Source organism: Camponotus floridanus, unplaced genomic scaffold (assembly GCF_003227725.1).
Source record: "Camponotus floridanus strain SB8 unplaced genomic scaffold, Cflo_v7.5 scaffold5, whole genome shotgun sequence".
NCBI classification, from domain to species: domain Eukaryota; kingdom Metazoa; phylum Arthropoda; class Insecta; order Hymenoptera; family Formicidae; genus Camponotus; species Camponotus floridanus.
The window spans coordinates 675,754-964,111 of NW_020229658.1; the positions used below are offsets into that span (position 1 = coordinate 675,754).

Consider the following 288,358-nt stretch of genomic DNA (forward strand, 5'->3'; position numbering starts at 1 on the left):
GCGCATTTCTCTTTTCACACACACAGACGGAGTAATAATTTCATTAAATATCAACGATTGTAAAACACGGTTAATATAAATAACACGAGAACGAAGAGTCTCGATAACGATATAAGTAATAAAAAACGTACGTACAAAAAAACGCACATATCTACTAAAAAAAAAACGATCAAAGAATATGTCTGCCGTTACATCGCGGCGGCTCTTTTGTAATTCGTGAGCCAAACCATAAGCATCCAGGGGTAGGATGGGGGCTAAAATCCGACAGAGAGGAGGGTAAGATCGTAAGATGGCGGAGAGCTGAAGTGGACAATGATGATGAAGAAAGGGAAGGATGTGCCTCTTGATCGAGTCTGGGCTTGAGCTCGCACCTTTTCATCGCTATTTATCTCTCTCTCTCTCTCTCTCCTAGTTACTTTTATCGTATAATAAATATATATTATGTGTGTATATATATAATATATGTCATTATTTATATATTCCACGTAATAATTTCATTTATTCTTTTAACAGAAGCGCGCGCCCGACACCGTCCGCGACGTACACGTCGGCCGTTTCCGTTATTCAGTACTCGCGTAAACGTATACTCGAGAACGACCGGAAGTGTCCGTCGAGGACGATGTCGAGAACGCGCTAGGGAACGTTCGCATCCGTTTGTCCCTTCGCGTTTCCAAGGATTTTCCTTGAGGGAAGCGCCAAGCGATCGATGGTGCGAGGACGTTCGCAGTCGTTTATTTTTTTTTTCTTAAAAAAAAAAAAAAAAAAAGAAAAAGAGTATTACCGACAATTATTTTGGAATCCGAGATTCGCATGCAAAAGCTACGCAACTACCGTGAAATTACCGCGCGCGAATTATAATCGTTACTTTCCGACCCTCGACGCTCTCCACGAGAGTGATCGCGATCTCGATTATTTCCGGACCGCGTTGCGACCGCAAGTTGATATTATCCGTCATGTAGCTTCGAGATTTGGTCACGGATGGGACACGGGAGATCGCGTAATGAAGATCGATGACACGAAAATGCGAAATCGACGGCGTGCGAGATCGCGGTTCGACGTCACACGTGGATCTCGAGAGATGTGCGGGAGAAAGCACGCGATCAAAGATGTTCGACTCTACCTGCACTAATATAATCGTATCGATCTACTTGCATATGAGGTTGATTTGGCTTTGGATCCTCAAAGTGTCCTAAACCGCAAGAGATATTTTCAGAAAACAATTATCTCTGATCGAGGAGTCTGAAGCGAAAACACGTGTTCCCGTCTCAAGAGTGATTCTGGGTACGGCAAAAGCGTACGGGCCGCTGAATTATATTCAGACTCGTTCCTTCTTTCTAAAAATGCAAGTCGAGTATCAACGACACCTACGCTCGGAGGTCTTCTTCCGGCGACTCATTCATCTCCAGATGGGTAGGTATCGTCGATTCTCGAACATGTACAAACGAAAATGTTAAGACCTTTATACGAGAGTGAATATGCATCGTGTTTCGCACATATTGGAAGCATCACGAAAGAGAAGATCTCTCTTCTCCCTGTCGCTTCGTCCGCGTCGCGTATACGCGAAACAGAATGTCACGTATCAATTCACGTTCCCTTCTTATATGAATCATTTCGTATAAAACTACATTTTTTTTTTCACCAAAAGGAGTATATAATTTCGGCGTGGAAGTACTTGCTTTCAACTCTTCGAACCGCTGTCGCACAAGTCGGTCCCCGTGATACCAGGTCGCACTTTCGTTCGCAGTCAGTCCGAAACGAAGTAACTAAGCTCGCGAACCGGTCGCGAAACGCGTCGAGACGCGTGTATAATCCGCATTTTTGTTTGCTCTTTTTTTTTTTAGAAAAAACTCTAACAATCGGCCTAATATTATTTAGTCGCGCATCATCGCGCATAGTAATAATTTATAATAATAATAATAAAATTCTCTTCGCGTATTTTTTTTTCTCTCCCTGTCTCGCGTGCCTCGCTTCTTTTTTTTACGTCTTTTTTAAATATAAAAATGAAAACTAACGTATTTATCTTTGGCTTGTTCCCTTTACCAATCGGCGGCAGCTTTTGCGGCTGCGGCGCGTGCATCATTATTTTTTTTTCTTCTTCTTTTGTTTAAATAACTTTTTTTTTTGTACAGTTTTGTACACTCGGGTGTGTCTGTGTACGCGCGTGCGTATCTTCTTCATCTTTCCATGTACGTAATCTTTTTAGGATACGTGAATGTATGTGTGTGTCTGTGTGTGTGTATTTGTGTCGGTGTATCTTGTTGAATTTTAACGTACACGTCTTGAAGCGCGCACAAATAGACTTCTTTGAGTACGAATGTGTGCTACGTTTTATTGTGTCTCTTTCTTTCTCTCCCTCTTTCTCTCTCTTTCTCTCTTTCTCTCGCTCGCTCTTTTCCTTTCTTACTGTCGTGTGTCTTGTTTCTTTTTTTTTTTTTGCAAGTGTATCGATTTGCAAGCTGGTTGAACACAGTGTGTGGCCCAGCCCCGTATACGTCACTGACAGCTTCGCGCGCCCCGCGATGCTCCGCGTCCTTTCGACGACGATAACGACCACGGCAACGCTCCACGTTTAGTGGATCGGCGATTTTACAAGGTCCGGTGGGATGAAGTGATACGCGGGCATAGGCACCCCCGATGTCTCCATCGATATCCTGAAACACAGTCAATTGGCCCGTAAGAGATAACACAACGTCCATTCATATCATTGATGATTGCGTCTACCAAAAGGACAGAGAGAGAGAGAGAGAGATTGAAAGAGAGAATTTGAATAATTTTATCATTCCAATGTCAATCATAGCTCGCAGAAAAGGTATTAAAAGTTTTAATACCTCATAATTAAATTAATTCTTCCGATGGATCTGTCTTTCTCTCTCTCCCTCTTTCTCTCTCTCTCTTCTCGTGTTTATTAGGAAAAAAGTTTTGAATAAAATTCCGAAACGTTTTCCCGCGATATCGGAGGAAAAGATTAATTACACATTACGTCGATCTTTTCGTCCGAGTATCATGATGTTGTCCAACATTTAAAAGTATAACGCGCGTGAATCTCTAATGATTCTCTGACTCTCGCGTTTTAAATTGCATGCCCGGTCTACGAACCATCGCACAGCGATGGAGTGACATTATACACTCGAGCTGTGTTTAAATTCGACCTGCAAAATAAAACTGTTACTATCAGGTAACAAAAGGCAACGTTACATTACAACTTTGATTTATATAAATCTTATCACGGATCTCCCGCAAGGATTCGGATGGTTGACCGTAGAACACTTGGTATTTAAAAAAAAATTAATTGCGCAAGACGATTGAATTACAAAAAAAAAATAAAATAAAATAAAAAAGTAAAAAAAAGTAAAAAAAAATTAAACTTCGCAGCCAAGGATAAGTTAATTAACAGGACTACGAAGGAACGGATGGTGCTTACCAAAAAACGGGCAGGAGCCTGGGTCAAGTTGGTTGGATGGATACATCTTCTCTCTCTCTCTCTCTTTCTCTCTCTCTACATCTCGCTTTCGAGTTTCTCTCCGAATCTTGATTACGTTTACACTTTAATAGTGAGGCATATACGTACGTATATGCCTCGTATTTGGTGGCTCGTATTCTCAAAATACATTGAGCGTTAAAAGTAGTCGAATCCGATAATCTGGAATCTGTCGTGATATAAATGTTGCGTAAAAATGACGCTAAATGTACTAGAATACGGCCAATTACGTAATATATATATATACAGAAAAATTTTATATACTAAATGACACATCGATTTCTTTTGAAACGTGACTACTGTTAATGGCAAAGTTAAGAAAAAAACAATGGGCTGAAGAAGCCATGTTTGTGTGCCGCATGTTTACAATATAACAAACTGAGATATCTTCATGTGTAAGATATCTCTGTGTGATCGATTCAAAAAATGTGTGTAATCTTATAATTATTATCAAAACTGTGTGTGTGTGTGAACAATGGGTATATCCTTTTAATTATAAGAGAAAATTACCAAAGGATTTACGCGAGATGTCGTATTTGAAAGGTACTAATAAAACGTTCAGGTGCCGTAAAGGTGGTCGCGCAATATATTGGAGATTTCATTTCCGATCGTTCGAGAGATTTGTTTCTTTTGCGTAAAAAAAGTCTTGGAGAAACAAACATTTTCCGCTATAAACTATCAGTCGTCGTAGACCAATGCATTGCGGGACCTCACTCGCGGGAACGCCAAATTTTGGTTTATTCGGTATTGTATTTTCTCTTACTCTCTATTAAACACGCCTAGCTTTATTTATTTAACAAGATGATACAGGACACAAAGCTAAAGTCTGATAGTTAAGCATTATAAGCTCTGCGACATTGTTATAGAGACTAATGTACAGTTGAAGATTATTTGCCTGTAAGATTTTATGCACGATGATATAGAAGTACCAGGCGTAGCGATAGCTCTCTTTTAAATTAATCGAGAGTATCTTAATAGAGAAGTTTAGTAGATTTTCATTTACTGTTCCAGGTAATTTAATTATTACTGACAAGTAACAATAGTCTTAGATGAAACAATGAGATGGAGCAAAAATTTGTGAAATTCTGAAAATTATATCAAATTTTCACACGTGTTTGGATTTTGCCCTTGCATTTGAAATGACATTTCTTGATTTCTACGCATCGCTTCACCTGATACAACTACGGAGCACTGCGTATTCTCTGATGCATCGTCGATCTCTCTCGCGACTTTTCCTTTCCTTTGAACCGTGAATAGTTGCTTAGCTAGTCGGAGTTTTATTATTGTCGATCGAGAAAGAAATAGAACGAAACGATACAATTTAAAATCGAGAACGCAATGAAGATATCTCGCGATCATGGATTGATTCGAGCGAAAGTATAATACTTTTTTCTACAAACGAAATGAATTTCTCAGAATTGTGATTACGCGATTGTATATTTTCCGATCGGTCGTGCGTACTTGTAAGTATACACATGTTTCGCTAAAAACTAGTATTGAGCACATAAACACTTATCTTGGCGACTCCGAATCTTATCGATCATTTATCAGCGATGAGACACGCACCTCGAACAGTCGGAAAGTTTTCTCGCTCTTTTCCCCCGCAATTGCTTAGATTTAGCTGATCGAACATTCTTTTGCGACTAGATGATTTCGTATTTTTTTTCATTATTTTTTTTTTATTCTTACAGAACATTAGACTAACAAGACGATTGAATTACTGTGGAATTAGAAATCTGATTGTGTCTTTAATGTTTATATATTTATATAGTGTTTTATTTTAGTTTGATTTCACAAAAAACGTAATTTACACGCGAAACTGTATAGATCTCGCTTGTCTCGCGAGCACAGATGCATAAGGATTAAGTGTAATTACCGTTACAACAATACAATCACTATGTGTGTATAGCTTGATTGAATATTTCAAATAGCGATGATCGGTTATACGTATAATGCTTCGCAAAATTCTTCATGCTCGTGCCGTAATAAATTTTCTCCGATCGCTCGGTTGCAGATCGTTCTTCTTTTTTTTTTCTTTTTTTATTTTATTAATAAGAAAGAAGACTGCAAAAGTCATTCGAAACACGTTACATGATGTGGTGCATTCTTTCAATATGACTTATAAAGAATGATAAACACATGATTCAAGATGATACCTTTCACGCATTTTCCCTTCCACCTCTCTGTGCTTTTTCACACACATTGTTTTTTCACTCGCGCAAAACTTTCTTTTTTTATCTATTGATAAAATTTTTATCTACTATGAGAAAAAAATCACATCGGAATAGCTACACTAGAATAATAGTTTTTGCTCAAACAGTAATCAATTAAATTCATAATAATATTATAATCATAATTATGTTAATATAATCATAATAATTATATATATATATTTATATAGTTTTATATCAAAAAAGGCTGTCTTTGCGACGGTGCATGAGCGATCGCGTCCTCCGAGCGTTCATACCAAAAATCGCTTGTACAAAATGAAACGCAAATGTCGAATACAATTTTATGTTATATAATCGTAAGAAATCCCAAAAGAATTGATTATTAATGATTTCCGTTACATTTTCGTTACTTGTACAATCAGTCTTTACGCGACCGCGTCGATCTCGGAGGGCGTGTCACGATAGTATATGTTTTTAAGACTTAGCATTGGATCATATAGATTTGATCGGTTTCCCTAATAACATAAAAAATTTCAATTTTTTCCATCAATCTTCTTTCCTCCCTATCCAAAGCTAATGTAAAAATCTAAAAAAAGAAAAAAAAAAAAAAACAAATAAAAATTCTACAAAATGTTTCCGTACAGTGATGTTTAGGAGAAACTTAATCATGAATACGAGTAAGTGAAGCATCGTTATTTTCTCAACAAATTAACCTTTTGATCGACCGAGATTAATCATTGATCATGGTTGTCAAAAATTTTTCGCAAAAAAATTATTCTCTCTGATTCTACATCGACTTATATCCATATAAAAAAAATATATATGCTTCCTCATTTTAACAATCATTTTTAATATTACTATTAACAAAAACAACAAATATAGATCCTTCGCCAAGTCTTTATACTCGCTACCCTGGCGTCCGTACGCACGTTTAACTTGAGTGTTATACAAGTACTCGCTACGTATAGATGTAGATGTGTGTAGTGTTTTCCCACTGTAACACATCATTCCGCCGCTTTTTCCAGTCCGTTTGTTCAATAAGGATTGTACTTGGTTCGCTCGGACTTGAACTTGCCGCTGTCGGTCGGGCCTGGAGCGCCCGGGCTACGAAGCCTCGGCGTAAAGGTCTTGTGCGATCGGTGCACGCCGGTGGTCTGGACCGGGAGTGCGGATGCAGCCGCGCCAGCAGCACCACCTAGCAATTCCGTGAGTCCGCCGAGGGCGGTCAGGCTAGATAGGGCGTTGAGGGCGCCTGGCTTGCTTAGCAGCTGAGCCAAGGGAATGGCGCTGGCCAAAGGAGAGGCAGTGGTTGTGGTGGTAGAGGGGGAAGCACTGGCTCCGGATGCTCCGGGAGTGGTACCGCTGCCAGGGGTTTGGGTATTTTGGGCCTCTAGGTTAGCTTTCTGCAGTTCGACACTGGGGAAAAGACACAAAATGTAAAAAGGTGAGGGCAGGAACGTTCCTCGTAAAATAGTGTCAAAGAGATTAAAAAAAAAAAAAAAAGTAAAGAAGATAAACATAAGAGATGACAAAAAGTAAAGAAGAGAAATGTAAAATAGTAGTAATAGTAGCAGTAGTAGGAGTAGTAGTAGTAACAGTAGAAGTAAAGTAAAAGTAGCAGTAATAGTAATAATAGTAGTAGTAATAGAGTAGCTGTTGCGAAGAGTTATTGATCAAGGCGACATAAAAAAAGAAAAAATAAATAAATAAATAAACTATCAGAAAGAAGATAAATTAAATCACAATTGTAGGCTTAGAGAGTTACGCCAGAGAAGTGCTCTGTGGAGCATGGTGATTATCACGTACACCGGCTACGTGGTTCGTGGGGAAATTTTTGTCTTAATCAGGCCGCATTTAGACCCTGATGTTCGGGTTCGTGATAGACAACGGTTGAATCGCGCCGTGATTTGAGCCGAGACTAAGGCATCGACGAACGAGCCAAACGTGTCCGTAGAAACGAGAACCGCGAACACACCGGGACACGGGGTCGAAATGCGTCCTAGATCGCAGAAAACGCGCAACAAGGATGCATACGAAGAAGAAGATAAATACGACACGCGTTCGCTGGTCTACTTTCAGATCCAGGTCACATCTACCATACCAAAAGTAGATTTGCGAACGATGCGATTTTGTCTCTAGGTGTAACGGGCTCATGGTTCGTTGTACAGACAGAGGCCACCTGTTTAGAGGACACCCGCATCCCTCTCATGAATTCATCGTGCGTAGGATAATCGATCTCTGCGTTGGTAGAACGAACCATAGCCTCGGTTTTTTTTTTTTTTTTATAGAAAAGATAGAAAATCAAAGTAAACCAGACGCAACGATATGCATTCTGCCATATTAGCGCTGCTATTGATAAGACAAGATCGCGAGACTACGCAATGTGCGCTTTATTCGCAACATCGAGAGGCCAGAGGCTGGTACCAAAGAGATGGCAGAGTGCAAATCTTGGCTCCGATGGGAGTGCTGGGATATACGATATGTAATAAATACGATGACAAAGTTTTAACGGGTAAAAATACAGAAATATTGAAAGATGAATATATACGGTATCACTATTTATATGCAGTAGTAAAATGTGAGTGGCAATCTGGAATAAAATATAATGGATTATAATTATAAACGTGAGGGATATATGAAAAAGTATGTGTCGATCCGCGGCTTTGAATTGTACATTCGGCTGATGTTGTAGAGTCTTACGCGCGGATTTTACTTCGTCGTCCTCGAATCTGCTCGACGATTATATACGTTAGTACCGTTCACCATTCTAATGTCGCTCTGATGAAAATAGATTAGTCCCACAGCGCGTAATTAAAAAAAAAAAAAAACAAATAAACAGGTAACAGACTCGAACACCGATCAATGAACATTAAGCGATGACGATAACAGCGATGAAGCGTATAACTAAAATGTAAAGATTGCTATGACAAGGTTCCTGGCAAGGACGAGGAATTGTTCACATTTATCGCGTAAATAAAAGCGTTATTTTTGCATGATACACATAATGCATGTCAAGTGCCGGAAAGATACTCGCTCCAAAGACAATTGCATGATTTTTCGTGAATTAAAAAATAAAATTACAAGCGAAAATGCTATGCCAGTCGTCCGTTTACCGGGAGCCTGTCCCTTTTAAACTAGAAAGAAAACCGTGTCATTAAAAACCGAATCGAAAGGAGGAACTGTGATGCGTTTGTTTGGGACTGATTTCGGGATTAATTGTCACTAACAAGCGACAGTCCTCTTACATCTTTCTTTTTTACTATGTTTTTTTTCAGTCGGTAAGTTTATTTTTGCTTGAAAGGACAGCCAGCGACAATGGGAACAGATGTTGAGCGGAGTTGTGTCTGCAGGATACTCGGGGTGGTACTGGACCTGGAAGACAGGACCTGGAAATAAAGGATTAAGATCTCCTCTTCCTCGTGTGGCTCGACGTGTAGTTGTCTTCCAGGCAATCTGCATCTACGCGAGCACCTCCTCTGAAATCCGTCGACGTCGATGCCTCGACGTCTTCTCGTCCCGCATCTTTACCTTACGACTATCGTACGACCTGTGCTTCGCTGTAAACTGAGGTGGCGTTACATGACGATATACTTTTCACTATCCATTATTAATCTCTCGAGAAATCATCATTTTATAGTCTCATCAACGTGAAATATGCGCGTGCATTCTACAGTGATATCTTCTTCACAGTAACACCACCTCTTCTATAACATTTCTCACGGCCACACGCGGCAGAAACGACTTTTTTCCTGTAGATTCTTGTTTGAAAAATACAATAATCTTTTCAATATCCGTAATATTTCGTTTGTTTAAATTGTAAAATTCTTTACGATTTTAAATGAAACTGTTCCTTGAATACAAAGTCAGTTTAAAATCCTATCTTTGATTTTATTCTGATTTGTAGTTTGCAACATATCCATGCAAGAACCTGATGGGTAAAGAAAGATGAAAGTCGTCTATACGCGGGTTGCCGTGAACAAAGGTAGCAACGATGATGATGGGATATGTCGCGAGGGGAGTGCCGATTCGACTATGCCTTATATAGTCTCACCATTAAGACACCAAAAAGTGAGGCGACAGGTTGCGTGAGGAACGAGTAACACAAACAGGCGAATCGGCGAGTTTTAATTTATGGAGCTTAGAGGAAGAAGGGCAACGAGAAAACTCTACATCGGCGACACCGGCGCATTATTTGATCTCCGGTGAATAGAAGAGATGCGGGAGGAAAAAAGAAATAAAAAAAAGATCAAGGGGAATGCATTTCGCGATCCACTGCAAAACGTAGCCGGGACGAGTTTAACTGCTTCTAATTGGAAGTGAAATTTGAGACACCGAATGCCGAACCTCGGGCGAACCTTGGGGGACAGGAGCGGCTCTTCCCTCCTCCTCCCCATTCGGTCCGGGTCCCTAAGGTTGACCTTCGGTTAACTGGCGAGCCTGAGGAAGTAGCGTACAGGCCCCGCGCGATGGTACTCACCTCATATTGATGAGATACTGTGCTAACGCCACGGCGTCCGGATTCCCGGTTATGGTGATGGTACGATCCGTTGCTCCGCCCTCCCTTTCCTCGCAGTTGCTGATTCTGATCATGGCGCCCGAGATCTGACGGATCTCGGCGATTTTGGTACCGCCTTTTCCGATGATGCAACCGATCAGCTCGTTTGGCACGGTCATCTCGTGTGTCTGATTGTTCGCCGCCGGTTGCTGCCTGTTTGTGTTGCTCGTACGCAGCTGGCTCCCAGCCAATGCAGCTAACGCTACAATCATTGCACAAATGTTAGAAAAGATTCGACATGGTCGTAAAGTATGAAGAGAAATTGCCTCGTGTAAAAAAAAAATATTTGAAAAAATAGAGGAGAGATAAATTTCTCTTATGATAATTGAGCAATTTCTCCAAGACTGCTCTCATAAATTAGTCGCGTTAGTTGAAGTTTATTGATATTTACATATTCCATCTTTTTCCATTTCTATCTACTATACTTTATCAAATTTTCCTGTCAATTAAGCTTTTAATTGTTAAAAAATAGACTGATAATAAAAAGCAGAATAAAAAGAATTAATTTAAATACATACAAAGTCACCTTCTTGTGAAAGACTTAAAAATTGAAGAGAATATTTTACGAGTATTTTATTATATCACATTAAAATATAAAACAAGAATGTCTTAGAAAGAATAACATTGACAAATACTCATCCTTGCATGATTTTTCGACGCTGTATTTGCTTACCTGCTGGATTAAGACCACCTGTGTTCGCTGGTGTTGCGAGTCCGCCGAGACCCAAGGCTGCCAGTCCAGCCAAAGGATTGCTGCCCAGTTTGCCCATCTGCAACAACGACGATGCGATCCATCGTTCAAAAATAGGTGCCGCGGGTAAAGAACGAGCAATAATCACTCGGGGTGTGCGCTTCAAAAAGGGAAGGGTTTACGACGACGACATCGAAAAAATAATATATATCTATGTTCTTTGAACCTGTGTCCGCCACCTCGCGCGTCACACGCTCGAGGATCTTCGATCGCGAGCAAAAACTCTTAGCTCAGGGGCAGGCTCACCGAGAGAGATTATTCAGATTTTACACGAGCGATAAGGGACACGCGCAACTGACGACGATTCGTGTCCATCATCTCGGACATATATCGCCACGCAAAACTCTCCGGTCTCTTCGCGATGGATAATAATCCTCCCGACTTCCAAGGACCGGTCCGACAGCTTAATACAAGCTCTACGATAGCCATTTGTGAGCATATCGTTTCCAAAGATATTCAACCCAGAGCCAAAGCTTGAGAAATGTAAATAAAATATTGTCAAATTTTTTTTCTCTTTATAATATTTTTGTCAATAAATTGCCGAGGAATTAAAGTAATAACTTGAAATCAAATTGGAAAAGGGGTCAGAAGAAATTCTGGTTAATTAACATTTAAAGAAAATTGTTATTAAGAGTTCTCTATTTTTATTCCATCAATATTGAAACGTAAAATGTCATGAATTTTTTTTTATCATGAAGAATTAAGGATAAGAATTTTGTTATTCAATTTTCAAATAATTTAGATCCACGCAATTTATCGTTACTTTAAATTTATTATTTTATATGAATGTTCGCTAGAGAGATTTTCTCCTAATGTCGTAGCGTATATTCCCGAGTATCTATCGCAAAGATTAGTATATCTCTGAAATGAATTAGTGATATATTCCGGGAAATTTCTCTGGGTTGAATAAAGAGCATGCGACGCAAAATGACCATCGATAAAATCGAGCTAGTGGACCGTGCTACTTCGAAAATCGTGGCAGAAATCACTTAAAAGTAGCCTGAGGAGGGGACGTTCAGAAATTACAGAAAGAGAGAGCGAACGAGACGGGGAGAGAGAGAGAGAGAGAGAGAGAGAGAAAGAGAGAGAGAGAGAGAAAGGACGCGTATCCTTGCACTCTCATTATATGATGCTGTTAAACCGCACGAAATAATCGCGATAATTCTCTTCCGACCGTTTCCATTGTACACGATGCGCTTACACGATATTCGATATCTTTCCATTTGCATCGCGTATCGCGCTTTATAGGATATAATTCGCTGCCATCTTCATCTACGATACGATTACCGCAATTGTATAATTATTATTATGCATAATTAGAAAGTGACAAAATCATCAAATTAACAACTTTGAAAAATGTTGAACTTATATTAATCGTTTTAATTTGCTGCAATAATTGTCTCATAAATATTACAATAAGCTAATCGTTTGAAAAAAAAAATTTACAAAGAAAAAATTTGAAGAATAATTGCATCTGCTAATTATACTAATAATAATATTTTATCTTTACTCTTCTTGAAAAGAATAAAATGAAAGGCGATTGGGAAGGAACGGGAAATGCAGATACATAGGTACATTGTGTCCTTACACGAATAAATAAATTTCACATTCTCTATCAATGTCGTTATCTAAACTAATTTGTGTGCAAAATTTCTAGCATACAGCGTGTTGCACTGTATATATAAAACACACCTTTTTATATGTACATATATATGCACATGGGTATAATATATACGTAAAAAACTTTTGATCTGATATGTTTTCCATTAGTAAAATTAGATATTATCATGACATATCTAAAATATGTATGCAGAATCTCTCAATCTAAAAAATTTATACATATTATATTATATATTCTCGTTGAATTGTTCAATTATATTAGTTAAAAAAGAGGATATCGAGAATCGTTGACAATAATAAATTCTCTGAAAAATATTAAAATTAATATTAATAGAAATATTATTAAGATCTAGATTCATGAGTGTGCAAACGCTTCTTTCATAAACAACCGTCTCGATATGATCTCTAATATGCCTAAATAGTGGAAACGTAATGTTACAGGGCAGCCCACCCTTACGCGAACTCGTCGCTGACTCTTAGCTAAAAGAGTGTCGGAAGCCATGCTGTACTAAATAGGATGCCGAAGGAACAATGGGCAACTCAGGATGAAGGCGAAGAAACGAACAAAACGTAGCTCGACAGTTTGACAAGAGCGATATTAATGTATGTGTATATGTGTGTGCGCGCGCTGTATGTATTTATGGTCGGATGTGTGTGTGTGTGTGTGTGGGGATTTTTCATTTGTTATTTTTCACACAATTGAAATTAAACACAAATTCACGGTTACATGGTAAATGGGTGTAGTTGATTCTTTAGAAAAATTGGCGCGATATTAATAATTTTCTCTCGAAAATTTACTATCGTAGTTAAAGAAAAATTATTTCTCTTTTTCAAACATTTTTTTAATCTCTCGAAATAAAATATTTCCAAATCAGTATATATGTAGGAACAAGCGAGCCAAGCTACAATTTTGTAATTTATATATATCTGTAAAAATAAATGAAAAAAGAATTTTAAATTAAAATTACACAGGTTAAAAAAAATCATTATTATGTCTTTGTATAAAATTTAATTTTGTAGATAGCTCTTTGTAGATAGCTCTTTGTATATTCCCAACTATTTAAAATTTAAAAACCATTGATACAAATATGTAGATAAATAAATATGGCATTTTATTAGTACGATAATTAATATCTATCGAGAGAAAATTTGCAAATTAATTCCAATAAACAGTATTTCGCGTGATTTAAATCATTTTAAATTTATCAATAAAATCAAAATAATAATCTTTTGTGACATGTAGTTAAGTTCAAATTTCAAAGTATCGATTAATTGTATTCAACTAGGAGCCAGAAATAAAATTTAGAATAATTAACAAAAACTGAATTTAGATAAATACATTTGCAGTTTCTCTTTTTCTTGAGTTTTTCTCTTTCTCTTGAGGGAAATTCGGTTTTCATTGTTATTGGGAAAGGAAAGTTAGTTTTCAAAGGAGGACAGGGGGCAATTTTTCTCGTGAGAGAAACCGTGTGAAAGAAAAATAAAAACAGAAACATAAAATCGGTGTACAAGGACAAAAGCGAAGTAGTATGTGTATAGTAATCGTGTACTGTAAGCCGTAGAGTTTATATCAAGCAGACTGAAAAACTGAGAAAGAGTATTAAAGATGGGATCGTGAAAAAGAGTAGATATAAAGCGCAATAGAATAATAATAATATACCTAGGTAATCTACCTCTTTTCGTGCCACGCATGCATATATCTGTTCGTTTGTGATTTTGTCGTAAATAGATTATTCATCGATTTTTTTGCCAATCAAACCGCCCCTTTCAGCCACGTCTCTCGAAGTTACCAGATAACAAGATCGCGAACAGGAAGAAAGAGGAAGAGAGAAAAAAAAATAAACCGTGGTTAAACCGCAATATATTATCCGAAAAGTCAATGGGAGACGTTATGAATTATGTTATGGAAATGTATTTCTTTCTATCGCGTTTATTTAATTTTATTTCCGGGTAAGCAAATCGGACTCGAGGAAGTCGGGCTCCGTGTTGGTCATCGGTCGTTGAAAAGCGCACAGAAAGAGAAGATAGGACAGAAGGTGAGATGCAATGATAATGCCATCCTGATGCCTTGTCAAAACATTCGTATGGATTTCGATTTCCAAAATTTCGAAATTTTCGGTCAGGAAATCCAGTTTGGATGTTGAATTATTTGAATTGTGAAAAATTTCCTCCTTGTTTAATATTAGAACAAATCGACAAGATGGAGGACTTGAAATAAAAAGAATTGTTTCAATCGACTTGCGACATAGTATCACGTAAAATTTAATCGCATACTTTTCGTTAAAAGAAAAACTTATTTCAGAATCATTTTATCCGAATGTGATCATTTCAAGACATAATTTTACAATATTTTTCTATTAAATTATAAAACACATCAATATAGCGGAAATAAATTTTAAATTGAAAAAATACAACACAATGTTTGAAAAATAAACTTCCCGTCGCATTTTTTCTCGGTCGAATTGATCGTATGGACATTTTGATCAGAATAACATTTCATGGCGTTTCTGCCGATCGATCGGCCGGACGAGTGGATTTTTCAGAGCATCATCCACTGATGGCTCGGATTTATAGTGTCGACTTATTTAACGAGATATCGACTTGGCCTCCTCATCGATCATTCTCAACTATTCGTCGAGACCTGTGGCGATAACACATCTTGGGACCTTCTGTGTATGTCTCTCTGTCTTTCTCTCTCTCTCTCTGACCGAATCCAACGACAAGCCATGACGAATCCATTGTGCGACCCGTGAGCAAGCATTCATGCTAAGCAGACTCGATCGTTTGGCGCGCGAGACTCGGATCAAATCTGTATATTTTGCCTCCAAAAATTCCTCCCGAGAGCGCTTTTGCCGCTCTCGGACGATGATCGTATCGACAGATTACTGCATTTGCTCGATGCAATCAATCTGTATCAGATACAAATGACAGAAATCGATTAATTCTGGGCGCATATTCTGTATCTTTCACATCTAAAAATATACGTAGGTCTATATATAGAAGAATGAAACAGTCAATACGATCATCAGTGGAACGATGTAAATGCAACGTTTAAATGCACGACGAAAACTTTCAGATACCAAGTTGCAAATGGATAGATTCAAAATCACTATATATATATATGCCAATAAAGAGAACATGACAACTGATTAATTGCTAATATAAAATAAAATGAATGGAAAATTAATTTCTAATATTCAAAATTAGATAAACTTATAATTGAGAATCGACAATTAGATAAACTTATAATTGAGAATCGACAAAAATCAACAACTTATATCATTATTAAGATCTATTTGTCAAAATTGAATGTAAATATCGCATGCTAAAGTCAATTGCCAAATAAATCTCCATAATGGCGAGCCAGACATCGATCAGGAGACGCTACAAACTCTCCTTGTTTGCGCTTCAACGTGGTATCAGAGTTTATATTGTGTCGTGCAAACGCACTCCTTGGCATGCATCGTTGAATTTCTTGCACTTGTGAAAAAAGACGATAAGCAATTTCTTAAGGTGATCAATTCACTACCCAAATTCGCAAGCATATTATGGGAAAGAGATACGTGTACGCAGGCTCTGGTCGAACTTGTTAGAAGCGTCTCGGTGAACGTTTAAAACTTAGAAAGAAAGAAAAAAGTAACCCAGAAAGAGAGAAAAAAGCATGCACGTAACGTCACGTGCGGATCACATGAAAAGCAAAGCTGGCAAACTTCTCGCGCGACTTCGCTAACATCGTAAAATTGAAAGATATTATTTTCAAAAGAAACATCGGTGATTCGAGATTTGCAGAGAAACATTCTCTCCATGATTAATTAAAGAAAAGATTGCAAATATACTTTCATATTCTTGACGAGAAAAATCTTCTAATAATAATGGTCGAGATGGCAAAGCAATTCCTGATAAAAAAAAAATTGCGCGTAGAGAGACTCGCTATTAAGTATAATTATGACAGGTGTATCTTACTTCGTTCCGTGATGTTTAATCAGATGTTTCCGCGCAGTCGAAGTCACGCGATTAGAAAATGTTTGAAGGTACATACGATCCGAGCTAATCGTACAACAGGATTTTCCATCGTCCCACTCGCAGTTGACGACAACTTGCAAGATGATGGGACACAAATATTCCTGAATAAGAAACTCGGAACCGTACGGAGGACTATCGAGCAGAAAGCCAAGATGTTGATGCATGTACGCGGAAACGGGAAGGGACACAAGGGATAGCAAAGAGTTTCAAGAGAAGGAGATCAGGTGTGATTCTAGACAATAGTGAGATATAAATATTATTATGAGCTTGCACGCGGCATTTCGGGTTTGAAATTGAAACGATTTTAAATTTAGAGTTATGTCGATCGTAAATTTTGTCAACCATATATATTGTAACCACATTATTATGTTGTTTATTGCTTCTGTACTCTATGTTTATTGTTTATTGTAGTCTATATGTAAATAGTCGTAAATAGTCAGACTCGCCAAAGAGTTACTTTGATGTAATTAGACATCGTCTCGTGATTCTGCGCATAATCGAGAATGATATTCACCGTATATTGCGTGGAAACATTGAACGATTGATTCTTTAATTCATGTGAAATATGGAGGTAAAATTATATATTGATATAATTTATGCAGTTATTTATGTATATCGATTGTGAATATATAAACGATGAACTTTAAGCTCGTAAATGACTGTACATATTTTAAAAATTGTCTTCTTCCGACATAATCTTTTGAAATAACGTTCCATCGTTTCAATTCTAAATTGGAAATTCATTGCTGGGTATTAATCTTGAGTTTAATACTTGGCCTTGTGCAATTCTCAGAAAATCTATCCTAGTCAGTGCAATATACTATTCATATTATTCAATCTAATACATTGTTTTAATGATATTTTATTACAGAGAAAAAGAAGAGAAAAAAACTTAAGCGCGAATTAAATCAACAAATCATGGATAAGAGCAATCGCAACTATAGATTTTTTGAATATTGCTAGTCTATAATTTAAACCGCTGTTTATTTGCTGTCGCAATAAACGAGTAATTGCACGGTTGACCATTCGTTAATTTAAAATCTAAAATTTCTTACCTCGAGATTGCTAACTTAACCGCAAAGCAATTCTACTAATGCCGAGAACAAGCGTTGTTTCACCGCACGAGTGATTTCTTTTAACCGTGTAAAAAAAACAATAAATATTGAAAATAAATGATGAATTTGTATGGCTACGATAAAATACTAAATGTTTTAATTAGTTGTTTATATTATTAATTATTCAACATAACCGATCAAATTTTTAGTCACTTTGCTAATAAATAAGGATACTTTTTCCAGAAATATCTGACCTTTTTCATCTCTAAACCGTTTCAATTTCGAACCATTTGCCATCGTTGGAGTGAAAAATTTGGATATACATCAAGGATCGTGTACAGTGAAGAGACATTGAATAGGGGGTGTTGTATCAATTTTTTTGGACAAGTGGGTAACGGAAATCCATCGTATATGTTATTCGGGGAGATATGGCGGTGGTAGCCAAGGGGTATCGTGTGGTCGAGAAAAGGTACGGGGCGAGGATGGATCACGAAAAACAAAAGACTTACGGCGTCTGCCACGAGGTGTGCGGGCGGGAGGGCTGCCTGCAAGTGTCCACTCTTCAGCAGGGGGTCGGCGAGGCCTGCCACGCTGGCGTGTAAGGGGCTCGGATGGAGAGGATGATGGGGGGTCGTAAGGTGGGCCGTGGATAGGAGCGGGTGCCCGTGAGAAGCGGCAAAGGCCGAGGACGAGGGGTGAGCCGCGAAGGGCGAGGTCGCCAAAGTTTGGGTGTTCAGCGAGGGTGGAGCGGGCCCGGCAGCGGGCGCGGGCAATGGTAATACTGTACTTACGTCCGAGTGGGCGGGCACCGCGTAATTACCCTGGATGGTGTAGGCTTGCCCACCAGCCAGGATCACTGGCCCACCGACTTGGGGTTTGGGGCGATAAGGGATCGTGGCACCTTTGGGAGGGGACTGAAACAGAAAGAAACATACGCACGAGTGCGAATACACCGATCGAGCCATTAAAGGTATGGTACGGCGTCTGACGTCGTTAATAAAGAATGGCCTTTTTATCCTATCAAAGTCCAGAATGACGCATCAATTTACGTTCGGAAAAAGCTGCTTCGGAGAAGCTTGTAAATAATTTAAATTTTTGTTGAATATTCATGCTAATTTATTCTGGATTTTAATAGATTAATCTAGTGCATTATAGTTCGATTTGGAAATTATTGAAGCTCATGCACATCCGGTTGAATTAACAATAGTATATTAAATATATTGAAACTTGATAATATTATTAATCATTGGTAAAAAAATCATGTAAAAAGTTTTACAATACATTCTGGATAATCGAATTAATGACACTCTGAATGATTCTATAAATGCGGATTATTCGACTGTTAGTCGCTTGAAAAAACAATTTTTCTAGAATCAACGAAGTTTGAAAGTACGAACTATAACTGACACTAGAGTGATCGGGCCTATATATATGTACCTCTAGCATAACGCAGCAGATATGATATATGCATTGCGTGATCGCCTCGCTGGTACCGGATATGGTTACTGCGCGTTCCGTCGAATTAGGCAGCATCTCGGAAGCGACTTGGATGGAGGCACCGGTGACCTCCCGAATCTCCTTGATCTTGGAACCACCCTTGCCGATCAAAGAGCCGCATTGCGAAGCGGGGACTATCAGTCTGAGCGTGATGGGTGGCCTCGACACACCGCCGCCACCGCCGGCACCGCCACCCTGCATGTCGTGAAATTGGGAGCACCATTCCTCAAACTTCTTGCATATCAACGTGAACGCCTTGAAGATCGAGTTCGTCGGCCCGGTGACAGTCACTATCCGCTCCGGGCAGGAACCGTCGGAGATGTTGATTTTCGCGCCGGACTGCGAATCGAGAAAAAAATTATTATCTATCATATATACAAATTATTTTCGATTTCGTACATTACATGTATGGTTCATCAATGTCTGTTATTTTAAGATTAAATTAGTGATAAGCAAAAAAACAAATTTAAGAGAAACGTGCAAAATTTATCTGTCCTTGATATCTGCAAATCCAATTGAAAGACTGTAATAATAATTTACATGCTTTCGTGCAGAATGTCGTGTTTTGATCATCGCATTATGCACGCGACTCTTATTTTTCCTCAAAAGCACATATGCATATCTTGTAACAAGAATGTAATTGATACTTGCCTCTTCGCGGAACCTCTTGACGATCTCTCCTTTTTTTCCGATAATGCTACCGACTTCCTGTAATAAAGTAATATCATATTAATTTTGTGTCATTCTCGTACATTGCTTTTTTCGTAGATCCTGTTACATATTATAATCATTCCAAATAAAGCAGAAATTGTTTGTAAATCTATTAGAAATAAAAAAAACCTCGGTCATCGATCGACTATATATAAATCTATAATCGCAGAAAATATTTTTCTTACGTCACGAACGAATTCTAATTCTATCAAATCTGATGGCGTGTTTGTAGAACCGATCAATGCTCGCAGGAAAATAACTGAAATATATACGAGATGAATGGCAAAATTGATACGACGGATCTATAATTAGCATACACAAGTAACTGATGTCCACTTAGACTTCGCGTCTGACACTGTCCGATCTCAAGATAATGTTACTGTTAAGCCACCGAGAGGACGGTTAGCAGCTATTATTCTTGCGCTATATCTAAACTTAGACTTTTGCCTCCCTGGACGAAATGCCAACGTACCTTGGACATTGAAGTTTCACATATCTCACGTTAGGTTTATCGTTCTTTCGAGTCAATTGGGAGAATCGAAGGCTCGTCGCGTATGAAAAGAAACTCATCTTACGCTGCCTCAGCGTATTGTATCGAATTCAAGATCGAAGCTAGCAAACTTGCAACTACATTTCGCGAATGCTGACCTTAATCAGGTCTGCACGCTTACGATAGTTGTTTTTGGAAGCGAACGTGAATAAATTAGCGACGATAGTCGCGAATTCCTATTGACGTGCACGAGGTTACCGCGATCGGACAAGCGTCACCGTCGACGAATTAGATGCATGCCGAGGCAAATATAGCCGGAACAAGAAGACAGCGAGACGATGAGCGAGGAGAAGGTTTGGCGTTTTTGGCGATGCGCCAGCCACGAGGGTCACCGACGAATCGGCGAGATTGCAAATCCGGGAGATCAGATTGTTACATTATCATCCCAACGTGCACAGAACGCCGTGGTGGCTTCTCCGCGCGGATGCTGCTACCGAGAGAAAGGGAGAGAGAGAAAAATGAGCTATGTATAGCCTCGTTCCATCGGTCAATACTTTGAGTGCGCACAGCCTACTTTTATGAGATAAGATTAAAAGAGAGTTTTCCGATATTGCGTCCTACTTCTGTAAATACCGCATTGTCGTAAAAGGAGGAAAATAGCGAATAGTGTAGTGACAGAGAATTAAAAAATTCATTGTATTCATTGCATTCAACGCGTTAAATGACGTTTCGATTCAAGAAGCGCATCAACGAGAAACGGATAAATAAGCAACAAGTGACGAATGATTAAAGTTATCGGTAACAATTTCGTTATCACATTTTTCACGAAGACTAATCTGCTTTGAAAAAATAGAGAGAGTGTAAGATCGAAGAAACTTTTGGGGACAATCGTCTAGAAGAGGGACTTTCGAGGATTCGCGAGCATGGAACCGGTTGGCCGATGGTCCTGGCTGTGATCCAGCACATCCCGCTGGAGTCCAGGGATTTGTCTGAAAACTGAAAGAGAAAATACCGGGAATGGGTGAAGAAACGCGTCCTCTCCATCGCTCGACTCGAAGATATTAATCGTCATCTCTCGCGACAACCGGGGAAGCTGAACAAGAGTTTGATACTACGTGGCTGAAAGTGAAAAGACAATATCGGGAAAGTCCGACTACTGGTAGATAAGCTCGAGTCTGGACTCGAGCCAAATATTTACGTCGTATACCGGTATCGCGAGATCGGAGAGACACGACCATGACATTGTTCAAAACGAAACAATGACTGAACGAACCTACGAATCTCGCATAAATCTCGATGAAAATTGTAATGCAATCAGAATGATATTCATAAAAGTTGTGCCATTAAGAGATCGGTGCGAGAAAATATGATTATTTCCGAATTAAAATGCCATTGTAATCTTTCGTGCCAACTCGATGATAACTGCAAGGACTCTTATTAAGATCTAACCATTTGCCTATAAAAATTGGCGATTAATTTATTTATCAATTCACATAAACACGCGTATATTCTTTGTATCGCGAGATGAAGTTTACGGAACAAATACCGTTCCATATCGGAGGGATAATGAAATCGCGATAATCCGCGATACATCGGCGGATTGGCTTTGGGCCCTGGCCCGTGTCCCAGAAGACTACAGTCTAGGTAGCAGACATAATACCATCCCGGCCAAAAATGCGGCCAGACGTATTTATTTCGCGCGAAGGAGGCTACTCGACTATCCGTTTACCGATTTGCGAAGCTTCCAAAACGCGTGTTGCAATAGGCAACATTGATGAGACGAGTAAAGAACCGCTAATAAACGTCATCGCGAAATCATGTCCAGAATCATTGCGTGTGAATCGATGACTCGATGACGTGCCGTCTTCACTTTACAATCGCTTCATTAGAAGATCGGAGATGAAAAAATTTGCAATAACATAATACACATATAAGCATCAAAGAATCATGTGCGGTTTTTAAATTTAGTTTAACATGTTAATCATAAGCAATATTCTATGGAAAAATTTCATCCGTGTAATCTTCCAATTGGATTACTTTCCATTTATGATCCAACGTTCGTGATAAATGTACGTAATTAGTAAGAACTCGCTCGTGTCCATCGTTGATTTCCATCCCGCTGCAACTAGATGCAAACAACTCGGGGAAAAAAAAAAAAAAAAAAAAAAAAAAGCCGGCGAAGGGATACATCATGACACCGTTGGCAGCATCTCGTCGAGAAAAACACGATTGCGTGTGTGTAATGAGATTTGTCAGGGAGATATTTTCACGAATAACGGGGGAAAAAGATTCATTTAGACTCAATAACAGAATCAGATGCGACCGAGGTGATTAACAATGCGTCGCGAAGCCCTCGAAAAGAGCGTCTCGTGCGAATCGATCGAGTGAAGGGGGTCGAATCTTAGTCTCTACGTGGCCGAGTATCGTTCAAATGTGCAGAAATATGCAATAATTTCTGTGTCACACTTTAGCACGAACTCTGTAATCTGCATTTCTCTCGCGATTCAATTTCTTACGCGGTTTTATCTCTCGTAAAATTCATCAATTTTCTAAAAAAATCCTAAACCATTTATTTTTTATCGCACATATCCCGTATGTGAGAATTAATGGTATAAATGTAAAATGATGAGAATCGAACTAGAGCTGTTAAAAGGAATCGCTGTATCCTAGAAAAAGCATTAATAGCGAATTGTACAACTTGGCAAGAGTGTAGTCGCCGGGACGAAAAGATCCCGTACGTCGAAAGGGACATCGGACGTCTAGCTAACGCGATTAATTACCGAGACGGCGGACATTAATTACTCGTGCTACGACGAGCGATATTGCACCTCGTGCACGATAATTAATTACAAGCAGAAACGGTGGTAAGTGACGTGTTCCGAGAACGAGGGTAGAACGAGTACCGAGACACGGGCTAAATAAACTTTGACACTTGTCCCGCGCAAAAGGCCAGCTCCGGAGCTATTTTTCCGCTGAGAAATTCCGCGTTGCGATAATCTCGCATAAATGACGTAACCATCGATATACATCGCACCGGATTACGTTACGAACTTTCACTCTTGAATCGCAGGATGAATTTTTTCCGAAGAATAAGCTCGCGAGAAAAGAGAAGCTAATATTTATTATTTTTCCACGTTTATATATTCGTAGAATTAATCAACGTATATTAATCTGACTACAATCGCGAAATTTTTGAGATAAAAGGGGAATTATTGTCAGTCTTGAAGATTGAAGATTAAGAGCTCATAATTGGACGACAAATCGCTAATTGTCACAATCAAATTTGATTCAAGATGTAATATCTCGGACAAAGATAATATGCCACAATACGCCTTTCTTCCTTGCCAGACAGAGAGAGCTAAAACGCATATCGCAAATTACTTTTGCCAATAACCACGGATGCTCTTTCTATCATTGTAGAATTAAAAGGTTTGTGCAATCGTACGATGGCCCTTTACGTTCCATTCTCCGAGATGATTTTTCAATAGTTATCCTCTCTTTTAATCCGTAAATCCTCCAATTGGAATTCCGTAGAAGTCTCCCATTTTATCTTTCTTTAAATATTCTTATAATAATCAAAAAGAATATTAAAAAAATTACTAAAAAAATATACATACATATAAAGTTATAAAAAAATAAGATGAGTGAAATTAAATAAAAAAAGAGACCGATATGAATTTTTCAATATAATCCGAGAGTCATGTAATTTCAATAACGACTTTTTCATAAATAGTTAATACTTCCCGATCATTTTCAATGGAAAATTCATATATACGACATTATCAAAGCAAAAATGCTTTTAAAAAATTGTTTAAAAATGCAGGATAATCCAAGTCTATATGTCGCAAATTCGATATAATCAAACCAATAATCCACTTCGATGCAACACTAATTTGATGAGACACTAAATATATTGACAGTTTAAATATTTATTATGAAATATTAATAATTGCGATAAATGTCAATCTTTTACCAAATTTTCATAAACATAGAAATTAATTCCGAGATCTAGAGCCAAATGCATAGCTCGCTGCCAAATTTTTTTTGCGGTAAAAAATGCACTAGTTATATGATATTGTGTAGAGGCGAAGAATCGCGTAGGGTTTACGCGAGAAGCAGCAAATTCTTGGCAGTGCATCAAACACTCTTCGAATCACATTGCCTCGTGCGCAATGGACGATGCACGCTTCCGATGAGAATTTCGAATAATGTTTTTACTCGACAAACCGACGAGACGTTTCACTCCACATTTAGCGGAAAGGGATCGCGCAATTCGTAACAACGAGTGACTTTAAGTCGCCTTGACACTGACATTACATCTCAGGCGCGGTTATTTAATCCTTAAACGCGGTTAGTCGCGAATTTACTTGTACAAAGTGACGACTTTGATATAACGCAAAACAGCGTTGTCCATGTTTATGAAAATATATTTCTTTCAGAATCTTATTTCCGTTTGTCAAGTGAAAGCTGAAATTGTTCGTAAAATAATAGTTTCGAGGAAAAGAAAGTTCTTGTAATATTTTTGTACGAATATGAACGAGTAAGTCGTAAAGTCCAGCTTTCCTATTTCAATGAAGGAGTTACATTGCGTGGCAGAACTGAAATAATGTGTCGAAAGCGATCGGCCTCTCGTAAATAATTCAATGTAATTGTCAAAAAGAGAACGCCGTAAATCACGAGGGAAGAGAGAAACGCCAATGGTCGTCTCTGAGATTTGTTGCCACGCCTGCTGGGCAATTGTATCTCTCTGTCAGAAGACTGCGACGGATCGACAGGTCATCACATGGTTTAAAGCGACAGCGGATATATCTGCGTACATACATATCTCGTTTTAATTACCATTGAAGCCGTAGTTTTCGAAACGAATCGATACGTATCAAATTTTTTGTATCGACACAATTCTACAATTTTCTGTAAAAAATGTTTGATGCGTGTTTGACATTTCTAAAATAATATGCGGTTCGGGAGAAATCGTATTCGGGACACATAAACGTATATGGATTTATATTTTAAACAAACACGCGCCTCCCCTCGGAAAACCGATATCAGTTGATGCTCTGTGAGAGGCTGTTTGATATGACGAGATTTCGAACACACACACACGTATCCATCTATTTCCGCCCTCGATAATGCATTATCTTATTACTTCTACTTCTCCAATTTCACAGCGTGTCACGCAAGTAATCGTCTCAAATGGCAATGGCCGGTACATATATGAATATAAAAATCAATTTAATATTTAAATCATTCGACCGCAAAAATTGTAGTTTAAAAAAAATTCTAAATTTCAATATATAATTTCTTATAGAAAACATAATCGAAAAACTCGTATGAATCGAATGTATGTAAATGAAACTAAGATACTCGATGACCGATGGAAATGTCAATTTAAACTCGATTAAAGCGGTATCCGATATAGACTGTAATTCGAGGCGCAACTCACTTTGCCCTGCATAATCAGGCGGATGGTCAGGGTGACCGATGGATCATCGTTCAGCACCGGCTTGTTGTCCATACCGTCCATCGCGTGGTTACGGGTCCTGCGGTTTCGATGAGATATCTTCTCGGTACTTGCGGAGGGAAAGGAGGAGGGCGAGGAGGACGGGGGGAAGGTTAGGCGAGTGATTTTGATCGGGGGAGTCTCGGGGGACGTGCTTCTCAAGCGTTCCCAGGTATTCTCGGTCCTTGTACTGAAATCAGAGAAACGTCCAGATTATGAGATCCGTATATGCTTATCTTTTCATTTCTGTCCTCATTTTTTCCAGAACGCGCTCCCGCAATTTTTCAACCAGGAAAGGAAGAAGCCATGAATAATGTCTCGTCGAGGAACCTTGATTGATGCGTCCGTATTTTAAAAGGATAACAAAAAAGAAATAAATCCAATAAGATATCCGTAAACTCGAGCATTATACGACTTGTATATCATCGTCGCGGAATCTATTTATCAGAGCGTTGAATTTTGAAATAAATTGCTCGGAGCAAAATTAGCATGACAATAGCACGCGGCCAAGCAGTCGAGGCGCGGCGATTCCGGGAATGCGATACATCGCCGTATTAACCCGAGGTAGTCTGCTCGAAAATTACTCGAGAATCTAGTGCATGGATCTATGAATCTAAAAAATTGATCCACGTGTCATCCAGCGCGAGAGCGTCACGCTCGATAAATTGCATTCGGCGACCAAAGATCGAGCTCGTTTCGCCGATATCGCGAAAATTACACACCGACGAACAAATTATTCGGCTCGGAAAAAATGGAGAAATAATAAGAATCTTATTTATTTCGAGATAAATCAAGGGATCGAGCGCACAATTTCTCGTTTCACGGTCGATCTCATCTCTTGGCGCGATGCATTTTCGCTCGACGAGTCGGACAGCGAAAATAAAGCTCGCCACCCGACATGAAGAAAGGAAGGGTGCGCGATTTTTTGCGAAAATGCCACGCTTTTTCGTTAGTCCTCGTAAATCGTGAACAATTTCCCAAACAAAAATATGCCGCGCAATCTTTATTCCACAAACTCGGCTATATAATGTGTTTACGAGTCAAAGAGAATATATTTGCGCGTGTGAAAAAAAGAAGGTGATAATTTCGATTCCTCCCACATGTGCCTAGATATCGCTGTAACGGATTTAAAGCAGGGAATAAGGGAAAGAAAATTGTAGAGAGATCACGTAGACGATCACAAGGCATATTATCTCTCGCGGTATTATTTTTCAGTCGGTTATAACGTTAATTACAGCCGCTGCCGATCGATAGGCTGCTGGAAACCTGGCCGAAGAGAGGTTCACCCGAGATATTCCGCTCCCTCTCGAAGGGAAGGAGGCCTAACCGCGCCTCTCCCTTCCTCTCCGCGTCCCCCTTCTCTTCAATGGGGGGCCCCTACGAGCGCGGCATGAGACAGGTTTCCTCTCTCGAATCCGTTACGAACTGCACAGAACGCGTTTCTGGTCGTGCACATTTTATTTCTCTCACGCACGCGCGGAGAGAAAGAGAAAAAGAGAGAGAGAGGGAAAAAATTATTAGCGTCAAAATTTTCCGTTACACGTCCCCGGCAAAAGAGATTAAACGCGTTTGCGACGCGAGGAAAAAGTACGCTCTCGAAAATGTCGAGCCTTTGCATTCCGGATTTAAAGGACACGTTGTTCGGAATTTTTACAAGATTTACGGGAGACATCCCGGGATAGTAAGGTACGCTATAGACGGGTAAATTCTATGGATCTTGAACTTGGCGAGGCATCGATTCCACATGACTCAAATGTTTGCACAGAGAACACGACGGGTCTCTAGTCTGTGTGTATAATGTACGGTATAAAGCAAAGACCTCTAACGCGTCGCACGCGGAGAGACATGACGTGTTTTCTAGTCTCGAGTACGTTTATCGCGTTTCACGGACAGCTTTGCGCAAAAGTTTGCACGCTCGCTTCGCGAGCGAAGCGCGACTTTTTCAGCGACTTTTGTCGCGCACGTTAGTTTTGCATCCGCAAGTACGAGACTAGGTTTCCAGCATTTTACCCCACTTGATTCTCCTCTCCTCTGCAGCTATCCTCCAATTTATCTAAGAGAAAGCTCTTCTTCTTCGATATTCTTATTCTTGTAATTTACAATTTTAAATTTGACTTTTTTTTCAATTAAACTAGAGAGAAAGCTCTTCATCTCGATTTTCTTATTCTTGTAATTTGCAATTTTAAATTTGAATTTTTTTTAAATTAAGCAATATTTATTACTTTTTAATTAACGATATTTGTTAAAAATTTTTTTGAAATTAAACGATATTTATTACTATTTAATTAACGATGTTTGTTAAAAATTTTTTAAAAATTAACCGATATTTATTACCGTTTAATTAACGATATTTATTATTGTTTGATATCAGAGGGAAAATGCCTCGATGATAGATGTTAAGCTATATCGCATTAAGTGTGTCGCGAGCGGGCGCGGTGTGGGAAACGTCATGCGGCCGTCATGCGAGAGCATTTAGGAGAGAAACGGAGTATATTATAGCCCCGCTATCTCCGATCGGCCACACGGACTCCCGTCGTTTCGCTCTGCTGCGATTCGCGATGCAATTGGACTGTGGAATTTAGTGCAATCTTTGCGTTACGTTTAACATAAGTGGACGTTTAACGGCGAGCACTTGTCCATTATTTATTTCCAACTTCTCCGCGATAAAACGCCCCAGGTCAACGCACGCACAATTGATTCTCGGAAGAGAGGACCCGATGAATTTGAAGAGAGACTCGCGACTTTCGTCTCCGTCTTCAAAGTTGTCAATATTAATGTACGAAAGCGACGATGGGGAGATTAATCGATGGACGCCAAACTTTCCTCGACTTAGAACGATTACGATTCCGAGGGAGAGGAATAAGCGATTTAAATCTGAATTATATTCAATATCGGCTAAACGGAGAAATTCGGTCAATCGATTCCGCGATATCAACGTTCCTCTCGTTCCATTTTTCCTTTCTCAATATGAACTAATAAAATAGCGCCATTTCGTCGAAATAAAAGTAGCGTCCGGCGGAATAAAATTGAGTAATGCGATTCTCGATTTAAGTTATACGAGGCCGATTAAAGTAATGACGAAAGCTGTCAAGAGAGGTCGAGATGAAATTATGTCCATGAAAATAATTCCGACTTATTGTCGACTTGAGTCGTGAAATTTTCGAGGAAGCCATTAAAACTTTTCATAAAAGTAAATTGAATACCTTCCCTTTATTCATGACTCGATGACAGGAACAATTGAATAAGTATAGATAAAATCTTTGATCCGATTATCAGCTGACTATCAAATGATTGACTAGACGAATCAAGCGTAATTAATTTTCTCCAAAAGCGCAAATATAATCTTCGAGCGAATAACGCGATATATCATGATTCTAAAAATATGTAATAAAAGATTATAATAGAAAAAGTCTTTCCTCCTCAAGAAAATGAAACATTCCTGCGAGGTAAACAATGTAAATAAAGGAAATACTCGCAACGTTCCCATCGCTTTTAATTTTCTTCAAGACGTACGCGTCACACGCTCGAAACGCGAAGCACCTTGTGTTCTCGGAACACGTGCGTCATCGTAATTTACGTAATTTAAATATAAACGCGTGTCGCTCGAGCGAGAGGACGGAAGATCACGTGGCCGACTTTTGGGCAACGCGAGCCAGAATTGTTCCGAATCTGCGGGCGCGATAAGAATCCTCAGCCAACGATAAGAGTATCGACAACAATATCCAGACATCCCCGATATATCTCGAGGCATCCATCGCATGGTCCCGCTGGCGAGGCGGGATTGGGAGATGTTTCAGAGGCGAGAAACGCGCGCGAGAGACCAACGTCCCTCGCCATCTCTTCCGAGCGCGCGGGTAATAACGGGTGAGAAAACGGCATTGTTCGCCGATGCCGAGGAGCCTAACATGCGGCGCGTATCGAGCGCGCGCGCGGAAAGAGGCACACGCAGCAGATGCATGCGAATCGTCGCTGGTCGCGCGCGCGACCAGAAGCGCCGGTACAGTCGCGGTAGAAAGTTCAAGCCGATGCGTCCACCTTTTCTTCCCTCTCTCTCTCTCTTCTCGATAACGCCTTATCGGAGGCCGTTTACGACACCCGCTCTCTCGAAGAAAGGGACCACGCGTCTCGAAATGAATTTGATACGACACAAAGGGAAACCGGAAACGCGATATCGAGATAGATGATCGTAGACTAGTAATTTTTCTAAGGAATCGCTAAAAAAAAAAAAAAAAAATGTATGAACCCAGGATACCGGTTACGTGAAGGTTAGCTGAAATTATTGTTGGTTAAAGCTAGGTAGCCGCATTTCCGAACGATACAGATGGAATTGGAAGATTGTAGTAAACGGCGGCCGGCGATTGAAGTCCGATCGGTTGCGAGTATCTCTCTCTCTCTCCTTCTCTCCGGCGATCGTTCGATCTGGCAGCGCCCGCTGGCCGCCTCGTATCGACTCGTTCCGTTTAGTCAGAGGCGCCCTAAGACCACGAGAGCCGTATCGACACGTACGGGAGCACGAGACGGAGCTACTTCGCGTCGATACTGTAAGGACGAATCGATGTAAAGAGACAGAGAGAAAGAGAGAATGTTCGAGCGCGTGGAGCCGGTGAAGGCGTCGCTTGAATTCGACGACGCCATGCGAGGATGAAAGAGAGAAAAATGGTGGAGCACGTTTTTTTCTCTCTTCGGAAGTCTCTCGGCAACGCGACCAACGTGGCCGCGATATTCGCCTCTTCCATTTTTGACATTTTTTTTTTGCGAGTCCGCGGATCGGCGGAAGGAAGCGCGTTCGCGCGGCCGACGACGGGCGTCGGGAACACGCTTGTGTCGCCGGTGCATCCGCGGCACGAGCGTTAATGATGGCGCGCGATGGAACTCGAGGAACGCCATCGCTCGTCTTCGTCGCGTTGCTCTTCGATCGTCGCGACGGGGTGCGGTCGCGTAGACGAGAAATTATTCCGCGTGTATATATGTGCGCGTATGTGTATGTGTGTGGATAAAACGATTTACCTAAATGCACACTGCTCGGTTCATCAGGGGGGAGGTACAGGCGGCCTCATCGATACACACTGCACTCGACACGCGGGGGTAGAGGGAGAGGGGTGGTGGCGAGAAGAGAAGGAAGTAAAACACTACACTACGCGACACTTTGCGAAACTGCACCACCTCGGCGGAACGCGGTCCTCGTTCTCTCTGCCACGGCCGTGAGACCGCCAGCTCCGTTTCCGACGATGCGCGGCGCTGCGTGCGTCGCTCACCGACTACGTCGCCCGTAAGTGGCGCCACCTACGCTCCCGCGCAGGCTCGCGCCGGTGGCGGCAAGTACGAATCGTTCGTAGCGCGCGTCCGCGTTCCAACTCCTCCCTCTCTTTTTCTATCTTTAATCTGTCAATTGTTTCAAGTACTTTTCAAGCGGACTGATTGGAAATTTAGATCGGAAAATTAAAAAATAACATCTAAAAATAAAAGTAAAGAAAAAAGACTTGTATGACTCCCCCTCTTGGTTTTTCCTAATTTTGAAATTTTTTTAAATTATTCAAATAAATTGATTTGAAATTTAATCGATATAGAAATATTGAAAAGATATACGTGAAGAAAATAAAAAATAGAATTTAAAAATAAAATAAAAGTAGAAAAGAGATTTATTTTCTACAGTATAAGACTATTATAGTTCTCTCATTTTAAGCTAGCAAAAAACAAAATTAAAATTATTATTAAAATTTACTAGTAATTAAATAAAGCTACAAAAAATTTGAAAAACGAAAATACTTCTCAATAGTGTATAAAAATATTATATATTTTATTATATATTTCTCTTAAATGGATTAATTTGAAATTTAGTCGAATTTTAAAGAAACGTACAAATATTTATATAAAAGAAATTTTAAAAACTGAATTTAAGAATAGAAAATTAAAATAAAAAAATAGGAGGCAGAAAAAGAGAGATTTATCTTTTACGAGATTATTACGTTATTTCTATTATAATCTTTTTGATTCATACTATATAAAACGTTTATATAATTTATTGATTAAAATATTATTAGTAAGATTTAATAACAATGAATATTAATACTCTTTATAAAATCATATACTTTTTTAATATAAGAGAAACATAATAATAGCACAATAAGATATAATGTTACTTTAGATTTTAAATTATATGACAACTTAATTATAGACGAATCATATTTGAACTTCTCAAAAATAAAGCATTTAAAAAATTTACATTTTTGAATAAAAAAAATTTATTTAATCTCGAATTTTAATTTCATTAAAAAGATTTCTTAAATAATTTCATTTTTAATTCAACCTAACATACGTTTCTTAACATTAAAAAAAATATGCATTTAATTAAAACGTTATCTCCAATACTCTTCATTTTTCAAATGCTTTAAAAAGATAAGGTTTTCATTATTAAAGAAATATTTTAAGAGTTTTTGCGAAAAATATTTTAAAATTACAAAAACCTTATTATACATGTATAATATTATTACTTATATTTCTGTATCTTAATAAGATTTTTTTATAAATATTCGTATGAAATGTTTGCGTTTAGCATTATTTCATTACGTAGACTTGCCTATAATAAGGAATTTTAAAAATAAAAGAAACAGAATTGTATATTACTATATTATTAAAAAAATTAATATTAATATTTTAGTATAACTTTCTAATTCTTGCTTAATCTGCTTATCGTATTTGTGGTTCACATTTCGCGCAACATCTAATGGTAGATTATTTCACGTGTTTCAAACAATTCGACCAAATGCGTTATACGCTACTAATTGTTTCGTATGCTCACGCTACATTACCTGCGAATGAATTTAACTGACGTTCAACGAAAACTCGATTACCACGTTTTCCCCAACTGTTCTCTTTCTTTTTCTCTCTTTCTCTCTCTCTCTCTCTCTCTCTCTCTCTCTCTCTCTCTCTCTGTCTCCCTCTTTCTGTCTCTGGTAATTCAACTTTCCTATGGACTTGAAGGACGGTCAGTTAAATAGGTCGTTCGTCGAAGGTGTAAAAGTGAACGTTATCGAAACTTAATAATGAAACTATATAAATCAAAGAACAACACCATCCGAGACAATGCGAGTAATCTCGAAGTGACTGGATTGAAATTTTTATCGACAAACCGCGCTAAGCGCATTTCATGTTCTATAGAAGATATGCAAAAATATATAAATGTCTATTATTGAAATCTCTTTTCCTCAGCTGTCTCTCGCTTTTGCCCTCAAATTGAATAATAATGTCGCCCAAAACAAAATCAATTGTACATTAAATAAATTGTTTTGTTTAAAGCAGTGTGGAAAAAGAGGAGGGGAAATAATGATTTTGCGCGAAAAAAGTTCATTTTAGAAATGCTTTTTATTTTGGACCTATTGTTTGCGCTCTTGCTTCTCTCTTTTTCCTTGTCTGCAAGTAAAATGTTTTTATTTCAAGCGAAATCGTTTTTACCTATGAATAAAAAACAGTTTTACTTAATTTTTTTAAATTTCTGACTTACAAAACTTGCATTGTGAGAGTTTAAAGAAATCGTAAGGAACATGCGATTTCTTAAACGCATTTCAAATCATATCTGCATAAATATGTCGGGTCAACAATTAAAAAGTACGACATAGTATCCGTTTCTATTGCGAATCTAATTCTGAAATTTATATTGCTTATTCAAATAAAATAAATACCTTTTTTCCCTTATTTTTAACTAGATACATGAGCACAACTTTTCTTGCTGCGATGTTTTTAGAAGGCCGTTTCTTCACCGCAACGGTATGCCACAGATATGCAACCGGAAATTTAATTATCATTTTAAATGCGCGGAAAGCAATTATCGGAAATTTAGTTCGAAATGGCCAATAAACGGCCTTGCTAGAGAATAATAGTAAACGCCATTATTTTAACATTGAATGAGCAAGCTAGAAAGAGCTTATCGAGAATTCCTTCTTCACAACTATTTCGATTGTATGCATGTTATCTCTCACTGTAATCCAAATCAAACAAATGTCAATAGGTTTTCACTGGATAATATTTTATAGCTTCTGACATTAAACATGTGTAATATATGATTAATACTAAAATAATATTAAAACTAATAATCAATTATACTTTGTTATAATAACAAAGTATAATTACATATAATAATCAAGAGATAAACTTGAAATCCCGATAAAATCTATTGAAATTAAATAAAAGATGGAATTATATTACACATATCTGCAATTTTTATTCAACTCGTCCAATAATGTACGAAATAATGTCAGTAGATTTTTTCCTGGATAAGTTGCCAGAGGAGAAAATTTTATGTCATAAGTTATTGATAAATTTATCAAAAATTGTGTCACAAATTATCGATAAATATCAATCATTTTTTATAGATACAGATTATTTTATTTAACGTATTTTTTATGTTTCAAATCTCTTTCTATTTGACGTCTATGAATGTATATCTATATTGTTACATGAAATGTTTACTTATCGATAAATTTTGAATAAATAAGAGCATATTTTTATATTTTCCATTGATTCTGTACAAAAATATATAACATGAAAAAGCAACATCTGTTTATACGCAGTACAGATCAATATTATGCAATACATGCAATATTAAGAGTGTGCAGCTTAATCAAGAATATTTTCTGCGCAGATATTAATACATATAGATATAAATCAATACGCATGCTCTAAAAAAACGAATGACGAAACGAAAGAATATTCGAAAGGTTGTTATTATTACTAACAATCCGAGTCAATTATAATATTTAATTTAAATTATAATAATTATAATTATAATATTACAATTAATTATTACAATTAAATTAAATTATAATATTTTATTTTATTTAATTTATTAAATTATAATAAATTTCAAATTTTTTTGAATGTGCTGATTCGCAGGAGAAAAAACGAAAAACTAATCGATCGGAGCAAGCCGGATCATTGACATTTTTTGCCGAAAAAGAGAAAATAATTATTGAAATAACGATTCTCTCTAAATTGATCAGCGCGCGATTTTTTCCTGTTTATGGACTAGAACCGGAAACACTTATTAATGAACTTCCATCGTGTAAAATTCATTCTGCAAACGTTTACATTATCGACAAAATGGAGATCGTATAAGCACGCGACGATGAATAATTTATTTTATTACTAGCGAACGACAAAAAGCAATGCTCGTAAATGTAAGTGCTTCATAAAAGCGGAAAAAGGACTCGCGTAAATGGTATCGCGATATAAGCGAGATTGTCGTCATGAAAACCAGATCGTCGGATTGTCTCTCTTGTATTCTTTTCTTATCCCAAATTAGTCTTTGTTCTTTCATCGACTCCAAAGATCGGACTTCGGAATCGAGATATCGTAATCGTAAAGAAAACTATAAAACGGCTCTCTAAACTCGTAGTTTCTCTCTACATTAATCGCATGCAGTTCAACAGTTATTGTCGACTCGCTTGAAATTGTTTTATTTTTCAATGCTTGAGATCTCGAATCTTTCTCTTATTTTTGCTGCAAACTAAATAATTATTTATAAAATAATTTAATTATATATATAATTTAAGATAATTTAATTTTTGAAATAATTTAATTACAATACTTGATTTCATATTCTCTGTTCTTCTCTGCTCCATTCTTTATACAATTAAATTTCTTAACAGATTAAAGAACGGGAGATAGGAGTAACTCAAAGAAATCCACGTGTCAGGAAAAGTTTTCACGAGATCAAATGCCTAATAAAGTTTCCCGTGATCGAGCAAGAGTGAAAGTCTTGGACGTTATTGGGTTTCGGATTTCATTCGAAGATTTTGTCGTTATAGAGATGCTTAAAGCGCTCGTAATGCTTAGTTTCCCGGTGAATTTACTTAAAATGTAAATTAAGTTTGAATCCGGAGTCTCGCGCAAAACCGCACCGACCGTTCGCGGTGAAAGAAGACTAATTCTATTTTGGTTTAAACTCGAGTTCAAGTTTGGCACCGGCATCCAAAACGAGATTATTTTGCAATCTTTATTCGCTTCGATTTATAATCATAATCCTGCTGTGAGCTTGATATTTTTTAACGAGGCTGCTCTTGAAAAAAAACATCATGTGTGTATAATGTTTTTCTTTTATAAAATACGTATCATGTATGTGTAATTTTTCTTGTATAAAATATTTAAATCAGATGTCGACAAAAAGATTGTGAAAATTAGGGGTGAAGTTATAATGCGACATTCTGCAGAGAAAGTATAGACTACCCTTCGCACTAAACCGAAAGAGATCTTAGAATTGACGGAAATGAGACACTTGGTGTCGCGATAAAATCTCGGCGCGAACTCGATGATTTGAGGGTAACTTCCCTTCTGTAATAATGAAAGAACGGCGATGTCGGGATAAGTCGTTGAATTGAGAGATAAGTTATTGAAGCCCTTCATTTACAGTTATTGAAACGCAGAGTCGGTAAGTATATCATCGCAAAAATAAATTTTTACCAGTACCTTTTTCTTTTTAATTTCATTTTTATATGCTTAAATATATCCCCATAATTACATAATATTAATATTAAAAATGAAGATGTTGATTTAATTTATCGTTTCCAAAAAATATTCGTAATAAATCATAAATAAAAAACAAATGTATTAAAATGATTGATAATAAAAAAATATAAAATACAATAACGACATGGAATAGTCAAAAGTAAGAAGTAACAATATCAACTAGATATTAAATTGTTTCTCGAATTAATTGCCATTGAAATTTTCTAATAAAATTTATTGCTCGCGAAATAAGTTTTCAAAAAAATAATCAAAAATAGAATTAATTGTCTAAATGACTGTACTCTACATATACATTCTAATCTGCTAATGGAACAACTCTAAATTTTTATATCTCAAAATATAAACTGAATCACTACCGTGAAGATAAATTAATTTCATAAATTAATTTTATGAATAATAAGTAATCAAATAATAAAATTATAAATTACTCACTCCTTGATTGCTCCGCTATCATTGGATATCAGTCCGAATAATTTCCTCTCTCGCTCATCCTTTGCTTGTCTCTTTGTGGCACTCATTACACAACACTTACTCGTGTAAAAAACACAATTAATTACGATTGTACACGCGTTAATATCATAAACATTTGCGTGGCATCTTTTATATCACATCACTTTTGATTAACGCACAATGCGCACTTTAGTTTATATTGTGAATAAAAGCTGAAAATTTCTCACGAAGTTACGATCTACTCAATACTAAAAAACGCGTTTGAATTTATACAATATCATCTCTATTATTAACGAATAATATACATACGAATTTTACAATAATTTCATTTACTGTGGCACAAACAAATAAATATACAAATAAAGATTATATAAAGATAGATATCCGCAGAATACAATATTCAAGAATAGAAAAGACTGCGATAGAGTTTGCGATCGAATAGATATAAAATGTAAAGTAAAAAATATAGTAAAGAATAGAATATATAGAATAAATTAAAAAAGTAGAAAATATAAAAATAAATATGTAATATATACTTCAAATGTGTTATTTACAAACATAAAATGTGATAAAATGATTTATTCAATTAAAATTTAACATGCTTGATATAACAATGGCATCTTCTTGAATATTAGATTCTGCGACAATGTGTATCTTCATTTTTATCTTGCATATTTATTCACATCTGTTATATAATAACACATAGCAAAAAAGGAATAAATAATGAAGATAATAATTCTATCGCGTTACCTATTCGCGATTAGCGATCTACAAGTTACATACGAATTTATAACACGCAAATATTATAAAACGTATATGTGCGCGAGATCAATAACGACTGTATTTATGAATTAAACGTATCATAATGAGGCTCGAGTCAATTTGTTTTATACCTCCAATGTTTTGTTAATGATTAAAAAATTGATAATTATCATCGGTAGTTTTACTCTCATACTTCGCGATGTTAGACGATTTAATGGAAATTTCAAACGATGATTAATTGAGACGCGATAATCGCGAAAATTTAATCGCGTTGATAAACGCTAATTATAATAAACGCAGGTAATAATCGCGTTTTGAGAGATAACACGACTGAGCTTCTCACGTTGCTTCCTACTCGCTCGAGTCTCGAGGCACGAATGACAAGGCCACATGTATATATCATATGAACAAGAACAATAAACAATAATTATTATACGTCGTGAGAAGCAAAAATCAAATATCGTGTAACAATTAATTATTATTGCGACAATAATATTTAAAATAATAAAATAATTATTATAAAATAAATTTACACGAAATATTCTCAAATTTCAATATTAAAGGTTAAATGTATACTACGTGTAAGAAATGAATGTAAGAATGATGACGCGTCTTTGTGTTTACCCTTGTAAGAATAGCGACGCGTGTTTACATACTCGATGGTATGTGAGGTGACATAGTGGGAGAGCGTGCCTCGCTACAAAACATATCGGCAAAGAGAAAAAGACGGATAGAAAGTTAAAAAATTAGTATCATTATTCTATCGTCATCTCTTTCTTTCCGTATATTAAAAAAGCCGTATTATCTTTTCATAATTTCTTTTACTTTCGATAACGATTTCGTCAAAGCCTCTCGTAACATTAGTTTCCTTACATTTTTTCATTATAATTTAATCAATCGATGTTGCAATTATATATCATTATACTTCTTCAATTCGACAATCATTAATGAAATACGTTTAAATTAACGAAAAGTTTAAAATAAAAAATATTAAAATCCAAGCATTTAAGAAACAATTGTCATTATCATATTATTGATGTTATTTGTGTAGCAAAATTCAAATGAAAAAATAAGTCGCTCCATGTATTATCATGTTATTATTATTCGAGATACAATCGCATGACAAACATTACGAGGTGCCAAATCATACTCTATAATTACAGAATTATAAATTATCAGCCTGCTCGATTAATTAATTCTCACGATTGACGAGCATACCGAGGCGATGACTATTTATCAAAGTACATATATATTTCACGCGATTTATACATATCAAGTAAATATTCAAATGACAAGAATTTATAAATTATCATCGTTTCATTATAATCTTTTTAGCGACAGTTATTTTCTGAAGTCTCATTAAATATTTTTCGTCGATTTATAAATTAATTTAAAATTAATTTCGAAGTAATTTCGGAGAGACTGAAAACATAATGCATTTTTAACGTAGTGATATACAAATAGCAAATCGGAAGATTAAAAAGTAATAAAAACTAAAAATAAAATGTAAAAAAAAAATTATAATGTACGTTGAATCTTTTATTAATAATTCGTTTAGGATTTAATCATAAGAGAAATAGAATATTCCGTATAAAGTTATTTTGTGGCGAATAAATGCGTGAAATATTTTTATAGCGACAAAAACTTGTCATAGAATATTTGAATCTTTATTTCTCGCGGCGTATAACAGGCTATTATTGTCATTGTTTTTATGACATTCGCATTTAACCTTCGTCATTCGTGCTTCGAGGCTTGAACGAGTTGGAAGCAACGCGAGAAGCTCCGTCGTACTATCTCTCAAAACGCGATTATTACAATTAGCGATTATCAATTCGCACGATTAATAAGTTTTCAAGATTATCGTGTATCGATTAATCATTAATATCGCGAGAAATCATGACGCCGATGTTGTCTTTAATTTCTCAGTCATTAAAAAAATATCGCGCAATAAAATAAATTGACTCGAGCGTCATTACGACGCGTTTAATTAATAAAAATACAGTCATTATTCATTTCGAATATATATATATTTTAATATTTCTAAATTACGTACGATAAATTCGTATGTTGTTTGTACATTGGTAACAGAAATCCAATGAATTCGCTATTTCGATTCTTTACATTTTATTATTTCTCATTATAACAAATAAATAAGTATATGTGTTTTAAAAATATCTTTAAAATATTAGAATATCTAAGAATATGCTTTGCCAATTGCGATAGATTTTGATCGAATAAATCATATAAAATACGAAACAAAAAGGTTATATATATTAAATTTTAATTAAAAATACACTATTTAAAATAATATTTTAACATTTCTCAATATTATTTTAAATAATATTTTATATTTGAAATTTTCGTTATTAATTGTAAAATACTATTTTCAATCAAAATCTATCGCGGTCAGTAAAACGATGACAAATATTACATTCTGCGAATATCTATCTTTAATTTTAACTTGTGCACTCATTTACTCGCGTGTTATAATGAGAAATAATATAATTGCTATTAAATTTGTGAATATTATTCATTAGAAACAGAGATAGTATGAATCGATCGCGCAATTTTTGACAATGCTGAACATATAATAGTGGTTTTGTACAAATTTTGGTTATCGCGCATTCTCCAGTTGCAATATAAAATAAAGTGCGCGTCGTATGCGATTAATTGCGTCGCGAGTATTATATAAAGTGCCGCGTAATCATTGTATTCTGATGATTAGTATGCAAGTCCGATCGTAAATTGTGTTTTTCATAAGTGTCATGTGATGAGTGTTATGAAGAATTGGCAAAAGACAGGAGTACCTTGATAAGAGAACGAAACTCGGAGAGACGATGACGGAACGCACAACCATGGGGTGAGTAAATTAAAATTTAATTTATTATTTTAGTTAATTTATTATTTTCGTAAAATTAATTGCTGGCTTATCTTATAACGCAATGACACAATTTATGTGGAATATGCGATGTGATGTAAAATATTCCAAGTCCCAATTTATGAAATATTTAAAATCTTTAATAAAATATGTATTATTAATATGTATTATTAATATTATATATATAATTTTTAAATGATATATAATATGATTTTTATAATTATTTAGATTATTTATATAATTTTTTTTGGAAAACTTTTAAAAAAATCTCTTTTATTAAAGATTTGTCTAATAAAATAAATATAAAAATTTAATCATTCGTAATTATTATTATTTAAAATATTAATTACTTTAGATTAATATTTAAAATATCAATTGCTTTATATAATTTGGATACTTTTGTATTTTATAAGTCAACGTGCATTTCGCTAATCTATTGCGCATTGTATCGAGTATTAAATTATATTTTTTATTTTATCTTAAGATAATGGATCTCAAAATAATATCACATTAGGCACATCAGTACAAAAAATTTAAATTTGCAGTGATGCAAATTAAATTTTTTGCATTATTATTTTTATAAATTAAAAAGACATATATAAAATATATTCCAAAATTCGTAAAATAAAATATAGCAAGAAATTAAATAGTAATACAAAAATTTCCATTTTATTTCAATAGTTTATGAGTTCTAATTAGACGTTTCGTGAATAACTCATATAATAATATTAGTGATAATATGTGAGGCATAAATTTAGATAAATTAAACAGATTAGCAATAAATTAGCATTAAATTGTGTCTTACATTCAAGTTTAATTTCTATAATACCAGGTATTATAGAAATAATAATAGTAATATTAATACCAGGTTAACAGAAATTAATCGGAAACATATAGTTTACACAGAGGAGAAAGAGACATAACAACTATGAAGTCTCTCTCATGCAGACTTATTGTTCTTCCGATCTTTCTTGTCATCAATTTTCTCTCCTCTCATTTCTCTTTGTTTCATTCTTCTTCTCGCTCCATCCTTTTCATTCTTTTGTTTTCTTTAGCGAAATAAACCTTTAGTATACGTCCTCCAACTTTGGTTCACCTCTTTGTTTCCCTTGACTAAGTGACGCTAAAATACCAATGACTTGTTTAACCAAGTCTCGTTTTGCGATATTACCTCAATTTATCCTCGCAGCAAGTGCCTCTAATGAATTTCGAACGACTTCTCCAAGTTCTGTGAAATGAACGTTATAGCTTCATCGATTATATCTCGCGTATAACATTAATTTAATACTCGAAGGACCAAAATTAATAGCCTGACATTCACGCTGGTGTAACACGCGAAAGTATCCGTCGAAGGTTTTGACAATTTTTGGTTTATTGCGATAGACAGCCATAATTTCATCGCGTCTTGTTTCGGATTATTCGGAATAGTAATATTTCGCTTTTTCGAGGGGTTCTCGCACAGGGACGGGCAGATCCGTAATTGAACGAAACCCATTGCCTGGACATGATGGATCCTGCGGGTTCTGGTCAGGCGATTATTAATATTGCGGTCGCCGAAATTGATTTGTTACCGAGAGGCAAGGGACGTCGTCATAAAATAACCGCACGTACATTTCTGTCAGATAAACATCAACAGCGGTCCTTTTTTTTCGCGTCCAATCATCGTCGAATCGCTCGCAGATGCAGTGTCGAATTCGAGGACGCCCTGTCAGAAAACGCGATGACAGTCTCGGTTCGCTTGTACTGTGCATCTAAAATCATATCAAAAAACTGATTCGATCCGCGCGATCTGCCCTACAAGTAATCAATTTTCCGAGGATTCGGAAAATTGGAGTAGAGTCGTAAATCGCTCGATCGTAAATCATTCGAAACGAGGCTTAAAATCGTTTACGGTCCGTCGTTGTTTGTCAATTCGGTAATTGTGGAGAGTTTAATTCACCCCATTTGGCGTACCCCCCCCCCCATGCATATGCATAGCCGGAATATAACGTAGCCACTCTTGCACATGTATGTAAATGTAGAAGGGTACGACAAAGAGATATCCTCTCTCTACACGTTGAAAAAAGAGATTAAACTCAATACCAAACGTTAACGATATTTAGCGCTAGCAATAGGAGATGGGATCGCGTTCGCGAAATTAATTAAAGCAGAATTTATACATCTAAAGATGTCTAGATATTTTAATAAGAGCTCAAGAATTTTATGTTACATCACTTCAAGGCGCATGACGCTTTATTTGTCCCCTGCACCCTCCATCTTCCTATTCCCTGCAGAAATAATTAAAACGGCATTTACTCCCGTTGTGCCGTCCCATTCGAGATCGTAATTAGCATCGACTGTTATCGCCGTGTTTACGTCGTTGAAAGTTCACCTCGAAGACGAAAGTTTGCGGAATAACGCTGCGCATTTAATTGCAAATTTTCCTAATTAACCGATGCACGGGTCTCCTGTCGGGACGAAGTATCTCGCAAAATTCAATCGAAGAATATAACTCGACGTAGACGTGATAAAATTGCCTTTATCGATTATAATTCACGCGCTTGTAGGATTGTCGATCGTTCAACATAAGTTTCCATAGACCTCGATGGCGGAAATAAAACACTCCCGAGTACGAGTACCCTCCATGTCGGATCAGGGAAACGAAGGGGATGATATTGGGATACTCGAAAAATAAACGTTAACGAGAGAAATCCGTAGACACAATACGGTGGCGGATGTTTCGGGGAAAATGAGGAGATTCCGCGCGTCCACGTTGAATCCCCCAAGACGTGGCGTTCGATGGCGGATTAAACTGACAGCCGGAATGGCATCAGCGGATACGTCGTTATTCAAGCGCGACTCGTACTTACGTCTCCCGTGTCGTGCCACGGGAGGATCTCGAAATCGAGAGGCAACCCACGCGATTGAATAGCGAGCTCTACAGATCTGTCGAGAGTCGAGTCTGTCGCGCGGGAAATCGTGACAATATAATGAGATTAATAAATGAGATAGGAGGCAATCACCCCGAGCTTATTATGCTCTAGCCGGAGGATTGAAACACTTGGATTGACGAGACTTAAGACGGGATGAAATTTCATTCGTCAGAGATTGGCGTAAATTCGTTGCGTTTACTCTCGTCGAGAAGCTGGAGTCAACGAGGTGAAAACGAACGATCCGATAAATGTTTAACCGATGGAGAGATCCGACGAATTTGCTCATCTTACATGACGTCGCGTCGAGTCGTAACAAAGGGAAAATACGCGACATCGACGGGATATCGATGTTTGTTTTGCTCCTACGTGTTTGTACCTGCCTATCCATCTTTACGGTTTCGAGAGATGCGAGATCATATTTCATTCCTTGGCAGAAACTGCGAAGCAGCACTTTCCGATGAATTCCAATCCAATACACCCGCAATACATGTACGCGAAATGCTCGCTCTTACGTAAACCACTATATTTCGTGTCTTTACATATGTTCTCTCTCGGAGAAACCTATATATTGCCGCAGAAACGTGTCCCAACATCAGTCCTCATCCCCGAAGGGGGGAATCCGGTCGAGTTATTAAATTCTCGTACGGTTTCTCTCTCTCGCATTTTCACGAGCGAATTCGCAATAACTTTTTCCATTGATGAACAGAGACTGTTACAGCTGCTTTTTTTAGTTAATAACCACCAAAGAATTTAATATTTACTGATGAAATTTAATATTTACTAATGAAATAATAATCATTGAAAATGATCAAAAGATAGAAGGCATTTTAAAGCTAGACAAAATCAGCTGTTAAGTTTGAAAAAAATATTAGCACTTTACAATACATTTTCGTTGCGGAAACTCCAAATTAATCGAGAAATTCGTCAATAAAAATTGAATAAAAAATTGAATAGAAATCGATGACATTATCGATGAACGGGATAATCAACGTTTTATAAAAATATCGAGATTGTTCCAAACGTATAAGCAAAAAATCTTTTCGAGTAAACGCTATCTTGGATGCTGCCATAACAATCTAACCAGCTATTAATACCTTGGTGAACATTCACGATTCGCGAGAGGTGAAATTGCAAACATGTTCATCGTGTGAGCAGCAAAGTTGCTCGAGAGGATATGAAGGGTGGAGAGCAATATGGAAGGAGAGCAGGAAGTTCGCGAAAAGGTCTCGGTGCTTTCCCCTCGACTAGTTTGATTTGGATATCTTTGGGCGAGGACTCTGGCTTATCTTCTCGGCGAACGAAGGCCGGAAGGGCGAGCGGATGCAACGGCTGGAAATGGAAAATTCGGGGAAAATGAAAATGCCTCTGGCTGTCTATAATGCTTCGGGGCAACGGGGATTTCGGAAATCGAAAAGACGAAGACGACCCGCTAGAGTATCGATTCAACGACGAGGGCGCAGTCGCCGTGTTATTTAAAGATTGTAAAAAAAAAAATCGGAACATGAATTTTTTTCTCGGGCAATATTATTTTATATGAAATCCAACGCGAGAATCATGCGAAATTCAATCAATTAATCAAGCGAGATGGAAACTGGATATGTAAATAACGGAGAGCGACGCGTTTCTTCTGCAAGAGCTTTGATTGAAAAAGCAAAGCATATTTAATTACAGAGTTTCAATTGCGATAAAATTTATCTTTATTGAGTGTAAAATGCAGGTATAAATTATTGTGAGTACATGTAATTTCAAAAAAGAGAGAAAAAGAGAGGAAGAGGAAGGAGATAAATTAATTTAAATGAACGAAAGATCACATCTATAAAATATTACATATAATAAAATATTACATATAATCATGTATCATCGAAAACGAAATGAATAATTCACAAATTTAAATCTTCTTTTTATTATCTTTTTTTTTTAATTTTGAAATATTGGAAAACAACATAATATATATAACATTTTTTAAAATAATTTTTATTTCACACAACATTAATAAAACTTTGTTTTTTCACATTTTCTTCTTCTCTTTTTTGAAAAACATATTTTGGCTGCTAAACAGATAATTGCAAAAACAACACGATTATTTTAATTGCGATTAGTTTATGCGCCAGTTGATGTTTCCAACGTTGTCGGCTCTTTCGCAGAAATACTCGGTAATTATGTAAAATATTATCGGCACAATTTATACGTACGAGCTGCCGTTCTCAACGCTTGTTAGCACGATTTAGTTTAGTACAGGTACTTTGTGCGACTATATCGTTTATAAAGTTCCAGACACATGCTCGTTACAGGTGAATGTGGAACGCTGACTATCGCCGGCCATGTCAGGCGAATTATGTTCTCCTACCGACTGTGACATTTCCTCGTGAATGTAAATTAATCAATTTGACCCTAACTCCGATGTCATGGCCAGGAGAGCTCGCAATTGGTCAAATCTATCGCGCCTATTTGATATAAAACACATTTTTCACCGTTTTCAGTTTTAAAGAGTGTACATCAACGAAAATGACGGATCGGCGTTCGAATTTTCCTTTATTACTTTTACGTCAAAAATGTCAGCTGACATTTAACTATTGATTTTTTAAAAATTTACTAGTTTTTATTAAATTTAACATCTCTCGTTTTCCCTGTATTGAACTTCAACGAGCAAACTTGAAGGAGCGAAAACTAAATGTAAACTAACGTAAATGTCCTGCGTCGAAGAAGAATCGTTGCGGACGAGGAGAAAAATTTCAGACGTGGGACGAGTTTCATTTTTCCCCCGTCAATATTTACAATTTGACTTTTAAATCAGTCTCTGGCGTATTTCTAAATTTAAAACTTTGGCCCTCACTCAGATCGATGCAACGTTCTTTTGCTACGGCACAGGTCGTTTCAACCTGGATAGCCTGCTTTCGCGCGATAACGTTTCCTCAAAGAAATTCGATTTTGGCATATCACACATTCTTTCGATGCCTGTCTTTCGCACTCTTCTTTTATCCGTAAAGCAAAGGTCCGGTAGCTCAAAGGAGGATTGTGAAAAGCGAAATAAATGGAATTGAGATCAACTCGGACTCTATATCAATTTCTAATGATGGGAAAAGATCGAATAATAAAAGACTTTATTTGTTTTGAATTATTTTTCTATTGCATCAAATTAAATAATGTCTCGTATATCAACAATACTCGAGGCAATCTTTTGCTCTGAAACAATAAGTGACATCAATCTGTCGGCGATTAAAATCGAGATAAAAAGTTTCGCGAGCGAGACAGAGTCGCAATCGTTGATTTTTGATCGCGATTTGTCCGTCTATGATTAATTTCGTCAAATATCGAGACGAAAAAGAAACGAAAATCGAGCGAAATACTAGGTTGACCAACGCCTATCAAAAGTATCCGTTTGAATTCATCCGACTCGTTGGAGAGATTCCGGAAATTTAAACGAACGAATAGGGAAAATCCGCAGCTTATTGAGAATTCCGCACATCGGTAGATTACGCGGTAAAATGCGAACTCGGTGAAAACTCTGTCTTCTTGCGAGATTAAAAACACGTAGCATTTTGCATACGTCGTTCTACTTTAACAGAGAGCACTCTCGCGTCTCTAATTTTATATTTCCCGTTGCAAAAATAACAAACGGCACACATTGTTATTGGAATTTCTGAGATTCAACCATAAAATCGTTCGCTGGCGGCGAATGAAAATTGTTTACTCCGTTTATTAAGATTCTTCACCGATTAATTTCAATTTTGTCTCGATATTTTTACGCTCTTTCAAACAGTTATTCCTTTTTTCTTGGAGACTCTATGAATCATTCAGCTCGCTATCCTATCGAACGTATCAGACTACGAAACAAGTTACAAATCATGAAAGTACGCGTTCTCCTTGAAGCCGATTCGCAATTCAATTCCGAAGCGCGTCAAATCCGTCGATTTCCCTTCCCCTATAACGGCGTCTCGTCGGTATCGGAAAGGGGTCCGGGATTTCCGGCGACAAATCACGCGCGACGCCCTTCAAGTCTCGCGAAGCGTACATAAAATGTACGCGAGATAACGGTGCCGTCTGCTGTCTCGAGTCTGCCTGACGTTTTTATCTGCTTCCGTAAAGCACGGAAATGTGTCCGAGGATGTTTACGTGAACGCGCTTTTGCCGAAAATCCTTCGCGCGCTATCCTTCTCGCTCGCTCGCGCGAAAAACATCCCTCTTGAATGCATCGCGATAAATATTACCGATTCGACATTCAGAAAAGGACTATTGACAAGCCGGAATCCTAAAAACCAATCTATCTTAATGGTCGCGTTTGGAAAACACGATGATCGAATGACAATTTTGTGTCTATGATTGATTTATAAATTTGAGATTTCTCGATTGATAAAAAGTTTTCAGATAAATTGATAAATTGATAAATTTGTCGTTGTTGCCGGTAAAAAAACAACAAGTAAGACGAATAAATCGACGAAACGGCTCCATTATATTACAAACTTTGGACAGATAGAGCCATGCTGTGCGTCAACTTCCTCTCGGAAACCTCGTGTCGGACGATGGAGCTCTTTTTCGCACAGCAGGGTGAAATAGAAGCTCTCGTGTAGTTTCTTCCTTCTTTCTTTATTCGGCGTTAAGAATCCTCCCGGATCCGGAAATGGGACGCCTCTTGTCGCGACGCGGCGTGAAACTTTGAATTTGCAATTTACCGCCGGAAGGAGGCCTCCTTCTCCCCCTTCTCTCCGTCTGCCTTCTTTGGCGAGGCGGGTTCGAATTTGTACAGGAAAGATTTACCGAGTAAACAGAATTATACGAACTTTGCCGGGCGCGAATACGGGCTGGTTTTTCCTACTTTGCTTATCTCCGCGAGTTTTTCAGATAAATTGAAGACTGCGAGAGCGTTAAATAATATCAGATATTCGAGGAAAATTGCGACTCGATCGTAATAATAATTTTAATTATTTATTTATTTATTTAATAATTTATCGTATTATTATAATTTATCTTATAATAATAATAATTCATCTTATTTATTTATTTGTGAACAGAAAAAATCCCTTTAATTATAATATATAAAAAAATATCAGAAAACAAATGCTTGCAAGCCAAAAAATTTTTTTAAATATTTAATGCAATAATAATTATAAATTAATTATAAATTTTTTAATATAATCTTTCGATTTCTAAATTTGGGAGTAATTTCCCAATCAAAATAATCAACATATTTAATGGATTTTTTCATCATTTTCTCTCATTAAGAATAGATATTAAATTGATCACGTATTGACATCGGGAAGTTTGACATTAATTATATCTTGATATGTAGTCTGAAGCAATATAATCACTGCGAGATACCATAGAATCGACATGTGAAAGGCATGTATCGCAACATGTATGAGCGAGGACGTGCGGCTGTAGTGCTTGAATACTCTGAACTTCCGAGAATTTCGCCGCTTAATTAATGCAAGTTACATTTGGGTATAATACGTCGTTTTTGTTCGAGAATCAGTTTTCATACATCGATTTTACGAAATACATTACAAAATGTTTCCCGAATTAATTTCTTGATAACGAGTATAACATTTCTTCACATTTGTGTATTTTAATATATATATATATATATATATATATATATATATATATATATGTCATATTTTAAAACAAAAATATACATTTCTCAAAATTGAGGAATTTCGAGAAAAAAAATTTAAATCATTTAACCGATTTATATCATTATTGTTATTCATGCTATGTCGGCTATATTAATCATGTTCTTCCCAATTCTTTGTTCGATTTCGAACATGGTGAGATTTCTCTTTCATATACCTGTGTTGCGCACCAGATTATCACACGTATGTGGGACCTACACTTTAATGCCGATTCTGAACGGCTAGATTAGAGAAATTCTCATGGCAAGATTTCTCGGTGATTTGCCATTGCCTTCCGAGAGAGGAGCGAGCGTATACAATTTTTCGGTTCCGGGACTCGAACCCGGAGCCTTTTGGCTTTCTAGGCTAGTGCGCTGCCTAGTGTGCCACGCTTCGCCCTATTAATCATTTTATCCTACCTCATATGTTGGCTCATTATTTAATCAATACATTAATGTATCATTTAAGCGAATCAATTTTGACAAGTACCAAATGAAAGCATCAATTCATTGTTGAAACCCATCTCTCCTTCTCTTAGAAATCATCAACGCGTCAATTATTATAAATTAATTTAATATAATTAAGTAAAAAATTATTAGACGCTACTCTGTTGAAAGAGAAGAGACTCGCAAAAGAGGAAACTTGCAATTTTGAAATCTGGATACGTTTATTATCATTCCGTTAATATTTTGATTAGAAACAATGGATCTATTTGATGTCAGACGTGATGAGAATTGCAATCTAATTTCATACGATGCGACAAAGTGTGAGGGAATCTCACATAGAGAGAGAGAGAGAGAGAGAGAGAGAGAGAGATTCCATGTCTGTGTGTGCATGTCTACTGAAATGTCAGGTGGAGGATCATTGGCGGGACGATCGGATACCGCAGCATCCGAGCTCCCGAGAATTCCATTGCCTGATTGATATGTGTCAAGCCTGCCGCATGCACCATTGCCTCGCGGCCAATACCCGACGGATTGCGCACGCCACGTTATAGTCACATCCCTGTATCGCGAATCGCATTAAAGCTCCGGCAATCAGATTCGAGCGACGTTTCGCGCGTGGCCGCGAAATGCGAGCCAAACTAATCGCGATGAAAATCCGGAAAATCCTGAAAATCCGGCGATTTCCGCGCGACGCGTTATCCGTTGTACTCTATTTAGGATTTTTGGAGCGCTCGTTTAGCGTCAAGTATCCTTTATTCGTGGTAAAAAGTTTAAAGAGAAAAGATGGAAGGAGCATGTTTTTATACGCAATATTATTTTTTTATTATACAAGATGTCTTCAGGATCAGTGGATTATCCTTTTGTAGGAGATTTTCGGGTGAATTTAGAGTCGACTTTTCCTCAGTGAAAATATCGAGAGAGATCGTCATTTTTTGTCGTTTAAATAACTTTAATTTCTCATTTTTTTCATTATATATTTTTTCAATATTAAGCGTAAAAAATTCTATTAAAATACACTTTATTTGAAATTAACTAAACCATGTAATATTATTAAATTTTTTAAGTAGCCAAAATTGAATTCGCAAAAAGTCCTTGTCTTTCAATCATTTATTATAATTTAAAAATCATATTTTTGCTAGTAAAAAATCGTCTTTAAATTAGCCAAAAAATTTGCAATTAAAAAAACTCTATAGTTTTATCATTTTCTTTATATAAAATTTACTTTATTAAAATAACGATCTATTTTAAATCTATCTTTAATGCATAATTTTTATCTCAAATATTTATTAATTTAAAAAAATTGAAGAGACACCTTATAAGATTTAAAAGACACCTTATAAGACTAAGACAGGCTTTCTGAAAGAATATGAGATTACGATATACATAAAATACTTGAAGTACAGTCGAATGCGACGGAGTAGTGCGGCGTTAATATTTTAGATCGATCCAAACTCTCGGGCGAAACGCCCTGAATCCCGCTTGTTCTCCGGAATTTCGAGAAGGAAGGAAATAGAGTGTATTTGTAACTTCTCGCTTCTTGACCGCTTTTCCTGTTGTCCTCAGCGACGACTCGAGAACGTCGGAACGAAGGACGCCGGGGCACAATCTAACCGGATCCCGGATAAACCCCCTTACAACCGTCAACGGCGCGGAGATGGAGTTGGGCTGACGATAAAGGGCGTTCGTCGAAATCCTCTAATGGCGAGAAAAGTTTACGGCCGAGCGCGGAAATGAAAATCTCGGATGGCCGCTTCTCCTCTCTCCTCCGACTTGATTTTATGGAGGTATACAGTCAATGTTAGACTGCGATTCATGCGCGTTTAACTATGTACGTTTCGTACGCAAACACGCTTCCCACCTGCGCCGGAACTCGGCTTGGCCTTCGGGCTAAGAGGGATATAGATGGGAGGGCGAGAAACACGGAGTCGAGGGTGAAATTGCGACGTGGGCGGGGTGTTTTACCTTTCGCCCGGTCTTAGACGGCAATTTATTTCGCGATACGAACATACACTCCCACTCGGAACTTCCACTTACGACCAGCTGCTTAGGACCCTTGCTCGAGCTCTGGCTTCTAAACTCGCTTCTTATCAATCGTAGTTTGCCGTTATTCAAGCCACGGTTTTCTCGTAAACGTTCCGGAAAACGTAACGAATATCCGCTTGGAACTTGCGGAAAGAATATCTCTCGATTTCCGTACCCGAGATTGGAGACGATTTATACTTCTTCGCCGCTCTCCGATTCACCGTTTACGCTATATATGCTGGATATTTACTATTTACGGGCAGTTGCGTAGATAGGTTAATTAGTACATCCCAATTATCAAGAATGAAATTCGATTCCGGAACCAATGCGCATCGAAACGTGCTAATTAAGGTGCTAAATTAAGATCAATATGATATCGCCCGATAATCGAGCGCGCGTTCAATCGAGGGAAAAATTTGTTGACGGATTATAAAAAGCGAAACATTCCTCCGCGATTACTCGGCGAATGGAAAGAGTACAGAATCTTATTCCTCATTTAATTCCCGAGTTTGCCCAAGAGTTATATATCCGAGTATTAGAGACTTAATGGAGGACGACGCGGCACAATTGCCTGATACATTTCGATTTTCGATGTGCCAATAATGGCGCAGCTCGCCGTCAGTTCTATCGTTCATTCCATTCCGCGGCTTCGATTCGCTCTAACTAATCCGTAGATGTGCCCGCTCTGTCTCTCTCTCTCTCTCTCTCTCTCTTTCTCTCTCTTTCTCTCCGCGATTCTGTACGCGAAAATTGAAATCCGATAAAAAGCCCACCATAGGTAGGCGGTAGCCCGTAATCATGGCGCCCGTTCGGGAAGCGTCCGCAATATAGACGCATTTTAATCGAAACTTTAATTAATATCGTCTCGCTATCAAACGTTGCGGATCGTTCGGATAAATTAAACGCCAAGATAGTGTACACGAATGAGAGAAAGAGAGAGAGAGGGGCACGAATTGGCATATTTCGAGAATATCGAGATTATATTCGTCGTTGTAAGCATAAATATTTGATCCCTGTCGATTATATGTAATTGAATCGCGACTCTGGAAAGATCGCGAGACGTAAATGTTGAATAGACTCCTAGCGATTTGAGGCCGAGGACAATAAACGCGTGTACGTCACTGTCAGTGACAAACAATTCACGTCACGATATTAATAAACAATTAGCCGTGATCTGTATGCTTATGTGTGTATGTGTGCATGCACGAGGCTTCGAGTGGATGGTTGGTTATCTATCAACCCGCGGGCAACGCGCCGAGCAAATAAAGTCGATTAATGCGCGCGGTAATTTATTAGTCACTGGGAGAGAGGAACGAGAAGAAATGCATATCGATTTTCTCAAAATTACCGGGTACTTTCAGAGTGTTCCGTTATATGAATAAGAATCGCGAAGGATCTAAGAGTCTAATTTTCAGATAAAAAGAGATATGAATAAAATCAATAAAAAAATCATTCCTAGTTTCAATCAATAATAATGGCGGTTCGCAAAAGAATCCTGTACGTATAATATTAATGTAGATCGACTTTTTTAATTTCTGTGGCGCTTTTTTAAGATTCCCTTACGTTTCAAATCGTTCATCGCGAAGGATTACATCTATAAATATACCCCAAGAAATTTAGTCGTGAAAATAATTAATCAAACGATAAAACAAGACGATAAACTGATTTAAAAAAACGAGAAACACGAAAGAATCGAAAGAAACAAAGTTTTGATAATGATATAAAATTAATTTGCTGTCGAGGGAGGATCGTGGCTTTTTTTAACGCGCGATACAATTTGCGCTTCTTATTTCTTTTCAAGATTGAAGAAAAATCATTCCTAGTTTAATTCAATAATAATGGCGGTTCGCAAAAGAATCCTGTACGTATAATATTAATGTAGATCGACTTTTTTAATTTCTGTGGCGCTTTTTTAAGATTCCCTTACGTTTCAAATCGTTCATCGCGAAGGATTACATCTATAAATATACCCCAAGAAATTTAGTCGTGAAAATAATTAATCAAACGATAAAACAAGACGATAAACTGATTTAAAAAAACGAGAAACACGAAAGAATCGAAGAAACAAAGTTTTGATAATGATATAAAATTAATTTGCTGTCGAGGGAGGATCGTGGCTTTTTTTAACGCGCGATACAATTTGCGCTTCTTATTTCTTTTCAAGATTGAAGAAAAATCATTCCTAGTTTAATTCAATAATAATGGCGGTTCGCAAAAGAATCCTGTACGTTTAATATTAATGTAGATCGACTTTTTTAATTTCCAGGGCACTTTTTTAAGATTCCCTTACGTTTCAAATAGTTCATCGCGAAGGATTACATCTATAAATATACCCCGAGAAATTTAGTCGTGAAAATAATTAATCAAACGATAAAACAAGACGATAAACTGATTTAAAAAAACGAGAAACACGAAAGAATCGAAAGAAACAAAGTTTTGATAATGATATAAAATTAATTTGCTGTCGAGGGAGGATCGTGGCTTTTTTTAACGCGCGATACAATTTGCGCTTCTTATTTCTTTTCAAGATTGAAGAAAAATCATTCCTAGTTTAATTCAATAATAATGGCGGTTCGCAAAAGAATCCTGTACGTTTAATATTAATGTAGATCGACTTTTTTAATTTCCAGGGCACTTTTTTAAGATTCCCTTACGTTTCAAATAGTTCATCGCGAAGGATTACATCTATAAATATACCCCAAGAAATTTAGTCGTGAAAATAATTAATCAAACGATAAAACAAGACGATAAACTGATTTAAAAAAAACGAGAAACACGAAAGAATCGAAAGAAACAAAGTTTTGATAATGATATAAAATTAATTTGCTGTCGAGGGAGAATCGTGGCTTTTTTTTACGCGCGATACAACTTGCGCTTCTTATTTCTTTTCAAGATTGAGCTAGCCGATAAGTGATTTATCGGCTCGTAATTATGAAAGAGTGTGCAATTCGCGAACGCTTTTTCCGCTTTGAATCGCTGCCTGATTTGACTGATATATAAAAACGCACACGATTGCCTGCGCGTATAGGCGATTCAATCCTATTAAGCGAGAGTACGTGAACGTAGACAAAAGTATTGATCATCGACGAGTTCGGCGAGCCCTCGAGATGCCCTCTCCTCTTTCCCTTCTCTTCCCTTTCTCTCTCTCTTCGTATTCTACCCCTTTTGCTCCTCTTGTTCGATATCCTCTCTCCCTCTCTCTCTTTCTCTCTCTCGCTCTTTGCGATTGCCCCATTGAAATTCCCGTCGCTGCATATTAATGCCGCCATATAAATCCAGCTGCTAACCGCCCTCCCGATTTACCAAAGGGGAGAAGGACGACAGAGAGAGGAAAGGGTATTCTTCCATCCCGAAAAGGGCCGAACCGCTTCAGAACCTGTCGCCTCGCCGGATAATCCCTTGGAATTTCTTGGAATTCATGAGTTCTGAAAATTGCGCGCGATCAGCGTGCACAAACGCTGCTGACTGAAGACATACCGCGTATATTGATCCGGACAAGCGTTTTTTTTTTTCACGACTTTTATCGTTGAGAAGATGAGCCTCTTGACGTGAGCCTCACCTTCTCGACGAACAATACGAGATATAGTATCTAGACTTTTTCGAAATATCGAAAAGACGACTCCTCGAATATTTGACAGATCCTTAGGCATCTTTCGAATATTTCTTGAATCGTCCATGTCGTTTGAGGCATCCCTTTAGCTACGAGGTATGATCAAATAGTTGCCGAACTAGTCGTGCTACTAGAGTCTCGGAGTTGCGAGCGCTAGAATACCTAGCATGCAAAGCTGTAACCATATATGTATATTGGAAGGGAAGCGACGAATCTCTGAGCGATGCTATAATGGCATCGCATTCAAAACGACAAGAATGGAAAAAAATCTTTATAATATATTTTTGAATATTTTACCTATTTATTCTTCAATATGTTTCCAAATCTTTTCTACTTTTACACAAAACAGAGAATAAGGTACTGTTTTCCTACCTCTTTTAAATCAAGTTTTAATGTTATAGCGTAACCATGCAAAATTTTATTTCCTCGCATTTATTTATTTTAATTAAACAAGAGTGCATTAACTTTTAAATTATGAAAATCAACAGTTTTGAGGAATAAAACGTGTTTAAGAAAATATTTGGAAAAGAGAGTCAATTCCTCAACGTGAGAATATTTAATTCGAAATCATAAATGTTTTAAACAATGTCTTATAAAGACCTTTTCGAAATGATTGAAAAATGCAAATAATATTGAAAAAAATATATTGATGATTAATGAAATTATTTTAAAATAGTTACTGAATCTAATCTAGATTAATTATATTCTATAGCATCAGCTTTCATTTGAGAGTTCTTTTTGACCACGTTGCGTACATAAATCTTTCGTGGATTTTGGAGATCTACGTATTTTAATATTTTTTGAAAGCAAAAGACTTGGGCTAAGGATAAAAAAATTGAAAGAGATTGATTTATGAAGTATTTGTGAAGTTAAAATTAAATTCCTTCCCCATTTATTTCAATACTTCCTTTATTAGGTTCCTCTTTCGGTGATTACTGGAAAGTTGACACTCTTACATCTGATTGTGAGTGCTAAACTTTCTGATGCGCAAATTCTTAAATTTAATCCGATTCGCTTTCTTATTATTAATTTTACAATATTTAAAAAAAACTATTACAAAAAAACTATTAGTTATTTGCAGCTATGGAATTTTCACTTTGCGCTTAAAGTTGGTTTAAAATTTCTTCTTAGCAGATATTTTTTCGTTGAATATTTTTTCATAAGCATCTTTAAACTATAATTTAAAATTAAAATACTTATTAATCTTAAATATATAAATAAACAACAACAAAATTATAATATTCGTTTTTCTATAATTTAACTCGCACTCTCCCTTAATTAAAATTTATAGTTTTAGTACTTTTTTAAATCGACAAAAATATAGCCGAAAGTCCGGTAACTTTTGAACATCTTGTAAAAGGATGATCCGTGAGATCACAAGTATATATCGAAACATTAACGCAATTTGTTAATTACCAACAGGTGGTGTGCTATAATGAGTTTGTCGTGCTGATCGTCTGTCGTGGGACTGATTAGAAAGCCGCGTATAATAGGCAGGCAGAATCAGCAATACTATTAATTGATGCGTTGATTAGAAACTCTAATTGCACGTCAACTCCTCTAGTACTAATTCGTTTTCATCCGTGCACGAGCGCACGCTCCTCTCGCGTTGAAGTTAACGAGAGTTTAAATCGATTTACGACAAACGAGGTCGCGAGGGGGGGTGCTTTCGACAATTTAATAGCTTACCGAAATACATTCGCCAAACGGTCAATTTTTTTTTAATTTAAATACGCGCGATAAATCGAAATATATCGCTAATTCGGACAATAGTTAACAGCAGGAATAATCGCGATAGATTGAGCCGATTATTCAGAAAGTTTATATATCTATCGAATTATCATCCGCGAATTTATTTTCACATTTGACATTCCTTTCAAATCCGTTTTCTCTCGGAGGTCGATTTTTGTCGCGCTAGCGAAACTATTCTCAAACTTGGCGAATCTCCCGTTAACTACGACATGCGAACTGAAATCGACTCTGCAATTCATTCGGCTGTAAAGAAGAATTTTATTTCGCAAACCCGGCGAACTGTATCATCTATCGAGATGTACGTGGCGAAATAAATTCGCGAAATACATTTCAATATAGCGATCGCGCCCTCTTCTTCGCCGTGTTCTTGTCTAACAGTTATTTCAATGTATATTTTTGATTAATCTCTCGGAAAAGTACTCTCTTTAACGTGAGATAAGCAAAATATCTTAGATGCCGCGAATTTATGTTTTGCATTATTTAAATAAAGCGATTTAATTACAAATAACTTCTTTACAATTTCATTAAAATGAAGACATATTATACAAACATTTTCTCTTATATATCTGTAATAATTGTTTAAACAATAATATAATCTCAATTATTTAATTGTAATTAAAGATCATTAAAAATTTCTAATCATAGTATTTCTATTAAAATAGCGTATCTCGCGGTTACGAAAGAAATTAATTTTTCATCAAAGATTAAATGATTCTTTCTACGTTATGACTTTGTATAATATAATCATACATGTACGTTAATAAAAAATATATGATAATTATAGAGATATCATAAATTAAATGTATTCATAAATTAAATGCTCTCTAATTATCAAAAGATTATAAATTATATATAATTTCTTGCTCCAATGATCAATTTGGTCGATTTCAGACTTTTTCGTGACATACAAGTAAGCATAGCGCCAATGCACATGACGTTAATTAAAGCGCTTAGCAAAGCTCGTTATCGAATGAATCGTTGGCAACTCTACCAGTTGTCGGGGCTGCTCGTTTCAGCAATATTATAACTTGGAATACTGCAAACGCAACAATGTAGTAAAAGCGCAGCGAGGCGCGTTCGCGTATACGCTTGTTAATTTGCCTAACTTAAAATTCGCGAGCACGAATCCATCGTTTATCTTTTTTTTTTAATGATCAATAATTTGAAACGCGCCTATTGTTTTCCAGTTTGTTATATTTATAGAAATCAAATTTAGGCAGGGCCCTTTTTTAACGTCGAAGAAAATATCTCGTACCGACAATAGCCTTTAACATGTCAAATCTGTTCAGTGAAATATGCGTGAATCGAAAACGACATCAATAACAGCTCGTGTCCATCCCTTTGAGTTCAAAGCTCATGGTTGTTCATCAGGTCGAAAGGCTTTTACCGAGATTCCATCGATAAAATCATTCAAGCCAATCATCCAAGTAGTATCGACATTCGGTTATTAAGTAGGCTAAAATTATATTGGCAGAGACAGAAGCATCGCGCTTGCTTCTAAAATTCGCTTTAATAAAATCACGATGACGTTTTTGAAAAAAAAAGAGAATAGCATTTTTAATGCATCTTTCTTATATTCACCGCATCTTCAATATTTAAATAACTGAATTTTCATTGTAAATTAATCATTTTTAATTATTATCCATTAATCATTTTTAATATTCATGTTTATTCTTAACTATAAATAAGTACAATTATCTCAATCAAGATGAAAATAATTATATTTAAAAACTTCTTATATTCATGCCTTAAAAATAAGATATACTAATAAAGTTGCGTTTGAAAAACAGTAATAAATAATTATCTTATACTTGTACAATAATCATTACATTTTAGCAGGTTCTTTACAGAGTTTTTAAAGAATAGTATAAGACATTATTGGCAAATTTCAAAAATAATTTATTTTTACAGACATAAAAATATTTAAAAGTGACAGATATATAATTATAGAGATCTCTGCATTCATATAATTAGTGCATTGTAGAACGTACCGAATATCAAGCCAATTTTGCAATCAGGGCGCGAATTTGTTCTAGAGCTTCTAAAGCTATTAAAGGAATTGTCTCGACGGCTCGCTGAGAGTGACACAGAAATAGAGAACAAGAGAAATAGAGCAACATTTTACGAGAAACTAGCTATTTTAGTGTCAGACTCGAGGCTCGCTCGTTCCAAAACTGGAAAAATAATTCTTAGTAATCTTATAATCGAAATCTTGCAAATAAGATTATGGATTGAGATTCGAGCTGAATTTGTAGACGAATCTCAAATCAAGTGCATGCTTAAATTTTCATGACGAATTTTGTGGCATCAAAAGCATTCTTTCTATATTTTACCTCACTCGTATAATTCATATTTACGTAGCTCGGGTCAAGTTTCTCGGTTTGCGGTGCCGTTCAATGAAGCGTAGAGTAACCTCATCATATAATATCCTTCAATTCACGAAATATATTTGAAATATATTATTCCAATTTCTGATAGAATGAACCGAATGCTGCGAACCGAATCGAAATGCTCATCGATTCGACTTGACATGGTAAACGCACAATCGAAGATTTCGATTATTTTTACATGATATAAGAATGGTTTTTGAAGCTGCATTAAATGAAATACGGCTGTTTCCAATCTTGAAATTGAGATAATTATTATTAATATTTTTTATTAATTATTTTTTATTAATATTTTTTATGTCGATTTTATGTATTTTATGCTATTAAAGTGAATTTTATAAACAAGCGAAATTTAAAGTAAATTTTATAAATAAACGACTTGCTTCTATCTATAATATTTTAATCTATTTAATAAACATTAATAATATTACTTGAATGATTATTTATTTTATTGATGAGACTGAAAATGATTAAAGCGAAAAATTATGACAGATAATGTTTTTGATTTATTTTATGTTTCTTATTTAAGAAATAAGGCACTCTTGGGTAAAATAAATCGTAACATAATAAAATAATAAATCGTAAAATATAGAATAAAATTCTTCCGCTCGATATCCCATTCGCAAAACAGTTTTAAAAATCTGTTAAATTACACAGTAAACATTAAGATATATTAAAAATATATATGAAAATGCGCGTGCACGCGAAACCATTTATAAGCATTTAATAAAGCTGATTTTATAAATCGTTACGCTGAATTTTACGCGTTATAGCTGAAAAAAATGTTAAGGGATTACTTTTTTTTCTATTTGCGATATTCGCTAAAATATAATTAAAAAATGTATCAATTTTTAAAACGAATAGTGATAAACGATAAGAAATAAATCATCTTTAATAACATGCGTACAATAATAAAAACTCTAGAGTATATAAAAAATGTAATAACTGCTCCCAAGTCGATCTTTCTCCGAAAAAAATCATGATCTATGCGTTTGAAATTCTAGAAAAATCCTTTATTAAGAGTTATTATCAAAGAAATAATTGATAAATGTTACCGTTACTTACTCATATTTTTGCAATTTTTATTGACTATGCAAAAAATACTTTAGAATCTAAAAATTTGCCTAGAAATTTAGTCAAGAGCGATGGCTAAGAGAAAGATGAAAATGCACGAACCGTTCTCTAAAATCTATACATTTACGGTAGAACGTGCGTTTTTGAGCCTGTTTCGAAGGCAGAGGAAAATACATAATCCTATTGCGAGTACATTGAGGAAAGCTAACTGTCCTGGTAAATATTTGAATTCAATGATTGAAAATTTTAATTAAAGATCGGTTGTACGGTCACAGTGGACGAATTCATTGGCAATTAGTAATTAGTGAAAATCCTGTTATACGATAGGCCCGCATACATCTGCTCGTACCATGTGTAAAAGGCATCACGAGGATGTACGTGCGTACGTACGTGTAATGTGCGTTTGCGTGTTGCAGATACGCGAATTCGCTAAATGAAGGGAATTTTAATGCAGGTATCGCATCGGTCAGCGATAGCGGCATTAAATTTCACAAGCATTTCGCGCGAGATTATCACCCGATTTATTATGGAACGAGACGCTCTTTCATCACGTCATAATGCATCGCCCGTTCATAATAGTCCGCTACAGGAGGTCGGTCAATCGACCGGAGATTATGTCAATAAGCACGCGAGACTTTATTTCGACAAATTACGTTATTAAGAAAAAAAAAAAAAGAATTCAAGAGCTCTTGAAAATGTTATCTCGTACACGGTAATATCTCTGTATTCTCTCTGGAAAATGTGGAAAACAGTTAAGATTATCCGATGCATCATTTTAATGTAGTCGGTGAAAACGCAAAAGTTTCTTGTTCCTTGCTAATTTATACCGCTTTGAAAAGCAAGATTAAAATCATATTTTCGAAAGAGAAAAAGGGAGAGAGTTATTTTTCACGTTAATATCCGCGTAATAATATTAGAGTATTTCTGGCTAAATCACGATGAGGAATTCTCATTGGATCCTACGAGGCAGTATCGGATTATAGAAGGCTCAAGTCGCATCAGATTATGTGAAATTATATTACTCTGTTATGCGGGATTAATTTACACACTCGTTCGCGTCACACGTTCGCTACATAATATCGCGTTTTATGTCACTGTAAATGAAACTCTCTTTCGATTCGAGTTTGTCCACAGACGAGGAGATTTTTCTCTCGCTCTTTCTCGAGATTCAAGCTATTATTCACCTTCATAATATTATATTAAGTTATCGTAAAAAGTATGATCTATAAAAACATTAAAGAGTTAACATCATCGGATATCATTCGAATTATTAATTATAACATCGCGAATCAATTTGCATATCAATTTACATATAAAATTCATCAGCACATAAATACGATTTAAAAAGCTCAATGCACTTCGTAATTAAACATACATTACACGTGATGTAATTAAAATCACTTTAATTGAGATTTTCTTGTAAAGCGTGTTAGCTCCCAAGAAGCTAAGCGAGATTAGGGAAATCGTACGACAGTAAACATAATTTTCGAAATCACCGACCGAGAAGCGTGTGGCGAATTAAAATTTATGACATAATTAGCGACGGTGTCATTAAGCGGGACATGAGAAAAATGCAATCACACAAGCTCGTACTCAGGTTCTCGTGTGCACAATCTTCATACTTCGCGCCTTGTTAATTACCAGCTGGGAGCGTGAAGGTGGACATTTTTTGATCGCGCCTTATTAAATTAATGCCGGCGTACCTCGAAGACAAGGAAATGCAATTTGCAACGATGGAAAGAATATTGATTATGATGCTACTTCAGAGCCGATTATACATAAAGCGAATATAAAACAACGCGGAGAAACCGCTACGAGGTAAAAGCATCTTTACGATGAATCTCTAAAAAATACAGAAAAATATCACTAAATTATAGTAGCAATAAGAAACGTAAAAGCTTATCATAATTATTAAAATAATCGCATCGAAGTTAAAGGAGACGAATCATTTTGAATATTTTCAATAAAACGACTCCAAAGTTGGTTAAAAGCTTCGTAAACAAGAGAAAACTCTCATTAGAATATGTAATACTTAGTTATAAAATTTCTAATTGACGATATCGAACGTGTAACGGAGGTGGAAGCGAGCGGAAGAGCCGACTTTATCGCATTTGTGATTGCGCTGTCCTCGATCACCGTCTCTCGTCACCGGAGAAAGAGAGAGAGAGAGACTTTGTCGCGAAACTTTGGGAATTTCCGGGAAAGCTAGAAATTGTCGAGAAATCCAGATCGAACTTAACGTACGAGCGACAAAAGATCGATACTGTCGCCCCACGAGGGAAGAAACTTTTCTGTCTCATCTCCCTCGGCCCTTCACGATCAACTTTATCTTGAGGGCCCTTCGAGTCTCGCCGCCGCACGAGAATTACTTCTGCTCTCGAGCCGCTCGTTCGTCTTCGTTGCGGTATAAACGAAATCCGGAGCGGGTAAGATTCGAACTTTTCGCGTTTACAGATAATCATGATTACGATATAATTGCGGGAAAAAAAGAAAGAAGATTTAATTTCTACAAAATTTAAAAATTAGTGCTTGCAATAGAAATATGCGAGTTTGATAAACATTTAATGAATGTCAAATAAATTTCCTTGTTGCTCTCGAGTCACTCGTTCGTCTTCGTTGTGGTATAAACGAAATCCGGAGCGAATAAGATTCGAACTTTTCGCGTTTACAGATAATCATGATTGCGGGAAAAAAAGAAAGAAGATTTAATTTCTACAAAATTTAAAAATTAGTGCCTGGAATAGAAATATGCGAGTTTGATAAACATTTAATGAATATCAAATAAATTTCCTTGTTGCTCTCGAGTCGCTCGTTTGTCTTCGTTGTGGTATAAACGAAATCCGGAGCAGGTAAGATTCGAACTTTTCCCGTTTACAGATAATCATGATTACGATATGATTGCGGGAAAAAAGGAAAGAAGATTTAATTTCTACAAAATTTAAAAATTAGTGCCTGGAATAAAAATATGCGAGTTTGGTAAACATTTAATGAATGTCAAATAAATTTCTTTGTTGCTCTCGAGTCGCTCGTTTGTCTTCGTTGTGGTATAAACGAAATCCGGAGCAGGTAAGATTCGAACTTTTTCCGTTTACAGATAATCATGATTACGATATGATTGCGGGAAAAAAGGAAAGAAGATTTAATTTCTATAAAATTTAAAAATTAGTGCCTGGAATAGAAATATGCGAGTTTGATAAACATTTAATGAATATCAAATAAATTTCCTTGTTGCTCTCGAATCGCTCGTTTGTCTTCGTTGTGTTATAAACGAAATCCGGAGCAGGTAAGATTCGAACTTTTCGCATTTACAGATAATCATGATTACGATATGATTGCGGGAAAAAAGAAAAGAAGATTTAATTTCTACAAAATTTAAAAATTAGTCTGAAATAAAAATATGCGAGTTTTATAAACATTTAATAAATGTCAAATAAATTTCCTTGTCTTTCCACGATATCTCTATTTAAGATTATTTGACACAATTAAATAATTGAGACAGAAAACAGGCGAAAAATGTAATATATTATAGCAAGTGCGCGCATTCTCGAATGAAGAGCTTAAAAAGGATTTCGTAATTGTATAGCGGCAATGTTATATGGCTTCATCCAATAAGAGCGAAGCCTTGAAGGTACGACCTGTAAACATGTAACAGCGCGCTGCCAAAGATAGAAGCCTACTCACGTAGATAGCATTTACCTTTCTTAGACCGTCGAGCGTAAAGTAGGCTCTGATGCGAAACACTTCGTTTTATCGAACAGAAGGGACTTAAGTAAGTCACCGCATTTATTTCTTCACCTCCCGCGACCTTCCTTTCTTAAATTCTATGCTACGCGTAAAGATCGCAGCACTCTGATGCGGAATGAACCGAAACAGGAAGCTTCTTTCCTCAGATCGCAATATTCGAGAGAACGAACATCTTGAAAGGGACTTTCCACTTACGAGACAAAGAAACGTCGTTAGATCAATCGAATCACTGTTGTGTGAGAATACAAAAGTAACGCGTCTTTGATCTGTCCTTACATTGCTAAAGTCTTATAAAGTTACGTTCAATTTACGCGAATGTGTGTCCACATTTGTCCTCAAATGTGGACTCAATGGATATATCAACTTGTTATAAAAATTTACAAGAGTCGGCAAATGTCGAGAGCACTCAATGTAATCTATGTCAAATTTTCAATTTTGTATCTTATAAATCCATAAAGTCCAATCAATTTCAAATCTCATAAATCTTTTCATATTTTATTTTGAGTCTTTCCAGATAATATTTATCTTAGAACTTTGAAAAAAACCTCGAAGTTTTTTCGATATTTATATACAAGTTAAAGTTATAAAGAGAATACAATTTTCTATGGCACACATTTTCCTCTGAATTTCTTCTCTCTCTCTCTCTTTCTGTAACAGAAATATTAAAACCCGCTTGAAATTATACCGTGGAAGTGCGCGAAATCTTTCGCCGTTTTATGTACCGACAGTCGTGGAGACTGATTCAATATTCGATATCCGATTTTGATTATATTGATTCAATCTCGACACTGCGATTCATCGCGAGAAGAATGACAAAGGGGAACGAGGGAGGACACGATCGGTTTTTCTTATATTAATATTATTTCTCCTCTCTCGTGTCTCTCTTGAGATTGCGGTCTGATGTCTATCGAGATATAAATATGTAAAAATGGTGTATTTAATGAATTAAAAATATTATTATATCCTACGAACTGAGAATGGCTTCAATCATCGATTCAACTTGTAAGAATTAAATTCAGTCTCGACAATTTCAGACTTACATATCGGCTGATCTAAAAGCCAGATAAAGAAGAAAGATTTAATTTCAGCAGGATCGAAATTATCTTCTATTATGAAAAACCGTTCGACAAATCCGATTAATGACAAAACGAGGAAAGTGAGATAAATGTATAAATGTGAAATTTTAGCATAGAAAAAATCAAAAGCATGAATATAATATAAAAATACACATCACTTAGACAGGAAAAAAATAAGTCAAATTAAAACTTATTACTTAAACTAACGCCTTCATTGTTTCGTATACACGCAACAATTTATAATCTTCTTAGAAAAATTTAATAATTTTAAATTTCAACAATATTAAAATCTTATTTTAATATTATAATTGTCACTTTAAGAATATACAATTATTTAATTCTACTTTAAGAAAATTATAATCCTTGATTTAAAAATGTTATTTTCTACCCAACATTGTTTCTTTTCCATTCAAGAAAATTAAATCTTAAATCATAAGAATATATTTTTCTCGATTGAATTATAAAATGGCTTCATTCAAGTAAACAATTATATTTTTCTTTAATTAACGCAATATAATCCCATGTCAAGATTTCCATGTTAAGACTAAATATATTTTCAAAACAAGAATATCCATTTTTTCCATGTACGTTCACTGTACAACGTATTTCAAGCTCATCAAAATGAAATGGGGCAATGTATTCTCAAAATTTCGAAAACTAATAACTATTGAATTGCGAATAAGTTTTTGTTGCTGGCAAAATTAATAAAAGTATGAAAAGTATTGTAATTTATGCAGGAAAAAGAAAATGATTTTTCTGTCTTATAGGACAAATGTGTCCAACCAACATTTTCTATCAAATATTATAAATGCAATCGCGTTTTATACAGCAAATTGACATTCCTCACATCAGGTAGCGTCCTCGAAAATTCCGGTCGATCATGGATAGATTGCGCCTGTCAGCGACGCGCATATATGGCGAATCAATTGCATTATGACGCGCAGGTCCAACTTTCCGCTAGTTCGTAATCTGCCTAACTCCCGGGGACTCGACCGGCCGGTAATTACGAGACAATAATTGAGTTTGAAAACACGAGGCCTGGCTTGGTACACGACGTCCCATCCTTGATTCTGTAATTTTCCTCAAGTATCCTCAAGTAAACCATCTCTTTCACCGAAAAATTCTCAAAAAATATCTTATGTTAATACAATTTTCTTCTCAAGTCCCTCGGATTCTTTCAGCTAGCTTAGTATTCTCCGTTCTTGGCATTAGTACGAAAGAAAACAAATGTAATGTATATTTTGTTGAGACGATAAGGGATCGCAAGTTGGACTTAATTGCACGAGGGTAATTGCGAGCAGTTTCGTTATGTTTAAAGAGACTGCAGAGTATCCAAGCGCACGCGAGGTTCGATGTTTAATTTTAACTTTTGCAAAACTTTGCTGCAGGGAGATGTATCGGGGACGTACAACTGACTGTAGAGTCTCTAGAGATACGGATAGGCCGATGACAATTTCCGCGCTCGCCGATGTAGTCCTCGCTCTATGTTTCTACTTATCGCAGTAACTATATTATTTATCTAGAAGAGGAGTCACTCAATTAACTTTGGATTTAAAATATATAACACTCTGTTTGACAGTCGGCTGTTCCGACCGATGAAATGTCAAATGTCTTTTTCTTTCTTGATAATTCCTTAAAATGGAACATAAATCCTTTAAACTTTGAACATGTTATTTTTTTGTATTGTACATAAAATTCGAGTACTGTACTTTCTATAATTATTGCTGTTTTTCGAATTACATTTTTCAATTACGTAGGAAATCATAATTTACTCTTCGAATTACATAAAGCAATGTCTGATTCATCAGTAACTCAATTTCGAGATGCTAAAATATGACTAGTACCATTACCATTTATGTTAAAGCCCTTTCTTTTTGTTATTTCTTCTTCATTATTAATTAATGTAACTCGAGCCTGTTTTCCCCCAACTAATAGGACGGCGCGAGATCCATCACTTTGGTAAGCTGCTCATTTCGTTGAGTAAATTGACTACGTGCACGAAATATCCTGCCTCCGCGGTTTGCGAGCAGACGTGGACGGACAGAGGCGGTAAGATTAACGCATCTGGGAACAAAACGAGCCCGCTGAAGGAGGACGGCCGCCATCGTTCCTGGACGAATACACCCGGGGATCCCCGCGACGACGAGGATAAATGTAGTATCCTCGCCAAGAAAGATTTACGAGGTAAAATTGAATATCGTCCGAGTACGTTGGCAGTCCGGTATATTTTTCTAGGAAATTTGGTGGCGAACAGAGCGAAACAGGAGGTCGGATCTTTAATCTCGGGTTGGCAATTTCTTAAATATGTTTAGAGATCCATTCCAGGTGAATGTGGGCTGGGATATTAAGGATAGGCTGCGTGCAATAAATGGTTTAATCACGAGAATAGCACATTTAAATCCAACCGACCTAACGATTATGCTCGAGAAAAGTGCTTACAGTCTCTTCTTTTCGTATTTTTCGATCTCTCGTACTAAACATTTTACATTCGACGCGTCGCGGATTCATTCGCGTCGGGAAAAATTTTTTATCCGCTCGGGAATTTCTCTGGATACTCTCTCCCCTTCGGTTTACTCAGATAATATTTTTTTTCCGCGCGCAACCGATTAAAAAAGTACTTAGCCCGTAGGGAAAGGCCTGAAATCCGATTCGCGATTTCATTTTCCGCTGGGAAATGAGCATCGGTAAATGAGGGAAGATTTGATAAGGAAGAAAGTGAGTCTCTTCAGTTATCTTTCCAATGCATTTGCGCGCGCGATTCCATTATTTTCTTCTCCTTCTTCCCTCTCCTTTCTTTTAATAAATTAATTATTTTTGTTTGCCTTACGGTTCACTAAAAAAAAACATAATTTTCCTTTCCTTTATAAACATATCTTTCTCTCGGGAAAGGATGTAATAATTTTGTGAACTCCTCAGGGAAACTCCTTTAGGGGAAACTTTAGGGTGGACCAAGGGTGGTAAAAGGGAAGGGGGCGAAGAATTATTCTCCGAACGTATAGAGATCATTTCGTAAACTCCAAAATGCGAGGGTTGGCTCGCACTAGACGCGCATTAATATTCATTTAGCGAAACCACCTATAGGACGGAAACTACCCTCGACCTATTTCCTCTATTACCCGCGCATATGTAAAAAACCTCATATGGAAGTGAAAGTAGGTTATGCCCGCGACATTACCGCGATGTATTTCGTATGTACCTATAAATTATGTGGCGGAAAATTCTATTTTATCTCTCTCTCTATTTTACTTCTCTTACGTTATCTAACAAAGCTCCTACAACTTCATGATTGCATTATTTTCAAAGGTGTATTATGAACGTATAAGTTTCTTCCCGTAATCTTCCTCGTAAAATTATAAAAAAATGCATGCAAATATTTCATTGGAAAGTTAATTATTTACCACAAAAATAGGATTTGAATTATTTATTTATTTGAATTATATATTTATTTGAAGAAAAATAATGTATCAAATCGCGAAAATAAAACTGCGATCCATATGTCAAATTCCGTGAATTAATCAGGAATATGTCGAGAAGAGGAATATTTCGAGAAATGATTTGGAAAGAACTGAAAAAATCGAGCAACTAGTACATTGTTCTCGTTTGGTGCGGGGATCGCGAAGTGTTCTTGGCTGGTCGCCTAATTACCTCGTCCAACCGCGAAACACGCATCGCCTCGTTGTATCATGTAGTAAGGATTGTTTTTGCAGCGTATAATTATAGACCCAAGCGACCCGGCGAGAGAGGGATTCTCGATCGAACCGACTCTCGATCCCCCTTCTCTTGTCGCGACGAACGCTTTTGTCGTGTCGCGATCCTCGAATAATGGTCGCACTTTCGTTTCTGCGATCGAGTCGCTTCTAACGTTTTATCGGAAGGGAACACATCATCTCTGTCGAGGTCGCCGGCCTCGGAGGCCTCAACGAACTCGGTCACGCCGATAGACTATCTTAAGAGATTCGATAACGCTAGATGAATTTTCTGACGAGCTATTTCAAAGAGTTTTCCTTCAGTTTTATGCGTTTTCAGGACAGAAAATTCGCGTAATTAAATGTATATCATTTTAAATAAAAAATATATATTTGAAGTTTATTTTTATTCGGATTTAAATATTGCAATTTTTAAAAATGAATTTTTGAGACTATTGCAAAAATTATATTTTTATTCTTATCAAAATAAAAACATATTTTTGCTATATTCTGCAAAATGTATTCTTTCAACTGCATCTTTTTCACTACGATCACAAATTCAAATTACGACTGTAAATTATAAATTTCATTCTATGCAATAAACGAAACGCAACATAAATATTTAACAACTGAAATGAATTCGAATGAAAGTTTAAATCCGATTAAACGCAATATAAACGATAAGCTAACGTTTATTTCATGAGCTGGTACTCATTTACGATAATATTATTTAATTTTTCTTTAATTGTCGTTTTTTGTTATATTTACTCGACACAAAAGTCATTTTTATAAAAGCTAAATTATACACCGCGTTGTTTTGAAGCATCAACGATGAAAATATAATTTGGAAAAATATAAATCTGACGAATGATTGTTAAATATTTCATTATCGAACTAAAAGCAGGTCGTTCGTAAAATGACTCTACACGTTTATTTAATAGAATTACAGCGTAATCTTTGCAGTGATTTATTGAAAAGTAACCGCCACGACGAACAAATAGGCCAAGCAAACCGGTTTTCTACAATCTATCATTTTTTTACATCTACGAATAATGTCGATTGAATGGCTGATCGGATCGTAGATGAAATTTGATAAAAACATATATTCAACATTTTACAAAAGAGAAATTGATTAAGAAAAATTAAATATAAGATATAGATTATATTTTCAAGCTGAAAATATTTAATATTTCTTCTTCCTCAATTATATACAGGATGTTTCTTAAATTAAGATTTTATTTTTTAGGTTTTTAGGTTTTTATTATAATTTTGTTTTTGTTCCAATTTTTCCAACATTTACTTTAATTTTATTTTTATTTTAAAATTTAACTTCTCGCAATTCGAAATCTATCTAATGCTATTTAGCATTGTGCTGTGCAGATAAAGTCTTTTATTTTTTTCTTGAAAATTACTGATTTTATGAAAAAAAGAAAAGAAATAAAAGTTTCTAAATAAATCAAACTTTTTAATGCATATTGTTGTAGATGATCATATTCCGGCCAATTAAAAAGTTCTAATAAAAAATTGAATAGGGGTTAGTTTTATCCTCTTATAACAATATGGGAGGCTGAAAAAAATATTAATAAGTAACCTTTTTTATAGAAAATATCTGTGTAATTTCATTTCTTTAACTTGTTCCAAATTTGAGAAAAAAATAAAAATCTAATTTTTACCTCCATTTTTGTGCAACTCCACTGGGAGGGATGTACGAGTGATATGTTTATATGAAAAACCTCCCTTAATTTTCGACAAAGAATCTAAAATTTTTCGCATTTATTAAGAAACATCCTGTATATAATCCTCGAAGCGATCTCAAATTGTCTTTCTCTGTAAAATTTATCCAAATTAATTTTAATTCTTGGAATATATTTAAATTAATTTTTATATAATTATTTTTACACTTCTCTCTCAACCTTTCGTTTGAGATATAACAGTTTCTAGTTATTGCGTAAGATTTCTCTTATATAATTATCAGCAGAAACGTATTTCTTTCTTTATAGCGCGCGTACAAAAAAAAAATGAGAGAGACGATTGAAAGAAATTTGAAATTCAAAGTACGAATCATTCTCCAACGGCGCACTTGCGAGCTAAAGCGGCTAAAAATAAAGAAATTAAGTTACGCGTCTCTCTTCCTCGCCCCTTTGATCTCTAACACGCCGGAATTTGATTTTTCTGTCAACCCGTTTCAGGCCGATCCGACAAAGTGGAGCGTAAATTTCGCGTTTTTCTTGCCAATTCTTGCCCGTTCTCGCCGTAATTGATCCCAGATCCTTAGAATCTTTCCTCTTCCTGCGCGCAAATGAAAAATGACACGTGGACAGTCGTTTGATTAGAGCAATGCCGAGACATTCGTGTAATGCTTTCCTTTTATTCCCTGTAATACTTATCTCAAACATTGCACTCCCGAGATTCCCGTATACAAAAGAGGATATGTGAGATGCTTCGTTTCGAAAATTCGGAATACTTTCCGGCGCACTCGTGAAAAAAAATTTGACACGGAGTATGAAATACGAGGGCGAATAATCCGCTTCCAATCTGATTGGTATTGTGCTCTCTGAAGTCAATATGGATCACTCTCTCGCGCTGAAGAGCTCTCATTCATGCCTGATCCGTTCGTACTTGGTATCCGTACTTTATCGTCGGCGAGAGAATCGCGGAATAAAATTTCAACGCCAGAGACAGAAGCGGCATACGATCGCGAATCATAAACACATCTGGCCGCCATTATTTCGCGTTGGATATGCGATTACAAAATAATTGTGTTCCCTGTCTCTCTTTCTCTCAATCCTTTTGTTCAAACGCACTTATTTATCAAATGTTGTAGATATAAAAATATAAACTTGCAGCAAGAGCGTGCTTAAGAATGAGAAAGAGCTTTTTCAGCTTTAGTTGTGTGGATTGCTGTAACATTTTCATTGCGTGCTCGATGTCGCAAACGCGATAAACCTACAAAGACGAATTGAAAAAGTCGCGCAATAATTTATCGGCATTCGCCCGTCAGAGTCTCTAAGAGCTGCAGCGCGTATCATGGTGACTGACGACTAAAAATATTTTTCATTGTTGCACAAAATATCTCACGGTTTCGTGAAACGAGTGCTCCATTCTCTGGCAAAGACCAGACTTCCTTCGTCCATCTTTAATACGCGCGACGAGGGGCTTTTGATAAGATATTTATCAGCGCATTTTGTGGACAGAGCACGGAAATTCCGAGCGCGCGGAGATACGCAAGTTATTCTGCGTCCCGACATGCACCATTTACATGCACCATATACTCTCTCTCTCTCTTTCCCTCCCTCCCTGCTTCTCCATCTTTCTCTTTCTCACGCGCTAACGGACAAGCGGACGAAGATAGTGGAAATACGCCTCCGGTACGTGACGACGCCTCTTTTGACAGATACCTTGTGTGTGCGTCTCTCCTCTATCCATTCTCCACCCTCTCTCTTTCCAGGCTAACGCAACTGGAACAAAAGTTTCGACACACACTGTCAACTGCCGCCACGGCAAAGATAATGTGAAAAGCAGCTTTGAATCTTCCTTTAGAGGCGAAACAAAAGAGAGAAAGAGAGATGGAGAGAAAGCGGGAGGCAAGGACGACATCGTCGGGAACTGAATATGAGGGGCCATCTTAATTGCAACTCGATAAGGGAGGAAAATTGAAAAGACGCCTAGTTTGAATTTGAATATCAGAGAGAACGTTGTAGTGATACTAAATAAGGTAATGCGAAACGTCGGATGATCTCTGGCAAAATTGCTAAAGTCATTGTTTCAATTTCTAATTAAACGTATCGCTCTCGCCTCTCGCGATTGATATCTTATTTAACTCCTCTCGTTCGTTTCCCTCTTCGAGAAAATAAGTAAAAAATATGCTAATGGATTTCATTACCTTTACCCCGCGACTACGTCAAAGGAAAGAAGAATGTATCTCAAAGGGTGTAATTGCGGAAGGGGTGGGATTCGCGAGGAGAACTTTTCTCTCGGAAGATGTACATTAAACGAGAGACATTAAATCCCGAGGGATCTCTCAGTTAAGAGAAAATACAGTCGGTGACCCGATCTCTCTAACTGGCCAAGTACATCGCGTTCTCCGGCGCGCGTACTCACCCCTCTTCTCGAACGCATAACGACGCGTCTATTTTCACCAAGCGTGAGTTATTAGCGGATCCGCGTCTCAGGCCGCGACGTGCATACCCCGGTGAGTCGCATTTGTTGTCTCTTGATGTAATAATAGTATTCTCGACGATATATACACACTATTTGTCGGAACACACAGTTTCTCGTGTAAGCGCCTCTCTCACGACAAAATCTGCGGTGACGAGAACCGCGAGAATCAAGACGCGATTGCCGATGTTATTTCCAATCTTACTCGGGAAATAATGGGTTTTCACATTTTTTTCGCATATAATTTTCTATTCGTCGTTTTCTATTCGTCTATATATCGTGCTCTTGAAAATCGCGCGCCTCGAAACTCTTTCTCGCTAATTTCGGGCGCGCGATTTGTTAATTACGTAATACACTATTTTATTTTGGTAGCTTCTCATACGTGTTTATTTAACTAATAATGAAAACAGGAATGGCTTTTAAAAAGGCGAGTTGTAAAAATAACTCTAGACAATCTCTTTAGAATGTCGAGAGTTGTACGACTGAAAAAAAAGGGAGCGAATTTGTATTAAATAATCCGTGGATGCGGCGTGAAACTTTAGCCGTAATTCGGCTTCGCAAAATCCTCGCGTCGCACCTCGTTTCGCGCTCAATGCGTGAATCATAACTTAGATAGCTGCAACTTAGTTAGTCAGTTATAACGCATAAATTACCCGTCCCCTGGCACGCAAGGTTTACGCAGTTTATAAATACTTGGATTCAACCGCGATTTATTACACGTCGCTTGATACGGATGTCCGATTATCAACGCTGTGCTTTAGTGAATTCCTGTGGATGGATTCTCTCTAAGAATCACCTTTGCCAAAAATTAATTTGAATAGATTCAATCATTTCACCAGATATGCGTGGGAGATAAAAGTTGAATTTACAATCAAATTTTTTTGAACGAATTTTTAATTTTTAATTATTTCTAATTTTAATTTTTAATTATTATAAATGAATATTGAATTTTTATTAAATTTTAATCACCGAAATATATGAATGGATGTAATAATGAAAAATTAATGCCTCAACATATTAATTTAATCGCACATTTTTAGCTCAAAAAACTGACAAAGTATCTTTTTATTTAAAAAACGATGAAGATATATATTTACAACAGTAAATATTTCGAATCACCGTCGAGTTTGGTACAAACGCATTTGTATTTATGATGAAAACAAGAGATTCCACATGTACGGGATCTACGCGCACGCGTTTCTACTCGTGTGTGCCCACCCACATTTATACAAACATACATATGCTTGACACACGTACTTGCACGTGTATTTCGATTCAGAAAAATACATCTTCCCGCTTAGCTTTCCGTTAAAGACGATCTTGTTTTTTCATCCCTACGTGACCAACATTTCTGTAGCTCCGAAAGAGTCAATCGATTTTCTATCGTCTTCTCTCGACGATCAATTAATCCTTGATCGCATTCTCAACAATCGATAAGATATCGATCACGTGATTCGTGTATGATCTAGATCAGTGCTTTTCTCTCTCTTTTTTTAAAAAGACATTAATTTTTGTACACATTTTTGTACAATTACAACATATTTGCACACCCACATTGCCTTCTGTTTGCAAGCCAACAAAGGTCTAATACAAAATATAATATAATAAATGAAGCGATCGGAGAGCACTGATTTAGATATTCGCAACCGATCGGTACTCGTGCAATTGAAGCCCGTATAGGAACGAGAATAAAGTGTTTAAGGAACTTGCCAATTGATGATTAGCTCTGCGTACGGAACGGCTTAACCACGACGTCGACGACAACAACGGCGGGGCACTGTTCGATCGACTACAGATTCTCGACAACGTGACAATCGGACGGTCGGCCACGACTTGTCGTTTGGCGGATGGGTCGATTGGATTAGGTCGGTCGGTCGGTCGGTCGGTCGGTCGGTCGGTTGATAAGAGAGAAGAGAGACAGAGAGAAAGAGAAAGAGAGAGAAAGAAGAGAACAGGTAATAGGTTCTTGGACCTGGATGATGGTACGTGGTGCAGCAGGGCCGGGGGCTGACGCGACACTGCTCGCGAGCGCGTATTACGCGCGCGCACCGCGCGCATCCGCCGGCGCGCATATCCGGCCCTCGTCATGTGCGCCCAACACCGGAATATAGCCAATCCCGGAAGAGAGCGGGATAAGGAACGAGCGGGATAAAGCGCCCGAAGGGTACCCCCTGCGAGGTGGGTCGAGTGACCGTGGAATTTCAAATTGGATCGACGTGTAATGAATTTACTCCTTATTACCGCGAAAGAGTGTCAAGCACCTCGGAAAGTGATTTCCAACCTCGCGTGGTCCGTTCTTTCTAAGCGGAGGACTCAGACTGTATACAGAATTTTTATTCGCAGGAGAAAGTATATTATAGGAGTTGCAGAAAATCCCTCCTCCTCTGCAACATGCAATTTTCTTGTCGGACATCTGATGCAGTTTGAATCCCACATAAGGCACTTTTCCAGTTGCTTGAAAATTTTATGTTTCGTGATATTCTTTTTTGCTTTGAATATATAATCGAAATTAGAAAATATAATTACATATTAATCACTGATTTATGAGATGCAAAATAAACTACACACTGTATGACATATAAAAAAAAGATATATATATATATATATATATATATATATCTTATAAATTTCTGTTTGATACATACATATATGTATAAATAACATATGTAATAAATTAAAAAAGATTCGTTTATATTTTTCTCTCGGTATTTATTGAACGAATGTTATATTGAACGTATACATCGAGCTATCGCAAAGGAGTGACTTTGGAAAGACTTCAACTTAATTCCAAGTAATTGCAAAAAAGTATCATTCATAGTCGAGCGACTTTTTCCTACTGATAGCGAGCAAACGGTCGTTAAGCGAAGTGGAAAGGAGAAAGAACGCATCGCGTCCGCAAACTTCCATCAAGGACGCTCGATTAGAATCAACAAGAAAGCTTGCAACAGGTCAGAAGACTCGCCTTGCATACATGATGGTTCTTTCGACGTGAGGCATTCCTTACGTGAGGTGTTGAACGTTTGAATAATGACGACATCACTTACTGCTACGACGATTCTAGATGATGATCTCGAGTCGATGAATCTATACCTGGATTTATCGACAAGTATCATAGACGAATCAAGGAAGATTTTGAACTCAGAAAATGCAAATTAAATAAATATAATATTATTTTAAAATGGCAAAAATAATTTAAGAAGCTTTTTATTATGTAACTTAAATTATGTAATTTTTCATTACGTAAATCGATAAAATATAATTGAGAATTTAGGTACAAAAATTGAAATTCTGACATTTATCAATCGTGTTGTACGAGGCTTGTCATATTTTTTTATGGAAGTATCACGCTGTGCAAAGATTTATTGTATATATATATGTGTATTTATATTATAATTTCTTTGAAATGTAATTTAAATTGTAGAAATCGAATTAGGGGTCCTGCCAACTAGTCGCGTCGATAGACTCTACTGAATATGAAGGAATAACGGAAATCGGTATATATGGTCTCACATGCATTGGTATGCGTGTCACAGCGGTCTCGTTGTTCTCGTGTGACGTCCCGCGACGGAAAAATATCACGGATAAAGTGGAAACATATTTGAAAAGCAGTCGTGGTGCCGGAGCGAAAATAACAGAGAACGATGATACTGTCTCGTGTATCCGAGAGTATGCACGGCAATGCACTTGCGAGCTGCATTCTTCGAGGCGACTCGACGGTGAAAAGTTGCTGACAATTAAAGGAGAAGGAAAGAAAGAGAGAGATTTAAAAAAATAAAAATATTCGATGAAAATATGTGGAATCAGGTTCGTGTTATTAATATGAATTTTAAATATAAATTGTAAATATAAATTTTAGATGAACTTGCTTGGAATTATAATTTGTAATCTGTCTCGTTAAAAATATCAAGTTTACAGATAGTAATTTTTTTCCATTTAACTCCGTGGAAAAAGATTACCATAAATATAATATTCCTATCTGGCAAGTGAGATTTTTAAAATCGCAGTAATATGAATTAGCATTAAATAGCAATGTAAATTGAAGCTTCTGTCTCGCATCGGTGAAGGAGACGTTACTTTGCTTATTGATGAGTCGTTCCAAAGTAAATTAAAATACAGCAAAAGAAAGAGGCGATTGTTTGGGATAGCTTCTTCTTTTCGAGCCGCATAAAGTTGGACCGCGGAACTGAATGATTAATTCGAGAATTAAATTGTCAAAGGGAGCGTGATCGTTATTTACTCTTTTCTTTCCAGTCGTCTCTCTTAATAATCGGTTGTTATAATCCGATTTCGTCGTCGATATCCTCCGATATGATATCTTCTCATTATATCTGAAATTGTCTTTCGCGTTGTTTCTTTGTCTTTAAGAAAATTAGCATTTATCCGTCGGCGGAGACGATTGTGATCAACGTTACGTGTATAATTCATAAGAAAGTGCCCGCTCGTTTATTACATCTCATTAAATCTCCATGTTTGATCAGATTATTTCCATCGTTGCGCGCTCGTTATTTCGGCATGTAAATGCGACGATAGCGGAAAAATATGAAATGTTGGTCTTAGATACAAACTTGCCGATATTTAAAGGCAAATATTTATCGTATATTAAATATATTAAATATATAAGTATACAAAAAAAATTATTATGCATTATTAATTAAATAATGTTTGTAAATATAATAATGATCCACTAACATGTAAATTTTCTAAATTTCTCTGATGTAGAATCATTATATAATTCGATAAAAAACCAAGAAGATAGTCAATATTAAAAGAATACATTATCTATCAGCAGCATACGTTATCAGTTTTCAATTCTCTTGTAAAATGAAATCAAACGATGTATTTCATAAAAAGAACAGAAATAATTGAGAGAAAATCGACTTTTATTCTAAAGATAATTTTCAGAGAAACACATATTAAGTGTATATAAAAAGGGAAAGCATATAAAATTATAATATAAACAAAATATTAAAATATTCTACGATTATTTTCCCAATTTAAAACAAAATTCGAAAAATTTCAAGAACCTACAAAAATTTTCGAGCGAATTCTTCTCGGGCAGTTTTTCCATGTATTTCATAAATTATATATCATTATATATTATTTTTTTCCTTTGTTCTCAATTCTCATATTTAAGTTGATTACGCTCGCGGACATCCTCGTTAAACTATTTTTCTCCTATTTTTTTTTATTTTCTTGCTTTTCACCTTTGTTAACCGCACTTCAAAGTATTGCTCCGGGGACTATATTCTTACAAAAGTGAAAGCCTGTTCCTTCCGTTTGACTACCCTTGTCTTTTACATCCTTTGACTCTATAACATGGTCCGGAAGCTGACTACCGTTGAACGGCGTACTCGGAGCTTAATTTGAACAAAAAGTTGCTTCGGAAGATTCCACCGCTCATAGCTCTTGATTACATATTTTTAATTATATAAATATATATTCCCTTATATAATTTTAATATTTTATATCTCCTTGGATATATGATTTTAATTTATATCAATTATTTTTGTAAAGTAAACTATCTGCGCATCGCGTCGTTTTCTTTTACGCCACGTATTTAATCCAGACGTGTACTGTTTAACATATGCTGAGCATTAATAAAGATCCAAAGAAGACAGAATCATTAATTTAATTCATGTTACTTTATGAATATTAATAAAGCACGTGCTGATGATTATGTTCGAGGGGCTCTTTCGCCATCTGAGTTTCGCATCATTGGATATTATCATCTTTATTACACGTGTATCATTGTCATTAACTTGCGTCTATGACGAAAATGTCATATTTTGCAGATTTTATCGCTGCATTTTCAGCAATTGGATGCAGTTTACGCGATTTTCGTGTTCGTGGGCGCTGCCGATAACGAGAAGTACGCAGTCTAACGCACTCGGAAGGGGTGAAAGTGCGTCAGAATGCAAACGCCGAGCGACACACACTTGTGTACACATAAGCTGTGCAACTCATGCTGCGCGACGAAGCTCGACATTAAAGAGCCCCTCGCAATATCGAGGACGAGGCGGGGGCCGGAGAGCGACTTGGCAGGACCTACGAGGATACGGAGAGCGTAATGTAAACTAATTAGCAACGAGTCTACGTCAATTAAGCCCGTTAGAGTGCCTCTCGCGGTGACATTCCGCCAGCGAGGAGGATGCCGCATCGGCGTCCCGTGACAATGATGCACCTACCGGGTATCTCGTGGAGGTCGAAAATCATCGATCCGATCAGGCCTGTCTCGCAAACTACGTCGCAACATAGCTAGGTATCGAATTAAATGTCTTTCTCTTCAAATATAATGTTTTCTATACCATTATTGCATGTACAAAAAAGGTAAATTGCGAGATTTTTTGAATAAGCTTTTGAATTCTACGCGACCAGCTATACATAATATCTCATTGTTTTTCAATTTTTTTTAATTACATTATACATTATATGAAAAATAATGTATAAATAATAAATGTATAAATAATAAATGTAAAAATATTTGTATAAATGTAAAAATATTTTAGAAATTTAAAAAATCCTAATTCTTATTTAGTGTCGATTTTAAAAATCAAGTTTGTCTGAATAAAAATAAAATGCGTTTTAATTTCTTAGGGAGAATTTATGTATTTCTACAATGTAAGATTGATTTCGTGGCAAATATTATCGAATTTACAAATTGCTCTTAAATACTTGGCTAAGTAATTATTGATTTTATATTATTTTTGATATTTTATTTTTTAGTGTTTTTTTTAAATTATTTTATTTCTTTAGAAAAATGATTTTTTTGAAGGAAAATATTTGTATAAATGTAAAAATATTTTAGGAATTTAAAAAATCCTATTTTCCTTCAAAAAAATCATTTTTCTAAAGAAATAAAATAATTAAAAAAAAACACTAAAAAATAAAATATCAAAAATAATATAAAATCAATAATTACTTAGCCAAGTATTTAAGAGCAATTTGTAAATTCGATATAATATTTGCCACGAAATCAATCTTACATTGTAGAAATACATAAATTCTCCCTGTAAATTTATTTTTAAGAACTTTTTTCATTAAACATTTTGTTGCATACAAGGTGGAATACTTTTATGTATTTCGCATTTTTTTTTGCCTTTGTAAGGGTATTTTTAGAAGGATGCATAATATCTCATCCTTTTTCAATCTTTCTGATGCGATCTAATCATTTATATAAATAACATGATAAGAAAACTAGCGTCTACGAGCCACAGCGGATGGTAATGCATAAAAATTCTTTTTAATTGTACACGAAATTTAAACGAAAACACGGCATATGCATATATTTTACTTGGTGCATTTAACCAAGATATAGATCGGGTTCGATTCCCGATTCAGCGACTTCGCCCCGATATTTTTCTCGTCTACGTCTCTTCAGGGGGGTAAAGAGGGTTTTATAGAATTTCTCAAAAATGAGAATCTATATCTTGGTTAAATGCACCAAGTAAAATATATGCATATGCCGTGTTTTCGTTTAAATTTCGTGTACAATTAAAAAGAATTTTTAGGCATTACCATCCGCTGTGGCTCGTAGACGCTAGTTTTCTTATCATGTTATTTAATATATAACGAGCCTAATTCCTTTCGATTTATTTATATAAATATTTCGCATTTTGTGAAAGGAGCTATAAATGATGGGTTCGCGTGAGTTTAAATTCGACGGATGTAACACGCTATTAGGAAAATACTGGAAACGGGAAATTACGCTTGTCCTATGACGTCCATTGCATCTGCCTGATCGAACGTGGCAATTATCTATGATAAACGAAGCCGAATTGCGCACGAATTTATGACATCGGAATAGATTCGATAGATTATTGTCTTACATCATAAGCAATGGTGAGGGTATTTTCAATGTTCCGGGTCGAATCGCGCGATAAAAACACCGTCGACGATATTTCCGGTCGACTCTTAATCAACGATAATGAAAATTCTACGGATTCACTATCTATTGTGCGTAAAGTTTGATTCGTTCGCGAACGCATCGTTTGCAACATCCCACGCGCATTTCCATCGAAATCCGACATACCACATTTCGGAACTTCAGCAACTTCGATCGTCTGAGTCGAGATGTGATTGCGGGATTAATCAACGTTGCATAGACACACACACAGGTGCACACATATGCTCTAGCCTAGTGTATGCACACAAATACGCGCGATTCTCGCTATTCGATATCCGCCATAGTCGATACCTATATATATGTATACTAATAAAATAATGGCCGACTCGTTATATATAGCGACGGCCACTATTTTATTTATAATTTGAGATATGATTCCCGGAACACGCCGTCATTTATATATTATCCAACCGAAGCGGATGACGTCTTTCCTCTTCCCCGATCACTCTCGCGCCGCGATACACCAACAAAGTGGATTTATACGATGAAAAACTTGCCGATATCTGCCTCTCTCCTGCGACAAACATTTTTCTTGAGTGCAGCTCCGTACGCTCTATATATATTCGATTTCGTGGGCCGCTGCTATCTAACTAAAAGCGGGACGAGCTGTTCCATCAAAAGGGGATCGATAAATCAGTCCCGAGAATCGAACAGCTTTCGAGGAAAGGGTGGAAAATCTACTTGCGAAGGAGATTCGCCACAAAGTTCTAAGAGAGAAACCTCTGTCCCCTGTAAACGATCGAAAGAAGTATTATATTCATGAATTTTAAGCGAGGTGAAAGATATTCACGAGATAAAAACGCCACTCTTAATTGCGTCTAAGATTTTTAATTGTTACAAATGTTTGTTTTTAATCCAATCAATAATTTTTCACGTAAATTTTTGCTATTATTATTATTAAAAAAATAGTATATTTAAAATTTACATATTCTTATATGTTTAATATTTTATATTTACTTTGCTGGATTTTTCTCTTTTTCTCAAAAGACTACGGTAAATATACGTGGAAGATATTTACGTAAAACAATTTACTTTCTAAATATAAAAAGAAATTTAATTATTATATTAAAAAAAGTTGTTTACACGTGTATAAATAATATTTAAAACTGCCTTTCTTCTCTTGAAAACATTGGTTTTATAATTGTGAGTGAATTTTGTATCCGCTAATAATTTTATAATTAAATCTGCTATCGATTAATGTTGAATCAAATTGTCGTATACATCCTGTGTAAAAATTCCAATAAATAAATTTTTATATTTGTAATGTTAAATATAAAGTCTGGATTATTGGACACAATTTTTATGTTATATAAAAATGTTATATGTAAACGATGATGCAAAATAATAAGTTTTTCGATAAAATACTCGTAGTAAATTGAAAGCTTGGTGAAAATATCCGTGAATATCGACGATATTAATCGATATTTCTCCCGTTTTGCACATCTTTTAAGAACCTTCCGTCTGGCGGCTTTAAGCTCGCGGTTAATAAGGACTTCATCAAGTTACCGTGAGCCACGAGAAGAGGAGAAATTTGGTAAGCGGGATTGCGCAGATTTTGTAGATTATATCGCGAAATTGGCTAATCCGCGCTACTCCGAGTAATCGCGAGTAAATTCCGCGAAAATTTGACGTTATAAAATGGATTTCGCGAGAATAAATATAGCTAACAGATTATGCAACCGCGAAAATTATTATATGCCGGTTCTCTCTTCCGACAGTCTGATGAATGCCAAGTTCTCGCAGATCGCAACATGGATACGAATTACTTCGCAAAAAGCAGTAAATCGTCATTCTTAAAATTTGTAAAAGATTGCGCGACAGAAAAAAAATACAGGTCCTGATTCTGCTCAAAATAAATAATCTATTCATAGTCGGTAATAAATATTCCCCTGGTGTTAAAATAGCCCTCTTTCCGCCTTCAAAATAGCAATATCGGATTATTGTCATTATTCTTATCTATTCTTGAAGAACAACAGCAACATGATGAGGACTGAGAATTGACAAAGTGAATCGTATACATGATAAAATTATTCTGCTCAATTCTGAACAAAAATACACCTAGGATGTCTCACATAAAAATAGGAATAATGCTAAATTATAATGTTAAATTAAATAATGTGAAACTATAAGAATTCATATTAAGAACTAATTATAAGAATTCATTATATTAAAAATATAATTAATTCTTATAATAATAATAAGAATTAATATATTCATAATAATGCTAAATTATTATACTAAATAAATTATAAGAATTAAACATTATATTCTTAATGTAGAACAAATAACGTAATTTAAAAATGAATAAAAGAAGGGAAACAGATGTCTGCAATGTATTACAATACCAACGTAAACATTTAATTAAACTTTCACCACAATATAACGTACGTTTTAATATCCAATCTCATTATTCATCAGCATAATTACAATATTAACAACTGGAGTAAGATCGTTGCTGGACCGTATAAACTCTGTTTTTTTTACTACACTTGGCTTTGTTTTGTAATTGTTTCTCGTGGCATCCACAGAGAGAAACGGCAAAATAATTTTCACGTCGGCGTACCGCGCCTAACGTTGGAAGAGGGCGAAGAACGAGCGGGTCCGCGCCGTCTAGTCCTGACGGATAACATTGCGGGGATGACGAGATGAGGGACGGTAGAGGAAGAGCTCGCGGAGGGTTAGCGAAGAGGCGCTTGGAGGCAGAAGGAAGAGGCCGAAAGAGGCGGAAAGAAGGCCGAGGAGACGGCGACGGCGGCATCGACGACGATGACGACCGCGCAAAAGGGGATGAAGAAAAGAAGGCGAGAGCGAGAGAGGCTGAGCGAAGCGCGGAGGAGTGTTACAATAGCTTGCAGATTGGAGAGGCAGACGTACAGTCCCTGACCTAGCCGCGTACAGTCCCTCCAGAAGATTACGACACGAATGTCACGCGAAATAAGCACGCTGTCGCGCTCTCTCTCGCCTGATCAAACCACTATATTACTACTTGTACAAATACGCGAATATATCCGCCCAGACGGAGATCTGTCCTCCGGCGGTTCTCAACCTGATTGATCGAAGCTGCTAGCTGATCCCTTCGCTGAATCATCCGTCGCGTCTTCTTCTCAGAAGATTCACGGGGGATCGGATTGATAGCTTCAGCCATGATATGGATTTACGCGGAGCGTATACTGGATCAAATTCGTTGGACTACGTCAATTATACAAACATGTATGCTACTTCGCAAGCTTACAAGGTAACTGTTGACTTAATTTCAGGATTAACAGAACGTTGTTTAACTTCGGTCTACTTTTTACAACTTCAATAAAAAGAGAAGCTTTATTTTTATTCTATTATATTTTATCGTAAAGAGATAAATTTCTGTGCACTTTTCGAAATTCAAAATCAAGAGACTCATGACTTCATCGACGACGTTGCGGAAGCGATTCGGAGTATAACGGCATTAGAAGGGGACGACAAACTCATTGCGAAAGGATTGTTCGCTTGATTGTAATCGACAAATCCAGATCGGACTTGACCGCGGCACTTATCGTGCCCGCGAAATCAATCTCGGCGATTTCGTATGACAGCCCAAGCGAGCAACGCAATTACCGGGACTATTATCGGCTCGATTCCGGCTCCTTCCGGCAAGAGAGGGGACAGAGGGGAGGGAAGAGAGAAACTTCGCAGCGTGAGACTGCCTAGCGTGATCCAGACCCGATGCTCCTCCAGCTTTTAATTTCTCGCTCCGGCTTCCGGTTTCGCGTGGTTTGGAAAAGTTTCGAGACGGAAGCTGCACCGCCACAGCTTCGCTCGGGGAGATGCTTTGAGCAGCAAGAAGAAGTCCGTCTCGAGGTCGGTTTGGATGCCGTAGCTCTGGGGCGTAATATTGATCATGGCATAGGCGAGAGGGAGGGCGAAAAGGGGCGAGCGAGACGAGGGGGGCAAGTGGGGTGTCTGCGCGCCCTCTCTTCCTCCTCCGCCTCGCTTTCCACGAAGGCGCAGGGAGAGAGAGGGGACGAGAAAGGGGCGCGAGGGGGCAGAGGAACCAGCCGAAGCGTTACAACGGGCCCACTACTGCTGCATACACACGACGGATATACCGGGTGCTCGTTAAAAGAAGATCCGTCTTTCCGGAAGTTGCGCTTGTCTACCTTTTAGGCTACATTTTTCTTTTATCCGCGTGACAGAAAGTATTCGAGAGATATATCCGTATTTTTTTAGAAAATGAAGTTGACGAAGATTTTGCTGCGACTACGAGTATACGCTTTTAACATCAACAAGATTTTCATATTTTCTATGCATTTGGTGTATCTAAAGTCATGATCTGTTGAGAGAAAAAAATTGGTAAAAAAAATAAAGTTTTTGTTGGCAGCGGTTTTAAAAAAGATTCACATGTCGCGGCGAATCTTTCATGTAAAGAGGAATAAAAATTATAGTAGCCTAATTTTTATTTTCTTGAAGGAAAATTGTAGTAATTAAAAATTTAATGATGACAATATTAGTATGATTTCTTTAGTAAATTTTGAAGGAGTTTCAAATTTTTCTTAACGTAATATCGAAGGAAATCATTATTTTTTGTTGCTAATTTCTAATTTTTTCCATTATATATATTTTTCTTGAATTAAAATACTATAAAAATATTTTAAAATTGAAATGAACTAAAAAATAGTTTTGTTAACATTTTAATTTCATAAAATTTAATACGTGAAAGATCTATTTTATAACCCGAAAATTATTGTTGCCAATAATTATTTAAATTGATCAGAGAGTCTATGCTATTAAAATGACGTGCGGAGGTTTGAAACATTCCGTATGTATGCGTTTATACGTAAAGATACCTCAATTAATATGACTCGTCTGACGAACAATAATACCCAATCACTGGTCGCCCTGTATATTATCGTTTGTACGAGAAAATCACGTGGCAATGTACATTTTCCATAAAGCGCTCGTTATCCACGTTGGCCGCACACTGTCAATCATCGAATTCTCGGCGAAAACCCGACCAGGTTTTATTCCACCTTTCGCAACGAGTTTTTCCAGATGAGAACCGCTGGGGCTGTTTCAGTCAGGATCGAAATGACAGTCTGGGCGAGAGGCGCGAGAGCTTTGAAAGCTCTCCGCTCTTTGTCACTCCCTTTCTCTCTTTCTCTCTCTCTCCCTCAGTGGGGAGTTTCTGTGCAGTACGATATGGGATATCGCGCTCATGTATGCACACGTGTATCGAGCGAGCAAACTCGCCCGAGTGTACACGTAATCGTTCGAGCGTGTGGGTGTGTGTAAAAAATTCTTTTACGAGAGAGAAAGAGAGGACTCGCAACACACAGCCATGCACAGGTGGAGGCCATAGAAAAGCCCGTCTGGCTTAAAGGGTCAAGTCTCTCGGACCACACGTGAAAGGATCCGCGAATCGTCATTATTGAGAATAAATCTTTTTCAAATACTTTAGCATCTAACATGTAAGAGAGAAGAGATGAGAAAATTTTAAAAACAATTTTAAATAATTTCTCTGCGATTTCGATGCCCGAACAATCTCTCCATTATTTATAATCTAGACCATGAGTGGAAAACCATAGCCATGTATATAGACTAGATGATACTGCTTTTTTTTCATATAATGTTTTAATATTTCTTTTACAAAGCTTGTGTTTATTTGATTATATTCAATTTTTAAATATATGACATTTAGAAATATATGTCATTCTTTCGCATTTAATTAAATACATTTAATTTCGAATTTTGTCTGCCTAATATAAATTGATGATGTGACGTTCAATGTTCCGAATTGTGCGCAGAACAATAAGCGATTACATTTAGTCTGGGATGTGAATATAGTGGCTTCATAAGCAACAACTCCATATTGATATATAATGGCTGTATTGTGTTTCTGCCGATCCGTTCGATCTCTCTGCTTTATGGAAGTAATATTCTTTATATCTTTTTTGAATAATAAAACAGGTGGAGAAAAACAAAGAGAGGGAGAGAGAAGGAGAGAGTTCACGGAAGGTGACGTAGAGAAACAAAGTGATATGCTTAAACGAGGGCTGCAGCGACTAAAGAGGGTGGATGGGCCGTACAAAGGGTTGTGCAGCTGCCATAGTCGAGATCTCTCCAATTATGGTCCCTTCCCTCACGTGTGTGAGCGTTGGTGGAGTTTCATTAATTTTAATGAAATATTTTTAACTCTCGTCGGGACAGTAGCGGATCTTTGATTTAGATCCGTGAGATCCAAAACTTACGTGCTCAAAAAAATCTGGGCCTTGTATTCTTTTTTTACTTTATACAGGGTGTCCGCGCAATCTCTTCCCAAAAAAAGCTCTTGTAGCTTACCTCGAGAGCTTTTCAAAACACTATAATAAAGTATTTTTTCATCGAGTACTTTTCGAGTTATAAGGCTTAAAATAATTTCTTCATTTTTACACAAGCTATAAAATATCTAGTAAAATATTCATTTTTCGATTATCTTACCTTAATATCCTTATCTTTATCTTACCTTATTATCTTACCTTAATTTTACGAAATAATGAGAGGAATCAATTGGCGTAAAGAAAACACATAATTGTCTCGAAAAAAATATGTTAATTGCAAATTAAATATTTGTTTTCTCGAAAAGTTCTCAATAAAAAAATACTTTATTATACAAGAGCTTTTTTTGGAAAGAGATTGCCCTGACGCGCTGTATATATTTACAAAATCGACAATTGTAAAAATGTAACAAGAAACAAGAAAAACGTTATTATCGTGAGACAAATGTAGCGTTGTCTGAGAAAGAAATAAAGAGTTTCAAGATAAGAGCACAGAGGAACGAACGCGAGGAACCAAAATAATATGCAAATCCGCCATTACACGCAGTCATCAGAGAGAATCCGCGATGAGTGGAATCGGGGGCAAGGGTGGAGCGCGGTGCGGCGAGCGTAATCGCGTTGTTTACGGATGTTGGAATTGCGTCTTCTTGGCGAAGTCGCTGAGAGATTTCGCGTTGCTTGCGCGCGCGAGAAAAGAGGCGAGAAACTGACGTCGCGGACCTGCTCGGAGACGAAACAAGTTTTATCGCCACGGCTTGCTGCACAAACGCGCGTACGGGTGGAGAGCGGGAGGAGAAAGAGGGGGTGGAAGAAGGGTTAGAGAATTTCTCTAAAGCTTTTAATTGCGCCACGTCCTCGAATTTAAATGTTTGCCGGAAACACGAAGCTCGGAGAGTCTCGCTTCGCTTTCGTCTCGTTCGGGTAAGGAACGACGGGACGACGATAGGAAACTTATCGGTATGCCGAACACGCCGTTCCTAAACCATCTATTATCATATTTATGATGTCTTCCAGTTTCTGAGGAAGAGAGAGAGAGAGAGAGAGGGAGGGAGGAAAGAAACAAGGAGAGAAGGAAGTGGCTTATGCGTTCGTTTACCGTATCGACTCCCCAAGGTGTATATTCCTTCGCGGGACCTCCGCCATGATCGAATGGGATTAAGCCATTATCGGGGTTGTATTTTTCTCCGTTGCAGGAGAACGCTCCACTCGAAATTAGCTTTAACGGTCGAGCAAGCTTCCTTGCTTATACGTGTTTAAAGAGGCGTTTTATAAAGCTGTGTAATGATTATGATTATGATATTAATAGATATTTATTATAGTTTAAAAAAATAATGTCTTATTTTTCTTACGATTCCGACTTTTAAATTCCTCTATTATATCGTAATTTTCGATAAATTGCAGACAAGTTATTTAATGTATTTTTAATACATTTTGTGATTAAATATGAAATTTATTATGAGAAAATAATAAATTAAATTATTAAATATCTATCAAATATTTTTCAATGTGTTTATTCAAACTTGAAAATTTTCTAGATGACCAAACATGAATGTCCGATGTTAAATCGTTTTAAATTGGAAAATAAAAAATTACAAATATTACAAAATTATGCGATATTCATGTCTATTATATTAATTACAATAAAATATAAGCTACAATAAAATAGCTCTTTCCTGCAATTTTAATAGCAAATTTTTTGCAACACGAGAACAATTTAAAGAAGCTGAGAGTTTTATATTTCGCATAAAAGGAAAACAACGGGAAATGATTGCTTTTTCTTTTTCTTGGAATTTGTGTGTTATATCAACTTGATCTAAGCACCTCTTCTTTTTATAGTTTTACTCTGGTTATCTTATCGTTCGAACTGCACGGATAAAACTCTGATATAACGGATACGTACAGTATCTTGTATCTCATGAAATTATAGAATTAGAAGGAAACTTCCAAAGAAGCTTCTCTCGTAACTTCACATATCTTGGTCAGTGATATCGGCAGCTGGTCACCGAACTTCCGCCATGGGAAAACGAAAGTTCGACGGGGGGGAGCTTTCAAACTGTGACGCTACGTGCGAATATATCGCCGTGTTATGGTTTGGTGCTTTTGAACGCAAAGTTAAACACGGAGTGGCAGCCAAAGCGAGCGTACAAAGTACACTTTGCTTCCTGTTAGCGGGATTAATAACTTCACCGCAGCTTCGACTCCTTCCATCGTCTATAGTTTAGTTAGATTGCGAGCAGAAAATTATCCCCCCCACTGACGGAAAGTTCGATATACCGTTACAATCATTCTTTAACAATTGTTGATTGTCGAGGGAATTAAAAAAGAAAAAAATGTGCCGCTACAAATCGTCGAAAGAATTATTTACGGTCAGACATCTCACATGATATAACTCACTTTTGTTTCCGAATCCCTAACTATCTTTTATTTTTAATGGAGCATTTTATCGAAGGCTTTATTTCGGAAAGTTTGGGCTTAGTTTCCGAAACACATAAAGTCACCGAATGACACAAACTAGGTGACTTACCGTCATGTCGAAAATACATCGTGACCTATCTCGACTACAGCGCGTTTTGGAGAGCCGGGGGTTAAGCGGTGTCACACGGGGCGGTATCGGCATGAATGTTTCATGAGACCGTTCGCTCCCACACACACGCGCTCGGGATCGCACACGCACGTGCGTGGGCCGTGTTTGCCGGGACGGGCAATCCGGCGAACGCGCGCCTAAATCATTGTCACCTCACTGATTGGCCGGTGTCCGTGGTTCTCGTAAAAAAAAAAGTCCCGCTGACTCGTCGCATCTCGGCTTTTTCGTGCCTGGATGAACGTTCATTTGTATTTTACTGCGGAAATAGCGGAATCACGGAACGAGCGATGCGCGCGCGAGAAAAAATTTAATTCGTCTCTGCGAGAATTTGAAGAAATTATCTCGTTCCGTAGAGAATACGCGGATTAAAACTACTAGTGTTGTACGTTTATTCATCTTTCTCCAGTGCCTTGAAGAGAGAGTCATCTTAAAGGATGATACCGACCGCCCTTTAATACGTTTACATGATTATCCTATTTCTTCAGGATTACTTTTATTTCTTTTTACTACTCTCCTACATATTTTCTAAAATATAAATAATTTTTGAAAAGCGAAAAAAAAAATGTTTTGGAAATTACAAGTCAAGCAAAGTCCGGCAAAAATAAACGATTAATTCGTATCGCTCGACGTGTGCTCCCGATCGACGACATTTTGGCAGTTTTAGGTCGGCTTCGCTGTTTATTGAAAATATGCCGGGATGTCACGTCATCGACAAGCGATTGAAGACAAGAAAATTGATTTCACGCGCTTTTGGTCGGGAAGAAAGGAAGTCGAAATTCACGCGAGTCCCGACACAAAGCCAACCTTGGGAATAGATTGCGCGAATCGCGTTCACCGTTGCAAGCCTTTTCAGAATACCACCTTTGGAAGTACTTTTGGGAGAAGGATATGGGACTGCTGTTTCTGACAACTTGGGCGCGCGAAGCTTGGCGAACAATGAAAGGATGTTGAAATTTGCGCAGGCAGGTATAATATATATACATACATCTCGTCATACGACAGTACAACGAGATTTGTTTTGTGATATTGTGGAGAGTTTTCTTCTAAATTAGTCTCATTTTTATCGCGTGATTTATGTTTCGAATGCAACCAAGTAATCCTCAAGATCCAACACTGAATCCATTGTACATTATCTAATGCTCAATAAAATATGCAGAAAAATCGAGAGTGCTCTAAATATGTACATGATTAATATAAGATATTCCAAAAAATATTGTTCTTTTAAAGTAGCAGTCATAATTTTTTAACAGCCAATTTTTTAACGAAGATATTAAGGCATCAATCATTTTTATCGGAAAATAATAATTTTTCACAAGCTAAATTTTATGGAATTTGAAAGTGGCAAGACTTTATTCTTCATTTGATGGAATTTATTTTAACAAAATTTCATTCTACTTTAGTAAATTTCTTATTTTTTAAATTAAGTTACAAGGATATATAATAGAATAAATTGAAAATTTGCACAAACTGATAATTTTTCTATTAATCTCGACACACACATATTAAAATTTATATATACATATGTAAATTTTAATGTATCATCTTATCAATATATTACCTTAACGAGAAGACTTTGGAAAAAGATCTGTTTGGCATAATTGTTGCATAGAAATAAAATAATGTTTCAACGCGAATCAAGAATGTTGATCTTCAAAAAAAATTAAACTTAATATCGTCGATGTAAAAAGACATTCGTTTTAAATTCGACGAGGAAAGGATAAAAAAGTTGGATGCGACCGTTTATTTCGCATCGCCCGGAACGATCCGAAATTGCAGATCCGGTCGATTGATCTCGGATGAATATTTAAGCCTGTGGCACGCTAACGTATCCTTTTTGCTGCCTTATTTCCTCTTGATCGTTATCCTCCTGCGCACACATACATGCACACACGCACACATTAAATCTGTATCAGCATCACCAAAAAGAGAAATTTCCAGTAACGTCGATAACATTGACAACTTTTTCATAGCGTCTCTAAAATCTGCATGAATTGATCAGAGGCCGGAAGAAATCGCAGAAATACCACGCGATAGTAATATAGGATATATTTTACAGTAAATTAAAATACGATGAGCTTAATTATGTAGGCGCGATGCGTAATTTAAATCGCATTCGTTTCACCTTGCTCTACATGGTTATTTAACGTTGAAAATATCCAGCTCAAACCATTTTCTATAGCGTTCTCCGCGCTCGTACGTTTGCGAACTTTTTTCTAGAATTTTTACGCCTGTTATATATCGCACTGGTATATCGTCGCACACATAAACGGCGAGCCGCTTCGTACGTCGTGCAAATTAAATTTTATCGGCCAAGTTTCACCGCAGGAAATATTAAGCGCGAGTCTATGCGCAAATTACATCCGATAAACGCGTTTAACATTTTTTGCAACAAGCCTCTCGTACCTCATCTATTTCGCTAAAAAAATGATGAAAAAAATAGGACGGATTCACCCGCAATTTTTTTTCGAAAAGAGGAGAGATGGAATTCATGATATATGTATGTAACAAACATATTTTCGATAAGCTTGTAAGAGTACAAAATTGCAAATATTCGCGAATATATACAAATCCTTATGAAAACGGATATTATTGCGCTGGAAAATAATTAACAAATAACGTTAATTGCATAAGCTTCCTCTCTATCTCTTTCTTTCTATCCTATGCATCATAAACATGATTTTCATGAAATTCTAGCCATTTAGTTTCAAGTCCTGGAAATACCACCTTTGTAGAACAATCCGTGATATTATATGGAATTATTTGCGTGTATATTTCTCTCAGAACGATAAATGTAAATGTCAAAGCGTAATTAGATGCGTTTTCTGGAAATGTATTTCATGTTAAAACTTACGATAAATCTATCAATGTTCCGGTATTATTGTATTAGGTTTTCGTTTTATCCGATCATCTATTTTCCCATCAAAACGTCACAAAAAGAAAATAATCAATGTGTATATAATAATTTTGTGGCTAAAAGATTAAAGCGGAAAATTCTTGATGAATATAAATGAAATATTTATTCCTTAACTTTCAAAAATTACAAAATTGATTTTGTTTTTGTTGCAAAAGATTAATCTACTTTTACAATATGTTTTGTCACGCTTTTTACAGTCCATATAGAAAAAATATAGATAATCTGAGCGCTTCGAGAGAATTCAGATTTTTTTTAACACATTCATTTAACAAAATTGGTTGATCAAAGTCATGAATCGTTTCTTTTTCAGTCTAAAAAATCTTTTCTAAAATTTTATTTTAAAATTACACTATGCACAATATCGTATGAATCATAGTTTATGGAATTCGTTAGCCGATTTCCGCAAATAGTAGTTTCCAGTCGCCGCATTGTTAAATCCACGTGAGCTTTCGAACGGCATAAATCACATTCCCGAGGTATATCATGGTACCCGGCCAAACACAAAGGACGTACACACGACGAATCGTCGAGATGTGTGTTGAGGGAAATTCGAAATATACTCGGCGCGAACTCGAGGAAACGAGTTGCAGACTGTCACGTCGCGCCGCCCGACTGATAAAATTATGACAGAACATCAATTATAATCGAGTGACCAAAATATCAGATAGATCACTGATTTTTCAGATATTTTACCGATAGCCATAACTAATGAAAAGTTTAAAATGATGCAGTGTACAATCTTTAAAAATTTATTATATAATCTTTATTCTTCAATGTATAAATTGATAAACAAATCTCTTTTGTATGACTTTGAATGATATGTAGTCATACACGTATGTGAACAGATTCCACATATATATTTATGAATATTAATCTTAAAAAGAGCTGTAAAGCAATATTTCTCTCTCCCTTTTCTCTTTTTCTCTCTCTTTGTCTCTACCTCCCGATCCAATGGCATATTATTAATATATATATATAAAAAGAATAAAAGTCCCAACGATCGAAGTTTCAATTAAAACGAAACGATATAACAACGTATCTCGATTGAAGTATTTTCAGAAATAAAATAAACACGTCATGCACCTCGATCGTTCGGATCGGCATTACGTCACGAAGTCAAGGAAACGGCGATAGACCGCCGGCTACGCTGAAAAGAGAAAGGAAGCGGGACCGAGAAACGACAAGGGAGGAGAAAGAGAGAAAGAGAGAAAGTGAGTGAAAAGGGTGGAGAGGAGGAGAGTGGGCGCGAGAGAGAGATGTGACGCGTGGCATCACGTGGTGTATTGATCGTTGCGCAGCATCCACGAGAGCCATTCCGGCTGCCAACCTTCCTACCTACCCCAAGCATTACTACCCCTTTCCCTCGCGTCCCGTCTGCAGTCGCTTCGCCTCCCCCTCCCTCCCCCGCCCGCCCCTTCGCCCTCACCCTCTCCATTCACTCGCCCCTCCGCTCCTCCACCCTTCCGCGCCCGCGCCTCCATTCTCCACCGACCTCCACTTCTGCAACAAACCCCTTGCGTTTCCCTCCCCTCGCCCCCCTCCCCCCGCGCTCCTCGACCCCTCTTGACGAAACCCCGTCAGACATCCATCGTCGTGTATCCAGCGAGTTAATTATTAAATGCATCGTCGTGCCTACCCCCTCACCCCGCGGCGCACACCCTCTTTTCACCCTCATCGGCTCGCATGAAGTCCTCTCTTTCTCTTTCTCCCTGTCTCCCTTTCCCCGTCCCTTCGCCCCCCCCCCGCCGCCACACCCCAGCGACAAGACACGGTTCATCTAGAATTTTCGGCTGGCGCTTCCGTGATTCGCGGGTTTAACATCAAAGCGAGTGTAAAATTGCTTTCATCACCTTTCAACTGTGGCATTGAATTCCGTCCAATATACGTGTCTGTATTAGATTTTTTTATAATTGTTTATATAGTTTCTATATATGTAAAGAACTGTGTCGCAGATACGTCTATTGGCAAAACTTGAGGGACTGCAAAAATATGAAAACATTCTCTTTTATATATGTTTCCATTTTTCAGATTGAAAATTTAGCGAGGGTTTACGTGTTCGCTCGTCAAAATTGACAAGATTCAAGATGACATTGCACAAAAATCTACAGTGTAATATTTTTTTCCGGCGATTTATTCTATTTTCCCAAAAGGCGTGGTATAAGTACAGTAACTTCAAAAGTTTTGCTGATGGAAAAAGATGAAAAATGATCCGACACTTATCGTTGGGCAGGTAGACAGTGAACTATTTAACATGTCAACTTACTTTAGAAAGTCCACGTACACTTCGTGTTTTATTCGCGATACAACTTCGATTGTCACAGCGTCTAGTAAGTATAAAAAGTACGAATGATAGTCTTTTATGTATATGGAAGAGCTTTCTGGCAAATGGATTCTTTTATTCCAAATGTATCATCTACGTAAACGTTAGATATAATCAGGGATAAAATATAATTATTTATTTTTTTTATATATATTGCGGATCAAGTGTAAATGATGCAAGCATATTCTTTCTCCGTCCAAAAATGAAAATAGCATAAACGGCAATAAATTTAATCGCCGATAATAATCGCGTTACATGTCACCATAAACACTTTTTCGTAACCGCGATATATAATATCACGCTTGTTTAAATGACGAGTATTGACTTGACCCGATTTCAGCGGAAATCGGGGAATGTATTTACGCGAAAATGTACGTCGCTATCCACGCGTGAAACGGTCCAAACACGGGAAGCGTGATCGCATATAAATTTTCGCACGGCGATGGAGAGACAGAGAAATGGATGGATAAAGAGAGAGAGAGAGAGAGAGAGAAAGAGAGAGAGAGAGAGAGAAACGCAGAGTCGCAAATTAATTTTAATCACAGCGTGCGACACACAAAACCAAATTCCCGCCGGCGATTAGTCATCGAGAAACGATCATTAAATTTAACGCAATAGCACGCTAATTTCTTATATTAATTTTTGTATTTTACATAAACTCTTACGTAAAATTGATGGCAAAATTACATATTAGCTGTCTGCAACAGTCATAATGTACGTATTAATTGCGCGAGAAAATAAAAAGTATATTTAATTTTATATCTAAAAATAACAATCGCACACATATCCCAAAATTATCTTTTTAAAAACGAATTTAAAATCGATTTTAGGAGTCTATTTCAGTCAAGTGACATCAAAAAGTGTCAAATGAAATCACCATTTATTACAAGTTTTCTTATTTTCCTCCATTATATCTTTGTAATAACTTGGCTTTAAATTAAAATTTCACTTTCAAATTACAGTAAACTCCATATAAAATAAATTGAAAAGTATATGAGTTTAGTTTGCGAAAAGCCTTTAAATTGCTGATAAAATTCATAAATTATTGATGCCTCGATATTTCCGCACTCAAAGATTCGATTATTGACCGCGTCGATATTTCGAGCTCAAAGAAAAATCAAATCTAAACATTAAACGGAGAAAACTTGTTTAAACGTAAAATTTAAAAAACATAAATTATGGAATGCCTTTAAATCGTTAATTGGCTCTCGCAATTATCAAACAGACGATATGCCACAATTGATGCGATATGTAAATTAGCGAAATTTGTAAACGCTTCACATAATAGTGCTCCATGATTGTGGAGCCATATGTAACGTTTAAAAGTTTCGCTATTTTACATATCGCAATGTCAGTTGTGGCGTATCGTCTGCTTGATAATTACGAGAGCTAGTTGCATTTTAGGTCAAATAGACGCCAATAGGGAACGCACGTCAACTACAGGTCATCGGTGTACATGCGCGCTCTTACCGAGAGCTACTAATCAAAGTGCCATAACATTGTATCGTACCGCGATGCCAAGAACATTACGCCTCTCTCTGATGTGGCCGAAATGACCAAAATGTTCATCACGGAGATACGATAACACAGTGTCGTCCTGGGCGTGTTAAACGCATATTAAATACGCCGTAACGACTCGCTGCAAATCCATTTGTTTGATGTTTAGATATCGGGCGGATCTTATCAAAGGTGCGTCTCGCATCAAAGCTCTTTACTCTACTAAAGCTATTCAAACCTTTCACCAATTATGCGACAGCCATCATCAATCATACGGCGGATATCGTCGCTTTTGCCAGAGCAATTTGTTGAAACCGGACGCGGTCTCTATTTGTAGAGAAAATATCATGATATCATGATAGCGTTCAATGAAAGGAAATGAATGAAAAGGAGAGAGCATATTAAATTGATCAACGTGACGCATTAGTAATATTAAATTAATATTTAAAATTAATAAAATTAAGAGGAGAAGAGAAAAAAGCAACTTCCTTTCTACTTAGAAAAATGAAGATTCCTTTTTTAATATTTTTTTTAATTTCATATTCTTCTAAAATTATTTTCTTTAACATTATATTCTTTTAATATTACATATTTTTTAATATTCTTTTTCATATTTTATAAAAAGAATTCTTGATTATCGATAGCATATGAAAGCATGATGTAAATCTCTATCACGATTCAAATTTTCAAAATAATCAAATATATGGAATGATGATGTCTTTCCCATAACAATATTAATCCACTAATTTTTATAACAGACCCTGCATATTTTCGTATTCACCAAATATTTTTAGAATAGTAATTATTTTGTTCTTTGGATCAATAATTTCGAAAGCTATCGCAAATTCGTTTTAGCAGTCTTTCATAAAAGAATAATCCACATAAGCCAAAAACTCGATAGACTGACAGGTAAACTTCTGATTGATTGCAGATACGTGTATACGATAAAAACGAGAAATAAAACGATCAGAGAGCGCGACTGGCGAGAGATGGACGCGGCGCAGACTTTCGGTAAAAACAAAGAACGAAGCCGGTTACTCACCCCCTCAGGCCGAAAGCCCTCTTTGCCAGCTCCAGCTTGAAGACACTCGGTCAAGAAGCAACGGAAGCTCGAGTCTCACGTCCTTATGACGACGCCTGCAACGAGAGAAGAGCGATACCGTCTTTAGATCCAGTCGTAGTAGTTGTAGTTTTCTTCCCACTTTCGCGACACTACCGTTGTTAACCGTACTTTCTTATGTGACGGGAAAGGGTTAGGAGAAAAAGGAGATGGAAAGAAAAAGAAACGATCGGAATTCTCTTGCAAATTTACTCAACGGATCGTGATAAGACTGCAAACGCATCCATCGGAAGCAGCATCGGCCGATGGCGACAACAACCTTGTACGTGTCTTTTGAGAAAGAGAGAGAGAGAGAGAGAGAGAGAGGGAGAGAGAAGGAGGAAGGGATTATCGTGGCGGAATAAACTAACTTTAGAGTTAAAGACCCGAACGAAGTGGAAGAGAAGGCAACGAATGGGCGAACGCACGATGTATTTTGCGCGTGTCGAAACAGCCTCGCGTGGATGAGGGACGAGGAAGGGAACAATGATCTTGGACATGTTGCCAGAAGGAGCTCTGGCCGACCAATCGCCATTCGTAAATTTACCTCCCCTGGTGAATAGAGATCGGGCTGTCCCTCGGCCAACTGGGACCACCCGGCAAAGGTGACGCTAATAGATCATTTAGAGCATCGAACGTCGATTAAAGCGCTTAATGTCGGAGTTGCGTGGCCTAACCGTGTTCTTTAACGACGCACTGCTCATGTATCGATGATCGGACGTTATTCTTTTTCCAGTCATTGTCTGAAGATACTTTTATCCGACTTGCTCCGAAAACTATCTCTCCTCCTCTCTTTAATCGATCAAAAAATTTATAAACGAAATGGTTCATTAGATCTGGGTCATCTTGAATCAAGTCAGAAATAACTTACTCGCATGAAAAATTCTTGTTCTCTTTTACGAATATCACGCATTTTATCGATTTATCAATTTAACGATTCATCTTCTTTTTGCATCGAATTTCATTGTTAAAAAATTTCGATAAAACGATAGACCGCACACTGTATTCCTCGACTCGTAAAAAGTAGGAATTGCTCCCACGAGGTATCGCGGTAATAAAGAGCTAGAGACTCGATGTAGAAAGTGGCGATGGCGGACAATGAGACATTGAGAAGAACTAGATTAAAAAAAAGATAATTACGTAATCTTAAACCTAAAAGATTCCCTATAGAAATCTCGCGACACTCGACTCTTCTTTATGCAAAGGAGGAAATTTGAAAAATAAAAGAAATATCGGCCAGCCAACGGTTTCTATTTTCTGATCCGATCTATTCTATTTAAAATCAAACATGAATTTTTATATACTTGTATTTATTACTAGAATGCATCTAGCTAAACAGATACGATTTTCATCGACAAGTTTGGCAGATGCGATCATTTTAGATCTTTCACTTTGATTTTCGATTTTCCCGAGCGTAAATTCACATTCCAAGAATACCCTTTGTATATCGCGCTATTTCGCACTTGGTTCATGGCCCTGGAAGTTAGCCTATTTGCGTTACCTTCGATAACGCGAGAACAATGTCGGATTTTCGTCGATGCTTACTATAGGGGATGTCGCAGGCGGATAATAATACAATGCAGTCACAAACACTAGCGCAGTCTTCGCTTGTAGCTGCTTACTCGAGTAACAAATTAGATACTGCCAATAAACATCCACGTCGTCGCATAGACGATGAAAATACGATGAATATATCGTTCCTTGAAAATTATTATTTTCCAATTGAAACATTTCAATGTGTGCGACCTAATTAGATTAGATTCAATTTTATCCTAGATTAGATTCAATTTTATCCTTTTATTTAAATAGCAAGTATCATATTACATTTAAGAAATGAAGTCATATTACATTTGAGAAATGAAATCTTTTAATTAAAAGAAGAAATATTCTAAATGAGATAATGGCAATTTGCATTTAAAAAGCATTCAATCATACAAAATTGTATCATCTATTTTTATCGCTTATAAAATTTAGAATGCAGGACAATTGTTTAACAATTGTTCTGCATGACAAGAAACCAGCTTTAAATCGATTAGAGAACTTAAGCGAAAAGAAAAATTTGTTATATAAATAATTGAACGAGCACTCGACATATAATATTTATATTTTTCCGTTCAATAAAGCATAAGGTTAAAGCGATACCGAACCTTTAAACGCTGATAAAAATTCTAAAACGAATTTTCCAGTTCTTTCATGTCGCGATGCTTCAAGTTACGGCAAAGCGTCTCAGCTTCATCCAAGAATTCTTTGAAGTCAAGTCCTTGCTAAAGTCGCCGCAGAGGGGAAAACTATGGGAGTGATAACCAGAGTGTGAGAAACTTATCTACATCCCGCTTATGATAGACATAAATTGCTCCGGCTTCGCTATAGATCCTCAAGTCTTGTGTCGTTGAATCTCTGTATATTAATTAGGAAAGCCGGATTATCTATCTTTCTCTTAACGCGATCCTAGATTTTATATACACGATTAAATCCAACAATAATCAAAATTCAAAGAGAAAGTGAAATTTAAACAAAGAAGAGAAAATTACAGTTTTTTTATTTACAATTTAGCGTGACTTGAAAATATATTAAATTACATTTGGTTGTATAACAATAAATTTTCTTAATAGAAATAGCAAATGTTTATGTTAGATTATAATATTCTTAAAATGTTGGATTATATTATAAGAGAATGTTTAGATAACAGAATATCTCTTGTTCCTGAATAAGCTCATAGATAAACAGATTAGAAGCGAGAAAAATCTTACTTGACGAGATATAAAATAATTAAAGATTCATCAATATTAAATCATAATTTCGCGCGTGGTTTGCGATAAGAAATTCAAGATTAAAAATGTGGAAGGGAGAAAGAAGAAAATCGCAAAAGAAATGTTTCAATCGCTGACAACGATTCTAAATCAAAGTTGTGTATTAGCGTGTCGGGGAGAGATGGTGTGGAAAGACTAAATTTAAATCTAAAACGCGACGTTGTGTGTATGGGTAAACATATCAGCGTGTCACAAATATCCCGGGAGGATGCGTTCGTCGCACGGCAGGATGGATAATCGATTAAGTCGGGGTATATCCACTTATCCGCTTGCTCTCACACCCCGCAGAGCGCAAATTCCAGAATCTCAAAGAGGCCGATACACGAAGTACCACCTTAAGACGGGATGGATACGGCGCTCAATTTGCACGGATCCTTGGTTAAGCCTCCAAAGTGATAACCGATCCGCTAGATGCAGCCGGGGTGGATCACGAAGTTCTATAACGCATCCCATTATCCGCAACCCCTACATCCTCGTATCCCTGGTAAAACACGCTTCGACGAATAATTATCACTTACGTACACAACGTGTACTCTATCCTTCTTCCATATCTTGCGTTTATTTACATGAAAAATGTGGAAATCGTTGGAAAATCGTTATATCATAAATTCTCGAAAGAAACTAGACCAATGAAATAATCTATCGTCAAAATTTAATATAGATACGTCCGATATCGGAGATTGATTAAAGTAGACTTGACGTTGAACATATTAAAGCACATGTTGCGATGCGCATCTCTGAGAATTTCCGAGGAAACTTGTGCATCGCCATCTCGCAAGAGGGATAGACGCGCACGCACGAGAAGCGCCATCGTAATCTTAATTCAATTTGAGACCTCGACGTTGCAGGAGTTCCTTTCGTGATAATCTCCGCCGGAAATACTAGACGCACGGCCGAAACTTCGCGGCTCTAACGCGATTTTCAAGTAAATTTCACTCGTCGACACTGCCATTAGGGTGACACGCCATGGCTTTTAGTCGGAGAGAAAGTATCAAGCAGATTCACCGCCCATGTGTATCTTACGTTAAACTTGAAGCGATGAAAGAGTTGCTTTACCCGATATTAATGCAGCGTGGAATTCATATTTTATTCAATCCTCCCGGATTAAATAATCATATATGATAAACGATAAGAATAAAACTGAATATATCAGAATCAATTAGTATAAAATCTGATTGCTAAAAGATTTTTAATTAATACATGCGTATAAATGACATTTCCATTAAGGGAAACATTTTTAGCTCGTTATTAAAGAGGAGAGTCATTCTCATCTTTTCTCAAAAAAAGGAGGGACTTACCTGATTATATGACATCTGCTAGCTTAAACTTGGAAGGTGAAAGACTGTTTCTGCAAAACAGACAGATCCTCCGGTGATTCGTCATAAGCGGGCGGACAGTCCTCAACATCTTTCCTGAAATAATCCAACACTGTATTCTCTCTCTCCCGCTAGACTCGAAAGAAGAGATAATCAAATATAGGCTACGTGCTAAATAAATATTTGACGGACACGCGCCGTCAAAAATATGATCGCTCCTGGAATAATATTATATTACATACACACATATGTTACACATAAATTATTTTAGGCAATTTGATAACAAAACAAGTAGCTGATGGGAGACGGTCCGCGGGAGGAAGCGGACAATCTTAAAAGTCCCGTAGCGAGGATCCTTTTAGCAAATTACAAAGTTATCGGAAAACTCTTTCGAGGGAAGACACGCCTCGCGGCATTATATTTAATAACGTCCAATAAACGTTACTCTCCACCGCGCTTTCTCTCTTTCTCTCTCCTTCTATTCCTTTTTTTCTATCTTCTTTTTCTATTTTTTTTCTTTTCGACTGCCTCTCGTTTCACTTTTTCGCTCTATTCGTCCCATTTTTCTCCCCATTCCCCTCCTTCCGCTGCTGCGAGAGGATCCTTTCTTCCTCTTTTTCGACATGCCGCTAATGTTCCTAGTTGCGTCATATTAAAACGATCGATTCTCTCGCTTTCTGCGATGTAACATCTCCCAGAAACAGATTCGTTTCTCGTATATAGCGAAAAACCGATATCGACCACTTTCAGTCTGGACACGAGTCAAATAAACGGTTGCTGCCATTAGCCACGAGAGTCCTGTGGCATGACACAACAGAAATTTGTACGCCCGCCTCAAAGCTTGTAGCTTTTATGTCGATTTGTATTAACACGTAGTCGTGCTGTGATATTTTTTGTTCGCGAAAACACGAATCCCTCGATTGTTTTACACCCGATTTGCCTCGTCGAAAATACATTGTCCTTCATTAGCATAGTTCTTAATTGTATTGTAAAAATTGATTTTAACATTACTATTTAAGATTAATGAGTCTTTTTATCTATCTCTCTTTTTCTGTCGCATTCTAAATAAATTTAAATAAAATAAATCTATCTATTTTGCACAAAATTTTATCATTTAAAAATGTTTTGTATCTATTTTCAAAATATTGAGAATTTAATGAAAATTGTAGAGAACAACGTCCTTACATATGTTTAGAATCTTCAATACAATTTTTAAATCGTTTCACTAAAGTGTTCACAAGTTACAAAGATTTTAATTTGCACCGAATTAACATGTGTTCTTATAGGAAATGTATAACCACGTCGATTCAAATGACAAAAACACATGGAAATAATATTCAGAATTTGTTTAAGATTTACAAAAGTTTAGATACAGAGGAAATATTTAGTCAAATAATATTATACAAGTACTAACTGGTTAAAAAAATATTAAATATAATTCAATGAAGTTAGCCATGTATCTGTCACAAGGCGAAATTCTCTGCCAAAAGTTAATCATTTCAATTAACAAAATTCGGAATATTTCAGTAAAAATGCAATAAATATTAAAAAATACATCTCTGCACTGTAGCTCAATCAAGATCAATTTGTAATATTTCACACAATTTCTCATACTCAATATACACCAAAAGTGGATATTCGTCAATATTGATTTTCAGCTACTTTTTGCTGGGATTGTAAAAATACAAAACATTCTTAAATAGTTTAATATATATGTGTATTTGCTATTTATTTTGCTTTTTCTACTTCATTTCAAATAAAGATTCTACTACGTATTTTGCCTGATAAAATTTTCGCGCGTTTCAATTTATTTTCATTAAAATTTAGTCTGTTATTCTCAAGTGGACAAACCGCAGTCAGTTTTGACACGCGGACATTTTTCTGCTCGGTGTAAAATGACGGTGTCAAGAGTGAGTGGAGCGTTTACACAACAGTGTTAAAGTCGTCGGGGCACGTTTTGATCATGTTAAAGAAGCGCGGAACGACTTTGCGAGCAAAAAGTCGCAAAAGGAGAGTAGTCATGCGAAACGGAACGTAACCGGTGCGCCAGGATGGGACAGCGGTGATGTGCAGCAGTATTTATAGTATGGATTGTGTCTGCTTGGCAGCTCGCCATGAGAGGAACGTCTACGAAGAGCTTTCCTATGGGAAGCGCAAGTAGCCGCGAGTGCTATTGATAACCATTGTCTTCTGCATTTATCCACGAGTCGGTTATCCCCTCGAGATCCTTGAACTATAATTTAAAAAAAAAAAAAAAGACAAAATTTTACCTCACCCGAAAGAGCGGTATAGCGTACATGTGCACACATCTACGTACATAGACAATGACGATGGTTTTTCCATGCCGGAGCTGCTACAGCAGCGGGAATGAATCACGATCGGGCCCGATATTCGTTCGCAAGCTCGATCTGGCTTTTATTAGACTGACTGACACCGAGGATCACTGCCAAACTAGGATCGCGCGAACAATGGGTTCCACGTATCGGGTCGACTGAACGAAAATAACCACGATTGCGCGCGCTTTCTATCGTCCTCTTTTTATTTATTCTTGTTTTGTATCGAAGTTAGAAGCTGGAAAAAAAGAAAGAGGAAGAATTCGGTGGCAATTTTCGTCTTTTTATGTAAACAGATCTGCCGTGAATGAAGTGTAATTTTAAGTTATTTTCACATTAAGCAAATCTAAGAACACGAGAAGAAAAGAAGTAAAAATGTCGTCGAAAGAGAGTAGACGACGTTGTAGAAAACGGATCAAATAATGATAGAGTATATGGTTGAGAGATATTATGATTTCAAGATGATAGCTCTGAAAATATTTATCTTGCGTGCCCAAAATTCATCCCCGTCCATCCTCAGATTTGTCCATTCCTTAGCTTCTGAGATTCTCAAACGATCTTAAGACACGACGGATCTGTGTTTTACTCCCTTTTCGTGTATCCTGTACAATGCATGATATGCTGAAAGAATTTTTCTTATGTGTAATCCGTCTAAAAAAAAAACAACAAAATGCGGAGACATTCATCGCATCCTTTATTTCCAAAGAAAAATCTTTGCTCCAAAAAAATCGAAAGTTTGTTCAATTTTATAAATTGACAATTTTTACAAAATAGCAACATGTGTAATATATATTATTGAAAGACGATATGCTGCATAATCCTTTCATCTTATCTTACAACATCTTTATGAGTAAAAATCTAAAGTAATATTTCTTGGAAAATATTTTGCCCCTCTTTCGTCTCTCCTCTTTTCTACCTATAAAAAATCGTAAATGCGCCATCGCTTCGACCTTTACCTGCTGCCAAGTGCAGCGCGATGAGTAACGCCGCCATTGTTACCGTTTTAGCTTTTTTCATCGATTATCGTTACCCCAAAGAGAGTGAAGCTAAGCGCCGAGGACCGTCCTTGTCTCGCGTGTCCCCCATATCCCCGGGATTAGACCTGGCTTTAATGCCCGACGACAAGGGATTTCGACGGGTAATTGAATCAAGACACACCGGCACGCCGCGTTTAAAGGTTAAAAGTGTTTGCCCTGTCGTTATACAGATTTGTGTAATTTAGCTCGGGTCATCCGAGCGCGATGAACGACTCAATTAAAGAAACTAGATTCCAAGGTAGTATCCCGAAGTAGCTTCTCAATCGTATTGAAAGATCAGTTAAATATCGTTTCAAGTAAGTAAAGTGATGATAAAATAATATACTGCCTAAAGTAATCGTGAAATCAGGACGCGGATATTTTTATTATTAATTTATTATAATATTTTATTATTAGTATATATTGGTATATATTGATTATTATTAGTATAAAAGAAAAAAAGATAAATTTAAAAAAAAATAAATAAATATTGTGGACTTTTTAATCTTATATTGATGGAATATAATTCTATTTATTTAATTTTTAATAAATATAATGATGAAAAATTTTGAAAAATAAATTTCTTATAGAGTAAATACATTATTTAACTAGATAGTAGATAAAATGCTTAAAGAAAGAAATATAATAAATCAGATAAATCAGATAGATTAAAATTCCGGAAACGAGAGTTAAATAATTTATCTGCAAAATCTTTTTTTGTGAAATGATTACATTCTGCAAAAACTGAAACGTATTTCACATTTTTATTTTTATATTTTATACATTTGCGACTTGATATTTGCAATGTCACATTTCAAATTCGTAAGATATAAAATTTGCATTTATTCGCCGAAGAATTGACAATAAATATTATTGCTAAATTGACAACAGAAAAAGCGCGCAATCTTGAAAATGTGTCTTGATTCAATTATCTAATAAATTCATAATATATCGGGAAATCTAAAGAGAAAGCTGCAAAAATTTTCTACTTTTAGAAAAAAAAAATACATAATTCTAAAAGTCAGCTATAATTTTCACGTTAAAAATATGTGCGAAAATATGAGAAGATATATATCATGTAATATAATATCATGTATATAATATACGTGATAAAATAACAAATAATTGCGCATTTATTTCGGCTACCTATTTCCAAAATGACGCCATAACTATTTTATATACATGCAAATTATATGCGCATACGACGATATAGTCAACCCCTTTGATACGGGAGTATAGTCCATACACGCTTGTTAATTCTTTCTGACTGATAAAACCGGAAGCAATGTCCCCTTTTTTGTGTCAGCTAGCCCGTACTTAGAAGTGTCAATTCGGCGAGATCCCGGTTTTGATCTATCGCGCGGAAGGATCCGATCGCCCTCGATCAAGTTGTCCGTGTATTCACTATCGATCATAGTCGGATGGATGAGACTCATTTTCCTGTGTGTATGTGTGTGTATGCCTATGTGACTTGTGCTTGTTTGCAAAAATATCGAACAGCGAGACTGCGCATATACACGTGCGCTCCCACATGCGAAAGGAGTTCACACGTATTTATGAATAGTAATGATGCGCGCACACGATATTTTGTCAACGTATCAAGATTCACTGGCAAGATGATTAGTGGAAATGCATCAATATTTCATTGCGATGCCTCGGGGAAAAATAAAATTGATACCGCGACAGATACCGAAGTCGCGTCTCTCTTCGCGAAAAATTCCTAATCTTACGTATTAATGTGATATAAAAATATTACGTGATAATAACGACGAGGGAAATTACGAAAGTAAAAACGCAAGCGCCCGCGTTAATATCCGCGTTCATTTTGCGCGGCAAAATTAATGCGATCTTCGTCGCTGAAGCACAAGCCCCATGGATGATCCGTGCGATATTTAACGTGGGCGAGAAAGCTAGGTAGGTCACACAGGCTCTGTAAAAAGCCGCGCACATGGATATGCACGCGGATACATGATTCGCAAGGCGATTTCCCGGCGCCCGGCCTCAAAGGAGCAGCCAGGTGAAGTGTATATTCCGTGTATACTCGGCGCGAGGCCACCTTCGCGCACGCACGAGTAGTCAGGTGGCATCGGGGCGCAAAGCGGTTATTTTTAGTTCAATTTGTCGCTCGAACGGTACCATAAAGCCGCGCGTTACACTTACACCTATACAACACGTATACAACCCATGACAGGGCAAGGCGAGGGCGGGAAACGGGGTCCATCTCGTACGTATGGGCTTTTACGAACGTGTGCGAATAAACGTCGGGATCGTTAAAAGCGTCAACTAATTGCTGCGGAAACTTTCGCTTTGCGCGACAATTTTAATGCGCAGAAACGCGCGCGCGATGGGGATTACTTTATAATTCCATGAAAAGCAAATTCCCATCATCATCGGGCATAAAGATGCCCCCTCTTGGTTTATACCATCAGTCCGCGACGGTCCCCCTGGGACCCGAACGTTGCGAGGATTAACTCTTAACTATACTGACGTTGCGGCGCGAACTTGTTCGACCGTGTAACCGTATTAAAAGTTAGGGAAGCTGTTTTACGAACATTTCCGAAGAAAGGGATTCCTGCGAAATAATTTACCAAGTCTATAAAAGAGTGCCATCTCGCGAACCGCGAGCGCCACAGCTGCTTGTTTATTTAGACAATAACGTTTATCGCTCGCTCAAAGATATTTCGACCAAATGTTTATGTCTGTTTTAAAAAATACGTATTTCTAAATTTTAATATTCCATTAATAGAAGAGAGAAAATTTAGTTTTATCAAGTATCTCTTAATCGCAAATTCTAGGAAAATGACTGTTTTCAGTAGAAAATAATTAATTTAGTTGAATAAAAATATATATACAGGATGTTTTAAAAAGGTATGTCAAAAATTTAAGGAGATATTCCTCACACCTGAAGGATGAACAAATGTTATATGGACATAGGTACGGAAATGCTTATTTCAGGAGTTATGTTGAAAATACCATTAGCTGTATTACTTACACAAGGAAAAATTTAGGATTAATTATTGTAGACGACAATCGTTTAATTAGACTTATTTACATTTGAATTTAATGTGACTTTGAGTATGTTACAATAAATGTTGAAAATGTTCACCATTTTCCTGAATACAAGCAGTGACACATCGATTCACGGACACGTTCAAAAATGCCTGGCGTACAGCGGATTGCCTTGCAAGCTGCAGTGATATGGTCACGAAGCTCTTGAATATCACTGGTGGCATTTTTGAATGTGTCCGTGAATCGATGCGTCGACGTGTCACTGCTTGTATTCAGGAAAATGGTGAATATTTTCAACATTTATTGTAACATACTCAAGGTCACTAAAATGTAAATAAGCCTAATTAAACGATTGTCATATACAATAATTAATCCTAAATTTTTCCTTGTGTAAGTAATACAGCTAACAGTATTTTCAACATACTCCTCCTGAAATAAGCATTTCCGCACCTATGTCCATATAACATTTTTTCATCCTTCAGATGCGAGAAATATCTCCTTAAATTTTTTACATACCTTTTTAGAACATCCTGTATATATTGATACAATAAAACGGAAATTATTTAGAGATTATACATAAATAAATCGTATCGCAAAACTGATCTAGAGTGACGGGAAGATATATATTTTCTTCGAGCTGACATGAAAATCATATGCAATCTCTTTCGACGTGTATGAATAATGTAAATATATACTAAAATGTACTATAACACACTAAATCTACTAAAATTAAAGCGAAAATAAAGAATTTCGATTATACGGGATGACAGTGCCATTTCCAAGAAAGAGTCCACGTAATAATAAATTGACAAAACATTTGAACGAGCTAGAATACAAGAGCGATCGCAAGCTTTATCATCTCGCAATTCGAAAGACTTGATTCTCGACAAATACTTGTTCTCATCACCTTCGTTTTATAATAAATGAAAATCCTGCCGAACAGCGCAGGCCGGTGAATATCTCCGGGTTAATTTCGCATGGTCAGTATTTGCTTGCGCGCGGTTCTTTTTCTCCTCCTTCCTCCGCTCGCCGCGGCATCTCTGCGAGCGTTTACGCGCGCGTATGTAACACGGGTCGAGGCGGGCGCGAATCGAAATCAATAAGCCGATTATTGGCCCGCGTCGAGCGGAGATTACGTCGCTTTGAATTGACACCGGGACGCGCGAGGCGAGGCGAGGCGAGGCAGCGGGACGCGCGAATGCGATTCAATCCCGTGGGCTTTCCGCGACAGGCGGACATCCGTCCCAGTTTCTTTTTCTCCGCCGAGTCCGACGCCGACACGAGTGCGAAAGCAAAATGGCGCGCGCTCGACGCTCCGACCTCGCTCGCGCGCGCCTCCTCGGACTCGCCCCCCTCCCCTCTCTACTCCCCTCGTTCTTACCTCGCGAATGAATCCGACGTTTTCGCATTCAAACAACCGTGAAAGACAACCGATTCTCCGTTTTCCGTCCGTAATTTCACGTCGTCTTGCATATAATACGCATTTACCGCAGAATTTATCAATAACGCGCGAATGGCGCTAATGTTAGCGCCGGAAACTGCCGCGCGCGGCGCCACCGTACAAAGCCTGCAGTGACCATAGACTATAGATTTGTATAGATAGCGTGCGCAGGGGACGAGGGACGGCATGAATAAGAAGGGATGATAGAGTCGAGTACGATCGATGGGACCGAAGGGAAAATATCTGATTCTTTTTTTTATTAATATTATCTTGTTACCTTTATGGAAGAGCGCGATTAATAATAATAAGAATATCGGAAAAAGTATTGGAAATTATCTGAGACTTATTGCACGCAAAATAATATGTGTGCAGAAAGACAAAATTATATTATCTTTTTATAATTATCTTTTTATAAAGATATAAATGGCTCTATATTTTATATCAAGCTACCGTGACATTATTTAGATTAATTTCTAAATAATGTCACGGTAATACATAATACACTAGTGAAAATAGTGTATATATAATTATTTCACTGACTGTATTATCACTGTATTATCACTGAAAAACAGTAAATACTCACTGATTACAAGCAGTTATAAGTACAGCACTGATTACAGTGGTAATACACTGATTCACTTTTAGAGAGTACGTTAAATTTCATTAGGTGGACATGTTAAACAAAAGAGCGCTTGACATAACGAAGCAAACATCGGATAATTTTTCCAATTAGATTGTAATAGTAAATATTTCTGGCTTCCAAAATTTTTAGTCTGGCCATATAAAGATTCGAATAACTTTTTCTTTATACGGAACGTTATTTCGGTGGAGATTTCAGGAGGAAATTTAATATATAAATCAATTAAAGAATATATAAAATATTTAAAAAAATCAGGTTAGAGATTTAATATAAAAGTCTAAAAAAGTCTCGATCATTAAAATTAGATTGTTACACTTTAAAATTCGGCATTATTTTCGGCTTTTTAAATACTTCATCATTACATATATTAAAAATACATTATATTATATATTAAAGACACACTCCGATCTTTTTATTCTTATATGGACATCTAAAGCTGTGCATTATTTTATAACTCCTATTTCCTCTGAAAGAGAAGCTTGACAAGATACAATTTGACAAAATGGGTCAAACTATGGGTAGAATGCCTGAAACATGGCAAGGTCTCCTGGAGGAGAAAGATCGTGTTTTACACTGGAGTTCCGAAGTCCTGGCAAGAGTACAGGATAATGTTACGAATGAAGATACATTCCTGATGGACTATGACGATGACAAGATCGACGCTAAAATCAATACGTGGATTAAAACCCACCAGACACGGGTTGACGAGACATTCAAAAAGTTTCCAAATGCGCCGGATACGATAAAAAATGATACTGTCAATAGTGGAATTGAAAAAGTAATAAATTTTATTTTGTACAGATTTTATACGTCAATAAAAATTAAAATTTTTAGGATTAAAGAATCATAAAATTTTAAGTTTTTGTTTTAATTATACGTAAAATAAAAAATATATCGCACAGCTAATTTTTTTATCGCGTAATGTAATGTTTAGCTTTTTGAAGAAGTACAAACAAAAATGCGCAAGGATTATCGGAATGCGTACAACGACATAAAAAAATTTAACAAGAAAGTGGACCAGTTGGGCGCGGACGAAAGGAAGATTCACGCCGATATACAAAAGTTGGAGGAAGAATGCGCGGGAGATGTGCAAAAGTTCCAAAAGAAATTCGGACCGTTGCGAGTAAAAGTTTTCGATAACTTGAGAACCGGCGAAAAAATGATATTCCAAGATAAAAAATTAAAAACTGACTTCACTAAAAAGGTACAAACGCTTTTCTTGAATTTTTAAAATTTACATCTCCCTCCGGAAATTTACATAAATATTCAATTGTGTCTCTTTACATTTAAAGGTGTACGATATCGATCACAAATATTCTGCTGACTGTATGAAGCGCATCGACAAAATGCTTAAAGATTTTGAGAAAAGCGTGATAAAACATGAAACGCGCAATGAAAATAATGATTAATATGCGATTAAAAAAAGTATACCGTCAAATCATATCGTCAGATTTTTATGTACATGACTAATGTGATTATAAAAATTTACAAAATCGTACAATAATTTTTTTTTAATATTGCCTTGTTTTGAGATAATTTTTTCATCTCAAATTATTACGAATTGAAAACTAATTAATTTTACAGTAAATTTTCAATAAATTAAATTTAACAAATTTAATAAATATTTAAAATTGGAAGAATAATTATAAAGATATATTTATATTATATTTTAAAAAAATGGAAGGATGCATTAAATAATGACTTTTTCAACATTTTCATCGATGTAAAAATTTCAATAAAAAAGCCATATACAAATACTTTCAATACTTCAATTGTGGAACATTCTGTAAAGTTATCAGATTTCTCTCTGCTTTCCGGATCGCGTTATATATTCATTCGAATCTTCTTCGAGATGTGAGCGACATACTCATTGTCAGATTCATAGAATGATCTTCGTGATTTTTCCAAACGGGATATTTTTGCGCGCATATGCGTGATTCTCGCTAGCTCTCAGTACGAAACGAGAATAACGAGAACAGGAAAGAGAGGCAAGACGACACTAGACCCCGTTGTCGGCTTAGTTGGGGTAGGCTCTCCCGGAGACTCTCGTGATCGGGAAAACATGATGAAGCAAGTGGTTTTATACGCGACTCTTAGAACGCCTACGCGACGTTCCAGTCACGTATCGTCTGCGACTACCATTAAAGGTACCACGATGATATACTTGCGTAATATAATTAATATAACCGAAACATTTTTAGCCATTAAATAAATTTATTTCCATATAAAAAAATCCGATGGCAACGTTCAATCATGATACTTCACTGATCGATGGAATCTATTTATGTTAACAAAATTTCTAAGATATATGACATTTTTAATGTAATTTTGAGATAAAGAATAGAATTTATGAAATTTATAATCCTTAAATGTACTGTGTGTGTTACCTAATTTTAAAATGTAATAAGTTGAAGCCAAATATACGTTGATAGAACCCTCCCTATCTTAACAAAATTTTCAAAATTTAATGCTTCCAATATAGCTTATATTAAGGCAATATGATTTGCAGCGCTCAAATTATGCTCTGATGCATCATACGATTTTGACCCTGTTTGAAAGCTGTATATAATATAATTTACACATTGAAAACTGAATTCTCGCTTCTCCATGTGCATATAATATGTTGATTATGCAATAAAAAATAAAATAAAATATGAACTATAATAAATATAAAATAAAATAGAAAAAAACCATCATTATTAAAATATATTAGTAATTGAATATAAAATAAACTCAGTATCCACAACATTCTAAGAATGAGATATTAATCGTTAAGTGATTAATTAAACTTACCCGAATTACGGAATTAAATAAGATAATGACTTTTTCCATTGCAATTTGTGCGAAAATTTCGATGATGAAATAATATCAGAAGAAAGAATATCCTCTCTGGAGCTATTCTTTAATCGTCAAAGTAAATCGATACGTGCCTGAACGCGATTGATGTAACGCGCCGCCGCGCTCTCGAGATAAGGATGCATTCACACCTTTGCAGTAAAACAAAAAACAGAAAAGCAGAAAGCCAATCAAAACTCGGTCTAATAAGCAGTGTGTAAGCAGTATATTCGAAGGGCAACAACTCGAAATTATGATCAACACGAATTTGAATAGCTCCTGCTTTTCTGCTTTTTGTTTTATCTTTTGCCAAGGTGTGAATGCGCCCTAATATTTTGACGTAATGGCCGACAACCATGGACATAGGAAACATAGACTGGTACGTGAGCGGACAGTAGCATAACAACGAGAGGAGAGGTAGCGACACAGATCACGTCTTTTTTTTAAAGGCAATAAAAGCCGCAAACGTTTTCTGCACCACTTACGCTCAATAAAACAAGAGCTTAGCGAGCTTTGTTAAATAACTTTATCCTTTCCGCTCGAACGGTATTTTCCACTTACAAATACAAATTGGATAGAAGAGCAATCTATGTTTTCTACAGCTATGGTGGTTATTTTTCGCGAGCCCGCCAAGTTGCCTGATATTGCGCTCCCGCGATAAAATCTCAAATTCTAGAAATATGAATTTCCCATATGCGATGATTGCTCGAGGCGATCCTATCTGCATGAAACTTTACGCGAGATAAAATTTCACCTATACTATAACGCTGATATCCGCAGGATGTAATCTCGTTTCGCGGATTTCAAAAGTTGGGAAATTCATGCGCGAATGATTTTTTTTATTCCAATAATTTTGCGAGAAAATTTCCGATAAATGATCTGTCGTATGATAAATGATCTATATGTATTCAATATCAGAAATCCTCCTGTCCACCTGAAATATATGTGCAATTGCCTGATGTAATCTGTTATGATTTTATAACACACTACTTGAGCGTTGAAAATATTCAAAGATATGTATATATCATATCAGTGTTATCATTAAAAATCCAATTCATTTACGTGACCTTCGGTAGCCGTGATCGTCTAGTGGTTAGGACCCTACGTTGTGGCCGTAGTAACCCAGGTTCGAATCCTGGTCACGGCAATGTGTAAAAGCATTGTCACGGTGAAGGTTTTTTTTATTTTATATATTAAACATATTAAATTTAAGTATGATTTTTTAATAATTAACATATTAAATTTAAGCATGATTAGGAAAAGCATTATCGCAGTAAGAAATATTAATTAAAATGATATATATTTATAATGTATTAATAATATAATACTTTTATAATATAAAATATTATAAATAATATTTTTTTATTATTTAATTTTATACAAATTATATTAATTATCAAAATTGTTTAGAATTATTATCAAGATAATTACTGATTAAATCTGTTATACGCGTGTTTGTAATTCATATATTATTAATATATGCAAAACTATGCATTGTATAATTTCGCCTTGAAATAAATTCGGTGAAAGTGCAATACAAACAAACTTTAGGCTCGCAGGTCACAGTTAGATATATTATCGCAATCGTTTTCCGAATATAATTGTGACATTCAATATGTCAGGAATGTGTAATATTGGGTAAGCTGATTGCAACCGATAAATTAAAACGCGAAATTGCATTAATGATGCCAGAGAAGCAGTTTGAAAAATAATCAGCAAATTGTGCAATATCAATTATTATAAATCAAGTTACAATTGTGCTTCTTATTGCAGTGCGGTGCAGGATCACGTGTATGATTTGTATCTGATTTTAAATTTTTTACTTCTGTTACATATTTATTAAACGATATGGCTGTTCGACATCGAATTCTATGGTTAATTCATACTCTATGCTATGTTGGTTCGTATGAATATTTTTTATTAATTCTGTTCATTCAGTGTGGATTCAATAATATTTAATTTAAAAAATTTATATCAATACTTTCAGTCATTATTAGAATCAATTAAATGCAAAGCTTTGAAAAATTTGCAGTAACGTTTAATTGCCATGAATATATATTTTTTATTAATTCTATTCAGTGTGGATTCAATAATATTTAATTTAAAAAATTTATATTATAATACTTTCAGTCATTATTAGAATCAATTAAATGCAAAGCTTTGAAAAATTTGCATTAACGTTTAATTGCCATAAATATACATTTTTTCGAAATATTTATCAAGTAATGAAAAAAAGAAGAATTCTTGAGGATAATTCAATTTTTTAAATACACTTTTATAGTATTTACATTAAATGCTCTTGTAGTAATTAATATGATATACTTGTAGCGATAGTTCACAGCACACTATTGGACATAAACGATGCTGAATCTTGCGACTTGTTGTGTAAACAATGTAACGTCTCCGCAATATTTGCAAATGATCGCTGTGAATGTAATGTTTTTAACAATAACGATAAAGGTATTGTCAACAAATTTTTCCCTTACACAAAAGATGGATTGAAATAATTTCCATGAAAATAATATTGCAAATCTTATATTTTTATTTGACAATATATAATTTTAGAAGCAAAATGCATACAGCGTATACAAAGAGAGATTCAAGCTATCGATCTGAATATACTTTCTGAAGATCTAACGGATGAAGAGCGAGACATACGTTCCCTTGTAAAATCTAGACGTCGTCTCAGAATGGGTAAGAGTAACTGCGTAAAAGATCTCAATCTTCTATTTATCTAAATGATCTTTAGAGAATCTTTAGAGAAATGTGCTACAAATATACTCACTTTGCATCTGATTATATTAAACATTGTAGTGCCATAAAATATTTGAAAATTTAAAAAGAGAAAACAAAGAATCTAAATTGTTTTGGGAAATACTGCTCCTCTTTAAACATAGTTGGATGCAGTTTTTAATAATCCATATAAAAGTAACTTCATTTATATAAAAGATTAATCATAATATCCAAATACAAGGAATACAAAATGTTATGCAAGAAACGTTTAAGAAATGTTACAAAAATTGAAACGTTTTCTTCTATACATTTGAACAGCATCGGTAATCTCAATATCTAAAGTAAAGACTATCGAATTGCCTTGTAGGAGATGCCGACAAAGTGGCACAATATTTTATCAATGGAGGGCCAGCAGCTGGTCACTCTCATTTTATCAAAACATTCAATGCGGCTTACGATAGTGATTCTTCGACAAATTCATTTTCGGGCGTTTCCGACGAGAATAGCCCCGAAAACGAATTTCACGGTGAAAAACCGTTAAACAGTGCAATTTCTTGGAATACATACAATTCTCCATTGTACATGGTACCAAATACAGGATCGTGCCCATATCCAACTATGCCTGGCGTAGAAACCCCGGTCGTCGGAATGGTAAATCCAATTGTCAGCTATGTAACAAACGGATTGTACGACACAACAGGTCCGTTGGTGGGTTCAATTCTGCATCCTTTCAGGCATGCACGTGGATCGCCTGTTCATCATAATTTTCATAGAAGTAATCTTCCAGGGCAAATTTTGTACAATCTATTTGGCCATCATCGTTTATTCTATCCTCATACTGTACATCATGGCGGTTTCAGAAACTCTAATGTAAGTAACATTTAAAGAGATTTATAACTCTATATAATTTCAGGAACTATTCATCCTGAGTACAGCTGCTAGATTAACTATGACTGAGCTTATGACTGAAATTCCTTCTACAATTATAAAATGTTTGCTGATACATATAAAATAATTTTAAATTGAAATAAAGAATATGTGTCAAATTTAATTAATATATAAATAACAAGAATGCAATTAAATATATCTTTTTTATATTAATCGTTACAGAATGAAAACCCAGAGTCTGTTGGTCAACCTGCTGGTGAAAGTGATGATAGTTCTACTATTTTTAAAGATGTTCCTATTGCTAGAAATAATGCTGTAAGTTTCATAATAATATAATGAATGTGCTTGTTCAGTTTCATTAGGAAGTATACAATGTGTTTCATAGCTAACATAATATTAATATTAACAGATTTTTAAATTTTTAGATTTTTAGATTTTTAAATTAATCTTTTTCTAAATGATTTTTCTTTAATAGAATTGAAAAATAATCGAAGAGTCTGTCATTAAAATTAAGTTCAAGAATGCAACACTCTAAATATTGACAAATTGTAATAATTTGTTTGAATTATAAGACTTTATATATATATTGATATATTGAGTTACAATATTCTGTATATTGATACAACTGATAAATAATCATTTGATATATTAAAATTGTTAAATATAGCCTTAGTTTAAGACAGACAAATTACAGATCAAAATTTATTTTTTTTTCAGGCTAAATCTGTTGAACAAAACGCAGTTACAAATTTCCTAAGATCAGCCGAACCGGCGCATTATCCCATACAAACGCCGTATATCGTCAGCGCAAATACAGTATACCAACCGATGGAATATCAACACTTTAATGCCCCATATCAATATACTTCATATCCTAATCCCTTGACCAACTTACTCCATCCTAATGAATATTTTGTCCAACCGGAATATATTCCACAATATATACCTGGTATATCAGATCCGCTAATTTCTGCATCTAATCCAAATTCTTATTGTATTAATACAAATGCTGAGCAGATAGAAAAAGCTTCAACAGATAAAATTGTACATTCTAATAATGAGGCGAAGCAATCTAGTAATACAACCAAAAATAACATCTCTGAGAAAGAGAACAAAACAAAAAAGTGAAAACAATAATTATAATGAAATAATATAAATTAAATGCATTATCTTTTTATCTTGTCTAAAACTTGTCTTGATATTATTATATCGCATTCATACAGCAAACAATTAATTCATTATTAAATTCTCTCTTTGACAAGCAATATTAAATTATATTTTCTCATAAAATTTAAATATTAATTAGTTTAATCTCTTACATTCATATTTAAAATCAAGTCAACTAAAATTTATAAATAATAAAACTGTGTTAATATCTTGCACATTATAATTTGGAATTTAATTCAGATTTAAAAGTTACAATAATAGAACTTGATAAAATATAGCTTTACTCTCAAATCAACTAATTATTTTAATTTTACTTTATATCTTATATAAACACAATACAGAATTATGAAAAATGTAAATAGATTATATATACATATATGTGTATACAGAAATGCTTTCTATAATGAAAATATAAGCAAAAATCACTTCACATTATGATATATAGTTCCAAATCCTCTTCTTTACCTTCTTCCTTTACCTTTTCCTTTCTTTGATGTTGATGCGGATGGTTGCGACGCTTGCTCACTAGAACTCTGTTTGCCCTGACGAGTCTTTAACTTTGGAATTGTAATTCCAATGTATGCCAAAAGAGAATCTCTAGTGGGAAAGTCGGGTCGTAATGGTGTACCATCGTCATTTTTTAACTGTATGCGAATACGACCGCGATACAGAGGTTCCTTGCTGCGTTCTTTCGGATGTAGTTTATTCTCGACGCCTACATTAAAACCTCCTGCTACCAATACATCCCGTATCTCTTGATGCGTTGGGTTCTCTACGCATTTATCCTTGGCCAACTTTCGTCCTTCCTTCAAACTCCTTTTGTTGTTTAAATATATTGGGTAAATGCACACCCATCTGTAAAAAGCGTCATGTCAGATAACATATGGCAAATTTATACCTGTAACTCGAAGGCCTCAAAAAAATACTAACAAATATGAAATATCAAAAATGATTTGTATTATTCCTTAAGGTGATACAAACGTCTTTGCAAAAAATCTGAATCATTATAACTAATTAATTTAATTCTTACTCAATTTTGACGTTAGAAAATTGCGATTCAAATTGACATTATAGGTTAGCATGAGATGTAGATTGTAAATGTATCTTACGAGCTATGAAAGAAACTATATGAATGTGAAATTTTTATCATGTTGTATTTAAAAAATATCTATATATTTATATTTAAACTTGCTTTTTATAGCGCTACTATTTATACTTAAACCTGCCTCTCACGTTCACTGTGATTCTTCGATGGATTCCATGCAAGCGACATGTTGTATTTGTATATCTGTGGTTGAAAGCTGCATATTGCATATCGACTATCGATTATATCGACTATTGATGACAAATTTTCAAAAGGATGATTATTTTAAAATAATACCCCTTCGTATACATGAAATTTACACGTTATTGTAATAATGTCATTGGCAAATTATTTAAGTAAAAGAATAAAATAATAATAATGGATGCAGTAAAAAAATAAATACACTCGGGCTCGTCCGGGATTTGAACCCGGGACCTCTCGCACCCGAAGCGAGAATCATACCCCTAGACCAACGAGCCATGTAATGGTACGTTCCAAATACAAGTCTCAAGTTGTAGCACATAATCTATATAGCTCTATATATTACTAAATTATTATATAATGCATATACATATACATACATGCATTCATGTGATATATTATATACAGTGCTAGAAAATACATTCCTATTCAATAAACACAAAGTATATATAATAAAATATATGCAATAGAAATGCTGCATTCTATTTATTGAATAGAAATATATTTTTTCTATGCATCTCGATGAAATTTTATCAAATTTAGTGCTTCAACGTTGATAACTTTATTTATACAAGTGTAAAAAAGATACGAAATTCAATATACATTTCGAAAAAGTCTAAAGAAAGTCTTTGAAAAATCTATTTTTATACATTCAAATAAAATATAAATTAATGTGTAATGTCTCTATAATCTAAAATAATCCGTTTTTTAGAAATTTTACGGAATGATAATTAAAATCTGATAAAGAAAATCAAATATAGCAAAAACACATGTAAAATGATTCAATTTAGACATTTATTAATAATCCTATTGCAAATAAATTAAACATTTAAATTACATAAGTACAATTTCACTTAATAAACTCTCAAGCAAATATAGAACAAATTATATTTGTAATATTAACAATAAATAATATGCGCTTTATATACATAAATTTAATATTTAAAATATTACAACTTTCTATACATACATACAGACATATACATACATACATATATATATATATATATATATATATATATATATATAATGTGAGAGAATAATTACTTTATAATTAACTTATTAAAATAAACATTAGATCTAAATTTTTTTTAAATACACAGACATATAGAAATATTATATAGATAATAATTTTTGGGCAAGAATTTCTTTTATAATTTTTGTTATACAGTTATATTTATAGAGTAAAAGTCACACAAATGTAACTTTGCTCATTTAACTATAATGACACAGAAATGTTTATGTTAAATTTTTCATATTGTTTCTAGCTATTAAATATTACTATTTTTTTAAAACATAATATTAATATCTAAAAAGTCACTTCACTAAGCCGTCGAAAAATTGTGTATGGAAATTTCTTTCTTTACACACATGTTCTTATAGAATTATTAATTACTTATTATATTTATAAGCACTTTTTTTAAATTTTATATCTTAATCCTTTCCCTACTGTGTTAATAATCTAGAACAATATTTTTTGTAGCAATCTCTTCTCTTTTTTCTCTTTTTTCAAGTATATATGTATATATGTATGAATTTTTATGCGCGCTTTTATATGCATACAAATATATATATATACATATACATTACGTGTATTTTCTTTGTAGCAATTTTAGTAATCGCGAAAAATATTGATTACAAAATTGTACCATCATGTAAAAAGATTCATATTTTCATATTCAAATTCGGAATCATGAGGCACATGGTATTTTTCTACTTATTATCTTTATATAAACATATATAAATAAATTGAAAAATAAAATAATATTTTATTATATGTATAGTCATTGTTAAATTAGCACATCTTCTTGTGTTAGTAGAAAGATATTAAGTTATTGCATCTGAATTTTTAAATTTTGATATTTTTGAAGATTTGCTTTGCAAAAGATAACATGCAAAGATATAAATTTTTTGAAAAATAACATTTCTTTTTAAAATTTGAATGTTTTTATCATAAAAGCTCGATTCGAGTAGTAATAACTGGTTAGTGGATAATGGCTAATATATTATGCACTTTTTAAAATAATAAAATAATCAATAAATACTAAGAGAAATTGGATCAAAAAAGTAGGAAATTAAAGGATTGGCACTAGTCAATTGAAAAAATATAGCATTCCCACATGACACATCTACAAAAGATCTATCAAAAACTAAACTCATTGATCAAAATCTTATCTCACTTCATATTCATTAAATCATATTCATTATCATATTCATTAAATTACTTATCAAGTGATTACCATCTCTTTGAACAATTTTACCCAACTTTTAATGAGAAAATTCTTTACTAATTATAAGAAACCCTTTGGAATAAACATAAACTCTGATCAATGTAAACAAATTACAAATGCGTCGAGTTATTTGTCTCTTATTTCGATTAATTCCATCAAGTATTGATCGTTAAAATTGGAAGTTAAAATATAATATAAAAGATTAAAATGTAAAATGACATTATTTTATGGACAACCTAACAACTCTGTGATATTAAGATAAAAAGTAATTCTATATGGATAGTTATGCACAAGCAACAAACAATATAAAAGAGAAAAGTTAAAATTCATGTCTATTAATACATGAACTTAGCGCGAGACACTACCGTGATCTCTCTAAAATAATAAAATAACCAATGATGTGAAAGCATATTCTAATTCAGTAAGGAGAGGATTATAGCATACATTTCTAGAATCACAGATGTATTAAATATTTCAACTTTTGTAGATGAAATGACAACTTCAGATGTTATATGCTTAACGATTTAGACGTTCATGAAAACTACTTCAGAAATGGGAAGAACACAATATAACATGGTGATAGGCACACCAATAATTGGCAAAATGCTTAAATCTTCTATTTCTGGCCTATGGTGATTTGTTATTATCCATTGCTGATTCACATATCCATGTGAATCTTTTTGATCCAACATCTCAATAATTAATATATTACATAATACACTGTATATATTATTATTATTATTATTATTACTATTATTATTATTATTATTATTGTAATACTAGGCGCACACTGTACCGATTTAAAAACGCTAGAACAACATTCTAATGTAATGAGAAATATGATAAGAGGACAACAATCAACAGATGTAAAAACAAAGGCCAGAACAAGTATTATTGGTTGAGGCCAATTTTTTTTTCACTTCACATAGCACTGCTATATCGAGTTTAAATGTGAAAATTCTCTTGGTGTTAAAAATTAGGTTACCATCCCATCGCGGAAGGAACACGAGAACCTACCGTAAAATCTTTGTATTGGGAAAAGACACATATCTGAAAAGTTTACAACATTAGGAAATTTATCAAATTCTTTACAAACAAAAATTACAGACAAAATTCTTTACAAACCTTATCTTTCAGTCGTTGACAAAGTTGTAATGCAATAGTAAGTAATACAAGAGCATCATTTAGCCATGGCACACTGCATTCCGCTTGCTGGGTTTCATATTTGACGCTGCCATGAGCATTCTCTAACTGATAAATAGCCAAAACCAGTTTGTAACTTTGAATGTAAAAGCTAATAGCCAAATTTTCTGGAAGGTTTGGATTAAGAGATTTCTGTGAACAAAAAGTTTTTTTGAAATTCCATTAACACAGTTGAAAGTTAAATTTGTTCATTGCAGAAGAAAGTAATACGCACCATATTTCGACTCTTAATAAGATCATCAATTGTCTTTTTTCTAGGAACAATTAAACTGGTCCTGCTTCTCTGAAGGCAACCTAAAATATTACCTAGTACATGCATGACTTCGTCTGAGGTTTTAAAAAGATAATGTCTATCTACATTATCTATATGAGCAATGCCTTGCTGTAAATGATTAGCAGCATCTTGAATTTGCTGTAACTTCCATGGATGTTCATTCTGAATACTCGTCCTCATATTAATATTCTGTTGTCGTTGTACTTTAAAATTCACTTCCTATAAACATAGAGTTTTTTTCATAACATAACAAATATACAATTATAATTTTAACGTATTATTTCAACAATACACTAAACTCTTTACCGCATTTGTAATACTGTCGCCTGTCAAGACAGCAACACATTTGACTTGGTCATGTGGGGCTGCAAAGACGAATCTGTCAGTTTTATTATGTTGATCATTACCAAAGAGCGCCAGTGGAAATCGCTGAGCACACTCCTTGAAATGAATACATATAATTAATATGTATTACAAGTATTCAATTTCTCTTAACAGCAATTATACTATACACCCACTTAGTCAATTAATATAGACCAAGTGGAAATACTGGTCCTCTATTGCTTATACGCACCATCAAGATATTTCGGAGCTGCGACAACGAGGAGTGCACTTCCTCGTGGAGCACCCACTCAAACTCCATTTGCTGAAAACAAAATTAATAACGTATTACACATCGATTCCAACGAAATTCTCGGCACAGGACAAACCATCGAGGAAACGTCAAATGATATAACCTCAAGCTTCGTTTCTCAGCAACGAGCTAGTGAAACGATAGATGATTAATTTGACAGTGTGTACGAACCCATCTGAACTTATGGCTATAGAGACGGCGCGCAAGGCTGACTAAGTGATTAGATAAATGTTAAGTAAAAGTAAATAGCTTACGAGATTGTGCGCCTCCTCCTTCTCGCAGTCTGCCATTTTTCAACTGGCGTCTGGCTGGCTCGGTCTGGTGTGTCTGGTGCGTCTGGTGTCTCCACTAATTCACTTGTCGACGGAGTTGCACCATGAGTATGTAATCTCATATGTATATACATATGTATGCCTACGTCAGATTGCCAGCAATTGTTGGCAAAAATCGAGCAGACCCTGTCCATTTAAATCGAACAGCGAGACGTATCGATATTTAAATGATCCTCATACATTTTTTCACTTTTTAATTCTGTTTTATTTTGGTTGTTTAGATCAATTTATTAATAGGATTAGCATCATTATCTTTGCATCTATAAATAAAAGATGTATATTTTTAAAAAGATGTATATTTTTTTTATTTTTTTTACTTATTTTATATGTAGATTAGTTCGAAAAAAATTATTAAACACAAAACAATTTATATTAATAACATATTATTATACATTTTATAAATTATTACATATTATAAATGTATAAATATATACAAATTATTTTAAATATGAAAACAATATTTACATATGAAAACAATATTTAACAATAACAATAATAATTATTATTATTGTTATTTATGAGAAATAGAAAAATAAAAATAAGTTTAGTCTACCGTTTGAAAATGGTAGACTTCAGAACAGCAAATGATTTACAAACTTTGATTGTTTGAATTATGTGAGATATCGTGTTTTCTTCCCTCTCCCTTTTTCCCATCTCGATAAAGATGAGTGTCATTCTGATAACCCAAGCTATTTATTAAATCAACGGCTCGACGAATCGGTTAGTAACAATTGACAACATGTCACGTGTGTTGTTAACAAGTCGTTGTCGCGTTCTCCAATTCCAGATGACGACGAGATACCTGGTGACCGATCCAAGATACGGATTTTTAAAACAATTAGGTATCACCGTCGAAAATCCTGGACTCTACGACGGAAGATGGGGTGGCTCCGGCAAGGTACGTGATCTACGAATTGCGTAGATACATAGATCTTATCTCTTCTTATCGATAATGATAAATTGATTCGTACATTGTGGAAAAAGCCGAAGAGAATTTTAAACAAAAATATAAATACAAATTACATTGTGTATAATACAATAATATATACATCATCGCTGAAAATAATTTTATATGCATATTTACAATAAAATGTAGATTTTTTTTTAAATTATAACAATATTTAAAAGGCAAACAAACCAATAATTTTTTTTTAAATATAGTTGATAGAATCGATATCACCAGCAACCGGCAAGGTGATTGCGAAGATTCGGGAGTCCACGCCGCAAGAAGCTAGCAATACTATCACAGAAGCGCGTAAAGCATGGCCGCAATGGACATCTATCCCGACACCAGCGAGAGGAGATATTGTCCGGCAAATAGGCGACGAACTCAGGAGAAATTTGAAGCCGCTAGGATGTTTGGTATCCTTGGAAATGGGTAACTAAATTATTGTTTTAATGAAAACTCACTCTAACAGCCTGTATAGTTAATTAAATTACATGTGTCTATACAGTATAAATTTATGTGTGATTAATATATATGCAGGAAAGATATTACCGGAAGGTATAGGCGAGGTTCAGGAATTCATAGATATATGCGATTACGCAGTCGGATTGTCGCGAATGCTACCCGGCAGCCTATTTCCATCGGAGAGGAAGAATCACGCACTATTAGAGAAATGGAATTCTCTGGGTGTGATTGGCGTTATCTCTGCGTTCAATTTCCCTATAGCAGTAAATGCATTATCCTTAGCTTCTTCACTTCTCGCACTTTAAGAATTTTTGCACCAATTTGCCTGATTTGCTTCAGGTGTATGGCTGGAATAGCGCTATTGCCATGGTCTGTGGTAACACCATCGTTTGGAAAGGAGCGCCGAGTACACCTCTGGTGTCCATCGCGACCACCAAGATAATCTCGGATGTCTTGGAGCGCAATGGTATCCCTGGTTCTGTCGCATCCTTGATCACAGGTGGATCGGATGTCGGGGAGACTCTAGTGAATGATAAACGGTCAGTTTAAATTTAAATTCGTTACATGTTATAGCATCGCGCGGAAACCGTAACAATCTGTTATCACTACAGGGTACCTCTTATTTCGTTTACCGGAAGTACGAACGTAGGGAGACAAGTGGCACTCAAAGTTCAGCAGAGATTCGGAAAATCTCTATTGGAGCTTGGCGGTAACAATGCATTGATCGGTACATATATCTCCTCGAAATAATCAATTCTTCGTGTGCATTAATACATGTGTACATAATTCCTCTTCTGTCGACAGTTGCGCAAGATGCGGATTTAGAGATGGCAGTGAGAGCGGCAGTCTTCTCATGCGTTGGAACAGCTGGACAAAGATGTACCTCAACCAGAAGATTAATATTGCACAAAAAAGTAAAGAACGAATTCTTAGGTAGGCATGATAAATAATATAAGCGCGATAAATAATGTAAATAGAAGAAATATCTCCATGCAAAATGTAACGTTGTTTGCAAAATTTTTAGGAAAATTAAAAACAGCATATAACAGTATATTAAAACGAGTCGGAGATCCGTTGGAGGACGGAGTATTGTACGGACCGTTGCATAATCAACAAGCAGTCGACAAATACAAAGTATACGCAATAATTCCAATATCATTCAAATAAAGTATTAAATCGAGCAAAAAAGTTCATTTTTTTTTTAATTTTTGATTAACTCAATACTTTTAATTGCAGACAGCAATTGAGAAAGCTGTGAAAGCCGGTGGCACGATAGAGTTCGGTGGAAAGCAAATACAACGACCCGGTTTCTATGTCGAGCCGACAATCATCTCGGGTCTATCAATCGAAGCAGAGGTGGTGCAGCAAGAAACTTTCGCTCCGATCGTTTATGTCCTGGAGGCAAATTCCCTAGAAGAGGCTATCGATCTTAACAATGGTGTAGAGCAAGGTTTGAGCAGTAGTCTCTTTACTAAAAGCATCGGAAATATATTTCAGGTAAATATATAACCAACATGTGTAAATATACGTGCATGTTTACACAGTCAAGTATATGATCGGATTAACTTATCGAATTTCACGCAGTGGATCGGCCCTCACGGATCAGATTGTGGCATAGTCAACGTCAACATAGGCACTAGCGGCGCCGAGATAGGTGGTGCATTTGGCGGCGAGAAGGCTACAGGCGGTGGTCGCGAGAGCGGAAGCGATGCGTGGAAGCATTACATGCGACGCGCGACAATCACGATCAATCACGGGAACGAACTTCCTCTAGCTCAGGGCATCAAGTTCGAATAAATTGACTGGGTTGACCTCGGGAAGAAAAGATCAGCGCTTCAATTCAAATCGTATGAAATCCACCTGTATATCAACGGAAGCTTTCTTGTGGAATTTGTAAGCCCTCGGTAGATCGTATCTAAGTTCCGCTATCACCTTTCCTTCGGCGCCGAGCTGTGTCGCCTTCGAAAGAACGTAATCTCGCGTGCTGCTCTTGTGCAGCGAGTAAACTACGTTGGACGAAAGTTTCATTGCCACCTCGAGAAATTTCATGTCGGTGCCGGCATTATTTTTAGTGCCAAAAGGTGGATTCATTATAACAGTATCAAAGCACTTTTCAAATTTTCCTATAACACAACAGACATTGCATTGTATATATCTTTGTACTTTTAATAAATACAAATAAAAAAAACTTATATGCATACCTGGTAAATATTGCAGCACATTACATTGAACAATTTCGACAAAGAGTTCTATGTCTGTGCAATTTCTATATTGTATGTCGATTGCATCTGAATCTATTTCAAATCCAACTACGTATTGTGCGCCGAGCATTTTAGCACCTAGTGATAATATACCACATCCAGAGCCCAAATCTGCTACGCTTTTACCTTCTATATCATTAAATTGCGATTGCGCATTGTACAACATATGTGAGGCAATGTGTGCGCTAGTGGCATATTGTTCGAGTAAGATTTTTGGCTTTTCAAACACATCCATTTGTTGAAGATACTCTTCTAATTGACGAAGTCGAAGACTAGCCATCTCTTCAAAAACTGTCAGTTGCAATTTTTCTCCACAGAAGTTTATCCAACAAGTACTTATAAAAATGATTCCCATTCAATAATCCTCTTTCATTAATATTATTTACATACAGTCTTCAGTAATATTTAGTACTATTTACATACATTTGAATATCTTTACGAATAGTAATTCATTTACTATCAAATCTAGGGAGAACTGGTAATATCAGATTTCCAAAAGAAGAATCCTGCGTCACAAAGTAACCGAATGAGGCCGCGTGTGCGTTGTGTAAAGCTGCTCTTTGAGATGCACTCATCGCCACACCATCATTAGATTGTATCGCAGGCTATAATAATAAAGATACATGTCATCAAGCTAAAGTTAGGAGATAACAAAGATTGTCTTTAATTAAATAGATATATACTCACTATACTTGATGCAGAACCTGTTGATGAAACGCCCAATGATGAGTTTAAAGTCGGTGCAACTCCTTGCTTTAATAGCATCTGCTTTTTCAATTGTATCTCTTCTAAGATCTTCCTATTTTGTAATTCTACAACAAAAATCAAAATGAGAATATTCTAATGCACTAAGTGATACAAAAAATATATATATTTTGCATATATTTGTGTCAAGATTACCTCTCGAGTTCGATTGCGAATAAGCCATGAAATTTACATAAGTAATTCAACGATTGGTAAATATCAAGCTAATGTGGTGATTATATTACGAAGATTATCCCAGATTATGTCGTTATTTATTAAATATTAACCTCTTTGAATATTTTTCGAGAAAGATCATTAACTTGTCAAAAATCAGATGGTAAACTCAATGAATTTAAAGGTCCGTACACACACATACACGTACGTAAATCTGCATAATTTTACGAGGTATAAAAAAATCGAAAAATCAAGTATCTAATATTACCGCATTATTTACATTAGATGCATGATTAATTGATTTTTTGCATTGTTACCAAATAAAATCTGCTGAATAGAATTCGGACGCGCGCTTCTTCCGTTAAATATCGATCGATAAAAAAAACCTATAATTCTCATGATACAGAAAGATGACTAGCGCCATCTACGATTGGAATCGTTGGAATCACTTAAAATGATTTTAAATCCCTCCGCCAGAGGGCGCGGAGGTTCCCGCGGCGGTCGGGGATGACGCGCCGAGCGATGGCGTCGGCGGCGGCGCCGGCGCATGCGCCGGAAATGCGCAGACGCCACCTCGCGGGGCCCAGTCCGATCGCAGAAGTGATCCCGAGGTGTTCATCGATAGTCGCGCTTGCCCGGTTTTCACGCGTATAAATTTCGCCTCGTCGTCGCCTCAGGCCTCGTCGTCCATCCCCCTCTGTTGCTGCTGCTGCGTGAAACAGAAGTGAGTATCCGCGAGAGTACTCGGCGCGGGGCCGAGAGAAAAGCGCCGCGGATCCTCCTTGGAGTTCGCGGCGGCCGAGAAGCGGCCGACGGCGGCCCCGACTGGATGACGGGTTCTGGCAAAATGGCCGCGCGCGATCTACAACAAACGCGATTACGAGCGTATCGCGCGCTCGCTCGACCTCCCGGCATTTACGTATCATTTGCGCGACGATGCAGCTTCCCGACGTCGCGACGAACGTCCGAACGTCATCGTCATCGTCATCGTCATCCCGACAGCCCGCGGCGCGAAGGCTCTCTCTCCGGATGAGCCCTCGCGCGTCGCACGTCACCGAACGCGAATTGATTTTTTCGCCGCGACGAGGTGCGCGCCGTGACGATGGCGATCCGCGCCCTTGCCGCGTTTCGCTATCCTTCGGCAGGGATCTCCCGCGGCGCGTCCTTATCTTATCCGGGCGTTTCGAGCGAATGATACGCGAGCACTTTTGACAGACGACTCTGATAATGCGCGATCAGCTGTCATCGCGCGACTCCGTTCTCTCTTTCTTTCTCTTTCTTTCTCTCTCTCTCTTCCCCTGTCTTTCTCCTTCTGTTTCTACCTGTCGATCGAGCAATTAGAGATCTTTGGGATATTAATTACCGATGTCACTTCGTTCATGAATCGAGATTCGAGGAGATTTTTCGAGCAATCCTTTTCACAATCTTCACGTTTGTCTCGCGTAATATTAGCGTGATGATATAAGAGCAGTTTCTCGGAATATCTTCAATTTCCCCGAGTAACTTTAAGACCTTATGTTGGAGTTCAATCGAAGTTGTTTCGGCCTCGCAGGGTGGTCGATGCCACCATCCTCGGTCAATGCTTTTCCGGTCTACTACTCGCCCTGCGTACTGCATATTGCGTATATTATTTATCGTTTTTTTTCTCATGGCTTAAATTCCTTGCGACAAATTCACGATTCTGGACAAACGTTATTTTGTAGAAAGTGTTGACCTCTTGACTCCTACTTCCGCGTTAGTTTTATTTTTTTATATTGCAGTTGCGTTGCCAAGAGTGTCTTGCTTAATTGCACGATCGATTGAATGAATCTTGCAATAGCTATAATTAAATTGCGACGATTCGCGAACAAGAGATTCGGACTTTGATTGTCTCAAATTTCGCGCACGTTAATTAATTCGGAGTAGAATTAACGCAAAATGACAAAAAAATTCGAGCTCGGTCGCGTCAAATTAATAAAATAATTCCTCTTAATTCCTCATTAAATTCGACCTTTGTCTCATTTAAATAATCGACTGTAGTTGTACCTTAAGGCTCTAAATAAATGTAAACCTTGATATGACCAAGATATGTACGTGGTTTTATTGGTGTGTCACGCGATGACAGTTCCTGTAACCGGTTTCCGTTAGACGGGGCTCTCTATCGTGAAAGTTTAAGGATCGATTAGAGTATGATTTCAAGATAGACCGCTTTCCCTGCGTCAATAGCGACCTAATCGATTGATTGATCTCTATTTATCAGATGGCATTTTTATGCGTCATCGTGTGTAAGTAAATTAATCGACAAGCGTAGCGTAAAACAAATCGAAGTGTCTCGCGAGGTCAAGAAAAAGTCGACAGTCACTCACCTGGACCGATGATATAACAGAGCGAACTTTAATACGATCGAGAGATCGATCAACAACGGTATAGAAAGCCCATTGATTCAGTGATAAGAATTTACGATTGCGTCACGCGTTTTATGCAGCTTCTGTTACTTTACTACATTTTTTATTCAGGTATGTAAACAAATCATTCGCATAAAAATACAAAACACTAGAGATGAATCGCTACCAAATTTATTTCTCTTAAAATGAATTATTGCAAATTCAACATGTGTAAAAATTGAAAAAAATTAATTTATTTATAAAAAATATTTGTTTACATAAGAAAAGAAATATGTGAATAATTTATTGAAAAAAATTAGACTTTCTAATAATTTTAATTTCGAAAAATTATTTGCGCGCGATTTATTGTTATAAAACTTTATATCATAATCTACGAAAAAGAAAAATAACAATGTTTTCGCGAAGATCTCTTAATTTTCGCCAAGGATTCTTGACCACTCAGGATTGAACAAAAACTCCGAAAAGAATTTCTGCATATTATTGTGAACGTATTTGCAACAAGAATATCGTAAATTATGTGTATTTCTTATTTATATGCGGTTACTTTCAACTTTTCATCGGCGTCGCAACCGCGTCGCGTGCATTTATACGCAACGACGCGTGCAATCCAAGATTCTTTGTTTTTCGAACAAAGTATATCATAATCTTGTATGATTAATACTATTATTTATATTTCAATGAAAGATACGCATATTATCGAATTATTTTTATTCCATTTTCATATATTTTTTTTCTCTAATATTTAAAACATTTTTTCCAAGATAAATTTATCTTCAAAAGATTAAATTATATATAATATATAATATTACATTATATATATTAAATATATATAATTAATTTATTAAAATTTTTATAAATTCAGCAGTTGATTCAAGTTTCAATTATATAATTTATAGAATTTTATATAATACGTTATCATTATTATTACACATATATCATCAGAAGTTTCAGAAAGATCAAGGAGTTTTTCCGTATCTGTAACGTAGAGACTACTTCTCGCTCCTCAATCTCGATCGCATAACACGCTGCTTAACGTTACAGCAATGCCGTGAAGTAGAAAGAGGCCTGTTATGAATATTTAAATGCACCGCAAGGCGAAAATATACGCCGCGACCGCCGCGTCGGAGGGAGAGGGGGTGGGGGTGGGGGTGGAAAGGGGTGGGCGGGCTGCCCTCGCGCGGTTTATCGATCACGGCGCATCGCGCGACGGATAACCATCACCGTGGAAGCGTCGCGACGTCCTGCGCCGACGCATGCCTTTACAACCCCTCAAGGTCCTTCCTCCGAATTGTTTCCTTATTCGGGGAGCTCGATTCACTTTGGATTTAGGTATAATTTGGAATCTTATCGTGCGCGATCTGTAAAAAATTATCCACTCTGCCTTTCAATGATCGTATTGGAAAAATTAAAATGTGTCAAGGCGCGAAAAAATTATTATTACTTGACAGCTGTATACATACATTATGAACGCGTGATTAATCGTATTAATCGATTATTTTAATATTGTAAAATTATTATATATATTTAGTTTAAAATTATTTATATGGTTTATATTTATAGTATTTTTTAACATAATTATTGCATTGAGAAGAAATTAAAATTTGTCATCGTGAGAAATTTGTTATAACGTCATCATTTCAACATATTATAAATGCAGGATTTAATTATAATTATATTATTCGATTATATTATCTCCATTGTTTCTGTTATTAATCCAGATTACATCAATTTAATTTAAATTAATACATCAGTTTTTATCGTTTCGAATAATATAATATAGAAAACCGAAAATCTATAATATATATACTCCTGGACAAAATTAACGCAATTTTTTTTTCACTTTTTCTTTAAAAATTGATATTTAAATTTTAACGAAAAATTAATTTTGTCCAGCAGTATATTTTTTTTCTTTTGAAAATTAAAAGGGAATTTTTTTTCTTTTAAATATTCATGGCAGTCAAGTTACGTGGCTCACCCTATTGATTATTTTTTCAGTAAAGAACAAAATATTCAAATTTAATTTTTTTCTACTTTTGCAGCAGATAACGCTCGACAATTGATATACTTTGAACACGGATACTCATTTAGCGCGGTTGATTGTCGATACTTCCGATTCCGGGTAAAGCAACACCGCGACCGTGCTCTCATAAAAGCATTCCGTCGCGTCATCATCGTGATAGCGTGCTTCACTTTTCAAGCCTTCCCTTTCCCTTTCGTGCACCCTTGATGCAGCGCGATGAAAAAAGTGTTATCGATCTGGCAAAATCATGCCGGCTGAGCTTATCACGAAAGCGACCGCTTTCGTGCGAGCGACACGAAGCTCGGCTCCGAGACGAGCGACACTGATTCAATCTGCTGATTTCTCCCGCGACGATGGAAAGTAAAATAAACCACGCGACACATTGATTTCAGGCACGTATATATTGCGCGCGTTATATCCGCGGAAATAGCTCTCACGAATCTATCGTCGTTCTTAAAGTTTCCTTCCCCGCGATGAAAAAATACATAGGACTAATACGATGTATGGCCAGGTCATAGGAAATTAATAGGAACATGGCAGCAGGTGAATCAACTGTTCGCCACGGAATTTTTTCTCTTGGAGTAATTTCGTATGATTGAGAATAATATTCTGATACGTCAAAAAAACCTTTATTATTATACCTTGCCTTTTTGCATTAATATATCTTACAAAGTAATTTGTCAAGTTTTTTTTCCTGAAACAAATTATCAATTACAATTCAAATGTAAGAATGATGCGTAACATAATTTCTGTCACAGGCGATGCCGATGACGCGGCACTGAAGTCGTTGAGAGGTGACTGGAAGACCTACTCGCGGCTCCGCGGAATCACCATCGAGGTATCCAGACGGGTCACACACCGAGGATCATGAAAATGGTGCTGTCTCAACGTCAGAGGGAGGAGCTGTAAGTCTCTCGATGAAACTCGTCTCTCGTCGATAATTTCGATCAGCGCTATCATTCAACGATCTCCACGTTTCCGCGCACATTTGACGCACGCCAAGCTCCCCTATTCTCTTCTGGAAATGCGTTCTACATCTACGTCTCTTTCTACGTCCGCGGGGGTGGTGCACGCGAACGCGTGCTGCAGTCCGGGAACGGATCAATCGAGGAAATATGCAAGGCTTCCCCTTCGTGTATCTCGCACCGCCTACGTACTATTTATCCACCTACGCTAAAATTCTCTCACAACATTCAACCTGCTTTTTATCTATTTTGCACAAATGGGATGCATATTGTTTCCACAATCTTTCTTTTCGCAGATATATTCCTAGAATGCATGAGAAAGAATTTCTGAAATCTCGCAATATTTATTTATTTATCTATTCATTATATTTTAAAATACTTTTGATGAAATTTTCTTTTAGCCTAGGAAATCTTAAAATCTGCAAATACTAAAATTTATCAGAGAAAATCTCTCAGGTCCGAATTCATAGTCGTTTCTCAAATCTTAAGACTAGAGAATTTCTTAAATCTATCCTAATGCGATCATTTCATTGGTTGAATAGCTCAATCATAGATTTTAAGATTTCCTAGGTATATTTAGCTAAAAGAAGAAAAGAAAATTTCATCAAAAGTATTTTAAAATATAATGAATAGATAAATAAATAAATATTGTTTGGTTATTTACATATTCTGTAATTTGTAAACAAACAAAATACACATTATACCTCACTATTATGCATACTAGGAATGTCATTACATTACTATGCGATAATCGTTCGAGCTACCTTGGCATTATTAATTGGCATTGGGTGTTAATAAGCAAACTATGTAATTAGTTCGTTCTATTTTGCATAATCGTGGGCGCATAAACCGTGTGGGAGACGCTCTTGAATTTTCCCATGCCTCCAGTCTTCGATTTCACGCAGGAGAGAAACCCGACGTGGACGTGAGTCATTCGAATAACCGAGTGAATAACGATCCGCGAGAGTTCTTCGGCTCTCGCGGGCACTCGCTCCGCGCGTGTGTGACTGTATTTCCTGTCCGAGCGCTGTCGTGCGAGAGAATCGAACGCCAATCGCTGTCATTATCTCGCCATGTCCCTAATTCATCCTTATCTCTCGACGCAACACGCGTTTTTGCGCGACACTCTGATCATTTCTCTTCTCGTCCTCAATATTGCGGAATATTGAGGCAATCAAATCTCGCTTTCCTCTCGTCTAAATCGAGGAACATATGTTTGAAACATGTTTACGATAAGTTTGATATCAAAATTATAGAAATATACATTTCGTTGGTAAGATTCCGTGGAAATTATTATTAGAATTTCTCGATTTTTTTCTTTCACTTGAAAGTATCGGAATTTCCACGGGAATCGAATTGCACGACCCTTCGAATCGTGCTCTTGGATTATTCAGGCGACAATTTATAATTAATTCCGTTTTCGCCTTCCTTGTGTGAGCGCTCCACGTATACCACAACCCCACGACGATGCGTCGAGCATCGATCTCGTCCTCCGATCTATGCCAGTTAATTCTTATGACGCAAAATCTCTCGTCGATCCTGTTGGGGCGGGATGTTCGGGGGGATGACGGCCGGTGGTGAGGGTGTCCGTCGAGGGAGCACGCGCGTACCGCGCGATCGATAGGACGAATCGGCGACGGTGGAACCTTTAGAGCGGAACGAGAAGGAGAACGAGAGAGGAAACTGGCTCCCCCGCCAGCTGGCTAAGAGGGAGAGACCTCTCATCGATCAGCACAGGTGTCGGGTCGTCGCATCCATGTTGTTTTCCACCTTGGATTTAGATAGAACGCCCTCCGCGACTTCTCTCTGGAGGTTGCGCGTCTCTCATTTTCGGACTCCCTGTAAAATGATACGAGGGTGCACTAGAGAGAAAGGCAATTAGCGTTTATAACAGGGGAACTTTCGCCAGGTGGATACTTGTAGTTTTTCGTGTCGTGCGGATAGTCAGTATCCCATGTATATTATTCTGTAATATGAATTGACCTTTCAACCTTTAGATGTCTTTGTGAGATTCTCTTTAGACACTCCAGCTTTATCGAAGCTCTTTTATTATTTTCTTAAATTTAGTTGTAGAGATAATTATGATATTTATAATATCGTCGCATATAGTACTAATATAAAAATAAATATAATAAATATTTCATATTTTTGAAAAAGTGAAAATACTGAAAGATTGTTATAAAGTCTCAAAAGGCTAAAATAAGAAAAATTATTTTTGCACATCTCGAAATCTGATTTACATGTATATAATAGGAGAAGTTTGCAGGTTGAGGGAAATCAATTTGATATGTTTACTCGAAGCTTAAATAGCGAATTACAGTTTTACATTAATAGCGTCTATTTGTGCAAAGAACCAGAAGGAATAAATTACCTTCCGTCTAATTTATTAATATTTTCCGTTTATTTTCATGTGAATCATCTTTAGATTAAAGAGCAAGGACATTATTTTAAAATATCACGGTTTGATCTACCCCTCGCAAAGAAAGAAACAACTATGCTGTTGTGTCTAAAGAAACATCTAAAGATTTTACTTTTAGATCATTATATACAAAAGCATCTCTGGAAATGTCATTATATAATTTTTAATTTATATAACGAGAAGGGAGGGAAATGATCAGAAAATGACATGAGTTTAGTTGATTGTTGTAGATATTCATTTTCAAGATTTTTGGGAATTTTTAAAAAAACGAAAAACTCAAGAAAGACATAACAAGACTAAATGTCTTCTCGTCTTTACATGCCCTCGATTATGAAGAAAAATATTTTCAGTCCCATCATCATTAGCAAATGAATCGTGAGTAAATATATCCTAAGCCTACAGTTCGAGATATTCCTAACAAATTCCATCTGTAGCTCGGAATAAATTAAACCTCGTTCTCGTTCGTTCCTATCGATCATCGCTCGTATCGACGAAATGAATTTCGAATGCCATGACTTTCGCACGGATACAGCCGTTATAACGAATATCTAAACTCTACTTTCGTTTCTTATTTTTTTCAGAGAGAAACTTGGCTCGAGATCTTCCTCGTTTCCCATTTCATTCCCGCGCGAACTCGAGGAGAAGCCTTCGCAAGAAGAATTCAAGTAGCGGTGACGGGTCACCTTCCGCCCTCACAATGAAAGCTACCTGTCTGCCTCTCTCGAATCATTCTTCTACCTGCCTACTTCCATACCTGCAGCAAATAGCATCTGCCGCTAGCATATTGTGCGTGTGTGATATAAAATTTCTCACACCGCGCTCTATAAGCTTATGAATTTTTCACCTCTGTCATTATCCACCTTTGCGGATTCCTTCTTAATTTTCCGCAAATTACATATAATTAACTACGCAGATTGTGGCATTACGGTGTGACTACAGCGTTCTAAATTTAGTACACTATAAGTTTCATAAATTATGAATTTTTTTTCTCTCGAAAAGTACGAAATTATTGATATATATATATCGATGTTTTTTTATAGCATTTAGAACTATTTCTTCATCTTTTAGAGCTTCTAATCTTCGGCTAAGTTATTGGAACTTTATTACTTGAGTCTATATTAGCTCAGTATCGATTGTGTCAAGAAAAGCCAACTCCTAATTTGTTCTATCAGTTAATAGATAATCGTATTAGTTTATTCTTAAGTGATCCCAAGAGTGTTTTATAACATGATACTTTTAATTTATTATAAGAATTTTTCTATTGTCTGTCAAAAATTTTATATACGTTAAATATTTAATTTAACACAGTGAGATACAAAGATATATCAGTGGTTTTTATCATTATCTGTATTATTGCAATATATAAATACTTGTATTGCTCTCAAGAAACTTTTGAATCATGCTGTAGAGTCAGAATGAATTTTCTCTCATTCATTAGAATGAATGTCAAACCAGTTTAGTACATTGACACGTGATTCAGCGATTGCAACACTTCTCGTTAAGACAGGTTCGTTTTTCCCCTTTTTCGTTCGATTACATACGTTTAGAACGAGTCGCCCCTGCACGTCACGCGTTAATCGCAAAACAAAGATTGCGAGGCCCGCGAGCGATAATTTGCCATCACGTGGAGAAAAGTCAGGTGAATAGAGACGAATGGCCGACTCGAGGCCTTTCACCCTGGCATACAAGTTTGCCCGACTTTCAATCTCTTTCCCACGTATCCAACACCTGCCTTACGGCCTCTTCCCCCGTCTTCTATTGTGCCAGATCGCAGGTTTTATCCGACGTTTTATCTTTATCTCTACGTCATAAACAGGAGGCCGACGCGAAACAATTGGAGATTAAAGCTATCGCTACATCTCTCTCTCTCTGTTATTTTCTTTTAATTCATTTGCAGCGGTACCTGGCGAGAAAGGGCATGTGAATGAGATCGTCGCAAACGATAAAGTTTGACAAATTTTTTCTCGAGATTTTAATTATTTATTTGACTAATAAAAGAACAATTTATGAAAATAGAGAAGAAACAGTTACTTTTATACTTGACTTATAAATGCAAATTGATGCTTTCAGAAATAAGGCGATTGCGGACTATCTTAGCACTAATGGCTATCAAGATGCACTGGAGGCATTTAAAAAGGAAGCCGATATGCCAGGAGAAGTGGAGAGGAAGTACGGCGGTCTTTTGGAAAAGAAGTGGACCTCGGTCATACGATTGCAGAAGAAGGTATAAAATTTCTTTCATTTAAGAAAATTGACAAATATTCTCTCTTTCTCTTTCTTTTGATGCTGTTGTCGCAAAAGGATTTATTCCTATTTATTGTTGAGTTAGCTAAGTAACCTTTTGAATGGCATATAACAAAATTGTAGGTAATGGAATTGGAATCTAAACTCTCCGAAGCTGAAAAAGAATTTATAGAAGGCGCACCGACGCGTGGTAAGAGATCACCGTCCGAATGGATACCGAGGCCGCCGGAAAAGTTCAGTTTGACCGGACACAGAGCCCCCATTAATAGAGTTATTTTCCATCCTGTTTTTAGTCTCATAGTATCAGCCAGCGAAGATGCCACCATTAAGGTGAGGGCAATTTACGTTTATCGCATTTCTCGAGAAACATTTATATTTTTTACGCTTATTCTCTATTCTCTTCCTTAAAAGGTATGGGACTTCGAGAGCGGCGACTTTGAGAGAACGCTAAAAGGTCACACCGACAGCGTACAAGACATCGCGTTCGATGCCTCGGGCAAATTGCTCGCCTCCTGTAGCGCGGACATGTCCATCAAATTGTGGGATTTCCACCAGTCGTTCGCCTGCGTCAAGACCATGCACGGCCACGATCATAACGTCAACTCGGTCGCGTTTGTGCCACAGGGTGACTTCGTAGTGAGCGCCTCTAGGGATAAGACTATCAAGATCTGGGAAGTAGCGACCGGTTACTGCGTGAAGACGCTCACCGGGCATAGAGAATGGGTGAGAATGGCACGAGTTAGCCCATGTGGCGAGCTCATCGCTAGCTGCTCAAACGATCAGACTGTACGAGTGTGGCACGTAGCCACGAAAGAGACAAAGGTAATTCGACGAGACATACATTTTTGTCCGTTTCTAGATAATTATAATACAATATTTATATTCATAATAAAATCATTCAATGTCAGGTCGAGTTTAGAGAACACGAACATGTAGTCGAATGCATTGCATGGGCGCCGGAAAGCGCGAGAGCGTCGATTAACGCGGCAGCCGGAGCGGATAACAAGGGCGCGCACGAGGGACCTTTCCTCGCGTCCGGCTCTCGGGATAAAACGATTCGCGTATGGGACGTCGCCGCCGGAGTGTGTCTCTTCACTCTCATTGGACACGACAACTGGGTGCGATGCATCGTCTTCCATCCTGGTGGCAAGTTTATCGTCAGCGCGTCCGACGATAAAACGCTGCGAGTCTGGGATACGCGCAACAAACGAGTGATGAAGACCCTTGAAGCGCACGTTCACTTCTGCACTTCTGTCGGTTTGTATATTTGTCCCTTACTACGTTTCCTTGCGTTTTCAATTTGCAAAACATGCTTTATTTACGAGTAATTTCTTATTATTCTTATATAGATAAATGAAAGAATTTATTCTCGATAATATTGTACTCGCTTCTTGTAGATTTCCACAAAAATCATCCTTACGTTGTCACCGGGAGCGTTGATCAAACGGTGAAGATCTGGGAGTGCCGCTAGTCACCGAATTTTAGATTTTCCGTCAGACATCGCGAACGGAAGAGAACGGGAGTATGAAAATGAGAGAAAAGACGAACACGCGTCCATTTTAATGGAATCGGCCGAAAGAGTAAGCTGCTACAAAAGCTATCGTACATATGCTATTAATATTAATATTATTATTATTATACATAAACCACACACATAAACACGTATGATTAAGAACTCTTTAATTAATTTATAATAAAGTATAATTAGTGATTATATTACAATACATCGTTTTACGGCAATGAACTGCACTATTCGAGGAGAGTGAATCGAGAGACAGTCGTAAGGGTCAAATGATCGAGAGGACGCTCCCACGAGTTCGCATTACGGATTATCTACGAACGCGGAATAGATGGAGAGAGGGGAAAGGGAGGGGGGTATTAATGCCATATACAATTACAAGAGTTATATTCCTTTAGACAGTTGTGCAATTATAGTGCATTATTTTGTACATAATACGTGTCTTTAAGCAGCGCGAAATTCGATGTCGATGACGAGTATAACTCCTTTTTTTATTTTCTCTTATCCTCTCTTCGCAATCCTGTGCTTATACAATGTATCTGTTAAAGTATTACAACTGATCACACATACATGAAAAAGGAAAAAGAGAGAAGATCGTCCTCCTCGATTATGATCTTGCGTAAGAGAAATTGAATCTCTTCAGTCCTCTATTGACGGTGGCAAAAATTTCGGCTGTGGTGTCCATCTTCGCGCAAACTATGTACACGACGGTCATTAAATTCGTTGTCATTTATATTCGCGCGCTCTCCTCGAGAGTTCTTCTAGAAAGAATAAAGAACGAAAAAAATGCTCCGCTCCTTCTTTACTCATATATGAATATATATATAAATATATATACACAAATATATAAACATATTACACGCATAGACGCGTATTGCTTTGTATTATGCAAAGTACTGAGCGTCAATGGTCTCGTCTAATGTCAACTCGCGCGTGTATTTGGATAGATATTGAGTTGTTATATATCATATGTCTGCCGCATTGATAAAAATTTATTTTACGGGACACACGTAATGTGTAACGTCGCAAATAAAATGACAATGGTATAGATAAAAAAAAAACAGTATGCCAAAAAATTCTGTCTCTCAATCGGATAAATAAATATATTGTTACATGTCTAAATGTATAAATCAGATTCTTTTTTTCATCGAAATGCGTGTCCCCGCAATGTGAATTCCATTATACATTACATACATTTACGTATAATCGAATCTCATAAAGACAAAAGATGTCAAATCGATGAATTTTACAAACGTACATATATGCACTTAATATTTATTTATTTTCTCAAATGAAACATACACTTGAAGAAAATCGAGAGATTCTTATCTAATGAGACTTGAAGAATAATCGAGACGAAAAATGGCGACAATGAAAAATAGACTTGTGTACTCGTGTACGTCCAAATTCACTGTGTATTATTAATAATGTTACAATAGACGCACAGCCGAATTTAGAGAGTGCAACAATTGAAATTTAAAAATGTTCAAATAAAACGAAGAGAAGAGATGGAAAATGATTTAATGCAACGCATAATGCATCTAAAAGTTTGGCAGCATATAGTTCATTGCGTGGATCCCAAGTGAAGAAAGAGGTGTGTATTGGTACTAGTTGTATCTTTTAGTTTTAACTATTATTAGTGATAGCGCGCAGACATAATTTAGACGGTAGAAGGAAAATAAGAGAATAAACTTCAGAGAAATACAAAGTTAACGATTGATTGACCACACACACATACAAACACACATGCGTCCAATGTTCAGGCAATCGATAAAAAGGAATAATCACACACGTGTATGAAAAATACGTGTAAATTATTAATCGATAATCGCTTAATTAAGATTGATTTTTCAAACATTTATTAATCGTCTTTTCCTACTGTTTCTCCCATGTTCGGCCTTCAGGGCCGAATATAAAACAAATACAAACCCCTGAGAAGAGATACCTCCTCAATTAATGTGGTACTAAATTATTTTGATGAATAATAAACAGAGTTGTCACTATAAGTTGTGTGAGATCGTATGTTACATATCATCACCTATGATTCGCATACTGGTTCTTAAAGCCGGCATTTCTTTTTCCGACATTGCAGATTTCTCGTATTAATCTGCGTATATTAATCGAATGCGTAATATTTCTGTTAATTTTCGGCTAGAATTTCTGTAGTTCTCATCGAGCAGTAGATTTAAGAATTTTCCCAACTTTGCAATACATATTAATCTACACGCATGACAGTATTTTATATAGTATAATAGGACAAAAATTATTAGAGCAATGTAGTATTGTAAGTTAAACGCATACCAAACATCTATTGTGCGTGTTTATACGTAGAGATGATGTAATTTAAAAAAATTATGTGTAGCTGTCGCGCCTTTCATAAGATTCATGATAGCTTCTGTGACTTGCTTTCTACCTGCTTGGGAAATGATACCAACAAGTAGATTTATAATAAAGTTCCCTTCGTCATTTGTGATATATACAATCGGCAGACATTTATTAAGATCCTATAAAAAATTAAAAGTTCCTCGTAGAAAAATAAATATGTTTTATCAAGGTTTTAACAGAGATTACAACAAATTGCGATAATATGTATTAATATTGATTTCTTTAATTTCAATAATTTGTAAATATCTTTCAAAAGAAAAACAATTTATAATTTTAAGCATAGAAAAGATAAAATCTCATTACTTAAGAAACAATATATGTATATAATTGCTATAGTACTTTCCTTTCAATCAATTAAAAAGATTGTTAGGTTAGTTTTAATATTAAGTATATTTTAAAAAATTATTATAAATCTTATCTGATTTTAATTGATTGAAGGGATATATCATAATGAGAGAATACATAATTGTTTTATTTAATAACTGTCGATAATAAAGATCACACGTTATCTACAATTGGTAATATCGATTCTCATTTATCGATGTAAAATTACATCGCAAAAACAAATACATTGAGAGATACTTCATTTTATCGCGCATGCGCAGTGGCAGTGTGTATTATTCTTTGTAGCTGAATTAGAATGGGATAAAATAAGATAGACATACATTCGGAAGTTGGAGAGAAAGAAAGAGGAAAAAACAAACAGGCAAGAAATTCACCTACACAAATCTCATATCTCATATATGAGGTAATGTAAGAGTGGTATACGCAGATTATGAAAGAGGGAACACGTGAAAATCTTGGCGGCCGCTATAAATCGAGAAATCCGAACGATTAGGGACTGGGTAAGTGTTGTTAATTAAAATAAGTTAATATTAAGGCGCACAATTTGAAAAAAGCCATTGGAAAAATAAACAGACAAAATTTCGTGGAGAGAGATTAGGAATTATTTTTGAAAAATGGGGGGTTACTGCTCATCTCTTGTACGAACAATATCTTTTGTATTTTGCGATGTCATCGAATAATATGACATTTTTATCGATTTTCTAAGATATTCAGATATTTCTTTAAGAAGTGTTTACGAAGGATCCTTTTTCTCGTGGAATATGATACTTTGTTAGGGTGGAAGGGGATACTTGATTCAGTGTTGGAAAACAAATCTCGTTGGAATTTTGATGTACGTGAATTGTGTCATTGAACACGTGACCTATTTTAACATTACATACACGTAATTACATACACGTAATAGAGCGTTTGTTTTAAGACTTGTAATAAATTATCAAAATTGAGGGTCCTTAAATTTAAAAGACACTTCTTTATTACGACTTATGTCGATGATGCGTATCATATATTTAATGTAAACTATATAAGTATAAGCATTAATATTTTCCATTTTTTTTTCGACAAGGATTTAATAACATCCTTCATTGCAACGACGTAATATACACGTAATTGAGACGTAATAGTGTTTGCTTCTACGCCTGCGCGAAATTTGTCCCTTTATCCCCAATACTGTAAGCACGTGTGCGAAAGAAAACATTGTCTGTTGTGTCATACGTGTATCTGACGAAAAATATCACGCCGATATTTCATTATAATTTTTTAAAATTAAAACAAGTACAAATTTACTTTTGAGTAAGTTTCTTTTGAACGTCTTTCTTTTCTTCAATCTTGCATTTGAATTTTCTTCGTTTATTTAAATCATTGTACTAGAATGAGTTATTTGTATTCTGACGACTCTTGAATAATAAATCTTTCTTCTTTTTTCTCGCAATGAAAATACAGACAGAATGGCGTCACAAGAACAGATCACCTGCAGTCTGCCCGATACTCAAAACGCAGATGCTTTGACACAATCGCAAGAAGTATTGACCCAAGAGCCAACATTAGTCATCTGGGGAAGACTTTGTCCCAAACTAGTAGCTTTCAGAAGTCTAGGTAGGGATCGTATATCTCTGCACATAGAAATAACACAACATCTAATAATGAAATGTATGTATCAGCATTGAAAGAAATATTATGCCTTATTTTACAGAATTAGTTAGAGAATCCTATACCTTAGGACGCTCCATGAGCTGTGACATTATTATTACCAATAACGAACTCCGGCCAAAATATTTGAATATAATCAGTAAAGTACATTTTCGCATAACCAGAGAACGTATTAATAATAGTAATGAGTTTGTGGTATATCTTGAAGATATGAGTCACAATGGAACATTTGTTGACAAAATCAAAGTTGGACGCGGAAATCGTGTCATTATTACAAATAACTCTGAAATAGCTGTAGCTCAGGAAAAATTTTCAAGTAACCACTTTTTGTACTCGAATTTACTATAAAAATTATATGAGAGACATACAGATAACAAAAGTGACTATCTTTCATAATCTTTACAGTTTATGTATTTATGAATACTATGTCTGACAATAGTTGCGAATTACCATTGCAATTAAAGCAAAGCTATGCACTTGGACGCAAGTTAGGAGCTGGTGCTTGTGGAGAAGTAAGAAAACTATTTACAAAGGATGGTTCTAAACAATTTGCTGTCAAAATTATAAAGATAATTGACCTAAACAATGGTAATATTGGATTTAATAGTTCTATTAATATCAGGAATGAAGTGGAAATATTAAAGAAGTTGAAGCATGTAAGTTATACCTGTGACATATTCATTTCGTATCTTTATAATTTAAGTATTGATAAAAAAGCAAAAATTTCTGTTTTAGCCTTGCATTATTCAAATGGAAGATATCTATGATACACCAACAACAATGTATATTATTCTTGAACTGATGGAAGGTGGAGAACTATTTGATAAAATAAAAAGTAAGGGAAAATTATCCGAACCATTGGCAAAATTGATATTTTATCAAGTTGTACTCGCTGTTCATTATCTTCATAAGCAAGGCATCACACATAGAGACTTGAAGGTATTGTTAAAACATTATTTTTTTAACATTTTATCGATATGTATTAATTACATTGTATAATGAATATATATAAATTTACATAGCCAGAGAATATATTACTGAAAAACAATTCAGACACTCCTTTAGTCAAAGTATCAGACTTTGGTATGTCAAAATTAGTAGATACCAAGACTATGATGAAAACATTTTGTGGAACTCCTATGTATGTTGCTCCTGAAATCCTGGCAAATCTAGGATGTGTCTCTTATACAAACCAAGTGTGTATTTACATTTTTCTAATGAATAATTGTGGCAAATTATGAAAGTGTTGTCTTCATTGTATTGAAATTCTTTCAGGTTGATGTTTGGAGTTTAGGTGTGATACTATATGCTTCTTTAAGCGGCATAGTTCCTTTTAACGTTCATAACAATAATATCACTTTAGAGCAACAGATAAGACGTGGAAGGTACGAATTTCCATCATCGCGTTTTGGGCATGTATCAGGCGATGCTATAGAGCTGGTATGTAATAATAACAATTATACTTATATATATATATATATATATATATATATATATATATATTAATTATTACAATTTCACGCGTTTCTAGATCAAAAGTATGATGACAGTGGATCCAAAAAAACGTATAACAGTGACAAGAGTTTTATTACATCCCTGGTTAAGAGATTCGCATATGCGAGAAGAAGTATATAAGCTGATATCAACTGTGGAAACTGATGAGAATGTGCCACCTTTGAACGTCTTAAATAATCACCACGAGGATGATTCAAATATCATGATAAAACGTGCACGATTTCTAGTGTGAGAGAAAATATTTGAAAGTTCATGACAAAAATATGTTACATTGATTTTTCGCGAGTAAGAAAAAAGTATAAAGGAGAGCAAAAAGCAGCATTTTCCTTTCGACAGGATTTGATGTCTTGTTGATTATGTTACAATGGGCATTAATGTTACCTATTAAAAAAGAACAGTTTCTGTTCAAACAGTTCTGTTCATCGGTTAAGTTATTCATATATAATGATCTCACATAAGATACAAAGTAAATATCTGTGATTAACTTTGATATTAAATATGAAAAAGAGAACAGTGAAATAGAGATATAAGACAACGAAATAATTAAATTGTTGAATAAGACATAACGCATATTTTTCGCGATATATTTAAATATTTTTATTTTTTGACATATCTTAAATTGACGAGTACAATATTTGTGATTTAACTTATAACACAGAGTACCTTTATAAAATAGATGTGTGATAACGTCAACTATGAAGATTATTTTAACCAGTATTATATATATATATAAGTACTGATTTAGTAAATAAAATTTTTGTTTTGAAAATTTTAAGAGTAATAAAAAAAAATAAAACATTTCATACACGCATTTAGTGCCATGGGAAATGTTTAATTTTCTAATAAGTATATAATTATTATAGATTTATATTACTTTTCATTTAGTAAAGCACTTTATTATCGCGTTATAAAAATGGGAGCATCTTTATTCAAAATAATAGATAGCATTATACAATAAAGAGAACGAACAAATGTCTCTAATTATTTATTTATTTTTTACTCCTTTCTGCAGGGATATTGCTCTTCACCATGGCAGGGATTTGGAAGTGTTGTCTCGAGATCTGGTTTCTCTTTGTTCATAAGTCCTGCTAGTAGACGTTTCAGCTGCGCTATCGCTTTTCCCGGATTTAAACCCTATAAGATATGAAAAAATATCGACAAATGCATGCATAGAACTAATCTATACATTATACATCTTCTTTTCTTTTAGAGAAACTAGAAAATCTTATATGAGAAAAAAGATAATGAGTAACGATTTACTCACCTTCGGGCATGTCTTGGTGCAATTGAAAATCGTCTTGCATCGATAAACCGAATAAAAATCTCGTAGCTTTGCCAGTCTCTCTTTATGTGCCATATCTCGTGAATCTATCACCCATCTATATGCCTAACATATTTGTATGTGTATTATTATAGAAAGATTATCATGAGGGATGTTGCATTTATTTCCACGTTACCTGCAATAGAACTGCAGGTCCCAGATATTTATCACCCAGCCACCAATAAGGGGGACAGGAATACGTGCAACACGCGCACATTATGCATTCGTACAAGCCATCAAGTTTACTCCTATCCCTCGGACTCTGCAAGATTTGTCGCATACCGAGGAAATTGTCCTCGCCCGGCCGCTTTAAATACGGATCAATTTGCCGAAATTGTTCCAAGAACTGTTCCATGTCCGGCACCAAGTCCCGGATCACGTACGCATGTGGCAGAGGATAGATTACCAGCGGTTGCGGAGATTCTTTTACTTTTCTAATGATTCAGGTAGTTTCGAATGTTATTTATCTTAGAAATAACTTTAAATTTTGATAAAATTGCTAAAAGTAATTTTTGTGGAAATATATGTAGTATATAAAATATTGACATAATCCCCCTTTAAATTTCAGATATCCGCATCTCTAAAATCCCAAGTTTTCGATTCGTAAATATTCAAATCACCGAAGATACACTAATAAAATTCTCAAGAGAGGAATCACAAATCCAGAAAATCTTTAAAATTTCTATTATATCGAGTGTATATTGGCAAAAATTTTAGAACGACGATTGTTACGTTATGCAAGCCAAGGTATTGACACCGTCTATATTCATCGCGCAACATCCGCAGATGCCCTCCCGACAAGATCTCCGATAGGACAATGTCGGATCGTGCTGCGCCTTGATCAATTCCAGCACATCTAGCACCATTGTGCCGCATTTGTTCAGATCCACGCTGAATTGCTGCATGTATGGCTTTACATTTGGTGTTTCTGGATTCCATCGGTAGACACGGACAATTTGTAGTCTCGGTGCAAGCTTTGCCGCCTACGAAAGGACGATTTTGAATAACAGACCGCCTCCAAGCTTATGCGCTGGTCTCTTTCCGATAAAGATTTTTTAAAAGACTTGAGGAGAGATCCTCTTTATACATTGAGCATTTAAGAATTTTACAATCAACATATATGCCAAGTTGCACTAAATAAATCTTAGACATTTTGGCTAGATTGAGGTCATAATTTATCAATGAAATGGAATTAACATTTAATAGATTCGTTCTTTAAAATATAAAACATATATCGTTTTTATTTGAGAAATTCTTTGGGAAAATTTTTATATTTTCCTACAAATTAGGGGAGGCATTTTTATATAGTTTATATTTTCTTGTGTATACGTTGAAGCGTAGAACTAACTGTTGGAGACGTTTTGCATGCTGCGACACCCGCGATGTCGGCCGCTATAGCCGCTTCTACCTCGGACTGTGGAGGAATCTTATTGGCTGAGGTCGATGACAACCTCGATCCGCGAAATCGACGCGCGAATCCGCAAAACCGGCTCACGAATCCGCCGTGATTCATGATACACCCTTGTCACGCGATTGTCTCCACAATATTATCTCGAGGACAATATGTTATTTACGATATAGCGTCGCGCAACTTTGATCATTACGTCTTGTCGCAGTCGCATATATCGTATATCCTGAAGAAATGCGAATGCCACGCGAACAAAATATCATCGAGCGGACAAACTTCATGGATGGTCGAATTTATATCACATTATAGCGTTTCATCGATTTATACTGCATTTTCGAGTTAAAGTTTAAATCAAAATTTATTTATTATATAGTCTCTTTCTCAAGAAAAAGCTCAATAATAATGGTTTTTAATAATGAAATATTCCATATTTTTATCGATTTTGACATTTTTTATAAGATACATTTTTATTATCTTTGCAAAATAAATTAATTTGTACTGATTGTTATTTATCATACGTTAAAATTAATTTGTACTGATTGTTATTTATCATACGTTAAAAAATTCTTGTTATGATTAATTAATTCCTGTATTAATTCTCGTTGAAATCGTTGATTCTTAAAGCTATTTTCAATTTAATGGAAAAATTTAGATTGTATTCTCGAGGAAAATGTAGTTGTAATACAAACAAGTTTCAACAATCGTGCGATAAGACTGACGTAAGTGACCTCACAACTCAGCAACTCACTCTCGAAATAATTTCATCATCGAACATTATATCGAGCTCCCCTACAAAGCAATAACATATTTGTATAAAAATTTAATATCTAAAATAACACATGTGTGTCAAAGCTACATTTTCCTTATTTCTTTCACAAACAAATTTATAAGAACTCAAATTTTTATTAGTTTATTAAAAAAAGAAAATTACGAGGAACTTCCAAAAAAATAAATAAATTTAAATACATTAATAATTTTATAAAATGTTTATAACAAATCTAATAATCAAACCTATTTACATATACATGTATTTAATTTTCAACATAATCATCTAAATATATGGATAGATATTTATCGAATCTCGGAAGAAAGTTTTTGACAGTTCTTATATTGAATTATATTGAAAAATACATACGTGTATAAATAAAGAATGTTTATCATTAAATTTCTTAATAAGTATTTTGTAACGTCATAATCATGTTTGTATCTCTATATATTATGGATATCCCTCGTAATACATGCAAGAAAATAATAATCTTGTTATAATTTTGTAACATGTGAAAAAAAGAGATAACGATTTCGAATAATTTTACTGAGCATGGGCGTTTCTTATATTATTATTATTACGTCACAGTATGATAACGCGTGTTATTACGGATCCCCGCGAAGCGGAGCCGCTTCCATTGCGTAAGGCAAGCGATTGGTGATGAATTATCTCATGTTGATCGCCTTTGACGAGAGTAGTCGCGCGAGCGCATTCGCGACCTTCCGACCACCTGTGGCATCCCACGTGTGTGGTCAGAAAAATTTCTAACAATATTCCCGGTCAGTATTTTCATTCTGACAGCAAGATTAAAAAAAAGTAAATCATAAATAATTAAATGCGCCAAACTTAATAAGTAATAGAACTTAAAATATGTTTTTATTTCGAAAAATATGAAATTTAAATATTAATGTGTTACATTTGTGCATTAGTGCTTCATAATGAAAAATTAAAAATTATATATATAAATATTTATGATTAACTTGTGTTAATTATGTCAAATAAGTAATTTATATGTGTAAATACTTGTGTGACTATTATTAGTTGAAATGTGTGAATCTTTCATTTTTGCAGATGATGGAGCATACAGTTTTGGTGATTGGCAGCGGTGGCAGGGAGCATGCCATTTGTTGGAAATTGTCTCAGTCACCATATGTAAGTGAATCGATCAATGAAAATTACAAAGATGAATCTTATGTAGAAACTAAATAATAATCATTTTATTTGGTATAGGTAAGAGAAATCTTAGTTGCCCCTGGGAATGCTGGTATAAAACAAGTGGATAAAGTACAATTAATTGACTTAAATATTAAAGATACTAAGGTATATAATAATATACACACATATATATATATATATATATATATATATATATATATATATGTACACATAATTTGTTTTAGATTCAATTTTTTTATATATCGCATTCTTCTCACAGGAAATTGCCAAGTGGAGTAAAGATAACAATGTTTATCTTGTTGTGGTTGGACCAGAGGATCCTTTGGCTCAGGGATTAGCAGATGACTTAAAAAATGTAGGAGTGAGATGTTTTGGACCGCAGAAGCAAGCAGCCCAGATTGAAGCTAATAAAAACTGGGCCAAGCAATTTATGGATAGAAATAATATTCCTACAGCTAAATGGCAAAGCTTTTCATCTGCAACAGATGCAAAGAATTTTGTTAAGACGTAAGTAAAGAATCTCTTAAAAAGAAATATTTTAATAAGACAAAATCCTATTTTTCTTTGTTATAGTGCATCTTTTAAGGCACTTGTAGTGAAAGCCTCGGGTTTAGCAGCTGGTAAAGGTGTTGTAGTGGCAAAAGATCAGCAGGAAGCTTGTCATGCAATAGATGAAATCTTAAACGATAAGAAATTTGGAATTGCTGGTGAAACTGTTGTTGTCGAAGAACTCTTGGAAGGTGAAGAAGTATCTGTACTTGCTTTTACAGATGGTAAGTAACATTTTATTTAAAATTGCATATGTAAAATTTTGTATTTTTTTTTAATGAAAAATATTATAAGTGTCTTTTTTTAAACTCTATTGATAATTAGGTAAAACTGTTGTACCTATGATGCCTGCACAAGATCATAAAAGAATCTTCAATAAAGATGTTGGCCCAAACACAGGTGGAATGGGTGCATATTGCCCGTGTCCACTGCTAAGTGAAACAGAATATGAACAGGTGAAAATAAATATTCTCCAGAGAGCTGTGAATGGACTTAGAAAAGAAAATATTCCATTTGTCGGTTTGTTACTTATTTATCAACAATTACATATACTAGATATTATATGTGTATATAATTTATATACAATATAAATATTATTTAGGTGTATTGTATGCTGGTTTAATGCTGACTGAAGATGGTCCAAAAGTCTTAGAGTTTAATTGCAGATTTGGAGATCCTGAAACAGAAGTTCTGTTACCACTGTTGACATCAGATCTGTTTACAATTATGGAGGTTTAATATTAATTTGTTATAAATCATATATGTATATGGCATCTTGTTTTTCTGCATCGTTAATATATCTATAATTATAGGCTTGCTGCGAAGAAACTTTAAATGCGTCTCTTGTTTCCTGGCGAGAGAATGTATCTGCTGTAGGTGTGATTTTAGCATCTCGCGGCTATCCAGCGTCCTCGTCCAAGGGTCAAATTATAACAGGCATTGACGAAGTAATACGTAAAGAAAACTGCTTTGTTTTTCATTGCGGCACAGCCGTTTCATCGGAAGATGAATTAGTAACTAATGGTAATCATAATACAGTAAAAGACATTTAAATAAACATTCAAATAATTATAATGTATTATATTTTACAGGTGGAAGAGTCCTCATCACTGTCAATGTAGCGCCTACATTAGCAATGGCAACAGCTAGGGCCACCCAAGCTGCTCACCACATAATGTTTGATGGAAAGCAATTTAGAACGGATATTGCGCATAAAGGAATTGCTAGGTATATAACATTCGATTGATTCTTGTAATCATTCTCGTATCATAAAAAGAGAAAATAATATTTATTTATTTATATTAATATTTTTAATTAATAAGATTAACTGTCAAATGCTTCAGATCTATTTTGCGGAAGGGAAATTTAACATACAAAATTAGCGGTGTGAATATTGACGCCGGTGATCATCTCGTATCTGTCATCAAACCAGCTACTTGCTCTACGAAACGCGTTGGTGTCCTCGGCACTATAGGAGGATTTGGAGGTCTCTTTGATGTAAAAGCCGCGGGTTACAACGACCCTATTCTAGTTTCCGGCACCGATGGTGTCGGTACTAAATTAAAGGTAAATCTTTCAAATTTGAATAAAATTATTATCAAAATTGATCCGCTATTATATTCATAAATAATCAGAAATCTTTCCTTTATAGATAGCGATCGAATGCGATAAACACGACACAGTAGGCATAGACTTGGTTGCCATGTGCGTGAACGATGTCCTTGCGCACAATGCGGAACCATTGTTTTTCCTGGATTACTTTGCTTGCAGTAAACTCGACGTTGAAGTGGCCGCGAAGGTCGTAAACGGAATAGCCGAAGGTTGCAGGCAAGCGGGATGTTCCTTGGTAACGTTCAATACATAATTTAGACCTCTGTCTAATATTTTTGTGTGAATTTATGTGTACATCTATTCAGAATATTTTCGTGATTATTTCTAAAAATTTATCATATCTTTCAGATTGGTGGAGAAACAGCTGAAATGCCCGACATGTATCGCGAGGGAGAATACGATTTGGCTGGCTTTGCAGTGGGCGCGGTTGAAAAAGGCAACTTGCTGCCGCGAATAGACGATATTGAGGAAGGTGATGTGGTGATCGGTCTTCCATCCAATGGTGTGCACAGTAACGGTTTCAGCTTGGTGCGAAAAGTCTTGAAACTCGCCGATAAAAGTTATTCCGATGTCGCACCTTTTTCAAGAAATAATCGAACTATCGGTAGAGAAATTTTTAAGCCACAAGATTTCTTATTAAGTTCTTATTAAGTTTATATATCATAAGACAGTATGTAATAAGAGGTATACGCTGCAGGCGAAGAGCTGTTGCAGCCAACAAAGATTTACGTAAAAAGTGTCGTTCCCGCTTTACGAACAAATCTAGTGAAAGGATTCGCGCACATCACTGGCGGCGGTCTTATAGAAAACATACCAAGAATTTTACCAAGTCATTTGGGTGTAACTTTAGATGCAACCAAATGGAATATTTTACCAATTTTTGGTTGGTTAGCGGCGATTGGTGAGTATATTATTAGTTTATTTTTTTCTAATTACAAATGCGTAATATAATTGACACAAATGTTAATTGAAATATGTCTTTTTTTAAATAGGTGGAATTAATAAACACGAAATGTTAAGAACATTTAATTGTGGAATTGGCGCAGTTTTGATATGTTCTGAAAAAGACAAGACTAAAATTTTAAATAAATTAAAGGACGAAACTCCTGTAATTATTGGAAGCGTGAATACATATTGTAGTAAGAAATATTTTGCTATTAATATAACAGAAACTCGTTAATTGTCTTAATTTATATATTTGTTAATATAGATAGCCAGGCTAAAATACACGTGGAAAACTTTGAAAAAGTCTTCGAGGTAGAAATGAAACAATATGTTCCTAATTTGATTGAAACATTAAGCAAACCTCTTAAGAGAGTAGCTGTTCTAATATCTGGGAGTGGAACAAATCTTCAATCATTAATTAGTGCCACTCAGGACTCGTCTCAGAACATTGGAGCAGAAATTGTTTTAGTGATTTCCAATAAGCCTGGAGTTGAAGGATTAAAACGTGCTGAAAAAGCCGGCATTAAAACAGTGGTAATTAATATATATATATATATATATATATATATATATATATATATATATATATATCTAACTTGTCATAAATAAAAAAAATTGCAATGCTATATTTTGTAATTTTTACTGATTTAATTCGTAGGTAATTAAACATAGTGATTATCCAAATCGCGAGTCTTTTGATGCGGCCATGAATGTGGAACTTAACGCTGCTGGAGTAGAAATAGTATGTCTGGCTGGTTTTATGCGAATTCTCTCTGAGCACTTTGTGAAACATTGGAGAGGAGCTATGTTAAATATTCATCCTAGTCTTCTGCCAGCTTTCAAAGGAGCAAACGCGCACAAGGACGTTTTAGCGGCGCGTGTACGCGTGTCGGGTTGTACTGTACATTTTGTTGAGGTGAGAATGAGGAAATTAGATTTTCATTTAGTTTAATTATAATAGATAGAAAGACAGTTCTAGCTCATTGTTTAATATTTTCTTAATAAATATTTTATTAGGTTGATATTGATTCGGGGGCAATTGTCGAACAAGAAGCAGTACCTGTATTTCCGGATGATACTGAAAAAATTCTGCAAGAACGCGTAAAGGCGGCGGAGCATCGAATTTATCCTTGTGCTTTAAAGTATTTGGCAACTGGTCGTATAAAATTAAAAGAAGATGGCACTCTCTGTTGGAATTAATTAAAGAATATATACATTATATATTAAAATTTAAATAGTAGAAATTATATTTTCTATATTACTTCTTCTTAATCCTACTATTTGATGTATATGTACATATATATATATATATACAATTAATTTTACAATATTTGTATTACACATTTTAAGTAATTTTTTTACTAAATAAGTCACTTATAAAATTAAACAAGTCTTGAGATATACTTAGATTCGAATCTTTGTGACTTGTACCATATTTCTTGATAGTTTTAGGTGGTATTAATAATGTTTTCTTAGCAAGTTCATCTAATTTGATATGAAGCATTTGTTTTTGGAGTATGGGCACCAACAAATTGTATTTATCAATTTTATTATTTATCTGCTTTGTTGTAGTTTCAAATTTTTTCAAATTATTCTCCCATATCGACTCATCTTCTGGAGTTAATGGCAGCTCTCCTATATCATTGCGTATTTCTGATAGTCTCTTTTTTAATTCTTCAGTTTCTTCTCTGATTTCCTTTGACAATTGTATCCATTCTGGAGTGAATCCATTATCTATCAATATCTATAATTACAAATTAGTAAAAGTGAATTAATGATGTTCAAACTATTAAAATTTATGTTCTATATTTCTATTGTATACCTGATTTAATTTATGAGTTACAAAATCAACATAAGGATTTCTGACACTTGTAGTGGTCAATGGTTTTCCCATTCCAGGTAAATCACTGAATTCACCTTTGTTCATTGCCTCTTGAATTAAGTCCTCTACTAAACGATCCATACCATAGCGAGTTTTAATATCCTTAGCTCTTTGTTTGTCCATTCCAATTAATGTATTGCGTTCTTCAGCTTGCAGTTTCTTCAATCTATGTTCCATTACATTATCAACTGCTGTTTGAGCTCTTTGTATTGTGTGTAGTCGTTGTCTTTTGCTTGGTGTGCCAACTCCTACATCAAAGGTTAAATAATGACGATGCTGTGGTGCTGTATGCTTAAAATAAAAGCATATATTGGCATATGTATATATATTTATGCATCTATAAGAAAAAAGAGTTACCTTGATATCAAAATCTTCCACTTCTGATATTTTTTCATCCTTCTGAATGTTTCTAATTTTTCGAATTTCTCTATAGGCACTTTGAATCTATTTTAAACAATTGCATGATAATAAAGAAAAGTAAATATTTTTAAATATATTTTAGGAATTAATATAATATTTACTTCAGAAAATCTAACAGCATTAGCTTCTGGTGTTCCACTATCCGGATGAAATCGTTTTGCCAGATGTACAAACGCCAATCTTAAAGTCTCATCCTCACAATCTTCTGCTACACCAAGTATTTCATATAACTTCTGTAAACATAAGTTAAAGTGTTTTATTTTATAAATTCTCAGTACAAATTATGAAATTATAATATTTAACATTAGATGTGTATATACCTTCGAAGAATGTTTAAAATTGAATTGATACTTGAATCTCTTGAACAAGATTGAGTTAGCGCATGGTTTATACATCAAATAAGTTTCTGGCTTAGAATACAATCGATTCAAGGATAGCATGATTTTTAAAATAAGTTATTTGTATATTATTTATTATTATATATAATTTCTCTATATCACATCACCCCTCATATAATTGCATAAATTATTCCAAAGTACGCACATAAGTACGAACATCGGTCGTAAAATTATTTTATATCAATTATTTTCTCTCGCATGACACAACCAACATATATACATATATATATTATTATAAAACAACATATAAACATATATGTATATATATATATAAATTCCACATATCAAATTTGAACATAACAAACATCTTTTGAAAATAGTAAAAACCCTATAATCAGTGTTACCAGATACTATAGGAAGAAAATCGTGCCAATGTCCATAGAGAGAGTATCGCTTTCAGGATCAATCGCTTCAGGATCACCTAAAAGCAGGCCATGACATCTCTCAAGGAGCTTTCCAACAACGACACAGAGCGACACAGCGTATCATTCTATTTTCTTAAGGTGCAATTTCATTGACGTTAGAAACCAGCGCCAAATTAAAATCACTAGACTTTCTCTAGATATAGCGTCAATAAAATAAAGTTCAAACAGTTTCAACTTTTTCAGTGTGTAAAGCGGCCTCATTGACGCTAAAAAGTAGCGTCAACCATTGGTTGAACAATGAAGCAACTATACTTACCTCTTTGTTCAACCAATGGTTGACGCTACTTTTTAGCGTCAATGAGGCCGCACGATAAATTTGAAATCGCTTCTAGCCTAACCATCTTCACGCGATCGACTTTATTTGAATTGCACGGCATCGCATCGAATTATGATGCGGCGCCGATTTGTTTGAACGTAATTCGGGACATCGCGATGCTGTATAAGCGTCGAATGAGCACGAATTGTCACGCAAATATGATAAATCACATCTACTCACCGTTCACCGGCTGTTCCACAGGCCGCTCCACTCGCTCGCCTCGGGACGTCCCATTCCGATCTTGATGCACACGATATCATCAACGCGAACGCGCGACACTTTATTCGGCACTCCCGATATTCGCTCGCATCCGATAATCATCATCAAGGGCGCAAATAACGCGACGCGACTTCGCTCCATCTTCGCGATCGCGCTATCACTGAATTGTCGAAAACGGCTGTCGCGCACTTTCACCAACATATTATGAAAGTCGCGCGATCATCCTTGGACACTTTCGACGCTCTTTCACTCGCGATATTCGTATAAAAACGGTTAAAAGACGCGAAAAATGCAGACGTACGACGATCCGTGTAACTGCGTATGACTCGAGTCACGTATGACGCGTATGACGTAGCATGACGCGTATGACGTAGCAGTCACGCGCTAACATGGCGGCCGAACCAATGCGCAGAAACGAATGCGCACTGGTTCGGCCGCCATGTTAGCGCGTGACTGCACGTCATACGCGTCACTGCTACGTCATACGCGTCATACGTGAATCGGAGTCATACGCAGTTACACGGATCGTCGTACATCCGCATTTTTCGCGTCTTTTAACCGTTTTTAAACGAATATCGCGAGTGAAAGAGCGTCGAAAGTGTCCAAGGATGATCGCGCGACTTTCATAATATGTCGGTGAAAGTGCGCGACAGCTATTTTTCACAGTTCAGTGATAGCGCGATCGCGAAGATGGAACGAAGTCGCGTCGCGTTATTTGCGCCCTTGATGATGATTATCGGATGCGAGCAAATATCGGAAGTGCCGAATAAAGTGTTGCGCGTTCGCGTTGATGATATCGTGTGCATCAAGATCGAAATGGGACGTCCCGAGACGAGCGAGTGGAGCGGCCTGTGGAACAGCCGGTGAACGGTGAGTAGATGTGATTTATCATATTTGCGTGACAATTCGTGCTCATTCGACGCTTATACAGCATCGCGATGTCCCGAATTACGTTCGAACAAATCGGCGCCGCATCATAATTCGATGCGATGCCGTGCAATTCAAATAAAGTCGATCGCGTGAAGATGGTTAGGCTAGAAGCGATTTCAAATTTATTTTATACGCGCAGTGCTGCACAGTCTATCTCGTAGGGCTGCCAACTGTTAAAGTGCAATTTTATTGACGCTAAAAAGTAGCGTCAATGAAAAGGCCGCTTTACACACTGAAAAAGTTGAAACTGTTTGAACTTTATTTTATTGACGCCATATCTAGAGAAAGTCTAGTGATTTTAATTTGCCGCTGGTTTCTAGTGTCAATGAAATTGCACCTTTACAATATCAGTAAACAACAAAGATAGAATGAAGATTAAAGATTGGAGATTAGAAATTGGAATTTAACCAATCAAAACAAAAATAACTAAAATTTCTTTCTTTTGATTGGTCAATTTTCAATCTTCAGTCTCAATTTAATGTATAATACAGGCTTAAAGGACTTTCTATTATGGATGAAGTGTCAATAGTGTCAGTTGGATTTAAAATGTCAGTTGCAAAATGAGATTATATATTGCTATTGTTGTGATAATTATTTGTTCTCTATGGAATCAAAATAAAGGTTTAGTGCATGCTAGCACAAATAAAAGCACCGATCAGCAATTGGACTATAGGCCTGAAGGTCCTCTAGTTTTGTGTAGATTTTTGTGAGTCTCTAAGGATGATTTTATGATATTTAATAGTATTAAGTAAAAAATATGCTTCAACAATTTTTTTTAGATCTAAGGAATTTATAGAATGTGAGGATCCAATTGATCACAAAGGAAATAAAACTGCCAAGGATGAGACAGGTTTTGGTTGTGTCAAGGTATCTAAATTTTCTATTTTTTTTATAACACATTAAATTGTATATATTATTAATTGTATATATTATATATATTTTTCTAATTTATATAATTCTAAAACATGTAAATTACAAATTAAATTCTAGTTTGGAGGGTCTCGATATGAAGAAGTTGAGAAAACTAAAGTATCTTGTACAGTGCTGCCAGATATCGAATGTTCTGGAGCAAGGACATTTTACCGTGAAGGTGTACCTTGTATAAAATACAGCGATCATTATTTTGCAACAACTCTGCTCTATAGCATTTTACTTGGTTTCCTTGGCATGGATCGATTTTGTCTCGGACAAACTGGGACAGCAGTAGGCAAATTATTGACACTGGGTGGTATGGGTGTATGGTGGATCGTCGATGTTATCTTGTTAGTAACAAACTCTTTACAACCTGAGGATGGTAGCAACTGGAATCCATATGTATAGCATTTTAAGATTTGTTCTTTTTTGTGCATATAGTTTATAGTTAATCATAAATTTATATTGTATTGCATTAAATCACTATGTTCATATTGGTATTGACTTCCTTTTTACATATATCTAAATATAAATACTAATTTCTATTTATTTAAAAATAATGTTTTACATTTATAAAACAACATTTATGTATATTATATATATTTAGGTCATATTTATAAACATTTGTATATATATTTAGGTATACATATTTAGGTCATATTACATATATTTAGGTCATATTGTATACATATTTAGGTCATATTGGTTTACATAAAGGTTTAGATATTTACAATTCATAATCATCAGGATGATACAATTCACTAAGCAATCTATATATGTAAGATGGTGCATTTCCGCCTCTGAAAACGAAAATTTAAATTTACTTTTTTTTACTCGATTCAATAATTTGATTAAATTTTTAATTCAACTTACGTGTTTGAGATAAATAATGTGACTAAATCTGGTGGAACGTAATCGAATACGGGATTATACGCGTGTACTTTCTCAAGTAATTGTGTATTAGCGCTGTCGATTACGCCCTGCATTGGTGAAACGTGTTTGTTGAAGCCGTTCTGTTTATATGAACTGTGATAAAGGGGTGAGAGCTTGTAAAGTGGTAACAAAACCATCACTGGAACGGAATAATGCTTGGCGGCTTGCGCTACTGTATGCACTCCAGAGATTGCTCGAAGTCCACCATTTGCCATAACGGTGTGAGTGCCTATTATGACTTTATTAACTCGCGACATCATTGCGAAAATCGCCACGTCCGATATCAATGTAGTCTTGATCTTCGCCTTGGCCAGATTCACTGCCATTTCGTGACCCTGTTGTCATTTTATTTTTCATTATTTTTCTGTATATTATTTTTTAACAATTTTTATTATTAAAAACAAGCACATATTTACGTTTAAAAACGGCCCACCCTCGGCTACTATAACATCGAAGGCTCTAGTACTGGCGGCTTTCTTGAAAAACTCCTCTACCAACTTTGATTTCCCAATAGTCATTATAATTTCATTTGAGTGTATATGTTCTGAGGCCTGCTCTGTAATATTTTCTAAGCTGCAAACATTAAACATTGTTTACTATAAAGATATAATAATAACAGTACTTGATAAATGAAAGATTTATGAAAATTGTATTTCTTATATAAATAAATAAATAAATATATATATATATATGCATATATCAAAATTTCAATTTATTATTATAATAAACTAATAAAAGTATATTGCAATTTTCTGCTTTTACTTAATTCTTTTTAAAATACACAATTTTAAGAATAACTTTGAGACAAAAAAATTATTGACACAATAAGGACAAATATAACAATATTGAATAAACAATATTGATTTAAATTGTATCTTTTTTAAAAAATAGATATATTAATGATGTAACTCACCACGTTTCCAATTCTGTTTCAAATTCAACAATGTGCTCAAGAAGAGCAGATTTTAGAGAAGGCACTGAGGTATTAAAATCTATTTGTTGATCATTTTCTGCAGTGAGGATCTTATGCAAGGACTCTTGAGGATCTGTTTCTTCTGTCTTGTTTTTTAATTCCAAAATATATTCTTCCCTAATAATCTGTAGTGTTCTTCTTACCATATTTCCAATAGAAGCCTCAAGAGGAAGAGCCTCGATCAAATACTTTCCATTCAGTGTGATACTATCCATTAAATCTCTGTCAAAATCAGTAAGATACATAAAAAATTAATATGTATTCTTAAAAAAGAGAAATCGATACATATTACTATAATTAATCATCATAATTGTGATGTGAAGTTCCGTACTTTGCTGTATTCCATTCTGTATTGTTGATGATCTCTTTCAACACGGAAATAGTAGCTAATACGATGTTATATGTGCCTTTGACATCTCTAAAATAGAAAAATTCATTAGATGATGTTTCCTTTGAGGTTCGATGCAATTTTTTTCTTACCCGTAATGAATGTTGTTTATCAATTTCAGCACGCTTTCATTGATTTTTTCCGGCGGTGAGTCAATCATTTTTATCGCACTTAAATACTTGTCAAATCTATAACAAAGATTATTAATTCAGAGAGAATTTTTTTTTTATTAAGATGTTTAATCGTGCCGTCAACCGATCTTGTCTCATTCGGTCTTTTAGACACCTAATTCAAAGAGAAAATGTGCTACTAGGTTATACGCGCACATGTATTTACTTTGAGTCATTTGTCTTAAACAAGTCGCTTTGACTTAAACCGTAAGGCCGGGTCTACAATAGACAATTTAAGCCCCAAGCCTTAAGAAATTGACCAATCACAGTCGAGTATTCTCTTCATACTCGACTGTGATTGATCAATTTCTTAAGTCTTAAGTCTTTAATTGTCTTAAATTGTAGACCCGGCCTAATGTTTTCGCTCATTCCTTCTACAGAACTGGCAATGGATCTGTTCTTTTCAGCTGCACTGCTGCACTAGTGCAATTAGTTAGAGTGAAAGAAAGCACTGTTTGTCTCTTTCTAACTTATTGCACTAGTGTAGCAGTGTAGCTGAAAAGAACAGACCCAATATAGGAGTACTATATATATGTGTGGTTTCAATATTATTTGTGTACTGATGTGTACATCACATTGTTTCTATTTTAATCAAAGTCTCTTATTTTGATTATATTTATTATTATAAATAAAAAAATAAAAATATATATATTCTTCCGCTTGAATGAGCTTTTTTTAACGGAAAAATATAACCATGATTTGCCCACAGCTTGTTTCTAATCACAGAACTCCAAAAATTATTTGGTATCAAACAGATCTTACAGTCGTCATTCGTATTCCATTAATTGATGTATCTGATTATTACCTTCGAGTTGAGGATACTTACTTGCTCTTTAGGTACATATTTATATGTGTAATAAATAACAGAAAAAAGAAGGTAAATATTCAGCATACCCACTTCTTTATTTTAGGCATTGCTAATATTATACAATTTGATAAGCTGTTCACAAAAATGATAATTAAAATTATTAGTGTGTAGGAATATTATAAACTAATTTTTTTAATGATATTTTTTAAAGTTAGTTAATTTATCATACCAATGGAATATAACGATATGCATAAATATGCAATATATGATACAAATTGATCTTGAAAATTTATAAAATATGTATTATATGTGAGCTCTTTTCTTCTATTTTTTCTTTATATATGTATATATGGTTGTTTTATTATACTATTTTAAAAAGCTCAATCTTTTTTATTGATTTATAATCCTTTATAATAATTTTAATTATATTTGTATTTCATACACACAAATCAAGATCAAATTATATATAAAATTTTATTAATATTGGTAAAAGAATGGGTATTCTGTACATTTACTAAAAAAATATGTATATATGACACACTGTTAATTGTCAAACTAATTTTATGTCCACATTGCAGTACAAAAACAAATGATAAAAAATACTATCTCATCCTGTATTTATTTGGACCAGTAATATCAGAACAGACAATACACAAAAATGTTGGAAGGGAAATTAAAATTTATCTTACGAAAACACTCAAATGTATGATTTTCTCAATAATTTCTGGTGTCACATACATTTTTTTTTTAAACAGACTTATATATGTATTATCTTTATATCAATAGGGTTTCCATGGTTAAGATTGATTATTTCTAGAGAAAAGAATTTATTTATATCATATGATGCAGATCATATACATGATGTAGAGAATGTTAGCAAGAAAAACGATTTTAAAGTTGGAGGTAATTATATCTTATATTTGGTATTATTTATAAATATACAAAGATAAATTATAAATTGTCTTTTTTATTTTTCGGTTTTAAATATATATAATTTTTTTTATTTCTTTTTATAATAGGAAAAATCGAAGAGTATAAACGCCAAAATCACATAAAACATATATGGCCTGTCGTGCCGTCTAGCGATGAAGAAGAGTCTGATAATGAGGTTGATATCTTTCAATTTGGTTAATAAGCATTTTCGATTTTTTTGGCATTTACACCAAAAAGGAAAAAAAGATTATTTTGTCCAAGAGTTGCTCTCTTTCTTTCATCAGTTGCTCTCTTTCTTTTCACTCTTTCTTTTCACTCTCTCCTTCTCTTCTCAGTTTTCACTATTTAATTTTTTAATATTGAATTATATTTTAGATTATTAATTGAACTATGCTGTTACATTTAGTTTAAAATAAATATGTATTTTTCATGTATAAAAGCTTATTGAAATTGTTTTTATTTCATGATTATACAAAACAACATTTTGTTATAATAAATATATTTTTGTTCTTCAACAAATATCCTATTGTATAACATAATACATAATACAACATATGACATTTCTTTCATTTATTAAAAATTAATCTGCAAAATATATTTAGAAATTTTTACTTGCAAAATCATATTTATAAAAAAAATGTAAAATTAGTATATCATCATCAGATACACTTCTTTCTAATAAAAATAATGAAATGTATTTAAGTCAAAATATTTTACTAAATCATAAATTTCAGAAATATTTAAATGAAATATACATTTTATATAACCGAATTTAATTACTATTACGGAATGTTACCAAGTTGACAAAAGACAATCTAGTATCAATCTAGTATTTAAATGATCATTCTTAATATACTTTACGAACTTTGGCAATACATAATTTGATATTTTAAACTATTCAATTATATGAATACAATCTATTAATTTACATACAAGTATTTTGACAATAGAAGGTAACTATTTTAATTGTAACACCACTTTAATGGAAGCTTATTTTTTATGATGCTAATATCTTATGTATAACAAAAATATCTAGCAAAATATAAATTAAGTATAAACATCGAAAAAAATTTTGATAAAATTTAGATGTGATCTTTTTAGATTAATTGTAGATAAATGTACATCTTTTTATCTGCATACATATATAAGGATTATATTATACATATATGATGTCTTAAATACTTTTACAATTTATCACCTGAATTATCATATACTACAGTATGTTGAAACTTTATTAAAATAAAAATGACAATATTCCCTGAATAATGCAAAAAATATCACAAAGTGTCATGTGTACAAATATTATAAATATGAATATCCCAAAAAATACTTAAAAAAAGACATACATCAAAATAAAGTTACATTATTGACAAATAATAAAGAATTTTAACAGTTTCAAGAAATGGCATACAATATTTATAAAATGTTTACAAAAATTATACCATAATTTTATTAATAAAAAATATCTACTTATAATTTGAAAATAAATGTCTTACATTTAATTGTGCGCATGATGAACTAATTTTTTAATTATAAATAAATATTTATTTTATAAATTTAATATTTATTTATATATAATCCATATTGGATATTGCTATTCTCTTTATTTGTTTAACAATGAATATCGGAGACTACTGATTTTTATTCAAGATTGATAAAATTATTTACTACTTAATGAAATTTTATATATACATGTGAAATTTTTACTGAAATTAATGACGAATACAAGAGTGCCCAATGTTTTTGTGCACATTACTTTATAAAATAATTTCAAATAGACTGTTTACAGTGATAATTACAGTGATACTCTTTGTATAATTACTGACGGGTGCGGCAATGGAAATTAAAATGCAGTAATATATTGCATCACCTTATCAGATTGTGGGTTTAATTTAGCTGATGCTGTTGACATGATGCTTGTAACATCTTCTCTTCTACATATAGGTAAACCTTTTCATTACTATCATTTTTAATGCATATACAAGCAAAATAATTTGCAATATATCAATTATAATTCAATTTAATATATTACGCTAACGATTGTACATACATTTTATAACTAGCAACCTTCTAAAGACAACCTTTGATTTATATTGTCTACCCTTAATTTCATTTCCCTAAGTATATCCGCGGCAAGATCGTCAACGGTGGTATAACGTACCTTGAAAAAATTAAATATATCTATAAGAAACTCGATAACTTGATCCCTAAAGTAATGACAAGTGGAACGTAGGCTGCCTTCAGAGCCTAAGAATCCCCAAGCGAGAACTGGTATAACATGCTCAGAGATCGCATAAAAATGCGCCAAGAAGCCTCGATCATATTTCAACATTCTTCTTTTACCTGCGAGGGCGGACCACACTGCTGTTCCTATCGCCTTCAAATGTAATTGATTTTTGAAGTGATTTATATTTATATTTATTTTATATTTATATAGAAGAGAATCAGAAAGAGAGAGGATAGAAAGAGAGAATAGAAAAAATTAATTCGTATATACTTACAGTTTCTCTAAAACTAGCAGACACCCATCTATTTTGAACTATAGCTTTGATGGGTGGTAATGGTTTCTCCACATCCTCGAATGCGTCTAAGAGTATAAAATCGATGAGAACATCATAGAAGTTCATGCATTTGACACCTCGCCCGATCAATTCTTCCTCCATAATATTATGATTACGCGCGTCTTGCAAGAATTCCAACATACGCTCATAATGCAGTAGATAGTCCTTAGGATCCTAATAAAAATTTGCCCTTAATCAATTTCGAATAAAATATTTTTTAATCTATATTCTTATTTACTCGGACAGATTACTCGGATAAATAATTTATTCTCTTACCCTATCTGCATATATAATTAAATCGCTAATAACTTGGCGACCTATATCCGCTATAAATGCCGCCGCCGCGGGTAAATTAAATAATTTTGTATAGGCCTGACGTAAACAGTATACTTTTGCTACATATTCTACATCTGAGCCGCACTTTACAAGTTCCGTATGCAATCTCCTACAATGCAAGAGAATTATTGTAGCCATATAAAAAAGATACTATATGTAAGTACCATATAAAAAAGATACGATATGTAAGTACTATATCAGTCATCAATAATGATTTACCTGCAAGGAATACCTTTGTCCTCATATTGTTTAAGAGCAGCATGATACAGCTTTTGTTTCTCAAAATGTGGAAAGAGTTCTGAAAATTCTTCGAATTCCCGCAAATCTGCAACCTAAAATATTTTCATAAAATTATATAAGTTAATTTATTTTACTCCTTTCGAAATTAATATTAAGAGAAAAAATTATATAGAGAGAAAATACTTTTGTACTTATTAAAATAGATTGAAATTATACATATTGTTACATGCTTCAAATTAATATCATCTTGCAGCTACTCGATATGTCTCTGCACGTTACAAATAAATTGTATTCATCTGCACAACTCACCCCATCGCGTGCAGATTCAAACGATTCGGGCGATGATGCGGCATCAGCTTTTTCTCTGATGCCAGACATCCGCGTCCCGATGTTCGAAGTTTTATTGAGACTCTCCTCGCTTTCATTGCGAAATAAAACTGAGTGCTAAAGAGGAAAAAAGGAATAAATAATGAACATTATATCAAAGAAATAACAGAACAAACTCTTTGACAATTTCATATATGCATATAATTGTACATATTCGAAAACGATGAAAACTCAGATTACTCTCGGTGAAAGTCGTGCACTTCCTATGCCATTCCAACGTCCGCGACAATTCTCGATTGCCGCGGCGGCAGGTCAAGTGACTCGTTGCGCTAATTACCCCCGGGGGCGGTTATCATTTAAATTGGATTAATTCCCGCAGTTCTTTTTTTTTCACCGGACCAGCAGAAAGACAGAAATTGATGATGAATGCCAGCGGAATGGAACGGCATTGGCACGATGACTACGATCCGCGAAGGACAGACTTCCCGGACCGGAATCTCTCGCTGAGTCATCGAGTACGATTTCGGGCAATTCCCGTAGCATCACCGGGTTAATAGTAGCCGTTACCTGATCGAGGAAGAGCAGTTCCGCGTGACTCTGAATCTGATAACCCATGTCGAGTAATTCCTGTACGTCGTGCGTGAATGCCGCATCAGCTTTCGACGGTAGAGCTAGGGTATCGTTGCTTAGGGTCGAGCTAAACGCAGTGAGCGCGTCTTCCCAGCAGTAAAGCGCCTTTTCCAACGCCTCGAGTCCTATTAATCATCATTAATTTATTTCAATAATGGAAAGATTGATATTTTCGCTCGTGATAATATAATAGAAATAATTTTAAAATATTTCAAAAGTATAAGCGAGAGAGTTAAATTAGGCGTTGTCAGTAAAAAACGCGTATGATAAATTATTAGTGTTATTGATAGTGAAGCTTAAGTCACTCCTGCATTAATTACGTCAAATGCAGCATACTAATTTATTTTAATATAATATATGAAAGTAAAATATATAATTTCGTTATATGTATATTATTTCAATACATTCTTAATTGCACAAACTGGAATTCAAGATTTAACTAGCAAAAAATATATATATTCTTTCCTCTACATATTCTATTTCCTCAATTTGTACAAATACTTTTTTTTAAGAACCAATGGATTCAAGCAAGATAATTTCGATACATAAATGATGGCAAAAAGCGGAAGAAAAAAAAGAACGTGGCTTTGCTCGCGAGACCAAGGATAATATGAATCGCTTGGAAGACGCAGGACTCGAATTCCAAGTCAATGACGCTATTCTTTCTTTCTTTCTCCCTTTCCTCTCCTTATTCAATCTTTTGTAAGTCGTCAGAGTGTGTTCATCAATTTGTCACAACGGAAGTCCGTGCGGAGCCACATACCGTGCTAATTTAGGGAGTCTCCCCCTCCCCCTCTGGCTAATGTCCCGAGAAGGCGGACCCATCATCATTTTCAATCTGCGTCGTTTTACCGTTCACGATCGACAATTATATCGTCTAACGAAATCAAAATACCGCGAAAAATCGATAACAATCATGTATGATGATTAATTTTTTTAGAACACGTTAAATTAAATAAATAAATGAGAAAATACACATACATGATTCTTGAAAGATTTCCTCGAAAAAATTTTCACAATATTTCATGCTTTTTAATTCGGATGCTCTGATTAATAAAACAACAATGCGATAAATATATTGCATCGGATAGCGATGAACTTTTTCATTATTCCCAATTATTTTCAGGTCTCTTTAAAAAGTTAAAAAATTTCAAAAGTTTTATACTTTAAAGTAAATGTCAGATAGCGGAAATATCAAACGGAAATGAAGTGTTCGTGAGATATCAATTATATATCAACCTCGCATGTTGCGAATAACATACCAAAACTACATAATGCCGCTGAAAGGGAAAAGCGAGGCGGGGACAACACAAGGTGAACACGTTATTAATCGAGCGACTAGAATAATAAGCCCTTTAACTCATTAATGTATGTACAGCTATAGCTTGAAAATTCGCGTTCGAGGAGCGAAATGGGTTGAAATCGACGTATATACGCTCGTCGATACGCGGCCTCCGATCTTCGGCGAAATGGACGAGATATCGATTGGTCGACGCGACGCCGATGACTCCTCGTGTCCGCAACGACGCTAATTTCGTCCCCGACTTCAATTTCAAACCAGGGCGAGGTATGCAACAGGGAAACGTGCCTCGATCGTGTGTGCGCGGCTCGCCGGCCGAAACGAAGATCGAATTCCTGAAATGAAGCGAAGAACGAAGATGACAATGCGGCAATGCGCGTTCCGCAACTGCGTCAAAATTCCCGTCCCTCGAAATCATTACTCTTGCAAGATAATGATATTGGTTCTCTTGAAATGTTCAACCTCGAAACATGAGATGGCAAAATTTACAAGTGACCCTCTTTCCTCGTGTCCTCCAGAGGGGCAGAAATGCACGCTGGAAATGTAACGCGAGAAATTAAATTCTCCTCTCTTACATCCGTCAAAATAATACATTCCCTCCCCTTTGTACATTCCCAAGGAATTTTCACCGCAAATCAAATTACAACTCGAAAGATAATTTATTTTTGAAATAATTCAATTTATAGGAAGCATGGCATTACCGCAAACATTTCGGGAGTGGGACTTATCGGGGCACCAGGTCAAATCCCTCGAAAAGATTAAGCCTAGCCTACCGCGATCCATCGGATCGGCATACCGGACCGATCGTTACACAACCCCTAGAACAAGGGATGTTGTAGGACACGGAGGGATGCCTCCCCGGAGAAAACGCGGCAGTGCGACGCCGTTGCACACGTCCGGCGTCAATAATACCCCCAGAATGACGTAATCGCTGAGCCGGTCGGTCATTGGAGGATGCGTCATCCAATGGTGAAGGGTCGATACGACACGCGGTCCGCGGGGTGCGCGCGCGCGCGCTGCTTTGAAGCTCGCGCCTTTTGCGCTGTTAAATATTATTTTTTTATCTTCATCTCAATGAAATCAGGAATCATATGTTTGCTGTTTTCGTGTCACCCGGACAGCTTTTTTTTAAAGCCAAAATTAGGATCGGGTGTGCAAGCTCGAACAACGAATCGCGTTCATCGATTGCGATAAAGCGTACGAAGGGGATAGCTCCGGAGAATCCTCGAGGGGACAATTGCATCGGAATTGAACGTAGGCTCGAATGAATATCCGGAGATGCATGTGTGACAAGCCTGATTTTCAACTCGTAAATTAAACCCGATGGATTAATTCATGCTTCACTTCTATTTACATTAGACGGATGTAATTCAAAGTGATAAACGTCAAACGCGTTAAATGTCGAGTCGTAAATACGGATAAAATTGCCGGCAATTGTAATTATAATTATCATACATATTTCTCACGATTTATATCTCGCATATATTTTAATCTCTCAAGGGAAAAAATACAATCTCAATCTTTCTCTCAATTTCACGATTCGAATGAAAGATCATAAAGTGGAAATTACAATGCGCGAGTGCGCGCGCAGGCGAGCGGAGGGAGGGCCAATGGGAGCGGGACGAGGACGGAGCGCGCGGCCAATGGATGCGCGACAAGGACGGACGAGGCGGCGAGAGTGGGGGGAGTGGCGTTCGCTTTACGCGCTGGCGTCAGTCGTCAGTCAGTTGCTCAGTTACGTCGGTCACTGACGGTATCGCTCTGCTGCTCGTCGGCCACCGCGCAGCGCGCTTGTAACAAGTAAATTCCCGCCCGTTTACGATCGTTGACACGTCGTCGAGATTCGAAAGTAACATACGATCACTCGCGATAACGCATCGATGATCTTCGCGAGATCGTAATCGCGCGACAGATAAAGCGAGAGATCCTCGAGTGCACCCTTGCAATTTTTTGCTCTCGCGCGCGCTATTTGGATTAAAAGCTGCTGAGACAAGTACGTCGAGGACACGGAATCACAGTGAGTATAGAGAATCCCGAGGATTTTTTATATCGAGAATTATATTGCGAAAAGTATGTTTTGTCTTGTCATTAAAATAAATATTCGAACAGCGATCGATAGCGTATCAGGCTGATGTAATTCGATACAACGCAATTTCGTTATGATGAGCGCCATTTAAAGATCCAAGAGAGTTCGATACGCGAGGCGTTACGGTACCCTCAAAGGATTCACCCTTCCTTCCCCTCCCTGCTTTCCTTCTATCCGGGGACATCCTTTCCGCGTCGACTAGTACACTTCCGCCTGAAATCTTGTTCTTGTAAATGCGTTTAAAATCCTTCGTTTCGAGAGAAGTATTACTAAATAAACGAAATTTTAAATTTTCTTGGCACGCGCTGCTTCTTCCATTTTCGCAGTCTTCGGGGTGGTGAGATTCTGAAAATCGATATTTGATTAAATTCGTTCGAGGCGCGGACGTTTTATGCATCGATGATGATGTACTTCAAGTGGGTATTTCGAAACGCACAAAAATTTTCTTTCCTAGATAAGGATATAATATCAATCTGTAAATAAAATATTACATTATTTTCGAGTATATCTATCTCTCTAATAACTTGATTCTCCGACATTTTATTTTCTTTCGTCCCGCGACTCGGCTAGATTAAATCGATCTTAAGCTGCTTTTACCTTCGAAAAAAAAAAAAGAAAAACATGGAAAAAGGAAAGAAAAAGGTCTCATTGTTCCTCTTCGCGAGGAAATGCATCTATCGTGAGAGAGATCGAGAGTTCAACAATGTATCCAGCCTCGGGCGGGTGGTGGGAGGAGGAGAGGAAGAGGCAACACCTGGGCGTACCGTGTTTATTGCGCAACACTCGTACAACAAGCGTAACAAACAAAAATCCGCGCACGAGAACGAGACTTGGAATTTGACGAGCATGCAAAGATCTCGCACGCGAAGCGAGATAGAGAGACCGTTGAGAATTTTTTATTCAAAGTCATATCCTTGACGTAATATTCGCGCGTAATATTTGTCGAAAATCTTATCCCGAGATTGGACTGGAACGCGGACTCGATGGTCGCAAGTTTAGGCTCACGTTTCTATGGGGGTCAAGTTCAGGGGTCAATAGCTCGGGTGTCGAGCGGCGTGTTCCAGGCAGTGAGGCTCGCGAACCTTTGAGGAAAAGTGAATGCCGCCACGGCACGTAAAGTGCAGCAACGGCCGATAGCCGGCCGCCACACGAGAGCGCGATAGCCGGCAGATCGATGGAGGTGCCTGGTGAACTTGGAAATTCCCCTAGCACACGCGCACTTCCTCGTCGCTCTTTCTTCCTCTCTCTCTTTCTCTCGCTCCCTCTCTCTTTCGTCTCTTTCATCTAACGCGCGCGGATAATGCACGCTCGAGTAAACGCGCGTACACGGCCGATTAACAAACAGGTATCTTGAATCTTCCGCTCGCTAATTCGTCCTTCGAGATGATCTCGATAACGTGAGATGACGAGAACTCGGGATTTTTCTAGAGCGAAAAATAATTTGATTATTGCTATCAATTTTGTCTCAACATCTCTTTAACACGCTTCGCGATTTCGATTCCTTCGAGAGATAACGAGAGCAAGATTTGATGTCTGAAACGCGCGCGATAGAATGATTCCGATTATTCTTATTAATTCCTCTCTTAGGACGTTTTTTTTTTCAACCGGGTATAATTCCGTATCAATCGACTCCTTGGGAATAATGTCTAAAGATAGCCATCGCCCCCTATTTTTTTTGGGCTCGCGTGAAGGGAAAGAGGGTCGCTTACCGTTGCGTGACCAAAGCGTATCGCCGCGACAGGAATTATGCGGATTAATAAATACACCGAAGTTTCCGCGACAATTGGCGATTACAAAATTCCTAATATTATTACATTAAAGCCAATTTAATCGCGAGATTATGGTACGCACGCGGTATTTTAATACGGTACAACGGATACTGAGTAACGTCTTCCAAGATACTCACTTGACGCATCTAACACGTGACGTTTCGAAATCATAGGAAAGAAAATGGCAGCAGCGATTTTTAATGGAAAGCAAAAAAAGAGAGCAACACGTTGCCAGAATTTATTTCGCGCGCAATATCTTTGCGAGGTATAATAATTGCAAATTGGATAATCGCTTTTCGCGGAACCCGCTGCAATTTCATCTCCTTTCTGGCTCGATTGACATCCAGTATACGAATTGTGAGATTTTAACTACGAGGATATTACACGTTACGTCACGCAATCACCGGCTACTTTTCTAATATTCGTCCACTTCATTTCCCGTATTATTATTCTGCTTTACCACTTTATTATTGATTTTTTTTGTGGTTTTAATTCACATGCTGGACGTTTTCCTTCCCTTCGCATACAACTTTCGTTCGCGTTTAAGAAATTTGTAAGGATACGTTTAAAGAATTTTATGAAACGTGATAAATCGTACATTTAATTTTTTGCTCCACTTTTTTTTTGGACACACGATTGCGTATGTGACTTTGCTATTTGTCGAGAACGATGACGGATGCATGCACATTACACGGTGCATTTACGCAACCGTGCTTTCAATATAATTAATCGTAGGTAGCTGTAGGGTGTAACCCGATTTTCAGGCTGAATGTACGAGAGTTTGCGTAAATGCAGCCTTTGCCTACGAAATATGATTTCGTTCGAGTGACCCGATTCACGTCATTTGATTGTCGCTTTGTGAATCTTTAATCAAACCAAGTCAATAATAACGTTATATAACCAATCAATAATAACATTATATATTACATTTATCACCACAAGGGCTATAATTAAATCCAAGTGTAATAAATGAATATCGATAATGAATAGTTCCATCAAGAAGAATATTAAGTTTTCCGCAAACATAATATGATAATTAATCGACAATCGCGTCCGCTTTACGCAATTTTAAACGAAGATAAAATCTGCCGCAGAAGCAAATTGATGACTTTTTTTCAAATCTTTCCTTGAATTTTCCTAGGATTATTAGTGCTATTAAATTTTATTCTTAGCGTCTTTTATCATATTGTTGAATCTTAATACTTAACGATGACTGTCAACAGTCTCGATAATTACTGCCTTTAGCTTTTTTCTGTATTATCAAAGTTCTTTATTTTTTCGTATATGCAAAGCAATCTCTTTCGCAAAAAAAAACTCTTGTAGCTTATCTCGAGAGCTTTTCAAAACATAATAAAGTATTTTTTCATTGAGTACTTTTCGAATTATGAGGCTTGAAATAATTTAATAATTTAATAAATATCTTAATTTTTATATAAATCATAAAATATCTAGTAAAATATTCATTTTTTGATTATCTTTTTTTAATACTTTTATCTATAAAATAATGAGAGGAATCAAATGGTGTAAAGAAAACACAATTGTTTCGAAGAAAAAAAAATGTAATTTGCAATTAACAATTACATATTTTTTTATTCCTCTCTTATTTTGTACATAAAAGTATTAAAGTAAGATAATCGAAAAATGAATATTTTACTAGATATTTTATGATTTATATAAAAATTAAGATATTTATTAAATTATTAAAATTTATTATATAATTAAATTATTTAAATTTATTAAATAATTAAATTATTTCAATTTATTAAATAATTAAATTATTTCAAGCCTCATAATTTGAAGAGTATTCGATGAAAAAAATACTTTACTAGTGTTTTGAAAAGCTCTCGGGGTGAGCTTTGCAAGAGCTTTTTTTGGCGAAAGATTGCCCTGACAGCCTGTATATGTGTAAAATATTTCGCGATACAGAGTTTAAATATAGTTATGGTGAAAAATGACGAGTCGCGGAAGGGATGTTCCGAACGAGCACACGAGCACCAGGTGACGCCTCTCGTGTGCATCTCTCACGGGGAGCGCGCAAAAAAAACTTTCTCGCCCAACGACGCGTCGATGGATGCAAATTGTCGGCATAATGAGATACGCGATCACGTTGGATATTAGGTAATAGCGATGGAGCCCGCCCCCGTGGGTCGGAGGATGGCTTCTCCCGACCCTGATGAGGCTAATAAAAGTGACATTATTACACGCCCCGGCCGCGTCGCAACGAGCCTTTAACCTACCGACGACCGTTCGTTCTGATTTTCATAATCTGGTTCACATCGCGCATCTCGCACGCACATCTCTTTGTCGTTCTCTCTCTCTTCTCATCTCGTTCTTGGTGTCAGATCGTGCCCTCTTCCTTCAACGACACGACCAAGTACGAAGGATTCTGGAATCTGCTCGCATTTTTTTCTCCCGTCAACGCCACCGGGGAATCTAAATGCCTTCACTAAGAGGATATTAATATTCCCCGTATCCTTGGAACGACAGTTCGCGAACAGCTTGTATATTCTCCGCTCAGCGACGCTAAACACAGCTGACTCTGACAATGATAGAATTGCGTCTGATAAAAATAAATGTCACGTTCGATCGAATCAATCACAAGTCGCCCTTAACTCATTATTATTCTTACGACGTTTCTTTTTCTAATTAAAGTTTAATATTTCATGTATTACTCTTTTATTATCCTACATGTCATCTTTTTATGCGATATTCATTCGCGTTGTTTTATACGTCGTTCTCTGATCCCGGTGAACCACATTCCGGTTAATCACATCCTCCTCATTGTTTAATTTCTGATAAGAATAAAATAATTTTAAAATAATTTTTAATAATCTGGATTCCTTGTTGGAATTCAGAATATTAAACAATTATTTGAAATTGGAAAAAAAAATCTTTAGATGACTTAATATAATTGTTAAAGTCAAAGGAGCAAAATTCTTTCAAAAAATATTTCATTTAAAATAAACATGTACGTTACTTGAATAATTAAATTTCTTTGACTTTAATAAAATTTATTAAATCCAAAGGAAGCATTTTTCTCTGTGCATGTTCAGAAAGGATATACCTGAAAGATAATAATATCATTAGTAGAGATTTGTACGCGATGGAAGCAGAGGATAAAATCATACATGTAGTAAAGCTGCTCTCTTTCTTCCTTGCCAGGACTACGGCTTGGTTGTAAAGTAAACCGATGGAGGTCATGCTGAACTACGAGAGCCACGTCATCAGACGCGAGAGAAACTCCTCTCGGTAAATCTCGTCTCGATGAATAAAGCCCAGCGTGATACGACCTCTCGATTGTCCTTTTTTGGACCCAAGAGAGGGAGAGGAGCGGCTTGTTATTTTCTTTTATTAGTGTTTACTCTCCGAGCCGAGTAACGGTCGCGGAAAACAGTAATAATGGATTTTATCCGCACTTTTTCACGATCGAGAGATTATTACGGACTGGATGAACGCGAGATCGATTTCTTGTTCGCGATACGTTCGCATAAAAGAGCCGTGGGATCGATTAATTGAATTCTCTCATCAAAAAGAAATGATATCCGAGACTCGTCAAAAGAACACGTCCTCGCTCGAGATCGACCGATTGGCTTTCGTCTCGAATTTCGCATTTTCGATTTATTCGTCCCGATAAGATTCATGGACGACCGTGTTTTTGCGTGTACAATTTGTCTGATACTTCGCAACTAGATCTCATCCATCCGGCGAGAGTGGATAGGAGAAGCAACGAGGAGAACGGAGAGAAAATGATGTTCTGCGACAATGGAACAATCGGTGTAATATCGCGACGATCACAAAGGAGAAAGAGAGATGGAGAGAGAGAGAGAGCGAGAGACTGTCAGACGCAGAGAATCGCGGTTAAGTTCCCGATGCTGCGCGATATCGCCTGGGGCAATCGAGCGACGGAAATGACTTTAACAATGGCGATGTAGAGGCGGTCTCCGGTTGCATAGGTGCCCTTGACAGTGACAAATTGCGCGACGTCATTTTCTTCCGCCCTCGTCTTACGATCGGGGAGAAGCGAGCCCGCGCGATATTGCCTTTTGCGCGTCAACGCATCTGACGTATCTATCGATACACCGCTTATTAACGTTTAACCCCTCTCCATCGAGTGAGTCTGCGATCATCTTTCGCTTTGTGCCGAGAGAGTACATCGTCTTCTATTTATACCGTGCACGCGTTTACCGTAGCTCGAGTTAATTAACTCCGGGGACAATTGCTCTATAATAGTCGCCGGTGAAGGAAAATGAGAGAGATACCGCCGCTCTCGAGGTCAATGCAAAACGTTATCGATTTACCGTTTGGTCGAGCGAACGCGCGCGATGGCCTTCGAGCGTGGAAACTGGTGAGAAAATTCATCGAGCGTTTTAATTTCAAACCATCGGCCCAGTTCTCTCTCTTTCTCTTTTCATCGAGAGAGAGAGATATATATATATGATTTCCGAGAGAGGGTTCTCCACGGTCAATTAAGCTTCTACTTAATTGACTGCATGCTTCTACGTTTCGTGAGGCTCTTTTTTTCATCGGTCGCAGCACATATGTTAGAAAGTACGGTTTCGTGAATTTATGACGGTTCTTTACGGTCGACTTGCTTCGTGAGATTTGAAGCGCATGGTCAACACGAATCCGGTTGACGAGGGGTAAACATCCACAGGGCACTCATGACGCGAGACAATAAGAGTTGGATAGTGAAACGTCCACATGTTTTGCCTCGAAGGTAATTCTGGAATCTGAACGGCTTGTATTTCACATATAACTTGGGCCGTGTTCCGAAATTATCATTACCGAAATTGCCAGTACTGCAAATTCTATAGTGCACATTACGTATTATTATATATTTTCAGTGCTGGCAGTAAACTGACAGCTATTTCGGAACACGGCCTTTGTCGCTCGAAATGTCATTGCTTTTTTGTCGGTACGAGAACGTGCGCAAACAAAATCTTATTTGCTTCTTTAAGAAAATACGTTGCATCGGATCAACGGACGCATTAATTTGTTCTTTAATTTTATTTTAATAATATAATTATTAAGTTAATATAATTATAATTTAATTATAATTTTAATAATTTTAAATTATTATAATCTTTTTTTTGTGTCGTAAATTATTGCATAAAAATGTTTAATGATAAAGCGTTAATATTATAGAAAGAAAAATCGAAACAATAAATCTCAAAGAGAAAGCTAGACGAAAAAGATTCGTGCCAACGAGATAGTATTTACACTGCTCAACTTCATAATTAGTTTCTCGTGTATTTTTCTCATGTATGTTTCTCATGTATTTTTCTCCGTATTATCGAAAGCAAGAGAGATATTTCGGATACGTGATCCAAGTGAAACGTCTTCTCCGTTACAAGAGGCGCAAGAACCAAACGTCAAAAGAGAGAGACTCGTGTTTTTTTTTTCTTTTGGACTATTCGGTGAAAGTAGATTTTCGAGAGGTCCAAATCACGGTGACGCAATGTCCGAGAGAGCTTTCCTTCCGCCTTCCAGTCTCTTTCACGCCACTTTTCATTACACCGTACTTGAAACCGAGTCAAAGAGAGAAAGAGAGAGAAAGAAGAGCTTTTGTTCCTTTGTGTGTTTGCGACTTCTTCTTGGAAAAGAAAAGTATGTACCATCGAGACGACGATGCGTCTCTCTGTCTCGGTTTCACGAGTTGTCGACAATTTATTTCTTTGTTGTTATTGTTGTCGTCGCTATCAAGGGAGACTGTAGGGTTTCTTCCTCTCTCCCTCTCTTCGCCCACATTTTGCAAGTCTCGCACGTGCTAAGAGCGACGGAATCGCAAAGAAAGAATCTTATCCCTCTCGACCAACTGCAGCAGATCTGTTGCAGCGGCAGCGGGGGTGTTATCATGGTAACGCTGTTCGCTGATAGCGCGTATGGCGAAAATCGATATTTCCCTCATTTCGTATTCCGCGAGGCAAGGGCATGCCCTATCTACCCCTGCCCCTCCCCCTCCTCTTCTCCCTGACCCCCATACGAACGTGCCTCGCAGTTAGGCTGCGTTGTTCTCGATGCAGAGACACGCGCGCGCGATTGCATCTCGACGCAATCGCATCCTGCGGAGAATAATCCTCGTTAAAATGTATTCTAGAAAACAGATGATATTTTTCTAAAATTTATTTTTTAAACAGCCGATTTTTCTCCCCCGAAAAAAAAAATCCCCTTCGAGTGATTATGATCGTATTTGAAAGACATGACGAAAGATGACAATAGTTTCGCGTGGAATTTTGAGATCTGCGTCGGAATAAGCGCTCTGAAGCACGCGAGCTTCCAAGAGGAAATGACTATTCGGTTCCATTTCCACGAAGTGCATGCACTTTCTCTTAAATTATACCGACGATATGCATTAGCGTGCCGCTGTAATTTATCGTGAAAGTCAATTATCTAATTTCGTCGGAAATAATCTCTAACCGTTGCTGCGCAACGTTTCACCAGGGAATAAGTCAAAATGCGCCTGTGTGCACGTTATTTCTGAAATCGATACGGAATTGTAAAAACCTGTCCGACAAATTTAAATGTACGAGACTTGGTTATTGTTTGCCGCGCTGGGTTATCTCTATTCCTGGATTCGCGAATAATCGATGAGAAATTGGGGTCGCTACTTCCCTCGTCTCTTTTCTCTCGCCGACAGTCGACCACGTTATGCGTAATTGATTCCGAAAAATTGATCCGGAAAACTCATTGTTATTTCAGAAAGCACGACAAAAATCAACCTAGTAACATTAGTTTATATTTAACAGTTTAGATTTTAGTTTAGATTTAATAATATGCACTTTAATAAAAATAATATTTTGAAAAATTCTTTTTTTATGTTACTAGGTTAATTTTATTGTTGTTCATCTTCAATTTTTTCATTATTTTTAATCAAGAAGAAGAATCAGAAATCAAAATTTTCAATCTTTCCCACAAGTTACAGTTGAAAAAATACGCAATGCGTCACCGGGGTGAAAAAATTATTTCGCGAGAGAATTAAGATTCGGATTTTTTTCGACCATCACGACAATCTTGCCAAAGCATGCGTGCCAACACGCATTGGTCCCAATTAAGTAAGTAAACGTTTGTCAGGGTCATAAAAGCGTCTGTGCCGCAGTTAAGGCCAGTAGGTCACCGGCGCATCAAACGTAACGCGCGAGATGTAACGCAAATGGCCTCCCGCACGAAGGACATCTTTCTTCTTTAACGGACATCCTGCAAGTTTCATTCTTGCCGGTTTTGATACGCCTGTCGTCGCGATAAACGCACTGACCGTAATCTCCCTCCCCATCTTTCGCTCCGTCTGCATCAAGCTGGCCTATATCGCGCGTTGAATATCAATTTTTACGACTGCAATCTCGCGGGGGCCTCTCCCCTTCTATATAATCGTGGGCAACGTATACAGAATGAGAATCGCGATGCGACGTGAGATCGGGCCTCTCTCGATTCGCACACGAGCTTTGACGCATCGATTCGGTCATTTCATTGATTCACGAAGCCAATCTTGCTTTGCTCTATTTTATCAATCGAATCCCAACAAACGCGCCTTGCTAAAAAAAAAGATTAATGAGACGGTTAAATGAGCCGGTTATACATCCAGAAAAAATTGAAAATTCTTGATCCGATCGATATCTGATTCTCGCTCTTATGAATTACATCATTTTGATTGCGCTCGACAAGGTTGCAAGAACGCGAGCATGTGCAAGGTTCTACGGATTATGACTTACGCCCACGTCGATTTTTATCATCGGCGAGAAAAGCAGCACATCTGTATGCGCAATGTAAATATTTCGTATCGAGATTATTACTCGCGATATATATTTGCGAGCGTCGAAACGAGATCTTCGCGTCGAGGATACGCATTGCGTATTCTTGTTTTTGACCTTCGCGATCTTTCGCGATCGGGTTGCAACGTTCGGAATATACTAATATATTCGGAGAAAATGGCTCAATTAAGTATCGGATACATGCAAAAATATTCGCTGAGAGCGATTTACTGAAGTTTCGTCGAAAACTAGAGATGATTCTGACATTTTATTCTCGAATAGTTGCAATCGCGACGAGCTAATCTTCCTGTAAAAAAAGATTTTATAATCAACGAGAGAGATTTGCTATTGTTACAAAATATTTGAATTGATATTAATATTTGAATTCATAATAATATTTAAATAACATTAATAATATTCGAATTAATAATAATATATTTAAATAACATTAATAATATTTGAATTAATAATAATGTTTAAATAATATTAATAATATTTGAATTAATAATAATATTTAAATAATAATATTTGAATTGATTGATTTTCTTATTTATTTGTAGTGCTCTCTTTACTTTCTCATCTACTTCAAATTATCTGCGTCAATATTTGCGACGAATGATTTTGATCGAAACAAAAACGAAAAATATTTGTCCAATATCCCGTTGCGCGCGAGATTATTATATTTCCGCTGTCGCAAGATACACTCGCGGATAGACGTTTGAAAATAATAAATATAAAATTACACACTCGTACATATCTATTCTCGTGAGGAGAATCGCGTTACTCGCTGACGCAAACGAAACCGCGGCGACACCTCGCAATTTCGCGGCTTTTTAATTCAGCGAGCGCCGAATTAGCGGTCTGAATTAACGTCCCTACGCAATTTTACTTTCCGACGAAGCGCGTAATAAAAATTTACGACACGACACGAAGAGATTCGTCAAACGCGCGAAAGCGAAGACGCGAGATGCAACTTCCGACACGTGTTTACGATATCTCGGCGCCGCCTTAAACCGGTTAGAAGTTACACCGCAGTTAATTTACTGACAGTTGACGAGCCATCGTGAGTAGCGAGAGACAGAGAGGAGAAGTGCCTTTATGACGCAACCGCGATGCGTTCCCAAGTTAAGCGGCAATAAATCCGCGCACACACTCGTCACGTTACACGAGTTACAAAGTCAATGTCGCGCCGTCGTAACTCGTATCTCGTTTGCGAGCGGACGTGTCAGAGTTCCGCGAAAATCGCTCGCAAGATAAACTCGTACCTGGACTAAATTAAGCGATAATAAACCCGCGCAAACGAGTCCTCTTTCGCGAGTTACAAGTCGATATTCGCGTCGTTAACTCCTGTCTCTATCCGAGAGACGTTTTTACCGCTCACTCGAGGAAGATAAACTTCTCGTGAGAATAGAGGAGATCGCGAGCGAAAAAAAAAATAGAGCAAACAACGGACGGATATAATATCAATCGAATTGGCGGCTAACGGGATTTCTTGTAGGCTGTCTAGCGTAAAACAAGATTACCTTTGTGCGAATTTATTAGAGATGGAAACATTCACTCACGAATATTTATTTGTCCGAATATTTGTTTTTTTCACCATCTGATATCACGCTTCCGAAATGTGTAAATACGAACCGTGACCTTTTTGCGGTTCTCGCTGACGTTATTCATGTAGAATCCATTAAGCAATTATACGAAAGTTTTTTGGTATTTGTCGCTTTTTAAATCCAACGATGTCCTCGGAATTTCTAATGTGTCTCTCTTGGACAGGCAAAATGGATGGAAATCGTGAATTCCATCCATTTGAATTCCTTGGGTAAAATTCTCATCTAAAATTTTCATCAATCGCTCTCTTGCACAAAGTATCAGCTGCATCGAATCTCTCTTGAACAGGCAAAATAGATGGAAATCGTGTGAATTCCTTGGGTAAAATTCTCATCTAAAATTTTCATCAATTGCTCTCTTGCACAAAGTTTTTTTTAAATACATTTTTATATAAATACAGATGTAACGTGATTATTTATTCGAGCATTACGAGAGAGAGAGAGGTAACGTATGAAATTAGAAAAAGAAAAATATACAAATTGGGGGGGTCTAAAAGAACCATCACCCGTGTCGAATCTCTCTTGAACAGACAAAATGGATAGAAATCATAAATTCCTTAAGTAAAATTTTCATCTAAAATTTGTATCAGAACACTCTCTTGCACAGTTTTTTTCAAATACATATTTTAATATATTTTATATAAATACAGACGTAACGCGATTATTTATTCGAGGATTACGAGAGGCAACGTGTGAGATTAGAAAAAAAAGATATACAAACTGTGGTCTAAAAGGACTTATCAGTCGCGTCGAATCTTTCTGGCAATTGTAACGATGCCATTGCGACAATAATGCAACCGACAATGACGACTTCCGTGAAACCATGAACAATATGGAGCGGAAGAACATTTTTTTGTCAGTATGGGGAACGTTGATGTGACTGGTGTGCGCGTGAGATGAAATATCGATAAATGAGTATATAAGTCGTACGATATATCTCTCATCGATCTTGAATGTCAAAGTGACGAGAATTAATTGCGCGGGTAACTGCGTAATATGAAATTAAATATATGCATATAAAATTAAATGTATGCTACGCATACATTTAATCATTACAGATAAATAAATTATTCAGCCACGTGAAAAAGAATAAATAAATCTTTCCGTAAGGGGTCTCTCGATGACGATAAAATTGATCCTTTCAAGTTGTATCACACGCCAACTCTGACTACCTCGACCTTAATGTTCTTTTTTCGCCTGCTATCACTTGACACTATCGTTAATTAACATCGAGGCGACACTTCAGTTACTATCCCCCCTACATCGTCGCAGTTTTCCTCGATAAATCGTCATTAATCCTCTATCCATTACGATATCGTATGGCCACTACGGTATCACAGAACAATATTACGGCAGGTCACGCACGTTTCCACTCGGCAAAATTCTTCTCTGACAAGAAAGAAAATCGATACATTACTTTCTCTTATAATCTATCGCTTATGCTGTTCTATACGCGTCCGTTATCGATTAATTCACAAAAACGCGGACACGAAACAAGCGGACCGACCTTGAGATATCAGGCTTTGCATCTCCAAATTTAGAAAAACCGGTTTATTTCCTTTTATTTCGTGACAAGACCCGAAAGATTGACGAAAATAAAAACAAAAGTGTTCCTCTTTGACTCCATTTTTACGCGGGATCCTCCCTCACCTTACATAATTAAATAATTAAATAATTTCTAATAAAATTAAAATAAATTAGATAAATTAAATAATTTATCTAATTTTTTTCATATTATTCTCTAACAAGAGTATTTAAATTTATTGAGACGAGAAACTGCGTCTCTCAAATTACCGCTTCTCGATCCGTGAACTTCATCCGTAATTATTATGCGTTAATTATTATGCATTAAACGAGCAGCAATTACGCAACGCCTGGTGTCCTTATTAGATACAGTCGCGACGATACGTTTTTTAATGTCTTCTTAAACTTGTTCACGGCATCAAATCAGAAATTTATATTTATTGATATCCACAAGATATTTTGAGATATTTGTAAATTACTTCTGCAGCATCATTCACCGATCACCTTACAATTAGAGCAGGATCTTTCGGAAGAAGAGTTTTTCCACGCCTAGAACATGACGCAGAAAATTGAACGGTATGAAATAACCGTGTTATCGTGTAAACGGATACGGCACGGAATCGTTTACGGTTACTTGAAGCCGATATACTTGGTGGAAGCTTAGTTGAATTCGGGCACGAGCTCTCGGAACAAAAGAAGAATGCCGCTATTAAAAAGCGAGACGAGAAACTGCGTCTCTCAAATTACCGCTTCTCGATCCGTGAACTTCATCTCGTAATTATTATGCGTTAATTATTATGCATTGAACGAGCAATTACGCAACGCCTGGTGTCCTTATTAAATACAGTCGTGACGTTTTAATGCCTTCTTAGACTTGTTCGCGGCATCAAATTAGAATTTCGCATTCCCAGATGCCAATGGGATTTTTTCTCAGTGTTACTTAAAAATAATCACTTTGATAGAATAAATTTATATTTATTAAAATTAATTTTAAATTTCTTCAATTTTCGTCCGTTTACACAGAGAAAAATGTATACTGTGTTCAAGTAAATATTATTTATTTTAAGTATATTATAAGTTTGTATATCCGCAAATATATCAAGTTCATCACAAGCATTAAATTTAATTGAATATTCTGAATTTTAGTAAGTGCAGTATTTTAGTCAAGAATATTAACTTAAAACAAAAATTTGGTTTGCTTACTACAAGAATTGACGTAAAATAAGTTTGATTCTTCTTTGATACAACTTTACAATATTCTTGAAAAGAAAATAAATTTTTCCTTTGAGTACATGATAATGAGATTTTCTAACATTTGTGATGAGTATATTTTAAGATTATTATCAAGAATATATTCTTTGTTGAAGAAAACTATTACTTAAAAAAAGAAAAATAAACTGAGTAATCGCTTTTCTTGGCAGTAGAATGATATTTTTCTCTGTGCAGAATTATTTCGAAAAATAGACAATATTATGGACGATTTTTCTATTTTTCTTTTCTTCAAAAACATTCGCTCTCGGGAAGAAAGGGGTTCAAAGAACTGATGTGTTTTCTCGTACGTTAAAAAGAGTCGCGGAGTTTTCTTTTCGCTCGTTTCTCGTCGGACCAACCGAAGCGAAAACACGAAACCAAGAGCAAAACCGAGCCGGGGTCCAGTTATACTCGTGGAAAGAAAGAGAGCGAGAGAGGGTTCCCGGTGTTAAAGACACGCTCGGCATAATAAGCGGAAACGTAATCACAAAGCTCGAGGGGCGGCGGCTAGAGTTCCTCTCGTTGCATTACGTTACGAAACTATGCTTACGTTACTGCGCGTCTGTTTCTTTTTTTGTTACCGGCGCGATCGTAATACAATCAAATAGAGGGGAAGCGTGCCCTGTTGCGTGTAATCACCGGAAAATCGCTCGCATTTTTTGCATAGCTCGGTCATGTGGTCGGTCACCTTTGGCAGAAAAGTGAGGAAGCCAGAAAAAAGAGAAAGAAAGAAGATAATTCTTCGTCATATTTCATATCAAAATAGTTTTCCAATACAAATTTATAATCGAATTTATTATTAAACATTTTCAGAATGTCATCAAAAAATTTCCAAGTTATATCAGAAGCCAGATCGATTAATATAATATATTAAAAATATAATAAAATATTAAATAGATAATATTAAAATAAAGATGTGTTATTTAAATTATCTTATTCGTCGACTTATTAATTCTGCAAGAGAGCTAAAGAGCATCGTTGCACTAATAAGACTTTACTCTGCATCGTGTATTACTGGCTTCAGTCGATTAACGGCAATTTAACTTGACGCTCATATCGTATCACATATTGCAGATGCTCCGGCAAAAGGATTGTCATGTCGCCCTGGTATTGCTCGGCTGCGTCATTTTCCTATCGATGACTACCGCGGACAATAGCGTTCACATACTATCGAAGTACGCTCATCAGCCGCTCACCTCGACCACGCTCAGGTGGCTGCCGGTGGCGCATTACAACCCGAACGAATCCAAGCAGATAGTCATCGGTGGTTTCGAGAACGTGTCAGACGGCGAAGGTGCGACACTCTTATTACAATAGCGCTGTCCAACGTCACATTGCTACTACTGTCAAAACTAACAGGATGTTACATTTATGTAGTTCGATGAAGTCGATTTAATATCAATTATTTGCACTTGATGCGCTATATCGGAATTCTGCCTTATTGCTCGAGTTGACCTAAGTTGATGAGGAAATGCTAGAGATATTCGGAAAGATTCAATCGTCAATAATGATTGTTCCCACACAGACGAGACTTATGCCAATCAAGCAGAGAAACCAGAGGCGAGGAGGCCGCTCTACGTGTGCCGCGCAATGCACAGCAGCGTCTGGGTAGCTGGCACGCAGAAGGATAAGGAGAAGGTCTGCACGGTGACGATACACGGCGTTGTGCAATCGTACGAGAAATACGAGCTGCTGGAAAACATCGACGGGGCCGCGCGTACCGCGTGGGACCACTGGGATAGGTTTGTGCAGTCTCCCCTGGGCGCAGTATGCGTCGACAAGACCTGGCTGGTCGCCCGACACATGGTCTCCAAGAACGAAAAGGACCCGCGATACACCCACTACATCGGCACGCTCAGCTCGACCGAGAACTTCGGCACCATCGTCTACGTGAACGAAGTGAGTTTTCAAGATCGCGTTACCTTAATAAAGTCTTGATCTTTAACAGAGACTTAAGCTCGATTCGATGATTAACTTGGGCGTCAGTCAATCGAAACTATTTGTTTCATTTTTCTTTATAGAACGGCAAGGAAGAATCTGCAAAGGCTGGCGAACTGTTGGTGGAGACGGAGCCGATCCGTTACGAGCTGAGCGCCGTTAAGCTCACCTGGCCTAAGCAGCGCGATATTAAACCACGCATATCACGCATACTCAGCAATGTGACGATCACCAATCATGGAATGGAACCGTCGGACTTGGCGGAAGCTTGCACATACACGTACAAGTACGCGATCTACTGGGGTCGTAGACACGCTATCCTTAACGGCCTTAACACCACGATCACGCTGGCTAACGGCACGTCCTTGCCGAACATAACGTGGGGTATGCGCGACGAGAAGAATCGTACGGAGGCATACAAGTGAGTACTATCTATCGCTTCAGCTGTTGATCTCTCTCTTGCATGCGCACAAATTGAAAGTCTCTCACGAAAGTGCGCAGATGAAACAATCTGCTTTTGACAAGAAAGCATTGCGGAGAAAGTTTTACAAGAAAAAATGACAGAGAGGTCGATGTTGAAGTCGGTAAATATCTATTTAACCTTTGGCTTTTAAAAGGTTCTATTCTCTTTATCCTTGAGCTTCGCTTACAATAATCCTTGACACTTCGCGCATTTAAATATATCAGAGAATAATCGCGAGGATTTATGGTACGAAGCAACGTTACATTTAGTCGGTTAAAAAAAAACTCAAACGTACAATTTACGACGGTATCCGTAAAATCTCATCTCTATAATTTGATATAATTAGAGCACGGCTTTATTCCGCGTAGCCATCTCTCTCTCCCCCGTAGACGGCCCCTCGAGGTACTTTGTCGCTTCCTGTATATCATTGAAGCTCTCGCACGGCGGACATGAGACTAGAGTGCATTTTGCGACTTCGTGCCACCCTTCTAGTTCGATGTGTCCTAGAATACTTCGCAGCTTAAGTGACGCTTCAACGCAACGCAATTACGATGTCCGTGCATTAGATCCGCGCTCCAGTTGTAACGTTGCTAGCGATAAAACTAATGACGTATCTGTTTCGAATCTCCTACTTGAAAGAGAACATAAATTTTAGATCAGATTTAACGATGTTAAAATTCTAAAATTGAATTGTTCGATAGAAGCGGAATAATATAACAATGTGAAGAAAAAGAATGTATATTCTATAACTAGATAGCTAATTTTACATGGACATATTTATCAATTCTGAGAATTCCATCACACCTTATTTAATGGTTTCTCGTGAAATGATACTCTGAGAAAAAGGCCGATGAAAAGATAACAAACGGATATTATACCGATCACTTTAATCGGATATCTGATCGGAAAGTTCCGAATTTGGAACTTTCTGATAAGATATCCGATCGATCGATATTTTCTGATTGGATATCTGATTGGTTTCTTTTTTTTTCGATTAAAGTGATCGATTAATAATAGGATAATATCCATTCGTTACCTTTTCACCGGATATTTTTCTCAGGGTATTATTTATTGATCCGACAAATTAGATCTCAAATTCGAAGAAAGAACCTGACGCGTGTCTGTTACAGCGTGGTAGTCTTCCTGGAGCCCGGCACGGGTGTGAACGTGACATTGAAGGCAAATTACACGGACATGGAAGTACCGTACACCGCGACGTTGATCTCGCACTACGAGGACGGCGCGACGATGTCGCGCCCGATCAGCGGCACTCGACAGGAGGAGACCTTGCTCGACATCGTGCCGGAATTTGGGCCCGTCTACTTTCTGAGCAATTACAGCGTGGTGCCGACCACTGTACCACCACCTACCACGACCGAACCGCCGACCACGACAGTCACGCCGACAACGACGATGCAGTCGCAGGAGACGACGCACCGACCTCGACAAATGGGAAACGCGGCAGACACGGCGGATCATGACGAGAATATGATCGTACCGCCGAAGAAGATGGACGCATCGAATATGCAGAATGACGACGGCGGCCCATTGTCGCTCAAGAACAAGGGAGATTATTCCGGTGTCGCGTGCGCGAAGTCGAGCCTCTTGACGCTCGTCGCTTCGCCGCTGCTGCTGTTGATCCTTCACAGAATCACGTGAAGATCCGATCATTGCGCGTCATCTCCTCTAACGTTAATTTCCTCAATTTCCCCGCAATAGTAATATATAACCCAGTAGACGTTCCGAAGGAAACAAAAAAGATTTAAAAAATATTTAAAAAAAGAGAAAAAAAATAATACGCGGATTGAGAGTATTGCTGTAATTTGGTATGCGATTATAGCGTGAACGACCCTTCTTTATTTGAACACGCACTCGCTGAATCACATCGGCACCTCGCGGTGCTGATATGCTTGCCTTTAAAAAAACTCGATATATAATATATATGATACATAAATATCTATACATATATCTTATTACACACATCTTAGGATAGCACAACAAGAAAGATGTATCTTCGCGATTGAAGGATGAGCTAGTCTCGATGAGTCAAGTATAAGGGCGACATTGCAGCGACTATCGATACGTGATTTGGATTAACTTGATCGCGAAACGTTTATCCGTTATACTGTTGAACAGCTGATCGCTGTAACACACTGTGACATTCCGTCTTTTTCTAATCCCGCTGTGAGTCATGACTTTCCAACTATAATGTATTATATCCTATGCCTTTGCAAAATGTAATTCTATAGATCCTTTAGAAGATCCTAATCGCTTTAAAAAAAATGATGGCACATTCTTTAAGAATTATTATGTCTAGGGAGAGAGAAAGAAAGAGAAAAATTATACAATTGCCGCGAATAATGTCTTGGATAAGTAATAGCATAATATAACGTCGAAAGGTGAAGTAGAAGTTAAGCACAACGGAAGACAAAAAAGAGCAAGATATGCGAGTTGATTCAGCTACGATATATTTTTGAGAGATTGCCGATATAATTTTAGACGATTGTAAAATTTATAAGGATAGCAAGTAAGAGAGAAACGTATAGTAAGAGAGTGTAAAAGTGGATGGGTACACTTGAGTTCTCGCAATATTAATTCGATCAAATTCCAAAGCTATATTACAGCGAGACGATGATCGTGCAAATCGCAATATACGCAATATAACACAATAAATATTTTCTTTTAACTTTAAAAGAGCAACAGCCCTGATGCACGATTCGTATGTACCCATTTCTTGCATTCTGTAAAGTGATAGGATATTTGCAAGTATCCTAGAGTACTGTTGAAAAAGAGTGTAAGCGAAAAGATAAAGAATTACTGGTATATATAATAAATAAAATTGTTAAGATATATATACATATGTGTATATATATATATATATATATATATATATATATATATATATATCTTAATAATTTATTAATAAGAGGATAGAATATTTTGGTACGTGTGCGAAATATAAAATTATTGAGTTCAGTTTTGTGAAAAGATTTTTGTTTACTCGAAAAATTAGGAAACGAGACGTATCATTTTTCATACGCGATTGCGTTGTCAGCGTTTTTACCGAAGAAGTTTCTATATGTATATAATATGTATTTCTATATCCTTGATAGTTGTAATTGTGTAGTAAGCTTATTTATATATATCATGATTTATAGATATTTTCTCTATCGATAAATAGAGCGTTACAAGTACAATTCTCTTACATATATTTTACTATTAACCGATATAGGATTAGCGCGATACACTTATTTCGGACTAAGCGGATGCTTTGTCTCCGTGTTTCTAACGACGTTTATCGACGTCCAAGCCTAATCAACCACACTTGTTGTGATATTCAATAAAACTTTATGTAAACACAAAACAAAACTAAAAAAAAAAAAGAAAAGAAAGCACTCTCTGTTGAACAATTCGTTAATTATGAGAAAAAGCAATAATTTGTTGCGAGATGAAAAAGGATTTGCAAAGTGTTGTGAAGAAAAGAATAAAAGGGACGATAGAAAAAAAATTCAAATAAAATTTGTATCCCTATGCGCGAACGATGATATTTCTTCAATGTTCCGAGTAAATGAACACGACGTAAGTACGAGTCAGCGTGTGAGGTAACGTAAATCCAAAGAAGGAAACTGTACGACTTTATACGATTTGAAATCGTAAATCTATTGCTTTTTGACCATTCACCCTACACGCCACTAGGCAAAGACGTAAATGTCCTAAAAAACCTAGCTATCGACTTCGGCAAAGCCAAGAATTCTAAAAATTATTCTATACACGATGCAGATGTATTATTTGTGAATATGCTGCTGTATTGTACATTATCATGTAAATATAAATACTATGTACATACAAAAATTCCCATTCTATTGATTGCAATGTTATCAATCTTTTTTTTAATCAAGTAAGCAAATTTAAATTAAATTTAATAATTATTTGAGTCAAATTTAAATTGTTTTAAAAATAAAATTATATAAGTATCTTGCCAAAATTAATTACAAGAAAGATATCAATAATATCAAAAGGAATATCTATTAAATATCACTTTACAATATTTCAGCAAGCTTTTTATAAAGATATATTGCTCAAATTTTTTGAAATTTCTATTATAAGCATTTTTGCTGAGTTTATGCTTTAAGTTAAAAAAAAATTACAAATAAAATTGATAGAATAACTTTGTGATACATAAGAATTGATTATTTAGACTCAGACGTTTGCTATTTTTCCATGTGTGAAACAGGTGTAACTAAATTATATTAATAATAAATTCATAAGACTCACCAAGGACGCCATATTGTTGTGGAGTAAGTCTTACATCGTCATCTGGACCTCCTCCTGGCACAGAAGAGATGAGCGATGCACGATCACTGATATGACTTCTAGTACTGGCTTCGCTTCTTCTTGCCCAAGATGCTTGTGACAGTACATCTAGACATTTAGCGCAATATAAATAATATTACTTTACTTTGTTTATATAATGATTAATAGCTTATAAAAATATTTATTCAAGTTATTTAATTTTTTAATTTACATAACATGGCAATATTACAAAAGTATTACCAAAATTGGAGTTCTTAGCACTTGCTAATCTCGTTTTGTAATCTTTGAAGGGTCTCCTGGAAGGTGGTAGAGGATGTCTTCGTCGTCTTTTCAAAAATTGTGCCAATCCTCCCAGTAATATTGAACCACTAGCAAAGCAAATGATAAAAATCTAAAAAGAACATATACAATTAATAACAAATTTATACTTTTGCGTGAAATAAATCCGCAATTGTAATAATAAAATTTTTACACGATTGTTATCATATATTATAACTATACAATTCTCTTATCTTTTTTATCATTATGTAACAAAAAAGTGCAAATAATTAAGGTATTTACTATAACCTTGAAAAGCCGACAATTTATTCTTACTTTTTGAGTACGAGAAAAGTGTATCGCCGGTAACGAGAACATGTAACGCTGATAAAGTGTACCGAAGAATTGCCGCACGTTAAAAAGAGCCATTGTCATGTTCACTTTTCTATTATAAACAATATTAAACCAAAACTCACGCGCGCGCTGACAAACCGATGATCGCGGACTCTAGAGAGCGGAAAGAGCTTGCGAAAGCAAGTCATCTGCAGGGAAGCTGCCATCTGCAGAGTGTTATGGATATCTTATAGATCGCGGGAACTTAAATTAGATTTGAAAATTTTTTCTCTCTCGAGTTATAGTTTTTAATAATCATAATACATAATTACATAAAAAAATATTTATATATAATAATCGTTCACTCCATAATTTAGAAAAAAATTTCAAAAAACATACTCATACTGTGACACTTGTATAAACTTTCATTTAAGGATGACAGATTTTTATTTTTATTTAACATAGCAAATAGTTTTTTTTTTCATAAAAAAATAGAGGACATTTAATAACCATTACACATTTAAGCAATATCGTCCCAGCTGCAGGAATCGAAACATTCCTCGTCGATTTCGAGTAATTGTTTAAAATCATTTGTCGAAGTAGACGCTTCTGGACTTGAATCATTTTTTTGCTTATTTTCCTGTGATTGCGACTGCTTTTCCAGCGATAAAGAGGTATTCAAAAAGGAAGTCAGATCTTGTTGTCCACGTTTTTTCTGCACTGTCGTATCAACACTGTCTATCGATAAATCTTGATCAAGACCAGCCGCATTCAGAACATGCAGCTTATTTTTTATCAAAGGCCATATGTAATCGTCTGCGGTATTTCTCGCCACCAAATATTGTATTATAACATTATCGTTTTGCCCTATTCTATGCACTCTGTCTTCCGCTTGGCATAAAATCTGAAATAATTTCATGCAATCAAATAGAATATATATATTTTATATGTAAATCATATATTATGTTTAAATAAATCATGTAAATATATCATGTAAATCATATATTATGTTTGAATATATTATATATATAATACTAATGTGTGCTTCTTGAGATAAATATTAATTACACCAGGATTCCAGAATAATTCGGTGAAGACTACGAGATTCGCGGCCGTTAATGTAACACCTGCGTTTGCAGCAGTAATTGATAAAACTGCTGCCAAATAATCATCCCGTTCTTGAAATTGATCAATTTGGTGTTTTCTCTGCTCCGAATTAGTTTTACCATCTATTCTTATATATCTGTGGAAATTGCCATTGTTTTAATATACGAAGGGTAATAATCAAATGAAAGAATTAAAGAAATAAATTTTTCATAAGTTTGAATATAAGAATATATAAATTATAGATTTATAATTAAGTACTCACTTTATTTTCATAGATTCAGCGACATTGCAAATAGCATCCAAAATATTTTGATGATGAGCATACAAAAGGCATTTCCTTTTATTTTCAAATAAATTGGTAACATAATTGCTATAAATGCCAAATGTTAACTTTGTTGAAACAGATTACCGATATATTTTTGAAAAAATATCAATGTATTATATATTTATGTACATACCATACTGCTTTTAATCTTACAAAACTGGATTCAGTGTAATATTGCAAAAGAGTATTATGCTCTAAACTTGTATTATTTTTCAGTTTTTTCGCCATTTCGTTCATTCGCTTATGAGTGTTGATCAAATCTGAATCTAAAATGATTACTTGCCTAGAATGTAGATATATATAAAAAATATATAAATATTACAAAACTCGTTTAAAATTACTTATGCTATAAAAAGATCTTTTTTTGAAACCTTGTTTTAGATGGCAACTGACTTAACACATCAGATTTCAATCTTCGAATCATGCAAGTGGTCTTCAGCAATAATTGTAACTCTTGCATATTTGAAGAACCTGTAAAGTCCCAACCAAACACATTTTTCTGCCCTGCGCAGTATCGTATACCATAATCTTCATATCTGCAAGACAATATCTCTAATAAAAGTCTGCATATATTTAATATATGCATTTATTATTTATTTAAATACCTTATAAAACGTGGCAAAATCAAACTAATTTGGGAATGCAATTCAATCGGCCTTGACAAAGCTGGAGTCCCAGTAAGCAATACAACATGACGCGCATGGACACATATTTTTTGAGCAGCTTGAAATCTAATAGTCTTATTGCTCTTCAACATGTGAGATTCATCCTGAGAATCATTTACATGATAAAATAGCAGCAGCATTTGTTATCAATTTATTGAATATAACATACCAAAATAACAAATCCAAAAATATGTTTCTCAAGAATATTTACAGCTCGTATTAATATATCATACGAAATTATAATGATTTTAGCATCTTCAATACAATCTTTTCCACTTGTAAAATGACGAACATAATGCATAGGTAGAGATGGTAAGTATTCATATATTGTTTCAGACCATTGATACCTAAATGAAATATTTTTATAACATTAAATTTTTATAACATTATTTCATTACATTTATCACAGAAAATTTACCTAACTGATGAAGGAACTATAATTAAAAGTGGCCAACTTTCTTGAAAGTAATGTGCTATGCCTAATGCTTGTATAGTTTTTCCTAAACCCATATCATCTGCTATCATGCAACGACCACTTTTTGATATACCAAAGCTAGAATAAATTACATGTCAATCAAAATATATATATAGAAATTATATATACATAATTATTGTAGTTATAGTTTACCAAATGCCATCTCGTTGAAAGGGCATTAAACTATCTACTAATTTTTTGTCAATTTTTGATAGGTCCTGTTTGAGTATATTTTTGTGATCCGACTGTAAGCTTTTTTTAAATATCTAAAATAAAAATATCTTTGAAATTTATGCTTTTATATTTATACTATATTTTGTTTATATTATACAATTTGTTTTAATACGTTATCTAATTACCTGGAGAATAGTCTGTGGTATTTGAGTGATAGATATATTAGATTCATGAGGGATTAGTTTCTGCATTAAAGTGTCATATTCATTGATATGAAAATTCCATATTCTAGATTTTACATCTGAAAAATTAAATATAAATATATAACATATATATATATATATATTTGAGTATACATTTTCAAGTTAACCATAACTCAAATAACCATATGCTCTACTCGGTAGTGTTTTAAATGTTTCAATAACTGCAGGTACAAATGAAGATATTTCTAATGCAAATCTCTCGTTGCTGATCATATAACATTTGCCTGTTAATACTGAAGTTCGACTGAAAAAGTTTTTTGTTTCTATAGGATTGAAACGATTATTCTTCCTAATTGATCTCATAACATTTGTACTATTATTATGATTTGGCTGTTGCATGGGACTATTTCTGGGTGTAGTTTGTGTGTTTAATTGGGACTGTTGCTTCCTTGCCAATGCCTGCAAACGCTTCTTTTCAATTTCTTCAGGCGAACATTTCTTATCTATAAAAGTGGCAATTTTTTTTATTGATACTCCAATATTATTCTATGAAAAAAAATATTGTCTTTTAAAGAAGAAGATTATACCCATTTTGTACTCTTTTTCTGATGCATTCAATAACTACAAAAAATAAATATATTTTGTTGTTTAATTTAAAAACAAAATATTCTGTAAATCATATGTTGCGCGTCACGCATGTATGAACAAAAATAAAACTACATTATTATGTTGATATAATTTAATGATATAAATTTATTCGAACCATTTCACTGCTCAAACATTAAAATGCACTTTTTATAAAGTATTCATAAAGAGACTAGACCATAAATTTCCTGATTTTTCATTAAAAAAGATAAACTTCATATTTGTATCAGCTGCGAGGCTAACCGGGTTTTTGACGCATGCGCGGCGAACGTGGTGACAATTCTAGGAGAATGTGAATAAAACAAACATATTTCCCTGATAAATTTCTTGCGCATGCGCGGCAATTATTACTACTGCCGCACATGCGCAAGAAACTTGCCAATCAAACGCTTCGAAATTTCAAGATTATCAGACACGTCCAATAACGTGTCGATTAAATGGTAAGTTTCTAAGACTCTGATAGTCTCTTATAATAGTAGCCAATCAGTACGCTCGATAAAGATAATCTCATTCTTTTATTATATATTGCAACAATTGACGATTCCATCGCAAAGTTATGAATGACACATCGACTGTGTAGTTTATGTACCTACGCGATATATGCAAGCTGATCGTGTAATTACGCTTAATAGTACGTTTAAACAAAATGTTTTCAGTGATAAAAAATATATTACTGTGTTTCGCTTGTTAATAAAATTGTTAATAAATTACAGCTAAATTTAAACATTCTTTAAACATTCGTTATGGCAACACCAAAATTTCCTGTAAAAGAAGCGCAATTATTACGTATGTATTTTTATAAGAGACTTGTAACTCTGACTTAATTTTATAAGATTTACATATGTTAATGTATTATTTTAGCCGATCAACATGAATTTGTTGTGCCAAAAAAGCGTATCAAGATACCGACCGATATAACAGTTTGGCAAAAGTCTGAAGCATATTTTGTAAGATGATTTTTGCATTTATTTATTATTTATTGTAACTTTATATTTTACAACATTATTACATTAGTAGAATAACTTATATATATATATATATATATATATATATATATATATAATTTATATATAAAATATTTTTTTTAGTTCCAATAGTTTTACATAAACATTAATATTTCTTTTATATATATTTATGTATAAAATCTTATTTGTAGGAATACTTGGGATTTATTTTAGCATTAAATGAAGCTGTTCAAGGCAAAGCTTTGGATGCAGAGTATCCACAATCTCCTTTAGTGGATAATGTTATACAGATGTTAAACAAATTTGATGAATGGATAACAGAAATTCCACCTACTGAACAGCCCCAACGATTTGGTAATAAATCATTTCGTATATGGCACGAAAGATTGGAACAGGTCTGTGTGTGTACATAATTGTTTTATTTAAAAATTATTAAGATATAGATAATTTTGATTTATAATTGACATTTTTATTACAGAATGCAATAGAGGAATTAAAGCAAGTATTACCAGAGGAATTGCATCGTGCAATCCTAGAGATAGTTCAATATTTATATGAAAGCTTTGGAAATCCAACTCGTATAGACTATGGGACAGGTCATGAAATGGCTTTTCTCATGTTTCTTTGTTGTATGTTTAAGATTGGTGCATTCAAAGAAGATGATAAAGTTGCTGTTGTAATAAAAGTATTTAATAGGTACTTTTAATTTTTAGTAATTTGGTTTGTTATATTATGCAATTTTATTTTTTGGGGGGGAAAATTGTTTAAGTACTTAAATCGTTTTTTATATATGTTAAAGATATCTTGAGTTGGAACGTAGACTTCAATTAACGTATCGTATGGAACCAGCAGGTAGCCATGGTGTTTGGAGCTTAGATGATTATCAATTTGTACCCTTCATATGGGGTAGTGCTCAGCTTATTGGTATTAATTTTTTTAGTAATATAGTAATAAATCGTATATAATTTATTTTTTCATATTCTCATTAAATTTTCACATTCTTAATATATTTTATACAAATGAGTGTCTGGAAGATCTCTCATAGTACTTTGGAAAGTGATTTGGGACCCGAAAAGATGGAAAAAAAGTTATATAAATAGATAAGTAGATAAATAGATTCAAATTTAAAAATTTGAATTTAAATTCAAATTTAAAAATTTAAAAATTTAAAATTTGAATTCAAATTCAAATTTAAACTTTTAAATTTAAATTTAAATTTAAATTTAAAAATTTTAAATTTAAAATTCAAATTTTTAAATTTAAATTCAAATTTTTAAAAATTTAAATCTAAATTTTAAATTTAAATTTAAATTTAAAAATTTAAATTTGAATTTAAATTCAAATTTAAAAATTTAAATTCAAATTTAAAAATTTAAATTTAAATTCAAATTTTTAAATTTTTAAAAATTTAAATTCAAATTTAAATTTAAAAATTTAAATTCAAATTTTTAAATTTTTAAAAATTTAAATTCAAATTTAAATTTAAAAATTTAAATTCAAATTTAAATTTAAAATTCAAATTTTTAAATTTAAATTCAAATTTAAAAATTTAAATTCAAATTTAAAAATTTAAATTTGAATTTAAATTTAAATATTTAAATTTAAATTTTAAATTTCGAAGATTAAATTTTAAAATTTAAATTTAAAAATTTTAAATTTTAAAAAATTTTAAAAAGAGGGATGCCAAGCGGACTATAAATTACATTTTTTTAACATATTAGTGGTTATAACTCAGAAACGACTTATTTCCGGATCTATTTGTATAGCTTGTTTTCCTTTTTTTCTTTGAGTCTCGAATCACTTTCCAAAGTACTGCGGGCGATTTTCGCACACTCTGTATAATGTAATTATATGATATTTTATATAATATAATATTTTAGGACATCCTAGAATAGAACCCCGTCATTTTGTAGATCAAGCTATTGTAGAATCTTACAGCAAGAAATACATGTTCCTTGGCTGCATTGAATTTATTTCAAAGGTATAAAGAGATATAAAGATATTGTGTTCTCATTGATGTTACCTATAAAAATTGTAAAAACTATAAATTAAATCTATAAAATCTTAACATTTATGTTTATATTTCATTAGGTGAAAATAGGACCTTTTGCTGAACATTCGAATCAATTGTGGAACGTTAGTGCAGTATCCACATGGTCGAAAGTAAATAGTGGTCTTATCAAGATGTATAAAGCAGAGGTAATTTAATGAAATTATCATATTAAAGTCTAAAAAAAATGATTGTGATTTTTATTTCTTAGGTGTTGGCAAAGTTTCCTGTTATTCAACATGTCTTCTTTGGTTCATTATTACCATTAACACCAATGAATGCTCCTCCAAATTACAGAGGAGTTCATCTCAATACACCACCACCACCACCACCATCAGCAACATCACAATAAACAAAAAATAATTTGCGTATTAAATATTATTATTATAGTGGAACGTTTTATTACATTTCCCAATACTTGTAATAAAATTTTACGTTATCTTACACATTTCAATATTCTACTTCTGCTAACTTTGAATGTGTTTCTGTAGCTTATTGAAAAGTTGTGTTCATTTGTAATATATAAAAAGATATTTTCACACATTGTGAGTTGTATGATAGAAGATGTAAAAATTATGTTATTTAATGATATATTTGTTTGAAAGATATTGCATTTAATTGTATTGACATAAAATAATGGAAATAATTTTGTGAGCATTTGCTTTCAATAAAAATACAAAATTTATCGCACTAAAATATTATAAATTAAAACATGCAAGGGTAGAGTATTATTTCATTCTAAATATATTGGATGATATACGTATATTTTTGAATAATTGAAATTACAAATGTAGTGTCGTTCAAAAAATATTCTTAGATACACGATTGGCTATTAAATAGGAATATTTTCGGGAATTTAAAAATTCTCTATTCGAACGAATTACGTGACATATTTAGCTGGAAAGCAAGATACTAGATAAACAAAATTTTTCAATATTTTCCAATGATGCTCCAGTTCTAATATGTCTCTAATCGATGTTTGTTTCCGTGGAAACCAGTGTTGTTCGGCCAGATTTATTGCGCATGCGTCGCAATAACAGTGATTGAAAAAAATGTTCTGTCTAAGAACGATCATTTTAATACTTCGATTTCATTCACCGCTTTAATGCTCTGTTTTTGTATGACAGAAACTTTCAGAAAGTATTCAACTTTTATATTAATATTATACTTATTGTATTAAATTTAATTCATTACGATGTCAATATTCAAGATATCAATTTTTATATTACTTATTATAAACGTCACCTATTGCCAAGATATTGACATTGACAGAAACGGCTATATTGCCTATTGCCCTTGCATGGGACGTTTCGGCAATCAAGCAGATCATTTTCTAGGAGCCTTAGGATTCGCCAAGTCTTTGAATCGTACTTTATTGTTACCAGCATGGGTTGAATTTCGTACAGGAGAAACGAGATCTGTAAGTGACACATTTCCATACAATTTCATATCGTTTGCAACATTTGACATTTGCTGACATGCAAATCCAATTTAATTTCTAGATACAAGTACCTTTTGATACCTATTTCAATGTTTCGCAAGTACAAAATTGCCACAAAGCATTATTGATGGAGGACTTTATGAGGGACATTGCACCGAGAGTGTGGCCACCTGAGGAAAGAGTATGTAAGTTTTAAATATTAATTTTTCTAAAAAAAGATAAATTGTTCATGTCTTTGTAATTTTTTCTTAGCATTTTGTTATTCACTCCGTATGGGAAGCAAGGAAAAGTCCTGCAATGCTAAACAAGGAAATCCGTTTGGTCCTTTTTGGGATACGTATAATGTAGATTTTGTTCAATCAGAATTTTATGGTCCACTCCATTACGATATGTATCACACTGATATGAAAGTACAATGGCGAAAACGCTACCCAGCCGCGACTTGGCCAGTACTAGCATTCACAGGTGCACCCGGTAGTTTTCCGGTTCAATTTGAAAACAAGTATCTACAGAAATGTCTCATTTGGAATAACGATATGCTTAATAAAGCAAAAACATTTATAAAGAAGAAATTACCAAAAGGTGCATTTGTCGGCATACATTTGCGGAATGGAATTGATTGGGTAATTGAGTTGTTAAACTTATTACATTTTAATGTAGAGTATAATTTTAATCATCTAGAAAATAATGTTTTTCTGTTATGTCTTCTTCAGGTACGCGCCTGCGAGCATGTATCATTTACACCGAATCTCTTTGCCGCGCCTCAATGTCTTGGATATCGTAATGAACGCGGCAAAGCAACCATGTCTATGTGCTTACCATCGTTCGAATTAATAGTACGTCATCTGAAACGTGTCATTCGCAATGGCAATGATATCAAATCGGTGTTTGTGGCATCCGACAATAATTACATGCTAGATAAGCTTGGGGAAGCTTTAGCACGTATGAAAGTAAGTTATATATTTTTACATATCATTAGCATATTATTTATTAATCATTATTCTTTTATATTTTATTTTTATATATATATATATATATATATATATATATATATATATATATATATATATATAGATACCAGTATTTCGACAAGAACCGCCAGCATCACCCCATTTGGATTTAGCAATTCTCGGAAGGGCGAACTATTTTATAGGAAATTGCATTTCTTCCTTTTCTGCTTTTGTAGCCAGAGAAAGAGAAGTCAAAGGATTCCCAACATTTTTCTGGGGTTTTCCTAATGAAAGATCTACACATCATTTAGAATTGTAATTTTGTGAAATATGTTAATGATACAAATAATGAATCATTTTTCATAATTTATTATAATTAAATATATTAAAAAACTAATTAACATTAATTTTGGAAATATATACAATTGTAACGCGCACAAACTGCATTGAACATTGCGATATTTCGCAAAATATTTTCTTAATGATATTTCACAAAAAAATAAAATAATATTAAAAGACCAATTCGCCTGACTTACAAGATATTCTATTTTGTGTGCTATTATACAGATATTACATATAAAAATATGAATCTTGACTGCATTTCTATCGCAATAAAACTGCATATTTTTTTACAATATTATTCACTTCCTATGTCTCGCATATCGCAAAGCGTCTGTTGTAAAACATGAGCAAAATCCTTTGTATTAGTCTTTTCGCAAGATTTAAATGAAGAACAGGAGAATAGAATATCTTTTGGTCGTGGATTGTAACAGCAAGCGTAACCATCGGGAACAACCGGTCCATAACACATAAAAGATGCTGTAGTAAATGGTACCTTCGAATAACAGGAAAAAAATTAATTTGCAAAGTTGTTTCTACATTAGAATATCTAAATATTTCAACTCCTCACGTATTTTAAGAACTTTGGTTTTGAATTACCTGACTCGATGTTAAATTGAAATATATACTTTTGGTGTAACCAATATCCTTATACAATTCTGGAAGCTCTATTCCTTCACTCTGTGCTATCATTTTTAAACCGAACAAATGTCGATCGACACCTTGACCTATCGCAGCCTGTGCAAAAGAAATCGTAAACTCTATAGTTATGCATCAAATTATTAAAGTATGATTAAAGATGCGCTATAATTTAAGTAGAGGAATATATCTCACTTGTCCAGCTAGCTCTTTATGAGCATTTATAGCTTTGATCATGATTTCTTTCTTTTGTGCTTTGGTCTTGCAGCCAGCATCATAGCATAACATTTCTGCAAATTCGACAGACTCTGTACAAGTAGATCTGATGCATTCAGTTCTGGAATTAATAAATCTTCGTAATGCCGCGCTTTCGTAATGCGCTGGTGGTTTCTTTAGCAAGTTATAAAAAGTCACTTGCATCGCGATCTGAATAAAACTATCGGGACTCAGTTTAATTGCTTTTATCGCATCTGAACCAAATTTGTCAAATGTAAAACATTCCATGTCTAGATCATTTGAGAGCCTGAAAAAATCGTATTTATTATATTTCTGACAGTTCTAGCATAATATGAATAATTATATATCTTATAAGAATTAGAAAAATTTATAAAAGTTACATTCACTTTGACATTATAAGTATTGAAAGCTTTTGATTGATTAATCAAGATAAACTTCTTTATCTCAATTAGTTAATCAAATCAACACATACAGCTTTAATATTTACATTAGCATTAAGACAAACTCAGCCAGAAATAATTAACTTACTTATCTACTGCATCAGTAGCTTTCTCGATTGCATTTTCTATAACATTATTAATTTCAAATTTTAATAGTTCTGCTCGAGGAAAATCTTTAGTATCTCCGCATTTTGCGCTATTTTCTTTTCCTGCTCTAAAAATAATTAGAAATTTTTATTTATATTATAAAAGAGATAAATTATATTTAGTGATTATTATTTACATGTATTTTAATACATAATCATGAAGAACAGCAACTGGGGTACCCTCACATGGACTATGTTCATATTCCATACCAATATAGCCATCCGCGGATATTATATTCTGCAAAGTATTGAATATTGATAAATTTTGTTTATCTCAATATCAAAATATGATTTCAAATATTTTAATAATTTTATATTTAATTTATTGTTCATATTTATTAATCAGAGATATTTCACCTGGAGAGTTTTATCATGCCATCTGTTTCCTGCATTTAGACAGCTGTTAATGCCTGTTATAGATTGAAGTGCTCTAACTGAAGCATTATTTTTTTCTTTGAAAGCGTCTTTAGGTATATTTTTGTCCAGACACAATATAAATAAAGACGTTTCTATATCCTTGATTATACTTCTATTATTACCCAGCTCTGAAAAAATTTAATATAATAATAATTTAATACATAAAGAATGAAATATTATATACAGAAAAATGCAGTTTAAAGATGCAATTGTATAAAGATAAACAAAAGTAAATTGAAAGAAAACCTAAAAGTAAATTATGATCCTTTGCCCAAGTATCTCTGTCATTTCCTGTTAAAATTCCTACAGGCTTTCCTGGCATACATGAGCGATCTGCAATATCTTTTATAGCAGTCACGAGTTTACCCTCACTTAAAATGCCGTTTTCATCAACAACACAAAGTTTAAAAAACTGTAATATAAAATAGAATATATCAAAGTATATCTCTTTCTATTTAAATAATTATACTCACATGATTGTTGCTTATGATTATTATGTGTTTGGCCTCATCTGTATGCAACAGTTTATCAACCATTTTGTTGGGCTGTCTATGTGTGCCAAGTATCATGCCATAAGGTTGCATGTCAAGTGGATCATTACGAGCCATTTCTTGTTTCATTTTTCCACTGTAATGTCATGATTATAAATAAGTATTAGAGAAAGATATAAAGAAATATTATAAGCAATATAAAACTTGCCTCTTGACCATTTCATTATAATTACATACTCCAGCAATGATACGTGCTGCAAATAGATACACATCTTCTGGTCTGTTGAGAATAATTGGTGGTCCAACAGTTCCAGGACTGGAGTGTACAATCACGGGGATACGATATCCCAAATATGCAACTTGCAACCACCAATCTTTCATCTACAAATAAATATTAATTGTAATATGTTATTTATCTAACTGATTAAAATGCATATATGATAAGTACCCAGTTATCGGTGTTTTCATATCTCTCCAATAATTTAGCATGTAATTGAGGCCCCAGACCAGTATTGCTTATAAATTTATTTACAATTCTCTCTGTATTTTTATGTTCTTCATTAGTCAATAATGGTTTTAAAGATCTATAATTAATAAAGTATAAATAATTTCTTTAAACTAAAATATGCAATAATTATTTATTACTCTTATAGATATATATTTGTTGTGTTAAAAATAAAATCTAGACCTCAAATAACGTTGTGCAGTTTGTTTGAGATCAGGAACAGGTTGTTTAGGAAGAGGTTGTTTATTTAGATTTAGGGTTGTTATAGATGATCCACGAAGAAATGACGGTATTTTGTATAATTCATTGTGAACCTGTTGATGCAATCAATTTTAGAATCAATTGAGAATTTTTAATTCTGTATGAAAAATTGATAAATCTTTGTACTTACTGTATATTTTGATACATTAGATAATACTTTATACATAGTTGGTTTCTCTAAAAAACTTGAGGCTAATCCTACTGTAGTAATGCTAAAAAATAAAAATTGACAATATTATCGATATTTTGAAAGATAAACGAAATTATATATGAAAAATAAATAATGTAAAACTAGTATTAAATGAGTTGAATATTCAATATGGCTCAATTATTTATAATAAATATATCTCTCTGTCAAATGTTGAAAATTTTAAAAATATCTCTGCAGAGAGATGTCACCCACATACATACCTAAATACGCGCGATAATCAATTGACAACCCTACCATTATTTTATATTACGATCAATTGTATACAGAATATATATAGTCACGATGAACATTGGACCGATCATCATAATTGGAATGATCGTATAATATTATATGCATATATAGTATATATAATTTTGCGTGAGCGCACTTAAAATAAATAAATAAAAACAAATATATACATAAATATATCCATACCTGTCCATATGGAAATAAAATTCTTTTCTGCTCGAGCAAATGAAGTAATATTAGTAAATTCATTAAAGTTCGACTTCGAAGAAAGCAGGAATAGAAATGTCACGTCACTCTCTTTTATGAGATGTTTTGCATATGACATTCATTATCAATTTATTATATTAAGGTGCCTTTACATGGGAGCGTTTTAGCGTCGAGCGTTAAAGCGTCAAAAAGTGTGACATGCGCAGTGTGCCTAGTGATTTGTTGAAACGCTGGAGCAGTCAGTAAATCATCTAAATTGCGGAATATTATCAAATATTATCATTATTATCAATATTATCAATATTATCATTATTATCAAATATTATCAATAAAATGTCAGTTAATTATCGTTATCATCAATGGTTATTAGAATGCAGCAGCATTATTAATCATGAATATAAGAAACAAAAAAAAGTTACGTGCACACTCCACACGTTATATCCTATACAAAGAATACATTGTAATAAATAATATTCATGTTGTATTTAGAAAACATATATTTATGCCAATTATTCCTTCTGTTTGGTTATGTTGTAATACGCTACTAATCGCGCAATTCTATAATATATATTGTATAATGATATCTATTATATCTATTATATCTATTATATTTATTATATATTATATATATTAATACATTTTCTATTAAGAATATACAATCTACTTACCTCTACCGTATTTATTAAAATTTTGTTACTAGACATTGTTTTAGCGGTTTTAGCGTCAAGATGCTGGAATCTGCCTGTTCAGAATTATGCGCAAGGGTGCTGCGCACGTGTTTTTGACGCTCGACGCTTGACGCTAAACGCTTCCATCTAAAGACGCCTTTAAGGAACACAGCATATCGAATTCTGTGACACCCGGTATGACATTTTGTCCAATTGAGACTAAGGGCGCATTCACATCTTCACAGAAAGCGAAAATCAGAAAATCAGAAGCCAATCACAATTCGTACTGGTAGTAAACAGTACATTCTGCTCTTCTGTGATTGGCTCCTGCTTTTTTGTTTTTTGATTTTTTGATAAGGTCTGAATGCGCCTTTAGGGAATATTGTATTTGTATACGAATTTGTTGGATGTAGCCAATGGCCGCATTCAGCGGACTCAACAGTTGGCAACATTACTAGATTTTCCGATGTAATTTGACGCTGATTGGTCGGAACTGATAGCGTTTTCGACTGTCGGATTTAATCGCTCCAGGATAGTTTACTAAACGTTATTGACCAATCACAGTCATTCTTCTGAAGAAATATATGGTTACATTCTTTAAAAGATGTCTGTGATTGGTCAATAACGTCTAGTAAACTACTTTGGAGCGATTGAACTCTACAAGTCGGAAACGCTATAAAACTAGAAACCAATCACGTTCGATTGCTACTTAATCGTTGAGTTCGCTGAATGCGGCCAATGTTATAACCTGCCCTTTTGTTCACCAGAACTGTGTTCAGAAACATCACTCGAGTGCTTCCGGGTATCATTTTATCTTTGTTGTTCACCAAATGTTAAACAAGGATAAAATGTACCCAAGTACATTCGGGTGATATTTCTGAACGCAGCCCAGACCTATCAAGATTTTTGCGTCCACATTTTTGATTTCCATCACTGTTTTAATTGCCACTTCACATGCGCGAAAAACCCAGCCCTAACACCGGTGATTAATATCGATTATGCGCGATTGTGTGAAAAACAACTGAATGTTTAAAAAAACATTTCAACGAGCAGATTAAAAGATAACAACTTCGAAACGGTCTTTTTCAAACAGGTATGTCTCTCAAATTCAATGCTTGCTAATGAGAAATGATGACGATAAATATGTATTTCTTTAGCAAATCATGATTTAAGAGAATTATACAAGCGTCTAATTGTATCTTGTTTGCAATCTAACCCTTGTTCGCACATGTGTTAAATCAAATCTACATATCTTTAACCTACACGTATCAAATAATATCTATGTGTCTCAATAACTTTTACGAGACTTTTAAAGGGATTCTTCAATTAAAAAAAAGTTTTTTGTTATCTTTATAAATAATATTTTTTATGTAAAATAAATCGAAACATGAATTTTGTTGATTTTTTTTATATATAATTAAAAATAAATATTAGTTTCTTTTATAGTAATCACTAAGTTAAGATGAAAATGAATATCTGTAATGAAAAAAATTATTGTAATTTATATATTATTAAAATCTCAGAGAATATGGACACAAGTACAGACACAGATGTGGATACAAATACAACAATATCCGTAGATCCAGAGGATCATTCGTCACCCACACTGATTGATGTTATTGATTTAACTAAAGAATCACCAAGAAATAGACCTTCACAATCACGTTATAGATATCCTGAAAATGCATGTACGAGTCGTCATACAACTAGATCATCCAGACGTCTCTTACATAGGGAAGTCTTATCACCTATAGCAATAGGAAGAAGATATGATATTGAACCGTTTGTATAAGATACATCTTGTTTATTTTGTTTATTTCCCAAAGATTAATAGAAATATATAAAGTGTTAAAAAAGATTGCAGTCAAAATAGCATCTTAAAATAATTGAATAACTTTGTACAGTATGAGAAGTTTACATTCCATGTTTAAAAATCATATCTATATGTTTTCATTATATAATCATAAATATAATCATATATCTTTAAAAAATTACAAAAGTAATGATTTATTAATCAAAATATTAATTTGGTATTAATTATGATTTTTAATTAATAATTGTGATTAATAAATTATTGTTCATTTACTTGTAATTTCTATATTTGTTTTATTTAGTATTATATATTATATGATATTTATTTTTGATATAATTTTATATAAATTTTTCTGTCAACTTAAAACTGTCTTAAAATACAATATATAAATTTGGCTTAATCTTTTTATACATTTTATATATACATGATGACATATTATATAAGATTTTTTGTGATTATAAAATATTTTTTTTAGAGATTATCTAGGAAGAATAAGAAGGCATAGTAATAGTGCAAGCAACAATGAAATTGTGAATCTTGATAATACTATTGAAGTTAGAGATGATAAAGAAGAAGCAGATAAACAAGATAATAAAGATAATGAACAAGAAGGAAATAATTGTTACACATTTCAATCAGATGATAAAGTGCCAGTATCTTTAACATGTCCGATATGTTTTGAAATATTATCTTCTAGATTAAAACCCACTACTACTCGTTGTGGACATCTATTTTGTGCAAAATGTTTGAAAAAATCTATTCATAAGTATAAACATTGTCCAACCTGCAAAACAACTATAACATTAAAATCTTGTATTCGTTTATATCTTTAAATATGTACATTACTTGTGAACATTGCATAAATTTTGTACTTTTTTCCATATTTCATATTCCAATACATTTGCATATTTAAAAAAATTTCAATTTTTGTTATTGTTTTAAGGAAACAATGATAGATTCTTAAAAATATTTTCTCCCTATTTTAGGAAAATGTCAGTTAGTAGAAAGTTTAATTTAAGGACAATGTTTTTGATGTTATTATATTTCTAATTCTAATTAATTAATTAAGCTTATAGAAATGTTCGATTTTCAAGATACCTTGTCAAAAGATTATAATTATTAAATTATTAGTTAAAACTTTTATTATAAAATAGTTTTTATTCAAAATAAATATCTACTAATAATTATTACATTATTATTAGATATTTATTTTGAATAAAAATTATTTTATAATAAAAGTTTTAACTTCCATATAACTCTTTTAGAGTCTTATAGTTTTGTATTGTGACTATTTAATATTAATTAAACATTTTATGCTATAATACAATTTTTGCTTCTTTTGATAATGAGATTACCTTAAACTGTATAAACTGAAATGACTTGAAATATATATTAAATTATAAATAAACTAAAAATTTCGTTAACATCTTTATAAATACCTATTTATATAATCCACAAATAATATTTTTTATTATATATATATTTTATATTAAAATTTATTTAATATATATGTAATAAATTTATTTTATGAATTTATATATTTTATATTAATTTTGTTTTATGTTGAATTTATTATAAATGTATTATATTAGTTGTTTTGAAGAAAGATAAATGCAAACAAATATAATTAGTTTATTATCAACTATGTTTCAGATTCATATATGAAATTGTATTATAATAACATTTATATATTTGATATTGTTGATATTCTGGGTATTATTATTATTATTATTATTGATTATCTTTCAATATATTTTAACTTGAATTTTGATTTATATTATTTTGATTATCAAATTCATAATTATTATATTATTGATATTGTATTATTTTTTACAAAAGAATAATTGTTTGTTATTCTCTACATAACAGAACAGGTATAAATTTCCATTAGGATGAGATTTGTTTTAAAGAAGTATTGAGATTTTTTAAATATAAATCTGGTTCTCTGTAAAAAAGGAAGAAGAATAGAGAAGAGAGAAAAATGAAAGAAATTATACATGTTTAAAAGAATATATTGAGGCTATAAAAAGTAACTAGTTAAACAAGATCACAATACTTATCTACGTTAATTTTAATTTATTCTATCGTAATATAAAATGTATTTGGAATGGAACTATGTATTAGAAAACTTTTATCTCCAAATACATTTATTATCATCCAAAATAAAGTGTATCCAAATATCTGACATTGAAAATAAGATATCTGGATACTATCATTTATTTATCGAAATGTAATTAAAATTTATATACTAATATATATTTTTGTAGATGCTCCTGTACTTCGATCTATCGGCAAGACATTAAAACTCGATACATCTATTAATCAATCATGTCATTCGTTGAGAGTCATTCTAAGATGCTTCTCATATGAAAAAAATTTCAATGATTCTGCATTTTTAATGACAGCATTAACAAAGGAAATGAAATTGTATGAAATGTTACCTATTTATGAATCTTATCAGATTGTAGATGAGGAAAAAAAGTTTATCTCAGAATAGAGGCATATTTGCTTAACAATGATACAATGATGAATAAAAGAAAAACTACACAATAGTACAGTATAAGTGCACGAAAACAATTCCAAAGTCCAATTCAATATTAAAGTCACATTTATTAAATGTCAAGAAGATTGGAAACATGCCAAGAACCATGTCTATCGAGTATCCAACTGACAGCTTTAATAAAAGTATATATCTTTGTACGTTCTTAATGATAATAATATTGTTACATGTAATAGAATTATAGATGTGAAACAAGTAAACTTAATTTCTACTCTAAATGAATCTTCAGATATCAATATGATGAATTTAACAAATATAATTTAATATCTTTTATGAAATACAATATTTCAATTTCTTTTTGAACTTTATTCGTATTTACATAAAACAACTTTTTTTCCCCTTACATTGTTACACATCATTACATAGGCTCCAATATACATAATAAACAGCAATGTATGAAAATTTTCTGAATAAATTTTTCAGTTGACGATAAAATGACATTTAAAGTGAGACGAATAATCGGAAGCTCCCGGTGCATTTTCGCAACGATAAAGGGTAATTTCGTGGCGAGACCGTGCGCGAGGAAGCCCACGCAGAATCACGAGATTCGAAATCCCGCGCCATTATCGTCGGGACGTTACTCGCGGCGCTCCTCCGCTTCGTATTGGCCGGGCACGCCTACGTTATGGCGGCGCAGCAGAAAAATGAGGTACACACAGCCCGTTGCGGTGGAAGGGCTGCGATGAGGACGGGTCGCGGTTTTGTTGTTATTTCGCGTATCGAGACGAGTGTCGGCGCGTTTCCTCGCGGCGGACGGTGCGCGGTGCGTGTCAGGTGCGCCGAGGCGAGGGTGTAGAGCTCCTGGTAATCCGCTACGCCAATACTGGACGGCTCTCCCATGTCGTGTCATTGACTCGGGACAAAGTGTCAAAATTTATCCGAGCCCGTTTTCTCCCCCCCTGCCCTTTCCGCGGCGATAGAGAGCAGAAAAGAGAGAGTGAGTGAGTGAGTGAGAGAGAGAGAGAGAGAGAGAGAGAGAGGGATAGATAGATAGATATTAAAATCTCTTCCGCAAATAAAATCTCGCCGCCCGACAATCTCGGTACGGTTGATCGCCGTCCCGTGATACGAGAAGACGCGATCTGTGCGTACGGACGCACGAGCATTAGCAGAAGTAAGGACGTGTATACGCGACAGCGTCAGCGCGCTTTGTTTTCTTTCTCTTACGGCATCGTAAAATCTCGCAAGTCAACGCGTTATTAACGCTTGTTGTTGATAAACGGAGTGACTCCGAAGATTCGCGACGACGTAGTAACGACGTGCATCGTTCGTTATCATCGTTAGCGCTTTATTTAATATTTCTTTTTTAGCGAGAGCGATTTGTTTGATGCGCGAGTTCCCGAGCATCGTGAAAAAAATCTATTATCTGCGGTGTTTAACCTTACCCTTACCCTTGCGCGAAATGTCATTGGACGTATCTCTCTCGTTGATGTGTTTGTATGATTTTATATATATACATATCTATATTTATATAAATTTTTTAATTCATTAATCTATTGATTTTAAGGTTTTGCAAAGGTCACTTTAATCAATTAATTATTTATTCGTTAGATAAAAGTAATTTAAACATTTTATGTGTATATATATATATATTTTTTTTGGCAGGAGCATTGGTAAAATAGAATGTAAACAGTATATATATTGATGTATCTAGAACATTGCTGCTGCAAGTGGAAAATTATTACATTATTACATAATTGTATAGATGTTATATTTTAGCTGATATATATACATGTATAAAATTGTAACTGTTTATATACATCTATTTATAAATATTTGTGTATGTATAATTTCAGACTGTTTGCAATTTGATCCTAAATGCTGAAGTGTTCACAACATACAAATGAATACGTAATCTGTATTGAAATATTACCTGAAATGCACCTGATCATTTATTTAAGATGCATTTAATCAAATTCATTCATCAGTGAGTACATATTTGGCAAAGTTGGAGAGTGATGCCGGTTCATCAGATTAATGTTAATCCGCCTGACTGGCAACCACCCTTGTCAATTGGTCCTTCCAATAACACAAGTCCTGCTGGTGGAGAAAGTTTACCAGAATGGACACCACGGGTAATTCTTTATCCTATTTATCAAAAATTAATGCTTAATTATTTTAAATCTATATTAAATTACTTAAATAGGATAGAATATTCCCAAAATGCCTTTTGTTTGAACTGTGCTTCTTTTCAACTTTATGTCATAGAATTTATTAAAATTTATTTCAAATTATATATGACAGAAAGGATTTTTAAAAATTTAAATTTTAAAATAATTAATAAGTAGTAAAATTACATTATTCAGTTAATTTTAATAATTAATACACGATAATTCAGATGGATTTTAGAATTATAATTTGAACTTTAAATATAGATATATTGTCTTAGAAATATAAGAAACAGTATAATAAATTGTAATCTTATATAAATTGATTTATATCAGCTAAACAACTCGGCTGTTTAAACAAAACATGATCATTAAAAGACTGCATATTATATTTCAAAACTAAATAAAGAAATTGAATCACTTAACAAATTACAGAAGCAATAAAAATATAAAATACATGAAAGAATAAGAAAATAAAATACAAATAGTATTAAAATGTAATATTCTGTTATTGTATATAATTTTACATTACTTTAATAATTAATAACATGTAATACAATAATATAATTTAAAAATATATTTATATGTAGACAAAAATTATATAAAGTATAGTAAATTATAAAAGTACAGTATTTCTTCATCTTGTGAAAGATTTCTTACTTCATCAAAAGATAGTCATTTTCTCATTTCTCAAGCTAGTCATTATTTCATTTCTCAAGCTTTACCTGCTTATCTGATTAATATCTGGTAGTGATTAAGCTTTGCAAATGATATGATCTTTTTCTGATCTCATTGTCAAAATTTATTTCAAGAAAGCAGATGCAATTTCCAAGGAAATACTGTAAAAATACCTTCATAATTAATTTTTTTGTTAATGATTAATAAGTATATTTATTTTAGGAATCGAGTTATGCCACAGTAGTTACTATTATACCGGATCATTGTCATTCATCTGTAAGCACATTATCCTCGACCAACCATGATATTTGCAGGTAAATGAAATGTATTAATAATAAATTATAATATATTTTAATAATTAATTATATTGACATAATATGTACATACATATTGATTATATATATATACGCACCATTTACAATAATTAAAATATATTTCCAATTTTGATTTGGTTATAAGAAAGTTTTATCTTTTTATAAACAGGATCTGCCATTGCGAAGGCGAAGAAGGTGCCCCTTTATTAGCACCTTGCTATTGCAGTGGCAGCTTGCGTTATGTGCATCAGGCTTGTCTTCAACAATGGATAAAGGCTTCGGATACGCGCGCCTGTGAATTATGCAAGTTCACATTTATTATGCATGCCAAGACAAAACCATTTTGCGAAGTAAGTAAACTTATTCTTCGATGTGGAGAAAAAAATAAAATTAAAAACTGAAAAATACCTTAATCATATTCCAACGTACACTAAATATATGAATAATGTATATTATTTGTAGTGGGAGAAACTTGAAATGTCCGCACTAGAAGTGCGAAAATTATGGTGCGCGGTCGCTTTTCACGCTGTAGCCGCTCTTTGCGTAGCATGGTCGTTGTATGTGCTTGTCGAGCGATCCGTGGAAGAAGCTCGTCGTGGATTCGTCGACTGGTCTTTCTGGACTAAATTAATAGTCGTCGTAATCGGTTCTACCGGTGGTTTAGTCTTCATGTATATTCAATGCAAAGCGTACATTACATTATGCAGAAAGTGGCGAGCGTTTAATAGGTATGTATTATTTTCTGTATTTTTCTCTGACGCACTTATATTTCGAATTCAGATTACAATGTCAATCTCTATGTTTCAGAGTAATATTTATTCAAAATGCTCCCGAAAAAGTGGTGCTTCCTCCGTCACCTACAGACTCTTTGAGAGAGGTCACCTTGCCCCTGAAGGATCCAACTGCCTCGATGGCCGAGCTCAACCGCACTCTGCTACCCCGTACCATAGATCCTCCATGTGCCTCGCAGATGTCGAAGACCGATTCTGCAGCACCACAAAGGCACGACGCTCAATTGAAACTTTATGTATTCGACAAATTGTCTTCGTCCGAGGACAATCTATAATATCTAACTTTGAAGATGGAAAGCATCGTACGTAAAATCGCGCGTTAAAGGTGATTAAGAGATTAGCCAAATTTTCAGTTCAAAAGGAAAAAGGAGAAGAGCGCGTTTTCGGACGGAACTGGATAATTTTAGGCTATACGATTTCGGAAATGGAATTATTCTCGTCGAAATCGTCGAATATCCGCCCTCGTGCAGCACCTTTCTTTTCTCGAAACTTAGTACTTCAGTGCTTACAGTGTTGACAGTGAGATAGAGATGAAAGTGTACAGCTCTCGGATGCTGGTGCTTTCTTATGTACATAATTATTGTATCTGTGATGTTATTAAATAAACTTTACCATATTTAAACAATATTTCCTTGTTAATTATATTTTATTTGGAAAATTAATTAATGTTATCTATGAGTAATACACGTTTTCTTACATTGATGGTAAAGTCTCCGTCAGACTCGGAGTCATTTTTCAATCGATGTGTCGCTTGAAAATAAATAAACACGTAAAATCAGCATTTTATCACTTTTATTGCGAGTGGTGGGTAAAGCCGTGATTTTTTATCGATTCGCGCCACCGTCGCGACCTGCCGACGCCAGCGCCACTAGATCGAGTTGCGGCGACGACAGCGACATACTCCGGTGCTCGATGCTGCCGTATCGATTGGTTGATCAGTGTCGCGCGTGTAGCCGTAACGCTCGGTTCCGGTACGTCAATGCGGCAGGTCGTGCGAGGCGGAGCGAGTGCGGTGCACGAGTCGTAGACGAACGGTAAAGAGAGTTTGCCCGCGAAGCGAGTCTAGGAGAGCGCGAGGTGAATCAGCGTCCCGGGAGACGCTCGGGAGTCCCTGGTTGCGTAGGGGCGGCTTCCGCTCGGCGAATGTCGGCAAACACGCTGCCATGTAGCGCCGGTTGTGTGTGTAAATGAAGCGGCGGCGTATACCGCGCTCGCGTGCCGTGGGGAGGGTATCGTCCGCTGTAACCGCGGCGGCAGCGGCGGCGGCGGCAGCGGCAGCGGCGGGGACGGGGGCGATGGGAATGGCGCGCAAATGTTGCGTGCGTAGCTGCGAAGCGGACGTGCGAGAGGCGCGCGCCAAAGGATTGCCGCTGCACAAATTTCCCAAGGACGTCGCGTTGAGGGACAGGTGGTTGGCCAGCGGCGGATTCGACAAGAGTTTCAAGCCGACGCCGGGCCAGGTCGTCTGCCACAGGCATTTCAAACGTGCCGACTACGACCACGCCGCGCGGGGTGGTCACAAGTTCCTGCTCAAGAGGGGCAGCGTGCCCACGGTCTTCGCCGACTATGACAATCATCCCGGTACGTCCCGATAGCGCGCCGACGACCGCCCGTCTCGTGCCGCGACAGCCAAGTGGACGTCGCGAAGTGCAAAACGCACAACGTAGTTACTTCCGCGCATCCGTCTGTCTGTCTCTCTCTCTTTCTCTCTCTTTCTCTCTCTCTCTCTCTGGGTCTCCCCGTCCCTCGCTCCTCGTCCGCTTCGCCGCTTTGCTCTTTGCTCCGCCATGTATTCACCCCTCTCCTCCGCCGTCCTCCTGCTCCTTTCGTCGCATCGTGTTCGATGCGTATACGCGGCAGCTTCGAGTTTGCTCGAGTCGCGTCAAACCGTCCAACCACGTCGCGTCGCGCGCGACCGGCAATTTACGAGAGCGATCTTTTTTCAATGTCGCTTCTTGTGCGATTTCTTCAAAAGTTTCCCATTATTGTTGTCAGGATTGGATCGAATGATAGGCGCGACGCTCGAATGTCTGTGTTCGATTGTTTATTGATAAAAAGTCGCGCGACTCATAGCGCGCAGCGGCAAAACATCTTCATTTATGTATATACTTCTCTATATTAGAATTCGAGCTCTCTCATTGAATTATATAGAGTATCTCGGAAAGACTGAGTATCCTGAGAAAATATCAATTTTTTGTGACTGTTTTATAGCTTAAAAATTATACTGTTATTAATTATAAATATTTCACCTAATCAATTGAGTTAATATTTTTTTCTTTATTCGTAGATCCAGTGATTATGTCAGTAAAATCTTCTACGTCTTATGCGCAAGAAGACTTGGATCTGATCAATTCGGAAATATTAAATTTGGAACATTCCGCTTCACCATTATTGTCCGAAGCTAGGACACCTAAATCCGATAGTTGCGGCGAAACCTGTTACTCCAGACCCGAATCGTCCACGGACTCTTTAAATCTTCCTGATGGTTCAGAAGTAATGGAAAATGAGTGCAAAATGGCAAGTCTGAAGGAAGAAATTGCGACATTGGTGAACGACAAATTGGTTGAAAATTCGGACAATAAAGTAAATACAGTAGCGATGCAACTTGGCATTGTTGAAGCAGGAGCAACAATGAAGGCTGATGTTAAAGATCTAATAATAAAGGAAGAATTAAAGAATATTAAGTTATCTGACGACAAGGAATTTGATAAGTCGGAAGAATTAAAACCAAAGGTTCTAAATCGTGATGGCACAAAGTTTTATCCTGGTGCCAAACTGGAAGCAAAAGACTTTAATGAGAAGTGGCAAGTATTGTAGAATATAATTTCAATAAAAAAAATTAAATGTTGAAATCTACGAAAAAGTTATAACTCTCAAGTGTTTAAAGAATCAACTACAAATTAAAAAAATCAATGAGTGTTGTGATAAATAAAATAAATATATATTGATCAATATTTATAGGTATTCTGCAAAAGTGGTAGAAACAGATTGGGATGAGAGAGAAGTTTTGATACATTTTGACAAATGGAGTTCAAGATTTGATGAATGGATACCAATGGATAGCTCCAGACTTCGTATATTGCAAACTCCACCACAGTAAGTTAATGCTTTGATATAATCATTAAAATGTTGCATCTTGACAACTCGCACTCGTCCATATAATTTGTCTTTATAATACATTCATCAAAGATTTCATCTTGATAAGTTATTCTTTATCTTTCTTTAAAGTGAACAAGCTTGGATCCTACCATCTCCGTAAGTGAAAATTAGCTTAGTTTGTATTAGCAAATAGATGAAATTTGTAGTATTGAAATAATAGTATAGTTTTATAATTTAGTAGCATTTGTTTGCCGTGATTAACAACAATTAAATAGAGAAGATAATTTGAATCCCATAGACAGCTTACATCTCCAAAGGTGATGGTAAATATCTATTCGTCACATCCCCAAGTATCTCAAACACTGGAATATGCAAATAAAAAAAAATCATTTTTCATTACATACATTGAATCTTATTTCTTTGTTATGCGAATATATGGAATGAGGATATTATTTATCATGTTATGAATAATAGATTGTAGAAAAATTTTTTTAATTTTTTTATTGTGCAATATGATGCAATATTAATTGCATATCGTATCTAGCATGGAAACAGTATATCATTACTTTCATTAATATACCTGCTCTGGTTATGTATGTAAATGTATACAATAACACTTGTATTGAAATATCGTCGAATCGATTTTTCAAATTCAATTTTCTAAATTTCTAACGAGGTGAATTAGCTTTGACAGATGACTTGCGAGGCGAAATTATTTCCTTAAAGAGAGAAAATTGAATTGCGACGAAACGCGTATTTTTCTTGTAGCTTTCTCTTTCAAATATTATTTTTTGTATTTCATTTTCGTAATGCGAGGATTTCGCGTCTGCAGGGAGGCAAAGACGCGAGAGTTTTCAGTGGGTGAGAGGGTACTCGCTACGTGGGCGGACGGTAGAAAATATCCGGCCAAAGTTAACGCCGTCTTGTCAAACGGTAAGTGATCCAACCTAACCCCGTAAAGGGAAAGAGGACTGCGTCCCCGTAGATCGTTTGACGTTTAGGGGGCTATATATGTAATCTTTTTTCAACGGAATAGCGTACCTCGGCATACAATCCTAAGTAAATTTTTTTCGCAGACAAGTACGATGTATTATTTGATGATGGATACGCAAAAGTCGTCAAGTCGTCGAAAATGACCAAAATTGCCGAAAATCCGACCAAGGTATGATTCGTTCGATTGAGGTTATGTTGTTGTTTCTTGGTAACTGATATGGATCACGAAAGTTGAAGGAATCTCGTCTGAATTAGTAAAATCGAACGATATCTTTAATTAATATTTAAAATATTTATCGGTAGCTCTTTTCCGAATGTATCGCGGATTGTGTAGATTCGATGCTATTTTTTAATTATTATCTCAATAAAAGTTGATTGTGTAAAAAGTGATTTAATGAGACAGGCTAAAACAAGCTGGATTTCTTCAAACTAAAAAGTTTTTTTACATATATACAACATAAATCAGTATTATATTACACTTTTTGTTACTTGACAATTATTTCTTTGTTTTTTTTAAACAGCAATTAAGTGGATTGGAAGGGTATATAGGCAGCAAACAAGAAAGAAGGGACAAGAAACGGAAGCATACAGTTATGGAGTTGTTTAATACTCACTCGAGAAAACGTACGAAAAATGATGCTGACAAAGCATTGAAGAAAGAAGAGACTGTTGTCAAGGAAAGTGAAGAAAGCTCTATGGAAAATAAGGTCGAAATAGATGGCACCTTATTTGGTGCCTGTTACGACCCAGGTACAAATTTATTAAGAGGATTTGAGACTAATCCCTCAAAAATTAAGTCTTATTCGAAGAAAAGTAAAAAGGAAATATCTAAAAATGATACGGATCACGAAGAAGATGTTGGTCCTGAATGGATTGATGGAGAGCCACAAGGAACAGAATCCTATATTGTAGATGGCAATGATGGTGAGTTGCAATACACAAGTACTATTTCTCAACAAAATACATTTTCTCTTATTTTTAACCATTAATATATATCAATAATATTTCAATATATAATGTCAACATTAATATTTTAGGACCACGTCGCTCTATAATAGTGCCAGATAGAAGATTACCTTCTGGTTGGGAAAAACATTTTACACAAAGGAAAGCTGGTACATCTGCTGGAAAATGGGATGTTTTATTTATACAGTAAGATAAGATATACTAATTATTTCATTTTCTAATTATGTTAATACAATTTACACATAATTACGTTTTTGTTTTAAAGTAAGCAAACTGGGAAGAAGTTCAGATCCAGAAATGATATCAGAGTATTTATGGAGAATCAAGGGCAATATGATTTTAATCCTGAAAATTTTGACTTCTGCATACATCGTAGAAAACGAAATCATGCATCTCGCTCAAAACAAGAAGTTACACCAGAAAAAAAGATTAAAACTTTATTACCTAAAACGAAAACGTTATCTACGCCTGAGAATACATTGCAAGTGACAAATAATACGACTACATCTACGCCTAACAGCTCAACGCCTGTTACATCTACTACGGATGGTGGTAAGTTTTCTGCAATATATTACATTTTAATTTTTGTATCCCATTTTAATCTTTAAAATATATCTTTTACATCCCACTCTCTAATTCATCAGAAATGATTTATTGTAAGTACTTGTACAGATACTGTATTTTTATAAAATTGAGTAAATTGATGATTAATTTCTTTATATTATAATTATATAATAATAGTGAAAGTAAATGTATATGTTATATGTGAATAATGTTTTATAATTTATAATTTATTTATAATCCTTAGCCTTTTATAAGATTATAACTATTTTGTTATAACTATATTGATTATAACTATTTTGAAATAGCCGTTTTCATTGGACTTCGTGGTGGACTTCGTGTGGAAATGGAAGACAGCGCCTATAAATGTCCCAAGGAAGGATGCAATAAAAATTTTCGAAAAGAAAATTTGCTGCAAATGCACATTAAGCATTATCATCCTGAATATTCCAAGTTTCTGGGTTCTACTCCAAAGGTTGAAGACTTGGCTTATGCAAGAACAATTGGGGAATCTATAGATGATATTATTCCAAAGAAATCGACGACATTCTTAGACAAAATAAACAAATTTGCTAAGAAAAAATCTCTTCCGGAAAAATCTACATTATTACAATCAACATTGAATACTATGCAACCGGCGTCTCCTTCAATATCTAGCTCAGTTATGCCAGAATTAGAAGAGGAAATAGATCAAACAGAAAAGTGCAATGATTTGCAGAAGGAAGATATGAAAATTGAAACAATGTCTTCCATATCTAATCATAGTATGGAGATGGATGACGATATCGAAAAGAAAAGAGAAAATATTTGTGCATTGTCTCCTGGTACATTATTTGACATGAAAGTTAAAGAAGAAAAAGCGCAAGGCGGAATTAAAACATTATTACCTGTAAGACCATCCACAACAGAGGTGCAAAAAATCGATAGGACAAAACCCTTGGATGAAATAACACACATTGAACGTACAAAGGGTCAAAAGAAGAGGCAAATATCCGAACACAGTATAGATTTACCGATTAAAGGAAAGAAACGACATGGTAATTTGCTTTCAACATATTAATTTATCACAAGTTTTAAGATTTTATTAAATTACAAATAAAAATATTAAGTTAATACATAACATTTGATATCTTGCATTTTGCATAGGTATGTCAGATCTTACTGACAATTTCGGTGATTTAGATGATAGTGCTATGGATGTCGAAGGACCTGCAGCACTTATGTACAGATATAGCCGTAGAAAATCCGATTCAAAGAGTGATGAGAACAGTCAGAACAGTAAGTGCAAGTATTTTACCCTGTGTACCTTATAACGCAATGTTACCAAAGCAATTGTTTTGATTTCTCAGACATGCTTTTTTTTCTAATTTAATGTATAAATGGAATATATGGGATTTTTTTAATATAATATATTTGATAATATTTACTATTGCATTATTTCTTTTGTTTCTTAGGTCAACTAAATGATTCTCGTATTGAAAAAGGTGATCCCTTAAAAGGGGATTTAATCAAAACAGATATTAATAATGATACAGAAGGTACATTGTTTATTTTTTTTATCTTTTATTGATTTTGCTTTTTAATTTCACACTGTCAATTTTATTTTATTTTATTTATTACATTTTATTTGATAAGAAATTATACATTAGCATATATCTCTCGACATAGATGTTTCTTCACTATGAATATTTTGTATAAATTTTTTATGCGAGCATGTCATGATTTACTATCACAGAGAGCGAAGGAGTGATGATGATGATTAATGGTGAAATGATAAAAGTGGAACAACTTAGGAGAGAAGAAATAATAAACTGTACATGTGGTTTTATGGAAGAAGATGGTTTAATGATACAGTGCGATCTTTGTCTTTGCTGGCAACATGGTCATTGCAATGCGATTGAAAGGGAAAAAGATGTTCCTGAAAAATACATATGCTATATATGTCAACATCCGTATCGGCAACGACCATCTAAGAAATATTTTCACGATCAGGATTGGATTAAGGAAGGAAAATTGCCAAGGTAATTTTTATTATGCATATGTGTGTACAATTATTTTATATATATATATATATATATATATATATATATATATATATATATATAATCTCACTCGCATATTGATTTTTCAATTTTTAGTTTACCTAATCGAACTCGGAATCAGCATATAATCAATCAGAGGACCGCGATGTTGAAACGTTCTTATGACTTGGTTGCTGCACTTTTGCAAATACAACAACTTCTTCATAGCTTGCGTGTAAAAATTAATGTGGCTCAGTAAGTGATATGTCTGCTTATTTAACAAAATTTATATCTGTTATAATAAATATATAATTATATAATATTTATAACATATATAATTTGTTTAAATTTTTAGGAAAAAAGATCACCCTAAATTATATCTTTGGGCTAAAAATTGGGAAAAAATGGAAATACCAAAAATAGATATAGACCCAGTACCAATAATGGAAATAGTGAAGGCAGGACCGAGTTTTACTGATGTGGAAATTCCACGACGTGCTGAAATAAAAACGGATGTCAAATTATCTGTTAAAGACGATCAAGATGAAAAATCAATCGCTTCTGATTCGGAATTAATGAAAATTTTAGAAGAGGATAGTACGCATTCCGATGAATCTAGGATTATCAATAAAAGAGAAGGTTTTATAAACTCAAAGGATAGTCACATACTTTTGGACGCATTAACGAGCGGTAATTCAGATGTAAAAGAGAGAAACGTCGCTATGTCAGACATTAAAACAGAGAACGCAGGTACAGTAATGTAGTAAAGTAAAAAAAAAATAATAAAAATGGATAAAGTATTTTTTCATTATTATATATCTCTTATAATGTATAGATTTTTTGGCTGATAAAACTATGAATGATAATTCTACATCTGAAAGTCTTTCTCTCAACTCGGGACCGCTTATTGATAATATTCAAGAATCGAGTATAGCCGACGTTGAAAGCGAAGTCTCCGCACTCCCACAACCTTTTATACCAGAACCCGAAGCGCCGATTGATCCAACCGAATGCCGAATGAGATTGTTGGAACATATTGAACATTTTCAATGCCATATTGATTCAAGATTAACGTCTATAGAAGCACAAATTTGTGGTAAGCATAATAAAGAGATATTAGCTAGAGAAAGTAAAGAATATATATCGCAAGATGTTTAATCAAATATTTATTGTATAATTTTAATGCATAGCTCTAGAGGCAATGGATCCAGATGAACTTGCATCGGATCCACACGTTCAGCCTCGTACTAAACAAACTGTACAGATGCTCCTTCGTGACTTGAGCACGGTCCGGAAACTGGCCGCATTATGTTGAATACTTAGTCAAATCTCTGGAAAAACTTATGATATATATATACACATGTAGATAGAAAAGCGATAATTGATATCCATATAAGCAACATCTGTATTTATGCTATCGAGTAGAGATAATTATATAATTTATTGTTACTGTTATAAGATAAAATTTATCTTTCTGACTTTAAGCCGCCTAATCAAGTTGCTTAAACTCGTAATTAGGATTCATTGAAATTGTAATATAATTAAAATTGTTATTGTTAAAAGTGAAAATAACAAGATATTTTTTAAACTCACTCATGTACTTATGTATATATATCCTAATGATTATATAGCCTGTTTTTAATATTTATAAAATTTATGAAATTCTTGTTAATATTCAAATCTTTTCCATAATTTTGTATTACAATTTCTATTTTAGATTATAATATATAAAAGTAGTATATATATATATATATATATATATATATATATATAAATAAAATTGTTGATTTTTACTTTTAATTATTTTATTAAATATATCATTATTTTTTCTCATAAATATATAAGGATAATGAAAAGTACCGACAAGGCATGTGACGTGGATAAGTTGCTTTCTCTTTTTATCTAAATAGATTTACTTATGAAATTTCTCTGATAAGTGAACAATGAAATTTGGGCGATTAATGACAAATAGATATCACGATGATGCGCGTTACTTTCCAAGCTTAGAGTATTTACATATACGAATGTATGCTCGCACATACATACGGGGTAGTGATATGGTAAGCATACACGCATACATACATACGTATGTATGCGATACAATGTAGTAAGCTTGGGGAGCAACGCGGATTCTTGGGTGTGTGATTTTTGGTCGCCATGTTGGTTTAGCCCAATTGACTGACGTCAGCGAACGCTTAGCGGTGTGCAATCGCATAAACACAAAGACGGATGGACAGAGATAAAACGAGCGATGCGTCGCGGTGCGCACGCGCGAGCGTGAAAGGAAGACGAAGAAGAGGGGGGGAGAGACGTGCGCGATCCGTGGCAGTGCACAACGTCGGTCAGTCGGTGCAGTCTGCGGTCGTCGACGGATGCGATTGACGCGAAGGACGTTGCGTGTGGGCTCGGCTCGGCTCGATTCGGCTCGTCTCGGCCCGTCTCGGCTCTCGATTCTCTTGCTCTCGCATCCGTTATGACGATATAGTGATCCAGTATCCACCAGGCGTGCTAGGCGCTCTTCGCGTCTCGGGTCTCGGGCTCGTCTCTCTTCTCCGGCGCAGAAAGTGAGAGAGAGAGAGAGAGGGAAAGGGGGGGAAGGAAAGAGACCGCGTTATATCGAACTTGGCGCACCCTTCGTCGGTTCGCGAAAAAAAGCCGAGAAAGGAAACGCGATGGAGTCGGTTTGACAGTCTCTCCGCTATTTTATATCTCGCTCTCCTTCGGGTCGGGCACTTCCTAGGTGTGTTCGCGCGCGCCATGTGCCGCGCCGTCACCATTCCGCGTGTGTCTCCTCCCTGCGGATCGTCGTCGCGAGGTGTCGCGTAGCCGTACGTCAGGTATCGGCCGAGTGCTTTATTCGTCGGTGCTTCTCCAAAAGTGTTGGTGCACGCGAGTGAAATTCAACGATTGCGCACTTTTCTCTCTCTCTCTTCTCGCCCTCGTATTTTTGTTCGGCTCGCGAGCCGTAGAGAGAGATAGCCGCCAGAGAAGGAGGAAGATAGAGAGATAGAGAGGGAGAAGAAGCAAGCGATAGATTCGCTCGTCGGTGTCCAGAGTATCGGCGAGCCCCGACAAGCAGCGGACAAGAGAGATAACGCGAGGGAGCGCGAGCGGCGTATATCAAGATGGCGCATAATTTGGCACCGAGCGTCAACTGCTCGCTCGACGACATTGACCTGAACGCTCTGAAGGTTCGTAAATACAGGGATTAATCCGCGACGCGACGTTTCGCGCGAGGCGAGGACGAGGAGTCGCGCAACCGCGTGCATCGCGTTGTCCCGGCGACCCCCGGTCCACCTGAACCCGGTCTGACTCCTCCTCTCGCCCCCTTCCTCCCCTCTTCCTTCGGACCCGCCTGGTGTCACGCGCGTCTTATTATACGTGGTGATTAACCTCGCGAGAACCGACCACAACGACGACGGTGACGATGAGAGGAAAAGCAGAGAGAGAGAGAGAGGAACGTTCTCCTTGAATTTTTTTCTCTCTTCCTGTTTTTCTCTCTCGCGTCATTAATGTCGCGTGGTCGAGACGTAAAGGTGGAAAAAATCGAGCGACGTTCTTGGTGCATTCGTGCACATCATCATTGACAATTAGCGATTGTCAGAGTCGATTCGATTGCATCAGTCTTGATATTTCTTGCAAATGATTATCGATTAATTTTTTTTGTAAAATCTATGTAAGAAGATTTATGTAAGACAATTTCATCTTATAAATTTATCTCGATGATATGTATACGAAATAAAGACTACGTCTAGCGATACTCGTTGACAATCTGACAGAGACGTCATCTCGTGAAAAATAAATTATTCCGTTTTTTTGTCTTAAAAAAGTAAATAATAGAGAAAATTGATTTTTTTTCTTCATTTCGAATATTAGCATAAAACTTTATTAAAAGCGTAAAATTAGAGTAGATGCAAAATTATCATTTAATTAGATACAAAATTGGAGGATAAAAAACGAATAGTTGGTCACATTGATTGAAAACGCATCAATTTCGTTTTGATACGTTGTGATTTATAAACATCGAATACTTTTGTCGAGTGTTACGCTTCGATTTGTATTTTTACGTCTATGATCTAATGTCACATTCAGTCGCAGTCTGCTTTTAAAATGGCTGACAATTATATTTTACTTTCGGGTCTCAAATTTGTCGCCAAAATAAATATTTATTTTACTAGATTTTGTATCTAAAGGAAAAATTTCTTTTATATAAGTATTTTTATTCAAAAATAGATTAAATCATCACGATATATTGATTCAAGATTTACAAGATAAACAACATCGATAAATGTACTCGAAAACTTATAGAAATATTATCTTTTTACTATTGATCACGCGTTAGACGATTGAAATCATGGAGAAACCTAATATCAGAGTTCATTGAATTATTATTCAAGTTTCACATATGTATATTCAATTATGATTTTTACATATGATTTTTATATGACTTTTCTCACTTTAATAAATAATTATCTTGTCGAAAAGTATCTGTCTCTTTTCAATACTATTTTATTTCTACTCATTTTATTCTTCCAGAGAAAATTTTGAAGTCAACTTTTAAACACTTTCACGCTAGTAATAATCGCAAAAATTTATCAAAACGATTCAGCAAACTCGATATTATTTTTCATGATGAAAAGTAGTGTTTATATGTTCCAAGTATTAATTAGTTATTTGTGTTTTAGGAGCCTGCTGGAATTTTTGAACTAATAGAAGTGGTCGGCAATGGAACCTATGGCCAAGTTTACAAAGTGAGTAACTTGAAAATTATTCGTCTCATTAAACTACTCAAATATAATACATATATTACATAATATTTAGTAGGAGATAATTTCATATTTATTTCTCTCATATAAGTATCAGTACATTTGATTATTTACTGGTTTTGCCACCTATGTCTGCGATTCGCTAATTATCGATTTCACGTTGGCGTGACGACCTTTTCTGTGATATTTTAAATTAATAAGTAGACATCAAAATGATAGGATAGAAGGAAGAAAATGCTGATAACGCGCGAATAATATCTCCGTGAGAAAGAGAACGTATCTAAGAATTTCGCGCATATCTAAATATTATTTCTGAGTAACAGTCTTGAAATTCTTTTAAATCTTTTTCTCGAATAAATAAATATATTTCATTAAGATTCACAATGATTTTGAAAATCACAATTATTTATTGTCACATTGATATCGATAAAAAGAATTTGCAACGTTAATTTTTCAAAAAAACTATCTTTCTAAAATTTCTTGGAATTATTAGAGAAAATATGGAGATACAAAATGTATTACATAAATAAAATTACGTGAAGTTATGATATTTTTTTAGAACATAATATTGACAAAATGATATCGAAAATTGATATCGATGTTTGGGCAACTGAGAATGCGTAAAAAATTTCTTTTGTCATACCCGTAAAATTTATATTCTATAATGCATAATATATTCTAAATCATTTCGCATATCTAAGGATCACGTGTGTAATTTTCATATCTATACATTAGTTATCGTATTTCCCGTTTGAGTAATCTATATAACTCTTATCTATCAGGACCTATACTTATACTACATGTCTGTTTTCCGTTTTAAGTACGTTATCGCGGGTCTCGTATCCGTTCTGTAGAAATCTATACTTGTGTACCACATTACTTGCGCGTGGGAAACTTTCATGTTTAAGGTGATACGTAGCGTGGCATTACGTTGCGTTCTCGCGATAGGTATACTCGTGTTCGTTTTACACCTCAGCATATAAACATAAGAAGGTTCCTTATGCTAAGAAGGCGCGATAAACGTTTTCTTGCGCTGTATCAAAAAAAAAAAAGATAATGATGTCTTCTTCATATCGAGAGCTGACTTACGATTGAATTAGCGAGTTCAGAAGCAAGCATCATGAATCACACAGCAGAAATGCTTACAAGAAATAAAAATTGCCTTTCTCCGTTTCTTATACGAGTTGTCTTTCGCGACAAGTTCCTTTCGTTCCAGTTTTATATCTTGCAGAAAATATCCAGACGGTTGATGTTATTGTCTCGTTCTTTCATGATAGACATATCACTTGGAATTGTAAATGCCTTCTTTCGCCTTTCAAACATACCTATCACAAAATAATTCAAACAATTTGGAAAATTATAAGAGAAAATAGCATATTTATAAAATTATACATGTGACAGAAAATGTATACTTTCTGTTGAAATATAGTTTGAAGATGTGGATAGTTTTGTGTGGGAAAAAGAGGAGAAAGAGACTTCTTCCTCACCTGTAACAAAGAACGATGATGATTCACTTCGAAAAAATTCTTCTTGACGAGCTGTGGTTGGGAGAATATCCCAATGTGATCGTATAAGAAAGAGAGAAATAGAAATAGCTTGAAAATTCCGCGACCGGAAGGATGCAAGGACGCAAGCACGTTATATATAATTTGTATTATTAACATACCTAGAAAAGAATGAGCTTTTATTTTAAATAGAGTTGACAGTCATTCAACGAAAAAAAAAAATAATAACCGAGTACAACCGAACTTATTGCTATAAATCATACATGCATAATCACATGTATTATTCATGCAGAGGGATTAAAATTTGAACAGAGAACGATGAGAGTTACATGTTACAATATGAAATATCTACAAATGCAAGTTCAAAAAACAAATAACACACAATTTATAAAAATTATTATATTTATATAAATTTATATAAATTATATTTATATTATTATATTTATATAAATTTATATAAATTATATTTATATTATTATATTTATATAAATTTATATAAATTATATTTATATTATTATATTTATATAAATTTATATAAATTATATTTATATTATTATATTTATATAAATATTATATAAATACTATTAAAAATTATTATATTAGTAAAAAAAACCTCAATTTATAATGCATTACATTTATATATAAATTTCAAAGTAGATTACGTTTGTATCGATGTCAAAATGGCAAGATTTAGACGCTAGGTCCTAGTATTATTAATTAATTTCGATAAACGGAAAATAATTTTTGTTATATATCGAAAAGAAATAAACGATAAAGACGATAATATAATATAATATAATATAATATAATATAATATATAAATATGGTGAAAAAGAAAGAGATAGAGAGAAAGAGAGAAATATTACCGATGGCAATTCTCCTCTCTCTTCCGCGAGAACGATATCAAAATGAAAGTTGTTCTGGCACAATTAATTAATTCACGTTATCCGCACCCAGACGATCCGGCTGCATTTATCGTGCTCGTTCGCCTCATTTGGTTCACTTTGACGATGACCGGTGGAGAAAATTCATACTCGGGTCTGGACGATCTGGGAAAAACAAAAGGGAAAAAGATTCGCACAGAAATTTTATAAACGCGCCTTCATCGGTCGCAAGATGCGTATCCCCTATTGCGTATCCCCTATTCGCATTCGCATCTCTCCTCCACCTTGTAGCACTTGTGCTCTTTAAACGCTTTACTTTCGGGCTATGCGGAGATAGAGAGAACGAGAGGGAAGCGGAGGACGAGGACGAGGACGATGACCCGTTGCCGATGACGGCACAAAATGAGCCGAACACGCACGCGTGTGCGTGAAAACTTGAATACGACGACGAATGTGATGCGCGCGCGCGCGCGCGTGATATCTTGCACACGAATCATCATACTATCTTAAGATTTATAAGAATCCAAAGATTGATAAGATTATATTAATTTAAAAAGAATCTGATTCAACGTTGATTAATCTTTTTCGTTGTTCCCCTTATTTCCGTTCACAGTTTTAGGCAAAATCTGGTTGAATCATACTGATTTTTTTCGTCATGCCACTAACCGCAGCAAAATAAATCCATTTGATTCAATTGGACACAGAAATAAAGAGATTTAAGTGCATTTTCGCTTCTCGCTAATTCTTTTATGAAATAAGAGGGAGATAAATTATTTAATTCTTATCAGAAAGTTGAAAAAAATTCTTTTATATGAAATGTAAAATATTTACTTAAATAAAAAAAAGATAGAGTTGAATAAAATACAATGAACATTGGAATGCAAGATTTATCGAGAACGAGAGTGAATCATAACGCTCACATGCATAGCAAATCGCAGATAAAGTTTACAATAATTGTATAAGTATTTGTACAATTTTATATGTTTTATCGCATATTCGATATTAGAGTTTATAATTAAACTTATCGTAAAGTTTATACGAACATTCTTCAAAAAAAAAATTGATGTTTTTTTAATTTCTTGATATTATATGTATGAATGTATGAGTTGAAATAACTTTGAGATTCTAAAATTTTTCAACATTAGGAAATATAATTAATATAAAATTTTGCACATTAGGTAATATTTAATATTTATATGAAAATAATAAATTGAACATATTTCTAAAGAATTATTAATTTTAACTTAATTAACGCACGTGCGGGTTAATAAATATGTCATACATATTGCATTGAGTTATTGGAGCAGTATCTAACAGAATGGAGAAATTCATGTTAAATTTTTCAAATGACATAGAGTAGTTTTTGACAAAAAAATAAAATTAATAAATTCATATTTCAAAACGTTGCAATAAATGTAACTACTTCTGTGAGAGCAGTCACAAAATATTTATAACATTTATATTCTTTCTCTTTCTCTCTCTCTTCTCTCTCTTTCGCTCTTTTTTATATAGATATATTTTATATATAAGTATATTTTATTTATATATTTTATGTATTTTATAAATATATGAATGCGAAGCATAGAAAAAAATGATGATACATGATATTGTTAGTTTAATTAAATAATCATTCTCTTTACTATATACATATGTATGATTTGATCGAATGCGTTTTACAATTCAAACGTCACTTCCGAGCAATTGATTCGTGCCACTTCAAGACTATTCAGGTAGATGATTTTCTTCATAAGTTTTTACTTGTTCGTGCTGACACAGGAATAATCGAGAAATGATTTTGTCTCATTTTCTTATTTATCAATATTTTAAGACATCGCATTTTTTTTAAATGTCACATTTATTAATGTATCGATAAACTGAATGCACACAGTGTGTTTATCATAGATTATATTTTTATCTTCCTATTATTTATTTTTCTTAACACTATCGGAGACCATCTGTTACTTATATTTCGAGAAAATAAGCTGCTATCGAAATAATGACAATCAATAATACTAGTGTAATGTTATAATTTGTCAGGTATTATCACTGTAAAAAATAGTTATCGTAATAACCGTTAATAGTTATCGTAATAACCGTCGTGTAACGTAATAATCGTTTAACTTAATTTTTCCTATTGAAACGTTGCCTGGTAGAAAAATGAATTCTACCAAAATAACAGAAGAAAGATTTTTTAAAGATTTTAAAAAATAAAATAACGTTTGAAGGAAACTCTTCTTTCTGCATCACGTGTCCTTCCTCGGCTTCTCACCTCGCTTAGAATCGAAAACTTTTAGGTCTATACGTCAAGTAACATTTACACGTAGGTGGAGATTCAGAGGCGTGCGAGAGTAAAATTTTTCGCCGAAGAGCGAGCGAGACCGTGTGGCCGACCCTCTTTGAGAAGATAGACGGTCGAGACGCGCATAGGTTGCGTTTGTATGCGTGCGGCTTTGTAGTTGAAAAAAGGCCGAAGGCGCATAAAAAGTGCGGTGACGCTTTTTTTCGCCACCCTGCTCGCTCTGTCTCTCAGCTGCTAGAGGGACAAAGAGAGAAAATGAGATGCTTATAACGATGCGGGGGATGCGTTTTGTTTCGCGCCAATTGCAGCATGTGCGTCATTCTCTTTTAATAATCCATTCAATGTTCAACTACCGTAGGTGGTTGTTTTATCGATAGGTTAAACGATGAGGGAGTCGATACTGCTTAATTTGCGCGAATAAGTAATAGCGTGTTATGGAGAGGATATTTATAGCCGATGATTAACTTTATAGGAGATAAGTTTTCGTACAAGCCCGTACCCCGCATCATCTCGGTGCTTCGGGGTCTTAGATGTTTAACGAATGATAATGACAATGCGCTTTTCTGCTCCGCAGGGTCGACACACCAAGACCGGTCAGCTGGCGGCTATCAAGGTCATGGACGTCACGGAGGCAAGTATTCGGTTGCGCAGCTTAATTACTTTCTCACTTCGCGAGGTTCACAATGTTACGGCACTTTGTTTCACTTCACCATTGAAAAGTTAGAATTGCGGTCGCGAGATCGGTTTCTCGGAAATACGAAGAGTTTCCCGCGAGAGTAAAATATGATGCAGTCATTCCGTAGTGTACGAGATTCTGTTACGCGAAATTTACGGATCTCGGGAAAGATTCCTTTCAATTTTGGAAAAGAGATGTAATGTCGGCGTCTTGCAACCGCAGATAGATAAGTTTCTATCAGTATGAAGGAAACGCATAAAAGGCTACACGATATACGAAACGATTCTAGAGAATCATTATCATACCGATAGAAGACAAAGACCATTTCTATGAATTTATGAGTGATAGAGATTTGATGATTCGACATTTTTCAGAATTTAGAATTAGTTATGTAACCAGGCAGATATATATATATATATGTCTTAGTAATGCTTTTTTCGCCTAAAATTATTGCAAATTATTGTTTATTTTCTAAAATTATTCTTTATTTTCTAAATTGACATATCTGTTTCTGAATTTTAAATAAAATATTGAATAAAATGAACAATTAGATATTTAATTAAATATTTGCAATCGTCTAATACTCGAATAAGTTATTTGCGCAATGAAATTATTTTTTTTTATCATCTTCATTAATTTAATTTATGAAGGGATCATTTTACAATTGCGATACGATCATCTCATAGCGATATATTTGTGTAATGGAATATTCCTGATAAACAGGAAGGAGAGAGGGTGGAGAGTTTTCTTTCGTTCTCTTGTTCTATTTATACCTACAGCAAAGAAATTAAGAGATGTTATAATATTATCATTACTATATTGCACTCGTAAACATTTTTTTCATATAAATTGACGGATGCTAAATCGGAATTCAGCGATATAATTATCTTTCACTTCTCTTTGCGAGTGCCCTCTTTTCTTTTCTCTCACGTAACGCACGAGTTAAACCTCGACTCTACTTACCTACTTAACGAGAACGTTAGATTGCTTTTCTAGATAACTGAAAGAAATTTTCTCATTCTGATTTTATCTCGTAGTATAGTATGATCTATCTGTCTTTCGATGATTGTATTATAAATTTTATTCTTATGTTACAATATTTTCATCTTCTCATAATTATTATGTATATAAATAGCTTGAATTTATAATTGAATATGGTTTTTAAATAATCATACAGATATAACAAGTAGAACGGATTAGAGATGCAAATTTCCGACTTAATAACTTGTAAAATCCTCTACTAGTCTTCTAAAGATCGTGCAATTTTTTAATAAATTGTTTATCGTTTTAGGATGAAGAGGAGGAAATTAAGTTAGAAATAAATGTACTCAAGCGGGTAAGTGTGTATAAATATCATAAAATATTTAATACAAATCAGAGGGAATAATTTAATACAAATGAGTTTTCTTTCATTTCAGTATTCAAATCATAGAAATATAGCTACATATTACGGTGCCTTCGTAAAGAAGTCATCACCCGGCAAAGACGATCAATTATGGCTGGTTATGGAATATTGTGGAGCTGGCTCCGTGACGGATCTTGTCAAGTCAACAAAGGGTCAAAGCTTGAAAGAAGAGTGGATAGCCTATATCTCGCGAGAAATACTGAGAGGACTTAGTTATCTTCATAGCAATAAAGTCATCCATAGGGACATTAAGGGGCAAAATGTTTTGTTGACTGACAATGCGGAAGTCAAACTTGGTAAAGTCGATTTGAATATAAATTGTTAGGTTGAAATGCAAAAGATTCATATTGTATTCCTAAAATAAAAATAAAAGTAAAATATTACATAGTTTTAAAATATTTCTATTGACATTTTCTCAATTTCTCGTTCACGTTTTTTCTTTAAAAAAGAAAACAATATATATTCTTTTTAAAAAGATTAAATCAATTACTTTATTTTTAAAATAAAATTTAAAAAATGAAGCTTTTGCACAAACTTAATATTTGTTATGTGACATATTTCATTTTGACATAGTAATTATATTATCATATCCTCTTTTAGTTGATTTCGGCGTTAGTGCACAATTGGACAGAACGATAGGTAGAAGAAATACATTTATTGGTACACCTTACTGGATGGCACCAGAAGTTATTGCTTGTGACGAAAATCCAGACGCCACTTACGACAATAGAAGCGACCTTTGGTCGCTCGGAATTACCGCTTTAGAGATGGCTGAATCACAACCTCCACTCTGCGATCTGCATCCCATGAGAGTGAGTTTTTTTTTTACTAATTTTGATGATTAAACTTATTTTTACATAGTAAAAGATATTCTCATATTTAAAATTATGTCACTATATATGATCATATATTGTTAAACAGGCCTTATTTCTGATTCCTCGTAATCCACCGCCGCGGCTCAAGTCGAAGAAGTGGGCCAAAAAGTTTCATGGATTCATTGAAACGGTGCTAGTTAAGGATTACCATCAAAGACCTTATACGGAACAACTCCTCAAACATCCATTTATACGGGACCAACCTACGGAAAGACAAGTCAGAATACAGCTTAAAGATCACATTGATCGCTGTAAAAAGCGTAAACAGGAGAAAGGTACGAAAATTAGTAGCAAAATTCTTTTTGAAACTTGTTTAGAGTACAGTGCGCGTTGTCATATGTTCATTACTCATTACAGAAAGAGATGACTATCGATATAGCGGTAGTGAAAATGAAGAAGACGAGCCAGCGTTGGCAGGCGAACCATCATCCATAGTTCAGGCACCTGGAGGTGACACATTGCGCCGTAATTTCCAACAAATTCAGGAAGGCAGGACTTTGACGCAGGATGTACCTCCTCAAGCACCCGCTGCTAAAGAAAAACCAGGAAACAGATCTCAGAGAGAGGTACCAGAACCTGGACCGCCCGCAAGACCCGCTATACCGCACAGACTTATAGGTATGATTTATAAAATAATTTATATAAGTCGATAGTATGTTATTGAGAAAAAATTTTAATATATGATCACAATTGATGATATAATATATGATTAAGATAATTTATGAATTAAGATAATTTATTTCAATTGAGCAATTTATTGTTGAGGAGTTAATTAAAACAATTTTTATAATGTTACGCTTTTCGCTTGTTTCTTATTATATTAGGTAGTTGTCAATTATTTTGTATTTATAATTTGCCTATAATTTTAATATTAATTTCTAATTGTTCTTAATACTTTATTGGAGTATTTATAAGGTCTTTGCATTATTAACATGAGCATAATTACGAATAGTGGTACCAGATCCGCAACCTCCCTCTCGTCCATTACCTCCGACACCTAGGGATGATCCTCGGCAACCGCACAAAGTATCTACACCGCCTTCTAATCACCAGACACCTACTGGAGGAGGAGGTAGTGGAGGATCCGGAGGACAGCCTGCGCCTCAAAGGAACAGTGTTTTTAAACCTATGGTAAGTTTTTGTGAATAAATTTGTCTTATCCTCCGACCTTTCTTAATTATCCAAGCCAATTGTCCCTTCTTTCCATTACACTTTGCAAATAAGAATTATCATATAAATAGACAAAATATATAGATGACCAGATCTGTAGAAAGGCATATGCTGTCGTTTCCTTTTCTTTGCAGTTCTTTGCCTTAAATTTATATTTATCTCTCGATACAAGTATATATTTTCTATATAAACGCATAGCTCACACTTTATATGTCCCTTTTTCTATATACTTGCGATATATTATATATTTTTATCGTATCCATTGCACGCGTTCTACTTCGCCTATTGCGTAATGTCATTGGCATACACGCTGATGCGTTCTATTATATATACACAAGTACACAAAAGCGCTCCTGGCACTTGAATTTGGAATGTATTTGGTTTTTATTTCTTTTCTATGTTCACACCTACCGTAGCTGCCACCGAAGAAACCAGAGGTAAGATAACACGCACACTTTATCTCTCTTTCTCTCTTATGTATTAACAACTCGCTTTCCTGCAAATGCTTGCAGATAATTTAATAATAATCAATCAGTGCAAGGATTAATGTATTTATTTGACTTAAAAATACATTCTTAATTATTTCATTGATAAATTTATGAAAATTAGAGAGAAATATTTATTTTAATACTATTATTTATTACTAGCATCTCCTTCTTAAAATGGAATATTTATATAAATATTATTTGATTTATCTATAAATCTAATTTTTAATGGAAATTACATATAAATAATAAATAGAATTCTGTGTAAGATAATATATATTATAACTAAGGATAATTCTAGTTAATCCATTTCTTTAGAATTTTTTAGAATAAGTTTATTTCCGCAGTAAAATAAAAAATAGATTCTATAGATTTATCAATATTTAAACTAAATATTTACGCATACAATACTCTGGGATTTATAGAGAATGCACTGATTAATTATTAAATTTGTCTGTTTTATAATAACAAATGTCTATCCTTCTAATGTTCCTTTGCTTGATCCACCATTTGCATTGTCCCATATTAGGCTTTTAGATTCATCGTTTAATTGAATTTTCTTGTCAGATTATACATATATTGTATATATTGAGATTTATATACACAATACGTTGGTTGGTGTTTTGTGAAATAATAATGACTTTGTTACTGCATTGTTAAAATATATATATGAGCATAACATGTATGTTTAATTGCATATGATTAAAGTAAAGCAACAATTTGATTAGTTTACGTTTAACAATCGATATATAAAAGAAAATAGAAAGAATATCTGAATAATTCTCTTAAATTTGAAGATGAAAAGATGTTACAAACATAATTGTATAATTTGAAGAAACAAATATGATACAGAAAGAATTTTTTCTTTAATATATTTTTGGAGTTTTTAAGATTAATGTAATATTATTAAATATATTCTCACGTTTTATATTTTATTATTATCATAAAATATCACTCTCTCATCTTTTAAATGGCAGATGCTATAATGTGAATATAAAAATTGACTATTGTTAATGAATATAAAGATTGAGTATATTGTTAATTTATCCATTGAAAATGGAAAATTGAAATTATTAACTTATTACTTTAGCTTTGATTTACTTTAAGAAATTGTAGTTTAATATAATATGTTTTATTAAACGTGTTGCGTTTAGGCTGGTTATACATATACAGGATGATTCTGAAATACTTTGGAAGAGTATTCTATTCATTTTAAGAACAAAAAAATGATAAAGTAATGACTTATTTTCTTTTTTAATTAAGCTGTTTCCTCATGATAAAATTTTATAAAAGACAATTTAGCAAGTTTTGACACACAAAACTTACTGAAACTAATAATGCGATATATAATAATGAAATAAATTATCTCTGTTCGTAAGCGCGTTTGAACACATAGATAATGATTATTAATGCCAGCAACTTTCAGATGCCTTTTCTTCTTAACACGAATAAAACATGCTTCTATAAAGTACAGCCATCTATTTCGGAATTATCCTGTTAAAGTTTTTATTTGAGCGTCGATAGTATTTCACGCTTATAAATATATAACTTTATGTTCCCTTCGACATTCTCCTCGCCTTTCTGTCTTGTTTGCCTGCTCGATAATGGCTTCTAGCAAAAGATTCACAAAGGTCTCGGAACAGTGACTAACGGGGTTGTGCGTGTATGCGTGTGGGTGGTAGGACATGGAGATACTGGCTGCTCAACTCATCGAGCTTGGTGTGTCACAGGGCCCCGAGGCCCCGCCAAGGCCAAACAGGCAACATAAGGGCCTTGCAGCCTCGTCTACGTCGAATTCAGTGCAACCTGCAAGTGGTAACGATCAGAACAACAAACAGATGCCGCAATCTTCCAGTATACTTGATCAAGTAAGCGATTGGAGCCACGATTGTTGTGACAACGATTGATATTTCGGCAGCAAAAATTTACTATGTCTGCATCCACCCTTTTCCCTTGTTGTTACATTTCTTTTCTTTCTACTTTTCATTGCGCGAGAGACACATTAACATCGCTTTGCGTCTAGTGAGTCTTTGAGGTAAAAAGTATACAAAGAAAGATGCAGAGAAATTAATGTCACACGAGTGCGAAAATGACGCTCTAAAAGTGATATATCATTTTCTGTCGTTCTAGGCCCTGTCGATCGAGAGTGATAGCGATGACGATCTCGAAGATGCTGGAGGAAATAACTTGAGAAACGATGGTACATTGCTGGCTAGCGATCCGCCAAAGCCGCTGTAAGTAAAAAGATTTCATAAATTAACCTTCAATCGATCATTATAACAGTTATAATAAATCTTTTATTTGGAAATATTTTGTAAAGAATATCGCTCGCTATGTTAAAAGTCCACTATCATCTAATTAAACACATACGTAATTAACATGTATTAATTCAATAACTCTAATGAAAAGTATTGTGAGTGCAATAATTTATTATACGAATAATGTACAATTTTTCAAATTTGTTTGTATATATTAGTATTTTTTTGAAATTAGAACTGAAAGAAATTACATTTAAGTTAATATGCGAAGCTTTATTTTTTCGAAAAGATGTAATTTTTATAATAATGCACTTGATTTTCGAAAACGATTACAAGACACTTTCTAAAATTGCAGTTACAATACTTTTTATTTTCACCATAAAGTTATTCCTAATAAGAGACGAGTAATGAACAATAATCATACGATATCATACAAAGCTAGTTCTTTAACGCTTTTATTACAATATAATATAATAACTAGAATAGAACGTGATTGCGGTGTATCGTATTAATCTTACTAATGTCATTTCGTTTCATCTTCCATCATGCCTACCCTACGCTTCGACATTTCGTGTCATATGGTCGTCTTGGTCGCCTCGTCCCGTCTCGCCTCGCCTTACAACATCGACAACGCATTACGTGTGCTTCATCCGTTGTTACATCGTTCCGCTGTAATCTCTAATTCTACTGCTGCAGTCCTGAATTTTCTCCTTTCAGACCGTCGTCCGATTCATCGTCGTCGTCTTCACATAATGCCCAAAATTCTCACCATGAAGATAAGCCAAAAGGTAGCTACTTTCAAGAAGCACTACTAATGACACACTGCGCGATTGATTCAACATTCGTGTTTTATCTAATCTTTATAGGAGGAGCACCCAATCGTCCACTTCCGCCAACCCCCGATGAAGAAGAATCGGGCGATCGTACGCTAGTCATGAAACGAGTGAGTACTTTTCCCTTCAAGATTGCGATGCAGGTTAAAAATATTACAATACTTATATTTTTTATGTATCTTCCATTCGGATATATTTCGTTTCGGGGTATATCGTTGAAGTTTCCATATAACGTTGTTATGTAACTTGTACAATACTTGTGTATAATCACGTTTTAGTAGTTTGCGTAAAACAGTCGATTGTATTTCCTTTCTCATCAAAGTTAATATTCGATAAGTATCATAATTACATTAATTAAACAACATTATTCGCTTCAAAATCTTTATTAACGCGAGACTGAAAGATCAGACTTGACGGAGAAAAGGAAACATGAGCGATTGTGATGCATATCTGTCTTTTTTTTCTTTTTTTTGCAATATGTACGTACGTTAACTGAGAGATAATCGGGACTAATTCAATGGTATTGTCCGCTCCCTTCATTGTTTCGCTCCATGTACTCGTCAGGACTGGACTTTATATATTACAAGCCAGCATTATACGGTGCATCTACCGTGCACTGCCTTGTGTCTGTACTTTTGCCGCTGTCGTACGATACACCATGCACATTTATATGACCGATCAACACATACGTTGCTACAGACAGACTATATTGTTACGGTAGTGAAACTGCAACGGATGCATCGCATTATCATCATTATTATTTTTTATAAATCTTTTGTTACATGCATAATCCTACATTTAATCTTGAAACTTTTATCATTCATTTTCACATAGCTTACTCATAACTTCACTACCGTGACAAAGATGGTCGGATTTTTACTACATTATATCACTACACTTCACCACCATTCACTGACAGTCATCGTTTCACGATGTTATTATCGCACGCATTTTTTTTCTTGTTTTTTTTCTCTGTCACCGTACCATTATCTTCGCCATCGTACGCGCACTCTAGAAACTTAGTCAGATGTCAGACGATCGTGCAACGGCTAGCGGCAACCGACGTTCAGAAATAGACGAGCAGCTCCTCCTGAAGGAGTGGGATTTCACCCGCTTCTTTCAGGGTTTTAACGAAAAGTTGGATAAAATGAAACAGGAGCATCAACAAGAAGCGGCCGGCCAAGCGAGCAAGTCTACCGGATCCAATGAGGATCGCTCTTCTTCGTCTAACGAAAGAACGCTCAAGAGACAGGAGCAGTTGGCCCGAAGAAAACACGAGCAGCATCACCAAAAGCAACATCAATTGAAGCCGGTTCACAGGCGACAGGAGAGCGACTCGAAACTGGGCAACGCGTCCAACGCCTTCACCCGCGCATTTCGTCGCGAAAACTCAGATTTTTTCCCGTCCGCGAGACACTCGGCATACTTGAAATCGTCGGACTCATCCCAGAGGTCTAGTATATTCGCTAGCGGTAATCGACGCGGAAGCGAGATGAGTGTTGCCGGTATTATCGGTAAGAAGGGTAGCGGTGGCGGTGGCCTCAACTCCGGAGAGCCGATTCTAACGGATTTCTCGTTGAATCGCGAGGGGCCCCAGAGACCTAGGAGAGAAAAGACCGAGAGCGAGATTGTCTTCGGTAATAGGCACGAAGCGAGAAGGTTCGATTTCGGACGCGATAAAGACGAGAACGCAAGAAGACGCAGTTGTAGACCCTCGGATGCTACGGCCTCTGCCGTAGTCGACGATGCGGGAACGATTAAGTCCACGGCCAGTACGACGGCCAGCGAGTACAGCCCCATTGTCACCCAGGTCAGTCCCCTAAGCGAGTCCTGCGAGCCCCCTCGAATTTCGCGAAATAACTTCGCGAGCCCTTCCTGCCTGTGTGCTTGCCTGAAATTACCCCTCTTATCACCTTGTCGAGATTTTTCTGCCTGTTATCTTCCCTCGTCCATCCCCAAAAATGTATCTTCAAAGTGTCTATCGAGTCTATCTCGTTTATCATATTCTTCTTCGTCAATTACAATTGTTGTATTGTTTATTTGTAAAAAAAATATCAGCAAGATTATATTTAATTAATTAACGAAATTGCCTACGCTCGTAGACACTTCGATTCTTTACACTTTCTCCCGAGACCATCGTGACTGATTTTTCGACATCCAACGGCATAACCAATCACATAGAAAGCTAGTAAATCAGCTACGCTCGACTTTTAGGCGCATTTATTTTTCCTGTTTCACCATTCAGTTACACAAAGTTTGTCAAATCAATAGTAGCGATACATTATTAATTACTAGTGCTCTCTATCACATTAGCAGTATTAATACAATCTCATATTTCGATTAGACTTTTCGTCATTTTCACTTAAAAGCGACATATCGGAAGATCATTGAAGCGCAACGTTAAATTATCGTTAATACGTTAAACCGTCTCTATTACTAATTTCATTATTACTACTATTACTATTCCTGTTATATCTTTAATAACACTCCTGTTACTGCTATTACTACCACTACTGTTAGTGTTCTACTACTATTAGTTCCTATTGTTACACCTAAGGACATGGGGGAGAGTCTCGCTGGGAGAGATGCTGCTGATTTAATAACCCTCTTCACTTTTTCCTCTGCTCTTTATCAATAAGGAGGCTTTTTGCAAATGTGTCGTATTTGCCGAGTAGCGTTAATGCGCGTTTCATTTGAATTCACATTCATCGTGGTACAATGTTTCACCTAATGTAAACTTCTGATGCTTTATTTTTTTAATGAAACATGGTTGTGGGATTTTTCGTAGGATTATTAACGAGCGACAAATCAAAAGAGAGATGTCGAATTATTAATTGCTACTCCGTAAATCAGAACTCCTCCGTCTTCCATTCATCGCTGTATCCTTGCTCCCGGCAAATGAGCCTCGTCCTCTACTGTTTGAGTGATGCGTACTGTGCTATGCAGAAAAACGACAAACATCTACGGCGACGAAATCTGGGACTGAACTGAGGATTAACCGCATGGAATTTCTTCGGGATACTCGACAACACGTCGTTACCATCAGCGCAACGACACGTCGCGGGATTCGGCAAAAAAAAAAAGAACGCATCAAAATTCGTGATGGTGAATCACGAAGACTATTTCCCCGGATTATGTTAACGTATTTCTAATATTTTTTTTTACGTAAAAAAAATATTTCTGTCGTTTTCTGTCGCGGATCTATTTTGACATCCTAACCGTTACTAATAAATAATCGAAAGTGCGGTTTAAAAAAAAAATAAAACGTTTCTCTCGATAAAATTCTTCTCAGAGCATAATATTTCAATTGAAGTATTTTTTGCATAGAAAATATCATGACGTTAATATGTCTTTCTTGTTGAGACATAAGCTGAGAAATTCAATTCTTATATTTATTATACCTCGAGCTTTAGATATGCCTCCAAGTTTTATTTAATACCACTTGTGTAATTGTATGTATTTAATCGTGACATGATGTTCGTAAAGATTGCATTAACATTTTATAAATCTAAATTCTGACGTTTACACGTTCTAAGCCGATATCTTTTAATAACCGTTTAATAATTTTATACTCATTCGTATAATCGAGGATCCTGTATTTTAAAATTAATCTTTTGATTTTTATTTTTTTGTTAAAAAACGACTAACGTATGAACCTATTAATTGAATCTTGAACGATATAAAAAATAATCGTTAACAATAGAATAGATTTTAACTTTATTGTCTCTCTTTATGTACATTAATATATAAATTACTAAAATGCTATTTAAAATACTAAAAAGACTAATATTGCAATAGCCATGTTCTTTTGCGTATTAATTTATCAGAAATTTTATTATTCGAGCCAAATCTTTGCATCCTAAGAATGAGAAAGTTAAAAGATAGAAAGAATAAAAAAACAGAAAGGAATTGAAAGAAAAGGACAGATTCGAAAAATCGTGAGAATAATATTAATAACGATCAACAATCGCGCGCGACCTGGCGTGTATGTGTTTCCTGAATGTGTGTTTGACATTAACGCAATTTCTAATATTTTCTGCATGGTTCTGACCACGAAAGAGATTAAGCAAGCAAGAAAGAAAGAGACAATGACTGTTCCGAAACAATGATCGAATATTAGGAGAAGAGGAAAATTTCAGGCAGATAGAACGATAAATCTCAGAGAAATGAAGCGATTGAGATTAAAATATAGAGTGACGATGGATCATTTTATAAACGTCGTACGAGGCCATGACTGTTATCACGAGCACCGTCTTGCATGACGCTTGCAGTAATAAACAAATGTTGTGCCCAAACTGGATGCGTGCGTGAACAGCAATCATCTCATGTACTCGTGTTGTAGCACGTGCTAAGCATGCTTTATTTCGTCTTACATGTGTCCTTTCGGCATGATAGCGATTTTATGTTTACTCTCATCGTCGTCTCATCGAGATTAACGTGCGTTAGAGAAAGGCTGAGATACATATTGAATTAAGATACCCTTTCTTACGCTCGTTAACTATAAGAAAATTGAGTGTAACGCGATTATTGCATTAATATCGTACAATTTCCAAGCGAAAGCAATAGCTGCATTCAATTTTGCGGTTATTAGCTATTTTCTCTCTAGTGTAAGTCTAATTTTGATGTGGTAGAAGCACAAGAAATGGTAAACTAATTCGTGCAACTATATATATGCATATACATATAGTTATTATTTTTATAATCTATTTATAGTCTATTATTTACGCGTATGTCTTTAATTTTTGATTGCTATTGTAACTTTATACACTTTGTCGAGATTATGTAACGTGATTGTAAAGTTTACATTTTTATTGAATTTGATATATAATGTGTCAGCTGTTTTAGAATAATTTATATATTACAATATCTCTGATATATATATGTCTCTACATGTCGTCGTAAAAAGACTAATGTAAAACATTCAGTGAATTGATAATATGTCATTTAATGAGATTGAGTTTATGTAGCAACTAGATATGATCGATTAGCTAATTGACAATTCGCATAACTGCGTTTTTCTTCTACATATTTTGCATTACACATATTGATCAATAACACATATATGTCTGTACAAGAGTCGTACAACTTGTTGCGTTATTATTCAGAAAACAAATTAATCTCATTAATTCATTATTTATTAACTCATAATTTTTTTTATGTGCATTGTCGATGTAAGTTTCTAAACATCATTTCGCTCTGTGTTTCTCTTTTTATTTTTGTTTTTTATAGCTTTTATTTTTTTCTGTCTTTGTTCTTTGCCGTTTTCGTTCTCTTTCTGCTCTTTTATTGTTTTTGCTTGCCTTTTCGCTTTTCCGTGATATAATCTGCACTTTCATACGTAATTTCATTATCCTTCATATCATCGACATTACTTCCCTTCTAATCCTTGTTTCTCTTACTATTCTATTCCTCTAATCAGCGTAATTCTTTGTCTTATGTCTATATCGCAGTATCGAGATCTGAATCCATAAATATGATGAATTAAAAACTAATTTCCTTTAAAGTTCAATATCTCAATTTTATATATGGTGTAAAAAATGGAATATAAAGAAAGGGAATTTCGCGCAGGGAACAATGTAAAACAGATATTCAGGTGCCGATCTCAAGCCTTCTCTTTATCTCGTCCGCTTTTCCTTTCAGTCGTTGTCTCGATTATCTCATATTAAATGGAAAATCGCTGATTTACAGAATCGCGAGGGTGATCGTTCCAGAGGCGGAGGTGATTTCCAGAGATCAGATTCGTCCCCAGGCTCGCGACCCAGTTCGGTTTTACCGGATCTCTTGACTTCCTCACCAGGTCAACGACAGGACAAGTCGACTAGCGAAGAGGTCAGATTCATCTGTCTATATGTATCCCATGTTCTCTGTCCTCTATATCGATCTATGCGCGCACTCGTATACATTCGTGCATCTCTTTCGATGTATTATACAGAATGTGGATCAATAATAATACATTATTAACGAAAAAATTCGAAAAGAGCCGACAATTTTTGTCGAAAATTAAATATTCAAAATTCACGCAAAATTCACTTTCCACGTACGAGTGCGCGCACGTGCATCATCAAATTTTCAAACAATTTATTTTTATATATATATATATTTCCATCTTATTATACACAAAATTTATATGTTTCTCGTCGAGACTTGTGAGTCTTGTGAGCGATGTGACGTAACAACGTCGTACAATGATTGATAAAGAGATCTTAGATGACTAGCATTTCGTTCAGTAGCAATAATAAGAATGCTTTTTCCGTGTTATCGAATTGTCCGAAAAGTAATGCTTTTTGATTGAATTAAGAGAAACGTTCTTATACTGTGTATATTTATCTCACATCGATTATTCTAAGCATACGTCGCAAAATAGGTACGTAGCGCGTTGGTACTGTGTTCTTACCCGCAAACCTATGATTCGATATATTATTTAGACTTCGCCCAGGCTTCTCGTGAACAGAGAGACTAGTGGCAACGACGGTAAAACGATACAGTTTGCAGAAGAAGTTTGCTCGACGTTTGCTTCGATACTTTTTAATTCCGAATACGTGGAGTCAACTGAATCGCGCGCGTCATTTCCATATATTTATATATATTATTTAAGTTTGTGAGGGTTTGCGTACACAGGAGGCGGCTTATGCTTTGTGTCAGTGTCTTGTTAATTGTTCGTGATAGCCTACAAAGTGCATTTTGTTAACTATACGTATCTCGATCTGTTACTTCATTCCTTTAAGTTGCATTCTTATTTCATTATGAACTTTAGCAATTGGTATATAGATATTTCGACGATTTTTTATTTTACATTATTTTTTTCTTATGTGCATAAACAAAATTATCGTACACGAAGGTACAATATTAGCAGAGGCTGAACAAAATTCCGCGAGTTTGACTTTAGCGGAGATTCTCAAAAGACATTATTCGATTCGATTTCTAGAGTTGCTCTAGAGTTCGCATATTTCCTACTATGCTCTTGATAAAAAAAATGATAAAAAAAGAAAGAGAGAGAGTGAAAGTTACCACTAGTCTAGTAACGGTTCGCATTTTTGCGTACGCATCTCTTTACTCGAATCTCTCATCAGGATCAATATCGGAAAAGCCTTTGCGATTCAACGGCTCGTACATCCCCAATTCGTTGCCGTAAGAATCGTACGCGGTAGTTTCGTTTACCCCAACACCCCTAAATATGTTCTTTTATCTTACATTTCTCGATTAATCAGATATTTCCTCGCAAGCGTGATTCTTCGTCGTTCGTATCCTGATCTTAGATAATTAGTGTTTCTGTAGGAAGAAAAAAAAAAGATATATATCAGTTACGTCGAAGAGTAATATATATCCCGATTATATACGGATGTTAGAGCACTGTATCTCTCTTATTGGCAATCCACGTGCAAGAAGAGACGTGAAAGTCGCAAAAGTGAGTTAATCGGGCCTCCTTAAATGGAATTTTTTTTTCTTTCTTTTTTATTACGGTCACGCTTTGATCGGTAGAATCGTAGGCCACACGCCATGTCTCTGTTTCACGTGCGATCTCCCTATAAGCGATCAATTATACGGTTGTCAGCGTGACTAATTCAGGATTATGTTGTGTGTTGTGGGACACGCGGGAGCTCTAACCCGAAGGGCAGGGCCCTCTACTGACCATTCCAATCCCAATACTAATTACAATGTAAGTATCTCTATTCATCCATTTACGCAATTTCAACATTGTTCCCCCTCCCCTCGTCTCCGCCCTCGCGTTTGCGCGAGGGATGGAGACGGAGGGGAGACAAGGGCATATACTCGTGTTACTTTGCTCTCGATCATTGATCTTTTTCATTATGCACACCGCGAGATGAATGCCAGTTTTTGTACGCGGGTCGTTTTATCCTCTTTTTGTTGTTGGTTTGTGGGATCCTCTATTCTCTTGATTCTTGATATGTCACATGGTATATAAACGACGACATTTCTAACACGACCGTCGCGGCCACCGTTGCTTTTTGTTCTCACATCTCTCTCTTCCTTCTATCCTTTCTCTGGATTTTGTTTCTCATTCGTGAAACGTGCGTGGCAAACGTGTGCGAGATGTATCGCGCGTTTCACGATGTTTACGAGTGTTTCATTCTCGTTGAGTGTGTTCGAGAATAACGACGCGACGCGATAATAAATAAGCTAATAATTGTGTGGGTGTGTGTGTCATTAAACACAGAGTTTGCTAGCTTTGAATCTGCTTATCAAATGCATCCTCCCCGACATTATGGGTTTCGTCATCATTGCGAGCGCCTGTACCTTTTTAATTTCATGTTACTTTAGCGTACGAAAGCTTTAACTTTACGAACGAGGTAATATCTGTCTGTGGAAGAATGCTATGTAGATATCGCATATTTGACTCGACTGATTTGTTCTCTCTCTCGACTTCCTCGTTTATCCTTTGCATGTGTTCTTTTTATTTTCACTATCGAAACCTTTACTTTCTCGCGATTATATCTTTCTGCCAGTAGTGTTTTCGGGTTTATTTGGTTTGGATGACATTTTCTGGGACTTTAGCATCCTTTTTGTGTGCAAAGTAGAATTTTTTACTGTGTCATTTGACGCGTTTCGCCCGGGATCTCTTAAACGGCAGAGTAATCTCTGTTGCAGTATCGACAAGCGGTGAAATCACCACCTCCGTTTGCGCTTCAACAGAAACAGAGGTCTTTTCTGACTTTCGGATTCGGAGCCGGCCCAGCGAGAAGAGAGTCTCACGTAAATGTTAACGTAACTCCTACCAGCCACGATTTAGCGTCGGATACACCTGAGATACGCAAATACAAGAAACGTTTCAATAGCGAGATCCTTTGCGCCGCCTTATGGGGTATGTGCAGCTACTTAATTTATTATTTCTTATAACATAAAATCTCTTTAGTTCTGTCGAATTGTGTATCGATCTCTAACCGTTTTACAGGAGTAAATCTATTAATCGGCACCGAAAACGGTTTGATGTTGCTGGACAGGAGTGGACAGGGTAAAGTTTATCAATTGATCAGCAGGAGACGTTTTCAGCAGATGGAGGTCCTCGAAGGTCAAAATATTCTCGTTACGATCAGCGGTAAAAAGAACAGAGTACGCGTCTATTATTTGTCTTGGCTGAAGAGTAAAATTCTGCGGACGGACGGTCATAGCGACGTAAGTTTTGCTTATATATTCAGTAAAGATTGCCTTTTCTGATCTTCATTGCAAGAGTATTTTTACCACGAATATTATTTGTTTATTTGCAGCAAGTCGAGCGACGTAATGGTTGGATTAACGTCGGCGATCTGCAAGGTGCCGTGCATTTCAAAATCGTGAAATACGAGAGGATAAAGTTTCTCGTGATCGCGCTGAAAGATTCCATAGAGATTTACGCTTGGGCACCAAAGCCGTATCACAAATTCATGGCTTTCAAATCTTTCGGCGAACTCGCGCATAGACCGCTACTGGTCGACCTTACGGTTGAGGAGGGTACAAGGTTAAAGGTTATTTACGGTAGCGCCGACGGCTTCCACGCAGTTGATTTGGATTCCGCCACCGTTTACGATATTTATTTACCAAAACATGTAAGAGAAATCGGATCCAAAATTGGATAGGAGAGGTAGATAGGTAGAGATGGATATACACGACACGATTTATTGGCCGATTTGCTCGTTTCATAAATTGGGCAGGTTTCTGGGTGATAAATCTTCCTTGTACGATTTATCGTTAGTAGATAGAATACGAACACGTGCACGTTTACACACACACATACACACACTTTGCAGTATCTAACGATATATCGGCAGATTTTTACATTGAATGAATTTTGTAACAGGAAACGATATTTTTTTTACAGCAAAACTTTTTATTGAGATCAGTCCGTCTGTAAATTTTCAAATTTATCCGTAAAAAGACATCAGTTTGTGTGTGTGTGTTAGTTACATATGTTGCTTTTTAATTTGTATGTACTATACAATTTCTCTAACAATTTTTCAAATTAATAAGTAGCTCGAATCAGAACTGATAAAAAATCGTCGTCTATATTTATCTCTGCCTATCTCTATTTTCTTAAAAATCATATGACAAATATATATTATCGTTTTTTTTCCTAATCATAGACTCAGGGTCCCATCTGTCCGCATTGTATAGTAGCGTTGCCTAATAGTAACGGCATGCAGCTGTTACTTTGTTATGATAACGAGGGCGTATACGTAAATACATATGGCAGAGTATCCAAAACGATGGTTCTTCAATGGGGCGAGATGCCTACGAGCGTCGCATATATCGGCACGGGACAGATTATGGGCTGGGGTAACAAGGCGATCGAAATTAGAAGTGTGGAGAGCGGTCACCTCGACGGAGTTTTCATGCACAAGAAGGCTCAACGGCTCAAGTTCCTCTGTGAACGTAATGATAAGGTGCGTATTATATATCTCAATTCGAATACAAATATTTTTATTAAAATCTTAGATTAAAAAATGCCATAAATTTGTATCACGTTTTATTATTTACGTAAAGCTCATATAGCATTATATCGCTTATATTCTCAGGTGTTCTTCTCGTCGGCGAAAGGCGGTAGCTCGTGCCAGATCTATTTCATGACATTAAACAAACCGGGGATGGCCAACTGGTGATTCCGAATGAGGCCGAATCTGGCCCCAAGATTATCTTCGCGATTACCAACCTCACACAATCCTTCTCCGCGTGTATCAGGATACACAGCGTCAGCGCGTACACTCGCCCGCCCTTCACTGCCAGGACTCGGCGCCTTGGAGACTAGGAGGTGCATGCATCGTATCCAACATCCTTATCAACAACAGCATCAGCAGCATCATCAACGTCATCGTCAATATTATTCTTATTATTATCCACGTAATCTTTCAACATCGTACAATTACAATTATGAATATGAAGAGGACGAAGAGTGCGACGATAGATTCCAACGATACTGTCGGCCCTTGCGAAGCGCACCGGGGACATTAACGTTTGTGAATCTCCTCGTCAAGAGATTTCTCTGTATTCTCACTTGCTCGCCCTGCGGATTGCGCGGCGCGGCCTAACACGGTGCTGAAACACGGAGCAAATTTTCTTAAGAGCGCGCACGATAAAATATTGCACGCTGGTAAATCGTATTGAAGGTATTCTCTATGTATTTTTCTCTCTCTTAAGAAAAACACAAATTTATCGCTTTAATTATACTACGGATAAGTCTATATTTGTTTCGCGTTTATATATGTAAACTTTTAATTCACACAAAACCTTAATATTAAAACGAAACAAAGTGTATTTTAATGTGTCTGATGAGTAGATAATAATTAAGAGAGTGTTTTATACGAAGAATGATTTAGAGAATAACATAATAAAACATAAACTTTATTTGTGCTCTTATCTTTCTAAAATCGTGAGTAGATAGACATAAGTACAGTGCAGACGAATTACCAGTGACGCAGCGATCATGTAACTGACTGATTGTTGTACCGGAGAAACTTCTCTTTGATTGTATTGTGCAACTGTTTTCAGCATAAGAAAACTCGTGCAATATCGCTGGATTGATCTGTACAAAAAAAAAGAGAGACTCTATTCTAAGAGATTTTGCTTGCTTGAAAAAGAAGAAAAAAACTCGTATAGTGTTTACAGTCGTAATTATTTTCTTTTGTCAGTTTGTTAATTTCTCAATTCTGGTGTGAGGCTTGAACAAAATGTGTGACGTCGTTTCAGTAGAAACGGACGCGTTACAACAGACTGACGCCATAATAAACGGGAACGATGCCGATATCATGAAATAAAATTAGAATTAAGTGAGAGTAATTACTAACGTTAATTAATTGTATAGTTATAGCAGCTGGGATTCTTTCCGCGGGCTTGTACTCGCAAGCGCGACGACGCGATATGAGATAACGTGGTAGAATAATATATTGGATGGATGAAAATCGCATTTTTACAAATAGTAGATTAATTATATCGTAGGGATTTCGCGACGTGCGATGTTGAAATGATGTATAGCTAAGTTTCTTTTTTTTTCCACATTTTCAAGTTTGAATAATTTCTTGTTATGTTCAATACGCGTACTTTGTACTACGAGAAATCACATTCGCACAACAATCTTTCGTCGTAACGTCACCGACGAATAACGTAGGCGTTATAGTCTTCAGCTTTTGTAAGAAATTTGTAACTTAGCGAGAGGACGTGCACTAAAAGAGAGCATCCCGCCCTTCCGTCTTCCCGCTCGTTCCTTGATCGCGGATCGCTATTTCGCTTCTGAAGCGTTATTACGATCTGATCTCATAATCTCAAAGATACTCTCCCCTGGTTGAAAGGGAATCCTTAATAATTACTGTACCGCGATTTTATTGATGTCGGATTAATCTTAGCCGATTTAAGCGAGCTTACAGTGTTAATAATGGGGTGTGGTGAAGGAACAAATTTCAAATTACCTTAGTTCTTCGCTCACGTTGTTTACAGTGTCGAAGTCATTGAACGTACGTAATTAGTATACGTAATGCTTGCAGGGATTTCATCGATAAAAGTTACGTTAAAAAATGTATGGGGAAACGTACTTTTAACTTTTACCGTTATACCAGACATAATTATGATGTTACTAACATGACTCGAGAGAGCGAGAGTGTACGACAAGAACTATTAAAATTAAGAATCAGATCGGCGTGCTTGCAGGGATTTCATCGATAAAAATTACGTTGAAAATGTATGGGGAAACGTACTTTTAACTTTTACCGTTATACCAGACATAATTATGATGTTACTAACATGACCCGAGGGAGCGAGAGTGTACGACAAGAACTATTAAAATTAAGAATCAGATCGGCGTTAATTAATTATGCAACTCTGAAAATCGGAATGATATTTGAAATTTGAAAATAAGACAATTGACGTAACGAAATATCGTGCTAAACAAAATCTTGAAAATGTCTTTCCCTTTTTATCCAGACTTGCAGTCAAGACATATCTTTGCTTGTCGCGCGTTTTAAAACGAGCGATTAAAGTAACTGGATCTTTGTCGACGATGAAAAAATTGTACTTTTTAATACTAAGACATTATGTAATGTGACTCGCGTATTTACGACATGATTACGACTATAGCGATTCTAATGACGATCGAGAAAAATCAAGTTACGCGAGAGAGACTGACTCATGAGAGGATACACTCATTTATTTATTTGTAATAAATAAATAAATATATGACGTGTCTCACATGCAACGCAGATGCATTTTACTTTGATCGATAACGACTTTTCGATATTCAGCGATACCGCTGCAATCGTGAACCGATTGCAATTGCGAAATTGCATATATGTAAGTGCTATTAAATAAGTTGTCGACGTTATCAGTTGGTAACGTATATATAGATTCTATGCTCGCGGCGAAACATTTTTTATATCATTCACGAGAAGGCACAGGAATGAGCGGAAAGCTTCATACGGTGCAACGAAAGACTGCTTTTTAAATGGAGGGAGCTTTTTATCGCGCGAGAACAGAGAACGAGTGGGATACCGAACAATGTCGAACAAAAGAAGGGGAGAGAGTGCAAAGAGAGAACGAGAGAGCGAGAGCGAATGAGAGAGTGAGAGAATGATCTTTTGGCAAAAAAAATAAAAAAAAAATATACTGTACTTTCGGACGGTTATATGCGATTGGCAGGAATATGGATAATGATTATATGATAGTAATATTATTAATTATCTTAACTAGCGCGAACTAATTTTATACGAGGACTTCCCCTTTCTTTGTATCCTTGCATCTTTACTCGACTCCTCCTTTTCTAATCTTTCTATGGCGTATTTCCTCATTACCCTTCCCCCCGTTCCCTTATCCCTTCTCTTTACACATTGTCTCCCAAAGATGGTAGTGATGATTTTTTTTTTACAGTACGTAGTTCATAATTATTATTACGGCAATTTATATCGATTGTATTATTAGCATTATTCCTACTTCTTACAAACTTCTCGATCGTTAGACGCGATGTATGATTACGACGATTATTATTTTTATTATTACTATTCACACATACACATACACACACATACACACTATTGCTAAAGTCAAATATACGGACATTCGTAATTTCATCGATGCGTTTCTTTATTCGCAATCCTTTTATTATTACCACGTCGACGAGTATTTATCAGTGAGCAGCGGCAAATCGGCGATTCTCTCGGATTCTTCTTTCGCTCTTGAAAGGCGCGATTGCAAGTTGGACGCTCGTTTATCGCGTTTATTATTATAAGTCATTACTTGATTCGCACACTAGTAATACAACGAACCGCTAACGTGATTTCCGCGTGTTTATTGTGTATAACGCGATGCTTATCGTGACTGCGAGTTATCGATGTTTGTTGAGAATTCATGCTCTTCCGGAGTGTACGCGATCGAATTTCTCTATGCACTTTCCTAAACCGGATCTAGCTTCATCGTTTGCCAATTTCCGCTTAATTGTTTTGCATGTTTGCGATGTTGTTTGAAACTGCTGCCGATGTTGTCGGTGGAACGATGGATCATTTCGCATTTAAATAGATCGTATCTTTTGCGTGCTACAAACATTCGATCCCTTTAATTTGTTCGAAAAATCGCTCTTCACACGATCTATAATATGTATATGCGAAGAATTTTATTTATAACTTTATACGTCTCGTGTGTAATGAAATATTTGCAAAAATCGAAAATGCAAATATATAAAATCAACGTTGTTTATGAAAACGTTTGTTGAACGAGAATAAAAGAGGTCTTTTTCGCGTCTATGTCAATTATTGGTCACAAGTGTTAATCAGTTTTCCGCTAATTAAAATTATTGATATTGAAGAAATGAGGAATCTCGTGTGATGTATATAAAATGGCAATCTAAATTGTGTATGATACTTTTTGTTGATCGATACTTTAATTAATATTTTAATTAATATTATTCAGATTTTTTTCCAGGAAAGATATTACTTTTCCGAATGTTTAATCGTTCGTAAAACCCCTATAATAATTGTTATTTTTATAATCTTGTGTTTTCTACTTTATTTTTATACATTTAATTTCTTATAATACATTTAGATTGCGTGTTTACGTATGCATTTTTTATATACACATTTTTTCAAATCGAAGGCTTATCTTTTTCTGTTGTAATAATAATCATAAATATTCAAATCGAAATATACGCCACTTTTACAAATAAAAGAGAGAGCCAAAATGCATGATATTGAAGGGTTCGAAAATAACACAAAAAAGCGAAAAGACATCTTAAAGACGTCCTTAAGTCATTTTCAGGCGGTTTTTAGGGGCATATGTTGCCTGGAAGAGGATCGAAAATAAAAATCCGCAAGCACCGCATTGGAAGTTTACGGATTGTAGAGTTTCTCGTTCGAGAGAATTGTTTCTCCCTCTCTTTAGGTATAGCATACACTAAACTATTAACCCCCGTAATACCTAAAAGCCGATGTATCGGTTTTTGTTGGCGCGTAGAACGCGGTTGCAATTGACGATCGATATATCGACATGTTAGTTAGTACTATCTACTAACGAAATTATTAACGTTTAATACTTTAAGGATCTTTTGTACCTATTTTCAAAATATTGAGAATTTAATGAAAATTGTACAGAACATCCTTACATATGTTTAGAATCTTCAGTACAATTTTTCAATCGATTCACTAAAGCGTTCAAAAGTTATAAGGATTTTAATTTGCACCGAATTATCATGTGTTCTTATGAGAAACGTATAACCACGTCGATTCAAATGACAAAAACACATGGAAATAATATTCAGAATTTTTTTAAAATTTGCAAAAGTTTAGATACAGAGGAAATATTTGGTCAAATAATATTATACAAGTACTAACTGGTTAAAAAGATATTAAATATAATTCAATGAAGTTAGCCATGTATCTGTCACAAGGCGAAATTCTCTGCCGAAAGTTAATCATTTCGATTAACAAAATTCGGAATATTTTGGTAAAAACGCAATAAATATTAAAAAAATACATCTCTGCACTGTAGCTAAAATCAAATTGTAAAATTCCACACAATTTCTTACTCAAAATACACCAAAAGTGGATATATTCGTCAATATTGATTTTCAGCTACTTTTTGTTGAAATTGTACATACAAAACATCCTTAAACCTCGCTGGACACGTCTAACGGTCGGGGAAATAAGAACAGTTGGAGTAAAAGCCGACTACGATGCTACCTCGATTATTTGCCGCGACAAATCGCTTGTTTGCGACGACGCGACCGGTTCAACAAGATTGCTCGGTGACCGAAATCTCGGCCGATCTTTGGATGTTCCCTGGAAAGTTTGATGCTTGGCGGATCGAGGCGGGCTGCACCAACGGCTGTATTAATGATGGCTAGTAATTAGCTAGCAGCGACGGGCTCAAAGACCGCGGCCCGCTCCCTTGGCGCGAGAATCAGAAAGTTTCGTTTCCGTGGGTAATGACGCGAGAGAGGACGCGCATATACGTATATACACTGGAGAATATGTTTATTCGAAAGTTGCACGCGCGTTAAACGCATTAAAAGTATTCGCCGGAATGGATCCGCGAGCGTGCAAAGTTTCGCCCAGCTGGATTTAACCACCTGATCTCTCGCCCACCCCCCGTTCGCGCCCACCCCATCCACACTCGGTCTATCTCGATAACAAACTACGGATGCCGATAACGGGGAATGCTCTTTTAAAATCGGAATATATATCGCGTTCTATTCCTCGGCTGAAGAAAATAACATTCGCGTTAATTTTTTTCGAATCCTCATCCAGGAAAAAGTGATTAAGGATTTCGATTTCAATTTTAAATTCTGCAAAAGGATGCAACGAGTGAAGGAAGGAAATTTTAAAAATAAATAGAGAGAAAGAGAGATACATTTTTTTTCTCGGAAAGAAAATATTTATTAAAGGAAGAGGAAGAATGTGGGTGTTTCCTCGAAACGTTACTTAAATATAGATATACCTCCCATCGGTCCTACAAACCAATATTACGTCCTGAAGGTACGCTTTTTCAGGGCACGTCTAAAGACCGTAGCCGAACGCTTTCTTCTCCAGGAGAAACGAGAAACTTATGTTTTCGGAGTTAATTGTATGCAAGTCCCGACGTGCGGGCGAATCGGGAGCGCTCTTTCCCTCTTTCTTCGTTTCATTCCATTTCGTCCCAGCCGGCTTTTCCCAGTTCGGGGCCGGGGGAAAGGGGAAGGGAGAAGCGATTCGGTTCCCATTACTGTGGAACGTTTGAACGTAAGTTGATTGCTCGTAGTATGGACTTTTGTATTCTCTAAACTCGGAAGCATTATCGTTAACGAGCAAACGATAGTCGCTGGAAGCGTAGCCGATACCGAGTGCCGGCGGTACTTCCGGAAATTCTTGCGCAACTAAACAGCTCCTAATGAGCTTGCCGAGTAATACTCGGAAATCGACCAGTGGATCGGAAACTAAGTTAGAGAGCGATTAATTCAATTCGCCGCCCTGTTTATTATTAGTTTCGCGGTAATCGTGTATTTCGAATCACCGGAGCGCGATATCTTTTCCTCTTTTCTCCATCTTGTTTGCCGCGATGCGATTTTTCCCCGATCCCCTGCCTCCCCTTGTCCCTCTCCCCCCTCCCTCCTCTCTCTCTCTTTCTCCCTTACCAATTACAACTTTGTCTATATAATTCGCAATCGTATTTTGCGCCCCTTATCGCGAGATTCGCTCTCGCGCGACTTTCGATCGCTTCGAAAACGAATTTCCGTCCCTTTATTTCCTCGAGAAATGGGTCTCTCTACGTCTGCATATTCCTATTTAAGCTCGCATTTTTTTTCGCAGCATTCCGCGTGGGAATCCGGTCGTCTCGCGAGATAGTAACGCGGGAAATCGCAGCAGCCGGGTGACCCGAAAACGAAATATTTCCGACATTCGCAGACATTGTAGTTCGGGCATTTCGCTATCGTATTTTCCTCCCTCTTCCTCGTTTTTCCACCTTCTTTCTCTCTCTCTCTCTCTCTCATCCAAAAATTCGATGCGCACCCATGTATCTCTCTCTTTCTGCGATACTATTGCCGCATCAAGAGGCTCACAAACGTACCTTTGATATACAAGCGAACACGTTATCAGAGCGAAAAACTGGATCCATCGAACACCTCCCGTCGATAACAGCCCCCGTGGATCGTGGCCAGTCCACGAGAAACTATATTCCTGTACGTGGCAGAGCATTAGAAATATTTCATTATTTTTTCGGCAGCGAGCAAGAGGGTCAATATTGGCTGCTACGTTAACGTTATCTCGAAATTTAGTCTTAACGAAAAAATATTACCTTTAGTGCGTACACTTTTACGCGGAATATACAGTTCTGCACAAATCTAAGTTTGTAAATAGCCCTCTTGCGAGCTCTTCGTTGGCGTGTCTGCTAAACACGTACTAATCGTAAAGATGCTTAAGATCGTAGAACAACTGTAATATTTCAAGCATTTATACCTGTCGTCTGTACTCTCATTAATTTAACAGAATAATACATAAGTCTACGCGTATATAAGTAATGCGCGTAATATATAAGTCTGCAGTTGATGTAGACGATATTTATTTGCGCACCAGCATCTGATTAATATTTCCTACAACTTGTAGTGGCAAACTGATAAAAAAATATAGAACATTTCTAAAGTGGAATACAATAGATTGTTGAGAATTCAAAATTACTCGAAACATGATTTCTGTAATTTTGATTTAAAAAAAATTTAGAGATTATTTTATGACCTTAATAAGTGCAATACAATGTTTCAAGCTTAAAAAAATTTAATAAAGTATCGTATGTTTTAATAAATAAGATGTGGCTGCTTTTACAAATGGCTTTAAATTGCCACCGATCGATATCCCTTCATGTTTTTTAACAATATAACGATGCTGCGATATTAAACCGCGCTCGGTGTCTGAGTCTTCTCGAATCCTGATCCACATAAGACTCTAATACTCTTTGTATAATATAAATAAAATGGCAAGAAAATGGAATTAATATTTTATTTACATATGCGTAAAAAATATTTTCTTTATTTTTCGTGCATTTTTTCTATGCAATATATAATCATACATATTGCGCCAAGTTGGGTTTTATTATTTATTTACATATACTTGCTAAGTACAGATTAATTATTTATTTATATGCTCCATTTTATTTATATTTTATTAAATTTTCTACAACGGATGTAAAAGATTATTAATATAATATGACAAGGAAGACGAAAGTTACGAAAGATACGAGTATTACAAGACACGAATGTTACACATATACATAAATAAAGTATGTCAATACTATGTAGGTAGGCTATATCGGGAAAAGTTTCTCGAACGTGCTGTAAAATAATACACGTTCACAAACCGGATATACAAAAAAATCCTATTTAAAAGAAAGATGATCGAATCGCATATAGATAAAAAGAGAGAGAGAGAGAGAGTCGCGATCGAGATTATTTCCACGATCAAAGCCACATTCTCGCTCTTGAGACGAGGTAGATCCTCTCTCGTTCGCTCCCCTCCGGACGATTAATCTTGGCGGAAAACATTTACGATCCCGGGGCTACGGCACGAAGCAGCTCGCGAAAAGCGCGGAAGGACCTTAGATCACGACAGCCCGGAAGAATGTGGCCGGGACACGAGGGGCTCGCGATCGAATCACGATGGAGAATAGAATAAAATTATTCCAACGCGCCGGCCTCCTCCCTCCCTCCCTCCCTCGCCGCGGTGTCTTACGCACCCCGAGGAGTCTCGAGTCGGTCGAGGCGCACGCACCGCGCGTGGCTCCTCGACCGGGGAATGTAAAGGACGAGGGAATTTGCACGGGCGATTGATGATTCGCAAAGTCGCGCTCGAGATCGCGGAGGGGTGAACGAGGTGGCGGAGCGCGCGAGTAGACGGAGGCGGAATAATGGAGGTGGAAGCTGGAGGTGGCGGCAGTCCTGGCGATGGCGAGGGAGGCCGGGGACCGGAGAGAGGCGGCGGCGTGCCACTCGTTCGCAGGATACCGGCGGCGTGTATGCCGGCGGTGGCGAACGCGCCCGGACATCGATACAGCTCCGCCGCCACCACACTTTGCCCCTGATCCTCTCTCTCTCTCTCTGTCTCTCTGTCTCTCTCCCTGACCCTTCCCTCGCTCGTTCGCGCGCGACCCTCGTGCGAGTCTCGTGCACGGCACCACACGCACGTAACACCGAGGATCCCTCGTGTACCCGCCCGCGTATACCATTAGCCCCCCAGAAGCGAAACGTGGTCTCCGCCATCCCCGCTTTCGCTATGTTATTTTCGCGTCCGACACTTATTGCCATCGCTCGACTTTGCCTTAACGGACACGCGGCCTAACGAGTTATTTTACGAATAATCCACCAAAGTCGTCGCTCTTAATCACTCTCCATAATACGCGTTTAAAGTTAGACATTTATCTCCTCTGTGTGTGTGTGTGTGTGTGTGTGTATGTGTGTGTGTGTGTGTATAAAATAAACGCGATGTCTTTTATTAACCCTGCAAAATTATGATGCGGATTAAACGGCTTTACGATCTATAAGAATTTATTCCGGGGCATATTTTAATGTGCAGTTGTATTTCGCGCAAGAGAGAGAGACGCGCAGTTTTGAAATATTTCTTGTATTTTAGTCTATAATTTTTTCTTTCTTAGGAAAGCGAAATAGGCGTTATAAATTTGCTATCGCTGGATTAATTTAATCCATTAGCCGCGGTCGCTTTTTGTCAACGCGCCAAGTTCTTACGACATATGATTCTATAAACTCAATATTGTGCTTTCCTCTCTACCCTTTTCCTTCCTCTTACTCTCTTTCCTCACCACTCGCATTACTCGCAATTAGATGACTCTCTAAGCATCGGTGTGGTAAACTAATGAGCAACTCGAAATTATTGAATACAACTAATAAGGGCAATTAACATCGACATTCCACGTCGATTCGAAATTATTTTACATGGTGGGTGTTTATTAGCGCGATAGCGTACACCCACGTACGAAATGTCGCTCTTTTTGCGTGGGATAGTAGCAAAATTAGCGTCCGACGAGCTCATTTCGGATCTCATCCTCCGTAATCCTCTGGGCCAAATTGCACATGCATCGACGCATCCCGCAGCCGAGGAACGCATGCTCGTTTGCGTATCATTAGCCCCGGATGCAGAATGTAGCTCTATCCGCGATAGTCCCCTTGCCTTTTGCGAGTCGCTTTAAAAGAGTCTTGAACGCAAATTAATCAAGTAACGCAAACCTAATTAAAACGGATCAATATTGACTGTTTTTATACCGTCAGGCACGACCGCATTCGATATTTATGACAATGACAGATAGCGAGCGTGAGAGAGATTCATATGTTTCGATGCGTTAATTAAATATTGAGAGATATCTGACCGAATTGATATACAAGTGCTCCGTCACTCTGGTTATACGAGGAGGTAAATAAAAAATAATTTTGCACGTTTTCGAAAAAAATGTTTTTTATTATAAACTTATTGCGATATTTTTTTGTCTTTCATTTTGAAGAAAATCGAAAATTAATGCACCATTTTCTTTCTGCGTTTCAAAAGGAGCAATTACGTCTTAAAATATAATCTTTTTCAACGATATTATAAAATTTATAGATAAATATGAGTAATATAATAAAATTGATTTACGAATCAATGATTCTAAATTAATAAAATCGTCTGGATGAAAATTCACTGATCAGGATTATAATTAAAAGTATAATATTTTATTTAGGAGAATAATGATTCTTCCATTTTTCATTTAATTCATAATTTATCCGACCATTTTCTAATTTCATATATTTTTTATCATTTAATATGCTTCGTAAATAGAAATGATTTTATTTATATTACGCCGGTGCTGAAATATACACTGGACAATTTACGTCGCAATGTAATTAAAAGTTACTAAATGAGAGACAAATGTGTTGTAGAAATAATAAAAAAAATATTATTAAACTCGATATAAATGCATCATTTCTTTATGTAAACTGCACAAACATGTTTCGTTCGCATTCAACGCGAATGCGATCAAAATTTGCTCCTTTGCTTCATTAGCTCTATTCATATCTTTAACAGGATTTATTCTTACATTTATTTTCGTATCATTAGTAAGAAAGAAGGAAGAACTTTGCTCCACTTTGCGTTTTGTAGGTCGTACGCGAATGATTTGAATTTCTTAGACTTAATTTAACTTTAACGAGATTTATTGAAGGGCCATAAATAAACGTAAAGGTTGGCCGTGAAGCGTTTCCACAATATTGCTCGCAGTGTATTTCAACTTAAGGAAATGGACAAACAGCGGGTGAACAGATAAAATGGATAGAACAATAACTCAAAGAGCAAGCACGAACGTATTGACGAATATATATTTTGCAAATTTCAGATGAAGATAGGAAAACTCAAAGGGGATGAAGGCGTGGATACGTTTGCTGACTCGAGCAAACAGTTCACAAAAAAAGCTCTTCCGCTCTTCAACTACGCGAATGAACCGTAACTTTCTACTCTTATTCCCGTCCGTGGAGACGCTACATCTGTTTGAGCATTCGTTAACGAGTACCGTGTCACTTCAGCGAATTATCGCTCATGAGGAAAACCTTGGCGATTAGCCTTCAAACTTCACTCGTTCCTTAAGTTTCCTGCTTTGACTTTCAATATTATGTCATATTAGATACACCATTTCAAATATTTCCGCGTTTTTGTTCTTCTTTTTTCTAAATTCCCTTCAAAAGCAATCAAAGAGTCGTAAAGCATCTATCTGAGATTTTGTGCTCCAATTTCTTATACTAGAATGATGAAGTGAAATGTCGGAGCTGAAGCAACAAGAGATATTAAATGATGAGATAATTGGGATAATAATAACAATATTAACAAGTTGTATGAAAATTGAAGACTTCAATTAATTAAAATATTATAAATTTATTAACGATCCCTAATTACGGACCACGGCAGCTCTCGTTCCACTTTCTTGGAAATAAAATATTTTCTATAATATAATTTATGTTTATATAATATCCGTTAAAAGATCTGGAGCTGAAAGGGTTCAGCTTTCGCGTTTTATTCCGCCAGTTCTAATAGCGAAGAGCGAGCAAGTTGGATTCTCGGGTTTATTTTCGCGAAAATAACGTGCATTCCGAGTTCTAACTCGACATAATAACAATTTTATTGTACAGTAAAAGCGACGCGCGTGAATGTATCTCGCGGGAGATTGGGAAGCAACGTGCGCGCGCGGACTAAAAAAGAAGATGCGGGGGAGGATGCGACAGACGCCGCGCGCGCGGCAGGGATTTACTTTCCCGTTCGTATTTTCGTGCGAGATTGAAAACTGAGCCGCCGATGCTCCGATAACTATGCGCTATTCGATCTCGGTTACTTCCGCGCCAAATGCAACATTATTATTGTGTATCGAGTCACGAGCGAGAGATTTCAGTGGTTGAAAAGTTGACGAGTCCCTCTTTTTCGAGATTGTTAGGGAGTAAAAATCATTTTCAGTCGAATCGTCACATTTACGTGCGGATCTCGCAGTTTTTAAAATATTGAAATAATAAAACCTATAATCTGTATAAAAAAAGCACATTTGCCAAATATCGATATGTATTAATGTCAATAATTTATACGCTTTGAATGCTTTCCCTCGTTTTATAAATTTCCCATGTTTTTCTTCTCGCTTATACATTTTTAATTTTGTTCCTTGCATATTCCTTCTCTCCTCGTTTACAAAAATCAATACTACACATGTGTGTTGTTTCCGTCTTATTTTTCCATGTCCATCTACTGTACCTTCATGGATTATACCTTGTCTTTTTAGGAGAAAATATATTCCTAGAGCAAATATATTACTGCAACGCTATTACTATTATTAAGCTCGTAAGTTTTGCTGTTAAGTATAACATTTGTTAATATAATGGGTTAAGTTAATTTATTTTAATGAGAATGACACACGTCTTGTCATGTGTGTCCCGTCTTTATGTTACTCATATTTATCGATTGAAAGGATTAATCGAAATTGTTTTAAATTTCTGATTATATAATAATTTGTTTCTCGATCGTGTGCAAGAATTTATTATAATATTTTATTTGCGCGAAAAAATATGAAACATGAGAAATACACGTACTCGAAAACACGTATCATTGAAAATAATCACGAAATGAAGTGTGAAAATTACCAAGCATTAATTAATTACTCAGAGAGAAACGCTCTTATTTTTTTCATATTACACATGTTTCGAGTTTTGTTTTAAAATATTTTTTTTACACTGAAAACATTTGAAAATACAGTCGGCTGTTAGCTTTATTGCTTTAAATTTTTGCATGTTATATAATTGGAATTGTTACAAACACGTTTCTTTATATTCAATATTTTGCAACTTTTGTTTTACGACGTAATAGTTGTATTTAAATGATAAGTTATAATTATATTTATTATAACAGAATTATAAATACAACCATCATGACGTAAAACAAGTTAAATAATCATGAATCTGACAAGAATTAGACCCAAATACAATGAACATAGAAAATAAATTTGAATAATTAAAATATCTTTCTGAAATAATTATCGATTATCGATGAACGAATATAGTGCTGAAAGATCATCTGGAAGCAAGATTTAAAAAGTAGTTTCGCGATTTGTCTTATATATTTTTTTCATCTGTCAAAAGTGACAAAACAGTCAAAATTTCTCAACCGCAATATTTTTATGATAAAATAAGGTACTCGCTTCAATGATATATATATAAATAACTTTGCGATAATGTTTTAATTAAATATTAAAGCATAGTGTTACGTTTACCACTATAATTCGATAAAGTTTTCACTGCATTCCTAACGTTCCAAACATTTTTATTTCCTGCGTGGTTAGTTCGTTAGTAAGATTTTATGTTTCAAATGTAAAATTGTTTCTAACACGGTGGTATTTTATGAGATTTTTTAGCCAGATACCGATAACGTTGCGCCTGAAAACAATCGTTTCGATTTCCCGATTTTAAATGTATAGAATTCAGTCTCGTAAATAATATTTGTGGAGAGAAGAATATACATATTCAGATATATATATATATATATATATATATATATATATATATATATACACATATGGAGAAGAACGGAAACATGATTGATTTTCACCGCTATTAATTGATGTTTCCTCGATATAACTTTGCACTAAATTTAAGCGAGTTTTCCTCGAAATTGGTACTTTTCAATGAATTTTTTACCAATGTTTGCGATTCATGTTTGCATCATTATATAAATGATGAATTAGATAGATAAAGAGAGTCGTTTATGAATGAAATCAGATACAATCGAGTGCTTTTACGGTATCCGATGCGTTTACATTCAAGTTTCTCTGTAATATAATATTTAAAAAGTATACACATTTTTCATTTATATATAGTTGATTTTATGTTTTATTGAGTGTGAAAAACACGAAAAAATTCCGCGATAAATTGCGTGTTATAAGATATCTTCATATTGCGAATCTAACATTATTAATGTAAAAGATTATACATGGTAATTTCCTTAAATAAATCTTGTTTTCCGTTTGTAATTATGCAAATTTTGGAAATGCATTTTACATTTAACGTACAACTTTTAGGTAATTTTAGTGCATCTTTTCCAAATATTTCTTCGCTGGAATGAAAAGCGAAAATTTATTATTTTACGTATAATAAATTGACAACTGTGTCATGCTTATTAGTCTTATGTCTCTAAAATTGACAAATGAAACTTTAATAAAAATGAATCTGCATGTTATGGATTTTTTCTCGTTTGCGAGGTTTGTCCAAGTTATTTTTAAGAATCTAACTCGGGACTTATTTGATATATTTATCATAATTTCTACATTTTTCTCTGTCGAAAAAAATCTTCTGTCATCGAGCGTATTTTAGTATATCTCAAAATTATTCACGTTAATGTTATTTAAAGATTTTAGATACATGGTTAGCCATATTGACAAACTTAATAACCAACTCGGAGCTTTTTCTCTCTTCACCTCTTTCTCTCTCTCGCGCGTGATTTCGCGTTCGGAACGATTCGAGGAGATTTTAATTGCGATCGAGATATATCGGAATATATATATATCGGAGTAGCATGACGATAGAGTAGCAGTTAAAACGGTATCCGACGACGGCGATGAGATGACGGGGATGACGATGGGTCACAGCCGGGCACTATTTTAGCTACTTCCCCGGACCGACCAAGTACTCTTGATAGACGTATCTGGAGCAGGTGCGCATCGGAAAATTCCTCAGATATTTGTTCGTCGCGTCCCAACTGCCGCGCATATGAACTCCCCGTGATGGATTAAGCCTTTTGCGTGCTTCTGCCTTCATTCATGCGCCGATACGCGTACATGTATACAGTGTCTGTCGGCATTGACGCGATCGGGAATGAATAGCCGCGTGCAAAAAGTTGCACGAATGCAAAATGCTCTCGCAATTTTTCCCCGATTGCGATGCAATTCGGCTCGTTCGCTGGCGCGGGAAGACGCCAACAACGATCCGGAAGCGCGATTGCTCGATAATTAGCCGAGAATTTTGAACGTACGGTGAAACTTGTCGCGAGGGATAAGCTCGGCGTTTTAGATTCGCCGAATGGCATCGCTTAAATGTCGCGGAGAAAATTTTCGTTTCCCCGGTCCCTCCTTCCTCCCCATCTGTCCTCGACTGTGATTGGAATTTTCAAGTGGGTTCTTCCACGAATTGACGACGATGCCTGGAGTGGCGCCGGCCGGACTGCGGAAGACGAGAGAGCGCGGGATCTTCGAAATTAATGAAACTGAAATTCGCCGAGAGTTTCCTTTCAACGGAAATCACTATCGATTCCGGGAGGACCTTACTCTTTCACGAGGGAGATACGACGACGGAGCGAGGGGACGCGGGGCGGGGGGGGGGGGGATGGTAACTAGTTGTCGCGGAAATCGATTTTCGTCGTTGAGGGGTGGCATTACCCACCGGAATTTGTAACCTAATATTATTCGACGTCACCATTCGCGCGCGATTGTTATTTAACAATCCCCCGGCGAGTCCCGGAGGAAATCGCGCGCGTTCACCAAGCGCGACCACCGTAAACCGCAGCTGCATTTCCTTTTCCTCTCTTTTCTTTTTTTTTCTTTTTTTTTTTCTTTAATTTTTTGCACAATCGCGAGATGTCTTCCCGACGATCGATATTATTTGTCAACATTGCAGAAACGATAATACGTTTTCCGATTATCATTAGGATATAACGAGCATTATTCTGATTATCGAAAATCGATTGTGTGAAAATGTTAAAAAAGAGACTCGCCTCGCGCGCAAGTCTTATCGTTGTATTCGGCAATATTCGGTTTTGCGGACAAGGGCGGTATTTCGCGCGCGTTATCGCGTCTCGCTGCAACAGAAGGAAGGATATTAAACGACGCTTTTTGCCAGCTCGGAATGTTAATACGTCGGTGAAACGTCGAGGTTGTTTCGCGCGTATTCGCTTAATCCCGGCAAATACTACGTCGGTGAGGAGCATTTACCGAGATCCGGCGACCTCGAGTCTCTTTCGCGCGCAAAAACTTGGCTCGCGAAAACGGGACAGGTATTGAACCGGTTTGGTGTTTGGTGTTTGGTGAAAAATGACAAGTTTTGTGTAGAACGCTCGCAGCTTTTCGATACCGATTGCTTTACATCGTGCGCGTGTGTTTTCTTTTCAAGAAATATCATTCGCGTCGAATGCTCATTAAGGATGTTTTGTATGTACAATCCCAGCAAAAAGTAGCTGAAAATCAATATTGACGAATATATACACTTTTGGTGTATTTTGAGTAAGAAATTGCGTGGAATTTTACAATTTGATCTTAGCTACAGTGCAGAGATGTATTTTTTAATATTTATTGCGTTTTTACTGAAATATTCCGAATTTGGTGAATCGAAATGATTAACTTTTGGCAGAGAATTTCGCCTTGTAACAGATACATGGCCAACTTCATTGAATTATATTTAATATCTTTTTAACCAGTTAGTACTTGTGTAATATTATTTGACCAAATATTTCCTCTGTATCTAAACTTTTGCAAATTTTAAACAAATTCTGAATATTATTTCCATGTGTTTTTGTCATTTGAATCGACGTGGTTATACGTTTCCCATAAAAACATGTTAATTCGGTGCAAATTAAAATTCTCATAACTCGTGAACGCTTTAGTCAATCGATTGAAAAATTGTACTGAAGATTCTAAACATATGTAAGGACATTCTGTAGAATTTTCATTAAATTCTCAATATTTTGAAAATAGGTACAAAACATCCTTAATCGCATTTCATATCATCTACGGAACAGATTTTGCATTCCATTCCTTTTTTCACTCCATCCTTTTCCTTCTCTCTCGCTTTCTTTCTTTCTAGATTTTTTTTTATATCGCACACTGTTCTCACCGGTCTTTTTTATCCCATATCTCATCCTTATCGAGAACGACAGATTGGGTAGCACGTTATATCGAGTTATTGCGCTCTCACATAGATAATATGTCTCGCGCGCAATGAAATTCCAAAACTTTTTTACACCGTGACGTTTGTGCAAAGCTTCGCTTTTAACGCGGTTTGTACTTTATCATTTAATTTCACTCGTTGAGATTATTCCGCCGCGGGCATTGTAACTGCGCTTCATCCCGCTCCGTTGGAACATTCAGAAAAAAAGTTGCCTTATTCGCGATATGTATATTTTCACAGGGGAAAAAGTTTAGGCGCAATAATGCACCAACAAACATTCGACGGTAATATATATATATATTTCTATACAACGCGATAATGCTGATTACAGTTGCGTTTTGTCCGTTTTAACTAGGGCTTCGACAAAAGAGTGAAGCGCAAACAATACGTTCCAGCGAAACTCGACGGAGAGAGAGTTTCAAGTAGTAATATTCGAGTTTCAAGTTTGAATTCGTATGTACAGTTTGAACGGAAAAGCGACGGCCGAGCTGCTTGATCGAGTTTCAATATCCGAAAATTCAATTGTCAAAGAAATTGCGTCGAGAAAAATTCGTCGGGGAAAATGGCGATATGTAATCGCAAACAGAAGAAATAACCTGCCCTTATTTGAAAGGTCGAAACAATTCAAGATTCGACTTTCGTGCGCGCGTGTGCGTATTTGACAAGTTTCGAACGTCAGTTTCAACGTGTGTTGCTCGCTATTTTATTCATCTCGTCCGTCAATCCTCCTAATTATTATACGCTACGTGTTCGCGATAAGATGGAAAAGACGAGCGTTAATTAAAACGTGACGAATTGACATCCGGTCGAGCGATCGAGGAACGACAGAAGCGGCAGAAGCGAGCGCATCTGCGAATCGTAAAGCGGGAGCGGGAGGCAGAAATCCTCGATCTAGTCAGCTACGGTGGCAATTATTCCAGCAGCACCTTTCGCGTTTCCTGGAGCTCGGCTCTTCAAAGGCGATATTTTCCTCCGCGATCGCGGAGTCCATCTCGGCGACCTCTTATTCATGCGGCCGCAGCTTGAAAAACACCGGACGACATCGAATTTTTCCACATCGGCGCATCGACAATCGCGAGACCGCGCGATCGAACGAGATTGCGAGTCGAGTCATAAAAAATGCAATTTTCTATTTTCCTTGTTTGTTTTCGTTGCGTCGCTGGTGAAAGGCGGAGGGAGGATATCCTCTCAATTTGATTCAGTAATCCGTTTCTCGGCGGGGGATACACTCCTCCGACTGCATGTCGGTTCGTCGTCGGTCAAAATCCTCGGAAGCCGCAGCATCTCGCGGCTTGATAAAGGCATAATTTATCACGAGAGCGAGAAATATCGCTCTCCCTCAGTCACTCGATTGTCTTATCGCGAATCCTTTACCCGGTTGTCAGACGACTCCGACGAGAGATTATCGCGTTTTTCAATCCGGAAATAATCCTTCGTCGATGCTTTCTTCGCGATTCGCACTCTTCTAGTCACGCGCGTGTTACATGATCGAGCGTTGATCGACTTGGATAATTTAATAATGAAAATCATTCTTTTCAGCGTTTCATTTAACTAATCAATTCGATCATTCAGTCATTCGACGCGATAAGCCTCTCGGCATGTCCTTATTCCTATTAATCGTATGCAGTGATTATATCTGTTAGGATCGTTAATGCGGCGTTAAATAGCAGCTTTATTCGACAGAATAATTCGATGCGCGATGTTAATACAGCGCTCATGATTAATTGAAACAATAATTGATACATGTATGGGAACTGTTTAAAAGCACGCGTTTCTCTTCATCGCTTATTCGATGTTCTCTTCGTTTATCGGTTTAAAATGATAATCATCGCGCGTGTTGAGGAATCTTTTATTTTTTCGACGCCAATAAACTCAACGATAACGAATTGATCCTGGATAAGCTGATATCGAGAGAGGAGAACGGGAAACGGGAAACGGTGGAACAAAGTTAAGTAATAGCGATGTGTGCCGCGATATCGATCCATCGATATCAGCGCATTCCGCGGGCGGTACGTGTGGAACTTGTGGTTTAGCTGTTTGCCTCGCCTTCGTTCCTTATGTAAATTACATTGTTTCCGCAGCGATTCGCAAGTTCCCTTTGGCGCGCATCTCGCTCCCGGTTCCTCGTATTCTCTCGCCCCCGCGGCTTACTCCGAGGCAAAAGGCAGTGATGAGCGAGATTAAGACTAATGTCGACGAACAGCGGTTGCGCTTATGTGCGCTTTAAGCATTAGCACACCGGCTGCGTGCAAGGGAAATAAACCGATGATAACCGACGAAAAACCGCAACAGTCGGAGTAATATTATATATTTTGCAGAAACGAACTATATTGACGAAATTACTCTTGATTGCGGCTAATTTAGCAATCCAGCAGCTCGAGTTTCATCGTTTTATTAGTATTTCTGCCACGGACGTGATATTATGAGTGCTTACCAATCGCCGAATATGATTATTCAATCTTTACATAAATACACATTTTAAAAATTCACATGTATCGTAATTGTTTCTCCGATAGAATAGAAGCCAATGTCGAGCAATAATTGATGGTTTAACATACGGATAATTTATAACACAAAATTGGAAAGCTTAGAAAGTGGCTTTGTTAAACGATAGAATAAAATTGATTTTATATATATGTTATTTTAAACATTTATTTTAGCAATATGAGCAATCGATGATTTTTAGATTATTTTCGGAGGATATTGATCTTTTTAGCATTTATTTACATTTATGATGTTTTTTATTGATGTTTAAACGGTACGTCAGTAGTTTTACATTTTAAATATTTAACTTCTTTTTATTTTATACGATCCTCTGCACGTAACATGTTTAAAAATAATGGTATCTTGCTTCTCGTGTAATTGTCTGAAATGAAAAAACTCGGTCGTTTTATATTCCATAGAAAATTTTTGGACTGCTGAATGTAATTAGAATTTGAAAAATTTATATTTTACATTTTTCTGATCTTCAAGGGATAAAAATTTCAGCGAAATTAAAATATTCAACTTTAAAAGTAATATTTTTCTTTATTATTTTTAATTTTATCTCGCGAGATTAAGTACAGTATCTCAAAACTATCCTGCGGAAAAAACTAGACCGAGTTATATCATTTCAGACAATTACGAGAAACATGTCACACCGTCACTTTTGAACACGCTACGAGCAGAGGATTGTATGGAAAAAAGCTAAATATCCAAAATTTAAAAATACTGACGTATTGTTTATACGTATAAATATCAATCAAAAAATATGTCAAAAAAATAAATTTCTAATATTCTTAAAAAAAAAAAAAATCTAAAATTCACCAATTTTTCACCCTGAGCCTAGATTCGCGATTTTAAAAAAACTCTCTCTCTCGTAAAGAGGAAACAATTTCATAATCATAAATAGATTTGCTGATTTGGAAAAAGAAAACTACCCCAATTTTAATAAATAAAACTTGATTGCGACTCTAGCTTCGAAATGGAGATTGGGGTATGCAATTGGCGTTGGCGTGAAATTAACGGCAATAATCTTAATCCGAATCCCTCGCTATGGTAAGAGCTACGCATCGATCCACATCGATATCGTCATAGTCTCGCGTAGCTCGTACATACAGGGAATTACGTACGTGCCTGCGGCTTAGCTACTTAGAGACGCCTTGCCTCGCGATTTCTCATGTAAATTGCGCCGTTTTCGGTTGACGGATCACAGCCTAAACGCGGAACGTTGCATTCTCTCTCTGTGTATACGAGATGCGTCAAATCGATGCTGCCGTTTCGTTCTTCCGCATCCCCGCGTCTCTCTCTCTATCTCCCCCTCTCTTTTTCCCGATTCGCTAACTCCGTCTCTTTTATTTCTCCATTCGTTTATGATTCGCGACAATCGTACCTGATACACTCGAATGATCGCAAATTCCACGCGAAAGCCGAATTACAGTCGCGATAATTGACGCAAATGTTACACGCATCGATAAAGCGCGAATGAAACACTCGGGCAAAAAATTATTTCTTAACATAAAATATATGTATTTATTTTTTTTTCTGTCTTGCCAGTGCGGCGAGTCAGTGAGGCAACATATTGCGTTTGTCCAGCGTGGGTTGTTAAGCATCCGGCGGTTCTCAAAAAAAAAAAAAAAAAAAAGAATATAAAAGGAATAAAAGGAATAAAAAAACAGTTCCGAGTTATTAAATCGCGTCGTGTTATCTGCGCGTCCGCAGTGAACATGGACATGGAAAATCTAATCCTTTGGCCTGTTCTCTACGAGTTACAGATTGAATGTGCACTTTTAATCAACGAGTACAAATCGAGCGTATTAAATTCGAACGTATAATTAACACGATGACAATTTATCATTAAAAATATATGTCTTAATTCCCTCATTAATTTCTACACACATTAAACAACTTATTAAATTGCAGTGAATAATCTGTCATTGGCGAAATGGGGATTGAAAATACAATATTCAGCTCACCTACCGTGGATGATAAACCAAAAACGTATGCGCCATATAATTATACATACATTGTGGATTAAATGTGCGTTAATTAATTAAATGAGAATGAATTAATACGCTATTGACAAGTGAAGCGAAATATCCAAATAATTTTATCGAACTTTCGCGATACGATTCTTCTTCGAGAGAAACGCTTGTGTCAAAAATATTTTTCTCTTTTTCTTCTTTTCAAATTCTCTCAAAACGATAAAAAACTTATTGGATATAAATTATATAAAGCGGAAAAAAAATTAATTCCTTGAACTTGAATTCCTCTTATAAGCGATAAATGCGACATCAAATCCCAATTTCAATAAATCACCACTATTCAATTATATTATACGAAATATATAGGTCGATATAAATACGACTGTATCGAAATCTTTGAGAGACAATTTTGATAAAATCAATACAAATTCTATCATTAGACTAATTAAAGGATCGTAATAATTGTTGCAATATTTCCGTCACTAATCGCTCATAATATTCGCAGCGCGACGTTGGGGACTTTAATAAATAGGAGGAAAAAGGGAGGAAGAGGATACTCTTTCTTTCGCATTTTTCGGCATGCAAAGTCGGCGAACCGAGTGAATGCGACGTATTATACAGTAATATCGCCGCGTCTCAAAGACGCGTCAAAGATGCGCTCGCGGAAAATATCTTGGCGGCGTCTTCTTATCATCGCTCCGCCTCCACGGAATTGTCTGTCTGGGTCCTGCCGGTATCTACTCGCTACCTATTGTGCTCGGCATAGGCGTATGCGTCAACCGGTACGCGGTTTGAGTGACACGTACCTTGATTTATATTTGTAGAAACTGTGCCACGCGTACCGGATCCTTATCGGTGCCGGATGAATGCAACGTTTGAAATTGGAACGTGCGCAGCGAGATAGATTTATTCTATATTCGCGCGAACGGAGATATGTATTGCGGATTTGTTTTCCCTGGCCGCAATGGGTCAAAATTTGTCACGCTTCTAGCATTCGAATACCCGCTGGCTAATTTTATTTCGAAATTCGCTCCCTCTCTTTCTCTCCGTATATTGACGTTATTAACGAATAATAATTTCGACGTATTTATATGACTCGGTTGTCTCGCCCTGTCGTTGGTATTAACCGCTTCCAAAGCGACCCTCCATCACGGCGGTACGAGGTCTACCTAGTACGAGGTCTGTTTGTCCGCGTCCTTCCAAATCTGCTCGTCGTCTTGTTACGCTATTTGCGTACCGCGCGAGGATGCACAGTTTGAGCATACAGATGACCATCGATTTGATCGTTAGCGACCGCCTCTTCCGTAGCAGCGAAATTATTCCTCGAGAATAACGCGTCAATTTGCCTTTATTTGCCTTCATCATGTTCTTTCGTGTGCCATTTAACCGGATAATATGTGAACGTGGACACGCTGCGCAAATCAAAGTTACGGGTGCACGTGTACCGTCTAGGTTTATGAGAAGTCATATTATCGATCAAACTTCTTTATAAACCATGGAAATAGTTGTTCCATTTCTGCGAGAACGTTTCATTAACGTTTCCTAATGCGCTTAGCTTAAAACGTGACGCGATCTCGTTATATCAACTTGACATGTCATATCCGACATACGCGTGACTAATATAATTTAACGTAAATCAAAACCATGTGATATGAGACATTCGTGTTCATATGGGACATCGCTGCTGACTCTTGTAAAACTTAATAATTAATTATTATTTAAACACAGGACGATGTAATCTCTTTCTCTCTCTCTCTCCCTCTTTGAAATAATATTACACATATTTCCTTTATCGAAGTAATTCGACACATAAATTACGACTCTCTCGTATTATTAGATTAAACGTCTTGTGTTATTTTAAACTCTTACTGCCATGTCGCATTTTGTTTGTTCATAATCTCATTCAGAAATATTATGAAACGATATGATTTGAAACGAAATAATCAGACTTGAAACGAAATAACAAGATTGTCAAATTTGGTATAACTTTGTCTACATTTTTCTTTTAATAATAAAATAGTTTAACGATAAAGATGGTTCCTTATCGCTGACAAAGTGACAAGCAAATACAAAATGCAGCATAAAATTTTTCCGATACTTTGTTCTCGAGAACGTTCATTTTGAGAAATTGATAATAATGTTTGCCATTTTTAGCTTAAATAAATTTCCCATTGTAATGTAGATTGTTCAGCGTATCTCAACAGCTGCTATCGCGAGCAATAAAATGAAGCTAAAAAATACAACACATCCTGTGACGATCTTTATAAAAATACAACACATCCTGTGACGATCTTTATTATCAAAATACAACACATTCTGTGACGATATTTAACGATATAAAATAAAAACAATCGAAGAAGCGGAAGCCATATGTAAAATATTATCACCGTTTCTCCCTTTTTGCAATAGAACGTTGCGTTTTTTTTACACGCTCATTTTTTCTTATAAATATTTTTCATTTATTCTTTACATCTTTTATTTAATCTTGCATGCAAAATCCGTTTTCCAATCTTGTTGTAGTTAATGGACGTAAAACTCTATTGTCATAATTAAAATATCGATTTATGCGAGTCATATTTTCGTTAATTGTAATGTTAATTAAATATTATCATTAAATATGATATAATAAATAGGATGCAGCGCGCGAAGCATACATTTCGAATCGTCTGGGTGCATCACATAGCTTTTACAATGTCATAACAAACACTTGTACGTAATGTAATGTATGGCTACACCGGCGAAACGATGCGTAAATTTTGTATTTTATTCTGCTTTCGTATTATCGCGTTACCCCTTGTTGTATCGCTGTTTACGGACCGTGATTGTTGGCGTATCTATGCATAGTATACTCAGTATATTTCGACGCGAGAAAGAGTAACAAATTCTATTAGAATATTCTTATATTCGAGAAATTCTTGTAAAATATTCACTTTATGATGATTTTATCTGGATGCTTTTACACTTGGTTGAAAAATATAAAAAAAAGGACTAAATGTAATTCTACTTAAATACACTTTGATGAGCTTGAAGCTGTGAAAATGTAAAAAAAAAAAAGGTTTTATTAAGCTCGTTCTAACGCGCTATTTGTAGAGATTAAATATAACTCTTACATCATTGGATACAAATTTGACTCGCTTCGAAATCAAATTATGTCTACGTAAAAGCAGTCGAGCGATATTTATTTTGACTCGTACTCGAGGAATTTAACGCAGTTCCCGCCTCGCGTCCTTCGTGCAACATGGAAATAAATTGTTAGACCTGTCAACGTGCAGTTTATCAGTAAAGTTTACAAAGTTCGCAGATATTACTGCTGAACTTCGCGGACGTTGCGAGTATAATTAATCACCGTGCAAGGAAACCCTTGTTAAGCCGAAATATGCCTTTTAATCATAAATCGGATAACATGGTATTTTTTTTTATCCGGAGACACATATTATGACAAAACAATACAGTTGGCGGGAATAACGTTAAAGCGACGCATTAGTGGAGTCCGTAGGACGGTACATATGTATGTACATAGGATCCCCTCGACAATGTCGGCTCCGGGGGCACTTTGGGACGGGTGCTAATTCAACGAAAATAAATCGCGAGCCGTTAGAGCGTCGCACCATTCCGGACTCCTTGGAAGGACTGGGGATTAGCACATCCCTCCTGTTCTGGTCTCGTGAACAAGAATCACGACCCTAAATCGGCTCATAAATAAAGGGCCGCCGTCAAGCGGCGAGCACCGACACACCATGGCTAAAGCCGCCTTGATTTCCTCACCGCATCATTTCCTTTCCGCAGTCTTCCGGATTCCGTCCCGCAACCTTCGCGTGCTTAGCTCGGGCTGCGCGCGGTCCCGCGGCAATTGTGCGACCTGGCACAGCCAACTTTATAATGGTTGCTCGCTTGCTTGCTTAGCGAGCTCGGGTAATTACGATCCATCGCGTCTCACGTCGCGAAGATATCGCGATTTAGCGAATCGTCGTCGTAGAAAACAACTCGACAAGACCCTTGAATAATAAAAGTCGACTATGATTGACGCATTTTATGATTATAAACCTATTGCGCTTACACTCCATGTATCCGACATATCGGCTGAATGTTCAACGGGAGCACCAATCATAAAACAAGTGTACAAATGTATTCATAGGAAGGTAGCAATCTTGCAAGTTTCAAGTTTTAAGAAGTTTGCAAGTTTTTAACATACGTTCATCTATGTAGAAATATTTTACAAAAGCAAGAATTTTTATCTGGACGTTGAAAGAAGAATTCGAGACCAAATTTCATAACCATATGTAAAATATCTCTCAATTTCTCATCATCTTGAAGAAACGAAAAATTTATCTAAAAATGAAATAAACTTAAAAATCTGAAATTTCAGGATAAAAGCTTTGCGATTTTTTTCTTCTTCGTCAAATTGAAAAAACCGATCCGTGAAAATTCTCTCATATTCCGCACAATAATTTTCTTACACGTTAGGATAAAATACCAGGAATTTAAGATTGAATGAGAAAGCATTCCCGGGATATATATCATATAGGGAAATATCTCGTTTATTTTGACGTTCTCACAGTTTACATTTCTTCGGTCGTTGCAGTTCCTTTAATTAATCATCGTAACGACGACTATTTATTGTCTTAGCGTTACCGGTTTACGAGGCTGGCGCTTTGTTCTCGTTCCGATATAATTAGTATTAATCTAGAAATCGATATCCCCCCGGCACTACAATTAGAATGCCATGCGACGTTAATAACGCTCCCCGGCGAGTTTGGTTATTATTAATCGTACATACGAAGAACAAGGCGACAGTCATGATGACGTTTTGCCTCGTTGTTGCCGAATATACGCTCGCGACCAACTGCGAGGCAATTCGAAGCCAATTAGCGAACGTCGAATAAAATCTGCGATATGACCGTGATGTGGCTGGAATACGCAAGAATTTTCGACGCGAGACGAATTTTTCTCTCCCGTAAAACGAAACAGCTCGTGTGTCGCTCGCTATATACGAGAACGCGTAAAAAAGAATCATGCTCCAATCCACATACACGCACACACACACACACACACACATACACACACGTGGACGCACGATAATCTCTCCGGGACAATTTTTCTTCCGGCTTTTCTCATTAGAGGAAAGGTAATCGTCGGCCAGCGGCAAAAGTAGAAAAGGGTCGCGAAATCGAAATCGTTTACGGGAAAGTCCGGCGAGCGCTTTTCGCGCATCGTTATCCCGCTGGTAACAATTGGAACGTGGTTAATGAAAGGCGCACCAAAGTGCGTCCGTAGTCGATGTAATCGGTACGCGTTATTCCTCTCTCTCGTTATCGCGCGAGGACCGGAAAAAAAAAAAAAAAAAAAAAAAAAAAATATATATATATATATATTTGAATCGTGCTACGCTATATGCGGAGAATGGCTTTCCCTGGTGTGGCACAGGTTCTTCGGAAATTGTTTCCTTTGTCCTTTTTTTTTTCTTTATATTAAGTCCCATGCATATTAATCACCTTCATTTACTACTTCTTTCGTGGATACTTTTTGTTTTTCTTCTCAATCTCCTTCTCCGCTCTGTCTCCTCTACTTTGGCATCCGAGCTCGTCGTCTAAAGGAGACTTTTCTAACAACCAGCGTAAGAAAGAGAGAAAAGATTGTTGTAATTACGCGGTGATTGTGTAATTGAACAGTGTGATACCTTAGAGAAATTCACCAGAGTGTATTAATTTAGATGTACCAATTTCCTCAATGGAAAAATTGCATTTTTTACGGCATCCGATGGACGTTCCATCGTATTAAGTAGTATAAGCGCGTATTGCGCAGACCGCGTTTAGCTTTCGCTTGCTTAATTTACACGGGATATTCGGAATAACGGCTGATGAAATGCTTTCGAAGTGATTTCGTGAATTTTATATTGAATTGTCAGAGATGCTTATAGGTATCCGGATTTTTTCTTTCTACGTATATATCTTTTATACTCCATTTTCTGTGTCCATCAAACAAAATTAGACCGAGTATATGTATATGTCTTGTTTGATTCATTTAAAAGTTTTTTCTTATTAAAAAGGATATCGAAGAGACAAGAATCTATCTTGTAATGATGCGAAGAAAAAATAGTAGATGAAATGTATGATTCTTGAAGTACTACATTATCCAGATACTCCATATTCCAGATTTGAACCAGAACATTATAACAAGCAATCAACATGTAATCTGAGAAATATTTGTCAATTTTAAGAAATTTAAGGATTATGCTAAAAGAAAATGTACAGAAATGGATAAACTTAAAAGCTAAAATATGAAAAGCAAGACGGATTTGTCTCCTTGTGATTAAAAATTGCAAATTGATTCGATTACTAAGATTCTATCAATCATAAAATTATAAAGATAGCGTTATATATTTACAATATAAAATTAGCAAAAATCAAAATAGATAGAAATTAATGTAAGACACGATGTAGGACACATGTATGGATATTTTATATTTATTTTTAAAATATTGAGAATTTAATGAAAATTACACAGAATGTCCTTACATATATTTAGAATCTTCAGTACAATTTTTAAATCGATTCACTAATCGTTCACAAGTTATAAGATTTTAATTTGCACCGAATTGACATGTGTTTTTATAGGAAACGTATAATCACGTTGATTCAAATGACAAAAACACATGGAAATAATATTCAGAATTTGTTTAAAATTTGCAAAAGTTTAGATACAGAGGAAATATTTGGTCAAATATTTGGTCAAATATAATATTATACAAGTACTAACTGGTTAAAAAGATATTAAATATAATTCAATAAAGTTGGCCATGTATCTGTCACAAGGCGAAATTCTCTGCCAAAAGTTAATCATTTCGATTCACAAAATTCGAAATATTTCAGTAAAAACGCAATAAATATTAAAAAATACATCTCTGCAGCTACGATCAAATTGTAAAAATTCCACACAATTTCTTACTCAAAATACGCCAAAAGTGGATATATTCGTCAATATTGATTTTCAGCTACTTTTTCCTGGAATTGTACATACAAATCCTTAATCTAAGAGACCACAAGCTATAAGAAGACTGCAATAAGTCGACATTCGAGTTAAACTAGATCGAACGAATAATTGAAAAAAGAAATGCCTACCAAACGATCTTATGAGCGGGTGCGCGGCCGAAATATTTTATTCCCTTTGTTAATCCCCGCCATTTCCGCGTAGCAGAAGCTCACCGTATTTCATTGCGGCGTCCACTAATGAATGCCAAATTAAATCGGGGAACGTGCGCGCCGGCACACTGCGAGGCAAAATAAGAAAAGCCGAGAGGGAAAGAGAAAGAAAGAAGGAGCAAGAGAGAGAAAGAGAGACTAGCGGCAGCTTCGCATCGCTGAGCTCGTGGACCGTTATCCCGAATACGCTTTTAGGAGAAGAAATTATCGCGAGCCGAGCTACGCCGTCGCGCAGGAAATCCTCTTGTTTATGTCTCGGAATCGAGTAGTCCCCAAGGAAGCGGGTACAATGTAACGAGAGAAATTAGAGTTCCTGCCACGGATTTTCCAAGAAGAAGACAGAGTGGGAAGAATGCGGAAAGAAAGAGAGAGAGGAGAAGAAGAACGGGCTAAATTTATTTGCATAGGCCCCCCGAGTCTCTTTCGAGCGGAAATACAACTAATTGGATTCCCCGGCATCACCACGCGCGTACGTGTGCGAGCGGGTCTTTTTTTTCGGCCCGTCCTTTTTTTTCGCCTCTCGGGCGAGAGGAGAGCGAGAGCGAGAGAGAGAGAGAGAGAGAGGGGAGAAGGAACCGCCGAGAGAAAAGTACATCGAACTAATCCAATTCCATCCGTATGCAGTCGTTCCTCCTTCTCGCGTCCTTCGCTCTTTCTTTCGTTCCGCTTTTACGTTCGCTTTGCGCCGTTTTCTTTCGGTCGGGCCCTTCTCGCCACCCTCGCCACCCTCGCCTCTACCTCCGCCCCCCCCGTTTCCGTTCCCATCGACCCGTCTGGAATTTATTTTTCCGTACGAGAGCTCCGTGCTAAACTCTCGGAGGCACGCTGGATTTAAGTACGGGTAGCCGTGCCACGTGTGTGGAGACGTATGTGCATGTCTCCGGCGAAACTATAAAATGCAGAAAGGCGACACGACTACTATAGCGTATTGATTTTTGCGCGGTACCTTCTTCCTCGAATCATTTATCGCGTCGCATGTGCACGTACGTGAACGTACTCGCTGCTCCTGTCGTCGCCGTCAACATTCATTCACGCCTGCTTTTCATATAATAAACGGAATACGAGAAATTGTGTGTCGCGTTAGCTGACGTGAAGCGATTCGATTTCTTCTTCTAGTTGCAAATAGAATCGAACGATTCTATTGTTGTAATATTCTTGTAATATGCATATTTAAAATGAGAGATATATATATAAGTTATCGACATACTCTCTCATCAAATATAAGATTAATGCATTTACTTGACTCAATAAATAATTCGACATTTACTTGCACGACAATAGACGATTGAGCATCTCATTTCGAAAAAAGCTCGTGCATTTTTCATTTCTCCAGTCTTTATTTTATTACAGGATGTTAAGTATTTCCCCGGTGATGGAAAGGATAATTTGCACATGTGTAGGTTAAGTTGGTAAATGAGGTTTGTACAGGATGTTTCGTTAAAATAAAAAACAGAAAGTATCACGAGGCTAACATTCTCCGAAGAAATTAAAAAATTACAACGCGGATAATACCGTTAGAAAAAGTAATATTAAAAACTATAAAGAAAATATTGTCTCCTTAAAAAAGAAAAATGCAACGAAAGGGCGTGAAATATTGCTGCATTAATATTTTCCGTTTTAATAACAATCTTAACTCAACTTTAATCTATCCCTGCTAACAAACTAACATATACATGCGCGTATATACTGTAAATGTCAAGTTTTGCGAAAAAACGTGCTGTAAATTAAATCTTGCAACAATTTTACAAACATCAATTACCGATGTATAAATATTCGATGGACGATGATTAAACGAGCGTTGCAAAATTTTCAGCATTATCGCATTGAAATATCTTACTTTATCCTGCACCAGGCACGACGGCGGTATGAATACGTTTAAGAATCGCACTAGTTTTCCAGGCTGTTGTTCATTTATCCGTGTTACGTGTATCCGGCCGAAGGCACGGCCGCATCCAGGGGAGATCGCGATGCCGGGCCCGACGTCTATTCAAGGCACGTTAATCATAAAGCATGCTCCAGCCGTACGCCCGGTGAATTCGCGCGTACCTTGTTACTTTGAGTATAAAAATTTCCAAGAAATCGCCGAGAGAAGAAGAGAGAGAAAGAGAGCGAGAGCGAGCGAGAGAGAGACAGAGACAGAGACGGAGAGACAGAAAGAGAACGAGGTAGCGAGAGCGAGCGGCTTTGAAATTTTACAAGGGTTGCCGCGGCAACCGAGTAAGCGTGTAACCGAGTTGTCTATTTGCATGAGCGAGCGGTTGCCGCGTTTCGCCGCCCGCGATGCGAATAAATATACAAAGCGCGCACGACCGATTACGTTTCGTCTGCCCCGCGTTCCGCATCTCCACCGTTCCGTTCCCTCCCGTCTCCTTTGTTTTCAATTTACTTTATGCCGTCGTTTTCACGCCGCTGTCGCGCGAGATTCTTTCCAGTCACTCGGTTTATACGCGCGGATCGCGCGATTAATCCGGGCGTGGGCGAAGTAGATTAACACCGAGCCGTGGAAAAGTTTTAACTATCAAGGAACCGTGGCGCACGAAGACGGCAGCAAAGTTTTCGCCGAGTTCGTCTATCCGAGTTTCGAGAGTCCGGCGAGATATCGCCGGAATCATCAGTCGCCTCTTCTCCCCCCTTTCTCTCTCGTCCGCCAGTTTTCCTCCCTTGTCTCACCTTACCTTATTTCCCCTTATTTCAGGGCTGTCTACTTACACGGGGCTCTCCCTTCGCGAGAGACGGTATGCGAGACGCGCGATCGAGGATCGAGAGATACCGATAACCTATTACCGGGGAGAGGAAAGTTTCTCCCGCTCTTGTAGAAAGATGGACTTTTCCTCTTTTCTTCTTTTTAAATTTGGCATATTTATTTCAAATCTCTCTTTATCTCGCAATCTGATCTCGAGCGAGATATAGTATATCCTTCGGAGAGGAGGAGAGTACGATGGATACCGAGATTCTGGGAGCGGTCCTTTCTCCTATAACCTGAAAACGGTCATGGATTCTGTACCTTGCGTTTATTCTCCTTCCCGGCGTGCTCTATCGAGAACTAAATCCACGTCGGATGTTAGACGTAGCGCAACTCCCGCGGTGGTTTCCGCTCCGCTCAGGTATACGGTATGCCGGAAACGTATTTGCTTTCGCTGCCCATCTTTTATGTTGATCGCGTCATTGTTACTCGGTTTTATATAACTCGTTCGATATGCCCTCGACTGCATGATTTATCTGTATTTATATTTCATTCTATTCACGCACGCTATTTTTCCCCAATCATAAGCGCGCCTTCGCACATTTTTAGGATTAATTCCAAGCTATTATTTCCTCTCTACATAAATATCGAAGCATTTAATTGGCTTTCAAATAAAAAACGATTAACGATATAAAACAAAGTTCATTCTCTAGACAAGTTTAAATGGACTTGGAGATGCAACATTGCAATTTAACTTTTTTAATTATTAAAATATATGCACAATATTGAAAATTTGAATAATTTCAAGAAAATTTGAGAAAAAGAGAAACTTAAAATTGCCCGAGAAATAGATCAAAGGATAATTCAAGCGAGAGATACATCTACATTATACATACATATATATATATGCATATATTTGTTTACAATAGCAAATAATAATTTGATCATCGCGCGAAAATCCCTTTCTTCCCCAGTCTCTCTAGGGAGAGCTATAGAAAACAAATTCGCTCGCTCGTAGTTTGAAAGTTGGAGAAAGCGCATCTTTCTTCAACATACACATAATACCCTCATCGCGTCGCACACACGCACACACACGCGCGCGCGCGCGCACACACGCACACGCTGCGCGTGAGAACCGTGTCCCGTCGCACGGTCGATCGATCACACCGGTCGATCAATCTCCGTCGCTAACCGTATCAATCCACTCCTCGCCCTCACTTTTCCAGTTGCAACAGTCAACCCCTCGCAAAGCAGCATAATGTTCCAGTTCGCTCGTTGCATAATTGATTCGTCATGGCGCGGTCCGGCTTGACTCGCCGCACTTTCACCCACGCGTTTCTGTCCATCTTGCCACTTTGGGATTAATTACCCGGGGAATGCTCGTAAAATCAATCGTGTCGGCGTCACGCACCGCGCGCGATTATAACAAATATGTCAAGATATAAACGATTAATATGCGTCGCGTTTATACGTCTGTTCCTCGAGACGAGATGATTAAAAAGAGATTGAAGTATTTTAACCCTTTCGTAGGAAAGATGATTAAAAGGAGATTGAAGTATTTTAATTCCCCCCTCCGGCTTTCCCAAAAGAGATGTGTTTCATATAAAGACAGTTTTGTAAGTTTTCGGGGGTGCTGATTCCAAACTTACATCAAAATTTAAATTCCAGATGGAGATTATAGAAAGCTTGAAAATCCTTGAAATATGAGTTTAGATTTTATTTTTTTAAGTATATATTATGTTTTTTCCTAAATATATACACACACACACACACACATTCGACTGGTAGCGTTGTTTTACACTTTTTCTTGCAAGCCGCGCATCTGCCGCGGGATTTGGATGCCCGTCGTTTTACTTTGATTACACATATAAAATATTATAATATTTATCATAATAAAATTGTAATCACATTTAAATAAAACTTTAAGTTTATAATTAGCGCATAAATTCTATGATTTTTCGATTAATATACGGTTAATCTTCATTCTCTAAGAGTTTGATTTTTTACAAAGTTTAGATAATTATATTTTATTGTAAACGTTACATTTCAAAGTGCATGATTTTTTACATATAGCTTGAACCTTTTTCTTTAAAACAAGCCAAGGTAAAAGTCGATAGGATTATTTGTTTAAAAGTTATGATTTTTTTCGTTATATATGTCCCGGAGATACGAAAAGGTTAAGATAAATATCTCTGGAAAACTCGTTATGACGAAAAAATGACGAAAATATATTTCACTCGTATGCTTCGAAAATTTAATTAATTATTATTCAGTTAAGTAATTTGTGATCAAAATGCACCTTCGCTTAAATATCGTACCTCGCGTCGTTAATCAATTTTTGTCGATGAAACAAAAATATCCCGAAAGTCCGCTGGAATCAACAATTTAGTATATTTAATCGAATATTCGTTCAACGTTTTCGAGTTTGAAAACAATAATGTAGAGCTATTTATAAAATTCTAATAAAATTTTGTTTATATTAAAAACCAATCGACGATGTGTTCAGTGAAATAATCGAGGGATTATCTGCATCGCTGGAGTATAATAATTTGTATGTTTAGTCTGTTCTACATTTTCGAGTTTAAAAATAATAATGATTCGTAATTCGATACTATTTATAAAATAACGATGTGAAAAATTTACGCCCTCGTTAAAAATAAAATCGACAACGTTCAGCGAGATAGATAATAGATTAAATTTGGTATAATTACACATATATACGTATGATGGGTTCGGAAATTGAAATATCGCCAGACTGAGAGATAGAGCATCGTTAGTGGTAATATAAATTACGGTTAAGGTTGCAAGCTAAAATTCGTTTTGCTGCTCGTTTCGGCAGTTATAATTTATCGAGCCACAAACTATTTTCCAACTATTCCCACAATTCAATAAACTCTAAGAATAAGGTTGTCGGTGCAAACCCGATGACCAGAAATTGAGCTGAAATTCCGTTACAAGCTCGACACGTCGACATTACACGCGGGCGTTTTTCATCCTGTGAAAAGGTACCGTCGAATTGTCTTTATTGCCGTTATCGATCGAAACCCATACGTATCGACGTAATTTATATGTTATAATGTTAACAAACGAGACAAAGAACAGCCCGATATACAAAATATGCAAAATATGCAAAATTATACGCATGTAGGACTCGTGATACATTTTAAAAATCATTTATTCTACAATATTTTTTTTAATATGTCTGACGACAAAATATTTTAATAATATAATAATACATATAAAATTAGCATCGCAAAAAATCTGCTCTCGTTTCAATGTAAACTGTTAACATGCTTATATACATTAATGTGACTTATTTAAAAGATTGCGATTATTCATTATAATATCTATCTTCTTGATAATATTATATTAAAAACATCGAAACGTGTTACGTAAGACGAGGTAGGGACAGAAAGAGAGACCGACAGAAAAAAGAATCGCCGAAAAGAATAGCTCTCGGCGTGTTTTATATTTTTTAGGTCATCCTATTATACACGTATGATATATAGCCCTCGTTAATTGAGGTTAACGATTTCGTTAGCGCAGTTTTAATTAACGCCAGTGCATCACAGTCGATCATAAGTTTCTCAAAGTTTGTAAATACATTAGAATCTGGAGCGCGTCTAATTGGATTAATTAAATCCAATTTGCCCGATAGGACCGACATTTCGCTTTCGTCTCCATTTATTTTATTTTGCATTTGCCGCCTCCGATTCGTTTCAGGATCAAATTAATGTTACCTAAGACAGAGCCTCGCTTGTTGAAAAGCGAGGTCCGATCAGCTGGATGCTTCGAGGACGATTACTCGTTTTATGAATTTTTCCGTTAGAAATGACCGTTTCCTCGATGTAAGTCGCATCAGCGGATATTTGTAACGTCGCGAAATAATTTTTCGCAGATATTGCAAAAAGGCGACGTCGATATAATTTATATTTTGGATACGGAAAGAGATATCGCGCAAATGTATATTGTCGCGTATAGCGCGTATATAGTGGGAATATCATACTTTTTTTCAGCTATCCTCGAATAGATTGCGTCGAATGAACGATAGTATCGTTCAGATTTTCCAGTGGCACACAGAAAATACTTTTAACATATACATATACGTACATATATATAACATCGATAGAGATATATCGAGCGACCACCATCATGCAACTCGAGCGCATTCTCTTTGACTGCCGTTGAATTTGACCGACTCTGATACACGAGGTATAGAAAAGCTCTCCGGGACGGAATGCTTTAAAGCTTGTCTTCCTTGAGAAACTGCATCGTCACCATTGTTATCGGAGCGAGTGTACACAAAACGTGAGGTTCTAATATCTTACTCTTTTCCGCGATCTTCCTCCGACCTCATCCTTCTTATCCCCGCGCTCGCTTCTCTTTGACGCGTTAATACATTCTTTATGCTGCCTAGATTTTTCAACTTCACGAGTCTCTCCCGACTGTTCTGTACATATATATTTCTTTCTCCCTTTCTTTGCTCTTTCTCTGAATAACAGTAAAAATATCGTTACATCTATAATTCCAGTCTTTCTCTAGATATAACGCAATCATCCTAATCGAATATCTCCTCTCGTTTTATCATTCGACCTGCTTTCGCAAAGCTCGCTTATTTTTTCCTCTTAGTCTGCCATTTCTTCGCATCTCACTCTTGTTTCTCGTTTTCCCTCCCGCTCCTTTCCGTATGTTCGTGTGTGTGTGTTTCTCTATTTTTCCTACCTTTCTTGCCGACTTCTCTGCGCGGCCGTTCTTTTTTTCCTTCGTAAGACAACGCGACCTTTTAATCGCGTTGCTTTCCCGCTCGCGTTATCCATCCGTTTCTCCCCATTCTGTTGTAGCCCCGCTGTTTCAGTTCCTCCGGCTTTCTTACGCTTTGTTCCTCCTTCCGCTGTTCTCTACTCTCGCCCCGTCTCATCTGCCCTCCCCTTTCTAGCCCCCTTCCCACCCCCTCCTCGTCCTTCTACTCACTTGGCGAGTTATATCCCGTAAACCGTGGTACTTTGTTGGTCACGGTGTGCAATCTCACCGAGGACCAGACGAAGCATGACCTCACCCAACCACCACCTTTTTGCCCACCCTGCTCTATATCCTCCTCTTCTCCTACCCCGAACAACCATATGCGTTCGCGGAAGACGTATACGTGGGAAAGCGCACCGCGCGTGAGTATATGGGAGACCGAAAGAAAGGTTGTTACGAACTTACATCGTCATTACGGAGCATGAAATATTTCATGTAAACGTTATGCGATCCTTTTTACGTAATATTCGAACAGCATCAACGATATAAATTTGTTCACGTACTGTATTATTATTAATATTGCAAATAAACAAATAATAATCGTAATTGGAAGATTAACGAAATTATGACTATAAGCGGATTATAAAACGAACGTACGGATGCAAATGGTAGATAAATATACATTTCGTTGCACTCGACATTTTCGAGCCTTTCATCATTTTAGTCGACAATAAAATAATATGAGAAATAGATTTTTCAGCTTTAATTTAAAACCAAAGCCATTATTTCGCCGAGAATAAACTAATGATAAATGAAAAAAAAATTGTAATTAATAATTATGTTGTATAGAATAGCTAAAAATGAAATGAAATATTTATAATTAAAATGCAAACACAAAAGGAAGTACATTATTGATAAAACATAACTTTGATAAACATATTTTAAAGTAAATAAAAAAAAAGGGAAAAAATTTTTAAAAATACTTGCTTAAATAATATAATTTTTCTCTGTATGTTTTTCCATATAATATTATTACAAAAAATATTACACGTATGTATGTATAATTTTGCATAACATTTTTTGTAGCTAATAAATTTAATTAATTTTAATTGCCTAATAAAATTAAAGATTCACACGTGTACTTAATTCGATGGAAAGAGAGATATTTGAAACCTAAACTGTGTAAATTTAACATGTAAAACGTGTCGATAACGCGTAATATTTATTGAAAAAATAAAGACTTTTTAACACGGTTTCTATTGATCGGTAAAATTCGGATATTTTAAGCTTTAATGCGGTAAGATTAGTCAGTATTTTTTCTCTTTTGATTCTACACTCACGAATAAATTATCCGGGGTCATGAGTCGCGAGACAAATGAAATAATCGAAATGAATTTGCGAAAGAGAGCTCACAGAGAGGAGGAACGAGGTCGAGCAGATAGAAGGAACGAGAGTCCCTACCTGTTGACGCTAAGCGTTCGTGACGTTCGCGGTTTGCCTTACACCAGTTTCCCCATATTGCGATAATCCAAAAATGTCACCACACAAACGCGCGATTTATTTTCGAGATCTCAAAAGCTCACATTTTTTCTTACGTATCTACTTAACTTTCTAAACGATTCATATATCGGAAAATTGAATATGAATGTAATAAGTTACTTTAACATAACGTGAATATATTTCCAGAAAGAGAATGGAAAGAAATAAAAAATTTGTCTTATTTTAATATGGATTTTATATCATGTAGTCTTACGAAAAATAATTAATATCACACGGGTTAATTAATCTCTAATTTCTTAATATATATTCAACGTATCAACTATTAATATTTACCGTGATCATTCGATGGGGCGACTCATATTACTGCCTTCCCGCTCGTTGCGCGAATCATAACAAGGCGATTATATATGTACGCGAACAATAACACTGTAACCTTGACATTCACGCTACGTGACTCGAACGGCTTCGTGCGTCGTCTCATTACTTCGCGTACCGCGTTCGCGATAAGTACCAAGTGCTGAACGTGATCATTATTATTATTACAGATTAACGATTTACAACTATTGAATGTATTAAACGTATCGAAGCGGACTATTTACCGAAACAGATATTTCGCGCGATCTCTTTTTCTGTGAAATTGAAACAATGCATTAATAATACGCGAC

The 288,358-nt window shown here is 35.7% G+C and overlaps 26 protein-coding genes and 2 non-coding genes across 63 annotated transcripts; 16 read left to right on the forward strand and 12 right to left on the reverse strand.

The window, feature by feature from the left end:
• Positions 1-2,237: 2,237 nt before the first annotated feature.
• LOC105254015 (poly(rC)-binding protein 3) lies at positions 2,238-97,608 on the reverse strand. Of its 4 annotated transcripts, none has more exons than XM_011262447.3 (8): positions 30,859-31,072; positions 25,795-26,041; positions 19,802-19,858; positions 19,091-19,489; positions 18,163-18,567; positions 10,878-10,974; positions 10,127-10,406; positions 2,238-2,651 (listed from the first exon to the last, which is right to left on the reverse strand). In XM_011262447.3, exons 2-8 carry the CDS (start codon positions 25,873-25,875, stop codon positions 2,570-2,572), a joined length of 1,401 nt encoding a protein of 466 aa, XP_011260749.1. In that variant the 5' UTR covers positions 25,876-26,041; positions 30,859-31,072; the 3' UTR covers positions 2,238-2,569. The 4 variants fall into 4 exon arrangements, with proteins under 4 accessions (XP_011260749.1, XP_025268123.1, XP_011260747.1 ...); XM_025412338.1 differs by lacking the exons at positions 2,238-2,651; positions 30,859-31,072 and adding exons at positions 4,209-7,065; positions 97,486-97,608; XM_011262445.3 differs by lacking the exon at positions 2,238-2,651 and adding an exon at positions 4,209-7,065 and having other exon boundaries at positions 30,859-31,075.
• A 12,957-nt stretch (positions 97,609-110,565) lies between these two features.
• LOC105257708 lies at positions 110,566-111,554 on the forward strand. The gene is made up of 3 exons (XM_011268544.3): positions 110,566-110,885; positions 111,042-111,311; positions 111,400-111,554. Exons 1-3 carry the CDS (start codon positions 110,610-110,612, stop codon positions 111,514-111,516), a joined length of 663 nt encoding a protein of 220 aa, XP_011266846.1. The 5' UTR covers positions 110,566-110,609; the 3' UTR covers positions 111,517-111,554.
• A 2,463-nt stretch (positions 111,555-114,017) lies between these two features.
• On the forward strand, positions 114,018-114,089 carry Trnah-gug. Its single transcript has one exon. It is a non-coding gene; the product is annotated as a tRNA-His (tRNA).
• Positions 114,090-114,705: 616 nt separating this feature from the next.
• Positions 114,706-117,692, forward strand: LOC105257630. Its single transcript, XM_020029845.2, has 6 exons — positions 114,706-114,842; positions 115,271-115,402; positions 115,508-115,636; positions 116,274-116,545; positions 116,786-116,878; positions 117,281-117,692. The coding sequence occupies exons 1-6, from the start codon at positions 114,791-114,793 to the stop codon at positions 117,689-117,691; spliced, it is 1,089 nt and encodes a 362-aa protein (XP_019885404.2). The 5' UTR covers positions 114,706-114,790; the 3' UTR covers position 117,692.
• A 408-nt stretch (positions 117,693-118,100) lies between these two features.
• Positions 118,101-119,107, reverse strand: LOC105257826 (signal recognition particle 19 kDa protein). Its single transcript, XM_011268748.3, has 2 exons — positions 118,957-119,107; positions 118,101-118,585 (listed from the first exon to the last, which is right to left on the reverse strand). The coding sequence occupies exons 1-2, from the start codon at positions 119,001-119,003 to the stop codon at positions 118,192-118,194; spliced, it is 441 nt and encodes a 146-aa protein (XP_011267050.1). The 5' UTR covers positions 119,004-119,107; the 3' UTR covers positions 118,101-118,191.
• A 114-nt stretch (positions 119,108-119,221) lies between these two features.
• Trnap-cgg lies at positions 119,222-119,293 on the reverse strand. The gene has a single exon. It is a non-coding gene; the product is annotated as a tRNA-Pro (tRNA).
• A 1,511-nt stretch (positions 119,294-120,804) lies between these two features.
• LOC105257897 (protein rogdi) lies at positions 120,805-123,879 on the reverse strand. Of its 2 annotated transcripts, none has more exons than XM_011268864.3 (6): positions 123,612-123,879; positions 123,298-123,369; positions 123,030-123,164; positions 122,664-122,942; positions 122,372-122,581; positions 120,805-122,296 (listed from the first exon to the last, which is right to left on the reverse strand). In XM_011268864.3, exons 1-6 carry the CDS (start codon positions 123,645-123,647, stop codon positions 122,228-122,230), a joined length of 801 nt encoding a protein of 266 aa, XP_011267166.1. In that variant the 5' UTR covers positions 123,648-123,879; the 3' UTR covers positions 120,805-122,227. The 2 variants fall into 2 exon arrangements, with proteins under 2 accessions (XP_011267166.1, XP_011267239.1); XM_011268937.3 differs by lacking the exon at positions 123,612-123,879 and adding an exon at positions 123,461-123,551.
• Positions 123,880-124,400: 521 nt separating this feature from the next.
• LOC105258160 (putative aldehyde dehydrogenase family 7 member A1 homolog) lies at positions 124,401-127,191 on the forward strand. Its single transcript, XM_011269294.3, has 9 exons — positions 124,401-124,587; positions 124,851-125,067; positions 125,176-125,363; positions 125,440-125,639; positions 125,712-125,827; positions 125,905-126,033; positions 126,125-126,234; positions 126,337-126,597; positions 126,685-127,191. Exons 1-9 carry the CDS (start codon positions 124,429-124,431, stop codon positions 126,895-126,897), a joined length of 1,593 nt encoding a protein of 530 aa, XP_011267596.1. The 5' UTR covers positions 124,401-124,428; the 3' UTR covers positions 126,898-127,191.
• On the reverse strand, positions 126,416-127,941 carry LOC105258079 (methyltransferase-like protein 5). Of its 2 annotated transcripts, XM_025412361.1 has the most exons (3): positions 127,785-127,941; positions 127,302-127,696; positions 126,416-127,223 (listed from the first exon to the last, which is right to left on the reverse strand). In XM_025412361.1, the coding sequence occupies exons 2-3, from the start codon at positions 127,639-127,641 to the stop codon at positions 126,928-126,930; spliced, it is 636 nt and encodes a 211-aa protein (XP_025268146.1). In that variant the 5' UTR covers positions 127,642-127,696; positions 127,785-127,941; the 3' UTR covers positions 126,416-126,927. The 2 variants fall into 2 exon arrangements, with proteins under 2 accessions (XP_025268146.1, XP_011267478.2); XM_011269176.3 differs by lacking the exon at positions 127,785-127,941 and having other exon boundaries at positions 127,302-127,755.
• Positions 127,770-129,333, reverse strand: LOC105258013 (SOSS complex subunit C homolog). Its single transcript, XM_025412362.1, has 3 exons — positions 128,262-129,333; positions 128,049-128,173; positions 127,770-127,966 (listed from the first exon to the last, which is right to left on the reverse strand). The coding sequence occupies exons 1-3, from the start codon at positions 128,287-128,289 to the stop codon at positions 127,811-127,813; spliced, it is 309 nt and encodes a 102-aa protein (XP_025268147.1). The 5' UTR covers positions 128,290-129,333; the 3' UTR covers positions 127,770-127,810.
• LOC105258236 (lissencephaly-1 homolog) lies at positions 128,858-142,307 on the forward strand. The gene is made up of 7 exons (XM_011269413.3): positions 128,858-129,003; positions 133,442-133,588; positions 138,138-138,291; positions 138,435-138,641; positions 138,723-139,133; positions 139,220-139,568; positions 139,709-142,307. Exons 2-7 carry the CDS (start codon positions 133,551-133,553, stop codon positions 139,780-139,782), a joined length of 1,233 nt encoding a protein of 410 aa, XP_011267715.1. The 5' UTR covers positions 128,858-129,003; positions 133,442-133,550; the 3' UTR covers positions 139,783-142,307.
• A 642-nt stretch (positions 142,308-142,949) lies between these two features.
• Positions 142,950-146,430, forward strand: LOC105258386 (serine/threonine-protein kinase Chk2). Of its 2 annotated transcripts, none has more exons than XM_020029831.2 (8): positions 142,950-143,060; positions 144,001-144,153; positions 144,251-144,523; positions 144,613-144,863; positions 144,943-145,146; positions 145,230-145,403; positions 145,483-145,647; positions 145,739-146,430. In XM_020029831.2, the coding sequence occupies exons 2-8, from the start codon at positions 144,006-144,008 to the stop codon at positions 145,952-145,954; spliced, it is 1,431 nt and encodes a 476-aa protein (XP_019885390.1). In that variant the 5' UTR covers positions 142,950-143,060; positions 144,001-144,005; the 3' UTR covers positions 145,955-146,430. The 2 variants fall into 2 exon arrangements, with proteins under 2 accessions (XP_019885390.1, XP_019885392.1); XM_020029833.2 differs by lacking the exon at positions 142,950-143,060 and adding an exon at positions 143,623-143,850.
• Positions 146,431-146,586: 156 nt separating this feature from the next.
• LOC105258310 (succinate dehydrogenase [ubiquinone] iron-sulfur subunit) lies at positions 146,587-148,556 on the reverse strand. Its single transcript, XM_011269539.3, has 5 exons — positions 148,392-148,556; positions 147,776-148,026; positions 147,180-147,477; positions 146,987-147,109; positions 146,587-146,856 (listed from the first exon to the last, which is right to left on the reverse strand). The coding sequence occupies exons 1-5, from the start codon at positions 148,554-148,556 to the stop codon at positions 146,719-146,721; spliced, it is 975 nt and encodes a 324-aa protein (XP_011267841.2). The 3' UTR covers positions 146,587-146,718.
• A 1,270-nt stretch (positions 148,557-149,826) lies between these two features.
• On the forward strand, positions 149,827-154,698 carry LOC105258500 (trifunctional purine biosynthetic protein adenosine-3). Its single transcript, XM_025412328.1, has 17 exons — positions 149,827-149,996; positions 150,289-150,369; positions 150,448-150,537; positions 150,653-150,900; positions 150,967-151,166; positions 151,267-151,461; positions 151,544-151,674; positions 151,755-151,965; positions 152,034-152,169; positions 152,286-152,508; positions 152,594-152,788; positions 152,902-153,157; positions 153,251-153,454; positions 153,546-153,692; positions 153,764-154,032; positions 154,157-154,414; positions 154,516-154,698. Exons 2-17 carry the CDS (start codon positions 150,289-150,291, stop codon positions 154,696-154,698), a joined length of 3,027 nt encoding a protein of 1,008 aa, XP_025268113.1. The 5' UTR covers positions 149,827-149,996.
• On the reverse strand, positions 154,516-156,277 carry LOC105258465 (dnaJ homolog subfamily C member 28). 2 transcript variants are annotated; one of them, XM_025412329.1, is made up of 6 exons: positions 156,121-156,277; positions 155,902-156,033; positions 155,738-155,824; positions 155,321-155,671; positions 154,930-155,242; positions 154,516-154,688 (listed from the first exon to the last, which is right to left on the reverse strand). In XM_025412329.1, the coding sequence occupies exons 1-6, from the start codon at positions 156,238-156,240 to the stop codon at positions 154,666-154,668; spliced, it is 1,026 nt and encodes a 341-aa protein (XP_025268114.1). In that variant the 5' UTR covers positions 156,241-156,277; the 3' UTR covers positions 154,516-154,665. The 2 variants fall into 2 exon arrangements, with proteins under 2 accessions (XP_025268114.1, XP_011268059.1); XM_011269757.1 differs by lacking the exon at positions 154,516-154,688 and having other exon boundaries at positions 154,844-155,242.
• Positions 156,278-158,569: 2,292 nt separating this feature from the next.
• Positions 158,570-159,498, forward strand: LOC105258508 (TM2 domain-containing protein CG11103). The gene is made up of 3 exons (XM_011269783.3): positions 158,570-158,794; positions 158,868-158,955; positions 159,079-159,498. The coding sequence occupies exons 1-3, from the start codon at positions 158,649-158,651 to the stop codon at positions 159,406-159,408; spliced, it is 564 nt and encodes a 187-aa protein (XP_011268085.1). The 5' UTR covers positions 158,570-158,648; the 3' UTR covers positions 159,409-159,498.
• A 118-nt stretch (positions 159,499-159,616) lies between these two features.
• Positions 159,617-161,645, reverse strand: LOC105258512 (translation initiation factor eIF-2B subunit beta). The gene is made up of 6 exons (XM_011269798.2): positions 161,387-161,645; positions 161,238-161,324; positions 160,847-161,128; positions 160,350-160,506; positions 159,874-160,268; positions 159,617-159,800 (listed from the first exon to the last, which is right to left on the reverse strand). Exons 1-6 carry the CDS (start codon positions 161,452-161,454, stop codon positions 159,728-159,730), a joined length of 1,062 nt encoding a protein of 353 aa, XP_011268100.2. The 5' UTR covers positions 161,455-161,645; the 3' UTR covers positions 159,617-159,727.
• A 452-nt stretch (positions 161,646-162,097) lies between these two features.
• Positions 162,098-163,533, forward strand: LOC105258517 (putative ATP-dependent RNA helicase TDRD12). Its single transcript, XM_011269809.3, has 4 exons — positions 162,098-162,301; positions 162,851-162,975; positions 163,059-163,175; positions 163,292-163,533. The coding sequence occupies exons 1-4, from the start codon at positions 162,159-162,161 to the stop codon at positions 163,402-163,404; spliced, it is 498 nt and encodes a 165-aa protein (XP_011268111.1). The 5' UTR covers positions 162,098-162,158; the 3' UTR covers positions 163,405-163,533.
• A 1,263-nt stretch (positions 163,534-164,796) lies between these two features.
• On the reverse strand, positions 164,797-192,048 carry LOC105258532 (mitoguardin). Its single transcript, XM_011269832.2, has 9 exons — positions 191,888-192,048; positions 191,534-191,684; positions 191,255-191,401; positions 167,237-167,424; positions 166,652-166,786; positions 166,322-166,434; positions 166,043-166,211; positions 165,707-165,940; positions 164,797-165,582 (listed from the first exon to the last, which is right to left on the reverse strand). The coding sequence occupies exons 1-9, from the start codon at positions 191,984-191,986 to the stop codon at positions 165,265-165,267; spliced, it is 1,554 nt and encodes a 517-aa protein (XP_011268134.1). The 5' UTR covers positions 191,987-192,048; the 3' UTR covers positions 164,797-165,264.
• Positions 170,313-189,673, forward strand: LOC105258524 (protein unzipped). The gene is made up of 5 exons (XM_011269819.3): positions 170,313-170,616; positions 185,653-185,872; positions 186,104-186,477; positions 186,600-186,937; positions 188,110-189,673. The coding sequence occupies exons 2-5, from the start codon at positions 185,653-185,655 to the stop codon at positions 188,636-188,638; spliced, it is 1,461 nt and encodes a 486-aa protein (XP_011268121.1). The 5' UTR covers positions 170,313-170,616; the 3' UTR covers positions 188,639-189,673.
• A 204-nt stretch (positions 192,049-192,252) lies between the features above and the next one.
• LOC105258539 (SWI/SNF-related matrix-associated actin-dependent regulator of chromatin subfamily A-like protein 1) lies at positions 192,253-195,742 on the reverse strand. 5 transcript variants are annotated; one of them, XM_011269853.3, is made up of 13 exons: positions 195,597-195,742; positions 195,421-195,454; positions 195,016-195,336; positions 194,816-194,931; positions 194,610-194,722; positions 194,400-194,534; positions 194,151-194,328; positions 193,922-194,085; positions 193,688-193,852; positions 193,450-193,599; positions 193,254-193,361; positions 192,953-193,127; positions 192,253-192,788 (listed from the first exon to the last, which is right to left on the reverse strand). In XM_011269853.3, exons 1-13 carry the CDS (start codon positions 195,597-195,599, stop codon positions 192,405-192,407), a joined length of 2,046 nt encoding a protein of 681 aa, XP_011268155.1. In that variant the 5' UTR covers positions 195,600-195,742; the 3' UTR covers positions 192,253-192,404. The 5 variants fall into 5 exon arrangements, with proteins under 5 accessions (XP_011268155.1, XP_011268145.1, XP_019885387.1 ...); XM_011269843.3 differs by having other exon boundaries at positions 195,007-195,336; XM_025412378.1 differs by having other exon boundaries at positions 192,254-192,788; positions 195,208-195,336.
• Positions 195,743-195,970: 228 nt separating this feature from the next.
• Positions 195,971-199,062, forward strand: LOC105258559 (serine/threonine-protein phosphatase 2A activator). 2 transcript variants are annotated; one of them, XM_011269894.3, is made up of 9 exons: positions 195,971-196,109; positions 196,192-196,264; positions 196,340-196,425; positions 196,635-196,838; positions 196,922-197,139; positions 197,243-197,367; positions 198,324-198,424; positions 198,535-198,642; positions 198,705-199,062. In XM_011269894.3, exons 2-9 carry the CDS (start codon positions 196,222-196,224, stop codon positions 198,843-198,845), a joined length of 1,026 nt encoding a protein of 341 aa, XP_011268196.1. In that variant the 5' UTR covers positions 195,971-196,109; positions 196,192-196,221; the 3' UTR covers positions 198,846-199,062. The 2 variants fall into 2 exon arrangements, with proteins under 2 accessions (XP_011268196.1, XP_019885380.1); XM_020029821.2 differs by having other exon boundaries at positions 196,021-196,264.
• Positions 199,063-199,526: 464 nt separating this feature from the next.
• Positions 199,527-201,324, forward strand: LOC105258565 (GDP-fucose protein O-fucosyltransferase 1). 2 transcript variants are annotated; one of them, XM_011269906.3, is made up of 6 exons: positions 199,527-199,633; positions 199,766-199,913; positions 199,996-200,119; positions 200,187-200,557; positions 200,648-200,884; positions 201,009-201,324. In XM_011269906.3, exons 1-6 carry the CDS (start codon positions 199,599-199,601, stop codon positions 201,201-201,203), a joined length of 1,110 nt encoding a protein of 369 aa, XP_011268208.2. In that variant the 5' UTR covers positions 199,527-199,598; the 3' UTR covers positions 201,204-201,324. The 2 variants fall into 2 exon arrangements, with proteins under 2 accessions (XP_011268208.2, XP_019885376.2); XM_020029817.2 differs by lacking the exon at positions 199,527-199,633 and having other exon boundaries at positions 199,662-199,913.
• Positions 201,325-201,406: 82 nt separating this feature from the next.
• LOC105258575 (carnitine O-acetyltransferase) lies at positions 201,407-205,829 on the reverse strand. 2 transcript variants are annotated; one of them, XM_011269918.2, is made up of 14 exons: positions 205,674-205,829; positions 204,985-205,256; positions 204,490-204,571; positions 204,282-204,412; positions 204,042-204,177; positions 203,802-203,974; positions 203,576-203,729; positions 203,349-203,514; positions 203,043-203,230; positions 202,823-202,923; positions 202,628-202,753; positions 202,058-202,385; positions 201,824-201,961; positions 201,407-201,719 (listed from the first exon to the last, which is right to left on the reverse strand). In XM_011269918.2, the coding sequence occupies exons 2-14, from the start codon at positions 204,990-204,992 to the stop codon at positions 201,522-201,524; spliced, it is 1,929 nt and encodes a 642-aa protein (XP_011268220.1). In that variant the 5' UTR covers positions 204,993-205,256; positions 205,674-205,829; the 3' UTR covers positions 201,407-201,521. The 2 variants fall into 2 exon arrangements, with proteins under 2 accessions (XP_011268220.1, XP_011268229.1); XM_011269927.3 differs by lacking the exons at positions 204,985-205,256; positions 205,674-205,829 and adding an exon at positions 204,771-204,829.
• A 565-nt stretch (positions 205,830-206,394) lies between these two features.
• Positions 206,395-208,385, forward strand: LOC105258590 (E3 ubiquitin-protein ligase RNF4-like). The gene is made up of 3 exons (XM_011269939.2): positions 206,395-206,766; positions 207,197-207,455; positions 207,962-208,385. Exons 2-3 carry the CDS (start codon positions 207,202-207,204, stop codon positions 208,317-208,319), a joined length of 612 nt encoding a protein of 203 aa, XP_011268241.1. The 5' UTR covers positions 206,395-206,766; positions 207,197-207,201; the 3' UTR covers positions 208,320-208,385.
• A 2,317-nt stretch (positions 208,386-210,702) lies between these two features.
• LOC105258600 (E3 ubiquitin-protein ligase MARCH8) lies at positions 210,703-214,564 on the forward strand. Of its 6 annotated transcripts, XM_011269976.2 has the most exons (7): positions 210,703-210,850; positions 211,357-211,479; positions 211,843-212,121; positions 213,055-213,146; positions 213,316-213,496; positions 213,609-213,874; positions 213,954-214,564. In XM_011269976.2, exons 3-7 carry the CDS (start codon positions 212,005-212,007, stop codon positions 214,210-214,212), a joined length of 915 nt encoding a protein of 304 aa, XP_011268278.1. In that variant the 5' UTR covers positions 210,703-210,850; positions 211,357-211,479; positions 211,843-212,004; the 3' UTR covers positions 214,213-214,564. The 6 variants fall into 6 exon arrangements, with proteins under 6 accessions (XP_011268278.1, XP_011268262.1, XP_011268269.1 ...); XM_011269960.2 differs by lacking the exon at positions 211,357-211,479 and having other exon boundaries at positions 210,703-210,983; XM_011269967.2 differs by lacking the exon at positions 211,357-211,479.
• A 338-nt stretch (positions 214,565-214,902) lies between these two features.
• On the forward strand, positions 214,903-223,113 carry LOC105258834 (PHD finger protein 20). 4 transcript variants are annotated; one of them, XM_025412246.1, is made up of 18 exons: positions 214,903-215,518; positions 216,225-216,741; positions 216,899-217,033; positions 217,166-217,192; positions 217,869-217,969; positions 218,113-218,198; positions 218,551-218,953; positions 219,067-219,181; positions 219,261-219,547; positions 219,640-219,651; positions 219,865-220,593; positions 220,703-220,834; positions 221,011-221,094; positions 221,292-221,577; positions 221,695-221,832; positions 221,933-222,327; positions 222,413-222,673; positions 222,768-223,113. In XM_025412246.1, the coding sequence occupies exons 1-18, from the start codon at positions 215,125-215,127 to the stop codon at positions 222,890-222,892; spliced, it is 4,227 nt and encodes a 1,408-aa protein (XP_025268031.1). In that variant the 5' UTR covers positions 214,903-215,124; the 3' UTR covers positions 222,893-223,113. The 4 variants fall into 4 exon arrangements, with proteins under 4 accessions (XP_025268031.1, XP_025268034.1, XP_025268032.1 ...); XM_025412249.1 differs by lacking the exon at positions 221,011-221,094; XM_025412247.1 differs by lacking the exon at positions 219,640-219,651.
• Positions 223,114-223,818: 705 nt separating this feature from the next.
• On the forward strand, positions 223,819-252,775 carry LOC105258630 (mitogen-activated protein kinase kinase kinase kinase 4). Of its 14 annotated transcripts, none has more exons than XM_011269994.3 (21): positions 223,819-224,768; positions 226,263-226,328; positions 231,606-231,662; positions 232,999-233,043; positions 233,126-233,408; positions 233,713-233,924; positions 234,034-234,262; positions 234,345-234,605; positions 234,940-235,118; positions 235,574-235,594; positions 237,325-237,510; positions 237,773-237,876; positions 238,597-238,688; positions 238,767-238,843; positions 239,749-240,543; positions 244,422-244,562; positions 247,341-247,554; positions 247,645-247,865; positions 247,958-248,275; positions 248,810-249,109; positions 249,242-252,775. In XM_011269994.3, the coding sequence occupies exons 1-21, from the start codon at positions 224,703-224,705 to the stop codon at positions 249,323-249,325; spliced, it is 3,951 nt and encodes a 1,316-aa protein (XP_011268296.1). In that variant the 5' UTR covers positions 223,819-224,702; the 3' UTR covers positions 249,326-252,775. The 14 variants fall into 14 exon arrangements, with proteins under 14 accessions (XP_011268296.1, XP_011268312.1, XP_011268332.1 ...); XM_011270010.3 differs by having other exon boundaries at positions 247,386-247,554; XM_011270030.3 differs by having other exon boundaries at positions 223,820-224,768; positions 239,857-240,543.
• Positions 252,776-288,358: the final 35,583 nt, after the last annotated feature.

Bases quoted from the DNA above. Each gene is read 5' to 3' on its own strand.
- LOC105254015 (XM_025412338.1), bottom strand. From the start codon at position 25,875: ATGGACGGTATGGACAACAAGCCGGTGCTGAACGATGATCCATCGGTC. The intron at 10,975-18,162 runs GTAAGTCTTTTG...TCGTTGTTGCAG, and splicing joins CACACCTCGTGGCAGACGCC to ATGGGCAAACTGGGCAGCAA. The intron at 10,407-10,877 runs GTAAGCAAATAC...CAATGATTGTAG, and splicing joins AGGTGGTCTTAATCCAGCAG to CGTTAGCTGCATTGGCTGGG.
- LOC105257708 (XM_011268544.3), top strand. From the start codon at position 110,610: ATGGGTCAAACTATGGGTAGAATGCCTGAAACATGGCAAGGTCTCCTG. The intron at 110,886-111,041 runs GTAATAAATTTT...TGTAATGTTTAG, and splicing joins TCAATAGTGGAATTGAAAAA to CTTTTTGAAGAAGTACAAAC. The intron at 111,312-111,399 runs GTACAAACGCTT...TTACATTTAAAG, and splicing joins AAACTGACTTCACTAAAAAG to GTGTACGATATCGATCACAA.
- LOC105257630 (XM_020029845.2), top strand. From the start codon at position 114,791: ATGGCTGTTCGACATCGAATTCTATGGTTAATTCATACTCTATGCTAT. The intron at 114,843-115,270 runs GTTCGTATGAAT...ATATACTTGTAG, and splicing joins TCATACTCTATGCTATGTTG to CGATAGTTCACAGCACACTA. The intron at 115,637-116,273 runs GTAAGAGTAACT...TACCAAATACAG, and splicing joins TAGACGTCGTCTCAGAATGG to GATCGTGCCCATATCCAACT.
- LOC105257826 (XM_011268748.3), bottom strand. From the start codon at position 119,003: ATGTCGCTTGCATGGAATCCATCGAAGAATCACAGTGAACGTGAGAG. The intron at 118,586-118,956 runs GCAGGTTTAAGT...CGCTTTTTACAG, and splicing joins AATCACAGTGAACGTGAGAG to ATGGGTGTGCATTTACCCAA.
- LOC105257897 (XM_011268864.3), bottom strand. From the start codon at position 123,647: ATGGCAGACTGCGAGAAGGAGGAGGCGCACAATCTC. The intron at 123,370-123,611 runs GTAAGCTATTTA...TTTTGTTTTCAG, and splicing joins AGGAGGAGGCGCACAATCTC to CAAATGGAGTTTGAGTGGGT. The intron at 122,943-123,029 runs GTAAAGAGTTTA...CTATGTTTATAG, and splicing joins GCGACAGTATTACAAATGCG to GAAGTGAATTTTAAAGTACA.
- LOC105258160 (XM_011269294.3), top strand. From the start codon at position 124,429: ATGTCACGTGTGTTGTTAACAAGTCGTTGTCGCGTTCTCCAATTCCAG. The intron at 124,588-124,850 runs GTACGTGATCTA...TTTTAAATATAG, and splicing joins GATGGGGTGGCTCCGGCAAG to TTGATAGAATCGATATCACC. The intron at 126,034-126,124 runs GTAGGCATGATA...CAAAATTTTTAG, and splicing joins AGTAAAGAACGAATTCTTAG to GAAAATTAAAAACAGCATAT.
- LOC105258079 (XM_011269176.3), bottom strand. From the start codon at position 127,716: ATGGGAATCATTTTTATAAGTACTTGTTGGATAAACTTCTGTGGAGAA. The intron at 127,224-127,301 runs GTATGCATATAA...GTTGTGTTATAG, and splicing joins TGTGCTGCAATATTTACCAG to GAAAATTTGAAAAGTGCTTT.
- LOC105258013 (XM_025412362.1), bottom strand. From the start codon at position 128,289: ATGGCTTATTCGCAATCGAACTCGAGAG. The intron at 128,174-128,261 runs GTAATCTTGACA...TTTTTGTTGTAG, and splicing joins TTCGCAATCGAACTCGAGAG to AATTACAAAATAGGAAGATC. The intron at 127,967-128,048 runs GTGAGTATATAT...TTATTATTATAG, and splicing joins CAGGTTCTGCATCAAGTATA to CCTGCGATACAATCTAATGA.
- LOC105258236 (XM_011269413.3), top strand. From the start codon at position 133,551: ATGAAAATGGTGCTGTCTCAACGTCAGAGGGAGGAGCT. The intron at 133,589-138,137 runs GTAAGTCTCTCG...TGATGCTTTCAG, and splicing joins CAACGTCAGAGGGAGGAGCT to AAATAAGGCGATTGCGGACT. The intron at 138,292-138,434 runs GTATAAAATTTC...ACAAAATTGTAG, and splicing joins TCATACGATTGCAGAAGAAG to GTAATGGAATTGGAATCTAA.
- LOC105258386 (XM_020029831.2), top strand. From the start codon at position 144,006: ATGGCGTCACAAGAACAGATCACCTGCAGTCTGCCCGATACTCAAAAC. The intron at 144,864-144,942 runs GTAAGTTATACC...TTTCTGTTTTAG, and splicing joins TATTAAAGAAGTTGAAGCAT to CCTTGCATTATTCAAATGGA. The intron at 145,147-145,229 runs GTATTGTTAAAA...AAATTTACATAG, and splicing joins TCACACATAGAGACTTGAAG to CCAGAGAATATATTACTGAA.
- LOC105258310 (XM_011269539.3), bottom strand. From the start codon at position 148,556: ATGAATCACGGCGGATTCGTGAGCCGGTTTTGCGGATTCGCGCGTCGA. The intron at 147,478-147,775 runs GTAACAATCGTC...CTGAATCATTAG, and splicing joins AATACCTTGGCTTGCATAAC to AAAAGTAAAAGAATCTCCGC. The intron at 147,110-147,179 runs GTAACGTGGAAA...CAAATATGTTAG, and splicing joins GACCTGCAGTTCTATTGCAG to GCATATAGATGGGTGATAGA.
- LOC105258500 (XM_025412328.1), top strand. From the start codon at position 150,289: ATGATGGAGCATACAGTTTTGGTGATTGGCAGCGGTGGCAGGGAGCAT. The intron at 151,966-152,033 runs GTAATCATAATA...TATATTTTACAG, and splicing joins AGATGAATTAGTAACTAATG to GTGGAAGAGTCCTCATCACT. The intron at 152,170-152,285 runs GTATATAACATT...CAAATGCTTCAG, and splicing joins GCGCATAAAGGAATTGCTAG to ATCTATTTTGCGGAAGGGAA.
- LOC105258465 (XM_011269757.1), bottom strand. From the start codon at position 156,240: ATGCTATCCTTGAATCGATTGTATTCTAAGCCAGAAACTTATTTGATG. The intron at 156,034-156,120 runs GTATATACACAT...TTATGTTTACAG, and splicing joins ATTTTAAACATTCTTCGAAG to AAGTTATATGAAATACTTGG. The intron at 155,825-155,901 runs GTAAATATTATA...TGTTTAAAATAG, and splicing joins ATGCTGTTAGATTTTCTGAA to ATTCAAAGTGCCTATAGAGA.
- LOC105258508 (XM_011269783.3), top strand. From the start codon at position 158,649: ATGAGATTATATATTGCTATTGTTGTGATAATTATTTGTTCTCTATGG. The intron at 158,795-158,867 runs GTGAGTCTCTAA...AATTTTTTTTAG, and splicing joins CTAGTTTTGTGTAGATTTTT to ATCTAAGGAATTTATAGAAT. The intron at 158,956-159,078 runs GTATCTAAATTT...ATTAAATTCTAG, and splicing joins CAGGTTTTGGTTGTGTCAAG to TTTGGAGGGTCTCGATATGA.
- LOC105258512 (XM_011269798.2), bottom strand. From the start codon at position 161,454: ATGATTGACTCACCGCCGGAAAAAATCAATGAAAGCGTGCTGAAATTG. The intron at 160,269-160,349 runs GTAAATATGTGC...AAATGACAACAG, and splicing joins AGGGTGGGCCGTTTTTAAAC to GGTCACGAAATGGCAGTGAA. The intron at 159,801-159,873 runs GTAAGTTGAATT...TTTCGTTTTCAG, and splicing joins ACATTATTTATCTCAAACAC to AGGCGGAAATGCACCATCTT.
- LOC105258517 (XM_011269809.3), top strand. From the start codon at position 162,159: ATGATTTGCCCACAGCTTGTTTCTAATCACAGAACTCCAAAAATTATT. The intron at 162,302-162,850 runs GTACATATTTAT...TCCACATTGCAG, and splicing joins GATACTTACTTGCTCTTTAG to TACAAAAACAAATGATAAAA. The intron at 163,176-163,291 runs GTAATTATATCT...TTTTTATAATAG, and splicing joins AAACGATTTTAAAGTTGGAG to GAAAAATCGAAGAGTATAAA.
- LOC105258524 (XM_011269819.3), top strand. From the start codon at position 185,653: ATGCTCCGGCAAAAGGATTGTCATGTCGCCCTGGTATTGCTCGGCTGC. The intron at 186,478-186,599 runs GTGAGTTTTCAA...TTTTCTTTATAG, and splicing joins CCATCGTCTACGTGAACGAA to AACGGCAAGGAAGAATCTGC. The intron at 186,938-188,109 runs GTGAGTACTATC...TGTCTGTTACAG, and splicing joins AATCGTACGGAGGCATACAA to CGTGGTAGTCTTCCTGGAGC.
- LOC105258532 (XM_011269832.2), bottom strand. From the start codon at position 191,986: ATGACAATGGCTCTTTTTAACGTGCGGCAATTCTTCGGTACACTTTAT. The intron at 191,402-191,533 runs GTAATACTTTTG...CTAAATGTCTAG, and splicing joins TGCTAAGAACTCCAATTTTG to ATGTACTGTCACAAGCATCT. The intron at 166,787-167,236 runs GTAACGGCTACT...TTTCCTCTTTAG, and splicing joins AACTGCTCTTCCTCGATCAG to CACTCAGTTTTATTTCGCAA.
- LOC105258539 (XM_011269843.3), bottom strand. The intron at 195,337-195,420 runs GTATAATCTTCT...CCACTTTTATAG, and splicing joins AGAAAAAGAGTACAAAATGG to ATAAGAAATGTTCGCCTGAA. The intron at 194,932-195,006 runs GTTATGGTTAAC...TTAATTTTTCAG, and splicing joins TAGAGCATATGGTTATTTGA to ATGTAAAATCTAGAATATGG.
- LOC105258559 (XM_011269894.3), top strand. From the start codon at position 196,222: ATGGCAACACCAAAATTTCCTGTAAAAGAAGCGCAATTATTAC. The intron at 196,426-196,634 runs GTAAGATGATTT...TCTTATTTGTAG, and splicing joins AAAAGTCTGAAGCATATTTT to GAATACTTGGGATTTATTTT. The intron at 198,643-198,704 runs GTAATTTAATGA...TTTATTTCTTAG, and splicing joins TCAAGATGTATAAAGCAGAG to GTGTTGGCAAAGTTTCCTGT.
- LOC105258565 (XM_020029817.2), top strand. From the start codon at position 199,689: ATGTCAATATTCAAGATATCAATTTTTATATTACTTATTATAAACGTC. The intron at 199,914-199,995 runs GTAAGTGACACA...TTTAATTTCTAG, and splicing joins GTACAGGAGAAACGAGATCT to ATACAAGTACCTTTTGATAC. The intron at 200,885-201,008 runs GTAAGTTATATA...ATATATATATAG, and splicing joins AAGCTTTAGCACGTATGAAA to ATACCAGTATTTCGACAAGA.
- LOC105258575 (XM_011269918.2), bottom strand. The intron at 204,178-204,281 runs GTCTAGATTTTA...TATTAATTATAG, and splicing joins ACTGCACAACGTTATTTGAG to ATCTTTAAAACCATTATTGA. The intron at 202,924-203,042 runs GTGAAATATCTC...AATACTTTGCAG, and splicing joins GGCATGATAAAACTCTCCAG to AATATAATATCCGCGGATGG.
- LOC105258590 (XM_011269939.2), top strand. From the start codon at position 207,202: ATGGACACAAGTACAGACACAGATGTGGATACAAATACAACAATATCC. The intron at 207,456-207,961 runs GTTTGTATAAGA...TATTTTTTTTAG, and splicing joins AGAAGATATGATATTGAACC to AGATTATCTAGGAAGAATAA.
- LOC105258600 (XM_011269960.2), top strand. From the start codon at position 212,005: ATGCCGGTTCATCAGATTAATGTTAATCCGCCTGACTGGCAACCACCC. The intron at 213,147-213,315 runs GTAAATGAAATG...TTTTATAAACAG, and splicing joins ACCAACCATGATATTTGCAG to GATCTGCCATTGCGAAGGCG. The intron at 213,497-213,608 runs GTAAGTAAACTT...TATTATTTGTAG, and splicing joins AGACAAAACCATTTTGCGAA to TGGGAGAAACTTGAAATGTC.
- LOC105258834 (XM_025412246.1), top strand. From the start codon at position 215,125: ATGAAGCGGCGGCGTATACCGCGCTCGCGTGCCGTGGGGAGGGTATCG. The intron at 216,742-216,898 runs GCAAGTATTGTA...CAATATTTATAG, and splicing joins AAAGACTTTAATGAGAAGTG to GTATTCTGCAAAAGTGGTAG. The intron at 219,182-219,260 runs GTAAGATAAGAT...TTTGTTTTAAAG, and splicing joins TGGGATGTTTTATTTATACA to TAAGCAAACTGGGAAGAAGT.
- LOC105258630 (XM_011269994.3), top strand. From the start codon at position 224,703: ATGGCGCATAATTTGGCACCGAGCGTCAACTGCTCGCTCGACGACATT. The intron at 235,595-237,324 runs GTAAGATAACAC...TGTGGGTGGTAG, and splicing joins TGCCACCGAAGAAACCAGAG to GACATGGAGATACTGGCTGC. The intron at 244,563-247,340 runs GTCAGATTCATC...TCTCTGTTGCAG, and splicing joins ACAAGTCGACTAGCGAAGAG to TATCGACAAGCGGTGAAATC.